The sequence below is a fragment of the Ambystoma mexicanum genome, chromosome 4q (assembly GCF_040938575.1).
Source record: "Ambystoma mexicanum isolate Mex_15411 chromosome 4q, UKY_AmexF1_1, whole genome shotgun sequence".
NCBI lineage: Eukaryota > Metazoa > Chordata > Amphibia > Caudata > Ambystomatidae > Ambystoma > Ambystoma mexicanum.
Window position 1 is genome coordinate 3,527,347 of NC_090928.1, and position 288,358 is coordinate 3,815,704.

Here is a 288,358-nt window from a genome sequence, read left to right on the forward strand (position 1 = left end):
CTCCTTCCCATTCCAATCCTGAGACCCTTCCTTTAGCATGAGATGTGATATCTCAATGCTTATACCAAATCTGAGACCCTTCCTATAGCATGAGATGTGATATCCAATTCCTTCCCATTCCAATCCTGAGACCCTTCCTATAGCATGAGATGTGATATCTCAATGCTTATACCAAACCTGAGAGCCTACCTATAGCATGAGATGTGATATCCAAGTCCATCCCATTCCAATCCTTAGACCCTTCCTACAGCATGCGATGTGATATCTCAATGATTCTAATACCAAACCAGAGACTCTTCCTATAACATGAGATGGGATATCCAACTCCTTCCCATTCCAATCCTGAGCCGCTTCTGATAGCAGAGATGTGATATCTCAATGCTTATACCAAACCTGAGACCCTTCCTATAACATGAGATGTGATATCCAACTCCTTCCCGTTCCAAACCTGAGACACTAACTATAGCATATGTGATATCCAACTCCTTCCCATTCCAAACATGAGACCCTTCCTATAGCAAGAAAGTAATATCCAACTCCTACCCATTCCAATCCTGAGACCCTTCCTATAGCAAGAGATGTGATATCCAAATCCTTCCCATTCCAATCCTGAGACCCTTCCTATAACATGAGATGTGATATCCAACTCCTTCCCATTCCAACCTGAGACACTTCCTATAGCATGAGAAGGGATATCCAACTCCTTTCCAATCCAATCCTGAGACCCTTCCGATAGCAGAGATGTGATATCTCAATGCTTATACCAAACCTGAGACCCTTTCTATGGCATGAGATGTGATATCCTACTCCTTGCCATTCAAATCCTGAGACCCTTCCTATAGCATGAGATGTGATATCTCTATGCTTCTAATACCAAACCTGAGACCCTTCCTATAACATGAGATGGGATATCCAACTCCTTCCCATTCCAATCCTGAGACCCTTCCGATAGCAGAGATGTGATATCTCAATGCTTATACCAAACCTGAGAACCTTCCTATGGCCTGAGATGTCATATACAACTCCTTCCCATTCCAATCCTGAGACCCTTCCTTTAGCATGAGATGTGATATCTCAATGCTTATACCAAATCTGAGACCCTTCCTATAGCATGAGATGTGATATCCAATTCCTTCCCATTCCAATCCTGAGACCCTTCCTATAGCATGAGATGTGATATCTCAATGCTTATACCAAACCACCTGAGAGCCTACCTATAGCATGAGATGTGATATCCAAGTCCATCCCATTCCAATCCTTAGACCCTTCCTACAGCATGCGATGTGATATCTCAATGATTCTAATACCAAACCAGAGACTCTTCCTATAACATGAGATGGGATATCCAACTCCTTCCCATTCCAATCCTGAGCCGCTTCCGATAGCAGAGATGTGATATCTCAATGCTTATACCAAACCTGAGACCCTTCCTATAACATGAGATGTGATATCCAACTCCTTCCCATTCCAATCCTGATACCCTTCTGATAGCATGAGATGTGATATCTCAATGCCTCTAATACCAAACCTGAGATCCTACCTCTAACATGAAATGTGATATCCAACTCCTTCCTTTTCCAAACCTGAGACCCTTCCTACAGCATGAGATGTGTTAAGACGGATTTCTGAACTCTGTCCTGGTGGCGCAGAAGTTCAGAAGGCCAACCTAATTACTTGGAACAGGGTAACCTCTGGACAAGCCAGACCAATCAAGGTAGCGATCGCGGCGGTCAAGACTAGGTCTCAAGAGGGGTGAGGGTGACTGAAAGCCCGCAATGAGCACACAAAGCAAGAGCGCTTACAAACTACTCCAAACAGTTGTTATATCAAAAATAGATACACATTTATTTTAAGGCCTTTAAAATAATGACCGTAGCGAGAAAATCACAATATCACAATATTAAACCAACACATACCATATCAACACAATATATATACAAATACACAGTCGCAAGCGTTTAAAGCACGAAATATGTAGTCCACCTGAAAGGAAAGGAAAACAGGCAGTGCGATAACGCTTTAGACTCAGTTCGCCTTCAGAGGCACCTAACTAGATGGAAGTCCGAGCCCTGCGAAGAGTGGAGCCTTGTGCTCAAAGTACCTGCCACGCCGGTGCCAACGGGCAAAAGGGGAAGCTCTTCGCCCTTCCCGTTCCAAACCTGAGACCCTTCCTTTAGCATGAGATGTGATATCCAGCTCCTTCCCATTCCAATCCTGAGACACTTCCGATAGCATGAGATGTGATATCTCAATGCTTCTAATATCAAAACTGAGACCCTCCCTATAGCATGATATGTGATATCTAAGTCCTTCCCATTCCAATCCTGAGACCCTTCCTATAGCATGAGATGTGATATCTCAATGCTTCTACCAAACCTGAGACCCTTCCTTTAGCATGAGATGTAATATCCAACTCCTTCCCATTCCAATCCTGAGACCCTTCCTATAGCATGAGATGTGATATCTCAATACTTCTAATACCAAACCTGAGATCCATCCTATAACATGAGATGTGATATCCAACTCCTTCCCTTTCCAAACCTGAGAGCCGTTCTATAGCATGAGATGTGATATCCAGGTCCTTCCCATTCCAATCCTTAGACCCTTCCTACAGCATGCAATATGATATCTCAATGATTCTAATAACAAACCTGAGACCCGTCCTATAGCATGAGATATGATATCCAAGTCCTTCCCATTCCAATCCTGAGACCCTTCCTATAACATGAAATGTGATATCCAACTCCTTCCCATTCCAACCTGAGACCCTTCCTATAGCATGAGATGGGATATCCAACTTCTTCCAAATCCAATACTGATACCCTTCCGATAGCATGAGATGTGATATCCCAATGCTTCTACCAAACCTGAGACCCATACTATGGCATGAGATGTGATATCAAACTCCTTCCCATTCCAATCCTGAGACCCTTCCTATAGCTTGTGGTGTGATATCCAACTCCTTCCCATTCCAATTCTGAGACCCTTCTTATACCATGAGACTTGATATCTCAATGCTTCTAATATTAAACCTGAGACCCGTCCTATAACATGAGATGTGATATCCAAATCCTTCCCCTTCCAAACCTTAGACCCTTCCTTTATCATGAGATGTGATATCCAACTCCTTCCCATTCCAATCCTGAGACCCTTCCGATATCATGAGATTTGTTATCTCAATGCTTCTAATATCAAACTTGAGACCCTCCCTATAGTATGAGATGTGACATCCAAGTCCTTCCCATTCCAATCCTGAGACCCTTCCTATAGCATGAGATGTGATATTTCTATGCTTCTAATACCAAACATGAGACCCTTCCTATAACATGAGATGGGATATCCAACTCCTTCCCATTCCAATCCTGAGACCTTTCCGATAGCAGAGATGTGATATCTCAATGCTTATACCAAACCTGAGAACCTTCCTATGGCCTGAGATGTCATATACAACTCCTTCCCATTCCAATCCTGAGACCCTTCCTTTAGCATGAGATGTGATATCTCAATGCTTATACCAAATCTGAGACCCTTCCTATAGCATGAGATGTGATATCCAATTCCTTCCCATTCCAATCCTGAGACCCTTCCTATAGCATGAGATGTGATATCTCAATGCTTATACCAAACCTGAGAGCCTACCTATAACATGAGATGTGATATCCAAGTCCATCCCATTCCAATCCTTAGACCCTTCCTACAGCATGCGATGTGATATCTCAATGATTCTAATACCAAACCAGAGACTCTTCCTATAACATGAGATGGGATATCCAACTCCTTCCCATTCCAATCCTGAGCCGCTTCCGATAGCAGAGATGTGATATCTCAATGCTTATACCAAACCTGAGACCCTTCCTATAACATGAGATGTGATATCCAACTCCTTCCCGTTCCAAACCTGAGACACTAACTATAGCATATGTGATATCCAACTCCTTCCCATTCCAAACATGAGACCCTTCCTATAGCAAGAAAGTAATATCCAACTCCTACCCATTCCAATCCTGAGACCCTTCCTATAGCAAGAGATGTGATATCCAAATCCTTCCCATTCCAATCCTGAGACCCTTCCTATAACATGAGATGTGATATCCAACTCCTTCCCATTCCAATCCTGAGACACTTCCTATAGCATGAGATGTGATATCTCAATGCTTCTAATACCAAACCTGAGACTCTTCCTATAACATGAGATGGGATATCCAACTCCTTCCCATTCCAATCCTGAGACCCTTTTGATAGCAGAGATGTGATATCTCAATGTTTATACCAAACCTGAGACCCTTCCTACGGCATGAGATGTCATATTCAACTCCTTCCCATTCCAATCCTGAGACGCTTCCTATAGCATGAGATTTGATATCCAACTCCTTCCCATTCCAATCCTGAGACCCTTCCTATAGCATGAGATGTGATATCTCAATGCTTATACCAAACCTGAGACCCTTCCTATAGCATGAGATGTGATATCCAACTCCTTCCCATTCCAATCCTGAGACCCTTCCTATAGCATGAGATGTGATATCTCAATGCTTCTAATACCAAACCTGAGATCCTTCCTCTAACATGAAATGTGAGATCCAACTCCTTCCCTTTCCAAACCTAAGAGCCTATCTATAGCATGAGATGTGATATCCAAGTCCTTCACATTCCAACCCTTAGACCCTTCCTACAGCATGCAATATGATATCTCAATGATTCTAATAACAAACCTGAGACCCGTCCTATAACATGAGATGGGATATCCAACTCCTTCCCATTCCAATCCTGAGACACTTCCGATAGCAGAGATGTGATATCTCAATGTTTATACCAAACCTGAGACCCTTCCTATAACATGAGATGTGATATCCAACTCCTTCCCGTTCCAAACCTGACACCCTTCCTTTAGCATGAGATGTGATATCCAGCTCCTTCCCATTCCAATCCTGAGACACTTCCGATAGCATGAGATGTGATATCTCAATGCTTCTAATATCAAAACTGAGACCCTCCCTATAGCATGATATGTGATATCTAAGTCCTTCCCATTCCAATCCTGAGACCCTTCCTATAGCATGAGATGTGATATCTCAATGCTTCTACCAAACCTGAGACCCTTCCTTTAGCATGAGATGTGATATCCAACTCCTTCCCATTCCAATCCTGAAACCCTTCCTATAGCATGAGTTGTGATATCTCAATACTTCTAATACCAAACCTGAGATCCTTCCGATAACATGAGATGTGATATCTCAATACTTCTAATACCAAACCTGAGATCCATCCTATAACATGAGATGTGATATCCAACTCCTTCCCTTTCCAAACCTGAGAGCCGTTCTATAGCATGATATGTGATATCCAGGTCCTTCCCATTCCAATCCTTAACCCTTCCTACAGCATGCAATATGATATCTCAATGATTCTAATAACAAACCTGAGACCCGTCCTATAGCATGAGATATGATATCCAAGTCCTTCCCATTCCAATCCTGAGACCCTTCCTATAACATGAAATGTGATATCCAACTCCTTCCCATTCCAACCTGAGACCCTTCCTATAGCATGAGATGGGATATCCAACTTCTTCCAAATCCAATACTGATACCCTTCCGATAGCATGAGATGTGATATCCCAATGCTTCTACCAAACCTGAGACCCATACTATGGCATGAGATGTGATATCAAACTCCTTCCCATTCCAATCCTGAGACCCTTGCTATAGCTTGAGGTGTGATATCCAACTCCTTCCCATTCCAATTCTGAGACCCTTCTTATACCATAAGACTTGATATCTCAATGCTTCTAATATTAAACCTGAGACCCGTCCTATAACATGAGATGTGATATCCAAATCCTTCCCCTTCCAAACCTTAGACCCTTCCTTTATCATGAGATGTGATATCCAACTCCTTCCCATTCCAATCCTGAGACCCTTCCGATATCATGAGATTTGTTATCTCAATGCTTCTAATATCAAACTTGAGACCCTCCCTATAGCATGAGATGTGACATCCAAGTCCTTCCCATTCCAATCCTGAGACCCTTCCTATAGCATGAGATGTGATATCTCTATGCTTCTAATACCAAACCTGAGACCCTTCCTATAACATGAGATGGGATATCCAACTCCTTCCCATTCCAATCCTGAGACCTTTCCGATAGCAGAGATGTGATATCTCAATGCTTATACCAAACCTGAGAACCTTCCTATGGCCTGAGATGTCATATACAACTCCTTCCCATTCCAATCCTGAGACCCTTCCTTTAGCATGAGATGTGATATCTCAATGCTTATACCAAATCTGAGACCCTTCCTATAGCATGAGATGTGATATCCAATTCCTTCCCATTCCAATCCTGAGACCCTTCCTATAGCATGAGATGTGATATCTCAATGCTTATACCAAACCTGAGAGCCTACCTATAACATGAGATGTGATATCCAAGTCTATCCCATTCCAATCCTTAGACCCTTCCTACAGCATGCGATGTGATATCTCAATAATTCTAATACCAAACCAGAGACTCTTCCTATAACATGAGATGGGATATCCAACTCCTTCCCATTCCAATCCTGAGCCGCTTCCGATAGCAGAGATGTGATATCTCAATGCTTATACCAAACCTGAGACCCTTCCTATAACATGAGATGTGATATCCAACTCCTTCCCGTTCCAAACCTGAGACACTAACTATAGCATATGTGATATCCAACTCCTTCCCATTCCAAACATGAGACCCTTCCTATAGCAAGAAAGTAATATCCAACTCCTACCCATTCCAATCCTGAGACCCTTCCTATAGCAAGAGATGTGATATCCAAATCCTTCCCATTCCAATCCTGAGACCCTTCCTATAACATGAGATGTGGTATCCAACTCCTTCCCATTCCAACCTGAGACACTTCCTATAGCATGAGAAGGGATATCCAACTCCTTCCCAATCCAATCCTGAGACCCTTCCGATAGCAGAGATGTGATATCTCAATGCTTATACCAAACCTGAGACCCTTCCTATGGCATGAGATGTGATATCCAACTCCTTGCCATTCAAATCCTGAGACCCTTCCTATAGCATGAGAAGGGATATCCAACTCCTTCCCAATCCAATCCTGAGACCCTTCCGATAGCAGCGACGTGATATCTCAGTGCTTCTACCAAACCTTGAGACCCTTCCTATAGCATGAGATGTGATGTCTCAATGCTTCTAATACCAAACCTGAGATCCTTCCTATAACATGAGATGTGATATCCAACTCTTTCCCCTTCCAAACCTGAGAGCCTTCCTATAGCATGAGATGTGATATCCAAGTCCTTCCCATTCCAATACTGAGACCCTTCCTATAGCTTGAGATGTGATATCCAACTCCTTCCCATTCCAATTCTGAGACCCTTCCTATAGCATGAGATGTGATATCTCAATGCTTATACCAAACCTGAGAGCCTACCTATAACATGAGATGTGATATCCAAGTCCATCCCATTCCAATCCTTAGACCCTTCCTATTGGATGAGATGTGATATCCAACTCCTTCCCATTCCAACCTTGAGACCCTTCCTATAGCATGAGATGTGATGTCTCAATGCTTCTAATACCAAACCTGAGATCCTTCCTATAACATGAGAGGTGATATCCAACTCCTTCCATTCCAATCCTGAGACCCGTCCTATAGCATGAGATGTGATATCTCAAGGCTTATACCAAACCTGAGACCCTTCCTATAGCATGAGATGTGATATCCAACTGCTTCCCATTCCAATCCTGAGACCCTTCCTATAGCATGAGATGTGATATCTCAATGCTTCTAATACCAAACCTGAGATCCTTCCTCTAACATGAAATGTGATATCCAACTCCTTCCCTTTCCAAACCTAAGAGCCTATCTATAGCATGAGATGTGATATCCAAGTCCTTCACATTCCAACCCTTAGACCCTTCCTACAGCATGCAATATGATATCTCAATGATTCTAATACCAAACCTGAGACCCGTCCTATAACATGAGATGGGATATCCAACTCCTTCCCATTCCAATCCTGAGACACTTCCGATAGCAGAGATGTGATATCTCAATGCTCATACCAAACCTGAGACCCTTCCTATAACATGAGATGTGATATCCAAATCCTTCCCGTTCCAAACCTGAGACCCTTCCTTTAGCATGAGATGTGATATCCAGCTCCTTCCCATTCCAATCCTGAGACACTTCCGATTGCATGAGATGTGATATCTCAATGCTTCTAATATCAAAACTGAGACCCTCCCTATAGCATGATATGTGATATCTAAGTCCTTCCCATTCCAATCCTGAGACCCTCCCTATAGCATGAGATGTGATATCCAACTCCTTCCCATTCCAATCCTGAGACCCTTCCTATAGCATGAGATATGATATCTCAATACTTCTAATACCAAACGTGAGATCCTTCCGATAACATGAGATGTGATATCCAAATCCTTCCCCTTCCAAACCTGAGACCCTCCCTTTAGCATGAAATGTGATATCCAACTCCTTCCTATTCCAATCCTGAGACTCTTCTGATAGCATGAGATGTGATATCTCAATGCTTCTAATACCAAACCTGAGATCCTTCCGATAGCATGAGATGTGATATCTCAATGCTTCTAATACCAAACCTGAGATCCTTCCTATAACATGAGATGTGATATCCAAATCCTTCCCCTTCCAAACCTGAGACCCTCCCTTTAGCATGAGATGTGATATCTAACTCCTTCCCATTCCATTCCTGAGACCCTTCTGATAGCATGAGATGTGATATTTCAATGCCTCTAATACCAAACCTGAGATCCTACCTCTAACATGAAATGAGATATCCAACTCTTTCCCCTTCCAAACCTGAGAGCCTTCCTATAGCATGAGATGTGATATCCAAGTCCTTCCCATTCCAATACTGAGACCCTTCCTATAGCTTGAGATGTGATATCAAACTCCTTCCCATTCCAATCCTGAGACCCTTCCTATAGCTTGAGGTGTGATATCCAACTCCTTCCCATTCCAATTCTGAGACCCTTCTTATACCATGAGACTTGATATCTCAATGCTTCTAATATTAAACCTGAGACCCGTCCTATAACATGAGATGTGATATCCAAATCCTTCCCCTTCCAAACCTTAGACCCTTCCTTTATCATGAGATGTGATATCCAACTCCTTCCCATTCCAATCCTGAGACCCTTCCGATATCATGAGATTTGTTATCTCAATGCTTCTAATATCAAACTTGAGACCCTACCTATAGCATGAGATGTGACATCCAAGTCCTTCCCATTCCAATCCTGAGACCCTTCCTATAGCATGAGATGTGATATCTCTATGCTTCTAATACCAAACCTGAGACCCTTCCTATAAAATGAGATGGGATATCCAACTCCTTCCCATTCCAATCCTGAGACCTTTCCGATAGCAGAGATGTGATATCTCAATGCTTATACCAAACCTGAGAACCTTCCTATGGCCTGAGATGTCATATACAACTCCTTCCCATTCCAATCCTGAGACCCTTCCTTTAGCATGAGATGTGATATCTCAATGCTTATACCAAATCTGAGACCCTTCCTATAGCATGAGATGTGATATCCAATTCCTTCCCATTCCAATCCTGTGACCCTTCCTATAGCATGAGATGTGATATCTCAATGCTTATAGCAAACCTGAGAGCCTACCTATAACATGAGATGTGATATCCAAGTCCATCCCATTCCAATCCTTAGACCCTTCCTACAGCATGCTATGTGATATCTCAATGATTCTAATACCAAACCAGAGACTCTTCCTATAACATGAGATGGGATATCCAACTCCTTCCCATTCCAATCCTGAGCCGCTTCCGATAGCAGAGATGTGATATCTCAATGCTTATACCAAACCTGAGACCCTTCCTATAACATGAGATGTGATATCCAACTCCTTCCCGTACCAAACCTGAGACACTAACTATAGCATATGTGATATCCAACTCCTTCCCATTCCAAACATGAGACCCTTCCTATAGCAAGAAAGTTATATCCAACTCCTACCCATTCCAATCCTGAGACCCTTCCTATAGCAAGAGATGTGATATCCAAATCCTTTCCATTCCAATCCTGAGACCCTTCCTATAACATGAGATGTGATATCCAACTCCTTCCCATTCCAACCTGAGACACTTCCTATAGCATGAGAAGGGATATCCAACTTCTTCCCAATCCAATCCTGAGACCCTTCCGATAGCAGAGATGTGATATCTCAATGCTTATACCAAACCTGAGACCCTTCCTATGGCATGAGATGTGATATCCAACTCCTTGCCATTCAAATCCTGAGACCCTTCCTATAGCATGAGAAGGGATATCCAACTCCTTCCCAATCCAATCCTGAGACCCTTCCGATAGCAGCGACGTGATATCTCAATGCTTCTACCAAACCTGAGACCCTTCCTTTAGCATGAGATGTGATATCCAAATCCTTCACATTCCAATCCTGAGACCCTTCCTATAGCATGAGATGTGATATCTCAATGCTTCTAATACCAAACCTGAGATCCTTCCTATAACATGAGATGTGATATCCAATTCCTTCCCATTCCAAACCTGAGACCCTTCCTATTGGATGAGATGTGATATCCAACTCCTTCCCATTCCAACCCTGAGACCCTTCCTATAGCATGAGATGTGATGTCTCAATGCTTCTAATACCAAACCTGAGATCCTTCCTATAACATGAGATGTGATATCCAACTCCTTCCATTCAAATCCTGAGACCCGTCCTATAGCATGAGATGTGATATCTCAATGCTTATACCAAACCTGAGACCCTTCCTATAGCATGAGATGTGATATCCAACTGCTTCCCATTCCAATCCTGAGACCCTTCCTATAGCATGAGATGTGATATCTCAATGCTTCTAATACCAAACCTGAGATCCTTCCTCTAACATGAAATGTGATATCCAACTCCTTCCCTTTCCAAACCTAAGAGCCTATCTATAGCATGAGATGTGATATCCAAGTCCTTCACATTCCAACCCTTAGACCCTTCCTACAGCATGCAATATGATATCTCAATGATTCTAATAACAAACCTGAGACCCGTCCTATAACATGAGATGGGATATCCAACTCCTTCCCATTCCAATCCTGAGACACTTCCGATAGCAGAGATGTGATATCTCAATGCTTATACCAAACCTGAGACCCTTCCTATAACATGAGATGTGATATCCAAATCCTTCCCGTTCCAAACCTGAGACCCTTCCTTTAGCATGAGATGTGATATCCAGCTCCTTCCCATTCCAATCCTGAGACACTTCCGATAGCATGAGATGTGATATCTCAATGCTTCTAATATCAAAACTGAGACCCTTCCTATAGCATGATATGTGATATCTAAGTCCTTCCCATTCCAATCCTGAGACCCTCCCTATAGCATGAGATGTGATAGCCAACTCCTTCCCATTCCAATCCTGAGACCCTTCCTATAGCATGAGATATGATATCTCAATACTTCTAATACCAAACGTGAGATCCTTCCGATAACATGAGATGTGATATCCAAATCCTTCCCCTTCCAAACCTGAGACCCTCCCTTTAGCATGAAATGTGATATCCAACTCCTTCCTATTCCAATCCTGAGACTCTTCTGATAGCATGAGATGTGATATCTCAATGCTTCTAATACCAAACCTGAGATCCTTCCGATAGCATGAGATGTGATATCTCAATGCTTCTAATACCAAACCTGAGATCCTTCCTATAACATGAGATGTGATATCCAAATCCTTCCCCTTCCAAACCTGAGACCCTCCCTTTAGCATGAGATGTGATATCTAACTCCTTCCCATTCCATTCCTGAGACCCTTCTGATAGCATGAGATGTGATATCTCAATGCCTCTAATACCAAACCTGAGATCCTACCTCTAACATGAAATGAGATATCCAACTCTTTCCCCTTCCAAACCTGAGAGCCTTCCTATAGCATGAGATGTGATATCCAAGTCCTTCCCATTCCAATACTGAGACCCTTCCTATAGCTTGAGATGTGATATCCAACTCCTTCCCATTCCAATTCTGAGACCCTTCCTATAGCATGAGATGTGATATCTCAATGCTTATACCAAACCTGAGAGCCTACCTATAGCATGAGATGTGATATCCAAGTCCATCCCATTCCAATCCTTAGACCCTTCCTACAGCATGCGATATGATATCTCAATGATTCTAATACCAAACCAGAGACTCTTCCTATAACATGAGATGGGATATCCAACTCCTTCCCATTCCAATTCTGAGACCCTTCCTATACTATGAGACTTGATATCTCAATGCTTCTAATACCAAACCTGAGACCCGTAATATAACATGAGATGTGATATCCAAATCCTTCCCCTTCCAAACCTTAGACCCTTCCTTTATCATGAGATGTGATATCTCAAAGCTTCTAATATCAAACTTGAGACCCTCCCTATAGCATGAGATGTGATATCCAAGTCCTTCCCATTCCAATCCTGAGACCCTTCCTATAGCATGAGATGTGATATCTCAATGCTTCTAATACCAAACCTGAGACCCTTCCTATAACATGAGATGGGAATATCCAACTCCTTCCCATTCCAATCTTCAGACCCTTCCGATAGCAGAGATGTGATATCTCAATGCTTATACCACACCTGAGATCCTTCCTATAACATGAGATGTGATATCCAACTCCTTCCCATTCCAATCCTGAGACACTTCCTATAGCATGAGATGTGATATCTCACTGCTTATACCAAACCTGAGACCCTTCCCATAGCAGATGTGATATCCAACTCCTTCCCATTCCAATCCTCAGACCCTTCCTATAGCATGAGATGTGATATCTCAATGCTTCTAATGTCAAACTTGAGACCCTACCTATAGCATGAGATGTGATATCCAAGTCCTTCCCATTCCAATCCTGAGACACTTCCTATAGCATGAGATGTGATATCTCAATGCTTCTAATACCAAACCTGAGACTCTTCCTATAACATGAGATGGGATATCCAACTCCTTCCAATTCCAATCCTGAGACCCTTTTGATAGCAGAGATGTGATATCTCAATGTTTATACCAAACCTGAGACCCTTCCTACGGCATGAGATGTCATATTCAACTCCTTCCCATTCCAATCCTGAGACCCTTCCTATAGCATGAGATTTGATATCCAACTCCTTCCCATTCCAATCCTGAGACCCTTCCTATAGCATGAGATGTGATGTCTCAATGCTTCTAATACCAAACCTGAGATCCTTCCTATAACATGAGATGTGATATCCAACTCCTTCCATTCCAATCCTGAGACACTTCCTATAGCATGAGATGTGATATATCAATGCTTATACCAAACCTGAGACCCTTCCTATAGCATGAGATGTGATATCCAACTCCTTCCCATTCCAATCCTGAGACCCTTCCTATAGCCTGAGATGTGATATCCAATTCCTTCCCATTCCAATCCTGAGACCCTTCCTATAGCATGAGATGTGATATCTCAATGCTTATACCAAACCTGAGAGCCTACCTATAACATGAGATGTGATATCCAAGTCCATCCCATTCCAATCCTTAGACCCTTCCTACAGCATGCGATGTGATATCTCAATGATTCTAATACCAAACCAGAGACTCTTCCTATAACATGAGATGGGATATCCAACTCCTTCCCATTCCAATCCTGAGCCGCTTCCGATAGCAGAGATGTGATATCTCAATGCTTATACCAAACCTGAGACCCTTCCTATAACATGAGATGTGATATCCAACTCCTTCCCGTTCCAAACCTGAGACACTAACTATAGCATATGTGATATCCAACTCCTTCCCATTCCAAACATGAGACCCTTCCTATAGCAAGAAAGTAATATCCAACTCCTACCCATTCCAATCCTGAGACCCTTCCTATAGCAAGAGATGTGATATCCAAATCCTTCCCATTCCAATCCTGAGACCCTTCCTATAACATGAGATGTGATATCCAACTCCTTCCCATTCCAACCTGAGACACTTCCGATAGCAGAGATGTGATATCTCAATGCTTATACCAAACCTGAGACCCTTCCTATGGCATGAGATGTGATATCCAACTCCTTGCCATTCAAATCCTGAGACCCTTCCTATAGCATGAGAAGGGATATCCAACTCCTTCCCAATCCAATCCTGAGACCCTTCCGATAGCAGCGACGTGATATCTCAATGCTTCTACCAAACCTGAGACCCTTCCTTTAGCATGAGATGTGATATCCAAATCCTTCACATTCCAATCCTGAGACCCTTCCTATAGCATGAGATGTGATATCTCAATGCTTCTAATACCAAACCTGAGATCCTTCCTATAACATGAGATGTGATATCCAATTCCTTCCCATTCCAAACCTGAGACCCTTCCTATTGGATGAGATGTGATATCCAACTCCTTCCCATTCCAACCCTGAGACCCTTCCTATAGCATGAGATGTGATGTCTCAATGCTTCTAATACCAAACCTGAGATCCTTCCTATAACATGAGATGTGATATCCAACTCCTTCCATTCGAATCCTGAGACCCGTCCTATAGCATGAGATGTGATATCTCAATGCTTATACCAAACCTGAGACCCTTCCTATAGCATGAGATGTGATATCCAACTGCTTCCCATTCCAATCCTGAGACCCTTCCTATAGCATGAGATGTGATATCTCAATGCTTCTAATACCAAACCTGAGATCCTTCCTCTAACATGAAATGTGATATCCAACTCCTTCCCTTTCCAAACCTAAGAGCCTATCTATAGCATGAGATGTGATATCCAAGTCCTTCACATTCCAACCCTTAGACCCTTCCTACAGCATGCAATATGATATCTCAATGATTCTAATAACAAACCTGAGACCCGTCCTATAACATGAGATGGGATATCCAACTCCTTCCCATTCCAATCCTGAGACACTTCCGATAGCAGAGATGTGATATCTCAATGCTTATACCAAACCTGAGACCCTTCCTATAACATGAGATGTGATATCCAAATCCTTCTCGTTCCAAACCTGAGACCCTTCCTTTAGCATGAGATGTGATATCCAGCTCCTTCCCATTCCAATCCTGAGACACTTCCGATAGCATGAGATGTGATATCTCAATGCTTCTAATATCAAAACTGAGACCCTCCCTATAGCATGATATGTGATATCTAAGTCCTTCCCATTCCAATCCTGAGACCCTCCCTATATCATGAGATGTGATATCCAACTCCTTCCCATTCCAACCCTGAGACCCTTCCTATAGCATGAGATGTGATGTCTCAATGCTTCTAATACCAAACCTGAGATCCTTCCTATAACATGAGATGTGATATCCAACTCCTTCCATTCGAATCCTGAGACCCGTCCTATAGCATGAGATGTGATATCTCAATGCTTATACCAAACCTGAGACCCTTCCTATAGCATGAGATGTGATATCCAACTGCTTCCCATTCCAATCCTGAGACCCTTCCTATAGCATGAGATGTGATATCTCAATGCTTCTAATACCAAACCTGAGATCCTTCCTCTAACATGAAATGTGATATCCAACTCCTTCCCTTTCCAAACCTAAGAGCCTATCTATAGCATGAGATGTGATATCCAAGTCCTTCACATTCCAACCCTTAGACCCTTCCTACAGCATGCAATATGATATCTCAATGATTCTAATAACAAACCTGAGACCCGTCCTATAACATGAGATGGGATATCCAACTCCTTCCCATTCCAATCCTGAGACACTTCCGATAGCAGAGATGTGATATCTCAATGCTTATACCAAACCTGAGACCCTTCCTATAACATGAGATGTGATATCCAAATCCTTCTCGTTCCAAACCTGAGACCCTTCCTTTAGCATGAGATGTGATATCCAGCTCCTTCCCATTCCAATCCTGAGACACTTCCGATAGCATGAGATGTGATATCTCAATGCTTCTAATATCAAAACTGAGACCCTCCCTATAGCATGATATGTGATATCTAAGTCCTTCCCATTCCAATCCTGAGACCCTTCCTATAGCATGAGATATGATATCTCAATACTTCTAATACCAAACGTGAGATCCTTCCGATAACATGAGATGTGATATCCAAATCCTTCCCCTTCCAAACCTGAGACCCTCCCTTTAGCATGAAATGTGATATCCAACTCCTTCCTATTCCAATCCTGAGACTCTTCTGATAGCATGAGATGTGATATCTCAATGCTTCTAATACCAAACCTGAGATCCTTCCGATAGCATGAGATGTGATATCTCAATGCTTCTAATACCAAACCTGAGATCCTTCCTATAGCATGAGATTTGATATCCAACTCCTTCCCATTCCAATCCTGAGACTCTTCTGATAGCATGAGATGTGATATCTCAATGCTTCTAATACCAAACCTGAGACCCTTCCTATAGCATGAGATGGGATATCCAACTTCTTCCAAATCCAATACTGATACCCTTCCGATAGCATGAGATGTGATGTCCCAATGCTTCTACCAAACCTGAGACCCATACTATGGCATGAGATGTGATATCAAACTCCTTCCCATTCCAATCCTGAGACCCTTCCTATAGCTTGAGGTGTGATATCCAACTCCTTCCCATTCCAATTCTGAGACCCTTCTTATACCATGAGACTTGATATCTCAATGCTTCTAATACCAAACCTGAGACCCGTCCTATAACATGAGATGTGATATCCAAATCCTTCCCCTTCCAAACCTTAGACCCTTCCTTTATCATGAGATGTGGTATCCAACTCCTTCCCATTCCAATCCTGAGACCCTTCCGATATCATGAGATTTGTTATCTCAATGCTTCTAATATCAAACTTGAGACCCTCCCTATAGCATGAGATGTGACATCCAAGTCCTTCCCATTCCAATCCTGAGACCCTTCCTATAGCATGAGATGTGATATCTCTATGCTTCTAATACCAAACCTGAGACCCTTCCTATAACATGAGATGGGATATCCAACTCCTTCCCATTCCAATCCTGAGACCCTTCCGATAGCAGAGATGTGATATCTCAATGCTTATACCAAACCTGAGACCCTTCCTATGGCCTGAGATGTCATATACAACTCCTTCCCATTCCAATCCTGAGACCCTTCCTTTAGCATGAGATGTGATATCTCAATGCTTATACCAAATCTGAGACCCTTCCTATAGCATGAGATGTGATATCTCAATGCTTATACCAAACCTGAGAGCCTACCTATAGCATGAGATGTGATATCCAAGTCCATCCCATTCCAATCCTTAGACCCTTCCTACAGCATGCGATGTGATATCTCAATGATTCTAATACCAAACCAGAGACTCTTACTATAACATGAGATGGGATATCCAACTCCTTCCCATTCCAATCCTGAGCCGCTTCCGATAGAAGAGATGTGATATCTCAATGCTTATAACAAACCTGAGACCCTTCCTATAACATGAGATGTGATATCCAACTCCTTCCCGTTCCAAACCTGAGACACAAACTATAGCATATGTGATATCCAACTCATTCCCATTCCAAACATGAGACCCTTCCTATAGCAAGAAAGTAATATCCAACTCCTACCCATTCCAATCCTGAGACCCTTCCTATAGCAAGAGATGTGATATCCAAATCCTTCCCATTCCAATCCTGAGACCCTTCCTATAACATGAGATGTGATATCCAACTCCTTCCCATTCCAACCTGAGACACTTCCTATAGCATGAGAAGGGATATCCAACTCCTTCCCAATCCAATCCTGAGACCCTTCCGATAGCAGAGATGTGATATCTCAATGCTTATACCAAACCTGAGACCCTTCCTATGGCATGAGATGTGATATCCAACTCCTTGCCATTCAAATCCTGAGACCCTTCCTATAGCATGAGAAGGGATATCCAACTCCTTCCCAATCCAATCCTGAGACCCTTCCGATAGCAGAGACGTGATATCTCAATGCTTCTACCAAACCTGAGACCCTTCCTTTAGCATGAGATGTGATATCCAAATCCTTCACATTCCAATCCTGAGACCCTTCCTATAGCATGAGATGTGATATCTCAATGCTTCTAATACCAAACCTGAGATCCTTCCTATAACATGAGATTTGATATCCAATTCCTTCCCATTCCAAACCTGAGACCCGTCCTATAGCATGAGATGTGATATCTCAATGCATATACCAAACCTGAGACACTTCCTATAGCATGAGATGTGATATCCAACTACTTCCCATTCCAATCCTGAGACCCTTCCTATAGCATGAGATGTGATATCTCAATGCATCTAATACCAAACCTGAGATCCTTCCTCTAACATGAAATGTGATATCCAACTCCTTCCCTTTCCAAACCTAAGAGCCTATCTATAGCATGAGATGTGATATCCAAGTCCTTCCCATTCCAACCCTTAGACCCTTCCTACAGCATGCAATATGATATCTCAATGATTCTAATAACAAACCTGAGACCCGTCCTATAACATGAGATGGGATATCCAACTCCTTCCCATTCCAATACTGAGACACTTCCGATAGCAGAGATGTGATATCTCAATGCTTATACCAAACCTGAGACCCTTCCTATAACATGAGATGTGATATCCAAATCCTTCCCGTTCCAAACCTGAGACCCTTCATTTAGCATGAGATGTGATATCCAGCTCCTTCCCATTCCAATCCTGAGACACTTCCGATAGCATGAGATGTGATATCTCAATGCTTCTAATATCAAAACTGAGACCCTCCCTATAGCATGATATGTGATATCTAAGTCCTTCCCATTCCAATCCTGAGACCCTCCCTATAGCATGAGATGTGATATCCAACTCCTTCCCATTCCAATCCTGAGACCCTTCCTATAGCATGAGATATGATATCTCAATACTTCTAATACCAAACGTGAGATCCTTCCGATAACATGAGATGTGATATCCAAATCCTTCCCCTTCCAAACCTGAGACCCTACCTTTAGCATGAAATGTGATATCCAACTCCTTCCTATTCCAATCCTGAGACTCTTCTGATAGCATGAGATGTGATATCTCAATGCTTCTAATACCAAACCTGAGATCCTTCCGATAGCATGAGATGTGATATCTCAATGCTTCTAATACCAAACCTGAGATCCTTCCTATAACATGAGATGTGATATCCAAATCCTTCCCCTTCCAAACCTGAGACCCTCCCTTTAGCATGAGATGTGATATCTAACTCCTTCCCATTCCATTCCTGAGACCCTTCTGATAGCAAGAGAAGTGATATCTCAATGCCTCTAATACCAAACCTGAGATCTTACCTCTAACATGAAATGAGATATCCAACTCTTTCCCCTTCCAAACCTGAGAGCCTTCCTATAGCATGAGATGTGATATCCAAGTCCTTCCCATTCCAATACTGAGACCCTTCCTACAGCTTGAGATGTGATATCCAACTCCTTCCCATTCCAATTCTGAGACCCTTCCTATAGCATGAGATGTGATATCTCAATGCTTATACCAAACCTGAGAGCCTTCCTATAGCATGAGATGTGATATCCAAGTCCATCCCATTCCAATCCTTAGACCCTTCCTACAGCATGCGATGTGATATCTCAATGATTCTAATACCAAACCAGAGACTCTTCCTATAACATGAGATGGGATATCCAACTCCTTCCCATTCCAATTCTGAGACCCTTCCTATACTATGAGACTTGATATCTCAATGCTTCTAATACCAAACCTGAGACCCGTAATATAACATGAGATGTGATATCCAAATCCTTCCCCTTCCAAACCTTAGACCCTTCCTTTATCATGAGATGTGATATCCAACTCCTTCCCATTCCAATCCTGAGACCCTTCCGATATCATGAGATGTGATATCTCAAAGCTTCTAATATCAAACTTGAGACCCTCCCTATAGCATGAGATGTGATATCCAAGTCCTTCCCATTCCAATCCTGAGACCCTTCCTATAGCATGAGATGTGATATCTCAATGCTTCTAATACCAAACCTGAGACCCTTCCTATAACATGAGATGGGAATATCCAACTCCTTCCCATTCCAATCTTGAGACCCTTCCGATAGCAGAGATGTGATATCTCAATGCTTATACCACACCTGAGATCCTTCCTATAACATGAGATGTGATATCCAACTCCTTCCCATTCCAATCCTGAGACACTTCCTATAGCATAAGATGTGATATCTCACTGCTTATACCAAACCTGAGACCCTTCCCATAGCAGGAGATGTGATATCCAACTCCTTCCCATTCCAATCCTCAGACCCTTCCTATAGCATGAGATGTGATATCTCAATGCTTCTAATACCAAACCTGAGATCCTTCCTATAACATGAGATGTGATATCCAAATCCTTCCCCTTCCAAACCTGAGACCCTCCCTTTAGCATGAGATGTGATATCTAACTCCTTCCCATTCCATTCCTGAGACCCTTCTGATAGCAAGAGAAGTGATATCTCAATGCCTCTAATACCAAACCTGAGATCCTACCTCTAACATGAAATGAGATATCCAACTCTTTCCCCTTCCAAACCTGAGAGCCTTCCTATAGCATGAGATGTGATATCCAAGTCCGTCCCATTCCAATACTGAGACCCTTCCTACAGCTTGAGATGTGATATCCAACTCCTTCCCATTCCAATTCTGAGACCCTTCCTATAGCATGAGATGTGATATCTCAATGCTTATACCAAACCTGAGAGCCTTCCTATAGCATGAGATGTGATATCCAAGTCCATCCCATTCCAATCCTTAGACCCTTCCTACAGCATGCGATGTGATATCTCAATGATTCTAATACCAAACCAGAGACTCTTCCTATAACATGAGATGGGATATCCAACTCCTTCCCATTCCAATTCTGAGACCCTTCCTATACTATGAGACTTGATATCTCAATGCTTCTAATACCAAACCTGAGACCCGTAATATAACATGAGATGTGATATCCAAATCCTTCCCCTTCCAAACCTTAGACCCTTCCTTTATCATGAGATGTGATATCCAACTCCTTCCCATTCCAATCCTGAGACCCTTCCGATATCATGAGATGTGATATCTCAAAGCTTCTAATATCAAACTTGAGACCCTCCCTATAGCATGAGATGTGATATCCAAGTCCTTCCCATTCCAATCCTGAGACCCTTCCTATAGCATGAGATGTGATATCTCAATGCTTCTAATACCAAACCTGAGACCCTTCCTATAACATGAGATGGGAATATCTAACTCCTTCCCATTCCAATCTTGAGACCCTTCCGATAGCAGAGATGTGATATCTCAATGCTTATACCACACCTGAGATCCTTCCTATAACATGAGATGTGATATCCAACTCCTTCCCATTCCAATCCTGAGACACTTCCTATAGCATGAGATGTGATATCTCACTGCTTATACCAAACCTGAGACCCTTCCCATAGCAGGAGATGTGATATCCAACTCCTTCCCATTCCAATCCTCAGACCCTTCCTATAGCATGAGATGTGATATCTCAATGCTTCTAATGTCAAACTTGAGACCCTACCTATAGCATGAGATGTGATATCCAAGTCCTTCCCATTCCAATCCTGAGACACTTCCTATAGCATGAGATGTGATATCTCAATGCTTCTAATACCAAACCTGAGACTTCCTATAACATGAGATGGGATATCCAACTCCTTCCAATTCCAATCCTGAGACCCTTTTGATAGCAGAGATGTGATATCTCAATGTTTATACCAAACCTGAGACCCTTCCTACGGCATGAGATGTCATATTCAACTCCTTCCCATTCCAATCCTGAGACCCTTCCTATAGCATGAGATTTGATATCCAACTCCTTCCCATTCCAATCCTGAGACCCTTCCTATAGCATGAGATGTGATGTCTCAATGCTTCTAATACCAAACCTGAGATCCTTCCTATAACATGAGATGTGATATCCAACTCCTTCCATTCCAATCCTGAGACCCTTCCTATAGCATGAGATGTGATATCTCAATGCTTATACCAAACCTGAGACCCTTCCTATAGCATGAGATGTGATATCCAACTCCTTCCCATTCCAATCCTGAGACCCTTCCTATAGCCTGAGATGTGATATCTCAATGCCTCTAATACCAAACCTGAGATCCTTCCTCTAACATGAAATGTGATATCCAACTCCTTCACTTTCCAAACCTGAGAGCCTATCTATAGCATGAGATGTGATATCCAAGTCCTTCGCATTCCAATCCTTAGACCCTTCCTACAGCATGCAATATGATATCTCAATGATTCTAATAAAAAACCTGAGACCCGTCCTATAACATGAGATGGGATATCCAACTCCTTCCCATTCCAATCCTGAGACACTTCCGATAGCAGAGATGTGATATCTCAATGTTTATACCAAACCTGAGACCCTTCCTATAACATGAGATGTGATATTCAACTCCTTCCCGTTCCAAACCTGAGACCCTTCCTTTAGCATGAGATGTGATATCCAGCTCCTTCCCATTCCAATCCTGAGACACTTCCGATAGCATGAGATGTGATATCTCAATGCTTCTAATATCAAAACTGAGACCCTCCCTATAGCATGATATGTGATATCTAAGTCCTTCCCATTCCAATCCTGAGACCCTTCCTATAGCATGAGATGTGATATCTCAATGCTTCTACCAAACCTGAGACCCTTCCTTTAGCATGAGATGTGATATCCAACTCCTTCCCATTCCAATCCTGAGACCCTTCCTATAGCATGAGATGTGATATCTAAATACTTCTAATACCAAACCTGAGATCCTTCCGATAACATGAGATGTGATATCTCAATACTTCTAATACCAAACCTGAGATCCATCCTATAACATGAGATGTGATATCCAAATCCTTCCCCTTCCAAACCTGAGACCCTCCCTTTAGCATGAGATGTGATATCCAACTCCTTCCCATTCCAATCCTGAGACCCTTCTGATAGCATAAGATATGATATCTCAATGCTTCTATACCAAACCTGAGATCCTTCCGATAGCATGAGATGTGATATCTCAATACTTCTAATACCAAACCTGAGATCCTTCCTATAACATGAGATGTGATATCTAACTCCTTCCAAATCCAATCCCGATACCCTTCCGATAGCATGAGATGTGATAACCCAATGCTTCTACCAAACCTGAGACCCATATTATGGCATGAGATGTGATATCAAACTCCTTCCCATTCTAATCCTGAGACCCTTCCTATAGCTTGAAATGTGATATCCAACTCCTTCCCATTCCAACCTGAGACCCTTCCTATAGCATGAGATGGGATATCTAACTCCTTCCAAATCCAATCCCGATACCCTTCCGATAGCATGAGATGTGATAACCCAATGCTTCTACCAAACCTGAGACCCATATTATGGCATGAGATGTGATATCAAACTCCTTCCCATTCTAATCCTGAGACCCTTCCTATAGCTTGAAATGTGATATCCAACTCCTTCCCATTCCAATTCTGAGACCCTTCCTATACCATGAGACTTGATATCTCAATGCTTCTAATACCAAACCTGAGACCCGTCCTATAACATGAGATGTGATATCCAAATCCTTCCCCTTCCAAACCTTAGACCCTTCCTTTATCATGAGATGTGATATCCAACTCCTTCCCATTCCAAACACACGTCTAAACCAGAGAGCAGGGAAGCGAGCATTTCAGCAGTATAAATTCAGCCTGTGAACAACACATTTTGACCCTCCCTTGTATGGGAGAAGAGTGGTTCAAAAGACCAGGATTCGACTGAACAAACGCACGAACAGAGTACAAAATGGGAATCCACCAGAATTCGCATTTACCAAAACGCGAGGAAAGTACATGTTCTAGCTGTTTCTGCTCGTTTTTAGCACGTTTCAATACGTCTAGCGGGTTACAGCTATATGTTGAATAATGGGTGTTATAAAGCATTCTGAACACTGTATCTTGTGGAGCTCATTGGAAGGCTGTAGGAAGAGGAGAGAAGGCAGGGAACACACATCTAAACCAGAGAGCTGGGAAGCGAGTACATGCAACGCGAAACGGTGCAGGGACAGAAAGGATGAACGCCTATGAGGAGGAGCAGCTGGTAGTCAGCCTGCTCTGGAGAGGAGAATGTGATCACCAGGGGAGTGCAGCCTGTAAAGTAGAAGGGACTATGAACACAGGGCGACTGCATTAACAGATGGCAAATACACGTTCCAAAACAGTCAGGAAAGCTGATAATGCCTTGAAGATTTCAGCCGTATACATTCAGCCTATGAACAGCAGTAGACGTTGACCCCCCCCCCCCCCATGTATGGGAGAACAGTGGTTAAAAACTTCAGCATTCGACAACAAACGCACGGACAGTATACATGGGAACCCATCAGAATTAGCATTTACAAAAACTCGAGGAAAGTACATTTTCTAGCTGTTTTTGCTAGTTTACAGCACGTATCAATACGTCTAGCGGGTTACGGCTATATGTTGAATAATGGGTGTTATAGAGCATTCTGAGCACTGTGTATCTTTTGGAGCTCATTTTTTGATTTGAAGGCAGCGGGAAGAGGAGAGAAGGCAGGGAACACGCGTCTAAACCAGAGAGCTGGGAAGCGAGTACTTGCAACGCGAAAAGGGCAGAAAGCAAGAAGGCCTCTGAGAAGGAAAAGCGTCTAAACAAGAGAGCAGGGAAGCGAGTGTTTGCAACGCGAAACGGTGCAGGGAACAGGGACAGAAAGGGAGAACTCCTCTGAGGAGGAACAGCTGGCAGTTAGCCTTCTTTGAAGATGAGAACTTGATCACCACGGGAGAGGATTGTTGAGAGGGTTACAGAGGGGGAGGTCTGAGATCAGAAAATCCTGAGTATTCCCTGCAGTGTGTAGGGCCAGCGACATGAAGAGTTGCAGATCTCGTAAAAGTCCAGGTCAGGAAGCATACAGGTTCATGTTGAATTCTCCAAGTAGGCGGAGTTGAGTGGTAGGAGGCTAGGACGGAGAAGTCCATCCACTGAGAGAGGAAGGGGGTAGGCAAATAGCCACGGTGAGAGAATGGCCAGGAGAGAATGCATGCAGACAAGGCATTCGTGACAGGAGTCGGCCTGCAAAGGAAATCAATTTACTACAGGAATCAAGGATAAGCATTGAGATATCACATCTCATGCTATAGGAAGGGTCTCAGGATTGGAATGGGAAGGACTTAGATATCACATATCATGCTATAGGGAGGGTCTCAGTTTAGATATTAGAAGCATTGAGATATCACATCTCATGCTATCGGAAGTGTCTCAGGATTGGAATGGGAAGGAGCTGGATATCACATCTCATGCTAAAGGAAGGGTCTCAGGTTTGGAACGGGAAGGAGTTGGATATCACATCTCATGTTATAGGAAGGGTCTCAGGTTTGGTATAAACATTGAGATATCACATCTCAGGCTATAGGAAGGGTCTCAGGATTGGAATGGGAAGGAGTTGGATATCACATCTCATGCTATAGGAAGGGTCTCAGGATTGGAATGGGAAGGAGTTGGATATCACATTGGATATTCCCATCTCATGTTATAGGAAGGATCTCAGGTTTGGTATTAGAAGCATTGAGATATCACATCTCATGCTATAGGAAGGGTCTCAGGATTGGAATGGGAAGGACTTGGATATCACATCTCATGCTATAAGGAGGGTCTCAAGTTTGATATTAGAAGCATTGAGATATCACATTTCATGATATCGGAAGGGTCTCAAGATTGGAATGGGAAGGAGTTGGATATCACATCTCATGATAAAGGAAGGGTCTAAGGTTTGGAAGGGGAAGGATTTGGATATCACATCTCATGTTATAGGACGGGTCTCAGGTTTGGTATTAGAAGCATTGAGATATCAAGTCTCATGGTATAGGAAGGGTCTCAGAATTGGAATGGGAAGGAGTTGGATATCACATCTCAAGCTATAGGAAGGGTCTCAGGATTAGAATGGGAAGGAGTTTGATATCACATCTCATGCCATAGTATGGGTCTCAGGTTTGGTAGAAGCATTGGGATATCACATCTCATGCTATCGGAAGGTTATCAGGATTGGATTTGGAAGGAGTTGGATATCCCATCTCATGCTATAGGAAGGGTCTCAGGTTGGAATGGGAAGGAGTTGGATATCACATCTCATGTTATAGGACGGGTCTCAGGATTGGAATGGGAAGGACTTGGATATCACATCTCATGCTATAGGAAGGCTCTCAGGTTTGCAAGGGGAAAGAGTTGGATATCACATTTCATGTTAGAGGTAGGATCTCAGGTTTGGTATTAGAAGTATTGAGATATCAAATCTCATGCTATCAGAAGGATCTCAGGTTTGGTATAGAAGCATTGAGATATCATATCTTATGCTATCAGAAGTGTCTCAGGATTGGAATGGGAAGGAGTTGGATATCACATCTCATGGTAAAGGAAGGGTCTCAGGTTTGGAAGATAAGGATTTGGATATCACATCTCATGTTATAGGAAGGATCTCAGGTTTGGTATTAGAAGTATTGAGATATCACATCTCATGCTATCGGAAGGATCTCAGGTTTGGTATAGAAGCATTGAGATATATCTTATGCTATCAGAAGGGTCTCAGGATTGGAATGGGAAGGAGTTAGATATCACATCTCATGCTAAAGGGAGGGTCTCAGGTTTGGAAGGGGAAGGATTTGGATATCACATCTCATGTTATAGGATGGATCTCAGGTTTGGTATTAGAAGTATTGAGATATCACATCTCATGTTATCGGAAGGATCTCAGGTTTGGTATTAGAAGTATTGAGATATCACATCTCATGCTATAGGAAGGGTCTCAGGATTGGAATGGGAAGGAGTTGGATATCACATCTCATGCTAAAGGAAGGGTCTCAGGTTTGGTAGAAGCATTGAGGTATCACATCTCATGCTATAGGAAGGCTCTCAGGATTGGAATGGGAAGGACTTAGATATCACATATCATGCTATAGGGAGGGTCTCGGTTTTGATATTAGAAGCATTGAGATATCACATCTCATGCTATCGGAAGTGTCTCAGGATTGGAATGGGAAGGAGCTGGATATCTCATCCATCCATCTCATGCTAAAGGAAGGGTCTCAGGTTTGGAACGGGAAGGAGTTGGATATCACATTTCATGTTAGAGGAAGGATCTCAGGTTTGGTATTAGGGGCATTGAGATATCACATCTCAGGCTATAGGAAGGGTCTCAGGATTGGAATGGGAAGGAGTTGGATATCACATCTCATGCTATAGGAAGGGTCTCAGGTTTGGTAGAATCATTGAGATATCACATCTCATGCTATAGGAAGGGTCTCAGGATTGGAATGGGAAGGAGTTGGATATCACATCTCATGCTATCGGAAGTGTCTCAGGATTGGAATGGGAAGGAGCTGGATATCACATCTCATGCTAAAGGAAGGGTCTCAGGTTTGGAACGGGAAGGATTTGGATATCACATCTCATGTTATAGGAAGGGTCTCAGGTTTGGTATACGCATTGAGATATCACATCTCTGCTATCGGAAGTGTCTCAGGATTGGAATGGGAAGGAGTTGGATATCCCATCTCATGTTATAGGACGGGTCTCAGGTTTGTTATTAGAATCATTGAGATATCATATTGCATGCTGTAGGAAGGGTCTAAGGGTTGGAATGTGAAGGACTTGGATATCACATCTCATGCTATAGATAGGCTCTTAGGTTTGGAAAGGGAAGGAATTGGATATCACATTTCATGTTAGAGGAAGGATCTCAGGTTTGGTATTAGAAGCATTGAGATATCACATCTCATGCTATAGGAAGGGTCTCAGGATTGGAATGGGAAGCAGTTGGATATCACATCTCATGCTATAGGAAGGGTCTCAGGTTTGGTATAAGCATTGAGATATCACATCTCATGCTATAGGGCGGGTCTCAGGATTGGAATGGAAGGAGTTGGCTATCACATCTCATGTTATAAGGAAGGATCTCAGGTTTGGTATTAGAAGCATTGAGATATCACATCTCATGCTATAGGAAGGGTCTCAGGATTGGAATGTGAAGGATTTGGATATCACATCTCATGCTAAAGGAAGGGTCTCAGGTTTGGTAGAAGCATTGAGATATCACGTCTCTGCTATCGGAAGGGTCTCAGGATTGGATTGGGAAGGAGTTGGATATCCCTTCTCATGCTATAGGAAGAGTCTCAGGATTTGAATGGCAAGGAGTTGGATATCACATCTCATGCCATAGGAAGGGTCTCAGGTTTGTTATAAGCATTGAGATATCACATCTCTGCTATCGGAATTGTCTCAGGATTGGATTGGGAAGGAGTTGGATATCCCTTCTCATGCTATAGGAAGGGTCTCAGGATTGGAAAGGGTAGGAGTTGGATATTACTTTCTTGCTATTGGAAGGGTCTCATGTTTGTAATGGGAAGGAGTTGGATATCACATATGCTATAGTTAGTGTCTCAGGTTTGGAACGGGAAGGAGTTGGATATCACATCTCATGTTATAGGAAGGGTCTCAGGTTTGGTATAAGCATTGAGATATCACATCTCTGCTATCGGAAGCGGCTCAGGATTGGAATGGGAAGGAGTTGGATATCCCATCTAATGTTATAGGAAGAGTCTCTGGTTTGGTATTAGAATCATTGAGATATCACATCGCATGCTGTAGGAAGGGTCTAAGGATTGGAATGGGATGGACTTGGATATCACATCTCATGCTATAGGTAGGCTCTCAGGTTTGGTATAAGCATTGAGATATCACATCTCATGCTATAGGAAGGGTCTCAGGATTGGAATGGGAAGGAATTGGATATCACATCATGCTATAGGAAGGGTCTCAGATTTGGTATAAGCATTGAGATATCACATCTCATGCTAAAGGAAGGGTCTCAGGATTGGAATGGGAAGGAGTTGTATATGACATCTCAGGCCATAGGAAGGTTCTCAGGTTTGGTATAAGCATTGAGATATCACATCTCTGCTATCGGAAGTGTCTCAGGATTGGAATGGGAAGGAGTTGGATATCCCATCTCATGTTATAGGACGGGTCTCAGGTTTGTTATTAGAATCATTGAGATATCATATTGCATGCTGTTGGAAGGGTCTAAGGGTTGGAATGGGAAGGACTTGGATATCACATCTCATGCTATAGATAGGCTCTTAGGTTTGGAAAGGGAAGGAGTTGGATATCACATTTCATGTTAGAGGAAGGATCTCAGGTTTGGTATTAGAAGCATTGAGATATCACATCTCATGCTATAGGAAGGGTCTCAGGATTGGAATGGGAAGCAATTGGATATCACATCTCATGCTATAGGAAGGGTCTCAGGTTTGGTATAAGCATTGAGATATCACATCTCATGCTATAGGACGGGTCTCAGGATTGGAATGGAAGGAGTTGGATATCACATCTCATGTTATAGGAAGGATCTCAGGTTTGGTATTAGAAGCATTGAGACATCACATCTCATGCTATAGGAAGGGTCTCAGGATTGGAATGTGAAGGATTTGGATATCACATCTCATGCTAAAGGAAGGGTCTCAGGTTTGGTAGAAGCATTGAGATATCACGCCTCTGCTATCGGAAGGGTCTCAGGATTGGATTGGGAAGGAGTTGGATATCACATCTCATGCCATAGGAAGGGTCTCAGGTTTGGTATAAGCATTGAGATATCACATCTCTGCTATCGGAAGGGTCTCAGGTTTGGATTGGGAAGGAGTTGGATATCCCTTCTCATGCTATAGGAAGTGTCTCAGGTTGGAATGGGAAGGAGTTGGATATCACATCTCATTCATGTTATAGGAAGGGTCTCAGGATTGGAATGGGAAGGATTTGGATATCACATCTCTTGCTATAGGAAGGGTCTCAGGATTGGAATGGGTAGGAGTTGGATATTACTTTCTTGCTATAGGAGGGGTCTCATGTTTGGAATGGGAAGGAGTTGGATATCACATATGCTATAGTTAGTGTCTCAGGTTTGCAACGGGAAGGAGTTGGATATCACATCTCATGCTAAAGGGAGGGTCTCAGGTTTGGAAGGGGAAGGATTTGGATATCACATCTCATGTTATAGGATGGATCTCAGGTTTGGTATTAGAAGTATTGAGATATCACATCTCATGTTATCGGAAGGATCTCAGGTTTGGTATTAGAAGTATTGAGATATCACATCTCATGCTATAGGAAGGGTCTCAGGATTGGAATGGGAAGGAGTTGGATATCACATCTCATGCTAAAGGAAGGGTCTCAGGTTTGGTAGAAGCATTGAGGTATCACATCTCATGCTATAGGAAGGCTCTCAGGATTGGAATGGGAAGGACTTAGATATCACATATCATGCTATAGGGAGGGTCTCGGTTTTGATATTAGAAGCATTGAGATATCACATCTCATGCTATCGGAAGTGTCTCAGGATTGGAATGGGAAGGAGCTGGATATCTCATCCATCCATCTCATGCTAAAGGAAGGGTCTCAGGTTTGGAACGGGAAGGAGTTGGATATCACATTTCATGTTAGAGGAAGGATCTCAGGTTTGGTATTAGGGGCATTGAGATATCACATCTCAGGCTATAGGAAGGGTCTCAGGATTGGAATGGGAAGGAGTTGGATATCACATCTCATGCTATAGGAAGGGTCTCAGGTTTGGTAGAATCATTGATATATCACATCTCATGCTATAGGAAGGGTCTCAGGATTGGAATGGGAAGGAGTTGGATATCACATCTCATGCTATCGGAAGTGTCTCAGGATTGGAATGGGAAGGAGCTGGATATCACATCTCATGCTAAAGGAAGGGTCTCAGGTTTGGAACGGGAAGGATTTGGATATCACATCTCATGTTATAGGAAGGGTCTCAGGTTTGGTATACGCATTGAGATATCACATCTCTGCTATCGGAAGTGTCTCAGGATTGGAATGGGAAGGAGTTGGATATCCCATCTCATGTTATAGGACGGGTCTCAGGTTTGTTATTAGAATCATTGAGATATCATATTGCATGCTGTAGGAAGGGTCTAAGGGTTGGAATGTGAAGGACTTGGATATCACATCTCATGCTATAGATAGGCTCTTAGGTTTGGAAAGGGAAGGAATTGGATATCACATTTCATGTTAGAGGAAGGATCTCAGGTTTGGTATTAGAAGCATTGAGATATCACATCTCATGCTATAGGAAGGGTCTCAGGATTGGAATGGGAAGCAGTTGGATATCACATCTCATGCTATAGGAAGGGTCTCAGGTTTGGTATAAGCATTGAGATATCACATCTCATGCTATAGGGCGGGTCTCAGGATTGGAATGGAAGGAGTTGGCTATCACATCTCATGTTATAAGGAAGGATCTCAGGTTTGGTATTAGAAGCATTGAGATATCACATCTCATGCTATAGGAAGGGTCTCAGGATTGGAATGTGAAGGATTTGGATATCACATCTCATGCTAAAGGAAGGGTCTCAGGTTTGGTAGAAGCATTGAGATATCACGTCTCTGCTATCGGAAGGGTCTCAGGATTGGATTGGGAAGGAGTTGGATATCCCTTCTCATGCTATAGGAAGAGTCTCAGGATTTGAATGGCAAGGAGTTGGATATCACATCTCATGCCATAGGAAGGGTCTCAGGTTTGTTATAAGCATTGAGATATCACATCTCTGCTATCGGAATTGTCTCAGGATTGGATTGGGAAGGAGTTGGATATCCCTTCTCATGCTATAGGAAGGGTCTCAGGATTGGAAAGGGTAGGAGTTGGATATTACTTTCTTGCTATTGGAAGGGTCTCATGTTTGTAATGGGAAGGAGTTGGATATCACATATGCTATAGTTAGTGTCTCAGGTTTGGAACGGGAAGGAGTTGGATATCACATCTCATGTTATAGGAAGGGTCTCAGGTTTGGTATAAGCATTGAGATATCACATCTCTGCTATCGGAAGCGGCTCAGGATTGGAATGGGAAGGAGTTGGATATCCCATCTAATGTTATAGGAAGAGTCTCTGGTTTGGTATTAGAATCATTGAGATATCACATCGCATGCTGTAGGAAGGGTCTAAGGATTGGAATGGGATGGACTTGGATATCACATCTCATGCTATAGGTAGGCTCTCAGGTTTGGTATAAGCATTGAGATATCACATCTCATGCTATAGGAAGGGTCTCAGGATTGGAATGGGAAGGAATTGGATATCACATCATGCTATAGGAAGGGTCTCAGATTTGGTATAAGCATTGAGATATCACATCTCATGCTAAAGGAAGGGTCTCAGGATTGGAATGGGAAGGAGTTGTATATGACATCTCAGGCCATAGGAAGGTTCTCAGGTTTGGTATAAGCATTGAGATATCACATCTCTGCTATCGGAAGTGTCTCAGGATTGGAATGGGAAGGAGTTGGATATCCCATCTCATGTTATAGGACGGGTCTCAGGTTTGTTATTAGAATCATTGAGATATCATATTGCATGCTGTTGGAAGGGTCTAAGGGTTGGAATGGGAAGGACTTGGATATCACATCTCATGCTATAGATAGGCTCTTAGGTTTGGAAAGGGAAGGAGTTGGATATCACATTTCATGTTAGAGGAAGGATCTCAGGTTTGGTATTAGAAGCATTGAGATATCACATCTCATGCTATAGGAAGGGTCTCAGGATTGGAATGGGAAGCAATTGGATATCACATCTCATGCTATAGGAAGGGTCTCAGGTTTGGTATAAGCATTGAGATATCACATCTCATGCTATAGGACGGGTCTCAGGATTGGAATGGAAGGAGTTGGATATCACATCTCATGTTATAGGAAGGATCTCAGGTTTGGTATTAGAAGCATTGAGACATCACATCTCATGCTATAGGAAGGGTCTCAGGATTGGAATGTGAAGGATTTGGATATCACATCTCATGCTAAAGGAAGGGTCTCAGGTTTGGTAGAAGCATTGAGATATCACGCCTCTGCTATCGGAAGGGTCTCAGGATTGGATTGGGAAGGAGTTGGATATCACATCTCATGCCATAGGAAGGGTCTCAGGTTTGGTATAAGCATTGAGATATCACATCTCTGCTATCGGAAGGGTCTCAGGTTTGGATTGGGAAGGAGTTGGATATCCCTTCTCATGCTATAGGAAGTGTCTCAGGTTGGAATGGGAAGGAGTTGGATATCACATCTCATTCATGTTATAGGAAGGGTCTCAGGATTGGAATGGGAAGGATTTGGATATCACATCTCTTGCTATAGGAAGGGTCTCAGGATTGGAATGGGTAGGAGTTGGATATTACTTTCTTGCTATAGGAGGGGTCTCATGTTTGGAATGGGAAGGAGTTGGATATCACATATGCTATAGTTAGTGTCTCAGGTTTGCAACGGGAAGGAGTTGGATATCACATCTCATGTTATAGGAAGGGTCTCAGGTTTGGTATAAGCATTGAGATATCACATCTCTGCTATCGGAAGCGGCTCAGGATTGGAATGGGAAGGAGTTGGATATCCCATCTCATGTTATAGGAAGAGTCTCTGGTTTGGTAATAGAATCATTGAGATATCACATCGCATGCTGTAGGAAGGGTCTAAGGATTGGAATGGGATGGACTTGGATATCACATCTCATGCTATAGGTAGGCTCTCAGGTGGTTTGGTATAAGCATTGAGATATCACATCTCATGCTATAGGAAGGGTCTCAGGATTGGAATGGGAAGGAATTGGATATCACATCTCATGCTATAGGAAGGGTCTCAGATTTGGTATAAGCATTGAGATATCACATCTCATGCTAAAGGAAGGGTCTCAGGATTGGAATGGGAAGGAGTTGTATATGACATCTCAGGTCATAGGAAGGTTCTCAGGTTTGGTATAAGCATTGAGATATCACATCTCTGCTATCGGAAGGGTCTCAGGATTGGAATGGGAAGGAGTTGGATATCCCATCTCATGTTATAGGAAGGGTCTCAGGTTTGGTATTAGAAGCATAGAGATATCACATCTCATGCTATAGGAAGGGTCTCAGGATTTGAATGGCAAGGAGTTGGATATCACATCTCATGCCATAGGAAGGGTCTCAGGTTTGGTATAAGCATTGAGATATCACATCTCTGCTATCGGAAGGGTCTCAGGATTGGATTGGGAAGGAGTTGGATATCCCTTCTCATGCTATAGGAAGTGTCTCAGGTTGGAATGGGAAGGAGTTGGATATCACATCTCATGTTATAGGAAGGGTCTCAGGATTGGAATGGGAAGGATTTGGATATCACATCTCTTGCTATAGGAAGGGTCTCAGGATTGGAATGGGTAGGAGTTGGATATTACTTTCTTGCTATAGGAAGGGTCTCATGTTTGGAATGGGAAGGAGTTGGATATCACATATGCTATAGTTAGTGTCTCAGGTTTGGAACGGGAAGGAGTTGGATATCACATCTCATGTTATAGGAAGGGTCTCAGGTTTGGTATAAGCATTGAGATATCACATCTCTGCTATCAGAAGCGGCTCAGGATTGGAATGGGAAGGAGTTGGATATCCCATCTCATGTTATAGGAAGAGTCTCTGGTTTGGTATTAGAATCATTGAGATATCACATTGCATGCTGTAGGAAGGGTCTAAGGATTGGAATGGGATGGACTTGGATATCACATCTCATGCTATAGGTAGGCTCTCAGGTTTGGTATAAGCATTGAGATATCACATCTCATGCTATAGGAAGGGTCTCAGGATTGGAATGGGAAGGAATTGGATATCACATCTCATGCTATAGGAAGGGTCTCAGATTTGGTATAAGCATTGAGATATCACATCTCATGCTAAAGGAAGGGTCTCAGGATTGGAATGGGAAGGAGCTGTATATGACATCTCAGGCCATAGGAAGGTTCTCAGGTTTGGTATAAGCATTGAGATATCACATCTCTGCTATCGGAAGGGTCTCAGGATTGGAATGGGAAGGAGTTGGATATCCCATCTCATGTTATAGGAAGGGTCTCAGGTTTGGTATTAGAAGCATAGAGATATCACATCTCATGCTATAGGAAGGGTCTCAGGATTTGAATGGCAAGGAGTTGGATATCACATCTCATGCCATAGGAAGGGTCTCAGGTTTGGTATAAGCATTGAGATATCACATCTCTGCTATCGGAAGGGTCTCAGGATTGGATTGGGAAGGAGTTGGATATCCCTTCTCATGCTATAGGAAGTGTCTCAGGTTGGAATGGGAAGGAGTTGGATATCACATCTCATGTTATAGGAAGGGTCTCAGGATTGGAATGGGAAGGATTTGGATATCACATCTCTTGCTATAGGAAGGGTCTCAGGATTGGAATGGGTAGGAGTTGGATATTACTTTCTTGCTATAGGAAGGGTCTCATGTTTGGAATGGGAAGGAGTTGGATATCACATATGCTATAGTTAGTGTCTCAGGTTTGGAATGGGATGGACTTGGATATCACATCTCATGCTATAGGAAGGGTCTCAGATTTGGTATAAGCATTGAGATATCACATCTCATGCTAAAGGAAGGGTCTCAGGATTGGAATGGGAAGGAGTTGTATATGACATCTCAGGCCATAGGAAGGTTCTCAGGTTTGGTATAAGCATTGAGATATCACATCTCTGCTATCGGAAGGGTCTCAGGATTGGAATGGGAAGGAGTTGGATATCCCATCTCATGTTATAGGAAGGGTCTCAGGTTTGGTATTAGAAGCATTGAGATATCACATCTCATGCTATAGGAATGGTCTCAGGATTGGAATGTGAAGGATTTGGATATTACATCTCATGCTAAAGGAAGGGTCTCAGGTTTGGTAGAAGCATTGAGATATCACGTCTCTGCTATCGGAAGGGTCTCAGGATTGGATTGGGAAGGAGTTGGATATCCCTTCTCATGCTATAGGAAGGGTCTCAGGATTTGAATGGCAAGGAGTTGGATATCACATCTCATGCCATAGGAAGGGTCTCAGGTTTGGTATAAGCATTGAGATATCACATCTCTGCTATCGGAAGGGTCTCAGGATTGGATTGGGAAGGAGTTGGATATCCCTTCTCATGCTATAGGAAGTGTCTCAGGTTGGAATGGGAAGGAGTTGGATATCACATCTCATGTTATAGGAAGGGTCTCAGGATTGGAATGGGAAGGATTTGGATATCACATCTCTTGCTATAGGAAGGGTCTCAGGATTGGAATGGGTAGGAGTTGGATATTACTTTCTTGCTATAGGAAGGGTCTCATGTTTGGAATGGGAAGGATTTGGATATCACATATGCTATAGTTAGTGTCTCAGATTTGGAACGGGAAGGAGTTGGATATCACATCTCATGTTATAGGAAGGGTCTCAGGTTTGGTATAAGCATTGAGATATCACATCTCTGCTATCGGAAGCGGCTCAGGATTGGAATGGGAAGGAGTTGGATATCCCATCTCATGTTATAGTAAGAGTCTCTGGTTTGGTATTAGAATCATTGAGATATCACATCGCATGCTGTAGGAAGGGTCTAAGGATTGGAATGGGATGGACTTGGATATCACATCTCATGCTATAGGAAGGGTCTCAGATTTGGTATAAGCATTGAGATATCACATCTCATGCTAAAGGAAGGGTCTCAGGATTGTAGGCTCTCAGGTTTGGTATAAGCATTGAGATATCACATCTCATGCTATAGGAAGGGTCTCAGGATTGGAATGGGAAGGATTTGGATATCACATCTCAGGCCATAGGAAGGGTCTCAGGTTTGGTATAAGCATTGAGATATCACATCTCTGCTATCGGAAGGGTCTCAGGATTGGAATGGGAAGGAGTTGGATATCCCATCTCATGTTATAGGAAGGGTCTCAGGTTTGGTATTAGAAGTATAGAGATATCACATCTCATGCTATAGGAAGGGTCTCAGGATTGGAATGGGAAGGACTTGGATGTCACATCTCATGCTATAGGGAGGGTCTCAAGTTTGATATTAGAAGCATTGAGATAACAAATCTCATGATATCGGAAGGGTCTCAGGATTGGAATGGGAAGGAGTTGGATACCACATCTCATGATAAAGGAAGGGTCTAAGGTTTGGAAGGGGAAGGATTTGGATATCACATCTCATGTTATAGGACGGGTCTCAGGTTTGGTATTAGAAGCATTGAGATATCAAGTCTCATGGTATAAGAAGGGTCTCAGAATTGGAATGGGAAGGAGTTGGATATCACACCTCAAGCTATAGGAAGGGTCTCAGGATTGGAATGGGAAGGAGTTTGATATCACATCTCATGCCATAGTATGGGTCTCAGGTTTGGTAGAAGCATTGGGACATCACATCTCATGCTATCGGAAGGGTATCAGTATTGGATTTGGAAGAAGTTGGATATCCCATCTCATGCTATAGGAAGGGTCTCAGGTTGGAATGGGAAGGAGTTGGATATCACATTTCATGTTATAGGAAGGGTCTCAGGATTGGAATGGGAAGGACTTGGATATCATATCTCATGCTATAGGACGGGTCTCAGGTTTGTTATTAGAATCATTGAGATATCATATTGCATGCTGTAGGAAGGGTCTAAGGTTTGGAAAGGGAAGGAGTTGGATATCACATTTCATGTTAGAGGAAGGATCTCAGGTTTGGTATTAGAAGCATTGAGATATCACATATCATGCTATAGGAAGGGTCTCAGGATTGGAATGGGAAGTAGTTGGATATCACATCTCATGCTATAGGAAGGGTCTCAGGTTTGGTATAAGCATTGAGATATCACATCTCATGCTATAGGACGGGTCTCAGGATTGGAATGGAAGGAGTTGGATATCACATCTCATGTTATAGGAAGGATCTCAGGTTTGGTATTAGAAGCATTGAGACATCACATCTCATGCTATAGGAAGGGTCTCAGGGTTGGAATGGGAAGGAGTTGGATATCGCATCTCATCCAATAGGAAGGGTCTCAGGTTTGGAATGGGAAGGAATTGGATATCAAATCTCATGTTATAGGAAGGATCTCAGGTTTGGTATTAGAAGCATTGAGATATCACATCTCATGCTATAGGAAGGGTCTCAGGATTGGAATGTGAAGGATTTGGATATCACATCTCATGCTAAAGGAAGGGTCTCAGGTTTGGTAGAAGCATTGAGATATCAGATCTCTGCTATCGGAAGGGTCTCAGGATTGGATTGGGAAGGAGTTGGATATCCCTTCTCATGCTATAGGAAGGGTCTCAGGATTTGAATGGGAAGGAGTTGGATATCACATCTCATGTTATAGGAAGGGTCTCAGGATTGGAATGGGAAGGATTTGGATATTACTTTCTTGCTATAGGAAGGGTCTCATGTTTGGAATGGGAAGGAGTTGGATATCACATATGCTATAGTTAGTGTCTCAGGTTTGGAACGGGAAGGAGTTGGATATCACATCTCATGTTATAGGAAGGGTCTCATGTTTGGTATAAGCATTGAGATATCACATCTCTGCTATCGGAAGCGGCTCAGGATTGGAATGGGAAGGAGTTGGATATCCCATCTCATGTTATAGTAAGAGTCTCTGGTTTGGTATTAGAATCATTGAGATATCACATCGCATGCTGTAGGAAGGGTCTAAGGATTGGAATGGGATGGACTTGGATATCACATCTCATGCTATAGGTAGGCTCTCAGGTTTGATATAAGCATTGAGATATCACATCTCATGCTATAGGAAGGGTCTCAGGATTGGAATGGGAAGGATTTGGATATCACATCTCATGCTATAGGAAGGGTCTCAGATTTGGTATAAGCATTGAGATATCACATCTCATGCTAAAAGAAGGGTCTCAGGATTGGAATGGGAAGGAGTTGTATATGACATCTCAGGCCATAGGAAGGGTCTCATGTTTGGTATAAGCATTGAGATATCACATCTCTGCTATCGGAAGGGTCTCAGGATTGGAATGGGAAGGAGTTGGATATCCCATCTCATGTTATAGGAAGGGTCTCAGGTTTGGTATTAGAAGCATAGAGATATCACATCTCATGCTATAGGAAGGGTCTCAGGATTGGAATGGGAAGGACTTGGATGTCACATCTCATGCTATAGGGAGGGTCTCAAGTTTGATATTAGAAGCATTGAGATAACAAATCTCATGATATCGGAAGGGTCTCAGGATTGGAATGGGAAGGAGTTGGATACCACATCTCATGATAAAGGAAGGGTCTAAGGTTTGGAAGGGGAAGGATTTGGATATCACATCTCATGTTATAGGACGGGTCTCAGGTTTGGTATTAGAAGCATTGAGATATCAAGTCTCATGGTATAAGAAGGGTCTCAGAATTGGAATGGGAAGGAGTTGGATATCACACCTCAAGCTATAGGAAGGGTCTCAGGATTGGAATGGGAAGGAGTTTGATATCACATCTCATGCCATAGTATGGGTCTCAGGTTTGGTAGAAGCATTGGGATATCACATCTCATGCTATCGGAAGGGTATCAGTATTGGATTTGGAAGAAGTTGGATATCCCATCTCATGCTATAGGAAGGGTCTCAGGTTGGAATGGGAAGGAGTTGGATATCACATTTCATGTTATAGGAAGGGTCTCAGGATTGGAATGGGAAGGACTTGGATATCATATCTCATGCTATAGGACAGGTCTCAGGTTTGTTATTAGAATCATTGAGATATCATATTGCATGCTGTAGGAAGGGTCTAAGGATTGGAACGGGAAGGACTTGGATATCACATCTCATGCTATAGATAGGCTCTTAGGTTTGGAAAGGGAAGGAGTTGGATATCACATTTCATGTTAGAGGAAGGATCTCAGGTTTGGTATTAGAAGCATTGAGATATCACATCTCATGCTATAGGAAGGGTCTCAGGATTGGAATGGGAAGTAGTTGGATATCACATCTCATGCTATAGGAAGGGTCTCAGGTTTGGTATAAGCATTGAGATATCACATCTCATGCTATAGGACGGGTCTCAGGATTGGAATGGAAGGAGTTGGATATCACATCTCATGTTATAGGAAGGATCTCAGGTTTGGTATTAGAAGCATTGAGACATCACATCTCATGCTATAGGAAGGGTCTCAGGGTTGGAATGGGAAGGAGTTGGATATCACATCTCATCCAATAGGAAGGGTCTCAGGTTTGGAATGGGAAGGAATTGGATATCACATCTCATGTTATAGGAAGGATCTCAGGTTTGGTATTAGAAGCATTGAGATATCACATCTCATGCTATAGGAAGGGTCTCAGGATTGGAATGTGAAGGATTTGGATATCACATCTCATGCTAAAGGAAGGGTCTCAGGATTGGTAGAAGCATTGAGATATCACGTCTCTGCTATCGGAGGGGTCTCAGGATTGGATTGGGAAGGAGTTGGATATCCCTTCTCATGCTATAGGAAGGGTCTCAGGATTTGAATGGCAAGGAGTTGGATATTCCCATCTCATGTTATAGGAAGGGTCTCAGGTTTGGTATTAGAAGCATTGAGATATCACATCTCATGCTATAGGAAGGGTCTCAGGATTGGAATGGGAAGGACTTGGATATCACATCTCATGCTATAGGGAGGGTCTCAAGTTTGATATTAGAAGCTTTGAGATATCACATCTCATGATATCGGAAGGGTCTCAGGATTGGAATGGGAAGGAGTTGGATATCACATCTCATGATAAAGGAAGGGTCTAAGGTTTGGAAGGGGAAGGATTTGGATATCACATCTCATGTTATATTACGGGTCTCAGGTTTGGTATTAGAAGCATTGAGATATCAAGTCTCAGAGTATAGGAAGGGTCTCAGAATTGGAATGGGAAGGAGTTGGATATCACATCTCAAGCTATAGGAAGGGTCTCAGGATTGGAATGGGAAGGACTTGGATATCACATCTCATGCTATAGGAAGGCTCTCAGGTTTGGAAGGGGAAAGAGTTGGATATCACATTTCATGTTAGAGGTAGGATCTCAGGTTTGGTATTAGAGGCATTGAGATATCACATCTCATGCTATCAGAAGGGTCTCAGGAATGGAATGGGAAGGAGTTGGATATCACATCTCATGCTAAAGGGAGGGTCTCAGGTTTGGAAGGGGAAGGATTTGGATATCACATCTCATGTTATAGGAAGGATCTCAGGTTTGGTATTAGAACCATTGAGATATCACATCTCATGCTATCAGAAGGGTCTCAGGATTGGAATGGGAAGGAGTTGGATATCACATCTCATGCTAAAGGGAGGGTCTCAGGTTTGGAAGGGGAAGGATTTGGATATCACATCTCATGTTATCGGAAGGATCTCACGTTTGGTATTAGAAGTATTGAGATATCATATCTCATGCTATAGGAAGGGTCTCAGGATTGGAATGGGAAGTACTTAGATATCACATATCATGCTATAGGGAGGGTCTCAGTTTTGATATTAGAAGCATTGAGATATCACATCTCATGCTATCGGAAGTGTCTCAGGATTGGAATGGGAAGTAGCTGGATATCACATCTCATGCTAAAGGAAGGGTCTCAGGTTTGGAACGGGAAGGATTTGGATATCACATCTCATGTTATAGGAAGGGTCTCAGGTTTGGTATAAGCATTGAGATATCACATCTCTGCTATCGGAAGTGTCTCAGGATTGGAATGGGAAGGAGTTGGATATCCCATCTCATGTTATAGGACGGGTCTCAGGTTTGTTATTAGAATCATTGAGATATCATATTGCATGCTGTAGGAAGGGTCTAAGGGTTGGAATGGGAAGGACTTGGATATCACATCTCATGCTATAGATAGGCTCTTAGGTTTGGAAAGGGAAGGAGTTGGATATCACATTTCATGTTAGAGGAAGGATCTCAGGTTTGGTATTAGAAGCATTGAGATATCACATCTCATGCTATAGGAAGGGTCTCAGGATTAGAATGGGAAGGAGTTGGATATCACATCTCATGCTAAAGGGAGGGTCTCAGGTTTGGAAGGGGAAGGATTTGGATATCACATCTCATGTTATAGGAAGGATCTCAGGTTTGGTATTAGAACCATTGAGATATCACATCTCATGCTATCGGAAGGATCTCAGGTTTGGTATTAGAAGCATTGGGATATCACATCTCATGCTATCAGAAGGGTCTCAGGATTGGAATGGGAAGGAGTTGGATATCACATCTCATGCTAAAGGGAGGGTCTCAGGTTTGGAAGGGGAAGGATTTGGATATCACATCTCATGTTATCGGAAGGATCTCACGTTTGGTATTAGAAGTATTGAGATATCATATCTCATGCTATAGGAAGGGTCTCAGGATTGGAATGGGAAGGACTTAGATATCACATATCATGCTATAGGGAGGGTCTCAGTTTTGATATTAGAAGCATTGAGATATCACATCTCATGCTATCGGAAGTGTCTCAGGATTGGAATGGGAAGGAGCTGGATATCACATATCATGCTAAAGGAAGGGTCTCAGGTTTGGAACGGGAAGGATTTGGATATCACATCTCATGTTATAGGAAGGGTCTCAGGTTTGGTATAAGCATTGAGATATCACATCTCTGCTATCGGAAGTGTCTCAGGATTGGAATGGGAAGGAGTTGGATATCCCATCTCATGTTATAGGACGGGTCTCAGGTTTGTTATTAGAATCATTGAGATATCATATTGCATGCTGTAGGAAGGGTCTAAGGGTTGGAATGGGAAGGACTTGGATATCACATCTCATGCTATAGATAGGCTCTTAGGTTTGGAAAGGGAAGGAGTTGGATATCACATTTCATGTTAGAGGAAGGATCTCAGGTTTGGTATTAGAAGCATTGAGACATCACATCTCATGCTATAGGAAGGGTCTCAGGATTGGAATGGGAAGTAGTTGGATATCACATCTCATGCTATAGGAAGTGTCTCAGGTTTGGTATAAGCATTGAGATATCACATCTCATGCTATAGGACGGGTCTCAGGATTGGAATGGAAGGAGTTGGATATCACATCTCATGTTATAGGAAGGATCTCAGGTTTGGTATTAGAAGCATTGAGACATCACATCTCATGCTATAGGAAGGGTCTCAGGGTTGGAATGGGAAGGAGTTGGATATCACATCTCATCCAATAGGAAGGGTCTCAGGTTTGGAATGGGAAGGAATTGGATATCACATCTCATGTTATAGGAAGGATCTCAGGTTTGGTATTAGAAGCATTGAGATAGCACATCTCATGCTATAGGAAGGGTCTCAGGATTGGAATGTGAAGGATTTGGATATCACATCTCATGCTAAAGGAAGGGTCTCAGGTTTGGTAGAAGCATTGAGATATCACGTCTCTGCTATCGGAAGGGTCTCAGGATTGGATTGGGAAGGAGTTGGATATCCCTTCTCATGCTATAGGAAGGGTCTCAGGATTTGAATGGCAAGGAGTTGGATATCACATCTCATGCCATAGGAAGGGTCTCAGGTTTGGTATAAGCATTGAGATATCACATCTCTGCTATCGGAAGGGTCTCAGGATTGGATTGGGAAGGAGTTGGATATCCCTTCTCATGCTATAGGAAGTGTCTCAGGTTTGAATGGGAAGGAGTTGGATATCACATCTCATGTTATAGGAAGGATCTCAGGTTTGGTATTAGAAGCATTGAGACATCACATCTCATGCTATAGGAAGGGTCTCAGGGTTGGAATGGGAAGGAGTTGGATATCACATCTCATCCAATAGGAAGGGTCTCAGGTTTGGAATGGGAAGGAATTGGATATCACATCTCATGTTATAGGAAGGATCTCAGGGTTGGTATTAGAAGCATTGAGATAGCACATCTCATGCTATAGGAAGGGTCTCAGGATTGGAATGTGAAGGATTTGGATATCACATCTCATGCTAAAGGAAGGGTCTCAGGTTTGGTAGAAGCATTGAGATATCACGTCTCTGCTATCGGAAGGGTCTCAGGATTGGATTGGGAAGGAGTTGGATATCCCTTCTCATGCTATAGGAAGGGTCTCAGGATTTGAATGGCAAGGAGTTGGATATCACATCTCATGCCATAGGAAGGGTCTCAGGTTTGGTATAAGCATTGAGATATCACATCTCTGCTATCGGAAGGGTCTCAGGATTGGATTGGGAAGGAGTTGGATATCCCTTCTCATGCTATAGGAAGTGTCTCAGGTTTGAATGGGAAGGAGTTGGATATCACATCTCATGTTATAGGAAGGGTCTCAGGATTGGAATGGGAAGGATTTGGATATCACATCTCTTGCTATAGGAAGGGTCTCAGGATTGGAATGGGTAGGAGTTGGATATTACTTTCTTGCTATAGGAAGGGTCTCATGTTTGGAATGGGAATGAGTTGGATATCACATATGCTATAGTTAGTGTCTCAGGTTTGGAACGGGAAGGAGTTGGATATCACATCTCATGTTATAGGAAGGGTCTCAGGTTTGTTATAAGCATTGAGATATCACATCTCTGCTATCGGAAGCGGCTCAGGATTGGAATGGGAAGGAGTTGGATATCCCATCTCATGTTATAGTAAGAGTCTCTGGTTTGGTATTAGAATCATTGAGATATCACATCGCATGCTGTAGGAAGGGTCTAAGGATTGGAATGGGATGGACTTGGATATCACATCTCATGCTATAGGTAGGCTCTCAGGTTTGATATAAGCATTGAGATATCACATCTCATGCTATAGGAAGGGTCTCAGGATTGGAATGGGAAGGATTTGGATATCACATCTCATGCTATAGGAAGGGTCTCAGATTTGGTATAAGCATTGAGATATCACATCTCATGCTAAAGGAAGGGTCTCAGGATTGGAATGGGAAGGAGTTGTATATGACATCTCAGGCCATAGAAAGGGTCTCATGTTTGGTATAAGCATTGAGTTATCACATCTCTGCTATCGGAAGGGTCTCAGGATTGGAATGGGAAGGAGTTGGATATCCCATCTCATGTTATAGGAAGGGTCTCAGGTTTGGTATTAGAAGCATAGAGATATCACATCTCATGCTATAGGAAGGGTCTCAGGATTGGAATGGGAAGGACTTGGATGTCACATCTCATGCTATAGGGAGGGTCTCAAGTTTGATATTAGAAGCATTGAGATAACAAATCTCATGATATCGGAAGGGTCTCAGGATTGGAATGGGAAGGAGTTGGATACCACATCTCATGATAAAGGAAGGGTCTAAGGTTTGGAAGGGGAAGGATTTGGATATCACATCTCATGTTATAGGACGGGTCTCAGGTTTGGTATTAGAAGCATTGAGATATCAAGTCTCATGGTATAAGAAGGGTCTCAGAATTGGAATGGGAAGGAGTTGGATATCACACCTCAAGCTATAGGAAGGGTCTCAGGATTGGAATGGGAAGGAGTTTGATATCACATCTCATGCCATAGTATGGGTCTCAGGTTTGGTAGAAGCATTGGGATATCACATCTCATGCTATCGGAAGGGTATCAGTATTGGATTTGGAAGAAGTTGGATATCCCATCTCATGCTATAGGAAGGGTCTCAGGTTGGAATGGGAAGGAGTTGGATATCACATTTCATGTTATAGGAAGGGTCTCAGGATTGGAATGGGAAGGACTTGGATATCATATCTCATGCTATAGGACAGGTCTCAGGTTTGTTATTAGAATCATTGAGATATCATATTGCATGCTGTAGGAAGGGTCTAAGGATTGGAACGGGAAGGACTTGGATATCACATCTCATGCTATAGATAAGCTCTTAGGTTTGGAAAGGGAAGGAGTTGGATATCACATTTCATGTTAGAGGAAGGATCTCAGGTTTGGTATTAGAAGCATTGAGATATCACATCTCATGCTATAGGAAGGGTCTCAGGATTGGAATGGGAAGTAGTTGGATATCACATCTCATGCTATAGGAAGGGTCTCAGGTTTGGTATAAGCATTGAGATATCACATCTCATGCTATAGGACGGGTCTCAGGATTGGAATGGAAGGAGTTGGATATCACATCTCATGTTATAGGAAGGATCTCAGGTTTGGTATTAGAAGCATTGAGACATCACATCTCATGCTATAGGAAGGGTCTCAGGGTTGGAATGGGAAGGAGTTGGATATCACATCTCATCCAATAGGAAGGGTCTCAGGTTTGGAATGGGAAGGAATTGGATATCACATCTCATGTTATAGGAAGGATCTCAGGTTTGGTATTAGAAGCATTGAGATATCACATCTCATGCTATAGGAAGGGTCTCAGGATTGGAATGTGAAGGATTTGGATATCACATCTCATGCTAAAGGAAGGGTCTCAGGATTGGTAGAAGCATTGAGATATCACGTCTCTGCTATCGGAGGGGTCTCAGGATTGGATTGGGAAGGAGTTGGATATCCCTTCTCATGCTATAGGAAGGGTCTCAGGATTTGAATGGCAAGGAGTTGGATATCACATCTCATGCCATAGGAAGGGTCTCAGGTTTGGTATAAGCATTGAGATATCACATCTCTGCTATCGGAAGGGTCTCAGGATTGGAATGGGAAAGAGTTGGATATTCCCATCTCATGTTATAGGAAGGGTCTCAGGTTTGGTATTAGAAGCATTGAGATATCACATCTCATGCTATAGGAAGGGTCTCAGGATTGGAATGGGAAGGACTTGGATATCACATCTCATGCTATAGGGAGGGTCTCAAGTTTGATATTAGAAGCTTTGAGATATCACATCTCATGATATCGGAAGGGTCTCAGGATTGGAATGGGAAGGAGTTGGATATCACATCTCATGATAAAGGAAGGGTCTAAGGTTTGGAAGGGGAAGGATTTGGATATCACATCTCATGTTATATTACGGGTCTCAGGTTTGGTATTAGAAGCATTGAGATATCAAGTCTCAGAGTATAGGAAGGGTCTCAGAATTGGAATGGGAAGGAGTTGGATATCACATCTCAAGCTATAGGAAGGGTCTCAGGATTGGAATGGGAAGGACTTGGATATCAAATCTCATGCTATAGATAGGCTCTTAGGTTTGGAAAGGGAAGGAGTTGGATATCACATTTCATGTTAGAGGAAGGATCTCAGGTTTGGTATTAGAAGCATTGAGATATCACATCTCATGCTATAGGAAGGGTCTCAGCATTGGAATGGGAAGGAGTTGGATATCACATCTCATGCTAAAGGGAGGGTCTCAGGTTTGGAAGGGGAAGGATTTGGATATCACATCTCATGTTATAGGAAGGATCTCAAGTTTGGTATTAGAACCATTGAGATATCACATCTCATGCTATCGGAAGGATCTCAGGTTTGGTATTAGAAGCATTGAGATATCACATCTCATGCTATCAGAAGGGTCTCAGGATTGGAATGGGAAGGAGTTGGATATCACATCTCATGCTAAAGGGAGGGTCTCAGGTTTGGAAGGGGAAGGATTTGGATATCACATCTCATGTTATCGGAAGGATCTCACGTTTGGTATTAGAAGTATTGAGATATCATATCTCATGCTATAGGAAGGGTCTCAGGATTGGAATGGGAAGGACTTAGATATCACATATCATGCTATAGGGAGGGTCTCAGTTTTGATATTAGAAGCATTGAGATATCACATCTCATGCTATCGGAAGTGTCTCAGGATTGGAATGGGAAGGAGCTGGATATCACATCTCATGCTAAAGGAAGGGTCTCAGGTTTGGAACGGGAAGGATTTGGATATCACATCTCATGTTATAGGAAGGGTCTCAGGTTTGGTATAAGCATTGAGATATCACATCTCTGCTATCGGAAACGTCTCAGGATTGGAATGGGAAGGAGTTGGATATCCCATCTCATGTTATAGGACGGGTCTCAGGTTTGTTATTAGAATCATTGAGATATCATATTGAAGGGTCTAAGGGTTGGAATGGGAAGGACTTGGATATCACATCTCATGCTATAGATAGGCTCTTAGGTTTGGAAAGGGAAGGAGTTGGATATCACATTTCATGTTAGAGGAAGGATCTCAGGTTTGGTATTAGAAGCATTGAGATATCACATCTCATGCTATAGGAAGGGTCTCAGGATTGGAATGGGAAGTAGTTGGATATCACATCTCATGCTATAGGAAGTGTCTCAGGTTTGGTATAAGCATTGAGATATCACATCTCATGCTATAGGACGGGTCTCAGGATTGGAATGGAAGGAGTTGGATATCACATCTCATGTTATAGGAAGGATCTCAGGTTTGCTATTAGAAGCATTGAGACATCACATCTCATGCTATAGGAAGGGTCTCAGGGTTGGAATGGGAAGGAGTTGGATATCACATCTCATCCAATAGGAAGGGTCTCAGGTTTGGAATGGGAAGGAATTGGATATCACATCTCATGTTATAGGAAGGATCTCAGGTTTGGTATTAGAAGCATTGAGATATCACAACTCATGCTATAGGAAGGGTCTCAGGATTGGAATGTGAAGGATTTGGATATCACATCTCATGCTAAAGGAAGGGTCTCAGGTTTGGTAGAAGCATTGAGATATCACGTCTCTGCTATCGGAAGGGTCTCAGGATTGGATTGGGAAGGAGTTGGATATCCCTTCTCATGCTATAGGAAGGGTCTCAGGATTTGAATGGCAAGGAGTTGGATATCACATCTCATGCCATAGGAAGGGTCTCAGGTTTGGTATAAGCATTGAGATATCACATCTCTGCTATCGGAAGGGTCTCAGGATTGGATTGGGAAGGAGTTGGATATCTCTTCTCATGCTATAGGAAGTGTCTCAGGTTGGAATGGGAAGGAGTTGGATATCACATCTCTTGCTATAGGAAGGGTCTCAGGATTGGAATGGGAAGGATTTGGATATCACATCTCTTGCTATAGGAAGGGTCTCAGGATTGGAATGGGTAGGAGTTGGATATTACTTTCTTGCTATAGGAAGGGTCTCATGTTTGGAATGGGAATGAGTTGGATATCACATATGCTATAGTTAGTGTCTCAGGTTTGGAACGGGAAGGAGTTGGATATCACATCTCATGTTATAGGAAGGGTCTCAGGTTTGTTATAAGCATTGAGATATCACATCTCTGCTATCGGAAGCGGCTCAGGATTGGAATGGGAAGGAGTTGGATATCCCATCTCATGTTATAGTAAGAGTCTCTGGTTTGGTATTAGAATCATTGAGATATCACATCGCATGCTGTAGGAAGGGTCTAAGGATTGGAATGGGATGGACTTGGATATCACATCTCATGCTATAGGTAGGCTCTCAGGTTTGGTATAAGCATTGAGATATCACATCTCATGCTATAGGAAGGGTCTCAGATTTGGTATAAGCATTGAGATATCACATCTCATGCTAAAGGAAGGGTCTCAGGATTGGAATGGGAAGGAGTTGTATATGACATCTCAGGCCATAGGAAGGGTCTCAGGTTTGGTATAAGCATTGAGATATCACATCTCTGCTATCGGAAGGGTCTCAGGATTGGAATGGGAAGGAGTTGGATATCCCATCTCATGTTATAGGAAGGGTCTCAGGTTTGGTATTAGAAGCATAGAGATATCACATCTCATGCTATAGGAAGGGTCTCAGGATTGGAATGGGAAGGACTTGGATGTCACATCTCATGCTATAGGGAGGGTCTCAAGTTTGATATTAGAAGCATTGAGATATCAAGTCTCATGGTATAAGAAGGGTCTCAGAATTGGAATGGGAAGGAGTTGGATATCACACCTCAAGCTATAGGAAGGGTCTCAGGATTGGAATGGGAAGGAGTTTGATATCACATCTCATGCCATAGTATGGGTCTCAGGTTTGGTAGAAGCATTGGGACATCACATCTCATGCTATCGGAAGGGTATCAGTATTGGATTTGGAAGAAGTTGGATATCCCATCTCATGCTATAGGAAGGGTCTCAGGTTGGAATGGGAAGGAGTTGGATATCACATTTCATGTTATAGGAAGGGTCTCAGGATTGGAATGGGAAGGACTTGGATATCATATCTCATGCTATAGGATGGGTCTCAGGTTTGTTATTAGAATCATTGAGATATCATATTGCATGCTGTAGGAAGGGTCTAAGGTTTGGAAAGGGAAGGAGTTGGATATCACATTTCATATTAGAGGAAGGATCTCAGGTTTGGTATTAGAAGCATTGAGACATCACATCTCATGCTATAGGAAGGGTCTCAGGGTTGGAATGGGAAGGAGTTGGATATCACATCTCATCCAATAGGAAGGGTCTCAGGTTTGGAATGGGAAGGAATTGGATATCACATCTCATGTTATAGGAAGGATCTCAGGGTTGGTATTAGAAGCATTGATATAGCACATCTCATGCTATAGGAAGGGTCTCAGGATTGGAATGTGAAGGATTTGGATATCACATCTCATGCTAAAGGAAGGGTCTCAGGTTTGGTAGAAGCATTGAGATATCACGTCTCTGCTATCGGAAGGGTCTCAGGATTGGATTGGGAAGGAGTTGGATATCCCTTCTCATGCTATAGGAAGGGTCTCAGGATTTGAATGGCAAGGAGTTGGATATCACATCTCATGCCATAGGAAGGGTCTCAGGTTTGGTATAAGCATTGAGATATCACATCTCTGCTATCGGAAGGGTCTCAGGATTGGATTGGGAAGGAGTTGGATATCCCTTCTCATGCTATAGGAAGTGTCTCAGGTTTGAATGGGAAGGAGTTGGATATCACATCTCATGTTATAGGAAGGGTCTCAGGATTGGAATGGGAAGGATTTGGATATCACATCTCTTGCTATAGGAAGGGTCTCAGGATTGGAATGGGTAGGAGTTGGATATTACTTTCTTGCTATAGGAAGGGTCTCATGTTTGGAATGGGAATGAGTTGGATATCACATATGCTATAGTTAGTGTCTCAGGTTTGGAACGGGAAGGAGTTGGATATCACATCTCATGTTATAGGAAGGGTCTCAGGTTTGTTATAAGCATTGAGATATCACATCTCTGCTATCGGAAGCGGCTCAGGATTGGAATGGGAAGGAGTTGGATATCCCATCTCATGTTATAGTAAGAGTCTCTGGTTTGGTATTAGAATCATTGAGATATCACATCGCATGCTGTAGGAAGGGTCTAAGGATTGGAATGGGATGGACTTGGATATCACATCTCATGCTATAGGTAGGCTCTCAGGTTTGATATAAGCATTGAGATATCACATCTCATGCTATAGGAAGGGTCTCAGGATTGGAATGGGAAGGATTTGGATATCACATCTCATGCTATGGGAAGGGTCTCAGATTTGGTATAAGCATTGAGATATCACATCTCATTCTAAAGGAAGGGTCTCAGGATTGGAATGGGAAGGAGTTGTATATGACATCTCAGGCCATAGAAAGGGTCTCATGTTTGGTATAAGCATTGAGTTATCACATCTCTGCTATCGGAAGGGTCTCAGGATTGGAATGGGAAGGAGTTGGATATCCCATCTCATGTTATAGGAAGGGTCTCAGGTTTGGTATTAGAAGCATAGAGATATCACATCTCATGCTATAGGAAGGGTCTCAGGATTGGAATGGGAAGGACTTGGATGTCACATCTCATGCTATAGGGAGGGTCTCAAGTTTGATATTAGAAGCATTGAGATAACAAATCTCATGATATCGGAAGGGTCTCAGGATTGGAATGGGAAGGAGTTGGATACCACATCTCATGATAAAGGAAGGGTCTAAGGTTTGGAAGGGGAAGGATTTGGATATCACATCTCATGTTATAGGACGGGTCTCAGGTTTGGTATTAGAAGCATTGAGATATCAAGTCTCATGGTATAAGAAGGGTCTCAGAATTGGAATGGGAAGGAGTTGGATATCACACCTCAAGCTATAGGAAGGGTCTCAGGATTGGAATGGGAAGGAGTTTGATATCACATCTCATGCCATAGTATGGGTCTCAGGTTTGGTAGAAGCATTGGGATATCACATCTCATGCTATCGGAAGGGTATCAGTATTGGATTTGGAAGAAGTTGGATATCCCATCTCATGCTATAGGAAGGGTCTCAGGTTGGAATGGGAAGGAGTTGGATATCACATTTCATGTTATAGGAAGGGTCTCAGGATTGGAATGGGAAGGACTTGGATATCATATCTCATGCTATAGGACAGGTCTCAGGTTTGTTATTAGAATCATTGAGATATCATATTGCATGCTGTAGGAAGGGTCTAAGGATTGGAACGGGAAGGACTTGGATATCACATCTCATGCTATAGATAGGCTCTTAGGTTTGGAAAGGGAAGGAGTTGGATATCACATTTCATGTTAGAGGAAGGATCTCAGGTTTGGTATTAGAAGCATTGAGATATCACATCTCATGCTATAGGAAGGGTCTCAGGATTGGAATGGGAAGTAGTTGGATATCACATCTCATGCTATAGGAAGGGTCTCAGGTTTGGTATAAGCATTGAGATATTACATCTCATGCTATAGGACGGGTCTCAGGATTGGAATGGAAGGAGTTGGATATCACATCTCATGTTATAGGAAGGATCTCAGGTTTGGTATTAGAAGCATTGAGACATCACATCTCATGCTATAGGAAGGGTCTCAGGGTTGGAATGGGAAGGAGTTGGATATCACATCTCATCCAATAGGAAGGGTCTCAGGTTTGGAATGGGAAGGAATTGGATATCACATCTCATGTTATAGGAAGGATCTCAGGTTTGGTATTAGAAGCATTGAGATATCACATCTCATGCTATAGGAAGGGTCTCAGGATTGGAATGTTAAGGATTTGGATATCACATCTCATGCTAAAGGAAGGGTCTCAGGATTGGTAGAAGCATTGAGATATCACGTCTCTGCTATCGGAGGGGTCTCAGGATTGGATTGGGAAGGAGTTGGATATCCCTTCTCATGCTATAGGAAGGGTCTCAGGATTTGAATGGCAAGGAGTTGGATATCACATCTCATGCCATAGGAAGGGTCTCAGGTTTGGTATAAGCATTGAGATATCATATCTCTGCTATCGGAAGGGTCTCAGGATTGGAATGGGAAGGAGTTGGATATTCCCATCTCATGTTATAGGAAGGGTCTCAGGTTTGGTATTAGAAGCATTGAGATATCACATCTCATGCTATAGGAAGGGTCTCAGGATTGGAATGGGAAGGATTTGGATATCACATCTCATGCTATAGGGAGGGTCTCAAGTTTGATATTAGAAGCTTTGAGATATCACATCTCATGATATCGGAAGGGTCTCAGGATTGGAATGGGAAGGAGTTGGATACCACATCTCATGATAAAGGAAGGGTCTAAGGTTTGGAAGGGGAAGGATTTGGATATCACATCTCATGTTATAGGACGGGTCTCAGGTTTGGTATTAGAAGCATTGAGATATCAAGTCTCATGGTATAAGAAGGGTCTCAGAATTGGAATGGGAAGGAGTTGGATATCACACCTCAAGCTATAGGAAGGGTCTCAGGATTGGAATGGGAAGGAGTTTGATATCACATCTCATGCCATAGTATGGGTCTCAGGTTTGGTAGAAGCATTGGGACATCACATCTCATGCTATCGGAAGGGTATCAGTATTGGATTTGGAAGAAGTTGGATATCCCATCTCATGCTATAGGAAGGGTCTCAGGTTGGAATGGGAAGGAGTTGGATATCACATTTCATGTTATAGGAAGGGTCTCAGGATTGGAATGGGAAGGACTTGGATATCATATCTCATGCTATAGGATGGGTCTCAGGTTTGTTATTAGAATCATTGAGATATCATATTGCATGCTGTAGGAAGGGTCTAAGGTTTGGAAAGGGAAGGAGTTGGATATCACATTTCATATTAGAGGAAGGATCTCAGGTTTGGTATTAGAAGCATTGAGACATCACATCTCATGCTATAGGAAGGGTCTCAGGGTTGGAATGGGAAGGAGTTGGATATCACATCTCATCCAATAGGAAGGGTCTCAGGTTTGGAATGGGAAGGAATTGGATATCACATCTCATGTTATAGGAAGGATCTCAGGGTTGGTATTAGAAGCATTGATATAGCACATCTCATGCTATAGGAAGGGTCTCAGGATTGGAATGTGAAGGATTTGGATATCACATCTCATGCTAAAGGAAGGGTCTCAGGTTTGGTAGAAGCATTGAGATATCACGTCTCTGCTATCGGAAGGGTCTCAGGATTGGATTGGGAAGGAGTTGGATATCCCTTCTCATGCTATAGGAAGGGTCTCAGGATTTGAATGGCAAGGAGTTGGATATCACATCTCATGCCATAGGAAGGGTCTCAGGTTTGGTATAAGCATTGAGATATCACATCTCTGCTATCGGAAGGGTCTCAGGATTGGATTGGGAAGGAGTTGGATATCCCTTCTCATGCTATAGGAAGTGTCTCAGGTTTGAATGGGAAGGAGTTGGATATCACATCTCATGTTATAGGAAGGGTCTCAGGATTGGAATGGGAAGGATTTGGATATCACATCTCTTGCTATAGGAAGGGTCTCAGGATTGGAATGGGTAGGAGTTGGATATTACTTTCTTGCTATAGGAAGGGTCTCATGTTTGGAATGGGAATGAGTTGGATATCACATATGCTATAGTTAGTGTCTCAGGTTTGGAACGGGAAGGAGTTGGATATCACATCTCATGTTATAGGAAGGGTCTCAGGTTTGTTATAAGCATTGAGATATCACATCTCTGCTATCGGAAGCGGCTCAGGATTGGAATGGGAAGGAGTTGGATATCCCATCTCATGTTATAGTAAGAGTCTCTGGTTTGGTATTAGAATCATTGAGATATCACATCGCATGCTGTAGGAAGGGTCTAAGGATTGGAATGGGATGGACTTGGATATCACATCTCATGCTATAGGTAGGCTCTCAGGTTTGATATAAGCATTGAGATATCACATCTCATGCTATAGGAAGGGTCTCAGGATTGGAATGGGAAGGATTTGGATATCACATCTCATGCTATGGGAAGGGTCTCAGATTTGGTATAAGCATTGAGATATCACATCTCATTCTAAAGGAAGGGTCTCAGGATTGGAATGGGAAGGAGTTGTATATGACATCTCAGGCCATAGAAAGGGTCTCATGTTTGGTATAAGCATTGAGTTATCACATCTCTGCTATCGGAAGGGTCTCAGGATTGGAATGGGAAGGAGTTGGATATCCCATCTCATGTTATAGGAAGGGTCTCAGGTTTGGTATTAGAAGCATAGAGATATCACATCTCATGCTATAGGAAGGGTCTCAGGATTGGAATGGGAAGGACTTGGATGTCACATCTCATGCTATAGGGAGGGTCTCAAGTTTGATATTAGAAGCATTGAGATAACAAATCTCATGATATCGGAAGGGTCTCAGGATTGGAATGGGAAGGAGTTGGATACCACATCTCATGATAAAGGAAGGGTCTAAGGTTTGGAAGGGGAAGGATTTGGATATCACATCTCATGTTATAGGACGGGTCTCAGGTTTGGTATTAGAAGCATTGAGATATCAAGTCTCATGGTATAAGAAGGGTCTCAGAATTGGAATGGGAAGGAGTTGGATATCACACCTCAAGCTATAAGAAGGGTCTCAGGATTGGAATGGGAAGGAGTTTGATATCACATCTCATGCCATAGTATGGGTCTCAGGTTTGGTAGAAGCATTGGGATATCACATCTCATGCTATCGGAAGGGTATCAGTATTGGATTTGGAAGAAGTTGGATATCCCATCTCATGCTATAGGAAGGGTCTCAGGTTGGAATGGGAAGGAGTTGGATATCACATTTCATGTTATAGGAAGGGTCTCAGGATTGGAATGGGAAGGACTTGGATATCATATCTCATGCTATAGGACAGGTCTCAGGTTTGTTATTAGAATCATTGAGATATCATATTGCATGCTGTAGGAAGGGTCTAAGGATTGGAACGGGAAGGACTTGGATATCACATCTCATGCTATAGATAGGCTCTTAGGTTTGGAAAGGGAAGGAGTTGGATATCACATTTCATGTTAGAGGAAGGATCTCAGGTTTGGTATTAGAAGCATTGAGATATCACATCTCATGCTATAGGAAGGGTCTCAGGATTGGAATGGGAAGTAGTTGGATATCACATCTCATGCTATAGGAAGGGTCTCAGGTTTGGTATAAGCATTGAGATATTACATCTCATGCTATAGGACGGGTCTCAGGATTGGAATGGAAGGAGTTGGATATCACATCTCATGTTATAGGAAGGATCTCAGGTTTGGTATTAGAAGCATTGAGACATCACATCTCATGCTATAGGAAGGGTCTCAGGGTTGGAATGGGAAGGAGTTGGATATCACATCTCATCCAATAGGAAGGGTCTCAGGTTTGGAATGGGAAGGAATTGGATATCACATCTCATGTTATAGGAAGGATCTCAGGTTTGGTATTAGAAGCATTGAGATATCACATCTCATGCTATAGGAAGGGTCTCAGGATTGGAATGTTAAGGATTTGGATATCACATCTCATGCTAAAGGAAGGGTCTCAGGATTGGTAGAAGCATTGAGATATCACGTCTCTGCTATCGGAGGGGTCTCAGGATTGGATTGGGAAGGAGTTGGATATCCCTTCTCATGCTATAGGAAGGGTCTCAGGATTTGAATGGCAAGGAGTTGGATATCACATCTCATGCCATAGGAAGGGTCTCAGGTTTGGTATAAGCATTGAGATATCATATCTCTGCTATCGGAAGGGTCTCAGGATTGGAATGGGAAGGAGTTGGATATTCCCATCTCATGTTATAGGAAGGGTCTCAGGTTTGGTATTAGAAGCATTGAGATATCACATCTCATGCTATAGGAAGGGTCTCAGGATTGGAATGGGAAGGATTTGGATATCACATCTCATGCTATAGGGAGGGTCTCAAGTTTGATATTAGAAGCTTTGAGATATCACATCTCATGATATCGGAAGGGTCTCAGGATTGGAATGGGAAGGAGTTGGATATCACATCTCATGATAAAGGAAGGGTCTAAGGTTTGGAAGGGGAAGGATTTGGATATCACATCTCATGTTATATTACGGGTCTCAGGTTTGGTATTAGAAGCATTGAGATATCAAGTCTCAGAGTATAGGAAGGGTCTCAGAATTGGAATGGGAAGGAGTTGGATATCACATCTCAAGCTATAGGAAGGGTCTCAGGATTGGAATGGGAAGGACTTGGATATCACATCTCATGCTATAGGAAGGCTCTCAGGTTTGGAAGGGGAAAGAGTTGGATATCACATTTCATGTTAGAGGTAGGATCTCAGGTTTGGTATTAGAGGCATTGAGATATCACATCTCATGCTATCAGAAGGGTCTCAGGAATGGAATGGGAAAGAGTTGGATATCACATCTCATGCTAAAGGGAGGGTCTCAGGTTTGGAAGGGGAAGGATTTGGATATCACATCTCATGTTATAGGAAGGATCTCAGGTTTGGTATTAGAACCATTGAGATATCACATCTCATGCTATCGGAAGGATCTCAGGTTTGGTATTAGAAGCATTGAGATATCACATCTCATGCTATCAGAAGGGTCTCAGGATTTGAATGGGAAGGAGTTGGATATCACATCTCATGCTAAAGGGAGGGTCTCAGGTTTGGAAGGGGAAGGATTTGGATATCACATCTCATGTTATCGGAAGGATCTCACGTTTGGTATTAGAAGTATTGAGATATCATATCTCATGCTATAGGAAGGGTCTCAGGATTGGAATGGGAAGGACTTAGATATCACATATCATGCTATAGGGAGGGTCTCAGTTTTGATATTAGAAGCATTGAGATATCACATCTCATGCTATCGGAAGTGTCTCAGGATTGGAATGGGAAGGAGCTGGATATCACATCTCATGCTAAAGGAAGGGTCTCAGGTTTGGAACGGGAAGGATTTGGATATCACATCTCATGTTATAGGAAGGGTCTCAGGTTTGGTATAAGCATTGAGATATCACATCTCTGCTATCGGAAGTGTCTCAGGATTGGAATGGGAAGGAGTTGGATATCCCATCTCATGTTATAGGACGGGTCTCAGGTTTGTTATTAGAATCATTGAGATATCATATTGCATGCTGTAGGAAGGGTCTAAGGGTTGGAATGGGAAGGACTTGGATATCACATCCCATGCTATAGATAGGCTCTTAGGTTTGGAAAGGGAAGGAGTTGGATATCACATTTCATGTTAGAGGAAGGATCTCAGGTTTGGTATTAGAAGCATTGAGATATCACATCTCATGCTATAGGAAGGGTCTCAGGATTGGAATGGGAAGGAGTTGGATATCACATCTCATGCTAAAGGGAGGGTCTCAGGTTTGGAAGGGGAAGGATTTGGATATCACATCTCATGTTATAGGAAGGATCTCAGGTTTGGTATTAGAGCCATTGAGATATCACATCTCATGCTATCGGAAGGATCTCAGGTTTGGTATTAGAAGCATTGAGATATCACATCTCATGCTATCAGAAGGGTCTCAGGATTGGAATGGGAAGGAGTTGGATATCACATCTCATGCTAAAGGGAGGGTCTCAGGTTTGGAAGGGGAAGGATTTGGATATCACATCTCATGTTATCGGAAGGATCTCACGTTTGGTATTAGAAATATTGAGATATCATATCTCATGCTATAGGAAGGGTCTCAGGATTGGAATGGGAAGGACTTAGATATCACATATCATGCTATAGGGAGGGTCTCAGTTTTGATATTAGAAGCATTGAGATATCACATCTCATGCTATCGGAAGTGTCTCAGGATTGGAATGGGAAGGAGCTGGATATCACATCTCATGCTAAAGGAAGGGTCTCAGGTTTGGAACGGGAAGGATTTGGATATCACATCTCATGTTATAGGAAGGGTCTCAGGTTTGGTATAAGCATTGAGATATCACATCTCTGCTATCGGAAGTGTCTCAGGATTGGAATGGGAAGGAGTTGGATATCCCATCTCATGTTATATGACGGGTCTCAGGTTTGTTATTAGAATCATTGAGATATCATATTGCATGCTGTAGGAAGGGTCTAAGGGTTGGAATGGGAAGGACTTGGATATCACATCTCATGCTATAGATAGGCTCTTAGGTTTGGAAAGGGAAGGAGTTGGATATCACATTTCATGTTAGAGGAAGGATCTCAGGTTTGGTATTAGAAGCATTGAGATATCACATCTCATGCTATAGGAAGGGTCTCAGGATTGGAATGGGAAGTAGTTGGATATCACATCTCATGCTATAGGAAGTGTCTCAGGTTTGGTATAAGCATTGAGATATCACAGCTCATGCTATAGGACGGGTCTCAGGATTGGATTGGGAAGGAGTTGGATATCCCTTCTCATGCTATAGGAAGGGTCTCAGGATTTGAATGGCAAGGAGTTGGATATCACATCTCATGCCATAGGAAGGGTCTCAGGTTTGGTATAAGCATTGAGATATCACATCTCTGCTATCGGAAGGGTCTCAGGATTGGAATGGGAAGGAGTTGGATATTCCCATCTCATGTCATAGGAAGGGTCTCAGGTTTGGTATTAGAAGCATTGAGATATCACATCTCATGCTATAGGAAGGGTCTCAGGATTGGAATGGGAAGGACTTGGATATCACATCTCATGCTATAGGGAGGGTCTCAAGTTTGATATTAGAAGCTTTGAGATATCACATCTCATGATATCGGAAGGGTCTCAGGATTGGAATGGGAAGGAGTTGGATATCACATCTCATGATAAAGGAAGGGTCTAAGGTTTGGAAGGGGAAGGATTTGGATATCACATCTCATGTTATATTACGGGTCTCAGGTTTGGTATTAGAAGCATTGAGATATCAAGTCTCAGAGTATAGGAAGGGTCTCAGAATTGGAATGGGAAGGAGTTGGATATCACATCTCAAGCTATAGGAAGGGTCTCAGGATTGGAATGGGAAGGACTTGGATATCACATCTCATGCTATAGGAAGGCTCTCAGGTTTGGAAGGGGAAAGAGTTGGATATCACATTTCATGTTAGAGGTAGGATCTCAGGTTTGGTATTAGAGGCATTGAGATATCACATCTCATGCTATCGGAAGGATCTCAGGTTTGGTATTAGAAGCATTGAGATATCACATCTCATGCTATCAGAAGGGTCTCAGGAATGGAATGGGAAGGAGTTGGATATCACATCTCATGCTAAAGGGAGGGTCTCAGGTTTGGAAGGGGAAGGATTTGGATATCACATCTCATGTTATAGGAAGGATCTCAGGTTTGGTATTAGAACCATTGAGATATCACATCTCATGCTATCGGAAGGATCTCAGGTTTGGTATTAGAAGCATTGAGATATCACATCTCATGCTATCAGAAGGGTCTCAGGATTGGAATGGGAAGGAGTTGGATATCACATCTCATGCTAAAGGGAGGGTCTCAGGTTTGGAAGGGGAAGGATTTGGATATCACATCTCATGTTATCGGAAGGATCTCACGTTTGGTATTAGAAGTATTGAGATATCATATCTCATGCTATAGGAAGGGTCTCAGGATTGGAATGGGAAGGACTTAGATATCACATATCATGCTATAGGGAGGGTCTCAGTTTTGATATTAGAAGCATTGAGATATCACATCTCATGCTGTCGGAAGTGTCTCAGGATTGGAATGGGAAGGAGCTGGATATCACATCTCATGCTAAAGGAAGGGTCTCAGGTTTGGAACGGGAAGGATTTGGATATCACATCTCATGTTATAGGAAGGGTCTCAGGTTTGGTATAAGCATTGAGATATCACATCTCTGCTATCGGAAGTGTCTCAGGATTGGAATGGGAAGGAGTTGGATATCCCATCTCATGTTATAGGACGGGTCTCAGGTTTGTTATTAGAATCATTGAGATATCATATTGCATGCTGTAGGAAGGGTCTAAGGGTTGGAATGGGAAGGACTTGGATATCACATCACATGCTATAGATAGGCTCTTAGGTTTGGAAAGGGAAGGAGTTGGATATCACATTTCATGTTAGAGGAAGGATCTCAGGTTTGGTATTAGAAGCATTGAGATATCACATCTCATGCTATAGGAAGGGTCTCAGGATTGGAATGGGAAGGAGTTGGATATCACATCTCTTGCTATAGGAAGGGTCTCAGGATTGGAATGGGTAGGAGTTGGATATTACTTTCTTGCTATAGGAAGGGTCTCATGTTTGGAATGGGAAGGAGTTGGATATCACATATGCTATAGTTAGTGTCTCAGGTTTGGAACGGGAAGGAGTTGGATATCACATCTCATGTTATAGGAAGGGTCTCAGGTTTGGTATAAGCATTGAGATATCACATCTCTGCTATCAGAAGCGGCTCAGGATTGGAATGGGAAGGAGTTGGATATCCCATCTCATGTTATAGGAAGAGTCTCTGGTTTGGTATTAGAATCATTGAGATATCACATCGCATGCTGTAGGAAGGGTCTAAGGATTGGAATGGGATGGACTTGGATATCACATCTCATGCTATAGGTAGGCTCTCAGGTTTGGTATAAGCATTGAGATATCACATCTCATGCTATAGGAAGGGTCTCAGGATTGGAATGGGAAGGAATTGGATATCACATCTCATGCTATAGGAAGGGTCTCAGATTTGGTATAAGCATTGAGATATCACATCTCATGCTAAAGGAAGGGTCGCAGGATTGGAATGGGAAGGAGTTGTATATGACATCTCAGGCCATAGGAAGGTTCTCAGGTTTGGTATAAGCATTGAGATATCACATCTCTGCTATCGGAAGGGTCTCAGACTTGGATTGGGAAGGAGTTGGATATCCCATCTCATGTTATAGGAAGGGTCTCAGGTTTGGTATTAGAAGCATAGAGATATCACATCTCATGCTATAGGAAGGGTCTCAGGATTTGAATGGCAAGGAGTTGGATATCACATCTCATGCCATAGGAAGGGTCTCAGGTTTGGTATAAGCATTGAGATATCACATCTCTGCTATCGGAAGGTTCTCAGGATTGGATTGGGAAGGAGTTGGATATCCCTTCTCATGCTATAGTAAGTGTCTCAGGTTGGAATGGGAAGGAGTTGGATATCACATCTCATGTTATAGGAAGGGTCTCAGGATTGGAATGGGAAGGATTTGGATATCACATCTCTTGCTATAGGAAGGGTCTCAGGATTGGAATGGGTAGGAGTTGGATATTACTTTCTTGCTATAGGAAGGGTCTCATGTTTGGAATGGGAAGGAGTTGGATATCACATATGCTATAGTTAGTGTCTCAGGTTTGGAATGGGATGGACTTGGATATCACATCTCATGCTATAGGAAGGGTCTCAGATTTGGTATAAGCATTGAGATATCACATCTCATGCTAAAGGAAGGGTCTCAGGATTGGAATGGGAAGGAGTTGTATATGACATCTCAGGCCATAGGAAGGTTCTCAGGTTTGGTATAAGCATTGAGATATCACATCTCTGCTATCGGAAGGGTCTCAGGATTGGAATGGGAAGGAGTTGGATATCCCATCTCATGTTATAGGAAGGGTCTCAGGTTTGGTATTAGAAGCATTGAGATATCACATCTCATGCTATAGGAAGGGTCTCAGGATTGGAATGTGAAGGATTTGGATATTACATCTCATGCTAAAGGAAGGGTCTCAGGTTTGGTAGAAGCATTGAGATATCACGTCTCTGCTATCGGAAGGGTCTCAGGATTGGATTGGGAAGGAGTTGGATATCCCTTCTCATGCTATAGGAAGGGTCTCAGGATTTGAATGGCAAGGAGTTGGATATCACATCTCATGCCATAGGAAGGGTCTCAGGTTTGGTATAAGCATTGAGATATCACATCTCTGCTATCGGAAGGGTCTCAGGATTGGATTGGGAAGGAGTTGGATATCCCTTCTCATGCTATAGGAAGTGTCTCAGGTTGGAATGGGAAGGAGTTGGATATCACATCTCATGTTATAGGAAGGGTCTCAGGATTGGAATGGGAAGGATTTGGATATCACATCTCTTGCTATAGGAAGGGTCTCAGGATTGGAATGGGTAGGAGTTGGATATTACTTTCTTGCTATAGGAAGGGTCTCATGTTTGGAATGGGAAGGATTTGGATATCACATATGCTATAGTTAGTGTCTCAGGTTTGGAACGGGAAGGAGTTGGATATCACATCTCATGTTATAGGAAGGGTCTCAGGTTTGGTATAAGCATTGAGATATCACATCTCTGCTATCGGAAGCGGCTCAGGATTGGAATGGGAAGGAGTTGGATATCCCATCTCATGTTATAGTAAGAGTCTCTGGTTTGGTATTAGAATCATTGAGATATCACATCGCATGCTGTAGGAAGGGTCTAAGGATTGGAATGGGATGGACTTGGATATCACATCTCATGCTATAGGAAGGGTCTCAGATTTGGTATAAGCATTGAGATATCACATTTCATGCTAAAGGAAGTGTCTCAGGATTGTAGGCTCTCAGGTTTGGTATAAGCATTGAGATATCACATCTCATGCAATAGGAAGGGTCTCAGGATTGGAATGGGAAGGATTTGGATATCACATCTCATGCTATAGGAAGGGTCTCAGATTTGGTATAAGCATTGAGATATCACATCTCATGCTAAAGGAAGGGTCTCAGGATTGGAATGGGAAGGAGTTGTATATGACATCTCAGGCCATAGGAAGGGTCTCAGGTTTGGTATAAGCATTGAGATATCACATCTCTGCTATCGGAAGGGTCTCAGGATTGGAATGGGAAGGAGTTGGATATCCCATCTCATGTTATAGGAAGGGTCTCAGGTTTGGTATTAGAAGTATAGAGATATCACATCTCATGCTATAGGAAGGGTCTCAGGATTGGAATGGGAAGGACTTGGATGTCACATCTCATGCTATAGGGAGGGTCTCAAGTTTGATATTAGAAGCATTGAGATAACAAATCTCATGATATCGGAAGGGTCTCAGGATTGGAATGGGAAGGAGTTGGATACCACATCTCATGATAAAGGAAGGGTCTAAGGTTTGGAAGGGGAAGGATTTGGATATCACATCTCATGTTATAGGACGGGTCTCAGGTTTGGTATTAGAAGCATTGAGATATCAAGTCTCATGGTATAAGAAGGGTCTCAGAATTGGAATGGGAAGGAGTTGGATATCACACCTCAAGCTATAGGAAGGGTCTCAGGATTGGAATGGGAAGGAGTTTGATATCACATCTAATGCCATAGTATGGGTCTCAGGTTTGGTAGAAGCATTGGGACATCACATCTCATGCTATCGGAAGGGTATCAGTATTGGATTTGGAAGAAGTTGGATATCCCATCTCATGCTATAGGAAGGGTCTCAGGTTGGAATGGGAAGGAGTTGGATATCACATTTCATGTTATAGGAAGGGTCTCAGGATTGGAATGGGAAGGACTTGGATATCATATCTCATGCTATAGGACGGGTCTCAGGTTTGTTATTAGAATCATTGAGATATCATATTGCATGCTGTAGGAAGGGTCTAAGGTTTGGAAAGGGAAGGAGTTGGATATCACATTTCATGTTAGAGGAAGGATCTCAGGTTTGGTATTAGAAGCATTGAGATATCACATCTCATGCTATAGGAAGGGTCTCAGGATTGGAATGGGAAGTAGTTGGATATCACATCTCATGCTATAGGAAGGGTCTCAGGTTTGGTATAAGCATTGAGATATCACATCTCATGCTATAGGACGGGTCTCAGGATTGGAATGGAAGGAGTTGGATATCACATCTCATGTTATAGGAAGGATCTCAGGTTTGGTATTAGAAGCATTGAGACATCACATCTCATGCTATAGGAAGGGTCTCAGGGTTGGAATGGGAAGGAGTTGGATATCGCATCTCATCCAATAGGAAGGGTCTCAGGTTTGGAATGGGAAGGAATTGGATATCACATCTCATGTTATAGGAAGGATCTCAGGTTTGGTATTAGAAGCATTGAGATATCACATCTCATGCTATAGGAAGGGTCTCAGGATTGGAATGTGAAGGATTTGGATATCACATCTCATGCTAAAGGAAGGGTCTCAGGTTTGGTAGAAGCATTGAGATATCAGATCTCTGCTATCGGAAGGGTCTCAGGATTGGATTGGGAAGGAGTTGGATATCCCTTCTCATGCTATAGGAAGGGTCTCAGGATTTGAATGGGAAGGAGTTGGATATCACATCTCATGTTATAGGAAGGGTCTCAGGATTGGAATGGGAAGGATTTGGATATTACTTTCTTGCTATAGGAAGGGTCTCATGTTTGGAATGGGAAGGATTTGGATATCACATATGCTATAGTTAGTGTCTCAGGTTTGGAACGGGAAGGAGTTGGATATCACATCTCATGTTATAGGAAGGGTCTCATGTTTGGTATAAGCATTGAGATATCACATCTCTGCTATCGGAAGCGGCTCAGGATTGGAATGGGAAGGAGTTGGATATCCCATCTCATGTTATAGTAAGAGTCTCTGGTTTGGTATTAGAATCATTGAGATATCACATCGCATGCTGTAGGAAGGGTCTAAGGATTGGAATGGGATGGACTTGGATATCACATCTCATGCTATAGGTAGGCTCTCAGGTTTGATATAAGCATTGAGATATCACATCTCATGCTATAGGAAGGGTCTCAGGATTGGAATGGGAAGGATTTGGATATCACATCTCATGCTAAAGGAAGGGTCTCAGATTTGGTATAAGCATTGAGATATCACATCTCATGCTAAAGGAAGGGTCTCAGGATTGGAATGGGAATGAGTTGTATATGACATCTCAGGCCATAGGAAGGGTCTCATGTTTGGTATAAGCATTGAGATATCACATCTCTGCTATCGGAAGGGTCTCAGGATTGGAATGGGAAGGAGTTGGATATCCCATCTCATGTTATAGGAAGGGTCTCAGGTTTGGTATTAGAAGCATAGAGATATCACATCTCATGCTATAGGAAGGGTCTCAGGATTGGAATGGGAAGGACTTGGATGTCACATCTCATGCTATAGGGAGGGTCTCAAGTTTGATATTAGAAGCATTGAGATAACAAATCTCATTATATCGGAAGGGTCTCAGGATTGGAATGGGAAGGAGTTGGATACCACATCTCATGATAAAGGAAGGGTCTAAGGTTTGGAAGGGGAAGGATTTGGATATCACATCTCATGTTATAGGACGGGTCTCAGGTTTGGTATTAGAAGCATTGAGATATCAAGTCTCATGGTATAAGAAGGGTCTCAGAATTGGAATGGGAAGGAGTTGGATATCACACCTCAAGCTATAGGAAGGGTCTCAGGATTGGAATGGAAAGGAGTTTGATATCACATCTCATGCCATAGTATGGGTCTCAGGTTTGGTAGAAGCATTGGGATATCACATCTCATGCTATCGGAAGGGTATCAGTATTGGATTTGGAAGAAGTTGGATATCCCATCTCATGCTATAGGAAGGGTCTCAGGTTGGAATGGGAAGGAGTTGGATATCACATTTCATGTTATAGGAAGGGTCTCAGGATTGGAATGGGAAGGACTTGGATATCATATCTCATGCTATAGGACAGGTCTCAGGTTTGTTATTAGAATCATTGAGATATCATATTGCATGCTGTAGGAAGGGTCTAAGGATTGGAACGGGAAGGACTTGGATATCACATCTCATGCTATAGATAGGCTCTTAGGTTTGGAAAGGGAAGGAGTTGGATATCACATTTCATGTTAGAGGAAGGATCTCAGGTTTGGTATTAGAAGCATTGAGATATCACATCTCATGCTATAGGAAGGGTCTCAGGATTGGAATGGGAAGTAGTTGGATATCACATCTCATGCTATAGGAAGGGTCTCAGGTTTGGTATAAGCATTGAGATATCACATCTCATGCTATAGGACGGGTCTCAGGATTGGAATGGAAGGAGTTGGATATCACATCTCATGTTATAGGAAGGATCTCAGGTTTGGTATTAGAAGCATTGAGACATCACATCTCATGCTATAGGAAGGGTCTCAGGGTTGGAATGGGAAGGAGTTGGATATCACATCTCATCCAATAGGAAGGGTCTCAGGTTTGGAATGGGAAGGAATTGGATATCACATCTCATGTTATAGGAAGGATCTCAGGTTTGGTATTAGAAGCATTGAGATATCACATCTCATGCTATAGGAAGGGTCTCAGGATTGGAATGTGAAGGATTTGGATATCACATCTCATGCTAAAGGAAGGGTCTCAGGATTGGTAGAAGCATTGAGATATCACGTCTCTGCTATCGGAGGGGTCTCAGGATTGGATTGGGAAGGAGTTGGATATCCCTTCTCATGCTATAGGAAGGGTCTCAGGATTTGAATGGCAAGGAGTTGGATATCACATCTCATGCCATAGGAAGGGTCTCAGGTTTGGTATAAGCATTGAGATATCATATCTCTGCTATCGGAAGGGTCTCAGGATTGGAATGGGAAGGAGTTGGATATTCCCATCTCATGTTATAGGAAGGGTCTCAGGTTTGGTATTAGAAGCATTGAGATATCACATCTCATGCTATAGGAAGGGTCTCAGGATTGGAATGGGAAGGATTTGGATATCACATCTCATGCTATAGGGAGGGTCTCAAGTTTGATATTAGAAGCTTTGAGATATCACATCTCATGATATCGGAAGGGTCTCAGGATTGGAATGGGAAGGAGTTGGATATCACATCTCATGATAAAGGAAGGGTCTAAGGTTTGGAAGGGGAAGGATTTGGATATCACATCTCATGTTATATTACGGGTCTCAGGTTTGGTATTAGAAGCATTGAGATATCAAGTCTCAGAGTATAGGAAGGGTCTCAGAATTGGAATGGGAAGGAGTTGGATATCACATCTCAAGCTATAGGAAGGGTCTCAGGATTGGAATGGGAAGGACTTGGATATCACATCTCATGCTATAGGAAGGCTCTCAGGTTTGGAAGGGGAAAGAGTTGGATATCACATTTCATGTTAGAGGTAGGATCTCAGGTTTGGTATTAGAGGCATTGAGATATCACATCTCATGCTATCAGAAGGGTCTCAGGAATGGAATGGGAAGGAGTTGGATATCACATCTCATGCTAAAGGGAGGGTCTCAGGTTTGGAAGGGGAAGGATTTGGATATCACATCTCATGTTATAGGAAGGATCTCAGGTTTGGTATTAGAACCATTGAGATATCACATCTCATGCTATCGGAAGGATCTCAGGTTTGGTATTAGAAGCATTGAGATATCACATCTCATGCTATCAGAAGGGTCTCAGGATTGGAATGGGAAGGAGTTGGATATCACATCTCATGCTAAAGGGAGGGTCTCAGGTTTGGAAGGGGAAGGATTTGGATATCACATCTCATGTTATCGGAAGGATCTCACGTTTGGTATTAGAAGTATTGAGATATCATATCTCATGCTATAGGAAGGGTCTCAGGATTGGAATGGGAAGGACTTAGATATCACATATCATGCTATAGGGAGGGTCTCAGTTTTGATATTAGAAGCATTGAGATATCACATCTCATGCTATCGGAAGTGTCTCAGGATTGGAATGGGAAGGAGCTGGATATCACATCTCATGCTAAAGGAAGGGTCTCAGGTTTGGAACGGGAAGGATTTGGATATCACATCTCATGTTATAGGAAGGGTCTCAGGTTTGGTATAAGCATTGAGATATCACATCTCTGCTATCGGAAGTGTCTCAGGATTGGAATGGGAAGGAGTTGGATATCCCATCTCATGTTATAGGACGGGTCTCAGGTTTGTTATTAGAATCATTGAGATATCATATTGCATGCTGTAGGAAGGGTCTAAGGGTTGGAATGGGAAGGACTTGGATATCACATCTCATGCTATAGATAGGCTCTTAGGTTTGGAAAGGGAAGGAGTTGGATATCACATTTCATGTTAGAGGAAGGATCTCAGGTTTGGTATTAGAAGCATTGAGATATCACATCTCATGCTATAGGAAGGGTCTCAAGATTGGAATGGGAAGGAGTTGGATATCACATCTCATGCTAAAGGGAGGGTCTCAGGTTTGGAAGGGGAAGGATTTGGATATCACATCTCATGTTATAGGAAGGATCTCAGGTTTGGTATTAGAACCATTGAGATATCACATCTCATGCTATCGGAAGGATCTCAGGTTTGGTATTAGAAGCATTGAGATATCACATCTCATGCTATCAGAAGGGTCTCAGGATTGGAATGGGAAGGAGTTGGATATCACATCTCATGCTAAAGGGAGGGTCTCAGGTTTGGAAGGGGAAGGATTTGGATATCACATCTCATGTTATCGGAAGGATCTCACGTTTGGTATTAGAAGTATTGAGATATCATATCTCATGCTATAGGAAGGGTCTCAGGATTGGAATGGGAAGGACTTAGATATCACATATCATGCTATAGGGAGGGTCTCAGTTTTGATATTAGAAGCATTGAGATATCACATCTCATGCTATCGGAAGTGTCTCAGGATTGGAATGGGAAGGAGCTGGATATCACATCTCATGCTAAAGGAAGGGTCTCAGGTTTGGAACGGGAAGGATTTGGATATCACAACTCATGTTATAGGAAGGGTCTCAGGTTTGGTATAAGCATTGAGATATCACATCTCTGCTATCGGAAGTGTCTCAGGATTGGAATGGGAAGGAGTTGGATATCCCATCTCATGTTATATGACGGGTCTCAGGTTTGTTATTAGAATCATTGAGATATCATATTGCATGCTGTAGGAAGGGTCTAAGGGTTGGAATGGGAAGGACTTGGATATCACATCTCATGCTATAGATAGGCTCTTAGGTTTGGAAAGGGAAGGAGTTGGATATCACATTTCATGTTAGAGGAAGGATCTCAGGTTTGGTATTAGAAGCATTGAGATATCACATCTCATGCTATAGGAAGGGTCTCAGGATTGGAATGGGAAGTAGTTGGATATCACATCTCATGCTATAGGAAGTGTCTCAGGTTTGGTATAAGCATTGAGATATCACATCTCATGCTATAGGACGGGTCTCAGGATTGGATTGGGAAGGAGTTGGATATCCCTTCTCATGCTATAGGAAGGGTCTCAGGATTTGAATGGCAAGGAGTTGGATATCGCATCTCATGCCATAGGAAGGGTCTCAGGTTTGGTATAAGCATTGAGATATCACATCTCTGCTATCGGAAGGGTCTCAGGATTGGAATGGGAAGGAGTTGGATATTCCAATCTCATGTCATAGGAAGGGTCTCAGGTTTGGTATTAGAAGCATTGAGATATCACATCTCATGCTATGGGAAGGGTCTCAGGATTGGAATGGGAAGGACTTGGATATCACATCTCATGCTATAGGGAGGGTCTCAAGTTTGATATTAGAAGCTTTGAGATATCACATCTCATGATATCGGAAGGGTCTCAGGATTGGAATGGGAAGGAGTTGGATATCACATCTCATGATAAAGGAAGGGTCTAAGGTTTGGAAGGGGAAGGATTTGGATATCACATCTCATGTTATATTACGGGTCTCAGGTTTGGTATTAGAAGCATTGAGATATCAAGTCTCAGAGTATAGGAAGGGTCTCAGAATTGGAATGGGAAGGAGTTGGATATCACATCTCAAGCTATAGGAAGGGTCTCAGGATTGGAATGGGAAGGACTTGGATATCACATCTCATGCTATAGGAAGGCTCTCAGGTTTGGAAGGGGAAAGAGTTGGATATCACATTTCATGTTAGAGGTAGGATCTCAGGTTTGGTATTAGAGGCATTGAGATATCACATCTCATGCTATCAGAAGGGTCTCAGGAATGGAATGGGAAGGAGTTGGATATCACATCTCATGCTAAAGGGAGGGTCTCAGGTTTGGAAGGGGAAGGATTTGGATATCACATCTCATGTTATAGGAAGGATCTCAGGTTTGGTATTAGAACCATTGAGATATCACATCTCATGCTATCGGAAGGATCTCAGGTTTGGTATTAGAAGCATTGAGATATCACATCTCATGCTATCAGAAGGGTCTCAGGATTGGAATGGGAAGGAGTTGGATATCACATCTCATGCTAAAGGGAGGGTCTCAGGTTTGGAAGGGGAAGGATTTGGATATCACATCTCATGTTATCGGAAGGATCTCACGTTTGGTATTAGAAGTATTGAGATATCATATCTCATGCTATAGGAAGGGTCTCAGGATTGGAATGGGAAGGACTTAGATATCACATATCATGCTATAGGGAGGGTCTCAGTTTTGATATTAGAAGCATTGAGATATCACATCTCATGCTATCGGAAGTGTCTCAGGATTGGAATGGGAAGGAGCTGGATATCACATCTCATGCTAAAGGAAGGGTCTCAGGTTTGGAACGGGAAGGATTTGGATATCACATCTCATGTTATAGGAAGGGTCTCAGGTTTGGTATAAGCATTGAGATATCACATCTCTGCTATCGGAAGTGTCTCAGGATTGGAATGGGAAGGAGTTGGATATCCCATCTCATGTTATAGGACGGGTCTCAGGTTTGTTATTAGAATCATTGAGATATCATATTGCATGCTGTAGGAAGGGTCTAAGGGTTGGAATGGGAAGGACTTGGATATCACATCTCATGCTATAGATAGGCTCTTAGGTTTGGAAAGGGAAGGAGTTGGATATCACATTTCATGTTAGAGGAAGGATCTCAGGTTTGGTATTAGAAGCATTGAGATATCACATCTCATGCTATAGGAAGGGTCTCAGGATTGGAATGGGAAGGAGTTGGATATCACATCTCATGCTAAAGGGAGGGTCTCAGGTTTGGAAGGGGAAGGATTTGGATATCACATCTCATGTTATAGGAAGGATCTCAGGTTTGGTATTAGAGCCATTGAGATATCACATCTCATGCTATCGGAAGGATCTCAGGTTTGGTATTAGAAGCATTGAGATATCACATCTCATGCTATCAGAAGGGTCTCAGGATTGGAATGGGAAGGAGTTGGATATCACATCTCATGCTAAAGGGAGGGTCTCAGGTTTGGAAGGGGAAGGATTTGGATATCACATCTCATGTTATCGGAAGGATCTCACGTTTGGTATTAGAAATATTGAGATATCATATCTCATGCTATAGGAAGGGTCTCAGGATTGGAATGGGAAGGACTTAGATATCACATATCATGCTATAGGGAGGGTCTCAGTTTTGATATTAGAAGCATTGAGATATCACATCTCATGCTATCGGAAGTGTCTCAGGATTGGAATGGGAAGGAGCTGGATATCACATCTCATGCTAAAGGAAGGGTCTCAGGTTTGGAACGGGAAGGATTTGGATATCACATCTCATGTTATAGGAAGGGTCTCAGGTTTGGTATAAGCATTGAGATATCACATCTCTGCTATCGGAAGTGTCTCAGGATTGGAATGGGAAGGAGTTGGATATCCCATCTCATGTTATATGACGGGTCTCAGGTTTGTTATTAGAATCATTGAGATATCATATTGCATGCTGTAGGAAGGGTCTAAGGGTTGGAATGGGAAGGACTTGGATATCACATCTCATGCTATAGATAGGCTCTTAGGTTTGGAAAGGGAAGGAGTTGGATATCACATTTCATGTTAGAGGAAGGATCTCAGGTTTGGTATTAGAAGCATTGAGATATCACATCTCATGCTATAGGAAGGGTCTCAGGATTGGAATGGGAAGTAGTTGGATATCACATCTCATGCTATAGGAAGTGTCTCAGGTTTGGTATAAGCATTGAGATATCACAGCTCATGCTATAGGACGGGTCTCAGGATTGGATTGGGAAGGAGTTGGATATCCCTTCTCATGCTATAGGAAGGGTCTCAGGATTTGAATGGCAAGGAGTTGGATATCACATCTCATGCCATAGGAAGGGTCTCAGGTTTGGTATAAGCATTGAGATATCACATCTCTGCTATCGGAAGGGTCTCAGGATTGGAATGGGAAGGAGTTGGATATTCCCATCTCATGTCATAGGAAGGGTCTCAGGTTTGGTATTAGAAGCATTGAGATATCACATCTCATGCTATAGGAAGGGTCTCAGGATTGGAATGGGAAGGACTTGGATATCACATCTCATGCTATAGGGAGGGTCTCAAGTTTGATATTAGAAGCTTTGAGATATCACATCTCATGATATCGGAAGGGTCTCAGGATTGGAATGGGAAGGAGTTGGATATCACATCTCATGATAAAGGAAGGGTCTAAGGTTTGGAAGGGGAAGGATTTGGATATCACATCTCATGTTATATTACGGGTCTCAGGTTTGGTATTAGAAGCATTGAGATATCAAGTCTCAGAGTATAGGAAGGGTCTCAGAATTGGAATGGGAAGGAGTTGGATATCACATCTCAAGCTATAGGAAGGGTCTCAGGATTGGAATGGGAAGGACTTGGATATCACATCTCATGCTATAGGAAGGCTCTCAGGTTTGGAAGGGGAAAGAGTTGGATATCACATTTCATGTTAGAGGTAGGATCTCAGGTTTGGTATTAGAGGCATTGAGATATCACATCTCATGCTATCGGAAGGATCTCAGGTTTGGTATTAGAAGCATTGAGATATCACATCTCATGCTATCAGAAGGGTCTCAGGAATGGAATGGGAAGGAGTTGGATATCACATCTCATGCTAAAGGGAGGGTCTCAGGTTTGGAAGGGGAAGGATTTGGATATCACATCTCATGTTATAGGAAGGATCTCAGGTTTGGTATTAGAACCATTGAGATATCACATCTCATGCTATCGGAAGGATCTCAGGTTTGGTATTAGAAGCATTGAGATATCACATCTCATGCTATCAGAAGGGTCTCAGGATTGGAATGGGAAGGAGTTGGATATCACATCTCATGCTAAAGGGAGGGTCTCAGGTTTGGAAGGGGAAGGATTTGGATATCACATCTCATGTTATCGGAAGGATCTCACGTTTGGTATTAGAAGTATTGAGATATCATATCTCATGCTATAGGAAGGGTCTCAGGATTGGAATGGGAAGGACTTAGATATCACATATCATGCTATAGGGAGGGTCTCAGTTTTGATATTAGAAGCATTGAGATATCACATCTCATGCTGTCGGAAGTGTCTCAGGATTGGAATGGGAAGGAGCTGGATATCACATCTCATGCTAAAGGAAGGGTCTCAGGTTTGGAACGGGAAGGATTTGGATATCACATCTCATGTTATAGGAAGGGTCTCAGGTTTGGTATAAGCATTGAGATATCACATCTCTGCTATCGGAAGTGTCTCAGGATTGGAATGGGAAGGAGTTGGATATCCCATCTCATGTTATAGGACGGGTCTCAGGTTTGTTATTAGAATCATTGAGATATCATATTGCATGCTGTAGGAAGGGTCTAAGGGTTGGAATGGGAAGGACTTGGATATCACATCACATGCTATAGATAGGCTCTTAGGTTTGGAAAGGGAAGGAGTTGGATATCACATTTCATGTTAGAGGAAGGATCTCAGGTTTGGTATTAGAAGCATTGAGATATCACATCTCATGCTATAGGAAGGGTCTCAGGATTGGAATGGGAAGGAGTTGGATATCACATCTCTTGCTATAGGAAGGGTCTCAGGATTGGAATGGGTAGGAGTTGGATATTACTTTCTTGCTATAGGAAGGGTCTCATGTTTGGAATGGGAAGGAGTTGGATATCACATATGCTATAGTTAGTGTCTCAGGTTTGGAACGGGAAGGAGTTGGATATCACATCTCATGTTATAGGAAGGGTCTCAGGTTTGGTATAAGCATTGAGATATCACATCTCTGCTATCAGAAGCGGCTCAGGATTGGAATGGGAAGGAGTTGGATATCCCATCTCATGTTATAGGAAGAGTCTCTGGTTTGGTATTAGAATCATTGAGATATCACATCGCATGCTGTAGGAAGGGTCTAAGGATTGGAATGGGATGGACTTGGATATCACATCTCATGCTATAGGTAGGCTCTCAGGTTTGGTATAAGCATTGAGATATCACATCTCATGCTATAGGAAGGGTCTCAGGATTGGAATGGGAAGGAATTGGATATCACATCTCATGCTATAGGAAGGGTCTCAGATTTGGTATAAGCATTGAGATATCACATCTCATGCTAAAGGAAGGGTCGCAGGATTGGAATGGGAAGGAGTTGTATATGACATCTCAGGCCATAGGAAGGTTCTCAGGTTTGGTATAAGCATTGAGATATCACATCTCTGCTATCGGAAGGGTCTCAGACTTGGATTGGGAAGGAGTTGGATATCCCATCTCATGTTATAGGAAGGGTCTCAGGTTTGGTATTAGAAGCATAGAGATATCACATCTCATGCTATAGGAAGGGTCTCAGGATTTGAATGGCAAGGAGTTGGATATCACATCTCATGCCATAGGAAGGGTCTCAGGTTTGGTATAAGCATTGAGATATCACATCTCTGCTATCGGAAGGTTCTCAGGATTGGATTGGGAAGGAGTTGGATATCCCTTCTCATGCTATAGTAAGTGTCTCAGGTTGGAATGGGAAGGAGTTGGATATCACATCTCATGTTATAGGAAGGGTCTCAGGATTGGAATGGGAAGGATTTGGATATCACATCTCTTGCTATAGGAAGGGTCTCAGGATTGGAATGGGTAGGAGTTGGATATTACTTTCTTGCTATAGGAAGGGTCTCATGTTTGGAATGGGAAGGAGTTGGATATCACATATGCTATAGTTAGTGTCTCAGGTTTGGAATGGGATGGACTTGGATATCACATCTCATGCTATAGGAAGGGTCTCAGATTTGGTATAAGCATTGAGATATCACATCTCATGCTAAAGGAAGGGTCTCAGGATTGGAATGGGAAGGAGTTGTATATGACATCTCAGGCCATAGGAAGGTTCTCAGGTTTGGTATAAGCATTGAGATATCACATCTCTGCTATCGGAAGGGTCTCAGGATTGGAATGGGAAGGAGTTGGATATCCCATCTCATGTTATAGGAAGGGTCTCAGGTTTGGTATTAGAAGCATTGAGATATCACATCTCATGCTATAGGAAGGGTCTCAGGATTGGAATGTGAAGGATTTGGATATTACATCTCATGCTAAAGGAAGGGTCTCAGGTTTGGTAGAAGCATTGAGATATCACGTCTCTGCTATCGGAAGGGTCTCAGGATTGGATTGGGAAGGAGTTGGATATCCCTTCTCATGCTATAGGAAGGGTCTCAGGATTTGAATGGCAAGGAGTTGGATATCACATCTCATGCCATAGGAAGGGTCTCAGGTTTGGTATAAGCATTGAGATATCACATCTCTGCTATCGGAAGGGTCTCAGGATTGGATTGGGAAGGAGTTGGATATCCCTTCTCATGCTATAGGAAGTGTCTCAGGTTGGAATGGGAAGGAGTTGGATATCACATCTCATGTTATAGGAAGGGTCTCAGGATTGGAATGGGAAGGATTTGGATATCACATCTCTTGCTATAGGAAGGGTCTCAGGATTGGAATGGGTAGGAGTTGGATATTACTTTCTTGCTATAGGAAGGGTCTCATGTTTGGAATGGGAAGGATTTGGATATCACATATGCTATAGTTAGTGTCTCAGGTTTGGAACGGGAAGGAGTTGGATATCACATCTCATGTTATAGGAAGGGTCTCAGGTTTGGTATAAGCATTGAGATATCACATCTCTGCTATCGGAAGCGGCTCAGGATTGGAATGGGAAGGAGTTGGATATCCCATCTCATGTTATAGTAAGAGTCTCTGGTTTGGTATTAGAATCATTGAGATATCACATCGCATGCTGTAGGAAGGGTCTAAGGATTGGAATGGGATGGACTTGGATATCACATCTCATGCTATAGGAAGGGTCTCAGATTTGGTATAAGCATTGAGATATCACATTTCATGCTAAAGGAAGTGTCTCAGGATTGTAGGCTCTCAGGTTTGGTATAAGCATTGAGATATCACATCTCATGCAATAGGAAGGGTCTCAGGATTGGAATGGGAAGGATTTGGATATCACATCTCATGCTATAGGAAGGGTCTCAGATTTGGTATAAGCATTGAGATATCACATCTCATGCTAAAGGAAGGGTCTCAGGATTGGAATGGGAAGGAGTTGTATATGACATCTCAGGCCATAGGAAGGGTCTCAGGTTTGGTATAAGCATTGAGATATCACATCTCTGCTATCGGAAGGGTCTCAGGATTGGAATGGGAAGGAGTTGGATATCCCATCTCATGTTATAGGAAGGGTCTCAGGTTTGGTATTAGAAGTATAGAGATATCACATCTCATGCTATAGGAAGGGTCTCAGGATTGGAATGGGAAGGACTTGGATGTCACATCTCATGCTATAGGGAGGGTCTCAAGTTTGATATTAGAAGCATTGAGATAACAAATCTCATGATATCGGAAGGGTCTCAGGATTGGAATGGGAAGGAGTTGGATACCACATCTCATGATAAAGGAAGGGTCTAAGGTTTGGAAGGGGAAGGATTTGGATATCACATCTCATGTTATAGGACGGGTCTCAGGTTTGGTATTAGAAGCATTGAGATATCAAGTCTCATGGTATAAGAAGGGTCTCAGAATTGGAATGGGAAGGAGTTGGATATCACACCTCAAGCTATAGGAAGGGTCTCAGGATTGGAATGGGAAGGAGTTTGATATCACATCTAATGCCATAGTATGGGTCTCAGGTTTGGTAGAAGCATTGGGACATCACATCTCATGCTATCGGAAGGGTATCAGTATTGGATTTGGAAGAAGTTGGATATCCCATCTCATGCTATAGGAAGGGTCTCAGGTTGGAATGGGAAGGAGTTGGATATCACATTTCATGTTATAGGAAGGGTCTCAGGATTGGAATGGGAAGGACTTGGATATCATATCTCATGCTATAGGACGGGTCTCAGGTTTGTTATTAGAATCATTGAGATATCATATTGCATGCTGTAGGAAGGGTCTAAGGTTTGGAAAGGGAAGGAGTTGGATATCACATTTCATGTTAGAGGAAGGATCTCAGGTTTGGTATTAGAAGCATTGAGATATCACATCTCATGCTATAGGAAGGGTCTCAGGATTGGAATGGGAAGTAGTTGGATATCACATCTCATGCTATAGGAAGGGTCTCAGGTTTGGTATAAGCATTGAGATATCACATCTCATGCTATAGGACGGGTCTCAGGATTGGAATGGAAGGAGTTGGATATCACATCTCATGTTATAGGAAGGATCTCAGGTTTGGTATTAGAAGCATTGAGACATCACATCTCATGCTATAGGAAGGGTCTCAGGGTTGGAATGGGAAGGAGTTGGATATCGCATCTCATCCAATAGGAAGGGTCTCAGGTTTGGAATGGGAAGGAATTGGATATCACATCTCATGTTATAGGAAGGATCTCAGGTTTGGTATTAGAAGCATTGAGATATCACATCTCATGCTATAGGAAGGGTCTCAGGATTGGAATGTGAAGGATTTGGATATCACATCTCATGCTAAAGGAAGGGTCTCAGGTTTGGTAGAAGCATTGAGATATCAGATCTCTGCTATCGGAAGGGTCTCAGGATTGGATTGGGAAGGAGTTGGATATCCCTTCTCATGCTATAGGAAGGGTCTCAGGATTTGAATGGGAAGGAGTTGGATATCACATCTCATGTTATAGGAAGGGTCTCAGGATTGGAATGGGAAGGATTTGGATATTACTTTCTTGCTATAGGAAGGGTCTCATGTTTGGAATGGGAAGGATTTGGATATCACATATGCTATAGTTAGTGTCTCAGGTTTGGAACGGGAAGGAGTTGGATATCACATCTCATGTTATAGGAAGGGTCTCATGTTTGGTATAAGCATTGAGATATCACATCTCTGCTATCGGAAGCGGCTCAGGATTGGAATGGGAAGGAGTTGGATATCCCATCTCATGTTATAGTAAGAGTCTCTGGTTTGGTATTAGAATCATTGAGATATCACATCGCATGCTGTAGGAAGGGTCTAAGGATTGGAATGGGATGGACTTGGATATCACATCTCATGCTATAGGTAGGCTCTCAGGTTTGATATAAGCATTGAGATATCACATCTCATGCTATAGGAAGGGTCTCAGGATTGGAATGGGAAGGATTTGGATATCACATCTCATGCTAAAGGAAGGGTCTCAGATTTGGTATAAGCATTGAGATATCACATCTCATGCTAAAGGAAGGGTCTCAGGATTGGAATGGGAATGAGTTGTATATGACATCTCAGGCCATAGGAAGGGTCTCATGTTTGGTATAAGCATTGAGATATCACATCTCTGCTATCGGAAGGGTCTCAGGATTGGAATGGGAAGGAGTTGGATATCCCATCTCATGTTATAGGAAGGGTCTCAGGTTTGGTATTAGAAGCATAGAGATATCACATCTCATGCTATAGGAAGGGTCTCAGGATTGGAATGGGAAGGACTTGGATGTCACATCTCATGCTATAGGGAGGGTCTCAAGTTTGATATTAGAAGCATTGAGATAACAAATCTCATTATATCGGAAGGGTCTCAGGATTGGAATGGGAAGGAGTTGGATACCACATCTCATGATAAAGGAAGGGTCTAAGGTTTGGAAGGGGAAGGATTTGGATATCACATCTCATGTTATAGGACGGGTCTCAGGTTTGGTATTAGAAGCATTGAGATATCAAGTCTCATGGTATAAGAAGGGTCTCAGAATTGGAATGGGAAGGAGTTGGATATCACACCTCAAGCTATAGGAAGGGTCTCAGGATTGGAATGGAAAGGAGTTTGATATCACATCTCATGCCATAGTATGGGTCTCAGGTTTGGTAGAAGCATTGGGATATCACATCTCATGCTATCGGAAGGGTATCAGTATTGGATTTGGAAGAAGTTGGATATCCCATCTCATGCTATAGGAAGGGTCTCAGGTTGGAATGGGAAGGAGTTGGATATCACATTTCATGTTATAGGAAGGGTCTCAGGATTGGAATGGGAAGGACTTGGATATCATATCTCATGCTATAGGACAGGTCTCAGGTTTGTTATTAGAATCATTGAGATATCATATTGCATGCTGTAGGAAGGGTCTAAGGATTGGAACGGGAAGGACTTGGATATCACATCTCATGCTATAGATAGGCTCTTAGGTTTGGAAAGGGAAGGAGTTGGATATCACATTTCATGTTAGAGGAAGGATCTCAGGTTTGGTATTAGAAGCATTGAGATATCACATCTCATGCTATAGGAAGGGTCTCAGGATTGGAATGGGAAGTAGTTGGATATCACATCTCATGCTATAGGAAGGGTCTCAGGATTGGAATGGGAAGGAGTTGTATATGACATCTCAGGCCATAGGAAGGTTCTCAGGTTTGGTATAAGCATTGAGATATCACATCTCTGCTATCGGAAGGGTCTCAGACTTGGATTGGGAAGGAGTTGGATATCCCATCTCATGTTATAGGAAGGGTCTCAGGTTTGGTATTAGAAGCATAGAGATATCACATCTCATGCTATAGGAAGGGTCTCAGGATTTGAATGGCAAGGAGTTGGATATCACATCTCATGCCATAGGAAGGGTCTCAGGTTTGGTATAAGCATTGAGATATCACATCTCTGCTATCGGAAGGTTCTCAGGATTGGATTGGGAAGGAGTTGGATATCCCTTCTCATGCTATAGTAAGTGTCTCAGGTTGGAATGGGAAGGAGTTGGATATCACATCTCATGTTATAGGAAGGGTCTCAGGATTGGAATGGGAAGGATTTGGATATCACATCTCTTGCTATAGGAAGGGTCTCAGGATTGGAATGGGTAGGAGTTGGATATTACTTTCTTGCTATAGGAAGGGTCTCATGTTTGGAATGGGAAGGAGTTGGATATCACATATGCTATAGTTAGTGTCTCAGGTTTGGAATGGGATGGACTTGGATATCACATCTCATGCTATAGGAAGGGTCTCAGATTTGGTATAAGCATTGAGATATCACATCTCATGCTAAAGGAAGGGTCTCAGGATTGGAATGGGAAGGAGTTGTATATGACATCTCAGGCCATAGGAAGGTTCTCAGGTTTGGTATAAGCATTGAGATATCACATCTCTGCTATCGGAAGGGTCTCAGGATTGGAATGGGAAGGAGTTGGATATCCCATCTCATGTTATAGGAAGGGTCTCAGGTTTGGTATTAGAAGCATTGAGATATCACATCTCATGCTATAGGAAGGGTCTCAGGATTGGAATGTGAAGGATTTGGATATTACATCTCATGCTAAAGGAAGGGTCTCAGGTTTGGTAGAAGCATTGAGATATCACGTCTCTGCTATCGGAAGGGTCTCAGGATTGGATTGGGAAGGAGTTGGATATCCCTTCTCATGCTATAGGAAGGGTCTCAGGATTTGAATGGCAAGGAGTTGGATATCACATCTCATGCCATAGGAAGGGTCTCAGGTTTGGTATAAGCATTGAGATATCACATCTCTGCTATCGGAAGGGTCTCAGGATTGGATTGGGAAGGAGTTGGATATCCCTTCTCATGCTATAGGAAGTGTCTCAGGTTGGAATGGGAAGGAGTTGGATATCACATCTCATGTTATAGGAAGGGTCTCAGGATTGGAATGGGAAGGATTTGGATATCACATCTCTTGCTATAGGAAGGGTCTCAGGATTGGAATGGGTAGGAGTTGGATATTACTTTCTTGCTATAGGAAGGGTCTCATGTTTGGAATGGGAAGGATTTGGATATCACATATGCTATAGTTAGTGTCTCAGGTTTGGAACGGGAAGGAGTTGGATATCACATCTCATGTTATAGGAAGGGTCTCAGGTTTGGTATAAGCATTGAGATATCACATCTCTGCTATCGGAAGCGGCTCAGGATTGGAATGGGAAGGAGTTGGATATCCCATCTCATGTTATAGTAAGAGTCTCTGGTTTGGTATTAGAATCATTGAGATATCACATCGCATGCTGTAGGAAGGGTCTAAGGATTGGAATGGGATGGACTTGGATATCACATCTCATGCTATAGGAAGGGTCTCAGATTTGGTATAAGCATTGAGATATCACATTTCATGCTAAAGGAAGTGTCTCAGGATTGTAGGCTCTCAGGTTTGGTATAAGCATTGAGATATCACATCTCATGCAATAGGAAGGGTCTCAGGATTGGAATGGGAAGGATTTGGATATCACATCTCATGCTATAGGAAGGGTCTCAGATTTGGTATAAGCATTGAGATATCACATCTCATGCTAAAGGAAGGGTCTCAGGATTGGAATGGGAAGGAGTTGTATATGACATCTCAGGCCATAGGAAGGGTCTCAGGTTTGGTATAAGCATTGAGATATCACATCTCTGCTATCGGAAGGGTCTCAGGATTGGAATGGGAAGGAGTTGGATATCCCATCTCATGTTATAGGAAGGGTCTCAGGTTTGGTATTAGAAGTATAGAGATATCACATCTCATGCTATAGGAAGGGTCTCAGGATTGGAATGGGAAGGACTTGGATGTCACATCTCATGCTATAGGGAGGGTCTCAAGTTTGATATTAGAAGCATTGAGATAACAAATCTCATGATATCGGAAGGGTCTCAGGATTGGAATGGGAAGGAGTTGGATACCACATCTCATGATAAAGGAAGGGTCTAAGGTTTGGAAGGGGAAGGATTTGGATATCACATCTCATGTTATAGGACGGGTCTCAGGTTTGGTATTAGAAGCATTGAGATATCAAGTCTCATGGTATAAGAAGGGTCTCAGAATTGGAATGGGAAGGAGTTGGATATCACACCTCAAGCTATAGGAAGGGTCTCAGGATTGGAATGGGAAGGAGTTTGATATCACATCTAATGCCATAGTATGGGTCTCAGGTTTGGTAGAAGCATTGGGACATCACATCTCATGCTATCGGAAGGGTATCAGTATTGGATTTGGAAGAAGTTGGATATCCCATCTCATGCTATAGGAAGGGTCTCAGGTTGGAATGGGAAGGAGTTGGATATCACATTTCATGTTATAGGAAGGGTCTCAGGATTGGAATGGGAAGGACTTGGATATCATATCTCATGCTATAGGACGGGTCTCAGGTTTGTTATTAGAATCATTGAGATATCATATTGCATGCTGTAGGAAGGGTCTAAGGTTTGGAAAGGGAAGGAGTTGGATATCACATTTCATGTTAGAGGAAGGATCTCAGGTTTGGTATTAGAAGCATTGAGATATCACATCTCATGCTATAGGAAGGGTCTCAGGATTGGAATGGGAAGTAGTTGGATATCACATCTCATGCTATAGGAAGGGTCTCAGGTTTGGTATAAGCATTGAGATATCACATCTCATGCTATAGGACGGGTCTCAGGATTGGAATGGAAGGAGTTGGATATCACATCTCATGTTATAGGAAGGATCTCAGGTTTGGTATTAGAAGCATTGAGACATCACATCTCATGCTATAGGAAGGGTCTCAGGGTTGGAATGGGAAGGAGTTGGATATCGCATCTCATCCAATAGGAAGGGTCTCAGGTTTGGAATGGGAAGGAATTGGATATCACATCTCATGTTATAGGAAGGATCTCAGGTTTGGTATTAGAAGCATTGAGATATCACATCTCATGCTATAGGAAGGGTCTCAGGATTGGAATGTGAAGGATTTGGATATCACATCTCATGCTAAAGGAAGGGTCTCAGGTTTGGTAGAAGCATTGAGATATCAGATCTCTGCTATCGGAAGGGTCTCAGGATTGGATTGGGAAGGAGTTGGATATCCCTTCTCATGCTATAGGAAGGGTCTCAGGATTTGAATGGGAAGGAGTTGGATATCACATCTCATGTTATAGGAAGGGTCTCAGGATTGGAATGGGAAGGATTTGGATATTACTTTCTTGCTATAGGAAGGGTCTCATGTTTGGAATGGGAAGGATTTGGATATCACATATGCTATAGTTAGTGTCTCAGGTTTGGAACGGGAAGGAGTTGGATATCACATCTCATGTTATAGGAAGGGTCTCATGTTTGGTATAAGCATTGAGATATCACATCTCTGCTATCGGAAGCGGCTCAGGATTGGAATGGGAAGGAGTTGGATATCCCATCTCATGTTATAGTAAGAGTCTCTGGTTTGGTATTAGAATCATTGAGATATCACATCGCATGCTGTAGGAAGGGTCTAAGGATTGGAATGGGATGGACTTGGATATCACATCTCATGCTATAGGTAGGCTCTCAGGTTTGATATAAGCATTGAGATATCACATCTCATGCTATAGGAAGGGTCTCAGGATTGGAATGGGAAGGATTTGGATATCACATCTCATGCTAAAGGAAGGGTCTCAGATTTGGTATAAGCATTGAGATATCACATCTCATGCTAAAGGAAGGGTCTCAGGATTGGAATGGGAATGAGTTGTATATGACATCTCAGGCCATAGGAAGGGTCTCATGTTTGGTATAAGCATTGAGATATCACATCTCTGCTATCGGAAGGGTCTCAGGATTGGAATGGGAAGGAGTTGGATATCCCATCTCATGTTATAGGAAGGGTCTCAGGTTTGGTATTAGAAGCATAGAGATATCACATCTCATGCTATAGGAAGGGTCTCAGGATTGGAATGGGAAGGACTTGGATGTCACATCTCATGCTATAGGGAGGGTCTCAAGTTTGATATTAGAAGCATTGAGATAACAAATCTCATTATATCGGAAGGGTCTCAGGATTGGAATGGGAAGGAGTTGGATACCACATCTCATGATAAAGGAAGGGTCTAAGGTTTGGAAGGGGAAGGATTTGGATATCACATCTCATGTTATAGGACGGGTCTCAGGTTTGGTATTAGAAGCATTGAGATATCAAGTCTCATGGTATAAGAAGGGTCTCAGAATTGGAATGGGAAGGAGTTGGATATCACACCTCAAGCTATAGGAAGGGTCTCAGGATTGGAATGGAAAGGAGTTTGATATCACATCTCATGCCATAGTATGGGTCTCAGGTTTGGTAGAAGCATTGGGATATCACATCTCATGCTATCGGAAGGGTATCAGTATTGGATTTGGAAGAAGTTGGATATCCCATCTCATGCTATAGGAAGGGTCTCAGGTTGGAATGGGAAGGAGTTGGATATCACATTTCATGTTATAGGAAGGGTCTCAGGATTGGAATGGGAAGGACTTGGATATCATATCTCATGCTATAGGACAGGTCTCAGGTTTGTTATTAGAATCATTGAGATATCATATTGCATGCTGTAGGAAGGGTCTAAGGATTGGAACGGGAAGGACTTGGATATCACATCTCATGCTATAGATAGGCTCTTAGGTTTGGAAAGGGAAGGAGTTGGATATCACATTTCATGTTAGAGGAAGGATCTCAGGTTTGGTATTAGAAGCATTGAGATATCACATCTCATGCTATAGGAAGGGTCTCAGGATTGGAATGGGAAGTAGTTGGATATCACATCTCATGCTATAGGAAGGGTCTCAGGTTTGGTATAAGCATTGAGATATCACATCTCATGCTATAGGACGGGTCTCAGGATTGGAATGGAAGGAGTTGGATATCACATCTCATGTTATAGGAAGGATCTCAGGTTTGGTATTAGAAGCATTGAGACATCACATCTCATGCTATAGGAAGGGTCTCAGGGTTGGAATGGGAAGGAGTTGGATATCACATCTCATCCAATAGGAAGGGTCTCAGGTTTGGAATGGGAAGGAATTGGATATCACATCTCATGTTATAGGAAGGATCTCAGGTTTGGTATTAGAAGCATTGAGATATCACATCTCATGCTATAGGAAGGGTCTCAGGATTGGAATGTGAAGGATTTGGATATCACATCTCATGCTAAAGGAAGGGTCTCAGGATTGGTAGAAGCATTGAGATATCACGTCTCTGCTATCGGAGGGGTCTCAGGATTGGATTGGGAAGGAGTTGGATATCCCTTCTCATGCTATAGGAAGGGTCTCAGGATTTGAATGGCAAGGAGTTGGATATCACATCTCATGCCATAGGAAGGGTCTCAGGTTTGGTATAAGCATTGAGATATCATATCTCTGCTATCGGAAGGGTCTCAGGATTGGAATGGGAAGGAGTTGGATATTCCCATCTCATGTTATAGGAAGGGTCTCAGGTTTGGTATTAGAAGCATTGAGATATCACATCTCATGCTATAGGAAGGGTCTCAGGATTGGAATGGGAAGGATTAGGATATCACATCTCATGCTATAGGGAGGGTCTCAAGTTTGATATTAGAAGCTTTGAGATATCACATCTCATGATATCGGAAGGGTCTCAGGATTGGAATGGGAAGGAGTTGGATATCACATCTCATGATAAAGGAAGGGTCTAAGGTTTGGAAGGGGAAGGATTTGGATATCACATCTCATGTTATATTACGGGTCTCAGGTTTGGTATTAGAAGCATTGAGATATCAAGTCTCAGAGTATAGGAAGGGTCTCAGAATTGGAATGGGAAGGAGTTGGATATCACATCTCAAGCTATAGGAAGGGTCTCAGGATTGGAATGGGAAGGACTTGGATATCACATCTCATGCTATAGGAAGGCTCTCAGGTTTGGAAGGGGAAAGAGTTGGATATCACATTTCATGTTAGAGGTAGGATCTCAGGTTTGGTATTAGAGGCATTGAGATATCACATCTCATGCTATCAGAAGGGTCTCAGGAATGGAATGGGAAGGAGTTGGATATCACATCTCATGCTAAAGGGAGGGTCTCAGGTTTGGAAGGGGAAGGATTTGGATATCACATCTCATGTTATAGGAAGGATCTCAGGTTTGGTATTAGAACCATTGAGATATCACATCTCATGCTATCGGAAGGATCTCAGGTTTGGTATTAGAAGCATTGAGATATCACATCTCATGCTATCAGAAGGGTCTCAGGATTGGAATGGGAAGGAGTTGGATATCACATCTCATGCTAAAGGGAGGGTCTCAGGTTTGGAAGGGGAAGGATTTGGATATCACATCTCATGTTATCGGAAGGATCTCACGTTTGGTATTAGAAGTATTGAGATATCATATCTCATGCTATAGGAAGGGTCTCAGGATTGGAATGGGAAGGACTTAGATATCACATATCATGCTATAGGGAGGGTCTCAGTTTTGATATTAGAAGCATTGAGATATCACATCTCATGCTATCGGAAGTGTCTCAGGATTGGAATGGGAAGGAGCTGGATATCACATCTCATGCTAAAGGAAGGGTCTCAGGTTTGGAACGGGAAGGATTTGGATATCACATCTCATGTTATAGGAAGGGTCTCAGGTTTGGTATAAGCATTGAGATATCACATCTCTGCTATCGGAAGTGTCTCAGGATTGGAATGGGAAGGAGTTGGATATCCCATCTCATGTTATAGGACGGGTCTCAGGTTTGTTATTAGAATCATTGAGATATCATATTGCATGCTGTAGGAAGGGTCTAAGGGTTGGAATGGGAAGGACTTGGATATCACATCTCATGCTATAGATAGGCTCTTAGGTTTGGAAAGGGAAGGAGTTGGATATCACATTTCATGTTAGAGGAAGGATCTCAGGTTTGGTATTAGAAGCATTGAGATATCACATCTCATGCTATAGGAAGGGTCTCAAGATTGGAATGGGAAGGAGTTGGATATCACATCTCATGCTAAAGGGAGGGTCTCAGGTTTGGAAGGGGAAGGATTTGGATATCACATCTCATGTTATAGGAAGGATCTCAGGTTTGGTATTAGAACCATTGAGATATCACATCTCATGCTATCGGAAGGATCTCAGGTTTGGTATTAGAAGCATTGAGATATCACATCTCATGCTATCAGAAGGGTCTCAGGATTGGAATGGGAAGGAGTTGGATATCACATCTCATGCTAAAGGGAGGGTCTCAGGTTTGGAAGGGGAAGGATTTGGATATCACATCTCATGTTATCGGAAGGATCTCACGTTTGGTATTAGAAGTATTGAGATATCATATCTCATGCTATAGGAAGGGTCTCAGGATTGGAATGGGAAGGACTTAGATATCACATATCATGCTATAGGGAGGGTCTCAGTTTTGATATTAGAAGCATTGAGATATCACATCTCATGCTATCGGAAGTGTCTCAGGATTGGAATGGGAAGGAGCTGGATATCACATCTCATGCTAAAGGAAGGGTCTCAGGTTTGGAACGGGAAGGATTTGGATATCACAACTCATGTTATAGGAAGGGTCTCAGGTTTGGTATAAGCATTGAGATATCACATCTCTGCTATCGGAAGTGTCTCAGGATTGGAATGGGAAGGAGTTGGATATCCCATCTCATGTTATATGACGGGTCTCAGGTTTGTTATTAGAATCATTGAGATATCATATTGCATGCTGTAGGAAGGGTCTAAGGGTTGGAATGGGAAGGACTTGGATATCACATCTCATGCTATAGATAGGCTCTTAGGTTTGGAAAGGGAAGGAGTTGGATATCACATTTCATGTTAGAGGAAGGATCTCAGGTTTGGTATTAGAAGCATTGAGATATCACATCTCATGCTATAGGAAGGGTCTCAGGATTGGAATGGGAAGTAGTTGGATATCACATCTCATGCTATAGGAAGTGTCTCAGGTTTGGTATAAGCATTGAGATATCACATCTCATGCTATAGGACGGGTCTCAGGATTGGATTGGGAAGGAGTTGGATATCCCTTCTCATGCTATAGGAAGGGTCTCAGGATTTGAATGGCAAGGAGTTGGATATCGCATCTCATGCCATAGGAAGGGTCTCAGGTTTGGTATAAGCATTGAGATATCACATCTCTGCTATCGGAAGGGTCTCAGGATTGGAATGGGAAGGAGTTGGATATTCCCATCTCATGTCATAGGAAGGGTCTCAGGTTTGGTATTAGAAGCATTGAGATATCACATCTCATGCTATGGGAAGGGTCTCAGGATTGGAATGGGAAGGACTTGGATATCACATCTCATGCTATAGGGAGGGTCTCAAGTTTGATATTAGAAGCTTTGAGATATCACATCTCATGATATCGGAAGGGTCTCAGGATTGGAATGGGAAGGAGTTGGATATCACATCTCATGATAAAGGAAGGGTCTAAGGTTTGGAAGGGGAAGGATTTGGATATCACATCTCATGTTATATTACGGGTCTCAGGTTTGGTATTAGAAGCATTGAGATATCAAATCTCAGAGTATAGGAAGGGTCTCAGAATTGGAATGGGAAGGAGTTGGATATCACATCTCAAGCTATAGGAAGGGTCTCAGGATTGGAATGGGAAGGACTTGGATATCACATCTCATGCTATAGGAAGGCTCTCAGGTTTGGAAGGGGAAAGAGTTGGATATCACATTTCATGTTAGAGGTAGGATCTCAGGTTTGGTATTAGAGGCATTGAGATATCACATCTCATGCTATCGGAAGGATCTCAGGTTTGGTATTAGAAGCATTGAGATATCACATCTCATGCTATCAGAAGGGTCTCAGGAATGGAATGGGAAGGAGTTGGATATCACATCTCATGCTAAAGGGAGGGTCTCAGGTTTGGAAGGGGAAGGATTTGGATATCACATCTCATGTTATAGGAAGGATCTCAGGTTTGGTATTAGAACCATTGAGATATCACATCTCATGCTATCGGAAGGATCTCAGGTTTGGTATTAGAAGCATTGAGATATCACATCTCATGCTATCAGAAGGGTCTCAGGATTGGAATGGGAAGGAGTTGGATATCACATCTCATGCTAAAGGGAGGGTCTCAGGTTTGGAAGGGGAAGGATTTGGATATCACATCTCATGTTATCGGAAGGATCTCACGTTTGGTATTAGAAGTATTGAGATATCATATCTCATGCTATAGGAAGGGTCTCAGGATTGGAATGGGAAGGACTTAGATATCACATATCATGCTATAGGGAGGGTCTCAGTTTTGATATTAGAAGCATTGAGATATCACATCTCATGCTGTCGGAAGTGTCTCAGGATTGGAATGGGAAGGAGCTGGATATCACATCTCATGCTAAAGGAAGGGTCTCAGGTTTGGAACGGGAAGGATTTGGATATCACATCTCATGTTATAGGAAGGGTCTCAGGTTTGGTATAAGCATTGAGATATCACATCTCTGCTATCGGAAGTGTCTCAGGATTGGAATGGGAAGGAGTTGGATATCCCATCTCATGTTATAGGACGGGTCTCAGGTTTGTTATTAGAATCATTGAGATATCATATTGCATGCTGTAGGAAGGGTCTAAGGGTTGGAATGGGAAGGACTTGGATATCACATCTCATGCTATAGATAGGCTCTTAGGTTTGGAAAGGGAAGGAGTTGGATATCACATTTCATGTTAGAGGAAGGATCTCAGGTTTGGTATTAGAAGCATTGAGATATCACATCTCATGCTATAGGAAGGGTCTCAGGATTGGAATGGGAAGGAGTTGGATATCACATCTCATGCTAAAGGGAGGGTCTCAGGTTTGGAAGGGGAAGGATTTGGATATCACATCTCATGTTATAGGAAGGATCTCAGGTTTGGTATTAGAACCATTGAGATATCACATCTCATGCTATCGGAAGGATCTCAGGTTTGGTATTAGAAGCATTGAGATATCACATCTCATGCTATCAGAAGGGTCTCAGGATTGGAATGGGAAGGAGTTGGATATCACATCTCATGCTAAAGGGAGGGTCTCAGGTTTGGAAGGGGAAGGATTTGGATATCACATCTCATGTTATCGGAAGGATCTCACGTTTGCTATTAGAAGTATTGAGATATCATATCTCATGCTATAGGAAGGGTCTCAGGATTGGAATGGGAAGGACTTAGATATCACATATCATGCTATAGGGAGGGTCTCAGTTTTGATATTAGAAGCATTGAGATATCACATCTCATGCTATCGGAAGTGTCTCAGGATTGGAATGGGAAGGAGCTGGATATCACATCTCATGCTAAAGGAAGGGTCTCAGGTTTGGAACGGGAAGGATTTGGATATCACATCTCATGTTATAGGAAGGGTCTCAGGTTTGGTATAAGCATTGAGATATCACATCTCTGCTATCGGAAGTGTCTCAGGATTGGAATGGGAAGGAGTTGGATATCCCATCTCATGATATAGGACGGGTCTCAGGTTTGTTATTAGAATCATTGAGATATCATATTGCATGCTGTAGGAAGGGTCTAAGGGTTGGAATGGGAAGGACTTGGATATCACATCTCATGCTATAGATAGGCTCTTAGGTTTGGAAAGGGAAGGAGTTGGATATCACATTTCATGTTAGAGGAAGGATCTCAGGTTTGGTATTAGAAGCATTGAGATATCACATCTCATGCTATAGGAAGGGTCTCAGGATTGGAATGGGAAGTCGTTGGATATCACATCTCATGCTATAGGAAGTGTCTCAGGTTTGTATAAGCATTGAGATATCACATCTCATGCTATAGGACGGGTCTCAGGATTGGAATGGAAGGAGTTGGATATCACATCTCATGTTATAGGAAGGATCTCAGGTTTGCTATTAGAAGCATTGAGACATCACATCTCATGCTATAGGAAGGGTCTCAGGATTGGAATGTGAAGGATTTGGAGATCACATCTCATGCTAAAGGAAGGGTCTCAGGTTTGGTAGAAGCATTGAGATATCACGTCTCTGCTATCGGAAGGGTCTCAGGATTGGATTGGGAAGGAGTTGAATATCCCTTCTCATGCTATAGGAAGGGTCTCAGGATTTGAATGGCAAGGAGTTGGATATCACATCTCATGCCATAGGAAGGGTCTCAGGTTTGGTATAAGCATTGAGATATCACATCTCTGCTATCGGAAGGGTCTCAGGATTGGATTGGGAAGGAGTTGGATATCCCTTCTCATGCTATAGGAAGTGTCTCAGGTTGGAATGGGAAGGAGTTGGATATCACATCTCATGTTATAGGAAGGGTCTCAGGATTGGAATGGGAAGGATTTGGATATCACATCTCTTGCTATAGGAAGGGTCTCAGGATTGGAATGGGTAGGAGTTGGATATTACTTTCTTGCTATAGGAAGGGTCTCATGTTTGGAATGGGAATGAGTTGGATATCACATATGCTATAGTTAGTGTCTCAGGTTTGGAACGGGAAGGAGTTGGATATCACATCTCATGTTATAGGAAGGGTCTCAGGTTTGTTATAAGCATTGAGATATCACATCTCTGCTATCGGAAGCGGCTCAGGATTGGAATGGGAAGGAGTTGGATATCCCATCTCATGTTATAGTAAGAGTCTCTGGTTTGGTATTAGAATCATTGAGATATCACATCGCATGCTGTAGGAAGGGTCTAAGGATTGGAATGGGATGGACTTGGATATCACATCTCATGCTATAGGTAGGCTCTCAGGTTTGGTATAAGCATTGAGATATCACATCTCATGCTATAGGAAGGGTCTCAGATTTGGTATAAGCATTGAGATATCACATCTCATGCTAAAGGAAGGGTCTCATGATTGGAATGGGAAGGAGTTGTATATGACATCTCAGGCCATAGGAAGGGTCTCAGGTTTGGTATAAGCATTGAGATATCACATCTCTGCTATCGGAAGGGTCTCAGGATTGGAATGGGAAGGAGTTGGATATCCCATCTCATGTTATAGGAAGGGTCTCAGGTTTGGTATTAGAAGCATAGAGATATCACATCTCATGCTATAGGAAGGGTCTCAGGATTGGAATGGGAAGGACTTGGATGTCACATCTCATGCTATAGGGAGGGTCTCAAGTTTGATATTAGAAGCATTGAGATAACAAATCTCATGATATCGGAAGGGTCTCAGGATTGGAATGGGAAGGAGTTGGATACCACATCTCATGATAAAGGAAGGGTCTAAGGTTTGGAAGGGGAAGGATTTGGATATCACATCTCATGTTATAGGACGGTTCTCAGGTTTGGTATTAGAAGCATTGAGATATCAAGTCTCATGGTATAAGAAGGGTCTCAGAATTGGAATGGGAAGGAGTTTGATATCACACCTCAAGCTATAGGAAGGGTCTCAGGATTGGAATGGGAAGGAGTTTGATATCACATCTCATGCCATAGTATGGGTCTCAGGTTTGGTAGAAGCATTGGGACATCACATCTCATGCTATCGGAAGGGTATCAGTATTGGATTTGGAAGAAGTTGGATATCCCATCTCATGCTATAGGAAGGGTCTCAGGTTGGAATGGGAAGGAGTTGGATATCACATTTCATGTTATAGGAAGGGTCTCAGGATTGGAATGGGAAGGACTTGGATATCATATCTCATGCTATAGGACGGGTCTCAGGTTTGTTATTAGAATCATTGAGATATCATATTGCATGCTGTAGGAAGGGTCTAAGGCTTGGAATGGGAAGGACTTGGATATCACATCTCATGCTATAGATAGGCTATTAGGTTTGGAAAGGGAAGGAGTTGGATATCACATTTCATGTTAGAGGAAGGATCTCAGGTTTGGTATTAGAAGCATTGAGATATCACATCTCATGCTATAGGAAGGGTCTCAGGATTGGAATGGGAAGTAGTTGGATATCACATCTCATGCTATAGGAAGGGTCTCAGGTTTGGTATAAGCATTGAGATATCACATCTCATGCTATAGGACGGGTCTCAGGATTGGAATGGAAGGAGTTGGATATCACATCTCATGTTATAGGAAGGATCTCAGGTTTGGTATTAGAAGCATTGAGACATCACATCTCATGCTATAGGAAGGGTCTCAGGGTTGGAATGGGAAGGAGTTGGATATCGCATCTCATCCAATAGGAAGGGTCTCAGGTTTGGAATGGGAAGGAATTGGATATCACATCTCATGTTATAGGAAGGATCTCAGGTTTGGTATTAGAAGCATTGAGATATCACATCTCATGCTATAGGAAGGGTCTCAGGATTGGAATGTGAAGGATTTGGATATCACATCTCATGCTAAAGGAAGGGTCTCAGGTTTGGTAGAAGCATTGAGATATCAGATCTCTGCTATCGGAAGGGTCTCAGGATTGGATTGGGAAGGAGTTGGATATCCCTTCTCATGCTATAGGAAGGGTCTCAGGATGTGAATGGGAAGGAGTTGGATATCACATCTCATGTTATAGGAAGGGTCTCAGGATTGGAATGGGAAGGATTTGGATATTACTTTCTTGCTATAGGAAGGGTATCATGTTTGGAATGGGAAGGAGTTGGATATCACATATGCTATAGTTAGTGTCTCAGGTTTGGAACGGGAAGGAGTTGGATATCACATCTCATGTTATAGGAAGGGTCTCATGTTTGGTATAAGCATTGAGATATCACATCTCTGCTATCGGAAGCGGCTCAGGATTGGAATGGGAAGGAGTTGGATATCCCATCTCATGTTATAGTAAGAGTCTCTGGTTTGGTATTAGAATCATTGAGATATCACATCGCATGCTGTAGGAAGGGTCTAAGGATTGGAATGGGATGGACTTGGATATCACATCTCATGCTATAGGTAGGCTCTCAGGTTTGATATAAGCATTGAGATATCACATCTCATGCTATAGGAAGGGTCTCAGGATTGGAATGGGAAGGATTTGGATATCCCATCTCATGCTATAGGAAGGCTCTCAGGTTTGGAAGGGGAAGGAGTTGGATATCACATTTTATGTTAGAGGACGGATCTCAGGTTTGGTATTAGAGGCCTTGAGATATCACATCTCATGCTATAGGAAGGGTCTCAGGATTGGAATGGGAAGGAGTTGGATATCACATCTCAAGCTTTAGGAAGGGTCTCAGGTTTGGTATAAGCATTGAGATAGCACATCTCATGCTATAGGAAGGGTCTCAGGATTGGAATGGGAAGGAGTTGGATATCACATCTCATGTTATAGGAAATATCTCAGGTTTGGTATTAGAAGCATTGAGACATCACATCTCATGTTATAGGAAGGGTCTCAGGATTGGAATGGGAAGAAGTTGGATATCACATCTCATGCTATAGGAAGGGTCTCAGGTTTGGAAGGGGAAGGAGTTGGATATCCAATCTCATGTTATAGGACTGGTCTCAGGTTTGGTATTAGAAGCATTGAGATATCACATCGCATGCTGTAGGAAGGTTCTCAGGTTTGGTATTAGAAGCATTGAGACATCACATCTCATGCTATAGGAAGGGTCTCAGGATTGGAATGGGAAGGAGTTGGATATGACATCTCATGTTATAGGAAGGATCTCAGGTTTGGTATTAGAAGCATTGAGACATCACATCTCATGCTATAGGAAGGGTATCAGGATTGGAATGGGAAGGAGTTGGATATCACATCTCATGCTATAGGAAGGGTCTCAGATTTGGTATAAGCATTGAGATATCACATCTCATGCTATAGGAAGGGTCTCAGGATTGGATTGGGAAGGAGTTGTATATGACATCTCAGGCCATAGGAAGGGTCTCAGGATTGGTATAAGCATTGAGATATCACATCTCTGCTATCGGAAGGGTCTCAGGATTGGAATGGGAAGGAGTTGGATATCCCATCTCATGTTAAAGGAAGGGTCTCAGGTTTGGTATTAGAAGCATTGAGATATCACATCTCATGCTATAGGAAGGGTCTCAGGATTGGAATGGGGAGGACTTGGATGTCACATCTCATGCTATAGTGAGGGTCTCAAGTTTGATATTAGAAGCATTGAGATAACAAATCTCATGATATCGGAAGGGTCTCAGGATTGGAATGGGAAGGAGTTGGATATCACATCTCATGATAAAGGAAGGGTCTAAGGTTTGGAAGGGGAAAGATTTGGATATCACATCTCATGTTATAGGACGGGTCTCAGGTTTGGTATTAGAAGCATTGAGATATCAAGTCTCATGGTATAAGAAGGGTCTCAGAATTGGAATGGGAAGGAGTTGGATATCACACCTCAAGCTATAGGAAGGGTCTCAGGATTGGAATGGGAAGGAGTTTGATATCACATCTCATGCCATAGTATGGGTCTCAGGTTTGGTAGAAGCATTGGGACATCACATCTCATGCTATCGGAAGGGTATCAGTATTGGATTTGGAAGAAGTTGGATATCCCATCTCATGCTATAGGAAGGGTCTCAGGTTGGAATGGGAAGGAGTTGGATATCACATTTCATGTTATAGGAAGGGTCTCAGGATTGGAATGGGAAGGACTTGGATATCATATCTCATGCTATAGGACGGGTCTCAGGTTTGTTATTAGAATCATTGAGATATCATATTGCATGCTGTAGGAAGGGTCTAAGGCTTGGAATGGGAAGGACTTGGATATCACATCTCATGCTATAGATAGGCTCTTAGGTTTGGAAAGGGAAGGAGTTGGATATCACATTTCATGTTAGAGGAAGGATCTCAGGTTTGGTATTAGAAGCATTGAGATATCACATCTCATGCTATAGGAAGGGTCTCAGGATTGGAATGGGAAGTAGTTGGATATCACATCTCATGCTATAGGAAGGGTCTCAGGTTTGGTATAAGCATTGAGATATCACATCTCATGCTATAGGACGGGTCTCAGGATTGGAATGGAAGGAGTTGGATATCACATCTCATGTTATAGGAAGGATCTCAGGTTTGGTATTAGAAGCATTGAGACATCACATCTCATGCTATAGGAAGGGTCTCAGGGTTGGAATGGGAAGGAGTTGGATATCGCATCTCATCCAATAGGAAGGGTCTCAGGTTTGGAATGGGAAGGAATTGGATATCACATCTCATGTTATAGGAAGGATCTCAGGTTTGGTATTAGAAGCATTGAGATATCACATCTCATGCTATAGGAAGGGTCTCAGGATTGGAATGTGAAGGATTTGGATATCACATCTCATGCTAAAGGAAGGGTCTCAGGTTTGGTAGAAGCATTGAGATATCAGATCTCTGCTATCGGAAGGGTCTCAGGATTGGATTGGGAAGGAGTTGGATATCCCTTCTCATGCTATAGGAAGGGTCTCAGGATGTGAATGGGAAGGAGTTGGATATCACATCTCATGTTATAGGAAGGGTCTCAGGATTGGAATGGGAAGGATTTGGATATTACTTTCTTGCTATAGGAAGGGTCTCATGTTTGGAATGGGAAGGAGTTGGATATCACATATGCTATAGTTAGTGTCTCAGGTTTGGAACGGGAAGGAGTTGGATATCACATCTCATGTTATAGGAAGGGTCTCATGTTTGGTATAAGCATTGAGATATCACATCTCTGCTATCGGAAGCGGCTCAGGATTGGAATGGGAAGGAGTTGGATATCCCATCTCATGTTATAGTAAGAGTCTCTGGTTTGGTATTAGAATCATTGAGATATCACATCGCATGCTGTAGGAAGGGTCTAAGGATTGGAATGGGATGGACTTGGATATCACATCTCATGCTATAGGTAGGCTCTCAGGTTTGATATAAGCATTGAGATATCACATCTCATGCTATAGGAAGGGTCTCAGGATTGGAATGGGAAGGATTTGGATATCCCATCTCATGCTATAGGAAGGCTCTCAGGTTTGGAAGGGGAAGGAGTTGGATATCACTTTTTATGTTAGAGGACGGATCTCAGGTTTGGTATTAGAGGCCTTGAGATATCACATCTCATGCTATAGGAAGGGTCTCAGGATTGGAATGGGAAGGAGTTGGATATCACATCTCAAGCTTTAGGAAGGGTCTCAGGTTTGGTATAAGCATTGAGATAGCACATCTCATGCTATAGGAAGGGTCTCAGGATTGGAATGGGAAGGAGTTGGATATCACATCTCATGTTATAGGAAAGATCTCAGGTTTGGTATTAGAAGCATTGAGACATCACATCTCATGTTATAGGAAGGGTCTCAGGATTGGAATGGGAAGAAGTTGGATATAACATCTCATGCTATAGGAAGGGTCTCAGGTTTGGAAGGGGAAGGAGTTGGATATCCAATCACATGTTATAGGACTGGTCTCAGGTTTGGTATTAGAAGCATTGAGATATCACATCGCATGCTGTAGGAAGGTTCTCAGGTTTGGTATTAGAAGCATTGAGACATCACATCTCATGCTATAGGAAGGGTCTCAGGATTGGAATGGGAAGGAGTTGGATATGACATCTCATGTTATAGGAAGGATCTCAGGTTTGGTATTAGAAGCATTGAGACATCACATCTCATGCTATAGGAAGGGTCTCAGGATTGGAATGGGAAGGAGTTGGATATCACATCTCATGCTATAGGAAGGGTCTCAGATTTGGTATAAGCATTGAGATATCACATCTCATGCTATAGGAAGGGTCTCAGGATTGGATTGGGAAGGAGTTGTATATGACATCTCAGGCCATAGGAAGGGTCTCAGGATTGGTATAAGCATTGAGATATCACATCTCTGCTATCGGAAGGGTCTCAGGATTGGAATGGGAAGGAGTTGGATATCCCATCTCATTTAAAGGAAGGGTCTCAGGTTTGGTATTAGAAGCATTGAGATATCACATCTCATGCTATAGGAAGGGTCTCAGGATTGGAATGGGGAGGACTTGGATGTCACATCTCATGCTATAGTGAGGGTCTCAAGTTTGATATTAGAAGCATTGAGATAACAAATCTCATGATATCGGAAGGGTCTCAGGATTGGAATGGGAAGGAGTTGGATATCACATCTCATGATAAAGGAAGGGTCTAAGGTTTGGAAGGGGAAAGATTTGGATATCACATCTCATGTTATAGGACGGGTCTCAGGTTTGGTATTAAAAGCATTGAGATATCAAGTCTCATGGCATAGGAAGGGTCTCAGAATTGGAATGTGAAGGAGTTGGATATCACATCTTAAGCTATAGGAAGAGTCTCAGGATTGGAATGGGAAGGAGTTTCTCACATCTCATGCCATAGTATGGGTCTCAGGTTTGGTAGAAGCATTGGGATATCACATCTCATGCTATTGGAAGGGTATCAGTATTGGATTTGGAAGGAGTTGGATATCCCATCTCATGCTATAGGAAGGGTCTCAGGTTGGAATGGGAAGGAGTTGGATATCACATTTCATGTTATAGGAAGGGTCTCAGGATTGGAATGGGAAGGACTTGGATATCATATCTCATGCTATAGGAAGGCTCTCAGGTTTGGAAGGGGAAGGAGTTGGATATCACATTTCATGTTAGAGGAAGGATCTCAGGTTTGGTATTAGAGGCCTTGAGATATCACATCTCATGCTATAGGAAGGGTCTCAGGATTGGAATGGGAAGGAGTTGGATATCACATCTCAAGCTTTAGGAAGGGTCTCAGGTTTGGTATAAGCATTGAGATAGCACATCTCATGCTATAGGAAGGGTCTCAGGATTGGAATGGGAAGGAGTTGGATATCACATCTCATGTTATAGGAAGGATCTCAGGTTTGGTATTAGAAGCATTGAGACATCACATCTCATGCTATAGGAAGGGTCTCAGGATTGGAATGGGAAGGAGTTGGATATCACATCTCATGCTATAGGAAGGGTCTCAGATTTGGTATAAGCATTGAGATATCACATCTCTGCTATCGGAAGGGTCTCAGGATTGGAATGGGAAGGAGTTGGATATCCCATCTCATGCTATAGGGAGGGTCTCAATTTTGATATTAGAAGCATTGAGATAACAAATCTCATGATATCGGAAGGGTCTCAGGATTGGAATGGGAAGGAGTTGGATATCACATCTCATGATAAAGGAAGGGTCTAAGGTTTGGAAGGGGAAAGATTTGGATATCACATCTCATGTTATAGGACGGGTCTCAGGTTTGGTATTAGAAGCATTGAGATATCAAGTCTCATGGTATAGGAAGGGTCTCAGAATTGGAATGGGAAGGAGTTGGATATCACATCTCAAGCTATAGGAAGAGTCTCAGGATTGGAATGGGAAGGAGTTTGATATCACATCTCATGCTATAGGTAGGCTCTCAGGTTTGATATAAGCATTGAGATATCACATCTCATGCTATAGGAAGGGTCTCAGGATTGGAATGGGAAGGATTTGGATATCCCATCTCATGCTATAGGAAGGCTCTCAGGTTTGGAAGGGGAAGGAGTTGGATATCACATTTTATGTTAGAGGACGGATCTCAGGTTTGGTATTAGAGGCCTTGAGATATCACATCTCATGCTATAGGAAGGGTCTCAGGATTGGAATGGGAAGGAGTTGGATATCACATCTCAAGCTTTAGGAAGGGTCTCAGGTTTGGTATAAGCATTGAGATAGCACATCTCATGCTATAGGAAGGGTCTCAGGATTGGAATGGGAAGGAGTTGGATATCACATCTCATGTTATAGGAAAGATCTCAGGTTTGGTATTAGAAGCATTGAGACATCACATCTCATGTTATAGGAAGGGTCTCAGGATTGGAATGGGAAGAAGTTGGATATCACATCTCTGCTATCGGAAGCGGCTCAGGATTGGAATGGGAAGGAGTTGGATATCCCATCTCATGTTATAGTAAGAGTCTCTGGTTTGGTATTAGAATCATTGAGATATCACATCGCATGCTGTAGGAAGGGTCTAAGGATTGGAATGGGATGGACTTGGATATCACATCTCATGCTATAGGTAGGCTCTCAGGTTTGATATAAGCATTGAGATATCACATCTCATGCTATAGGAAGGGTCTCAGGATTGGAATGGGAAGGATTTGGATATCCCATCTCATGCTATAGGAAGGCTCTCAGGTTTGGAAGGGGAAGGAGTTGGATATCACTTTTTATGTTAGAGGACGGATCTCAGGTTTGGTATTAGAGGCCTTGAGATATCACATCTCATGCTATAGGAAGGGTCTCAGGATTGGAATGGGAAGGAGTTGGATATCACATCTCAAGCTTTAGGAAGGGTCTCAGGTTTGGTATAAGCATTGAGATAGCACATCTCATGCTATAGGAAGGGTCTCAGGATTGGAATGGGAAGGAGTTGGATATCACATCTCATGTTATAGGAAAGATCTCAGGTTTGGTATTAGAAGCATTGAGACATCACATCTCATGTTATAGGAAGGGTCTCAGGATTGGAATGGGAAGAAGTTGGATATAACATCTCATGCTATAGGAAGGGTCTCAGGTTTGGAAGGGGAAGGAGTTGGATATCCAATCACATGTTATAGGACTGGTCTCAGGTTTGGTATTAGAAGCATTGAGATATCACATCGCATGCTGTAGGAAGGTTCTCAGGTTTGGTATTAGAAGCATTGAGACATCACATCTCATGCTATAGGAAGGGTCTCAGGATTGGAATGGGAAGGAGTTGGATATGACATCTCATGTTATAGGAAGGATCTCAGGTTTGGTATTAGAAGCATTGAGACATCACATCTCATGCTATAGGAAGGGTCTCAGGATTGGAATGGGAAGGAGTTGGATATCACATCTCATGCTATAGGAAGGGTCTCAGATTTGGTATAAGCATTGAGATATCACATCTCATGCTATAGGAAGGGTCTCAGGATTGGATTGGGAAGGAGTTGTATATGACATCTCAGGCCATAGGAAGGGTCTCAGGATTGGTATAAGCATTGAGATATCACATCTCTGCTATCGGAAGGGTCTCAGGATTGGAATGGGAAGGAGTTGGATATCCCATCTCATTTAAAGGAAGGGTCTCAGGTTTGGTATTAGAAGCATTGAGATATCACATCTCATGCTATAGGAAGGGTCTCAGGATTGGAATGGGGAGGACTTGGATGTCACATCTCATGCTATAGTGAGGGTCTCAAGTTTGATATTAGAAGCATTGAGATAACAAATCTCATGATATCGGAAGGGTCTCAGGATTGGAATGGGAAGGAGTTGGATATCACATCTCATGATAAAGGAAGGGTCTAAGGTTTGGAAGGGGAAAGATTTGGATATCACATCTCATGTTATAGGACGGGTCTCAGGTTTGGTATTAAAAGCATTGAGATATCAAGTCTCATGGCATAGGAAGGGTCTCAGAATTGGAATGTGAAGGAGTTGGATATCACATCTTAAGCTATAGGAAGAGTCTCAGGATTGGAATGGGAAGGAGTTTCTCACATCTCATGCCATAGTATGGGTCTCAGGTTTGGTAGAAGCATTGGGATATCACATCTCATGCTATTGGAAGGGTATCAGTATTGGATTTGGAAGGAGTTGGATATCCCATCTCATGCTATAGGAAGGGTCTCAGGTTGGAATGGGAAGGAGTTGGATATCACATTTCATGTTATAGGAAGGGTCTCAGGATTGGAATGGGAAGGACTTGGATATCATATCTCATGCTATAGGAAGGCTCTCAGGTTTGGAAGGGGAAGGAGTTGGATATCACATTTCATGTTAGAGGAAGGATCTCAGGTTTGGTATTAGAGGCCTTGAGATATCACATCTCATGCTATAGGAAGGGTCTCAGGATTGGAATGGGAAGGAGTTGGATATCACATCTCAAGCTTTAGGAAGGGTCTCAGGTTTGGTATAAGCATTGAGATAGCACATCTCATGCTATAGGAAGGGTCTCAGGATTGGAATGGGAAGGAGTTGGATATCACATCTCATGTTATAGGAAGGATCTCAGGTTTGGTATTAGAAGCATTGAGACATCACATCTCATGCTATAGGAAGGGTCTCAGGATTGGAATGGGAAGGAGTTGGATATCACATCTCATGCTATAGGAAGGGTCTCAGATTTGGTATAAGCATTGAGATATCACATCTCTGCTATCGGAAGGGTCTCAGGATTGGAATGGGAAGGAGTTGGATATCCCATCTCATGCTATAGGGAGGGTCTCAATTTTGATATTAGAAGCATTGAGATAACAAATCTCATGATATCGGAAGGGTCTCAGGATTGGAATGGGAAGGAGTTGGATATCACATCTCATGATAAAGGAAGGGTCTAAGGTTTGGAAGGGGAAAGATTTGGATATCACATCTCATGTTATAGGACGGGTCTCAGGTTTGGTATTAGAAGCATTGAGATATCAAGTCTCATGGTATAGGAAGGGTCTCAGAATTGGAATGGGAAGGAGTTGGATATCACATCTCAAGCTATAGGAAGAGTCTCAGGATTGGAATGGGAAGGAGTTTGATATCACATCTCAAGCTTTAGGAAGGGTCTCAGGTTTGGTATAAGCATTGAGATGTGATATCTCATGCTATAGGAAGGGTCTCAGGATTGGAATGGGAAGGAGTTGGATATCACATCTCATGTTATAGGAAAGATCTCAGGTTTGGTATTAGAAGCATTGAGACATCACATCTCATGTTATAGGAAGGGTCTCAGGATTGGAATGGGAGAAAGTTGGATATCACATCTCATGCTATAGGAAGGGTCTCAGGTTTGGAAGGGGAAGGAGCTGGATATCCAATCTCATGTTATAGGACTGGTCTCAGGTTTGGTATTAGAAGCATTGAGATATCACATTGCATGCTGTAGGAAGGTTCTCAGGTTTGGAATGGGGAGGAATTGGATATCACATCTCATGTCATAGGAAGGATCTCAGGTTTGGTATTAGAAGCATTGAGATATCACATCTCATGCTATAGGAATGGTCTCAGGATTGTAATGGGAAGGAGTTGGATATTACATTCCTGCTATAGGAAGGGTCTCATGTTTGGAATGGGAATGTGTTGGATATCACATATGCTATAGGAAGGGTCTCAGGTTTGGAACGGGAAGGAGTTGGATATCACATCTCATGTTATAGGAAGGGTCTCAGGTTTGGTATAAGCATTGAGATATCACATCTCTGCTATCGGGAATGTCTCAGGATTGGAATGGGAAGGTGTTGGATATCCCATCTCATGTTATAGGACGGGTCTCAGGTTTGTTATTAGAATCATTGAGATATCATATTGCATGCTGTAGGAAGGGTCTAAGGATTGGAATGGGAAGGAGTTGGATATCCCATCTCATGTTATAGGAAGAGTCTCAAGTTTGGTATTAGAAGCATTTAGCTATCACATCTCATGCTATAGGAAGTGTCTCAGGATTGGAATGGGAAGGAGCTGGATATCACATCTCATGCTAAAGGAAGGGTCTCAGGTTTGGAACGGGAAGGATTTGGATATCACATCTCATGTTATAGGAAGGGTCTCAGGTTTGGTATAAGCATTGAGATATCACATCTCTGCTATCGGAAGTGTCTCAGGATTGGAATGGGAAGGAGTTGGATATCCCATCTCATGTTATAGGACGGGTCTCAGGTTTGTTATTAGAATCATTGAGATATGATATTGCATGCTGTAGGAAGGGTCTAAGGGTTGGAATGGGAAGGACTTGGATATCACATCTCATGCTATAGATAGGCTCATAGGTTTGGAAAGGGAAGGAGTTGGATATCACATTTCATGTTAGAGGAAGGATCTCAGGTTTGGTATTAGAAGCATTGAGATATCACATCTCATGCTATAGGAAGGGTCTCAGGATTGGAATGGGAAGTAGTTGGATATCACATCTCATGCTATAGGAAGTGTCTCAGGTTTGGTATAAGCATTGAGATATCACATCTCATGCTATAGGACGGGTCTCAGGATTGGAATGGAAGGAGTTGGATATCACATCTCATGTTATAGGAAGGATCTCAGGTTTGCTATTAGAAGCATTGAGACATCACATCTCATGCTATAGGAAGGGTCTCAGGGTTGGAATGGGAAGGAGTTGGATATCACATCTCATCCAATAGGAAGGGTCTCAGGTTTAGAATGGGAAGGAATTGGATATCACATCTCATGTTATAGGAAGGATCTCAGGTTTGGTATTAGAAGCATTGAGATATCACATCTCATGCTATAGGAAGGGTCTCAGGATTGGAATGTGAAGGATTTGGATATCACATCTCATGCTAAAGGAAGGGTCTCAGGTTTGGTAGAAGCATTGAGATATCACGTCTCTGCTATCGGAAGGGTCTCAGGATTGGATTGGGAAGGAGTTGGATATCCCTTCTCATGCTATAGGAAGGGTCTCAGGATTTGAATGGCAAGGAGTTGGATATCACATCTCATGCCATAGGAAGGGTCTCAGGTTTGGTATAAGCATTGAGATATCACATCTCTGCTATCGGAAGGGTCTCAGGATTGGATTGGGAAGGAGTTGGATATCCCTTCTCATGCTATAGGAAGGGTCTCAGGTTGGAATGGGAAGGAGTTGGATATCACATCTCATGTTATAGGAAGGGTCTCAGGATTGGAATGGGAAGGATTTGGATATCACATCTCTTGCTATAGGAAGGGTCTCAGGATTGGAATGGGAAGGAGTTGGATATCACATATGCTATAGTTAGTGTCTCAGGTTTGGAACGGGAAGGAGTTGGATATCACATCTCATGTTATAGGAAGGGTCTCAGGTTTGTTATAAGCATTGAGATATCACATCTCTGCTATCGGAAGCGGCTCAGGATTGGAATGGGAAGGAGTTGGATATCCCATCTCATGTTATAGTAAGAGTCTCTGATTTGGTATTAGAATCATTGAGATATCACATCGCATGCTGTAGGAAGGGTCTAAGGATTGGAATGGGATGGACTTGGATATCACATCTCATGCTATAGGTAGGCTCTCAGGTTTGATATAAGCATTGAGATGTCACATCTCATGCTATAGGAAGGGTCTCAGGATTGGAATGGGAGGGATTTGGATATCCCATCTCATGCTATAGGAAGGCTCTCAGGTTTGGAAGGGGAAGGAGTTGGATATCACATTTTATGTTAGAGGACGGATCTCAGGTTTGGTATTAGAGGCCTTGAGATATCACATCTCATGCTATAGGAAGGGTCTCAGGATTGGAATGGGAAGGAGTTGGATATCACATCTCAAGCTTTAGGAAGGGTCTCAGGTTTGGTATAAGCATTGAGATAGCACATCTCATGCTATAGGAAGGGTCTCAGGATTGGAATGGGAAGGAGTTGGATATCACATCTCATGTTATAGGAAAGATCTCAGGTTTGGTATTAGAAGCATTGAGACATCACATCTCATGTTATAGGAAGGGTCTCAGGATTGGAATGGGAAGAAGTTGGATATCACAGCTCATGCCATAGGAAGGGTCTCAGGTTTGGAAGGGGAAGGAGTTGGATATCCAATCTCATGTTATAGGACTGGTCTCAGGTTTGGTATTAGAAGCATTGAGATATCACATCGCATGCTGTAGGAAGGTTCTCAGGTTTGGTATTAGAAGCATTGAGACATCACATCTCATGCTATAGGAAGGGTCTCAGGATTGGAATGGGAAGGAGTTGGATATGACATCTCATGTTATAGGAAGGATCTCAGGTTTGGTATTAGAAGCATTGAGACATCACATCTCATGCTATAGGAAGGGTCTCAGGATTGGAATGGGAAGGAGTTGGATATCACATCTCATGCTATAGGAAGGGTCTCAGATTTGGTATAAGCATTGAGATATCACATCTCATGCTATAGGAAGGGTCTCAGGATTGGATTGGGAAGGAGTTGTATATGACATCTCAGGCCATAGGAAGGGTCTCAGGATTGGTATAAGCATTGAGATATCACATCTCTGCTATCGGAAGGGTCTCAGGATTGGAATGGGAAGGAGTTGGATATCCCATCTCATGTTAAAGGAAGGGTCTCAGGTTTGGTATTAGAAGCATTGAGATATCACATCTCATGCTATAGGAAGGGTCTCAGGATTGGAATGGGGAGGACTTGGATGTCACATCTCATGCTATAGTGAGGGTCTCAAGTTTGATATTATAAGCACATCTCATGTTATAGGAAGGATCTCAGGTTTGGTATTAGAAGCATTGCGATATCACATCTCATGCTATCGGAAGGATCTCAGGTTTGGTATTAGAAGTATTGAGATATCACATCTCATGCTATAGGAAGGGTCTCAGGATTGGAATGGGAAGGAGTTGGATATCACATCTCATGCTAAAGGAAGGGTCTCAGGTTTGGTAGAAGCATTGAGATATCACATCTCATGCTATAGGAAGGGTCTCAGGATTGGAATGGGAAGGACTTAGATATCACATATCATGCTATAGGGAGGGTCTCAGTTTTGATATTAGAAGCATTGAGATATCACATCTCATGCTATCGGAAGTGTCTCAGGATTGGAATGGGAAGGAGCTGGATATCACATCTCATGCTAAAGGAAGGGTCTCAGGTTTGGAACGGGAAGGAGTTGGATATCACATCTCATGTTATAGGAAGGGTCTCAGGTTTGGTATAAACATTGAGATATCACATCTCTGCTATCGGAAGTGTCTCAGGATTGTAATGGGAAGGAGTTGGATATCCCATCTCATGTTATAGGACGGGTCTCAGGTTTGTTATTAGAATCATTGAGATATCATATTGCATGCTGTAGGAAGGGTCTAAGGATTGGAATGGGAAGGAGTTGGATATCACATCTCATGCTATAGATAGGCTCTTAGGTTTGGAAAGGGAAGGAGTTGGATATCACATTTCATGTTAGAGGAAGGATCTCAGGTTTGGTATTAGAAGCATTGAGATATCACATCTCATGCTATAGGAAGGGTCTCAGGATTGGAATGGAAAGGAGTTTGATATCACATCTCATGCCATAGTATGGGTCTCAGGTTTGGTAGAAGCATTGGGATATCACATCTCATGCTATCGGAAGGGTATCAGTATTGGATTTGGAAGAAGTTGGATATCCCATCTCATGCTATAGGAAGGGTCTCAGGTTGGAATGGGAAGGAGTTGGATATCACATTTCATGTTATAGGAAGGGTCTCAGGATTGGAATGGGAAGGACTTGGATATCATATCTCATGCTATAGGACGGGTCTCAGGTTTGTTATTAGAATCATTGAGATATCATATTGCATGCTGTAGGAAGGGTCTAAGGATTGGAATGGGAAGGACTTGGATATCACATCTCATGCTATAGATAGGCTCTTAGGTTTGGAAAGGGAAGGAGTTGGATATCACATTTCATGTTAGAGGAAGGATCTCAGGTTTGGTATTAGAAGCATTGAGATATCACATCTCATGCTATAGGAAGGGTCTCAGGATTGGAATGGGAAGTAGTTGGATATCACATCTCATGCTATAGGAAGGGTCTCAGGATTGGAATGGAAGGAGTTGGATATCACATCTCATGTTATAGGAAGGAACTCAGGTTTGGTATTAGAAGCATTGAGACATCACATCTCATGCTATAGGAAGGGTCTCAGGGTTGGAATGGGAAGGAGTTGGATATCACATCTCATCCAATAGGAAGGGTCTCAGGTTTGGAATGGGAAGGAAATGGATATCACATCTCATGTTATAGGAAGGATCTCAGGTTTGGTATTAGAAGCATTGAGATATCACATCTCATGCTATAGGAAGGGTCTCAGGATTGGAATGTGAAGGATTTGGATATCACATCTCATGCTAAAGGAAGGGTCTCAGGTTTGGTAGAAGCATTAAGATATCACGTCTCTGCTATCGGAAGGGTCTCAGGATTGGATTGGGAAGGAGTTGGTTATCCCTTCTCATGCTATAGGAAGGGTCTCAGGATTTGAATGGCAAGGAGTTGGATATCACATCTCATGCCATAGGAAGGGTCTCAGGTTTGGTATAAGCATTGAGATATCACATCTCTGCTATCGGAAGGGTCTCAGGATTGGAATGGGAAGGAGTTGGATATTCCCATCTCATGTTATAGGAAGGGTCTCAGGTTTGGTATTAGAAGCATTGAGATATCACATCTCATGCTATAGGAAAGGTCTCAGGATTGGAATGGGAAGGACTTGGATATCACATCTCATGCTATAGGGAGGGTCTCAAGTTTGATATTAGAAGCTTTGAGATATCACATCTCATGATATCGGAAGGGTCTCAGGATTGGAATGGGAAGGAGTTGGATATCACATCTCATGATAAAGGAAGGGTCTAAGGTTTGGAAGGGGAAGGATTTGGATATCACATCTCATGTTATATTACGGGTCTCAGGTTTGGTATTAGAAGCATTGAGATATCAAGTCTCAGAGTATAGGAAGGGTCTCAGAATTGGAATGGGAAGGAGTTGGATATCACATCTCAAGCTATAGGAAGGGTCTCTGGATTGGAATGGGAAGGACCTGGATATCACATCTCATGCTATAGGAAGGCTCTCAGGTTTGGAAGGGGAAAGAGTTGGATATCACATTTCATGTTAGAGGTAGGATCCCAGGTTTGGTGTTAGAGGCATTGAGATATCACATCTCATGCTATCAGAAGGGTCTCAGGAATGGAATGGGAAGGAGTTGGATATCACATCTCATGCTAAAGGGAGGGTCTCAGGTTTGGAAGGGGAAGGATTTGGATATCACATCTCATGTTATAGGAAGGATCTCAGGTTTGGTATTAGAAGCATTGAGATATCACATCTCATGCTATCGGAAGGATCTCAGGTTTGGTATTAGAAGGATTGAGATATCACATCTCATGCTATCAGAAGGGTCTCAGGATTGGAATGGGAAGGAGTTGGATACCACATCTCATGATAAAGGAAGGGTCTCAGATTTGGTATAAGCATTGAGATATCACATCTCATGCTAAAGGAAGGGTCTCAGGATTGGAATGGGAAGGAGTTGTATATGACATCTCAGGCCATAGGAAGGGTCTCATGTTTGGTATAAGCATTGAGATATCACATCTCATGCTAAAGGAAGGGTCTCAGGATTGGAATGGGAAGGAGTTGTATATGACATCTCAGGCCATAGGAAGGGTCTCATGTTTGGTATAAACCTGAGACCCTCCCTTTAGCATGAGATGTGATATCCAACTCCTTCCCATTCCAATCCTGAGACCCTTCTGATAGCATGAGATGTGATATCTCAATGCTTCTAATACCAAACCTGAGATCCTTCCGATAGCATGAGATGTGATATCTCAATGGTTCTAATACCAAACCTGAGATCCTTCCTATAACATGAGATGTGATATCCAAATCCTTCCCCTTCCAAACCTGAGACCCTCCCTTTAGCAGGAGATGTGATATCCAACTCCTTCCCATTCCATTCATGAGACCCTTCTGATAGCATGAGATGTGATATCTCAATGCCTCTAATACCAAACCTGAGATCCTACCTCTAACATGAAATGTGATATCCAACTCTTTCCCCTTCCAAACCTGAGAGCCTTCCTATAGCATGAGATGTGATATCCAAGTCCTTCCCATTCCAATCCTGAGACCCTTCCTATAGCTTGAGATGTGATATCCAACTCCTTCCCATTCCAATTCTGAGACCCTTCCTATACTCTGAGACTTGATATCTCAATGCTTCTAATACCAAACCTGAGACCCGTAATATAACATGAGATGTGATATCCAAATCCTTCCCCTTCCAAACCTTAGACCCTTCCTTTATCATGAGATGTGATATCCAACTCCTTCCCATTCCAATCCTGAGACCCTTCCGATATCATGAGATGTGATATCTCAAAGCTTCTAATATCAAACTTGAGACCCTCCCTATAGCATGAGATGTGATATCCAAGTCCTTCCCATTCCAATCCTGAGACCCTTCCTATAGCATGAGATGTGATATCTCAATGCTTCTAATACCAAACCTGAGACCCTTCCTATAACATGAGATGGGAATATCCAACTCCTTCCCATTCCAATCCTGAGACCCTTTCGATAGCAGAGATGTGATATCTCAATGCTTATACCAAACCTGAGACCCTTCCTATGGCATGAGATGTGATATCCAACTCCTTGCCATTCAAATCCTGAGACCCTTCCTATAGCATGAGAAGGGATATCCAACTCCTTCCCAATCCAATCATGAGACCCCTCCGATAGCAGAGACGTGATATCTCAATGCTTCTACCAATCCTGAGACCCTTCCTTTAGCATGAGATGTGATATCCAAATCCTTCACATTCCAATCCTGAGACCCTTCCTATAGCATGAGATGTGATATCTCAATGCTTCTAATACCAAACCTGAGATCCTTCCTATAACATGAGATGTGATATCCAATTCCTTCCCATTCCAAACCTGAGACCCTTCCTATTGGATGAGATGTGATATCCAACTCCTTCCCATTCCAACCCTGAGACCCTTCCTATAGCATGAGATGTGATGTCTCAATGCTTCTAATACCAAACCTGAGATCCTTCCTATAACATGAGATGTGATATCCAACTCCTTCCATTCCAATCCTGAGACCCGTCCTATAGCATGAGATGTGATATCTCAATGCTTATACCAAACCTGAGACCCTTCCTATAGCATGAGATGTGATATCCAACTACTTCCCATTCCAATCCTGAGACCCTTCCTATAGCATGAGATGTGATATCTCAATGCTTCTAATACCAAACCTGAGATCCTTCCTCTAACATGAAATGTGATATCCAACTCCTTCCCTTTCCAAACCTAAGAGCCTATCTATAGCATGAGATGTGATATCCAAGTCCTTCCCGTTCCAATCCTTAGACCCTTCCTACAGCATGCAATATGATATCTCCATGATTCTAATAACAAACCTGAGACCTGTCCTATAGCATGAGATATGATATCCAAGTCCTTCCCATTCCAATCCTGAGACCCTTCCTATAACATGAAATGTGATATCGAACTCCTTCCCATTCCAACCTGAGACCCTTCCTATAGCATGAGATGGGATATCCAACTTCTTCCAAATCCAATACTGATACCCTTCCGATAGCATGAGATGTGATATCCCAATGCTTCTACCAAACCTGAGACCCATACTATGGCATGAGATGTGATATCAAACTCCTTCCCATTCCAATCCTGAGACCCTTCCTATAGCTTGAGGTGTGATATCCAACTCCTTCCCATTCCAATTCTGAGACCCTTCTTATACCATGAGACTTGATATCTCAATGCTTCTAATACCAAACCTGAGACCCGTCCTATAACATGAGATGTGATATCCAAATCCTTCCCCTTCCAAACCTTAGACCCTTCCTTTATCATGAGATGTGGTATCCAACTCCTTCCCATTCCAATCCTGAGACCCTTCCGATATCATGAGATTTGTTATCTCAATGCTTCTAATATCAAACTTGAGACCCTCCCTATAGCATGAGATGTGACATCCAAGTCCTTCCCATTCCAATCCTGAGACCCTTCCTATAGCATGAGATGTGATATCTCTATGCTTCTAATACCAAACCTGAGACCCTTCCTATAACATGAGATGGGATATCCAACTCCTTCCCATTCCAATCCTGAGACCCTTCCGATAGCAGAGATGTGATATCTCAATGCTTATACCAAACATGAGACCCTTCCTATGGCCTGAGATGTCATATACAACTCCTTCCCATTCCAATCCTGAGACCCTTCCTTTAGCATGAGATGTGATATCTCAATGCTTATACCAAATCTGAGACCCTTCCTATAGCATGAGATGTGATATCCAAATCCTTCCCATTCCAATCCTGAGACCCTTCCTATAGCATGAGATGTGATATCTCAATGCTTATATCAAACCTGAGAGCCTACCTATAGCATGAGATGTGATATCCAAGTCCATCCCATTCCAATCCTTAGACCCTTCCTACAGCATGCGATGTGATATCTCAATGATTCTAATACCAAACCAGAGACTCTTACTATAACATGAGATGGGATATCCAACTCCTTCCCATTCCAATCCTGAGCCGCTTCCGATAGCAGAGATGTGATATCTCAATGCTTATACCAAACCTGAGACCCTTCCTATAACATGAGATGTGATATCCAACTCCTTCCCGTTCCAAACCTGAGACACTAACTATAGCATATGTGATATCCAAATCCTTCACATTCCAAACATGAGACCCTTCCTATAGCAAGAAAGTAATATCCAACTCCTACCCATTCCAATCCTGAGACCCTTCCTATAGCAAGAGATGTGATATCCAAATCCTTCCCATTCCAATCCTGAGACCCTTCCTATAACATGAGATGTGATATCCAACTCCTTCCCATTCCAACCTGAGACACTTCCTATAGCATGAGAAGGGATATCCAACTCCTTCCCAATCCAATCCTGAGACCCTTCCGATAGCAGAGATGTGATATCTCAATGCTTATACCAAACCTGAGACCCTTCCTATGGCATGAGATGTGATATCCAACTCCTTGCCATTCAAATCCTGAGACCCTTCCTATAGCATGAGAAGGGATATCCAACTCCTTCCCAATCCAATCCTGAGACCCTTCCGATAGCAGAGACGTGATATCTCAATGCTTCTACCAAACCTGAGACCCTTCCTTTAGCATGAGATGTAATATCCAAATCCTTCACATTCCAATCCTGAGACCCTTCCTATAGCATGAGATGTGATATCTCAATGCTTCTAATACCAAACCTGAGACCCTTCCTATAACATGAGATGGGATATCCAACTCCTTCCCATTCCAATCCTGAGACCCTTCTGATAGCAGAGATGTGATATCTCAATGCTTATACCAAACCTGAGAACCTTCCTATGGCCTGAGATGTCATATACAACTCCTTCCCATTCCAATCCTGAGACCCTTCCTTTAGCATGAGATGTGATATCTCAATGATTATACCAAATCTGAGACCCTTCCTATAGCATGAGATGTGATATCCAAGTCCATCCCATTCCAAACCTGAGACACTAACTATAGCATATGTGATATCCAACTCCTTCCCATTCCAAACATGAGACCCTTCCTATAGCAAGAAAGTAATATCCAACTCCTACCCATTCCAATCCTGAGACCCTTCCTATAGCAAGAGATGTGATATCCAAATCCTTCCCATTCCAATCCTGAGACCCTTCCTATAACATGAGATGTGATATCCAACTCCTTCCCATTCCAACCTGAGACACTTCCTATAGCATGAGAAGGGATATCCAACTCCTTCCCAATCCAATCCTGAGACCCTTCCGATAGCAGAGATGTGATATCTCAATGCTTACACCAAACCTGAGACCCTTCCTATGGCATGAGATGTGATATCCAACTCCTTGCCATTCAAATCCTGAGACCCTTCCTATAGCATGAGAAGGGATATCCAACTCCTTCCCAATCCAATCCTGAGACCCTTCCGATAGCAGCGACGTGATATCTCAATGCTTCTACCAAACCTGAGACCCTTCCTTTAGCATGAGATGTGATATCCAAATCCTTCACATTCCAATCCTGAGACCCTTCCTATAGCATGAGATGTGATATCTCAATGCTTCTAATACCAAACCTGAGATCATTCCTATAACATGAGATGTGATATCCAATTCCTTCCCATTCCAAACCTGAGACCCTTCCTATTGGATGAGATGTGATATCCAACTCCTTCCCATTCCAACCCTGAGACCCTTCCTATAGCATGAGATGTGATGTCTCAATGCTTCTAATACCAAACCTGAGATCCTTCCTATAACATGAGATGTGATATCCAACTCCTTCCATTCCAATCCTGAGACCCGTCCTATAGCATGAGATGTGATATCTCAATGCTTATACCAAACCTGAGACCCTTCCTATAGCATGAGATGTCATATCCAACTGCTTCCCATTCCAATCCTGAGACCCTTCCTATAGCATGAGATGTGATATCTCAATACTTCTAATACCAAACCTGAGATCCTTCCTCTAACATGAAATGTGATATCCAACTCCTTCCCTTTCCAAACCTAAGAGCCTATCTATAGCATGAGATGTGATATCCAAGTCCTTCACATTCCAACCCTTAGACCCTTCCTACAGCATGCAATATGATATCTCAATGATTCTAATAACAAACCTGAGACCCGTCCTATAACATGAGATGGGATATCCAACTCCTTCCCATTCCAATCCTGAGACACTTCCGATAGCAGAGATGTGATATCTCAATGCTTATACCAAACCTGAGACCCTTCCTATAACATGAGATGTGATATCCAAATCCTTCTCGTTCCAAACCTGAGACCCTTCCTTTAGCATGAGATGTGATATCCAGCTCCTTCCCATTCCAATCCTGAGACACTTCCGATAGCATGAGATGTGATATCTCAATGCTTCTAATATCAAAACTGAGACCCTCCCTATAGCATGATATGTGATATCTAAGTCCTTCCCATTCCAATCCTGAGACCCTCCCTATAGCATGAGATGTGATATCCAACTCCGTCCCATTCCAATCCTGAGACCCTTCCTATAGCATGAGATATGATATCTCAATACTTCTAATACCAAACCTGAGATCCTTCCGATAGCATGAGATGTGATATCTCAATGCTTCTAATACCAAACCTGAGATCCTTCCTATAACATGAGATGTGATATCCAAATCCTTCCCCTTCCAAACCTGAGACCCTCCCTTTAGCATGAGATGTGATATCTAACTCCTTCCCATTCCATTCCTGAGACCCTTCTGATTGCATGAGATGTGATATCTCAATGCCTCTAATACCAAACCTGAGATCCTACCTCTAACATGAAATGAGATATCCAACTCTTTCCCCTTCCAAACCTGAGAGCCTTCCTATAGCATGAGATGTGATATCCAAGTCCTTCCCATTCCAATACTGAGACCCTTCCTATAGCTTGAGATGTGATATCCAACTCCTTCCCATTCCAATTCTGAGACCCTTCCTATAGCATGAGATGTGATATCTCAATGCTTATACCAAACCTGAGAGCCTACCTATAGCATGAGATGTGATATCCAAGTCCATCCCATTCCAATCCTTAGACCCTTCCTACAGCATGCGATGTGAATATCTCAATGATTCTAATACCAAACCAGAGACTCTTCCTATAACATGAGATGGGATATCCAACTCCTTCCCATTCCAATTCTGAGACCCTTCCTATACTATGAGACTTGATATCTCAATGCTTCTAATACCAAACCTGAGACCCGTAATATAACATGAGATGTGATATCCAAATCCTTCCCCTTCCAAACCTAGACCCTTCCTTTATCATGAGATGTGATATCCAACTCCTTCCCATTCCAATCCTGAGACCCTTCCAAACCTGAGACCCTTCCTATGGCATGAGATGTGATATCCAACTCCTTGCCATTCAAATCCTGAGACCCTTCCTATAGCATGAGAAGGGATATCCAACTCCTTCCCAATCCAATCCTGAGACCCCTCCGATAGCAGAGACGTGATATCTCAATGCTTCTACCAATCCTGAGACCCTTCCTTTAGCATGAGATGTGATATCCAAATCCTTCACATTCCAATCCTGAGACCCTTCCTATAGCATGAGATGTGATATCTCAATGCTTCTAATACCAAACCTGAGATCCTTCCTATAACATGAGATGTGATATCCAATTCCTTCCCATTCCAAACCTGAGACCCTTCCTATTGGATGAGATGTGATATCCAACTCCTTCCCATTCCAACCCTGAGACCCTTCCTATAGCATGAGATGTGATGTCTCAATGCTTCTAATACCAAACCTGAGATCCTTCCTATAACATGAGATGTGATATCCAACTCCTTCCATTCCAATCCTGAGACCCGTCCTATAGCATGAGATGTGATATCTCAATGCTTATACCAAACCTGAGACCCTTCCTATAGCATGAGATGTGATATCCAACTACTTCCCATTCCAATCCTGAGACCCTTCCTATAGCATGAGATGTGATATCTCAATGCTTCTAATACCAAACCTGAGCTCCTTCCTCTAACATGAAATGTGATATCCAACTCCTTCCCTTTCCAAACCTAAGAGCCTATCTATAGCATGAGATGTGATATCCAAGTCCTTCCCGTTCCAATCCTTAGACCCTTCCTGCAGCATGCAATATGATATCTCAATGATTCTAATAACAAACCTGAGACCTGTCCTATAGCATGAGATATGATATCCAAGTCCTTCCCATTCCAATCCTGAGACCCTTCCTATAACATGAAATGTGATATCCAACTCCTTCCCATTCCAACCTGAGACCCTTCCTATAGCATGAGATGGGATATCCAACTTCTTCCAAATCCAATACTGATACCCTTCCGATAGCATGAGATGTGATATCCCAATGCTTCTACCAAACCTGAGACCCATACTATGGCATGAGATGTGATATCAAACTCCTTCCCATTCCAATCCTGAGACCCTTCCTATAGCTTGAGGTGTGATATCCAACTCCTTCCCATTCCAATTCTGAGACCCTTCTTATACCATGAGACTTGATATCTCAATGCTTCTAATACCAAACCTGAGACCCGTCCTATAACATGAGATGTGATATCCAAATCCTTCCCCTTCCAAACCTTAGACCCTTCCTTTATCATGAGATGTGGTATCCAACTCCTTCCCATTCCAATCCTGAGACCCTTCCGATATCATGAGATTTGTTATCTCAATGCTTCTAATATCAAACTTGAGACCCTCCCTATAGCATGAGATGTGACATCCAAGTCCTTCCCATTCCAATCCTGAGACCCTTCCTATAGCATGAGATGTGATATCTCTATGCTTCTAATACCAAACCTGAGACCCTTCCTATAACATGAGATGGGATATCCAACTCCTTCCCATTCCAATCCTGAGACCCTTCCGATAGCAGAGATGTGATATCTCAATGCTTATACCAAACATGAGACCCTTCCTATGGCCTGAGATGTCATATACAACTCCTTCCCATTCCAATCCTGAGACCCTTCCTTTAGCATGAGATGTGATATCTCAATGCTTATACCAAATCTGAGACCCTTCCTATAGCATGAGATGTGATATCTCAATGCTTATATCAAACCTGAGAGCCTACCTATAGCATGAGATGTGATATCCAAGTCCATCCCATTCCAATCCTTAGACCCTTCCTACAGCATGCGATGTGATATCTCAATGATTCTAATACCAAACCAGAGACTCTTACTATAACATGAGATGGGATATCCAACTCCTTCCCATTCCAATCCTGAGCCGCTTCCGATAGCAGAGATGTGATATCTCAATGCTTATAACAAACCTGAGACCCTTCCTATAACATGAGATGTGATATCCAACTCCTTCCCGTTCCAAACCTGAGACACTAACTATAGCATATGTGATATCCAACTCATTCCCATTCCAAACATGAGACCCTTCCTATAGCAAGAAAGTAATATCCAACTCCTACCCATTCCAATCCTGAGACCCTTCCTATAGCAAGAGATGTGATATCCAAATCCTTCCCATTCCAATCCTGAGACCCTTCCTATAACATGAGATGTGATATCCAACTCCTTCCCATTCCAACCTGAGACACTTCCTATAGCATGAGAAGGGATATCCAACTCCTTCCCAATCCAATCCTGAGACCCTTCCGATAGCAGAGATGTGATATCTCAATGCTTATACCAAACCTGAGACCCTTCCTATGGCATGAGATGTGATATCCAACTCCTTGCCATTCAAATCCTGAGACCCTTCCTATAGCATGAGAAGGGATATCCAACTCCTTCCCAATCCAATCCTGAGACCCTTCCGATAGCAGAGACGTGATATCTCAATGCTTCTACCAAACCAGAGACCCTTCCTTTAGCATGAGATGTGATATCCAAATCCTTCACATTCCAATCCTGAGACCCTTCCTATAGCATGAGATGTGATATCTCAATGCTTCTAATACCAAACCTGAGATCCTTCCTATAACATGAGATGTGATATCCAATTCCTTCCCATTCCAAACCTGAGACCCTTCCTATTGGATGAGATGTGATATCCAACTCCTTCCCATTCCAACCCTGAGACCCTTCCTATAGCATGAGATGTGATGTCTCAATGCTTCTAATACCAAACCTGAGATCCTTCCTATAACATGAGATGTGATATCCAACTCCTTCCATTCCAATCCTGAGACCCGTCCTATAGCATGAGATGTGATATCTCAATGCTTATACCAAACCTGAGACACTTCCTATAGCATGAGATTTGATATCCAACTACTTCCCATTCCAATCCTGAGACCCTTCCTATAGCATGAGATGTGATGTCTCAATGCTTCTAATACCAAACCTGAGATCCTTCCTCTAACATGAAATGTGATATCCAACTCCTTCCCTTTCCAAACCTAAGAGCCTATCTATAGCATGAGATGTGATATCCAAGTCCTTCCCATTCCAACCCTTAGACCCTTCCTACAGCATGCAATATGATATCTCAATGATTCTAATAACAAACCTGAGACCCGTCCTATAACATGAGATGGGATATCCAACTCCTTCCCATTCCAATCCTGAGACACTTCCGATAGCAGAGATGTGATATCTCAATGCTTATACCAAACCTGAGACCCTTCCTATAACATGAGATGTGATATCCAAATCCTTCCCGTTCCAAACCTGAGACCCTTCCTTTAGCATGAGATGTGATATCCAGCTCCTTCCCATTCCAATCCTGAGACACTTCCGATAGCATGAGATGTGATATCTCAATGCTTCTAATATCAAAACTGAGACCCTCCCTATAGCATGATATGTGATATCTAAGTCCTTCCCATTCCAATCCTGAGACCCTTCCTATAGCATGAGATATGATATCTCAATACTTCTAATACCAAACGTGAGATCCTTCCGATAACATGAGATGTGATATCCAAATCCTTCCCCTTCCAAACCTGAGACCCTCCCTTTAGCATGAGATGTGATATCCAACTCCTTCCCATTCCAATCCTGAGACCCTTCTGATAGCATGAGATGTGATATCTCAATGCTTCTAATACCAAACCTGAGATCCTTCCGATAGCATGAGATGTGATATCTCAATGGTTCTAATACCAAACCTGAGATCCTTCCTATAACATGAGATGTGATATCCAAATCCTTCCCCTTCCAAACCTGAGACCCTCCCTTTAGCATGAGATGTGATATCCAACTCCTTCCCATTCCAATCCTGAGACCCTTCCTATAGCATGAGATGTGATATCTCAATGCTTCTAATACCAAACCTGAGATCCTTCCTCTAACATGAAATGTGATATCCAACTCCTTCCCTTTCCAAACCTAAGAGCCTATCTATAGCATGAGATGTGATATCCAAGTCCTTCCCATTCCAACCCTTAGACCCTTCCTACAGCATGCAATATGATATCTCAATGATTCTAATAACAAACCTGAGACCCGTCCTATAACATGAGATGGGATATCCAACTCCTTCCCATTCCAATCCTGAGACACTTCCGATAGCAGAGATGTGATATCTCAATGCTTATACCAAACCTGAGACCCTTCCTATAACATGAGATGTGATATCCAAATCCTTCCCGTTCCAAACCTGAGACCCTTCCTTTAGCATGAGATCTGATATCCAGCTCCTTCCCATTCCAATCCTGAGACACTTCCGATAGCATGAGATGTGATATCTCAATGCTTCTAATATCAAAACTGAGACCCTCCCTATAGCATGATATGTGATATCTAAGTCCTTCCCATTCCAATCCTGAGACCCTTCCTATAGCATGAGATATGATATCTCAATACTTCTAATACCAAACGTGAGATCCTTCCGATAACATGAGATGTGATATCCAAATCCTTCCCCTTCCAAACCTGAGACCCTCCCTTTAGCATGAGATGTGATATCCAACTCCTTCCCATTCCAATCCTGAGACCCTTCTGATATCATGAGATGTGATATCTCAATGCTTCTAATACCAAACCTGAGATCCTTCCTATAACATGAGATGTGATATCCAATTCCTTCCCATTCCAAACCTGAGACCCTTCCTATTGGATGAGATGTGATATCCAACTCCTTCCCATTCCAACCCTGAGACCCTTCCTATAGCATGAGATGTGATGTCTCAATGCTTCTAATACCAAACCTGAGATCCTTCCTATAACATGAGATGTGATATCCAACTCCTTCCATTCCAATCCTGAGACCCGTCCTATAGCATGAGATGTGATATCTCAATGCTTATACCAAACCTGAGACCCTTCCTATAGCATGAGATGTGATATCCAACTACTTCCCATTCCAATCCTGAGACCCTTCCTATAGCATGAGATGTGATATCTCAATGCTTCTAATACCAAACCTGAGCTCCTTCCTCTAACATGAAATGTGATATCCAACTCCTTCCCTTTCCAAACCTAAGAGCCTATCTATAGCATGAGATGTGATATCCAAGTCCTTCCCGTTCCAATCCTTAGACCCTTCCTACAGCATGCAATATGATATCTCAATGATTCTAATAACAAACCTGAGACCTGTCCTATAGCATGAGATATGATATCCAAGTCCTTCCCATTCCAATCCTGAGACCCTTCCTATAACATGAAATGTGATATCCAACTCCTTCCCATTCCAACCTGAGACCCTTCCTATAGCATGAGATGGGATATCCAACTTCTTCCAAATCCAATACTGATACCCTTCCGATAGCATGAGATGTGATATCCCAATGCTTCTACCAAACCTGAGACCCATACTATGGCATGAGATGTGATATCAAACTCCTTCCCATTCCAATCCTGAGACCCTTCCTATAGCTTGAGGTGTGATATCCAACTCCTTCCCATTCCAATTCTGAGACCCTTCTTATACCATGAGACTTGATATCTCAATGCTTCTAATACCAAACCTGAGACCCGTCCTATAACATGAGATGTGATATCCAAATCCTTCCCCTTCCAAACCTTAGACCCTTCCTTTATCATGAGATGTGGTATCCAACTCCTTCCCATTCCAATCCTGAGACCCTTCCGATATCATGAGATTTGTTATCTCAATGCTTCTAATATCAAACTTGAGACCCTCCCTATAGCATGAGATGTGACATCCAAGTCCTTCCCATTCCAATCCTGAGACCCTTCCTATAGCATGAGATGTGATATCTCTATGCTTCTAATACCAAACCTGAGACCCTTCCTATAACATGAGATGGGATATCCAACTCCTTCCCATTCCAATCCTGAGACCCTTCCGATAGCAGAGATGTGATATCTCAATGCTTATACCAAACATGAGACCCTTCCTATGGCCTGAGATGTCATATACAACTCCTTCCCATTCCAATCCTGAGACCCTTCCTTTAGCATGAGATGTGATATCTCAATGCTTATACCAAATCTGAGACCCTTCCTATAGCATGAGATGTGATATCTCAATGCTTATATCAAACCTGAGAGCCTACCTATAGCATGAGATGTGATATCCAAGTCCATCCCATTCCAATCCTTAGACCCTTCCTACAGCATGCGATGTGATATCTCAATGATTCTAATACCAAACCAGAGACTCTTACTATAACATGAGATGGGATATCCAACTCCTTCCCATTCCAATCCTGAGCCGCTTCCGATAGCAGAGATGTGATATCTCAATGCTTATAACAAACCTGAGACCCTTCCTATAACATGAGATGTGATATCCAACTCCTTCCCGTTCCAAACCTGAGACACTAACTATAGCATATGTGATATCCAACTCATTCCCATTCCAAACATGAGACCCTTCCTATAGCAAGAAAGTAATATCCAACTCCTACCCATTCCAATCCTGAGACCCTTCCTATAGCAAGAGATGTGATATCCAAATCCTTCCCATTCCAATCCTGAGACCCTTCCTATAACATGAGATGTGATATCCAACTCCTTCCCATTCCAACCTGAGACACTTCCTATAGCATGAGAAGGGATATCCAACTCCTTCCCAATCCAATCCTGAGACCCTTCCGATAGCAGAGATGTGATATCTCAATGCTTATACCAAACCTGAGACCCTTCCTATGGCATGAGATGTGATATCCAACTCCTTGCCATTCAAATCCTGAGACCCTTCCTATAGCATGAGAAGGGATATCCAACTCCTTCCCAATCCAATCCTGAGACCCTTCCGATAGCAGAGACGTGATATCTCAATGCTTCTACCAAACCAGAGACCCTTCCTTTAGCATGAGATGTGATATCCAAATCCTTCACATTCCAATCCTGAGACCCTTCCTATAGCATGAGATGTGATATCTCAATGCTTCTAATACCAAACCTGAGATCCTTCCTATAACATGAGATGTGATATCCAATTCCTTCCCATTCCAAACCTGAGACCCTTCCTATTGGATGAGATGTGATATCCAACTCCTTCCCATTCCAACCCTGAGACCCTTCCTATAGCATGAGATGTGATGTCTCAATGCTTCTAATACCAAACCTGAGATCCTTCCTATAACATGAGATGTGATATCCAACTCCTTCCATTCCAATCCTGAGACCCGTCCTATAGCATGAGATGTGATATCTCAATGCTTATACCAAACCTGAGACACTTCCTATAGCATGAGATTTGATATCCAACTACTTCCCATTCCAATCCTGAGACCCTTCCTATAGCATGAGATGTGATGTCTCAATGCTTCTAATACCAAACCTGAGATCCTTCCTCTAACATGAAATGTGATATCCAACTCCTTCCCTTTCCAAACCTAAGAGCCTATCTATAGCATGAGATGTGATATCCAAGTCCTTCCCATTCCAACCCTTAGACCCTTCCTACAGCATGCAATATGATATCTCAATGATTCTAATAACAAACCTGAGACCCGTCCTATAACATGAGATGGGATATCCAACTCCTTCCCATTCCAATCCTGAGACACTTCCGATAGCAGAGATGTGATATCTCAATGCTTATACCAAACCTGAGACCCTTCCTATAACATGAGATGTGATATCCAAATCCTTCCCGTTCCAAACCTGAGACCCTTCCTTTAGCATGAGATGTGATATCCAGCTCCTTCCCATTCCAATCCTGAGACACTTCCGATAGCATGAGATGTGATATCTCAATGCTTCTAATATCAAAACTGAGACCCTCCCTATAGCATGATATGTGATATCTAAGTCCTTCCCATTCCAATCCTGAGACCCTTCCTATAGCATGAGATATGATATCTCAATACTTCTAATACCAAACGTGAGATCCTTCCGATAACATGAGATGTGATATCCAAATCCTTCCCCTTCCAAACCTGAGACCCTCCCTTTAGCATGAGATGTGATATCCAACTCCTTCCCATTCCAATCCTGAGACCCTTCTGATAGCATGAGATGTGATATCTCAATGCTTCTAATACCAAACCTGAGATCCTTCCGATAGCATGAGATGTGATATCTCAATGGTTCTAATACCAAACCTGAGATCCTTCCTATAACATGAGATGTGATATCCAAATCCTTCCCCTTCCAAACCTGAGACCCTCCCTTTAGCATGAGATGTGATATCCAACTCCTTCCCATTCCAATCCTGAGACCCTTCCTATAGCATGAGATGTGATATCTCAATGCTTCTAATACCAAACCTGAGATCCTTCCTCTAACATGAAATGTGATATCCAACTCCTTCCCTTTCCAAACCTAAGAGCCTATCTATAGCATGAGATGTGATATCCAAGTCCTTCCCATTCCAACCCTTAGACCCTTCCTACAGCATGCAATATGATATCTCAATGATTCTAATAACAAACCTGAGACCCGTCCTATAACATGAGATGGGATATCCAACTCCTTCCCATTCCAATCCTGAGACACTTCCGATAGCAGAGATGTGACATCTCAATGCTTATACCAAACCTGAGACCCTTCCTATAACATGAGATGTGATATCCAAATCCTTCCCGTTCCAAACCTGAGACCCTTCCTTTAGCATGAGATCTGATATCCAGCTCCTTCCCATTCCAATCCTGAGACACTTCCGATAGCATGAGATGTGATATCTCAATGCTTCTAATATCAAAACTGAGACCCTCCCTATAGCATGATATGTGATATCTAAGTCCTTCCCATTCCAATCCTGAGACCCTTCCTATAGCATGAGATATGATATCTCAATACTTCTAATACCAAACGTGAGATCCTTCCGATAACATGAGATGTGATATCCAAATCCTTCCCCTTCCAAACCTGAGACCCTCCCTTTAGCATGAGATGTGATATCCAACTCCTTCCCATTCCAATCCTGAGACCCTTCTGATATCATGAGATGTGATATCTCAATGCTTCTAATACCAAACCTGAGATCCTTCCGATAGCATGAGATGTGATATCTCAATGGTTCTAATACCAAACCTGAGATCCTTCCTATAACATGAGATGTGATATCCAAATCCTTCCCCTTCCAAACCTGAGACCCTCCCTTTAGCATGAGATGTGATATCCAACTCCTTCCCATTCCATTCATGAGACCCTTCTGATAGCATGAGATGTGATATCTCAATGCCTCTAATACCAAACCTGAGATCCTACCTCTAACATGAAATGTGATATCCAACTCTTTCCCCTTCCAAACCTGAGAGCCTTCCTATAGCATGAGATGTGATATCCAAGTCCTTCCCATTCCAATCCTGAGACCCTTCCTATAGCTTGAGATGTGATATCCAACTCCTTCCCATTCCAATTCTGAGACCCTTCCTATACTCTGAGACTTGATATCTCAATGCTTCTAATACCAAACCTGAGACCCGTAATATAACATGAGATGTGATATCCAAATCCTTCCCCTTCCAAACCTTAGACCCTTCCTTTATCATGAGATGTGATATCCAACTCCTTCCCATTCCAATCCTGAGACCCTTCCGATATCATGAGATGTGATATCTCAAAGCTTCTAATATCAAACTTGAGACCCTCCCTATAGCATGAGATGTGATATCCAAGTCCTTCCCATTCCAATCCTGAGACCCTTCCTATAGCATGAGATGTGATATCTCAATGCTTCTAATACCAAACCTGAGACCCTTCCTATAACATGAGATGGGATATCCAAGTCCATCCCATTCCAAACCTGAGACACTAACTATAGCATGTGATATCCAACTCCTTCCCATTCCAAACATGAGACCCTTCCTATAGCAAGAAAGTAATATCCAACTCCTACCCATTCCAATCCTGAGACCCTTCCTATAGCAAGAGATGTGATATCCAAATCCTTCCCATTCCAATCCTGAGACCCTTCCTATAGCATGAGATGTGATATCTCAATGCTTATACCAAACCTGAGAGCCTACCTATAGCATGAGATGTGATATCCAAGTCCATCCCATTCCAATCCTTAGACCCTTCCTACAGCATGCGATGTGATATCTCAATGATTCTAATACCAAACCAGAGACTCTTCCTATAACATGAGATGGGCTATCCAACTCCTTCCCATTCCAATCCTGAGCCGCTTCTGATAGCAGAGATGTGATATCTCAATGCTTATACCAAACCTGAGACCCTTCCTATAACATGAGATGTGATATCCAACTCCTTCCCGTTCCAAACCTGAGACACTAACTATAGCATATGTGATATCCAACTCCTTCCCATTCCAAACATGAGACCCTTCCTATAGCAAGAAAGTAATATCCAACTCCTACCCATTCCAATCCTGAGACCCTTCCTATAGCAAGAGATGTGATATCCAAATCCTTCCCATTCCAATCCTGAGACCCTTCCTATAACATGAGATGTGATATCCAACGCCTTCCCATTCCAACCTGAGACACTTCCTATAGCATGAGAAGGGATATCCAACTCCTTCCCAATCCAATCCTGAGACCCTTCCGATAGCAGAGATGTGATATCTCAATGCTTATACCAAACCTGAGACCCTTCCTATGGCATGAGATGTGATATCCAACTCCTTGCCATTCAAATCCTGAGACCCTTCCTATAGCATGAGATGTGATATCTCAATGCTTATACCAAACCTGAGACCCTTCCTATAACATGAGATGGGATATCCAACTCCTTCCCATTCCAATCCTGAGACCCTTCCGATAGCAGAGATGTGATATCTCAATGCTTATACCAAACCTGAGAACCTTCCTATGGCCTGAGATGTCGTATACAACTCCTTCCCATTCCAATCCTGAGACCCTTCCTTTAGCATGAGATGTGATATCTCAATGCTTATACCAAATCTGAGACCCTTCCTATAGCATGAGATGTGATATCCAATTCCTTCCCATTCCAATCCTGAGACCCTTCCTATAGCATGAGATGTGATATCTCAATGCTTATACCAAACCACCTGAGAGCCTACCTATAGCATGAGATGTGATATCCTAGTCCATCCCATTCCAATCCTTAGACCCTTCCTACAGCATGCGATGTGATATCTCAATGATTCTAATACCAAACCAGAGACTCTTCCTATAACATGAGATGGGATATCCAACTCCTTCCCATTCCAATCTTGAGCCGCTTCCGATAGCAGAGATGTGATATCTCAATGCTTATACCAAACCTGAGACCCTTCCTATAACATGAGATGTGATATCCAACTCCTTCCCGTTGCAAACCTGAGACACTAACTATAGCATATGTGATATCCAACTCCTTCCCATTCCAAACATGAGACCCCTCCTATAGCAAGAAAGTAATATCCAACTCCTACCCATTCCAATCCTGAGACCCTTCCTATAGCAAGAGATGTGATATCCAAATCCTTCCCATTCCAATCCTGAGACCCTTCCTATAACATGAATGAGATGTGATATCCAACTCCTTCCCATTCCAACCTGAGACACTTCCTATAGCATGAGAAGGGATATCCAACTCCTTCCCAATCCAAACCTGAGACCCTTCCGATAGCAGAGATGTGATATCTCACTGCTTATACCAAACCTGAGACCCTTCCTATGGCATGAGATGTGATATCCAACTCCTTCCCAATCCAATCCTGAGACCCTTCCGATAGCAGAGACGTGATATCTCAATGCTTCTACCAAACCTGAGACCCTTCCTTTAGCATGAGATGTGATATCCAAATCCTTCACATTCCAATCCTGAGACCCTTCCTATAGCATGAGATGTGATATCTCAATGCTTCTAATACCAAACCTGAGATCCTTCTTATAACATGAGATGTGATCTCCAATTCCTTCCCATTCCAAACCTGAGGCCCTTCCTATTGGATGAGATGTGATATCCAACTCCTTCCCATTCCAACCCTGAGACCCTTCCTATAGCATGAGATGTGATGTCTCAATGCTTCTAATACCAAACCTGAGATCCTTCCTTATAACATGAGATGTGATATCCAACTCCTTCCATTCCAATCCTGAGACCTGTCCTATAGCATGAGATGTGATATCTCAATGCTTATACCAAACCTGAGACCCTTCCTATAGCATGAGATGTGATATCCAACTGCTTCCCATTCCAATCCTGAGACCCTTCCTATAGCATGAGATGTGATATCTCAATGCTTCTAATATCAAAACTGAGACCCTCCCTATAGCATGATATGTGATATCTAAGTCCTTCCCATTCCAATCCTGAGACCCTCCCTATAGCATGAGATGTGATATCCAACTCCTTCCCATTCCAATCCTGAGACCCTTCCTATAGCATGAAATATGATATCTCAATACTTCTAATACCAAACGTGAGATCCTTCCGATAACATGAGATGTGATATCCAAATCCTTCCCCTTCCAAACCTGAGACCCTCCCTTTAGCATGAGATGTGATATCCAACTCCTTCCTATTCCAATCCTGAGACTCTTCTGATAGCATGAGATGTGATATCTCAATGCTTCTAATACCAAACCTGAGATCCTTCCGATAGCATGAGATGTGATATCTCAATGCTTCTAATACCAAACCTGAGATCCTTCCTATAACATGAGATGTGATATCCAAATCCTTCCCCTTCCAAACCTGAGACCCTCCCTTTAGCATGAGATGTGATATCCAACTCCTTCCCATTCCAATCCTGAGACCCTTCCGATATCATGAGATGTGATATCTCAAAGCTTCTAATATCAAACTTGAGACCCTCCCTATAGCGTGAGATGTGATATCCAAGTCCTTCCCATTCCAATCCTGAGACCCTTCCTATAGCATGAGATATGATATCTCAATGCTTCTAATACCAAACCTGAGACCCTTCCTATAACATGAGATGGGAATATCCAACTCCTTCCCATTCCAATCCTGAGACCCTTCCGATAGCAGAGATGTGATATCTCAATGCTTATACCAAACCTGAGATCCTTCCTATAACATGAGATGTCCTGAGACACTTCCTATAGCATGAGAAGTGATATCTCACTGCTTATACCAAACCTGAGACCCTTCCCATAGCATGAGATGTGTTATCCAAGTCCTTCCCATTCCAATCCTGAGACACTTCCTATAGCATGAGATGTGATATCTCAATGCTTCTAATACCAAACCTGAGACTCTTCCTATAACATGAGATGGGGAATCCAACTCCTTCCCATTCCAATCCTGAGACCCTTTTGATAGCAGAGATGTGATATCTCAATGTTTATACCAAACCTGAGACCCTTCCTACGGCATGAGTTGTCATATTCAACTCCTTCCCATTCCAATCCTGAGACCCTTCCTATAGCATGAGATGTGATATCCAACTCCTTCCCATTCCAATCCTGAGACCCTTCCTATAGCATGAGATGTGATGTCTCAATGCTTCTAATACCAAACCTGATATCCTTCCTATAACATGAGATGTGATATCCAACTCCTTCCATTCCAATCCTGAGACCCTTCCTATAGCATGAGATGTGATATCTCAATGGTTTTACCAAACCTGAGACCCTTCCTATAGCATGAGATGTGATATCCAACTCCTTCCCATTCCAATCCTGAGACCCTTCCTATAGCCTGAGATGTGATATCTCAATGCCCCTAATTCCAAACCTGAGATCCTTCCTCTAACATGAAATGTGATATCCAACTCCTTCACTTTCCAAACCTGAGAGCCTATCTATAGCATGAGATGTGAGATCTAAGTCCTTCCCATTCCAATCCTTAGACCCTTCCTACATCATGCAATATGATATCTCAATGATTCTAATAAAAAACCTGAGACCCGTCCCATAACATGAGATGGGATATTCAACTCCTTCCCATTCCAATCCTGAGACACTTCCGATAGCAGAGATGTGATATCTCAATGTTTATACCAAACCTGAGACCCTTCCTATAACATGAGATGTGATATCCAACTCCTTCCCGTTCCAAACCTGAGACCCTTCCTTTAGCATGAGATGTTATATCCAGCTCCTTCCCATTCCAATCCTGAGACACTTCCGATAGCATGAGATGTGATATCTCAATGCTTCTAATATCAAAACTGAGACCCTCCCTATAGCATGATATGTGATATCTAAATCCTTCCCATTCCAATCCTGAGAGCCTTCCTATAGCATGAGATGTGATACCTCAATGCTTCTACCAAACCTGAGATCCTTCCGATAGCATGAGATGTGATATCTCAATACTTCTAATACCAAACCTGAGATCCTTCCGATAACATGAGATGTGATATCTCAATACTTCTAATACCAAACCTGAGATCCATCCTATAACATGTGATGTGATATCCAAATCCTTCCCCTTCCAAACCTGAGACCCTCCCTTTAGCATGAGATGTGATATCCAACTCCTTCCCATTCCAATCCCGAGACCCTTCCGATAGCATGATATATCTCAATGCTTCTATACCAAACCTGAGATCCTTCCGATAGCATGAGATGTGATATCTCAATACTTCTAATACCAAACCTGAGATCCTTCCTATAACATGAGATGTGATATCCAAATCCTTATCTTCCAAACCTGAGACCCTTCCTTTACCATGAGATGTGATATCCAACTCCTTCCCATTCCAATCCTGAGCCTCTTCTGATAGCATAAGATATGATATCTCAATGCTTCTATACCAAACCTGAGATCCTTCTGATAGCATGAGATGTGTCCAACTCTTTCCCCTTGCAAACCTGAGAGCCTTCCTATAGCATGAGATGTGATATCCAAGTCCTTCCCATTCCAATCCTGAGACCCGTCCTATAACATGAGATGTGATATCCAACTCCTTCCCATTCCAACCTGAGACCCTTCCTATAGCATGAGATGGGATATCCAACTCCTTCCAAATCCAATCCTGATAACCTTCCGATAGCATGAGATGTGATATCCCAATGCTTCTACCAAACCTGAGACCCATACTATGGCATGAGATGTGATATCAAACTCCTTCCCATTCTAATCCTGAGACCCTTCCTATAGCTTGAGATGTGATATCCAACTCCTTCCCATTCCAATTCTGAGACCCTTCCTATACCATGAGACTTGATATCTCAATGCTTCTAATACCAAACCTGAGACCCGTCCTATAACATGAGATGTGATATCCAAATCCTTCCCCTTCCAAACCTTAGACCCTTCCTTTATCATGAGATGTGATATCCAACTCCTTCCCATTCCAATCTTGAGACCCTTCCGATATCATGAAATGTGATATCTCAATGCTTCTAATATCAAACTTGAGACCCTCCTTATAGCATGAGATGTGATATCCAAGTCCTTCCCATTCCAATCCTGAGACCCTTCCTATAGCATGAGATGTGATATCTCAATGCTTCTAATACCAAACCTGAGATCCTTCCTATAACATGAGATGGGAATATCCAATGTGATATCCAACTCCTTCCCATTCCAATCCTGAGACCCTTCCTATAGCATGAGATGTGATATCCAACTCCTTCCCATTCCAATCCTGAGACCCTTCCTATAGCCTGAGATGTGATATCTCAATGTTTATACCATACCTGAGACTCTTCCTATAACATGAGATGTGATATCCAACTCCTTCCCGTTCCAAACCTGAGACCCTTCCTTTAGCATGAGATGTGATATCCAGCTCCTTCCCATTCCAATCCTGAGACACTTCCGATAGCATGAGATGATATCTCAATGCTTCTAATATCTAAACTGAGACCCTCCCTATAGCATGATATATGATATCTAAGTCCTTCCCATTCCAATCCTGAGACCCTTCCTATAGCATGAGATGTGATATCTCAATGCTTATCCTTGATTCCTGTAGTAAATTGATTTCCTTTGCAGGCCGACTCCTGTCACGAATGCCTTGTCTGCATGCATTCTCTCCTGGCCATTCTCTCACCGTGGCTATTTGCCTACCCCCTTCCGCTCTCAGTGGATGGACTTCTCCATCCTAGCCTCCTACCACTCAACTCCGCCTACTTGGAGAATTCAACATGAACCTGTATGCTTCCTGACCTGGACTTTTACGAGATCTGCAACACTTCATGTCGCTGGCCCTACACACTGCAGGGAATACTCAGGATTTTCTGATCTCAGACCTCCCCCTCTGTAACCCTCTCAACAATCCTCTCCCGTGGTGATCAAGTTCTCATCTTCAAAGAAGGCTAACTGCCAGCTGTTCCTCCTCAGAGGAGTTCTCCCTTTCTGTCCCTGCTCCCTGCACCGTTTCGCGTTGCAAACACTCGCTTCCCTGCTCTCTTGTTTAGACGCTTTTCCTTCTCAGAGGCCTTCTTGCTTTCTGCCCTTTTCGCGTTGCAAGTACTCGCTTCCCAGCTCTCTGGTTTAGACGCGTGTTCCCTGCCTTCTCTCCTCTTCCCGCTGCCTTCAAATCAAAAAATGAGCTCCAAAAGATACACAGTGCTCAGAATGCTCTATAACACCCATTATTAAACATATAGCCGTAACCCGCTAGACGTATTGATACGTGCTGTATACTAGCAAAAACAGCTAGAAAATGTACTTTCCTCGCGTTTTTGTAAATGCTAATTCTGATGGGTTCCCATGTATACTGTCCGTGCGTTTGTTGTCGAATGCTGAAGTTTTTAACCACTGTTCTCCCATACAAGGGGGGGGGGGTCAACGTCTACTGCTGTTCATAGGCTGAATGTATACGGCTGAAATCTTCAAGGCATTATCAGCTTTCCTGACTGTTTTGGAACGTGTATTTGCCATCTGTTAATGCAGTCGCCCTGTGTTCATAGTCCCTTCTACTTTACAGGCTGCACTCCCCTGGTGATCACATTCTCCTCTCCAGAGCAGGCTGACTACCAGCTGCTCCTCCTCATAGGCGTTCATCCTTTCTGTCCCTGCTCCCTGCACCGTTTCGCGTTGCATGTACTCGCTTCCCAGCTCTCTGGTTTAGATGCGTGTTCCCTGCCTTCTCTCCTCTTCCTACAGCCTTCCAATGAGCTCCACAAGATACAGTGTTCAGAATGCTTTATAACACCCATTATTCAACATATAGCTGTAACCCGCTAGACGTATTGAAACGTGCTAAAAACGAGCAGAAACAGCTAGAACATGTACTTTCCTCGCGTTTTGGTAAATGCGAATTCTGGTGGATTCCCATTTTGTACTCTGTTCGTGCGTTTGTTCAGTCGAATCCTGGTCTTTTGAACCACTCTTCTCCCATACAAGGGAGGGTCAAAATGTGTTGTTCACAGGCTGAATTTATACTGCTGAAATGCTCGCTTCCCTGCTCTCTGGTTTAGACGTGTGTACCCTGCATTTACCAAAACGCGAGGGAAGTACATTTTCTAGCTGTTTTTGCTAGTTTTTAGCACGTTTCAATACGTCTATCGGGTTACAGCTATATGTTGAATAATGGGTGTTATAAAGCATTCTGAACACTGTATCTTGTGGAGCAAATTGGAAGGCTGTAGCAAGAGGAGAGAAGGCAGGGAACAAGCATCTCAACCAGAGAGCTGGGAAGCGAGTACATGCAACGCGAAACGGTGCAGGGAGCAGGGACAGAAAGGATGAACACCTATGAGGAGGAGCAGCTGGTAGTTAGCCTGCATAGGAGAGAAGAATGTGATCACTAGGGGAGTGCAGCCTGTAAACTAGAAGGAACGATGAACAAAGGGCGACTGCATTAACAGATGGCAAATACACGTTCCAAAACAGTCAGGAAAGCTGATAATGCCTTGAAGATTTCAGCCGTATACATTCAGCCTGTGAACAGCAGATGTTGACCCCCCCCTCCCTAGTATGGGAGAACAGTGGTTAAAAACGTCAGGATTCGACACAAACGCACGGACACAGTACATACAACATGGGAACCCACCAGACTTCGCATTTACAAAAACGCGAGGGAAGTACATTTTCTAGCTATTTTTGCTAGTTTTTAGCACGTTTCAATACGTCTAGCGGGTTACAGCTATATGTTGAATAATGGGGTTATAAAGCATTCTGAACACTATCTAGTGGAGCTCATTGGAAGGCTGTAGGAAGAGGAGAGAAGGCAGGGAACACGCATCTAAACCAGAGAGCAGGGAAGCGAGCATTTCAGCAGTATAAATTCAGCCTGTGAACAACACATTTTGACCCTCCTTTGTATGGGAGAAGAGTGGTTCAAAAGACCAGGATTCGACTGAACAAACGCACGAACAGAGTACAAAATGGGAATCCACCAGAATTCGCATTTACCAAAACGCGAGAAAAGTACATTTTCGAGCTGTTTCTGCTCGTTTTTAGCACGTTTCAATACGTCTAGCGGGTTACAGCTATATGTTGAATAATGGGGTTATAAAGCATTCTGAACACTATCTTGTGGAGCTCATTGGAAGGCTGTAGGAAAAGGAGAGAAGGCAGGGAACACGCATCTAAACCAGAGAGCTGGGAAGCGAGTACATGCAACGCGGAACGGTGCAGGGAGCAGGGACAGAAAGGATGAACGCCTATGAGGAGGAGCAGCTGGTAGTCAGCCTGCTCTGGAGAGGAGAATGTGATCACCAGTGGAGTGCAGCCTGTGAAGTAGAAGGGACGATGAACACAGGGCGACTGCATTAACAGATGGCAAATACACGTTCCAAAACAGTCAGGAAAGCTGATAATGCCTTGAAGATTTCAGCCGTATACATTCAGCCTGTGAACAGCAGTAGACATTGACCCCCCCTTGTATGGGAGAACAGTGGTTAAAAACTTCAGGATTCAACAACAAACGCACGGACAGTACATACATGGGAACCCATCAGAATTAGCATTTACAAAAACGCGAGGAAAGTACATTTTCTAGCTGTTTTTGCTAGTTTACAGCACGTTTCAATACGTCTAGCGGGTTACGGCTATATGTTGAATAATGGGTGTTATAGAGCATTCTGAGCACTGTGTATCTTTTGGAGCTCATTTTTTGATTTGAAGACAGCGGGAAGAGGAGAGAAGGCAGGGAACACGCGTCTAAACCAGAGAGCTGGGAAGCGAGTACTTGCAACGCGAAAAGGGCAGAAAGGAAGAAGGCCTCTGAGAAGGAAAAGCGTCTAAGCCAGAGAGCAGGAAAGCGAGTGTTTGCATCGCGAAACTGCAGGGAGCAGGGACAGAAAGGGAGAACTCCTCTGAGGAGGAATAGCTGGCAGTTAGCCTTCTTTGGAGATGAGAACTTGATCACCACGGGAGAGGATTGTTGAGAGGGTTACAGAGGGGGAGGCCTGAGATCAGAAAATCCTGAGTATTCCCTGCAGTGTGTAGGGCCAGCGACATGAAGAGTTGCAGATCTCGTAAAAGTCCAGGTCAGGAAGCATACAGGTTCATGTTGAATTCTCCAAGTAGGCGGAGTTGAGTGGTAGGAGGCTAGGATGGAGAAGTCCATCCACTGAGAGAGGAAGGGGGTAGGCAAATAGCCACGGTGAGCGAATGGCCAGGAGAGAATGCATGCAGACAAGGCATTCGTGACAGGAGTCGGCCTGCAAAGGAAATCAATTTACTACAGGAATCAAGGATAAGCATTGAGATAGCACATCTCATGCTATAGGGTCTCAGGATTGGAATGGGAAGGATTTAGATATCACATATGCTATAGGGAGGGTCTCAGTTTTGAGATTAGAAGCATTAAGATATCACATCTCATGCTATCGGAAGTTTCTCAGGATTGGAATGGGAAGGAGCTGGATATCACATCTCATGCTAAACGAAGGGTCTCAGGTTTGGAACGGGAAGGAGTTGGATATCACATCTCATGTTATAGGAAGGGTCTCAGGTTTGGTATAAACATTGAGATATCACATCTCTGCTATCGGAAGTGTCTCAGGATTGGAATGGGAAGGAGTTGGATATCCCATCTCATGTTATAGGAAGGGTCTCAGGATTGGAATGGGAAGGAGTTGGATATCACATCTCGTGTTATAGGAAGGGTCTCAGGTTTGGTATAAACATTGAGATATCACATCTCTGCTATCGGAAGTGTCTCAGGATTGGAATGGGAAGGAGTTGGATATCCCATCTCATGTTATAGGACGGGTCTCAGGTTTTTTATTAAAATCATTGAGATATCATATTGCATGCTGTAGGAAGGGTCTAAGGATTGGAATGGAAGGAGTTGGATATCACATCTCATGTTAAAGGAAGGATCTCAGGTTTGGTATTAGAAGCATTGAGACATCACATCTCATGCTATAGGAAGGGTCTCAGGATTGGAATGGGATGGAGTTGGATATCACATCTCATGCTATAGGAAGGGTCTCAGGATTGGAATGGGAAGGAGTTGGATATCACATCTCGTGTTATAGGAAGGGTCTCAGGTTTGGTATAAACATTGAGATATCACATCTCTGCTATCGGAAGTGTCTCAGGATTGGAATGGGAAGGAGTTGGATATCCCATCTCATGTTATAGGACGGGTCTCAGGTTTTTTATTAAAATCATTGAGATATCATATTGCATGCTGTAAGAAGGGTCTAAGGATTGGAATGGGAAGGAGTTGGATATTCCCATCTCATGTTATAGGAAGGGTCTCAGGTTTGGTATTAGAAGCATTGAGATATCACATCTCATGCTATAGGAAGGGTCTCAGGATTGGAATGGGAAGGACTTGGATATCACATCTCATGCTATAGGGAGGGTCTCAAGTTTGATAGAAGCATTGAGATATCACATTTCATGATATCGGAAGGGTCTCAAGATTGGAATGGGAAGGAGTTGGATATCACATCTCATGATAAAGGAAGGGTCTAAGGTTTGGAAGGGGAAGGATTTGGATATCACATCTCATGTTATAGGACGGGTCTCAGGTTTGGTATTAGAAGCATTGAGATATCAAGTCTCATGGTATAGGAAGGGTCTCAGAATTGGAATGGGAAGGAGTTGGATATCACATTTCAAGCTATAGGAAGGGTCTCAGGATTAGAATGGGAAGGAGTTTGATATCACATCTCATGCCATAATATGGGTCTCAGGTTTGGTAGAAGCATTGGGTTATCACATCTCATGCTATCGGAAGGGTATCGGGATTGGATTTGGAAGGAGTTGGATATCCCATCTCATGCTATAGGAAGGGTCTCAGGTTGGAATGGGAAGGAGTTGGATATCACATCTCATGTTTAGGAAGGGTCTCAGGATTGGAATGGGAAGGACTTGGATATCACATCTCATGCTATAGGAAGGCTCTCAGGTTTGCAAGGGGAAAGAGTTGGATATCACATTTCATGTTAGAGGTAGGATCTCAGGTTTGGTATTAGAAGCATTGAGATATCACATCTCATGCTATCAGAAGGATCTCAGGTTTGGTATAGAAGCATTGAGATATCATATCTTATGCTATCAGAAGAGTCTCAGGATTGGAATGGGAAGGAGTTGAATATCACATCTCATGGTAAAGGGAGGGTCTCAGGTTTGGAAGATAAGGATTTGGATATCACATCTCATGTTATGGGAAGGATCTCAGGTTTGGTATTGGAAGTATTGAGATATCACATCTCATGCTATCGGAAGGATCTCAGGTTTGGTATAGAAGCATTGAGATATCATATCTTATGCTATCAGAAGGGTCTCAGGATTGGAATGGGAAGGAGTTGGATATCACATCTCATGCTATAGGGAGGGTCTCAAGTTTGATAGAAGCATTGAGATATCACATTTCATGATATCGGAAGGGTCTCAAGATTGGAATGGGAAGGAGTTGGATATCACATCTCATGATAAAGGAAGGGTCTAAGGTTTGGAAGGGGAAGGATTTGGATATCACATCTCATGTTATAGGACGGGTCTCAGGTTTGGTATTAGAAGCATTGAGATATCAAGTCTCATGGTATAGGAAGGGTCTCAGAATTGGAATGGGAAGGAGTTGGATATCACATTTCAAGCTATAGGAAGGGTCTCAGGATTAGAATGGGAAGGAGTTTGATATCACATCTCATGCCATAATATGGGTCTCAGGTTTGGTAGAAGCATTGGGTTATCACATCTCATGCTATCGGAAGGGTATCGGGATTGGATTTGGAAGGAGTTAGATATCCCATCTCATGCTATAGGAAGGGTCTCAGGTTGGAATGGGAAGGAGTTGGATATCACATCTCATGTTATAGGAAGGGTCTCAGGATTGGAATGGGAAGGACTTGGATATCACATCTCATGCTATAGGAAGGCTCTCAGGTTTGCAAGGGGAAAGAGTTGGATATCACATTTCATGTTAGAGGTAGGATCTCAGGTTTGGTATTAGAAGCATTGAGATATCACATCTCATGCTATCAGAAGGATCTCAGGTTTGGTATAGAAGCATTGAGATATCATATCTTATGCTATCAGAAGGGTCTCAGGATTGGAATGGGAAGGAGTTGGATATCACATCTCATGCTAAAGGGAGGGTCTCAGGTTTGGAAGATAAGGATTTGGGTATCACATCTCATGTTATAGGAAGGATCTCAGGTTTGGTATTAGAAGTATTGAGATATCACATCTCATGCTATCGGAAGGATCTCAGGTTTGGTATAGAAGCATTGAGATATCATATCTTATGCTATCAGAAGGGTCTCAGGATTGGAATGGGAAGGAGTTGGATATCACATCTCATGCTAAAGGGAGGGTCTCAGGTTTGGAAGGGGAAGGATTTGGATATCACATCTCATGTTATAGGATGGATCTCAGGTTTGGTATTAGAAGTATTGAGATATCACATCTCATGTTATCGGAAGGATCTCAGGTTTGGTATTAGAAGTATTTAGATATCACATCTCATGCTATAGGAAGGGTCTCAGGATTGGAATGGGAAGGACTTAGATATCACATAGCATGCTATAGGGAGGGTCTCAGTTTTGATATTAGAAGCATTGAGATATCACATCTCATGCTATCGGAAGTGTCTCAGGATTGGAATGGGAAGGAGCTGGATATCACATCTCATGCTAAAGGAAGGGTCTCAGGTTTGGAACGGGAAGGAGTTGGATATCACATCTCATGTTATAGGAAGGGTCTCAGGTTTGGTATAAACATTGAGATATCACATCTCTGCTATCAGAAGTGTCTCAGGATTGGAATGGGAAGGAGTTGGATATCCCATCTCATGTTATAGGACGGGTCTCAGGTTTTTTATTAGAATCATTGAGATATCATATTGCATGCTGTAGGAAGGGTCTAAGGATTGGAATGCGAAGGACTTGGATATCACATCTCATGCTATAGATAGGCTCTCAGGTTTGGAAAGTGAAGGAGTTGGATATCACATTTCATGTTAGAGGAAGGATCTCAGGTTTGGTATTAGAGGCATTGAGATATCACATCTCAGGCTATAGGAAGGGTCTCAGGATTGGAATGGGAAGGAGTTGGATATCACATCTCATGCTATAGGAAGGGTTTCAGGTTTGGTATAAGCATTGAGATATCACATCTCATGCTATAGGAAGGGTCTCAGGATTGGAATGGAAGGAGTTGGATATCACATCTCATGTTATAGGAAGGATCTGAGGTTTGGTATTAGAAGCATTGAGACATCACATCTCATGCTATAGGAAGGGTCTCAGGATTGGAATGGGAAGGAGTTGGATATCAAATCTCATGCTATAGGAAGGGTCTCAGGATTGGGATGGGAAGGAGTTGAATATGACATCTCATGCCATAGGAAGGGTCTCAGGTTTGGTATAACCATTGAGATATCACATCTCTGCTATCAAAAGGGTCTCAGGATTGGAATTGGAAGGAGTTGGATAACCCATCTCATGTTATAGGAAGAGTCTCAGGTTTGGTATTAGAAGCATTGAGATATCACATCTCATGCTATAGGAAGTGTCTCAGGATTGGAATGGGAAGGACTTGGATATCACATCTCATGCTATAGGTAGGGTCTCAAGTTTGTCATTAGAAGCATTGAGATATCACATCTCATGCTATAGGAAGGGTCTGAGGATTGGAATGGGAAGGAGTTGGATATCACATCTCCTGCTATGAGAAGGGTCTCAGGTTTGGTATAAGCAGTGAGATATCACATCTCATGCTATAGGAAGTGTCTCAGGATTGGAATGGGAAGGAGTTGGATATCACATCTCATGTTATAGGAAGGATCTCAGGTGTGCTATAAGCATTGAGATATCACATCTCTGCTATCGGAAGGGTCTCAAGATTGGAATGGGAAGGAGTTGGATATTCCCATCTCATGTTATAGGAAGGGTCTCAGGTTTGGTATTAGAAGCATTGAGATATCACATCTCATGCTATAGGAAGGGTCTCAGGATTGGAATGGGAAGGACTTGGATATCACATATGCTATAGGGAGGGTCTCAAGTTTGATATTAGAAGCTTTGAGATATCACATCTCATGATATCGGAAGGGTCTCAGGATTGGAATGGGAAGGAGTTGGATATCACATCTCATGATAAAGGAAGGGTCTAAGGTTTGGAAGGGGAAGGATTTGGATATCACATCTCATGTTATATTACGGGTCTCAGGTTTGGTATTAGAAGCATTGAGATATCAAGTCTCATAGTATAGGAAGCGTCTCAGAATTGGAATGGGAAGGAGTTGGATATCCCATCTCATGTTATAGGAAGAGTCTCTGGTTTGGTATTAGAATCATTGAGATATCACATCGCACGCTGTAGGAAGGGTCTAAGGATTGGAATGGGATGGACTTGGATATCACATCTCATGCTATAGGTAGGCTCTCAGGTTTGGTATAAGCATTGAGATATCACATCTCATGCTATAGGAAGGGTCTCAGAATTGGAATGGGAAGGAGTTGGATATCACATCTCAAGCTGTAGGAAGGGTCTCAGTATTGGAATGGGAAGGACTTGGATATCACATCTCATGCTATAGGAAGGCTCTCAGGTTTGGAAGGGGAAAGAGTTGGATATCTCATTTCATGTTAGAGGTAGGATCTCAGGTTTGGTATTAGAGGCATTAAGATATCACATCTCATGCTATCAGAAGGGTCTCAGGATTGGAATGGGAAGGAGCTGGATATCACATCTCATGCTAAACGAAGGGTCTCAGGTTTGGAACGGGAAGGAGTTGGATATCACATCTCATGTTATAGGAAGGGTCTCAGGTTTGGTATAAACATTGAGATATCACATCTCTGCTATCGGAAGTGTCTCAGGATTGGAATGGGAAGGAGTTGGATATCCCATCTCATGTTATAGGAAGGGTCTCAGGATTGGAATGGGAAGGAGTTGGATATCACATCTCGTGTTATAGGAAGGGTCTCAGGTTTGGTATAAACATTGAGATATCACATCTCTGCTATCGGAAGTGTCTCAGGATTGGAATGGGAAGGAGTTGGATATCCCATCTCATGTTATAGGACGGGTCTCAGGTTTGGTATTAGAAGTATTGAGATATCACATCTCATGCTATCGGAAGGATCTCAGGTTTGGTATAGAAGCATTGAGATATCATATCTTATGCTATCAGAAGGGTCTCAGGATTGGAATGGGAAGGAGTTGGATATCACATCTCATGCTAAAGGGAGGGTCTCAGGTTTGGAAGGGGAAGGATTTGGATATCACATCTCATGTTATAGGATGGATCTCAGGTTTGGTATTAGAAGTATTGAGATATCACATCTCATGTTATCGGAAGGATCTCAGGTTTGGTATTAGAAGTATTTAGATATCACATCTCATGCTATAGGAAGGGTCTCAGGATTGGAATGGGAAGGACTTAGATATCACATAGCATGCTATAGGGAGGGTCTCAGTTTTGATATTAGAAGCATTGAGATATCACATCTCATGCTATCGGAAGTGTCTCAGGATTGGAATGGGAAGGAGCTGGATATCACATCTCATGCTAAAGGAAGGGTCTCAGGTTTGGAACGGGAAGGAGTTGGATATCACATCTCATGTTATAGGAAGGGTCTCAGGTTTGGTATAAACATTGAGATATCACATCTCTGCTATCAGAAGTGTCTCAGGATTGGAATGGGAAGGAGTTGGATATCCCATCTCATGTTATAGGACGGGTCTCAGGTTTTTTATTAGAATCATTGAGATATCATATTGCATGCTGTAGGAAGGGTCTAAGGATTGGAATGCGAAGGACTTGGATATCACATCTCATGCTATAGATAGGCTCTCAGGTTTGGAAAGTGAAGGAGTTGGATATCACATTTCATGTTAGAGGAAGGATCTCAGGTTTGGTATTAGAGGCATTGAGATATCACATCTCAGGCTATAGGAAGGGTCTCAGGATTGGAATGGGAAGGAGTTGGATATCACATCTCATGCTATAGGAAGGGTTTCAGGTTTGGTATAAGCATTGAGATATCACATCTCATGCTATAGGAAGGGTCTCAGGATTGGAATGGAAGGAGTTGGATATCACATCTCATGTTATAGGAAGGATCTGAGGTTTGGTATTAGAAGCATTGAGACATCACATCTCATGCTATAGGAAGGGTCTCAGGATTGGAATGGGAAGGAGTTGGATATCAAATCTCATGCTATAGGAAGGGTCTCAGGATTGGGATGGGAAGGAGTTGAATATGACATCTCATGCCATAGGAAGGGTCTCAGGTTTGGTATAACCATTGAGATATCACATCTCTGCTATCAAAAGGGTCTCAGGATTGGAATTGGAAGGAGTTGGATAACCCATCTCATGTTATAGGAAGAGTCTCAGGTTTGGTATTAGAAGCATTGAGATATCACATCTCATGCTATAGGAAGTGTCTCAGGATTGGAATGGGAAGGACTTGGATATCACATCTCATGCTATAGGTAGGGTCTCAAGTTTGTCATTAGAAGCATTGAGATATCACATCTCATGCTATAGGAAGGGTCTGAGGATTGGAATGGGAAGGAGTTGGATATCACATCTCCTGCTATGAGAAGGGTCTCAGGTTTGGTATAAGCAGTGAGATATCACATCTCATGCTATAGGAAGTGTCTCAGGATTGGAATGGGAAGGAGTTGGATATCACATCTCATGTTATAGGAAGGATCTCAGGTGTGCTATAAGCATTGAGATATCACATCTCTGCTATCGGAAGGGTCTCAAGATTGGAATGGGAAGGAGTTGGATATTCCCATCTCATGTTATAGGAAGGGTCTCAGGTTTGGTATTAGAAGCATTGAGATATCACATCTCATGCTATAGGAAGGGTCTCAGGATTGGAATGGGAAGGACTTGGATATCACATATGCTATAGGGAGGGTCTCAAGTTTGATATTAGAAGCTTTGAGATATCACATCTCATGATATCGGAAGGGTCTCAGGATTGGAATGGGAAGGAGTTGGATATCACATCTCATGATAAAGGAAGGGTCTAAGGTTTGGAAGGGGAAGGATTTGGATATCACATCTCATGTTATATTACGGGTCTCAGGTTTGGTATTAGAAGCATTGAGATATCAAGTCTCATAGTATAGGAAGCGTCTCAGAATTGGAATGGGAAGGAGTTGGATATCCCATCTCATGTTATAGGAAGAGTCTCTGGTTTGGTATTAGAATCATTGAGATATCACATCGCATGCTGTAGGAAGGGTCTAAGGATTGGAATGGGATGGACTTGGATATCACATCTCATGCTATAGGTAGGCTCTCAGGTTTGGTATAAGCATTGAGATATCACATCTCATGCTATAGGAAGGGTCTCAGAATTGGAATGGGAAGGAGTTGGATATCACATCTCAAGCTGTAGGAAGGGTCTCAGTATTGGAATGGGAAGGACTTGGATATCACATCTCATGCTATAGGAAGGCTCTCAGGTTTGGAAGGGGAAAGAGTTGGATATCTCATTTCATGTTAGAGGTAGGATCTCAGGTTTGGTATTAGAGGCATTAAGATATCACATCTCATGCTATCAGAAGGGTCTCAGGATTGGAATGGGAAGGAGCTGGATATCACATCTCATGCTAAACGAAGGGTCTCAGGTTTGGAACGGGAAGGAGTTGGATATCACATCTCATGTTATAGGAAGGGTCTCAGGTTTGGTATAAACATTGAGATATCACATCTCTGCTATCGGAAGTGTCTCAGGATTGGAATGGGAAGGAGTTGGATATCCCATCTCATGTTATAGGAAGGGTCTCAGGATTGGAATGGGAAGGAGTTGGATATCACATCTCGTGTTATAGGAAGGGTCTCAGGTTTGGTATAAACATTGAGATATCACATCTCTGCTATCGGAAGTGTCTCAGGATTGGAATGGGAAGGAGTTGGATATCCCATCTCATGTTATAGGACGGGTCTCAGGTTTTTTATTAAAATCATTGAGATATCATATTGCATGCTGTAGGAAGGGTCTAAGGATTGGAATGGAAGGAGTTGGATATCACATCTCATGTTAAAGGAAGGATCTCAGGTTTGGTATTAGAAGCATTGAGACATCACATCTCATGCTATAGGAAGGGTCTCAGGATTGGAATGGGATGGAGTTGGATATCACATCTCATGCTATAGGAAGGGTCTCAGGATTGGAATGGGAAGGAGTTGGATATCACATCTCGTGTTATAGGAAGGGTCTCAGGTTTGGTATAAACATTGAGATATCACATCTCTGCTATCGGAAGTGTCTCAGGATTGGAATGGGAAGGAGTTGGATATCCCATCTCATGTTATAGGACGGGTCTCAGGTTTTTTATTAAAATCATTGAGATATCATATTGCATGCTGTAAGAAGGGTCTAAGGATTGGAATGGGAAGGAGTTGGATATTCCCATCTCATGTTATAGGAAGGGTCTCAGGTTTGGTATTAGAAGCATTGAGATATCACATCTCATGCTATAGGAAGGGTCTCAGGATTGGAATGGGAAGGACTTGGATATCACATCTCATGCTATAGGGAGGGTCTCAAGTTTGATAGAAGCATTGAGATATCACATTTCATGATATCGGAAGGGTCTCAAGATTGGAATGGGAAGGAGTTGGATATCACATCTCATGATAAAGGAAGGGTCTAAGGTTTGGAAGGGGAAGGATTTGGATATCACATCTCATGTTATAGGACGGGTCTCAGGTTTGGTATTAGAAGCATTGAGATATCAAGTCTCATGGTATAGGAAGGGTCTCAGAATTGGAATGGGAAGGAGTTGGATATCACATTTCAAGCTATAGGAAGGGTCTCAGGATTAGAATGGGAAGGAGTTTGATATCACATCTCATGCCATAATATGGGTCTCAGGTTTGGTAGAAGCATTGGGTTATCACATCTCATGCTATCGGAAGGGTATCGGGATTGGATTTGGAAGGAGTTGGATATCCCATCTCATGCTATAGGAAGGGTCTCAGGTTGGAATGGGAAGGAGTTGGATATCACATCTCATGTTTAGGAAGGGTCTCAGGATTGGAATGGGAAGGACTTGGATATCACATCTCATGCTATAGGAAGGCTCTCAGGTTTGCAAGGGGAAAGAGTTGGATATCACATTTCATGTTAGAGGTAGGATCTCAGGTTTGGTATTAGAAGCATTGAGATATCACATCTCATGCTATCAGAAGGATCTCAGGTTTGGTATAGAAGCATTGAGATATCATATCTTATGCTATCAGAAGAGTCTCAGGATTGGAATGGGAAGGAGTTGAATATCACATCTCATGGTAAAGGGAGGGTCTCAGGTTTGGAAGATAAGGATTTGGATATCACATCTCATGTTATAGGAAGGATCTCAGGTTTGGTATTGGAAGTATTGAGATATCACATCTCATGCTATCGGAAGGATCTCAGGTTTGGTATAGAAGCATTGAGATATCATATCTTATGCTATCAGAAGGGTCTCAGGATTGGAATGGGAAGGAGTTGGATATCACATCTCATGCTATAGGGAGGGTCTCAAGTTTGATAGAAGCATTGAGATATCACATTTCATGATATCGGAAGGGTCTCAAGATTGGAATGGGAAGGAGTTGGATATCACATCTCATGATAAAGGAAGGGTCTAAGGTTTGGAAGGGGAAGGATTTGGATATCACATCTCATGTTATAGGACGGGTCTCAGGTTTGGTATTAGAAGCATTGAGATATCAAGTCTCATGGTATAGGAAGGGTCTCAGAATTGGAATGGGAAGGAGTTGGATATCACATTTCAAGCTATAGGAAGGGTCTCAGGATTAGAATGGGAAGGAGTTTGATATCACATCTCATGCCATAATATGGGTCTCAGGTTTGGTAGAAGCATTGGGTTATCACATCTCATGCTATCGGAAGGGTATCGGGATTGGATTTGGAAGGAGTTAGATATCCCATCTCATGCTATAGGAAGGGTCTCAGGTTGGAATGGGAAGGAGTTGGATATCACATCTCATGTTATAGGAAGGGTCTCAGGATTGGAATGGGAAGGACTTGGATATCACATCTCATGCTATAGGAAGGCTCTCAGGTTTGCAAGGGGAAAGAGTTGGATATCACATTTCATGTTAGAGGTAGGATCTCAGGTTTGGTATTAGAAGCATTGAGATATCACATCTCATGCTATCAGAAGGATCTCAGGTTTGGTATAGAAGCATTGAGATATCATATCTTATGCTATCAGAAGGGTCTCAGGATTGGAATGGGAAGGAGTTGGATATCACATCTCATGCTAAAGGGAGGGTCTCAGGTTTGGAAGATAAGGATTTGGGTATCACATCTCATGTTATAGGAAGGATCTCAGGTTTGGTATTAGAAGTATTGAGATATCACATCTCATGCTATCGGAAGGATCTCAGGTTTGGTATAGAAGCATTGAGATATCATATCTTATGCTATCAGAAGGGTCTCAGGATTGGAATGGGAAGGAGTTGGATATCACATCTCATGCTAAAGGGAGGGTCTCAGGTTTGGAAGGGGAAGGATTTGGATATCACATCTCATGTTATAGGATGGATCTCAGGTTTGGTATTAGAAGTATTGAGATATCACATCTCATGTTATCGGAAGGATCTCAGGTTTGGTATTAGAAGTATTTAGATATCACATCTCATGCTATAGGAAGGGTCTCAGGATTGGAATGGGAAGGACTTAGATATCACATAGCATGCTATAGGGAGGGTCTCAGTTTTGATATTAGAAGCATTGAGATATCACATCTCATGCTATCGGAAGTGTCTCAGGATTGGAATGGGAAGGAGCTGGATATCACATCTCATGCTAAAGGATGGGTCTCAAGATTGGAATGGGAAGGAGTTGGATATCACATCTCATGATAAAGGAAGGGTCTAAGGTTTGGAAGGGGAAGGATTTGGATATCACATCTCATGTTATAGGACGGGTCTCAGGTTTGGTATTAGAAGCATTGAGATATCAAGTCTCATGGTATAGGAAGGGTCTCAGAATTGGAATGGGAAGGAGTTGGATATCACATTTCAAGCTATAGGAAGGGTCTCAGGATTAGAATGGGAAGGAGTTTGATATCACATCTCATGCCATAATATGGGTCTCAGGTTTGGTAGAAGCATTGGGTTATCACATCTCATGCTATCGGAAGGGTATCGGGATTGGATTTGGAAGGAGTTAGATATCCCATCTCATGCTATAGGAAGGGTCTCAGGTTGGAATGGGAAGGAGTTGGATATCACATCTCATGTTATAGGAAGGGTCTCAGGATTGGAATGGGAAGGACTTGGATATCACATCTCATGCTATAGGAAGGCTCTCAGGTTTGCAAGGGGAAAGAGTTGGATATCACATTTCATGTTAGAGGTAGGATCTCAGGTTTGGTATTAGAAGCATTGAGATATCACATCTCATGCTATCAGAAGGATCTCAGGTTTGGTATAGAAGCATTGAGATATCATATCTTATGCTATCAGAAGGGTCTCAGGATTGGAATGGGAAGGAGTTGGATATCACATCTCATGCTAAAGGGAGGGTCTCAGGTTTGGAAGATAAGGATTTGGGTATCACATCTCATGTTATAGGAAGGATCTCAGGTTTGGTATTAGAAGTATTGAGATATCACATCTCATGCTATCGGAAGGATCTCAGGTTTGGTATAGAAGCATTGAGATATCATATCTTATGCTATCAGAAGGGTCTCAGGATTGGAATGGGAAGGAGTTGGATATCACATCTCATGCTAAAGGGAGGGTCTCAGGTTTGGAAGGGGAAGGATTTGGATATCACATCTCATGTTATAGGATGGATCTCAGGTTTGGTATTAGAAGTATTGAGATATCACATCTCATGTTATCGGAAGGATCTCAGGTTTGGTATTAGAAGTATTTAGATATCACATCTCATGCTATAGGAAGGGTCTCAGGATTGGAATGGGAAGGACTTAGATATCACATAGCATGCTATAGGGAGGGTCTCAGTTTTGATATTAGAAGCATTGAGATATCACATCTCATGCTATCGGAAGTGTCTCAGGATTGGAATGGGAAGGAGCTGGATATCACATCTCATGCTAAAGGAAGGGTCTCAGGTTTGGAACGGGAAGGAGTTGGATATCACATCTCATGTTATAGGAAGGGTCTCAGGTTTGGTATAAACATTGAGATATCACATCTCTGCTATCAGAAGTGTCTCAGGATTGGAATGGGAAGGAGTTGGATATCCCATCTCATGTTATAGGACGGGTCTCAGGTTTTTTATTAGAATCATTGAGATATCATATTGCATGCTGTAGGAAGGGTCTAAGGATTGGAATGCGAAGGACTTGGATATCACATCTCATGCTATAGATAGGCTCTCAGGTTTGGAAAGTGAAGGAGTTGGATATCACATTTCATGTTAGAGGAAGGATCTCAGGTTTGGTATTAGAGGCATTGAGATATCACATCTCAGGCTATAGGAAGGGTCTCAGGATTGGAATGGGAAGGAGTTGGATATCACATCTCATGCTATAGGAAGGGTTTCAGGTTTGGTATAAGCATTGAGATATCACATCTCATGCTATAGGAAGGGTCTCAGGATTGGAATGGAAGGAGTTGGATATCACATCTCATGTTATAGGAAGGATCTGAGGTTTGGTATTAGAAGCATTGAGACATCACATCTCATGCTATAGGAAGGGTCTCAGGATTGGAATGGGAAGGAGTTGGATATCAAATCTCATGCTATAGGAAGGGTCTCAGGATTGGGATGGGAAGGAGTTGAATATGACATCTCATGCCATAGGAAGGGTCTCAGGTTTGGTATAACCATTGAGATATCACATCTCTGCTATCAAAAGGGTCTCAGGATTGGAATTGGAAGGAGTTGGATAACCCATCTCATGTTATAGGAAGAGTCTCAGGTTTGGTATTAGAAGCATTGAGATATCACATCTCATGCTATAGGAAGTGTCTCAGGATTGGAATGGGAAGGACTTGGATATCACATCTCATGCTATAGGTAGGGTCTCAAGTTTGTCATTAGAAGCATTGAGATATCACATCTCATGCTATAGGAAGGGTCTGAGGATTGGAATGGGAAGGAGTTGGATATCACATCTCCTGCTATGAGAAGGGTCTCAGGTTTGGTATAAGCAGTGAGATATCACATCTCATGCTATAGGAAGTGTCTCAGGATTGGAATGGGAAGGAGTTGGATATCACATCTCATGTTATAGGAAGGATCTCAGGTGTGCTATAAGCATTGAGATATCACATCTCTGCTATCGGAAGGGTCTCAAGATTGGAATGGGAAGGAGTTGGATATTCCCATCTCATGTTATAGGAAGGGTCTCAGGTTTGGTATTAGAAGCATTGAGATATCACATCTCATGCTATAGGAAGGGTCTCAGGATTGGAATGGGAAGGACTTGGATATCACATCTCATGCTATAGGGAGGGTCTCAAGTTTGATATTAGAAGCTTTGAGATATCACATCTCATGATATCGGAAGGGTCTCAGGATTGGAATGGGAAGGAGTTGGATATCACATCTCATGATAAAGGAAGGGTCTAAGGTTTGGAAGGGGAAGGATTTGGATATCACATCTCATGTTATATTACGGGTCTCAGGTTTGGTATTAGAAGCATTGAGATATCAAGTCTCATAGTATAGGAAGCGTCTCAGAATTGGAATGGGAAGGAGTTGGATATCCCATCTCATGTTATAGGAAGAGTCTCTGGTTTGGTATTAGAATCATTGAGATATCACATCGCATGCTGTAGGAAGGGTCTAAGGATTGGAATGGGATGGACTTGGATATCACATCTCATGCTATAGGTAGGCTCTCAGGTTTGGTATAAGCATTGAGATATCACATCTCATGCTATAGGAAGGGTCTCAGAATTGGAATGGGAAGGAGTTGGATATCACATCTCAAGCTGTAGGAAGGGTCTCAGTATTGGAATGGGAAGGACTTGGATATCACATCTCATGCTATAGGAAGGCTCTCAGGTTTGGAAGGGGAAAGAGTTGGATATCTCATTTCATGTTAGAGGTAGGATCTCAGGTTTGGTATTAGAGGCATTAAGATATCACATCTCATGCTATCAGAAGGGTCTCAGGAATGGAATGGGAAGGAGTTAGATATCACATCTCATGCTAAAGGGAGGGTCTCAGGTTTGGAAGGGGAAGGATTTGGATATCACATCTCATGTTATAGGAAGGATCTCAGGTTTGGTATTAGAAGCATTGAGATATCACATCTCATGCTATCAGAAGAGTCTCAGGATTGGAATAGGAAGGAGTTGGATATCACATTTCATGCTAAAGGGAGGGTCTCAGGTTTGGAAGGGGAAGGATTTGGATATCACATCTCATGTTATCGGAAGGATCTCATGTTTGGTATTAGAAGTATTGAGATATCATATCTCATGCTATAGGAAGGGTCTCAGGATTGGAATGGGAAGGAGTTGGATATCACATCTCATGCTATAGGGAGGGTCTCAGGATTGGAATGGGAAGGACTTAGATATCACATATCATGCTATAGGGAGGGTCTCAGTTTTGATATTAGAAGCATTGAGATATCACATCTCATGCTATCGGAAGTGTCTCAGGATTGGAATGGGAAGGAGCTGGATATCACATCTCATGCTAAAGGAAGGGTCTCAGGTTTGGAACGGGAAGGATTTGGATATCACATCTCATGTTATAGGAAGGGTCTCAGGTTTGGTATAAGCATTGAGATATCACATCTCTGCTATCGGAAGTGTCTCAGGATTAGAATGGGAAGGAGTTGGATATCCCATCTCATGTTATAGGACGGGTCTCAGGTTTGTTATTAGAATCATTGAGATATCATATTGCATGCTGTAGGAAGGGTCTAAGGGTTGGAATGTGAAGGACTTGGATATCACATCTCATGCTATAGATAGGCTCTTAGGTTTGGAAAGGGAAGGAGTTGGATATCACATTTCATGTTAGAGGAAGGATCTCAGGTTTGGTATTAGAAGCATTGAGATATCACATCTCATGCTATAGGAAGGGTCTCAGGATTGGAATGGGAAGCAGTTGGATATCACATCTCATGCTATAGGAAGGGTCTCAGGTTTGGTATAAGCATTGAGATATCACATCTCATGCTATAGGACGGGTCTCAGGATTGGAATGGAAGGAGTTGGATATCACATCTCATGTTATAGGAAGGATCTCAGGTTTGGTATTAGACGCATTGAGACATCACATCTCATGCTATAGGAAGGGTCTCAGGGTTGGAATGGAAAGGAGTTGGATATCCCATCTCATCCAATAGGAAGGGTCTCAGGTTTGGAATGGGAAGGAATTGGATATCACATCTCATGTTATAGGAAGGATCTCAGGTTTGGTATTAGAAGCATTGAGATATCACATCTCATGCTATAGGAAGGGTCTCAGGATTGGAATGTGAAGGATTTGGATATCACATCTCATGCTAAAGGAAGGGTCTCAGGTTTGGTAGAAGCATTGAGATATCACGTCGCTGCTATCGGAAGGGTCTCAGGATTGGATTGGGAAGGAGTTGGATATCCCTTCTCATGCTATAGGAAGGGTCTCAGGATTTGAATGGCAAGGAGTTGGATATCACATCTCATGCCATAGGAAGGGTCTCAGGTTTGGTATAAGCATTGAGATATCACATCTCTGCTATCGGAAGGGTCTCAGGATTGGATTGGGAAGGAGTTGGATATCCCTTCTCATGCTTTAGGAAGTGTCTCAGGTTCGAATGGGAAGGAGTTGGATATCACATCTCATGTTATAGGAAGGGTCTCAGGATTGGAATGGGAAGGATTTGGATATCACATCTCTTGCTATAGGAAGGGTCTCAGGATTGGAATGGGTAGGAGTTGGATATTACTTTCTTGCTATAGGAAGGGTCTCATGTTTGGAATGGGAAGGAGTTGGATATCACATATGCTATAGTTAGTGTCTCAGGTTTGGAACGGGAAGGAGTTGGATATCACATCTCATGTTATAGGAAGGGTCTCAGGTTTGGTATAAGCATTGAGATATCACATCTCTGCTATCGGAAGCGGCTCAGGATTGGAATGGGAAGGAGTTGGATATCCCATCTCATGTTATAGGAAGAGTCTCTGGTTTGGTATTAGAATCATTGAGATATCACATCGCATGCTGTAGGAAGGGTCTAAGGATTGGAATGGGATGGACTTGGATATCACATCTCATGTTATAGGTAGGCTCTCAGGTTTGGTATAAGCATTGAGATATCACATCTCATGCTATAGGGAGGGTCTCAGGATTGGAATGGGAAGGAATTGGATATCAAATCTCATGCTATAGGAAGGGTCTCAGATATGGTATAAGCATTGAGAAATCACATCTCATGCTAAAGGAAGGGTCTCAGGATTGGAATGGGAAGGAGTTGTATATGACATCTCAGGCCATGACATCTCAGGCCATAGGAAGGTTCTCAGGTTTGGTATAAGCATTGAGATATCATATTGCATGCTGTAGGAAGGGTCTAAGGATTGGAATGGGAAGGACCTGGATATCACATCTCATGCTATAGAACGGCTCTCAGGTTTGGAAAGGGAAGGAGTTGGATATCACATCTCATGTTATAGGATGGATCTCAGGTTTGGTATTAGAAGTATTGAGATATCACATCTCATGTTATCGGAAGGATCTCAGGTTTGGTATTAGAAGTATTGAGATATCACATCTCATGCTATAGGAAGGGTCTCAGGATTGGAATGGGAAGGAGTTGGATATCACATCTCATGCTAAAGGAAGGGTCTCAGGTTTGGTAGAAGCATTGAGATATCACATCTCATGCTATAGGAAGGGTCTCAGGATTGGAATGGGAAGGACTTAGATATCACATATCATGCTATAGGGAGGGTCTCAGTTTTGATATTAGAAGCATTGAGATATCACATCTCATGCTATCGGAAGTGTCTCAGGATTGGAATGGGAAGGAGCTGGATATCACATCTCATGCTAAAGGAAGGGTCTCAGGTTTGGAACGGGAAGGAGTTGGATATCACATCTCATGTTATAGGAAGGGTCTCAGGTTTGGTATAAACATTGAGATATCACATCTCTGCTATCGGAAGTGTCTCAGGATTGGAATGGGAAGGAGTTGGATATCCCATCTCATGTTATAGGACGGGTCTCAGGTTTGTTATTGGAATCATTGAGATATCATATTGCATGCTGTAGGAAGGGTCTAAGGGTTGGAATGTGAAGGACTTGGATATCACATCTCATGCTATAGATAGGCTCTTAGGTTTGGAAAGGGAAGGAGTTGGATCTCACATTTCATGTTAGAGGAAGGATCTCAGGTTTGGTATTAGAAGCATTGAGATATCACATCTCATGCTATAGGAAGGGTCTCAGGATTGGAATGGGAAGGAGTTGGATATCACATCTCATGCTATAGGAAGGGTCTCAGGTTTGGTATAAGCATTGAGATATCACATCTCATGCTATAGGAAGGGTCTCAGGATTGGAATGGAAGGAGTTGGAAATCACATCTCATGTTATAGGAAGGATCTCAGGTTTGGTATTAGAAGCATTGAGACATCACATCTCATGCTATAGGAAGGGTCTCAGGATTGGAATGGGAAGGAGTTGGATATCAAATCTCATGCTATAGGAAGGGTCTCAGGATTGGAATGGGAAGGAGTTGAATATGACATCTCATGCCGTAGGAAGGGTCTCAGGTTTGGTATAAACATTGAGATATCACATCTCTGCTATCAAAAGGGTCTCAGGATTGGAATGGGAAGGAGTTGGATATCCCATCTCATGTTATAGGAAGAGTCTCAAGTTTGGTATTAGAAGCATTGAGATATCACATCTCATGCTATAGGAAGTGTCTTAGGATTGGAATGGGAAGGACTTGGATATCACATCTCATGCTATAGGTAGGGTCTCAAGTTTGACATTAGAAGCATTGAGATATCACATCTCATGCTATAGGAAGGGTCTGAGGATTGGAATGGGAAGGAGTTGGATATCACATCTCCTGCTATGGGAAGGGTCTCAGGTTTGGTATAAGCAGTGAGATATCACATCTCATGCTATAGGAAGTGTCTCAGGATTGGAATGGGAAGGAGTTGGATATCACATCTCATGTTATAGGAAGGATCTCAGGTTTGGTATAAGCATTGAGATATCACATCTCTGCTATCGGAAGGGTCTCAAGATTGGAATGGGAAGGAGTTGGATATCCCATCTCATGTTATAGGAAGAGTCTCTGGTTTGGTATTAGAATCATTGAGATATCACATCGCATGCTGTAGGAAGGGTCTAAGGATTGGAATGGGATGGACTTGGATATCACATCTCATGCTATAGGTAGGCTCTCAGGTTTGGTATAAGCATTGAGATATCACATCTCATGCTATAGGAAGGATCTCAGGTTTGGAAGGGGAAGGATTTGGATATCACATCTCATGTTATAGGAAGGATCTCAGGTTTGGTATTAGAAGCATTGAGATATCACATCTCATGCTATCGGAAGGATCTCAGGTTTGGTATTAGAAGCATTGAGATATCACATCTCATGCTATCAGAAGAGTCTCAGGATTGGAATAGGAAGGAGTTGGATATCACATTTCATGCTAAAGGGAGGGTCTCAGGTTTGGAAGGGGAAGGATTTGGATATCACATTTCATGCTATAGGAAGGGTCTCAGGTTTGGTATAAGCATTGAGATATCACATCTCATGCTATAGGACGGGTCTCAGGATTGGAATGGAAGGAGTTGGATATCACATCTCATGTTATAGGAAGGATCTCAGGTTTGGTATTAGACGCATTGAGACATCACATCTCATGCTATAGGAAGGGTCTCAGGGTTGGAATGGGAAGGAGTTGGATATCACATCTCATCCAATAGGAAGGGTCTCAGGTTTGGAATGGGAAGGAATTGGATATCACATCTCATGTTATAGGAAGGATCTCAGGTTTGGTATTAGAAGCATTGAGATATCACATCTCATGCTATAGGAAGGGTCTCAGGATTGGAATGGGAAGGACTTGGATATCACATCTCATGCTATAGGTAGGGTCTCAAGTTTGACATTAGAAGCATTGAGATATCACATCTCATGCTATAGGAAGGGTCTGAGGATTGGAATGGGAAGGAGTTGGATATCACATCTCCTGCTATGGGAAGGGTCTCAGGTTTGGTATAAGCAGTGAGATATCACATCACATGCTATAGGAAGTGTCTCAGGATTGGAATGGGAAGGAGTTGGATATCACATCTCATGTTATAGGAAGGATCTCAGGTTTGGTATAAGCATTGAGATATCACATCTCTGCTATCGGAAGGGTCTCAAGATTGGAATGGGAAGGAGTTGGATATTCCCATCTCATGTTATAGGAAGGGTCTCAGGTTTGGTATTAGAAGCATTGAGATATCACATCTCATGCTATAGGAAGGGTCTCAGGATTGGAATGGGAAGGACTTGGATATCACATCTCATGCTATAGGGAGGGTCTCAAGTTTGATATTAGAAGCTTTGAGATATCACATCTCATGATATCGGAAGGGTCTCAGGATTGGAATGGGAAGGAGTTGGATATCACATCTCATGATAAAGGAAGGGTCTAAGGTTTGGAAGGGGAAGGATTTGGATATCACATCTCATGTTATATTACGGGTCTCAGGTTTGGTATTAGAAGCATTGAGATATCAAGTCTCATAGTATAGGAAGGGTCTCAGAATTGGAATGGGAAGGAGTTGGATATCCCATCTCATGTTATAGGAAGAGTCTCTGGTTTGGTATTAGAATCATTGAGATATCACATCGCATGCTGTAGGAAGGGTCTAAGGATTGGAATGGGATGGACTTGGATATCACATCTCATGCTATAGGTAGGCTCTCAGGTTTGGTATAAGCATTGAGATATCACATCTCATGCTATAGGAAGGGTCTCAGAATTGGAATGGGAAGGAGTTGGATATCACATCTCAAGCTATAGGAAGGGTCTCAGTATTGGAATGGGAAGGACTTGGATATCACATCTCATGCTATAGGAAGGCTCTCAGGTTTGGAAGGGGAAAGAGTTGGACATCTCATTTCATGTTAGAGGTAGGATCTCAGGTTTGGTATTAGAGGCATTGAGATATCACATCTCATGCTATCAGAAGGGTCTCAGGAATGGAATGGGAAGGAGTTAGATATCACATCTCATGCTAAAGGGAGGGTCTCAGGTTTGGAAGGGGAAGGATTTGGATATCACATCTCATGTTATAGGAAGGATCTCAGGTTTGGTATTAGAAGCATTGAGATATCACATCTCATGCTATCGGAAGGATCTCAGGTTTGGTATTAGAAGCATTGAGATATCACATCTCATGCTATCAGAAGAGTCTCAGGATTGGAATAGGAAGGAGTTGGATATCACATTTCATGCTAAAGGGAGGGTCTCAGGTTTGGAAGGGGAAGGATTTGGATATCACATCTCATGTTATCGGAAGGATCTCACGTTTGGTATTAGAAGTATTGAGATATCATATCTCATGCTATAGGAAGGGTCTCAGGATTGGAATGGGAAGGAGTTGGATATCACATCTCATGCTATAGGGAGGGTCTCAGGATTGGAATGGGAAGGACTTAGATATCACATATCATGCTATAGGGAGGGTCTCAGTTTTGATATTAGAAGCATTGAGATATCACATCTCATGCTATCGGAAGTGTCTCAGGATTGGAATGGGAAGGAGCTGGATATCACATCTCATGCTAAAGGAAGGGTCTCAGGTTTGGAACGGGAAGGATTTGGATATCACATCTCATGTTATAGGAAGGGTCTCAGGTTTGGTATAAGCATTGAGATATCACATCTCTGCTATCGGAAGTGTCTCAGGATTGGAATGGGAAGGAGTTGGATATCCCATCTCATGTTATAGGACGGGTCTCAGGTTTGTTATTAGAATCATTGAGATATCATATTGCATGCTGTAGGAAGGGTCTAAGGGTTGGAATGTGAAGGACTTGGATATCACATCTCATGCTATAGATAGGCTCTTAGGTTTGGAAAGGGAAGGAGTTGGATATCACATTTCATGTTAGAGGAAGGATCTCAGGTTTGGTATTAGAAGCATTGAGATATCACTTCTCATGCTATAGGAAGGGTCTCAGGATTGGAATGGGAAGCAGTTGGATATCACATCTCATGCTATAGGAAGGGTCTCAGGTTTGGTATAAGCATTGAGATATCACATCTCATGCTATAGGACGGGTCTCAGGATTGGAATGGAAGGAGTTGGATATCACATCTCATGTTATAGGAAGGATCTCAGGTTTGGTATTAGACGCATTGAGACATCACATCTCATGCTATAGGAAGGGTCTCAGGGTTGGAATGGGAAGGAGTTGGATATCACATCTCATCCAATAGGAAGGGTCTCAGGTTTGGAATGGGAAGGAATTGGATATCACATCTCATGTTATAGGAAGGATCTCAGGTTTGGTATTAGAAGCATTGAGATATCACATCTCATGCTATAGGAAGGGTCTCAGGATTGGAATGTGAAGGATTTGGATATCACATCTCATGCTAAAGGAAGGGTCTCAGGTTTGGTAGAAGCAATGAGATATCAAGTCGCTGCTATCGGAAGGGTCTCAGGATTGGATTGGGAAGGAGTTGGATATCCCTTCTCATGCTATAGGAAGGGTCTCAGGATTTGAATGGCAAGGAGTTGGATATCACATCTCATGCCATAGGAAGGGTCTCAGGTTTGGTATAAGCATTGAGATATCACATCTCTGCTATCGGAAGGGTCTCAGGCTTGGATTGGGAAGGAGTTGGATATCCCTTCTCATGCTATAGGAAGTGTCTCAGGTTGGAATGGGAAGGAGTTGGATATCACATCTCCTGCTATGGGAAGGGTCTCAGGTTTGGTATAAGCAGTGAGATATCACATCTCTGCTATCGGAAGGGTCTCAAGATTGGAATGGGAAGGAGTTGGATATTCCCATCTCATGTTATAGGAAGGGTCTCAGGTTTGGTATTAGAAGCATTGAGATATCACATCTCATGCTATAGGAAGGGTCTCAGGATTGGAATGGGAAGGACTTGGATATCACATCTCATGCTATAGGGAGGGTCTCAAGTTTGATATTAGAAGCTTTGAGATATCACATCTCATGATATCGGAAGGGTCTCAGGATTGGAATGGGAAGGAGTTGGATATCACATCTCATGATAAAGGAAGGGTCTAAGGTTTGGAAGGGGAAGGATTTGGATATCACATCTCATGTTATATTACGGGTCTCAGGTTTGGTATTAGAAGCATTGAGATATCAAGTCTCATAGTATAGGAAGGGTCTCAGAATTGGAATGGGAAGGAGTTGGATATCCCATCTCATGTTATAGGAAGAGTCTCTGGTTTGGTATTATAATCATTGAGATATCACATCGCATGCTGTAGGAAGGGTCTAAGGATTGGAATGGGATGGACTTGGATATCACATCTCATGCTATAGGTAGGCTCTCAGGTTTGGTATAAGCATTGAGATATGACATCTCATGCTATAGGAAGGGTCTCAGAATTGGAATGGGAAGGAGTTGGATATCACATCTCAAGCTATAGGAAGGGTCTCAGTATTGGAATGGGAAGGACTTGGATATCACATCTCATGCTATAGGAAGGCTCTCAGGTTTGGAAGGGGAAAGAGTTGGATATCTCATTTCATGTTAGAGGTAGGATCTCAGGTTTAGTATTAGAGGCATTGAGATATCACATCTCATGCTATCAGAAGGGTCTCAGGAATGGAATGGGAAGGAGTTAGATATCACATCTCATGCTAAAGGGAGGGTCTCAGGTTTGGAAGGGGAAGGATTTGGATATCACATCTCATGTTATAGGAAGGATCTCAGGTTTGGTATTAGAAGCATTGAGATATCACATCTCATGCTATCGGAAGGATCTCAGGTTTGGTATTAGAAGCATTGAGATATCACATCTCATGCTATCAGAAGAGTCTCAGGATTGGAATAGGAAGGAGTTGGATATCACATTTCATGCTAAAGGGAGGGTCTCAGGTTTGGAAGGGGAAGGATTTGGATATCACATCTCATGTTATCGGAAGGATCTCACGTTTGGTATTAGAAGTATTGAGATATCATATCTCATGCTATAGGAAGGGTCTCAGGATTGGAATGGGAAGGAGTTGGATATCACATCTCATGCTATAGGGAGGGTCTCAGGATTGGAATGGGAAGGACTTAGATATCACATATCATGCTATAGGGAGGGTCTCAGTTTTGATATTAGAAGCATTGAGATATCACATCTCATGCTATCGGAAGTGTCTCAGGATTGGAATGGGAAGGAGCTGGATATCACATCTCATGCTAAAGGAAGGGTCTCAGGTTTGGAACGGGAAGGATTTGGATATCACATCTCATGTTATAGGAAGGGTCTCAGGTTTGGTATAAGCATTGAGATATCACATCTCTGCTATCGGAAGTGTCTCAGGATTGGAATGGGAAGGAGTTGGATATCCCATCTCATGTTATAAGACGGGTCTCAGGTTTGTTATTAGAATCATTGAGATATCATATTGCATGCTGTAGGAAGGGTCTAAGGGTTGGAATGTGAAGGACTTGGATATCACATCTCATGCTATAGATAGGCTCTTAGGTTTGGAAAGGGAAGGAGTTGGATATCACATTTCATGTTAGAGGAAGGATCTCAGGTTTGGTATTAGAAGCATTGAGATATCACTTCTCATGCTATAGGAAGGGTCTCAGGATTGGAATGGGAAGCAGTTGGATATCACATCTCATGCTATAGGAAGGGTCTCAGGTTTGGTATAAGCATTGAGATATCACATCTCATGCTATAGGACGGGTCTCAGGATTGGAATGGAAGGAGTTGGATATCACATCTCATGTTATAGGAAGGATCTCAGGTTTGGTATTAGACGCATTGAGACATCACATCTCATGCTATAGGAAGGGTCTCAGGGTTGGAATGGGAAGGAGTTGGATATCACATCTCATCCAATAGGAAGGGTCTCAGGTTTAGAATGGGAAGGAATTGGATATCACATCTCATGTTATAGGAAGGATCTCAGGTTTGGTATTAGAAGCATTGAGATATCACATCTCATGCTATAGGAAGGGTCTCAGGATTGGAATGTGAAGGATTTGGATATCACATCTCATGCTAAAGGAAGGGTCTCAGGTTTGGTAGAAGCATTGAGATATCAAGTCGCTGCTATCGGAAGGGTCTCAGGATTGGATTGGGAAGGAGTTGGATATCCCTTCTCATGCTATAGGAAGGGTCTCAGGATTTGAATGGCAAGGAGTTGGATATCACATCTCATGCCATAGGAAGGGTCTCAGGTTTGGTATAAGCATTGAGATATCACATCTCTGCTATCGGAAGGGTCTCAGGCTTGGATTGGGAAGGAGTTGGATATCCCTTCTCATGCTATAGGAAGTGTCTCAGGTTGGAATGGGAAGGAGTTGGATATCACATCTCCTGCTATGGGAAGGGTCTCAGGTTTGGTATAAGCAGTGAGATATCACATCTCTGCTATCGGAAGGGTCTCAAGATTGGAATGGGAAGGAGTTGGATATTCCCATCTCATGTTATAGGAAGGGTCTCAGGTTTGGTATTAGAAGCATTGAGATATCACATCTCATGCTATAGGAAGGGTCTCAGGATTGGAATGGGAAGGACTTGGATATCACATCTCATGCTATAGGGAGGGTCTCAAGTTTGATATTAGAAGCTTTGAGATATCACATCTCATGATATCGGAAGGGTCTCAGAATTGGAATGGGAAGGAGTTGGATATCACATCTCATGATAAAGGAAGGGTCTAAGGTTTGGAAGGGGAAGGATTTGGATATCACATCTCATGTTATATTACGGGTCTCAGGTTTGGTATTAGAAGCATTGAGATATCAAGTCTCATAGTATAGGAAGGGTCTCAGAATTGGAATGGGAAGGAGTTGGATATCCCATCTCATGTTATAGGAAGAGTCTCTGGTTTGGTATTATAATCATTGAGATATCACATCGCATGCTGTAGGAAGGGTCTAAGGATTGGAATGGGATGGACTTGGATATCACATCTCATGCTATAGGTAGGCTCTCAGGTTTGGTATAAGCATTGAGATATGACATCTCATGCTATAGGAAGGGTCTCAGAATTGGAATGGGAAGGAGTTGGATATCACATCTCAAGCTATAGGAAGGGTCTCAGTATTGGAATGGGAAGGACTTGGATATCACATCTCATGCTATAGGAAGGCTCTCAGGTTTGGAAGGGGAAAGAGTTGGATATCTCATTTCATGTTAGAGGTAGGATCTCAGGTTTAGTATTAGAGGCATTGAGATATCACATCTCATGCTATCAGAAGGGTCTCAGGAATGGAATGGGAATGATTTGGATATCACATCTCATGTTATAGGAATGATCTCAGGTTTGGTATTAGAAGCATTGAGATATCACATCTCATGCTATCGGAAGGATCTCAGGTTTGGTATTAGAGGCATTGAGATATCACATCTCATGCTAAAGGGAGGGTCTCAGGTTTGGAAGGGGAAGGATTTGGATATCACATCTCATGTTATAGGAAGGATCTCAGGTTTGGTATTAGAAGCATTGAGATATCACATCTCATGCTATCGGAAGTGTCTCAGGATTGGAATGGGAAGGAGCTGGATATCACATCTCATGCTAAAGGAAGGGTCTCAGGTTTGGAACGGGAAGGAGTTGGATATCACATCTCATGTTATAGGAAGGATCTCAGGTTTGGTATTAGACGCATTGAGACATCACATCTCATGCTATAGGAAGGGTCTCAGGGTTGGAATGGGAAGGAGTTGGATATCACATCTCATCCAATAGGAAGGGTCTCAGGTTTGGAATGGGAAGGAATTGGATATCACATCTCATGTTATAGGAAGGATCTCAGGTTTGGTATTAGAAGCATTGAGATATCACATCTCATGCTATAGGAAGGGTCTCAGGATTGGAATGTGAAGGATTTGGATATCACATCTCATGCTAAAGGAAGGGTCTCAGGTTTGGTAGAAGCATTGAGATATCAAGTCGCTGCTATCGGAAGGGTCTCAGGATTGGATTGGGAAGGAGTTGGATATCCCTTCTCATGCTATAGGAAGGGTCTCAGGATTTGAATGGCAAGGAGTTGGATATCACATCTCATGCCATAGGAAGGGTCTCAGGTTTGGTATAAGCATTGAGATATCACATCTCTGCTATCGGAAGGGTCTCAGGCTTGGATTGGGAAGGAGTTGGATATCCCTTCTCATGCTATAGGAAGTGTCTCAGGTTGGAATGGGAAGGAGTTGGATATCACATCTCCTGCTATGGGAAGGGTCTCAGGTTTGGTATAAGCAGTGAGATATCACATCTCTGCTATCGGAAGGGTCTCAAGATTGGAATGGGAAGGAGTTGGATATTCCCATCTCATGTTATAGGAAGGGTCTCAGGTTTGGTATTAGAAGCATTGAGATATCACATCTCATGCTATAGGAAGGGTCTCAGGATTGGAATGGGAAGGACTTGGATATCACATCTCATGCTATAGGGAGGGTCTCAAGTTTGATATTAGAAGCTTTGAGATATCACATCTCATGATATCGGAAGGGTCTCAGGATTGGAATGGGAAGGAGTTGGATATCACATCTCATGATAAAGGAAGGTTCTAAGGTTTGGAAGGGGAAGGATTTGGATATCACATCTCATGTTATATTACGGGTCTCAGGTTTGGTATTAGAAGCATTGAGATATCAAGTCTCATAGTATAGGAAGGGTCTCAGAATTGGAATGGGAAGGAGTTGGATATCCCATCTCATGTTATAGGAAGAGTCTCTGGTTTGGTATTATAATCATTGAGATATCACATCGCATGCTGTAGGAAGGGTCTAAGGATTGGAATGGGATGGACTTGGATATCACATCTCATGCTATAGGTAGGCTCTCAGGTTTGGTATAAGCATTGAGATATGACATCTCATGCTATAGGAAGGGTCTCAGAATTGGAATGGGAAGGAGTTGGATATCACATCTCAAGCTATAGGAAGGGTCTCAGTATTGGAATGGGAAGGACTTGGATATCACATCTCATGCTATAGGAAGGCTCTCAGGTTTGGAAGGGGAAAGAGTTGGATATCTCATTTCATGTTAGAGGTAGGATCTCAGGTTTAGTATTAGAGGCATTGAGATATCACATCTCATGCTATCAGAAGGGTCTCAGGAATGGAATGGGAAGGATTTGGATATCACATCTCATGTTATAGGAATGATCTCAGGTTTGGTATTAGAAGCATTGAGATATCACATCTCATGCTATCGGAAGGATCTCAGGTTTGGTATTAGAGGCATTGAGATATCACATCTCATGCTAAAGGGAGGGTCTCAGGTTTGGAAGGGGAAGGATTTGGATATCACATCTCATGTTATAGGAAGGATCTCAGGTTTGGTATTAGAAGCATTGAGATATCACATCTCATGCTATCGGAAGGATCTCAGGTTTGGTATTAGAAGCATTGAGATATCACATCTCATGCCATCAGAAGAGTCTCAGGATTGGAATAGGAAGGAGTTGGATATCACATTTCATGCTAAAGGGAGGGTCTCAGGTTTGGAAGGGGAAGGATTTGGATATCACATCTCATGTTATCGGAAGGATCTCACGTTTGGTATTAGAAGTATTGAGATATCATATCTCATGCTATAGGAAGGGTCTCAGGATTGGAATGGGAAGGAGTTGGATATCACATCTCATGCTATAGGGAGGGTCTCAGGATTGGAATGGGAAGGACTTAGATATCACATATCATGCTATAGGGAGGGTCTCAGTTTTGATATTAGAAGCATTGAGATATCACATCTCATGCTATCGGAAGTGTCTCAGGATTGGAATGGGAAGGAGCTGGATATCACATCTCATGCTAAAGGAAGGGTCTCAGGTTTGGAACGGGAAGGATTTGGATATCACATCTCATGTTATAGGAAGGGTCTCAGGTTTGGTATAAGCATTGAGATATCACATCTCTGCTATCGGAAGTGTCTCAGGATTGGAATGGGAAGGAGTTGGATATCCCATCTCATGTTATAGGACGGGTCTCAGGTTTGTTATTAGAATCATTGAGATATCATATTGCATGCTGTAGGAAGGGTCTAAGGGTTGGAATGTGAAGGACTTGGATATCACATCTCATGCTATAGATAGGCTCTTAGGTTTGGAAAGGGAAGGAGTTGGATATCACATTTCATGTTAGAGGAAGGATCTCAGGTTTGGTATTAGAAGCATTGAGATATCACATCTCATGCTATAGGAAGGGTCTCAGGATTGGAATGGGAAACAGTTGGATATCACATCTCATGCTATAGGAAGGGTCTCAGGTTTGGTATAAGCATTGAGACATCACATCTCATGCTATAGGAAGGGTCTCAGGGTTGGAATGGGAAGGAGTTGGATATCACATCTCATCCAATAGGAAGGGTCTCAGGTTTGGAATGGGAAGGAATTGGATATCACATCTCATGTTATAGGAAGGATCTCAGGTTTGGTATTAGAAGCATTGAGATATCACATCTCATGCTATAGGAAGGGTCTCAGGATTGGAATGTGAAGGATTTGGATATCACATCTCATGCTAAAGGAAGGGTCTCAGGTTTGGTAGAAGCATTGAGATATCACGTCGCTGCTATCGGAAGGGTCTCAGGATTGGATTGGGAAGGAGTTGGATATCCCTTCTCATGATATAGGAAGGGTCTCAGGATTTGAATGGCAAGGAGTTGGATATCACATCTCATGCCATAGGAAGGGTCTCAGGTTTGGTATAAGCATTGAGATATCACATCTCTGCTATCGGAAGGGTCTCAGGATTGGATTGGGAAGGAGTTGGATATCACATCTCATGCTATAGGAAGGCTCTCAGGTTTGCAAGGGGAAAGAGTTGGATATCACATTTCATGTTAGAGGTAGGATCTCAGGTTTGGTATTAGAAGCATTGAGATATCACATCTCATGCTATCAGAAGGATCTCAGGTTTGGTATAGAAGCATTGAGATATCATATCTTATGCTATCAGAAGAGTCTCAGGATTGGAATGGGAAGGAGTTGGATATCACATCTCATGGTAAAAGGAGGGTCTCAGGTTTGGAAGATAAGGATTTGGGTATCACATCTCATGTTATAGGAAGGATCTCAGGTTTGGTATTAGAAGTATTGAGATATCACATCTCATGCTATCGGAAGGATCTCAGGTTTGGTATAGAAGCATTGAGATATCATATCTTATGCTATCAGAAGGGTCTCAGGATTGGAATGGGAAGGAGTTGGATATCACATCTCATGCTAAAGGGAGGGTCTCAGGTTTGGAAGGGGAAGGATTTGGATATCACATCTCATGTTATAGGATGGATCTCAGGTTTGGTATTAGAAGTATTGAGATATCACATCTCATGTTATCGGAAGGATCTCAGGTTTAGTATTAGAAGTATTTAGATATCACATCTCATGCTATAGGAAGGGTCTCAGGATTGGAATGGGAAGGACTTAGATATCACATAGCATGCTATAGGGAGGGTCTCAGTTTTGATATTAGAAGCATTGAGATATCACATCTCATGCTATCGGAAGTGTCTCAGGATTGGAATGGGAAGGAGCTGGATATCACATCTCATGCTAAAGGAAGGGTCTCAGGTTTGGAACGGGAAGGAGTTGGATATCACATCTCATGTTATAGGAAGGGTCTCAGGTTTGGTATAAACATTGAGATATCACATCTCTGCTATCAGAAGTGTCTCAGGATTGGAATGGGAAGGAGTTGGATATCCCATCTCATGTTATAGGACGGGTCTCAGGTTTTTTATTAGAATCATTGAGATATCATATTGCATGCTGTAGGAAGGGTCTAAGGATTGGAATGCGAAGGACTTGGATATCACATCTCATGCTATAGATAGGCTCTCAGTTTTGGAAAGTGAAGGAGTTGGATATCACATTTCATGTTAGAGGAAGGATCTCAGGTTTGGTATTAGAGGCATTGAGATATCACATCTCAGGCTTTAGGAAGGGTCTCAGGATTGGAATGGGAAGGAGTTGGATATCACATCTCATGCTATAGGAAGGGTTTCAGGTTTGGTATAAGCATTGAGATATCACATCTCATGCTATAGGAAGGGTCTCAGGATTGGAATGGAAGGAGTTGGATATCACATCTCATGTTATAGGAAGGATCTGAGGTTTGGTATTAGAAGCATTGAGACATCACATCTCATGCTATAGGAAGGGTCTCAGGATTGGAATGGGAAGGAGTTGGATATCAAATCTCATGCTATAGGAAGGGTCTCAGGATTGGGATGGGAAGGAGTTGAATATGACATCTCATGCCGTAGGAAGGGTCTCAGGTTTGGTATAACCATTGAGATATCACATCTCTGCTATCAAAAGGGTCTCAGGATTGGAATTGGAAGGAGTTGGATAACCCATCTCATGTTATAGGAAGAGTCTCAGGTTTGGTATTAGAAGCATTGAGATATCACATCTCATGCTATAGGAAGTGTCTCAGGATTGGAATGGGAAGGACTTGGATATCACATCTCATGCTATAGGTAGGGTCTCAAGTTTGTCATTAGAAGCATTGAGATATCACATCTCATGCTATAGGAAGGGTCTGAGGATTGGAATGGGAAGGAGTTGGATATCACATCTCCTGCTATGGGAAGGGTCTCAGGTTTGGTATAAGCAGTGAGATATCACATCTCATGCTATAGGAAGTGTCTCAGGATTGGAATGGGAAGGAGTTGGATATCACATCTCATGTTATAGGAAGGATCTCAGGTGTGGTATAAGCATTGAGATATCACATCTCTGCTATCGGAAGGGTCTCAAGATTGGAATGGGAAGGAGTTGGATATTCCCATCTCATGTTATAGGAAGGGTCTCAGGTTTGGTATTAGAAGCATTGAGATATCACATCTCATGCTATAGGAAGGGTCTCAGGATTGGAATGGGAAGGACTTGGATATCACATCTCATGCTATAGGGAGGGTCTCAAGTTTGATATTAGAAGCTTTGAGATATCACATCTCATGATATCGGAAGGGTCTCAGGATTGGAATGGGAAGGAGTTGGATATCACATCTCATGATAAAGGAAGGGTCTAAGGTTTGGAAGGGGAAGGATTTGGATATCACATCTCATGTTATATTACGGGTCTCAGGTTTGGTATTAGAAGCATTGAGATATCAAGTCTCATAGTATAGGAAGCGTCTCAGAATTGGAATGGGAAGGAGTTGGATATCCCATCTCATGTTATAGGAAGAGTCTCTGGTTTGGTATTAGAATCATTGAGATATCACATCGCATGCTGTAGGAAGGGTCTAAGGATTGGAATGGGATGGACTTGGATATCACATCTCATGCTATAGGTAGGCTCTCAGGTTTGGTATAAGCATTGAGATATCACATCTCATGCTATAGGAAGGGTCTCAGAATTGGAATGGGAAGGAGTTGGATATCACATCTCAAGCTGTAGGAAGGGTCTCAGTATTGGAATGGGAAGGACTTGGATATCACATCTCATGCTATAGGAAGGCTCTCAGGTTTGGAAGGGGAAAGAGTTGGATATCTCATTTCATGTTAGAGGTAGGATCTCAGGTTTGGTATTAGAGGCATTGAGATATCACATCTCATGCTATCAGAAGGGTCTCAGGAATGGAATGGGAAGGAGTTAGATATCACATCTCATGCTAAAGGGAGGGTCTCAGGTTTGGAAGGGGAAGGATTTGGATATCACATCTCATGTTATAGGAAGGATCTCAGGTTTGGTATTAGAAGCATTGAGATATCACATCTCATGCTATCAGAAGAGTCTCAGGATTGGAATAGGAAGGAGTTGGATATCACATTTCATGCTAAAGGGAGGGTCTCAGGTTTGGAAGGGGAAGGATTTGGATATCACATCTCATGTTATCGGAAGGATCTCATGTTTGGTATTAGAAGTATTGAGATATCATATCTCATGCTATAGGAAGGGTCTCAGGATTGGAATGGGAAGGAGTTGGATATCACATCTCATGCTATAGGGAGGGTCTCAGGATTGGAATGGGAAGGACTTAGATATCACATATCATGCTATAGGGAGGGTCTCAGTTTTGATATTAGAAGCATTGAGATATCACATCTCATGCTATCGGAAGTGTCTCAGGATTGGAATGGGAAGGAGCTGGATAACACATCTCATGCTAAAGGAAGGGTCTCAGGTTTGGAACGGGAAGGATTTGGATATCACATCTCATGTTATAGGAAGGGTCTCAGGTTTGGTATAAGCATTGAGATATCACATCTCTGCTATCGGAAGTGTCTCAGGATTAGAATGGGAAGGAGTTGGATATCCCATCTCATGTTATAGGACGGGTCTCAGGTTTGTTATTAGAATCATTGAGATATCATATTGCATGCTGTAGGAAGGGTCTAAGGGTTGGAATGTGAAGGACTTGGATATCACATCTCATGCTATAGATAGGCTCTTAGGTTTGGAAAGGGAAGGAGTTGGATATCACATTTCATGTTAGAGGAAGGATCTCAGGTTTGGTATTAGAAGCATTGAGATATCACATCTCATGCTATAGGAAGGGTCTCAGGATTGGAATGGGAAGCAGTTGGATATCACATCTCATGCTATAGGAAGGGTCTCAGGTTTGGTATAAGCATTGAGATATCACATCTCATGCTATAGGACGGGTCTCAGGATTGGAATGGAAGGAGTTGGATATCACATCTCATGTTATAGGAAGGATCTCAGGTTTGGTATTAGACGCATTGAGACATCACATCTCATGCTATAGGAAGGGTCTCAGGGTTGGAATGGAAAGGAGTTGGATATCCCATCTCATCCAATAGGAAGGGTCTCAGGTTTGGAATGGGAAGGAATTGGATATCACATCTCATGTTATAGGAAGGATCTCAGGTTTGGTATTAGAAGCATTGAGATATCACATCTCATGCTATAGGAAGGGTCTCAGGATTGGAATGTGAAGGATTTGGATATCACATCTCATGCTAAAGGAAGGGTCTCAGGTTTGGTAGAAGCATTGAGATATCACGTCGCTGCTATCGGAAGGGTCTCAGGATTGGATTGGGAAGGAGTTGGATATCCCTTCTCATGCTATAGGAAGGGTCTCAGGATTTGAATGGCAAGGAGTTGGATATCACATCTCATGCCATAGGAAGGGTCTCAGGTTTGGTATAAGCATTGAGATATCACATCTCTGCTATCGGAAGGGTCTCAGGATTGGATTGGGAAGGAGTTGGATATCCCTTCTCATGCTTTAGGAAGTGTCTCAGGTTGGAATGGGAAGGAGTTGGATATCACATCTCATGTTATAGGAAGGGTCTCAGGATTGGAATGGGAAGGATTTGGATATCACATCTCTTGCTATAGGAAGGGTCTCAGGATTGGAATGGGTAGGAGTTGGATATTACTTTCTTGCTATAGGAAGGGTCTCATGTTTGGAATGGGAAGGAGTTGGATATCACATATGCTATAGTTAGTGTCTCAGGTTTGGAACGGGAAGGAGTTGGATACCACATCTCATGTTATAGGAAGGGTCTCAGGTTTGGTATAAGCATTGAGATATCACATCTCTGCTATCGGAAGCGGCTCAGGATTGGAATGGGAAGGAGTTGGATATCCCATCTCATGTTATAGGAAGAGTCTCTGGTTTGGTATTAGAATCATTGAGATATCACATCGCATGCTGTAGGAAGGGTCTAAGGATTGGAATGGGATGGACTTGGATATCACATCTCATGTTATAGGTAGGCTCTCAGGTTTGGTATAAGCATTGAGATATCACATCTCATGCTATAGGGAGGGTCTCAGGATTGGAATGGGAAGGAATTGGATATCAAATCTCATGCTATAGGAAGGGTCTCAGATTTGGTATAAGCATTGAGATATCACATCTCATGCTAAAGGAAGGGTCTCAGGATTGGAATGGGAAGGAGTTGTATATGACATCTCAGGCCATGACATCTCAGGCCATAGGAAGGTTCTCAGGTTTGGTATAAGCATTGAGATATCATATTGCATGCTGTAGGAAGGGTCTAAGGATTGGAATGGGAAGGACCTGGATATCACATCTCATGCTATAGAACGGCTCTCAGGTTTGGAAAGGGAAGGAGTTGGATATCACATCTCATGTTATAGGATGGATCTCAGGTTTGGTATTAGAAGTATTGAGATATCACATCTCATGTTATCGGAAGGATCTCAGGTTTGGTATTAGAAGTATTGAGATATCACATCTCATGCTATAGGAAGGGTCTCAGGATTGGAATGGGAAGGAGTTGGATATCACATCTCATGCTAAAGGAAGGGTCTCAGGTTTGGTAGAAGCATTGAGATATCACATCTCATGCTATAGGAAGGGTCTCAGGATTGGAATGGGAAGGACTTAGATATCACATATCATGCTATAGGGAGGGTCTCAGTTTTGATATTAGAAGCATTGAGATATCACATCTCATGCTATCGGAAGTGTCTCAGGATTGGAATGGGAAGGAGCTGGATATCACATCTCATGCTAAAGGAAGGGTCTCAGGTTTGGAACGGGAAGGAGTTGGATATCACATCTCATGTTATAGGAAGGGTCTCAGGTTTGGTATAAACATTGAGATATCACATCTCTGCTATCGGAAGTGTCTCAGGATTGGAATGGGAAGGAGTTGGATATCCCATCTCATGTTATAGGACGGGTCTCGGGTTTGTTATTGGAATCATTGAGATATCATATTGCATGCTGTAGGAAGGGTCTAAGGGTTGGAATGTGAAGGACTTGGATATCACATCTCATGCTATAGATAGGCTCTTAGGTTTGGAAAGGGAAGGAGTTGGATCTCACATTTCATGTTAGAGGAAGGATCTCAGGTTTGGTATTAGAAGCATTGAGATATCACATCTCATGCTATAGGAAGGGTCTCAGGATTGGAATGGGAAGGAGTTGGATATCACATCTCATGCTATAGGAAGGGTCTCAGGTTTGGTATAAGCATTGAGATATCACATCTCATGCTATAGGAAGGGTCTCAGGATTGGAATGGAAGGAGTTGGAAATCACATCTCATGTTATAGGAAGGATCTCAGGTTTGGTATTAGAAGCATTGAGACATCACATCTCATGCTATAGGAAGGGTCTCAGGATTGGAATGGGAAGGAGTTGGATATCAAATCTCATGCTATAGGAAGGGTCTCAGGATTGGAATGGGAAGGAGTTGAATATGACATCTCATGCCGTAGGAAGGGTCTCAGGTTTGGTATAAACATTGAGATATCACATCTCTGCTATCAAAAGGGTCTCAGGATTGGAATGGGAAGGAGTTGGATATCCCATCTCATGTTATAGGAAGAGTCTCAAGTTTGGTATTAGAAGCATTGAGATATCACATCTCATGCTATAGGAAGTGTCTTAGGATTGGAATGGGAAGGACTTGGATATCACATCTCATGCTATAGGTAGGGTCTCAAGTTTGACATTAGAAGCATTGAGATATCACATCTCATGCTATAGGAAGGGTCTGAGGATTGGAATGGGAAGGAGTTGGATATCACATCTCCTGCTATGGGAAGGGTCTCAGGTTTGGTATAAGCAGTGAGATATCACATCTCATGCTATAGGAAGTGTCTCAGGATTGGAATGGGAAGGAGTTGGATATCACATCTCATGTTATAGGAAGGATCTCAGGTTTGGTATAAGCATTGAGATATCACATCTCTGCTATCGGAAGGGTCTCAAGATTGGAATGGGAAGGAGTTGGATATTCCCATCTCATGTTATAGGAAGGGTCTCAGGTTTGGTATTAGAAGCATTGAGATATCACATCTCATGCTATAGGAAGGGTCTCAGGATTGGAATGGGAAGGACTTGGATATCACATCTCTTGCTATAGGGAGGGTCTCAAGTTTGATATTAGAAGCTTTGAGATATCACATCTCATGATATCGGAAGGGTCTCAGGATTGGAATGGGAAGGAGTTGGATATCACATCTCATGATAAAGGAAGGGTCTAAGGTTTGGAAGGGGAAGGATTTGGATATCACATCTCATGTTATATTACGGGTCTCAGGTTTGGTATTAGAAGCATTGAGATATCAAGTCTCATAGTATAGGAAGGGTCTCAGAATTGGAATGGGAAGGAGTTGGATATCCCATCTCATGTTATAGGAAGAGTCTCTGGTTTGGTATTAGAATCATTGAGATATCACATCGCATGCTGTAGGAAGGGTCTAAGGATTGGAATGGGATGGACTTGGATATCACATCTCATGCTATAGGTAGGCTCTCAGGTTTGGTATAAGCATTGAGATATCACATCTCATGCTATAGGAAGGATCTCAGGTTTGGAAGGGGAAGGATTTGGATATCACATCTCATGTTATAGGAAGGATCTCAGGTTTGGTATTAGAAGCATTGAGATATCACATCTCATGCTATCGGAAGGATCTCAGGTTTGGTATTAGAAGCATTGAGATATCACATCTCATGCTATCAGAAGAGTCTCAGGATTGGAATAGGAAGGAGTTGGATATCACATTTCATGCTAAAGGGAGGGTCTCAGGTTTGGAAGGGGAAGGATTTGGATATCACATTTCATGCTATAGGAAGGGTCTCAGGTTTGGTATAAGCATTGAGATATCACATCTCATGCTATAGGACGGGTCTCAGGATTGGAATGGAAGGAGTTGGATATCACATCTCATGTTATAGGAAGGATCTCAGGTTTGGTATTAGACGCATTGAGACATCACATCTCATGCTATAGGAAGGGTCTCAGGGTTGGAATGGGAAGGAGTTGGATATCACATCTCATCCAATAGGAAGGGTCTCAGGTTTGGAATGGGAAGGAATTGGATATCACATCTCATGTTATAGGAAGGATCTCAGGTTTGGTATTAGAAGCATTGAGATATCACATCTCATGCTATAGGAAGGGTCTCAAGTTTGACATTAGAAGCATTGAGATATCACATCTCATGCTATAGGAAGGGTCTGAGGATTGGAATGGGAAGGAGTTGGATATCACATCTCCTGCTATGGGAAGGGTCTCAGGTTTGGTATAAGCAGTGAGATATCACATCACATGCTATAGGAAGTGTCTCAGGATTGGAATGGGAAGGAGTTGGATATCACATCTCATGTTATAGGAAGGATCTCAGGTTTGGTATAAGCATTGAGATATCACATCTCTGCTATCGGAAGGGTCTCAAGATTGGAATGGGAAGGAGTTGGATATTCCCATCTCATGTTATAGGAAGGGTCTCAGGTTTGGTATTAGAAGCATTGAGATATCACATCTCATGCTATAGGAAGGGTCTCAGGATTGGAATGGGAAGGACTTGGATATCACATCTCATGCTATAGGGAGGGTCTCAAGTTTGATATTAGAAGCTTTGAGATATCACATCTCATGATATCGGAAGGGTCTCAGGATTGGAATGGGAAGGAGTTGGATATCACATCTCATGATAAAGGAAGGGTCTAAGGTTTGGAAGGGGAAGGATTTGGATATCACATCTCATGTTATATTACGGGTCTCAGGTTTGGTATTAGAAGCATTGAGATATCAAGTCTCATAGTATAGGAAGGGTCTCAGAATTGGAATGGGAAGGAGTTGGATATCCCATCTCATGTTATAGGAAGAGTCTCTGGTTTGGTATTAGAATCATTGAGATATCACATCGCATGCTGTAGGAAGGGTCTAAGGATTGGAATGGGATGGACTTGGATATCACATCTCATGCTATAGGTAGGCTCTCAGGTTTGGTATAAGCATTGAGATATCACATCTCATGCTATAGGAAGGGTCTCAGAATTGGAATGGGAAGGAGTTGGATATCACATCTCAAGCTATAGGAAGGGTCTCAGTATTGGAATGGGAAGGACTTGGATATCACATCTCATGCTATAGGAAGGCTCTCAGGTTTGGAAGGGGAAAGAGTTGGATATCTCATTTCATGTTAGAGGTAGGATCTCAGGTTTGGTATTAGAGGCATTGAGATATCACATCTCATGCTATCAGAAGGGTCTCAGGAATGGAATGGGAAGGAGTTAGATATCACATCTCATGCTAAAGGGAGGGTCTCAGGTTTGGAAGGGGAAGGATTTGGATATCACATCTCATGTTATAGGAAGGATCTCAGGTTTGGTATTAGAAGCATTGAGATATCACATCTCATGCTATCGGAAGGATCTCAGGTTTGGTATTAGAAGCATTGAGATATCACATCTCATGCTATCAGAAGAGTCTCAGGATTGGAATAGGAAGGAGTTGGATATCACATTTCATGCTAAAGGGAGGGTCTCAGGTTTGGAAGGGGAAGGATTTGGATATCACATCTCATGTTATCGGAAGGATCTCACGTTTGGTATTAGAAGTATTGAGATATCATATCTCATGCTATAGGAAGGGTCTCAGGATTGGAATGGGAAGGAGTTGGATATCACATCTCATGCTATAGGGAGGGTCTCAGGATTGGAATGGGAAGGACTTAGATATCACATATCATGCTATAGGGAGGGTCTCAGTTTTGATATTAGAAGCATTGAGATATCACATCTCATGCTATCGGAAGTGTCTCAGGATTGGAATGGGAAGGAGCTGGATATCACATCTCATGCTAAAGGAAGGGTCTCAGGTTTGGAACGGGAAGGATTTGGATATCACATCTCATGTTATAGGAAGGGTCTCAGGTTTGGTATAAGCATTGAGATATCACATCTCTGCTATCGGAAGTGTCTCAGGATTGGAATGGGAAGGAGTTGGATATCCCATCTCATGTTATAGGACGGGTCTCAGGTTTGTTATTAGAATCATTGAGATATCATATTGCATGCTGTAGGAAGGGTCTAAGGGTTGGAATGTGAAGGACTTGGATATCACATCTCATGCTATAGATAGGCTCTTAGGTTTGGAAAGGGAAGGAGTTGGATATCACATTTCATGTTAGAGGAAGGATCTCAGGTTTGGTATTAGAAGCATTGAGATATCACTTCTCATGCTATAGGAAGGGTCTCAGGATTGGAATGGGAAGCAGTTGGATATCACATCTCATGCTATAGGAAGGGTCTCAGGTTTGGTATAAGCATTGAGATATCACATCTCATGCTATAGGACGGGTCTCAGGATTGGAATGGAAGGAGTTGGATATCACATCTCATGTTATAGGAAGGATCTCAGGTTTGGTATTAGACGCATTGAGACATCACATCTCATGCTATAGGAAGGGTCTCAGGGTTGGAATGGGAAGGAGTTGGATATCACATCTCATCCAATAGGAAGGGTCTCAGGTTTGGAATGGGAAGGAATTGGATATCACATCTCATGTTATAGGAAGGATCTCAGGTTTGGTATTAGAAGCATTGAGATATCACATCTCATGCTATAGGAAGGGTCTCAGGATTGGAATGTGAAGGATTTGGATATCACATCTCATGCTAAAGGAAGGGTCTCAGGTTTGGTAGAAGCATTGAGATATCAAGTCGCTGCTATCGGAAGGGTCTCAGGATTGGATTGGGAAGGAGTTGGATATCCCTTCTCATGCTATAGGAAGGGTCTCAGGATTTGAATGGCAAGGAGTTGGATATCACATCTCATGCCATAGGAAGGGTCTCAGGTTTGGTATAAGCATTGAGATATCACATCTCTGCTATCGGAAGGGTCTCAGGCTTGGATTGGGAAGGAGTTGGATATCCCTTCTCATGCTATAGGAAGTGTCTCAGGTTGGAATGGGAAGGAGTTGGATATCACATCTCCTGCTATGGGAAGGGTCTCAGGTTTGGTATAAGCAGTGAGATATCACATCTCTGCTATCGGAAGGGTCTCAAGATTGGAATGGGAAGGAGTTGGATATTCCCATCTCATGTTATAGGAAGGGTCTCAGGTTTGGTATTAGAAGCATTGAGATATCACATCTCATGCTATAGGAAGGGTCTCAGGATTGGAATGGGAAGGACTTGGATATCACATCTCATGCTATAGGGAGGGTCTCAAGTTTGATATTAGAAGCTTTGAGATATCACATCTCATGATATCGGAAGGGTCTCAGGATTGGAATGGGAAGGAGTTGGATATCACATCTCATGATAAAGGAAGGGTCTAAGGTTTGGAAGGGGAAGGATTTGGATATCACATCTCATGTTATATTACGGGTCTCAGGTTTGGTATTAGAAGCATTGAGATATCAAGTCTCATAGTATAGGAAGGGTCTCAGAATTGGAATGGGAAGGAGTTGGATATCCCATCTCATGTTATAGGAAGAGTCTCTGGTTTGGTATTATAATCATTGAGATATCACATCGCATGCTGTAGGAAGGGTCTAAGGATTGGAATGGGATGGACTTGGATATCACATCTCATGCTATAGGTAGGCTCTCAGGTTTGGTATAAGCATTGAGATATGACATCTCATGCTATAGGAAGGGTCTCAGAATTGGAATGGGAAGGAGTTGGATATCACATCTCAAGCTATAGGAAGGGTCTCAGTATTGGAATGGGAAGGACTTGGATATCACATCTCATGCTATAGGAAGGCTCTCAGGTTTGGAAGGGGAAAGAGTTGGATATCTAATTTCATGTTAGAGGTAGGATCTCAGGTTTAGTATTAGAGGCATTGAGATATCACATCTCATGCTATCAGAAGGGTCTCAGGAATGGAATGGGAAGGAGTTAGATATCACATCTCATGCTAAAGGGAGGGTCTCAGGTTTGGAAGGGGAAGGATTTGGATATCACATCTCATGTTATAGGAAGGATCTCAGGTTTGGTATTAGAAGCATTGAGATATCACATCTCATGCTATCGGAAGGATCTCAGGTTTGGTATTAGAAGCATTGAGATATCACATCTCATGCTATCAGAAGAGTCTCAGGATTGGAATAGGAAGGAGTTGGATATCACATTTCATGCTAAAGGGAGGGTCTCAGGTTTGGAAGGGGAAGGATTTGGATATCACATCTCATGTTATCGGAAGGATCTCACGTTTGGTATTAGAAGTATTGAGATATCATATCTCATGCTATAGGAAGGGTCTCAGGATTGGAATGGGAAGGAGTTGGATATCACATCTCATGCTATAGGGAGGGTCTCAGGATTGGAATGGGAAGGACTTAGATATCACATATCATGCTATAGGGAGGGTCTCAGTTTTGATATTAGAAGCATTGAGATATCACATCTCATGCTATCGGAAGTGTCTCAGGATTGGAATGGGAAGGAGCTGGATATCACATCTCATGCTAAAGGAAGGGTCTCAGGTTTGGAACGGGAAGGATTTGGATATCACATCTCATGTTATAGGAAGGGTCTCAGGTTTGGTATAAGCATTGAGATATCACATCTCTGCTATCGGAAGTGTCTCAGGATTGGAATGGGAAGGAGTTGGATATCCCATCTCATGTTATAGGACGGGTCTCAGGTTTGTTATTAGAATCATTGAGATATCATATTGCATGCTGTAGGAAGGGTCTAAGGGTTGGAATGTGAAGGACTTGGATATCACATCTCATGCTATAGATAGGCTCTTAGGTTTGGAAAGGGAAGGAGTTGGATATCACATTTCATGTTAGAGGAAGGATCTCAGGTTTGGTATTAGAAGCATTGAGATATCACTTCTCATGCTATAGGAAGGGTCTCAGGATTGGAATGGGAAGCAGTTGGATATCACATCTCATGCTATAGGAAGGGTCTCAGGTTTGGTATAAGCATTGAGATATCACATCTCATGCTATAGGACGGGTCTCAGGATTGGAATGGAAGGAGTTGGATATCACATCTCATGTTATAGGAAGGATCTCAGGTTTGGTATTAGACGCATTGAGACATCACATCTCATGCTATAGGAAGGGTCTCAGGGTTGGAATGGGAAGGAGTTGGATATCACATCTCATCCAATAGGAAGGGTCTCAGGTTTGGAATTGGAAGGAATTGGATATCACATCTCATGTTATAGGAAGGATCTCAGGTTTGGTATTAGAAGCATTGAGATATCACATCTCATGCTATAGGAAGGGTCTCAGGATTGGAATGTGAAGGATTTGGATATCACATCTCATGCTAAAGGAAGGGTCTCAGGTTTGGTAGAAGCATTGAGATATCAAGTCGCTGCTATCGGAAGGGTCTCAGGATTGGATTGGGAAGGAGTTGGATATCCCTTCTCATGCTATAGGAAGGGTCTCAGGATTTGAATGGCAAGGAGTTGGATATCACATCTCATGCCATAGGAAGGGTCTCAGGTTTGGTATAAGCATTGAGATATCACATCTCTGCTATCGGAAGGGTCTCAGGCTTGGATTGGGAAGGAGTTGGATATCCCTTCTCATGCTATAGGAAGTGTCTCAGGTTGGAATGGGAAGGAGTTGGATATCACATCTCCTGCTATGGGAAGGGTCTCAGGTTTGGTATAAGCAGTGAGATATCACATCTCTGCTATCGGAAGGGTCTCAAGATTGGAATGGGAAGGAGTTGGATATTCCCATCTCATGTTATAGGAAGGGTCTCAGGTTTGGTATTAGAAGCATTGAGATATCACATCTCATGCTATAGGAAGGGTCTCAGGATTGGAATGGGAAGGACTTGGATATCACATCTCATGCTATAGGGAGGGTCTCAAGTTTGATATTAGAAGCTTTGAGATATCACATCTCATGATATCGGAAGGGTCTCAGGATTGGAATGGGAAGGAGTTGGATATCACATCTCATGATAAAGGAAGGGTCTAAGGTTTGGAAGGGGAAGGATTTGGATATCACATCTCATGTTATATTACGGGTCTCAGGTTTGGTATTAGAAGCATTGAGATATCAAGTCTCATAGTATAGGAAGGGTCTCAGAATTGGAATGGGAAGGAGTTGGATATCCCATCTCATGTTATAGGAAGAGTCTCTGGTTTGGTATTATAATCATTGAGATATCACATCGCATGCTGTAGGAAGGGTCTAAGGATTGGAATGGGATGGACTTGGATATCACATCTCATGCTATAGGTAGGCTCTCAGGTTTGGTATAAGCATTGAGATATGACATCTCATGCTATAGGAAGGGTCTCAGAATTGGAATGGGAAGGAGTTGGATATCACATCTCAAGCTATAGGAAGGGTCTCAGTATTGGAATGGGAAGGACTTGGATATCACATCTCATGCTATAGGAAGGCTCTCAGGTTTGGAAGGGGAAAGAGTTGGATATCTCATTTCATGTTAGAGGTAGGATCTCAGGTTTAGTATTAGAGGCGTTGAGATATCACATCTCATGCTATCAGAAGGGTCTCAGGAATGGAATGGGAAGGATTTGGATATCACATCTCATGTTATAGGAATGATCTCAGGTTTGGTATTAGAAGCATTGAGATATCACATCTCATGCTATCGGAAGGATCTCAGGTTTGGTATTAGAGGCATTGAGATATCACATCTCATGCTAAAGGGAGTGTCTCAGGTTTGGAAGGGGAAGGATTTGGATATCACATCTCATGTTATAGGAAGGATCTCAGGTTTGGTATTAGAAGCATTGAGATATCACATCTCATGCTATCGGAAGTGTCTCAGGATTGGAATGGGAAGGAGCTGGATATCACATCTCATGCTAAAGGAAGGGTCTCAGGTTTGGAACGGGAAGGAGTTGGATATCACATCTCATGTTATAGGAAGGATCTCAGGTTTGGTATTAGACGCATTGAGACATCACATCTCATGCTATAGGAAGGGTCTCAGGGTTGGAATGGGAAGGAGTTGGATATCACATCTCATCCAATAGGAAGGGTCTCAGGTTTGGAATGGGAAGGAATTGGATATCACATCTCATGTTATAGGAAGGATCTCAGGTTTGGTATTAGAAGCATTGAGATATCACATCTCATGCTATAGGAAGGGTCTCAGGATTGGAATGTGAAGGATTTGGATATCACATCTCATGCTAAAGGAAGGGTCTCAGGTTTGGTAGAAGCATTGAGATATCAAGTCGCTGCTATCGGAAGGGTCTCAGGATTGGATTGGGAAGGAGTTGGATATCCCTTCTCATGCTATAGGAAGGGTCTCAGGATTTGAATGGCAAGGAGTTGGATATCACATCTCATGCCATAGGAAGGGTCTCAGGTTTGGTATAAGCATTGAGATATCACATCTCTGCTATCGGAAGGGTCTCAGGCTTGGATTGGGAAGGAGTTGGATATCCCTTCTCATGCTATAGGAAGTGTCTCAGGTTGGAATGGGAAGGAGTTGGATATCACATCTCCTGCTATGGGAAGGGTCTCAGGTTTGGTATAAGCAGTGAGATATCACATCTCTGCTATCGGAAGGGTCTCAAGATTGGAATGGGAAGGAGTTGGATATTCCCATCTCATGTTATAGGAAGGGTCTCAGGTTTGGTATTAGAAGCATTGAGATATCACATCTCATGCTATAGGAAGGGTCTCAGGATTGGAATGGGAAGGACTTGGATATCACATCTCATGCTATAGGGAGGGTCTCAAGTTTGATATTAGAAGCTTTGAGATATCACATCTCATGATATCGGAAGGGTCTCAGGATTGGAATGGGAAGGAGTTGGATATCACATCTCATGATAAAGGAAGGGTCTAAGGTTTGGAAGGGGAAGGATTTGGATATCACATCTCATGTTATATTACGGGTCTCAGGTTTGGTATTAGAAGCATTGAGATATCAAGTCTCATAGTATAGGAAGGGTCTCAGAATTGGAATGGGAAGGAGTTGGATATCCCATCTCATGTTATAGGAAGAGTCTCTGGTTTGGTATTATAATCATTGAGATATCACATCGCATGCTGTAGGAAGGGTCTAAGGATTGGAATGGGATGGACTTGGATATCACATCTCATGCTATAGGTAGGCTCTCAGGTTTGGTATAAGCTTTGAGATATGACATCTCATGCTATAGGAAGGGTCTCAGAATTGGAATGGGAAGGAGTTGGATATCACATCTCAAGCTATAGGAAGGGTCTCAGTATTGGAATGGGAAGGACTTGGATATCACATCTCATGCTATAGGAAGGCTCTCAGGTTTGGAAGGGGAAAGAGTTGGATATCTCATTTCATGTTAGAGGTAGGATCTCAGGTTTAGTATTAGAGGCATTGAGATATCACATCTCATGCTATCAGAAGGGTCTCAGGAATGGATTGGGAAGGATTTGGATATCACATCTCATGTTATAGGAATGATCTCAGGTTTGGTATTAGAAGCATTGAGATATCACATCTCATGCTATCGGAAGGATCTCAGGTTTGGTATTAGAGGCATTGAGATATCACATCTCATGCTAAAGGGAGGGTCTCAGGTTTGGAAGGGGAAGGATTTGGATATCACATCTCATGTTATAGGAAGGATCTCAGGTTTGGTATTAGAAGCATTGAGATATCACATCTCATGCTATCGGAAGGATCTCAGGTTTGGTATTAGAAGCATTGAGATATCACATCTCATGCCATCAGAAGAGTCTCAGGATTGGAATAGGAAGGAGTTGGATATCACATTTCATGCTAAAGGGAGGGTCTCAGGTTTGGAAGGGGAAGGATTTGGATATCACATCTCATGTTATCGGAAGGATCTCACGTTTGGTATTAGAAGTATTGAGATATCATATCTCATGCTATAGGAAGGGTCTCAGGATTGGAATGGGAAGGAGTTGGATATCACATCTCATGCTATAGGGAGGGTCTCAGGATTGGAATGGGAAGGACTTAGATATCACATATCATGCTATAGGGAGGGTCTCAGTTTTGATATTAGAAGCATTGAGATATCACATCTCATGCTATCGGAAGTGTCTCAGGATTGGAATGGGAAGGAGCTGGATATCACATCTCATGCTAAAGGAAGGGTCTCAGGTTTGGAACGGGAAGGATTTGGATATCACATCTCATGTTATAGGAAGGGTCTCAGGTTTGGTATAAGCATTGAGATATCACATCTCTGCTATCGGAAGTGTCTCAGGATTGGAATGGGAAGGAGTTGGATATCCCATCTCATGTTATAGGACGGGTCTCAGGTTTGTTATTAGAATCATTGAGATATCATATTGCATGCTGTAGGAAGGGTCTAAGGGTTGGAATGTGAAGGACTTGGATATCACATCTCATGCTATAGATAGGCTCTTAGGTTTGGAAAGGGAAGGAGTTGGATATCACATTTCATGTTAGAGGAAGGATCTCAGGTTTGGTATTAGAAGCATTGAGATATCACATCTCATGCTATAGGAAGGGTCTCAGGATTGGAATGGGAAACAGTTGGATATCACATCTCATGCTATAGGAAGGGTCTCAGGTTTGGTATAAGCATTGAGACATCACATCTCATGCTATAGGAAGGGTCTCAGGGTTGGAATGGGAAGGAGTTGGATATCACATCTCATCCAATAGGAAGGGTCTCAGGTTTGGAATGGGAAGGAATTGGATATCACATCTCATGTTATAGGAAGGATCTCAGGTTTGGTATTAGAAGCATTGAGATATCACATCTCATGCTATAGGAAGGGTCTCAGGATTGGAATGTGAAGGATTTGGATATCACATCTCATGCTAAAGGAAGGGTCTCAGGTTTGGTAGAAGCATTGAGATATCACGTCGCTGCTATCGGAAGGGTCTCAGGATTGGATTGGGAAGGAGTTGGATATCCCTTCTCATGATATAGGAAGGGTCTCAGGATTTGAATGGCAAGGAGTTGGATATCACATCTCATGCCATAGGAAGGGTCTCAGGTTTGGTATAGGCATTGAGATATCACATCTCTGCTATCGGAAGGGTCTCAGGATTGGATTGGGAAGGAGTTGGATATCCCTTCTCATGCTATAGGAAGTGTCTCAGGTTGGAATGGGAAGGAGTTGGATATCACATCTCATGTTATAGGAAGGGTCTCAGGATTGGAATGGGAAGGATTTGGATATCACATCTCTTGCTATAGGAAGGGTCTCAGGATTGGAATGGGTAGGAGTTGGATATTACTTTCTTGCTATAGGAAGGGTCTCATGTTTGGAATGGGAAGGAGTTGGATATCACATATGCTATAGTTAGTGTCTCAGGTTTGGAACGGGAAGGAGTTGGATATCACATCTCATGTTATAGGAAGAGTCTCTGGTTTGGTATTAGAATCATTGAGATATCACATCGCATGCTGTAGGAAGGGTCTAAGGATTGGAATGGGATGGACTTGGATATCACATCTCATGTTATAGGTAGGCTCTCAGGTTTGGTATAAGCATTGAGATATCACATCTCATGCTATAGGAAGGGTCTCAGGATTGGAATGGGAAGGAATTGGATATCACATCTCATGCTATAGGAAGGGTCTCAGATTTGGTATAAGCATTGAGATATCACATCTCATGCTAAAGGAAGGGTCTCAGGATTGGAATGGGAAGGAGTTGTATATGACATCTCAGGCCATGACATCTCAGGCCATAGGAAGGTTCTCAGGTTTGGTATAAGCATTGAGATATCATATTGCATGCTGTAGGAAGGGTCTAAGGATTGGAATGGGAAGGACCTGGATATCACATCTCATGCTATAGAACGGCTCTCAGGTTTGGAAAGGGAAGGAGTTGGATATCACATCTCATGTTATAGTATGGATCTCAGGTTTGGTATTAGAAGTATTGAGATATCACATCTCATGTTATCGGAAGGATCTCAGGTTTGGTATTAGAAGTATTGAGATATCACATTTCATGCTATAGGAAGGGTCTCAGGATTGGAATGGGAAGGAGTTGGATATCACATCTCATGCTAAAGGAAGGGTCTCAGGTTTGGTAGAAGCATTGAGATATCACATCTCATGCTATAGGAAGGGTCTCAGGATTGGAATGGGAAGGACTTAGATATCACATATCATGCTATAGGGAGGGTCTCAGTTTTGATATTAGAAGCATTGAGATATCACATCTCATGCTATCGGAAGTGTCTCAGGATTGGAATGGGAAGGAGCTGGATATCACATCTCATGCTAAAGGAAGGGTCTCAGGTTTGGAACGGGAAGGAGTTGGATATCACATCTCATGTTATAGGAAGGGTCTCAGGTTTGGTATAAACATTGAGATATCACATCTCTGCTATCGGAAGTGTCTCAGGATTGGAATGGGAAGGAGTTGGATATCCCATCTCATGTTATAGGACGTGTCTCAGGTTTGTTATTGGAATCATTGAGATATCATATTGCATACTGTAGGAAGGGTCTAAGGGTTGGAATGTGAAGGACTTGGATATCACATCTCATGCTATAGATAGGCTCTTAGGTTTGGAAAGGGAAGGAGTTGGATCTCACATTTCATGTTAGAGGAAGGATCTCAGGGTTGGTATTAGAAGCATTGAGATATCACATCTCATGCTATAGGAAAGGTCTCAGGATTGGAATGGGAAGGAGTTGGATATCACATCTCATGCTATAGGAAGGGTCTCAGGTTTGGTATAAGCATTGATATATCACATCTCATGCTATAGGAAGGGTCTCAGGATTGGAATGGAAGGAGTTGGATATCACATCTCATGTCATAGGAAGGATCTCAGGTTTGGTATTAGAATCATTGAGATATCATATTGCATGCTGTAGGAAGGGTCTAAGGATTGGAATAGGAAGGACCTGGATATCACATCTCATGCTATAGATAGGCTCTTAGGTTTGGAAAGGGAAGGAGTTGGATATCACATTTCATGTTAGAGGAAGGATCTCAGGTTTGGTATTAGAAGCATTGAGATATCACATCTCATGCTATAGGAAGAGTCTCAGGATTGGAATGGGAAGTAGTTGGATATCACATCTCATGCTATAGGAAGGGTCTCAGGTTTGGTATAAGCATTGCGATATCACATCTCATGCTATAGGACGGGTCTCAGGATTGGAATGGAAGGAGTTGGATATCACATCTCATGTTATAGGAAGAATCTCAGGTTTGGTATTAGAATCATTGAGACATTACATCTCATGCTATAGGAAGGGTCTCAGGGTTGGAATGGGAAGGAGTTGGATATCACAACTCATCCAATAGGAAGGGTCTCAGGTTTGGAATGGGAAGGAATTGGATATCACATCTCATGTTATAGGAAGGATCTCAGGTTTGGTATTAGAAGCATTGAGATATCACATCTCATGCTATAGGAAGGGTCTCAGGATTGGAATGTGAAGGATTTGGATATCACATCTCATGCTAAAGGAAGGGTCTCAGGTTTGGTAGAAGCATTGAGATATCACGTCTCTGCTATCGGAAGGGTCTCAGGATTGGATTGGGAAGGAGTTGGATATCCCTTCTCATGCTATAGGAAGGGTCTCAAGATTTGAATGGCAAGGAGTTGGATATCACATCTCATGCCATACGAAGGGTCTCAGGTTTGGTATAAGCATTGAGATATCACATCTCTGCTATCGGAAGGGTCTCAGGATTGGAATGGGAAGGAGTTGGATATTCCCATCTCATGTAATAGGAAGGGTCTCAGGTTTGGTATTAGAAGCATTGAGATATCACATCTCATGCTATAGGAAGGGTCTCAGGATTGGAATGGGAAGGACTTGGATATCACATCTCATGCTATAGGGAGGGTCTCAAGTTTGATATTAGAAGCTTTGAGATATCACATCTCATGATATCGGAAGGGTCTCAGGATTGGAATGGGAAGGAGTTGGATATCACATCTCATGATAAAGGAAGGGTCTAAGGTTTGGAAGGGGAAGGATTTGGATATCACATCTCATGTTATATTACGGGTCTCAGGTTTGGTATTAGAAGCATTGAGATATCAAGTCTCAGAGTATAGGAAGGGTCTCAGAATTGGAATGGGAAGGAGTTGGATATCACATCTCAAGCTATAGGAAGGGTCTCAGGATTGGAATGGGAAGGACTTGGATATCACATCTCATGCTATAGGAAGGCTCTCAGGTTTGGAAGGGGAAAGAGTTGGATATCACATTTCATGTTAGAGGTAGGATCTCAGGTTTGGTATTAGAGGCATTGAGATATCACATCTCATGCTATCAGAAGGGTCTCGGGAATGGAATGGGAAGGAGTTGGATATCACATCTCATGCTAAAGGGAGGGTCTCAGGTTTGGAAGGGGAAGGATTTGGATATCACATCTCATGTTATAGGAAGGATCTCAGGTTTGGTATTAGAAGCATTGAGATATCACATCTCATGCTATCGGAAGGATCTCAGGTTTGGTATTAGAAGCATTGAGATATCACATCTCATGCTATCAGAAGGGTCTCAGGATTGGAATGGGAAGGAGTTGGATATCACATCTCATGCTAAAGGGAGGGTCTCAGGTTTGGAAGGGGAAGGATTTGGATATCACATCTCATGTTATCGGAAGGATCTCACGTTTGGTATTAGAAGTATTGAGATATCATATCTCATGCTATAGGAAGGGTCTCAGGATTGGAATGGGAAGGAGTTGGATATCACATCTCATGCTATAGGAAGTGTCTCAGGATTGTAATGGGAAGGACTTGGATATCACATCTCATGCTATAGGTAGGGTCTCAAGTTTGATATTAGAAGCATTGAGATATCACATCTCATGCTATAGGAAGGGTCTGAGGATTGAAATGGGAAGGAGTTGGATATCACATCTCATGCTATGGGAAGGGTCTCAGGTTTGGTATAAGCAGTGAGATATCACATCTCATGCTATAGGAAGTGTCTCAGGATTGGAATGGGAAGGAGTTGGATATCACATCTCATGTTATAGGAAGGATCTCAGGTTTGGTATAAGCATTGAGATATCACATCTCTGCTATCGGAAGGGTCTCAGGATTGGAATGGGAAGGAGTTGGATATTCCCATCTCATGTTATAGGAAGGGTCTCAGGTTTGGTATTAGAAGCATTGAGATATCACATCTCATGCTATAGGAAGGGTCTCAGGATTGGAATGGGAAGGACTTGGATATCACATCTCATGCTATAGGGAGGGTCTCAAGTTTGATATTAGAAGCTTTGAGATATCACATCTCATGATATCGGAAGGGTCTCAGGATTGGAATGGGAAGGAGTTGGATATCACATCTCATGATAAAGGAAGGGTCTAAGGTTTGGAAGGGGAAGGATTTGGATATCACATCTCATGTTATATTACGGGTCTCACGTCTGTATTAGAAGCATTGAGATATCAAGTCTCATAGTATAGGAAGGGTCTCAGAATTGGAATGGGAAGGAGTTGGATATCACATCTCAAGTTATAGGAAGGGTCTCAGGATTGGAATGGGAAGGACTTGGATATCACATCTCATGCTATAGGAAGGCTCTCAGGTTTGGAAGGGGAAAGAGTTGGATATCACATTTCATGTTAGAGGTAGAATCTCAGGTTTGGTATTAGAGGCATTGAGATATCACATCTCATGCTATCAGAAGGGTCTCAGGAATGGAATGGGAAGGAGTTGGATATCACATCTCATGCTAAAGGGAGGGTCTCAGGTTTGGAAGGGGAAGGATTTGGATATCACATCTCATGTTATAGGAAGGATCTCAGGTTTGGTATTAGAAGCATTGAGATATCACATCTCATGCTATCGGAAGGATCTCAGGTTTGGTATTAGAAGCATTGAGATATCACATCTCATGCTATCAGAAGAGTCTCAGGATTGGAATAGGAAGGAGTTCGATATCACATCTCATGCTAAAGGGAGGGTCTCAGGATTGGAAGGGGAAGGATTTGGATATCACATCTCATGTTATCGGAAGGATCTCACGTTTGGTATTAGAAGTATTGAGATATCATATCTCATGCTATAGGAAGGGTCTCAGGATTGGAATGGGAAGGAGTTGGATATCACATCTCATGCTATAGGGAGGGTCTCAGGATTGGAATGGGAAGGACTTAGATATCACATATCATGCTATAGGGAGGGTCTCAGTTTTGATATTAGAAGCATTGAGATATCACATCTCATGCTATAGGAAGTGTCTCAGGATTGGAATGGGAAGGTGCTGGATATCACATCTCATGCTATAGATAGGCTCTTAGGTTTGGAAAGGGAAGGAGTTGGATATCACATTTCATGTTAGAGGAAGGATCTCAGGTTTGGTATTAGAAGCATTGAGATATCACATCTCATGCTATAGGAAGGGTCTCAGGATTGGAATGGGAAGCAGTTGGATATCACATCTCATGCTATAGGAAGGGTCTCAGGTTTGGTATAAGCATTGAGATATCACATCTCATGCTATAGGACGGGTCTCAGGATTTGAATGGAAGGAGTTGGATATCACATCTCATGTTATAGGAAGGATCTCAGGTTTGGTATTAGAAGCATTGAGACATCACATCTCATGCTATAGGAAGGGTCTCAGGGTTGGAATGGGAAGGAGTTGGATATCACATCGCATCCAATAGGAAGGGTCTCAGGTTTGGAATGGGAAGGAATTGGATATCACATCTCATGTTATAGGAAGGATCTCAGGTTTGGTATTAGAAGCATTGAGATATCACATCTCATGCTATAGGAAGGGTCTCAGGATTGGAATGTGAAGGATTTGGATATCACATCTCATGCTAAAGGAAGGGTCTCAGGTTTGGTAGAAGCATTGAGATATCACGTCTCTGCTATCGGAAGGGTCTCAGGATTGGATTGGGAAGGAGTTGGATATCACATCTCATGCCATAGGAAGGGTCTCAGGTTTGGTATAAGCATTGAGATATCACATCTCTGCTATCGGGAGGGTCTCAGGATTGGATTGGGAAGGAGTTGGATATCCCTTCTCATGCTATAGGAAGTGTCTCAGGTTGGAATGGGAAGGAGTTGGATATCACATCTCATGTTATAGGAAGGGTCTCAGGATTGTAATGGGAAGGATTTGGATATCACATCTCTTGCTATAGGAAGGGTCTCAGGATTGGAATGGGTAGGAGTTGGATATTACTTTCTTGCTATAGGAAGGGTCTCATGTTTGGAATGGGAAGGAGTTGGATATCACATATGCTATAGTTAGTGTCTCAGGTTTGGAACGGAAGGAGTTGGATATCACATCTCATGTTATAGGAAGGGTCTCAGGTTTGGTATAAGCATTGAGATATCACATCTCTGCTATCGGAAGCGGCTCAGGATTGGAATGGGAAGGAGTTGGATATCCCATCTCATGTTATAGGAAGAGTCTCTGGTTTGGTATTAGAATCATTGAGATATCACATTGCATGCTGTAGGAAGGGTCTAAGGATTGGAATGGGATGGACTTGGATATCACATCTCATGCTATAGGTAGGCTCTCAGGTTTGGTATAAGCATTGAGATATCACATCTCATGCTATAGGAAGGGTCTCAGGATTGGAATGGGAAGGAATTGGATATCACATCTCATGCTATAGGAAGGGTCTCAGATTTGGTATAAGCATTGAGATATCACATCTCATGCTAAAGGAAGGGTCTCAGGATTGGAATGGGAAGGAGTTGTATATGACATCTCAGGCCATAGGAAGGTTCTCAGGTTTGGTATAAGCATTGAGATATCACATCTCTGCTATCGGAAGGGTCTCAGGATTGGAATGGGAAGGAGTTGGATATCCCATCTCATGTTATAGGAAGGGTCTCAGGTTTGGTATTAGAAGCATAGAGATATCACATCTCATGCTATAGGAAGGGTCTCAGGATTTGAATGGCAAGGAGTTGGATATCACATCTCATGCCATAGGAAGGGTCTCAGGTTTGGTATAAGCATTCAGATATCACATCTCTGCTATCGGAAGGGTCTCAGGATTGGATTGGGAAGGAGTTAGATATCCCTTCTCATGCTATAGGAAGTGTCTCAGGTTGGAATGGGAAGGAGTTGGATATCACATCTCATGTTATAGGAAGGGTCTCGGGATTGGAATGGGAAGGACTTGGATGTCACATCTCATGCTTTAGGGAGGGTCTCAAGTTTGATATTAGAAGCATTGAGATAACAAATCTCATGATATCGGAAGGGTCTCAGGATTGGAATGGGAAGGAGTTGGATATCACATCTCAAGCTATAGGAAGGGTCTCAGGATTGGAATGGGAAGGATTTGGATATCACATCTCATGTTATAGGACGGGTCTCAGGTTTGGTATTAGAAGCATTGAGATATCAAGTCTCATGGTATAAGAAGGGTCTCAGAATTGGAATGGGAAGGAGTTGGATATCACACCTCAAGCTATAGGAAGGGTCTCAGGATTGGAATGGGAAGGACTTGGATATCACATCTCATGCTATAGGGAGGGTCTCAAGTTTGATATTAGAAGCTTTGAGATATCACATCTCATGATATCGGAAGGGTCTCAGGATTGGAATGGGAAGGAGTTGGATATCACATCTCATGATAAAGGAAGGGTCTAAGGTTTGGAAGGGGAAGGATTTGGATATCACATCTCATGTTATATTACGGGTCTCACGTTTGTATTAGAAGCATTGAGATATCAAGTCTCATAGTATAGGAAGGGTCTCAGAATTGGAATGGGAAGGAGTTGGATATCACATCTCAAGCTATAGGAAGGGTCTCAGGATTGGAATGGGAAGGACTTGGATATCACATCTCATGCTATAGGAAGGCTCTCAGGTTTGGAAGGGGAAATAGTTGGATATCACATTTCATGTTAGAGGTAGGATCTCAGGTTTGGTATTAGAGGCATTGAGATATCACATCTCATGCTATCAGAAGGGTCTTAGGAATGGAATGGGAAGGAGTTGGATATCACATCTCATGCTAAAGGGAGGGTCTCAGGTTTGGAAGGGGAAGGATTTGGATATCACATCTCATGTTATAGGAAGGATCTCAGGTTTGGTATTAGAAGCATTGAGATATCACATCTCATGCTATCGGAAGGATCTCAGGTTTGGTATTAGAAGCATTGAGATATCACATCTCATGCTATCAGAAGAGTCTCAGGATTGGAATAGGAAGGAGTTGGATATCACATCTCATGCTAAAGGGAGGGTCTCAGGATTGGAAGGGGAAGGATTTGGATATCACATCTCATGTTATCGGAAGGATCTCACGTTTGGTATTAGAAGTATTGAGATATCATATCTCATGCTATAGGAAGGGTCTCAGGATTGGAATGGGAAGGAGTTGGATATCACATCTCATGCTATAGGGAGGGTCTCAGGATTGGAATGGGAAGGACTTAGATATCACATATCATTCTATAGGGAGGGTCTCAGTTTTGATATTAGAAGCATTGAGATATCACATCTCATGCTATAGGAAGTGTCTCAGGATTGGAATGGGAAGGTGCTGGATATCACATCTCATGCTAAAGGAAGGGTCTCAGGTTTGGAACGGGAAGGATTTGGATATCACATCTCATGTTATAGGAAGGGTCTCAGGTTTGGTATAAGCATTGAGATATCACATCTCTGCTATCGGAAGTGTCTCAGGATTGGAATGGGAAGGAGTTGGATATCCCATCTCATGTTATAGGACGGGTCTCAGGTTTGTTATTAGAATCATTGAGATATCATATTGCATGCTGTAGGAAGGGTCTAAGGGTTGGAATGGGAAGGACTTGGATATCACATCTCATGCTATAGATAGGCTCTTAGGTTTGGAAAAGGAAGGAGTTGGATATCACATTTCATGTTAGAGGAAGGATCTCAGGTTTGGTATTAGAAGCATTGAGATATCACATCTCATGCTATAGGAAGGGTCTCAGGATTGGAATGGGAAGCAGTTGGATATCACATCTCATGCTATAGGAAGGGTCTCAGGTTTGGTATAAGCATTGAGATATCACATCTCATGCTATAGGACGGGTCTCAGGATTGGAATGGAAGGAGTTGGATATCACATCTCATGTTATAGGAAGGATCTCAGGTTTGGTATTAGAAGCATTGAGACATCACATCTCATGCTATAGGAAGGGTCTCAGGGTTGGAATGGGAAGGAGTTGGATATCACATCTCATCCAATAGGAAGGGTCTCAGGTTTGGAATGGGAAGGAATTGGATATCACATCTCATGTTATAGGAAGGATCTCAGGTTTGGTATTAGAAGCATTGAGATATCACATCTCATGCTATAGGAAGGGTCTCAGGATTGGAATGTGAAGGATTTGGATATCACATCTCATGCTAAAGGAAGGGTCTCAGGTTTGGTAGAAGCATTGAGATATCACGTCTCTGCTATCGGAAGGGTCTCAGGATTGGATTGGGAAGGAGTTGGATATCACATCTCATGCCATAGGAAGGGTCTCAGGTTTGGTATAAGCATTGAGATATCACATCTCTGCTATCGGAAGGGTCTCAGGATTGGATTGGGAAGGAGTTGGATATCCCTTCTCATGCTATAGGAAGTGTCTCAGGTTGGAATGGGAAGGAGTTGGATATCACATCTCATGTTATAGGAAGGGTCTCAGGATTGGAATGGGAAGGATTTGGATATCACATCTCTTGCTATAGGAAGGGTCTCAGGATTGGAATGGGTAGGAGTTGGATATTACTTTCTTGCTATAGGAAGGGTCTCATGTTTGGAATGGGAAGGAGTTGGATATCACATATGCTATAGTTAGTGTCTCAGGTTTGGAACGGGAAGGAGTTGGATATCACATCTCATGTTATAGGAAGGGTCTCAGGCTTGGTATAAGCATTGAGATATCACATCTCTGCTATCGGAAGCGGCTCAGGATTGGAATGGGAAGGAGTTGGATATCCCATCTCATGTTATAGGAAGAGTCTCTGGTTTGGTAGAATCATTGAGATATCACATCGCATGCTGTAGGAAGGGTCAAAGGATTGGAATGGGATGGACTTGGATATCACATCTCATGCTATAGGTAGGCTCTCAGGTTTGGTATAAGCATTGAGATATCACATCTCATGCTATAGGAAGGGTCTCAGGATTGGAATGGGAAGGAATTGGATATCACATCTCATGCTATAGGAAGGGTCTCAGATTTGGTATAAGCATTGAGATATCACATCTCATGCTAAAGGAAGAGTCTCAGGATTGGAATGTGAAGGATTTGGATATCACATCTCATGCTAAAGGAAGGGTCTCAGGTTTGGTAGAAGCATTGAGATATCACGTCGCTGCTATCGGAAGGGTCTCAGGATTGGATTGGGAAGGAGTTGGATATCCCTTCTCATGCTATAGGAAGGGTCTCAGGATTTGAATGGCAAGGAGTTGGATATCACATCTCATGCCATAGGAAGGGTCTCAGGTTTGGTATAAGCATTGAGATATCACATCTCTGCTATCGGAAGGGTCTCAGGATTGGATTGGGAAGGAGTTGGATATCCCTTCTCATGCTATAGGAAGTGTCTCAGGTTGGAATGGGAAGGAGTTGGATATCACATCTCATGCTATAGGAAGGGTCTCAGGTTTGGTATAAGCATTGAGATATCACATCTCATGCTATAGGACGGGTCTCAGGATTGTAATGGAAGGAGTTGGATATCACATCTCATGTTATAGGAAGGATCTCAGGTTTGGTATTAGAATCATTGAGACATCACATCTCATGCTATAGGAAGGGTCTCAGGGTTGGAATGGGAAGGAGTTGGATATCACAACTCATCCAATAGGAAGGGTCTCAGGTTTGGAATGGGAAGGAATTGGATATCACATCTCATGTTATAGGAAGGATCTCAGGTTTGGTATTAGAAGCATTGAGATATCACATCTCATGCTATAGGAAGGGTCTCAGGATTTGAATGGCAAGGAGTTGGATATCACATCTCATGCCATAGGAAGGGTCTCAGGTTTGGTATAAGCATTCAGATATCACATCTCTGCTATCGGAAGGGTCTCAGGATTGGATTGGGAAGGAGTTAGATATCCCTTCTCATGCTATAGGAAGTGTCTCAGGTTGGAATGGGAAGGAGTTGGATATCACATCTCATGTTATAGGAAGGGTCTCGGGATTGGAATGGGAAGGACTTGGATGTCACATCTCATGCTTTAGGGAGGGTCTCAAGTTTGATATTAGAAGCATTGAGATAACAAATCTCATGATATCGGAAGGGTCTCAGGATTGGAATGGGAAGGAGTTGGATATCACATCTCAAGCTATAGGAAGGGTCTCAGGATTGGAATGGGAAGGATTTGGATATCACATCTCATGTTATAGGACGGGTCTCAGGTTTGGTATTAGAAGCATTGAGATATCAAGTCTCATGGTATAAGAAGGGTCTCAGAATTGGAATGGGAAGGAGTTGGATATCACACCTCAAGCTATAGGAAGGGTCTCAGGATTGGAATGGGAAGGACTTGGATATCACATCTCATGCTATAGGGAGGGTCTCAAGTTTGATATTAGAAGCTTTGAGATATCACATCTCATGATATCGGAAGGGTCTCAGGATTGGAATGGGAAGGAGTTGGATATCACATCTCATGATAAAGGAAGGGTCTAAGGTTTGGAAGGGGAAGGATTTGGATATCACATCTCATGTTATATTACGGGTCTCACGTTTGTATTAGAAGCATTGAGATATCAAGTCTCATAGTATAGGAAGGGTCTCAGAATTGGAATGGGAAGGAGTTGGATATCACATCTCAAGCTATAGGAAGGGTCTCAGGATTGGAATGGGAAGGACTTGGATATCACATCTCATGCTATAGGAAGGCTCTCAGGTTTGGAAGGGGAAATAGTTGGATATCACATTTCATGTTAGAGGTAGGATCTCAGGTTTGGTATTAGAGGCATTGAGATATCACATCTCATGCTATCAGAAGGGTCTTAGGAATGGAATGGGAAGGAGTTGGATATCACATCTCATGCTAAAGGGAGGGTCTCAGGTTTGGAAGGGGAAGGATTTGGATATCACATCTCATGTTATAGGAAGGATCTCAGGTTTGGTATTAGAAGCATTGAGATATCACATCTCATGCTATCGGAAGGATCTCAGGTTTGGTATTAGAAGCATTGAGATATCACATCTCATGCTATCAGAAGAGTCTCAGGATTGGAATAGGAAGGAGTTGGATATCACATCTCATGCTAAAGGGAGGGTCTCAGGATTGGAAGGGGAAGGATTTGGATATCACATCTCATGTTATCGGAAGGATCTCACGTTTGGTATTAGAAGTATTGAGATATCATATCTCATGCTATAGGAAGGGTCTCAGGATTGGAATGGGAAGGAGTTGGATATCACATCTCATGCTATAGGGAGGGTCTCAGGATTGGAATGGGAAGGACTTAGATATCACATATCATGCTATAGGGAGGGTCTCAGTTTTGATATTAGAAGCATTGAGATATCACATCTCATGCTATAGGAAGTGTCTCAGGATTGGAATGGGAAGGTGCTGGATATCACATCTCATGCTAAAGGAAGGGTCTCAGGTTTGGAACGGGAAGGATTTGGATATCACATCTCATGTTATAGGAAGGGTCTCAGGTTTGGTATAAGCATTGAGATATCACATCTCTGCTATCGGAAGTGTCTCAGGATTGGAATGGGAAGGAGTTGGATATCCCATCTCATGTTATAGGACGGGTCTCAGGTTTGTTATTAGAATCATTGAGATATCATATTGCATGCTGTAGGAAGGGTCTAAGGGTTGGAATGGGAAGGACTTGGATATCACATCTCATGCTATAGATAGGCTCTTAGGTTTGGAAAGGGAAGGAGTTGGATATCACATTTCATGTTAGAGGAAGGATCTCAGGTTTGGTATTAGAAGCATTGAGATATCACATCTCATGCTATAGGAAGGGTCTCAGGATTGGAATGGGAAGCAGTTGGATATCACATCTCATGCTATAGGAAGGGTCTCAGGTTTGGTATAAGCATTGAGATATCACATCTCATGCTATAGGACGGGTCTCAGGATTGGAATGGAAGGAGTTGGATATCACATCTCATGTTATAGGAAGGATCTCAGGTTTGGTATTAGAAGCATTGAGACCACATCTCATGCTATAGGAAGGGTCTCAGGGTTGGAATGGGAAGGAGTTGGATATCACATCTCATCCAATAGGAAGGGTCTCAGGTTTGGAATGGGAAGGAATTGGATATCACATCTCATGTTATAGGAAGGATCTCAGGTTTGGTATTAGAAGCATTGAGATATCACATCTCATGCTATAGGAAGGGTCTCAGGATTGGAATGTGAAGGATTTGGATATCACATCTCATGCTAAAGGAAGGGTCTCAGGTTTGGTAGAAGCATTGAGATATCACGTCTCTGCTATCGGAAGGGTCTCAGGATTGGATTGGGAAGGAGTTGGATATCACATCTCATGCCATAGGAAGGGTCTCAGGTTTGGTATAAGCATTGAGATATCACATCTCTGCTATCGGAAGGGTCTCAGGATTGGATTGGGAAGGAGTTGGATATCCCTTCTCATGCTATAGGAAGTGTCTCAGGTTGGAATGGGAAGGAGTTGGATATCACATCTCATGTTATAGGAAGGGTCTCAGGATTGGAATGGGAAGGATTTGGATATCACATCTCTTGCTATAGGAAGGGTCTCAGGATTGGAATGGGTAGGAGTTGGATATTACTTTCTTGCTATAGGAAGGGTCTCATGTTTGGAATGGGAAGGAGTTGGATATCACATATGCTATAGTTAGTGTCTCAGGTTTGGAACGGGAAGGAGTTGGATATCACATCTCATGTTATAGGAAGGGTCTCAGGCTTGGTATAAGCATTGAGATATCACATCTCTGCTATCGGAAGCGGCTCAGGATTGGAATGGGAAGGAGTTGGATATCCCATCTCATGTTATAGGAAGAGTCTCTGGTTTGGTAGAATCATTGAGATATCACATTGCATGCTGTAGGAAGGGTCAAAGGATTGGAATGGGATGGACTTGGATATCACATCTCATGCTATAGGTAGGCTCTCAGGTTTGGTATAAGCATTGAGATATCACATCTCATGCTATAGGAAGGGTCTCAGGATTGGAATGGGAAGGAATTGGATATCACATCTCATGCTATAGGAAGGGTCTCAGATTTGGTATAAGCATTGAGATATCACATCTCATGCTAAAGGAAGAGTCTCAGGATTGGAATGTGAAGGATTTGGATATCACATCTCATGCTAAAGGAAGGGTCTCAGGTTTGGTAGAAGCATTGAGATATCACGTCGCTGCTATCGGAAGGGTCTCAGGATTGGATTGGGAAGGAGTTGGATATCCCTTCTCATGCTATAGGAAGGGTCTCAGGATTTGAATGGCAAGGAGTTGGATATCACATCTCATGCCATAGGAAGGGTCTCAGGTTTGGTATAAGCATTGAGATATCACATCTCTGCTATCGGAAGGGTCTCAGGATTGGATTGGGAAGGAGTTGGATATCCCTTCTCATGCTATAGGAAGTGTCTCAGGTTGGAATGGGAAGGAGTTGGATATCACATCTCATGCTATAGGAAGGGTCTCAGGTTTGGTATAAGCATTGAGATATCACATCTCATGCTATAGGACGGGTCTCAGGATTGTAATGGAAGGAGTTGGATATCACATCTCATGTTATAGGAAGGATCTCAGGTTTGGTATTAGAATCATTGAGACATCACATCTCATGCTATAGGAAGGGTCTCAGGGTTGGAATGGGAAGGAGTTGGATATCACAACTCATCCAATAGGAAGGGTCTCAGGTTTGGAATGGGAAGGAATTGGATATCACATCTCATGTTATAGGAAGGATCTCAGGTTTGGTATTAGAAGCATTGAGATATCACATCTCATGCTATAGGAAGGGTCTCAGGATTGGAATGTGAAGGATTTGGATATCACATCTCATGCTAAAGGAAGGGTCTCAGGTTTGGTAGAAGCATTGAGATATCACGTCTCTGCTATCGGAAGGGTCTCAGGATTGGATTGGGAAGGAGTTGGATATCCCTTTTCATGCTATAGGAAGGGTCTCAGGATTTGAATGGCAAGGAGTTGGATATCACATCTCATGCCACAGGAAGGGTCTCAGGTTTGGTTTAAGCATTGAGATATCACATCTCTGCTATCGGAAGGGTCTCAGGATTGGATTGGGAAGGAGTTGGATATCCCTTCTCATGCTATAGGAAGTGTCTCAGGTTGGAATGGGAAGGAGTTGGATATCACATCTCTTGCTATAGGAAGGGTCTCAGGATTGGAATGGGTAGGAGTTGGATATTACTTTCTTGCTATAGGAAGGGTCTCATGTTTGGAATGGGAAGGAGTTGGATATCACATATGCTATAGTTAGTGTCTCAGGTTCGGAACGGGAAGGAGTTGGATATCACATCTCATGTTATAGGAAGGGTCTCAGGTTTGGTATAAGCATTGAGATATCACATCTCTGCTATCGGAAGCGGCTCAGGATTTGAATGGGAAGGAGTTGGATATCCCATCTCATGTTATAGGAAGAGTCTCTGGTTTGGTATTAGAATCATTGAGATATCACATCGCATGCTGTAGGAAGGGTCTAAGGATTGGAATGGGGTGGACTTGGATATCACATCTCATGCTATAGGTAGGCTCTCAGTTTTGGTATAAGGATTGAGATATCACATCTCATGCTATAGGAAGGGTCTCAGGATTGGAATGGGAAGGAATTGGATATCACATCTCATGCTATAGGAAGGGTCTCAGATTTGGTATAAGCATTGAGATATCACATCTCATGCTAGAGGAAGGGTCTCAGGATTGGAATGGGAAGGAGTTGTATATGACATCTCAGGCCATAGGAAGGTTCTCAGGTTTGGTATAAGCATTGAGATATCACATCTCTGCTATCGGAAAGGTCTCAGGATTGGAATGGGAAGGAGTTGGATATCCCATCTCATGTTATAGGAAGGGTCTCAGGTTTGGTATTAGAAGCATAGAGATGTCACATCTCATGCTATAGGAAGGGTCTCAGGATTGGAATGGGAAGGACTTGGATGTCACATCTCATGCTATAGGGAGGGTCTCAAGTTTGATATTAGAAGCATTGAGATAACAAATCTCATGATATCGGAAGGGTCTCAGGATTGGAATGGGAAGGAGTTGGATATCACATCTCATGATAAAGGAAGGGTCTAAGGTTTGGAAGGGGAAGGATTTGGATATCACATCTCATGTTATAGGACGGGTCTCAGGTTTGGTATTAGAAGCATTGAGATATCAAGTCTCATGGTATACGAAGGGTCTCAGGATTGGAATGGGAAGGATTTGGATATCACATCTCTTGCTATAGGAAGGGTCTCAGGATTGGAATGGGTAGGAGTTGGATATTACTTTCTTGCTATAGGAAGGGTCTCATGTTTGGAATGGGAAGGAGTTGGATATCACATATGCTATAGTTAGTGTCTCAGGTTCGGAACGGGAAGGAGTTGGATATCACATCTCATGTTATAGGAAGGGTCTCAGGTTTGGTATAAGCATAGAGATATCACATCTCATGCTATAGGAAGGGTCTCAGGATTGGAATGGGAAGGACTTGGATGTCACATCTCATGCTATAGGGAGGGTCTCAAGTTTGATATTAGAAGCATTGAGATAACAAATCTCATGATATCGGAAGGGTCTCAGGATTGGAATGGGAAGGAGTTGGATATCACATCTCATGATAAAGGAAGGGTCTAAGGTTTGGAAGGGGAAGGATTTGGATATCACATCTCATGTTATAGGACGGGTCTCAGGTTTGGTATTAGAAGCATTGAGATATCAAGTCTCATGGTATACGAAGGGTCTCAGGATTGGAATGGGAAGGATTTGGATATCACATCTCTTGCTATAGGAAGGGTCTCAGGATTGGAATGGGTAGGAGTTGGATATTACTTTCTTGCTATAGGAAGGGTCTCATGTTTGGAATGGGAAGGAGTTGGATATCACATATGCTATAGTTAGTGTCTCAGGTTCGGAACGGGAAGGAGTTGGATATCACATCTCATGTTATAGGAAGGGTCTCAGGTTTGGTATAAGCATTGAGATATCACATCTCTGCTATCGGAAGGGTCTCAGGATTGGAATGGGAAGGAGTTGGATATCACATCTCATGATAAAGGAAGGGTCTAAGGTTTGGAAGGGGAAGGATTTGGATATCACATCTCATGTTATAGGACGGGTCTCAGGTTTGGTATTAGAAGCATTGAGATATCAAGTCTCATGGTATACGAAGGGTCTCAGAATTGGAATGGGAAGGAGTTGGATATCACACCTCAAGCTATAGGAAGGGTCTCAGGATTGGAATGGGAAGGAGTTTGATATCACATCTCATGCCATAGTATGGGTCTCAGGTTTGGTAGAAGCATTGGGATATCACATCTCATGCTATCGGAAGGGTGTCAGTATTGGATTTGGAAGAAGTTGGATATCCCATCTCATGCTATAGGAAGGGTCTCAGGTTGGAATGGGAAGGAGTTGGATATCACATTTCATGTTATAGGAAGGGTCTCAGGATTGGAATGGGAAGGACTTGGATATCATATCTCATGCTATAGGACGGGTCTCAGGTTTGTTATTAGAATCATTGAGATATCATATTGCATGCTGTAGGAAGGGTCTAAGGATTGGAATGGGAAGGACCTGGATATCACATCTCATGCTATAGATAGGCTCTTAGGTTTGGAAAGGGAAGGAGTTGGATATCACATCTCATGTTATAGGATGGATCTCAGGTTTGGTATTAGAAGTATTGAGATATCACATCTCATGTTATCGGAAGGATCTCAGGTTTGGTATTAGAAGTATTGAGATATCACATCTCATGCTATAGGAAGGGTCTCAGGATTGGAATGGGAAGGAGTTGGATATCACATCTCATGCTAAAGGAAGGGTCTCAGGTTTGGTAGAAGCATTGAGATATCACATCTCATGCTATAGGAAGGGTCTCAGGATTGGAATGGGAAGGACTTAGATATCACATATCATGCTATAGGGAGGGTCTCAGTTTTGATATTAGAAGCATTGAGATATCACATCTCATGCTATCGGAAGTGTCTCAGGATTGGAATGGGAAGGACATCACATCTCATGCTAAAGGAAGGGTCTCAGGTTTGGAACGGGAAGGAGTTAAATTTCACATCTCATGTTATAGGAAGGGTCTCAGGTTTGGTATAAACATTGAGATATCACATCTCTGCTATCGGAAGTGTCTCAGGATTGGCATGGGAAGGAGTTGGATATCCCATCTCATGTTATAGGACGGGTCTCAGGTTTGTTATTAGAATCATTGAGATATCATATTGCATGCTGTAGGAAGGGTCTAAGGGTTGGAATGTGAAGGACTTGGATATCACATCTCATGCTATAGATAGGCTCTTAGGTTTGGAAAGGGAAGGAGTTGGATATCACATTTCATGTTAGAGGAAGGATCTCAGGTTTGGTATTAGAAGCATTGAGATATCACATCTCATGCTATAGGAAGGGTCTCAGGATTGGAATGGGAAGGAGTTGGATATCACATCTCATGCTATAGGAATGGTCTCAGGTTTGGTATAAGCATTGAGATATCACATCTCATGCTATAGGACGGGTCTCAGGATTGGAATGGAAGGAGTTGGATATCACATCTCATGTTATAGGAAGGATCTCAGGTTTGGTATTAGAAGCATTGAGACATCACATCTCATGCTATAGGAAGGGTCTCAGGGTTGGAATGGGAAGGAGTTGGATATCACATCTCATCCAATAGGAAGGGTCTCAGGTTTGGAATGGGAAGTAATTGGATATCACATCTCATGTTATAGGAAGGATCTCAGGTTTGGTATTAGAAGCATTGAGATATCAAATCTCATGCTATAGGAAGGGTCTCAGGATTGGAATGTGAAGGATTTGGATATCACATCTCATGCTAAAGGAAGGGTCTCAGGTTTGGTAGAAGCATTGAGATATCACGTCTCTGCTATCGGAAGGGTCTCAGGATTGGATTGGGAAGGAGTTGGATATCCCTTTTCATGCTATAGGAAGGGTCTCAGGTTTGGTATAAGCATTGAGATATCACATCTCTGCTATCGGAAGGGTCTCAGGATTGGATTGGGAAGGAGTTGGATATCCCTTCTCATGCTATAGGAAGTGTCTCAGGTTGGAATGGGAAGGAGTTGGATATCACATCTCATGTTATAGGAAGGGTCTCAGGATTGGAATGGGAAGGATTTGGATATCACATCTCTTGCTATAGGAAGGGTCTCAGGATTGGAATGGGTAGGAGTTGGATATTACTTTCTTGCTATAGGAAGGGTCTCATGTTTGGAATGGGAAGGAGTTGGATATCACATATGCTATAGTTAGTGTCTCAGGTTTGGAACGGGAAGGAGTTGGATATCACATCTCATGTTATAGGAAGGGTCTCAGGTTTGGTATAAGCATTGAGATATCACATCTCTGCTATCGGAAGCGGCTCAGGATTGGAATGGGAAGGAGTTGGATATCCCATCTCATGTTATAGGAAGAGTCTCTGGTTTGGTATTAGAATAATTGAGATATCACATTGCATGTTGTAGGAAGGGTCTAAGGATTGGAATGGGATGGACTTGGATATCACATCTCATGCTATAGGTAGGCTCTCAGGTTTGGTATAAGCATTGAGATATCACATCTCATGCTATAGGAAGGGTCTCAGGATTGGAATGGGAAGGAATTGGATATCACATCTCATGCTATAGGAAGGGTCTCAGATTTGGTATAAGCATTGAGATATCACATATCATGCTAAAGGAAGGGTCTCAGGATTGGAATGGGAAGGAGTTGTATATTACATCTCAGGCCATAGGAAGGTTCTCAGGTTTGGTATAAGCATTGAGATATCACATCTCTGCTATCGGAAAGGTCTCAGGATTGGAATGGGAAGGAGTTGGATATCCCATCTCATGTTATAGGAAGGATCTCAGGTTTGGTATTAGAAGCATAGAGATATCACATCTCATGCTATAGGAAGGGTCTCAGGATTGGAATGGGAAGGACTTGGATGTCACATCTCATGCTATAGGGAGGGTCTCAAGTTTGATATTAGAAGCATTGAGATAACAAATCTCATGATATCGGAAGGGTCTCAGGATTGGAATGGGAAGGAGTTGGATATCACATCTCATGATAAAGGAAGGGTCTAAGGTTTGGAAGGGGAAGGATTTGGATATCACATCTCATGTTATAGGACGGGTCTCAGGTTTGGTATTAGAAGCATTGAGATATCAAGTCTCATGGTATAAGAAGGGTCTCAGAATTGGAATGGGAAGGAGTTGGATATCACACCTCAAGCTATAGGAAGGGTCTCAGGATTGGAATGGGAAGGAGTTTGATATCACATCTCATGCCATAGTATGGGTCTCAGGTTTGGTAGAAGCATTGGGATATCACATCTCATGCTATCGGAAGGGTATCAGTATTGGATTTCGAAGAAGTTGGATATCCCATCTCATGCTATAGGAAGGGTCTCAGGTTGGAATGGGAAGGAGTTGGATATCACATTTCATGTTATAGGAAGGGTCTCAGGATTGGAATGGGAAGGACTTGGATATCATATCTCATGCTATAGGACGGGTCTCAGGTTTGTTATTAGAATCATTGAGATATCATATTGCATGCTGTAGGAAGGGTCTAAGGATTGGAATAGGAAGGACCTGGATATCACATCTCATTCTATAGATAGGCTCTTAGGTTTGGAAAGGGAAGGAGTTGGATATCACATTTCATGTTAGAGGAAGGATCTCAGGTTTGGTATTAGAAGCACTGAGATATCACATCTCATGCTATAGGAAGGGTCTCAGGATTGGAATGGGAAGTAGTTGGATATCACATCTCATGCTATAGGAAGGGTCTCAGGTTTGGTATAAGCATTGAGATATCACATCTCATGCTATAGGACGGGTCTCAGGATTGGAATGGAAGGAGTTGGATATCACATCTCATGTTATAGGAAGGATCTCAGGTTTGGTATTAGAATCATTGAGACATCACATCTCATGCTATAGGAAGGGTCTCAGGGTTGGAATGGGAAGGAGTTGGATATCACAACTCATCCAATAGGAAGGGTCTCAGGATTGGAATGTGAAGGATTTGGATATCACATCTCATGCTAAAGGAAGGGTCTCAGGTTTGGTAGAAGCATTGAGATATCACGTCTCTGCTATCGGAAGGGTCTCAGGATTGGATTGGGAAGGAGTTGGATATCCCTTCTCATGCTATAGGAAGGGTCTCAGGATTTGAATGGCAAGGAGTTGGATATCACATCTCATGCCATACGAAGGGTCTCAGGTTTGGTATAAGCATTGAGATATCACATCTCTGCTATCGGAAGGGTCTCAGGATTGGAATGGGAAGGAGTTGGATATTCCCATCTCATGTAATAGGAAGGGTCTCAGGTTTGGTATTAGAAGCATTGAGATATCACATCTCATGCTATAGGAAGGGTCTCAGGATTGGAATGGGAAGGACTTGGATATCACATCTCATGCTATAGGGAGGGTCTCAAGTTTGATATTAGAAGCTTTGAGATATCACATCTCATGATATCGGAAGGGTCTCAGGATTGGAATGGGAAGGAGTTGGATATCACATCTCATGATAAAGGAAGGGTCTAAGGTTTGGAAGGGGAAGGATTTGGATATCACATCTCATGTTATATTACGGGTCTCAGGTTTGGTATTAGAAGCATTGAGATATCAAGTCTCAGAGTATAGGAAGGGTCTCAGAATTGGAATGGGAAGGAGTTGGATATCACATCTCAAGCTATAGGAAGGGTCTCAGGATTGGAATGGGAAGGACTTGGATATCACATCTCATGCTATAGGAAGGCTCTCAGGTTTGGAAGGGGAAAGAGTTGGATATCACATTTCATGTTAGAGGTAGGATCTCAGGTTTGGTATTAGAGGCATTGAGATATCACATCTCATGCTATCAGAAGGGTCTCGGGAATGGAATGGGAAGGAGTTGGATATCACATCTCATGCTAAAGGGAGGGTCTCAGGTTTGGAAGGGAAAGGATTTGGATATCACATCTCATGTTATAGGAAGGATCTCAGGTTTGGTATTAGAAGCATTGAGATATCACATCTCATGCTATCAGAAGGGTCTCAGGATTGGAATGGGAAGGAGTTGGATATCACATCTCATGCTAAAGGGAGGGTCTCAGGTTTGGAAGGGGAAGGATTTGGATATCACATCTCATGTTATCGGAAGGATCTCACGTTTGGTATTAGAAGTATTGAGATATCATATCTCATGCTATAGGAAGGGTCTCAGGATTGGAATGGGAAGGAGTTGGATATCACATCTCATGTTATAGGAAGTGTCTCAGGATTGTAATGGGAAGGACTTGGATATCACATCTCATGCTATAGGTAGGGTCTCAAGTTTGATATTAGAAGCATTGAGATATCACATCTCATGCTATAGGAAGGGTCTGAGGATTGGAATGGGAAGAAGTTGGATATCACATCTCATGCTATGGGAAGGGTCTCAGGTTTGGTATAAGCAGTGAGATATCACATCTCATGCTATAGGAAGTGTCTCAGGATTGGAATGGGAAGGAGTTGGATATCACATCTCATGTTATAGGAAGGATCTCAGGTTTGGTATAAGCATTGAGATATCACATCTCTGCTACCGGAAGGGTCTCAGGATTGGAATGGGAAGGAGTTGGATATTCCCATCTCATGTTATAGGAAGGGTCTCAGGTTTGGTATTAGAAGCATTGAGATATCACATCTCATGCTATAGGAAGGGTCTCAGGATTGGAATGGGAAGGACTTGGATATCACATCTCATGCTATAGGGAGGGTCTCAAGTTTGATATTAGAAGCTTTGAGATATCACATCTCATGATATCGGAAGGGTCTCAGGATTGGAATGGGAAGGAGTTGGATATCACATCTCATGATAAAGGAAGGGTCTAAGGTTTGGAAGGGGAAGGATTTGGATATCACATCTCATGTTATATTACGGGTCTCACGTTTGTATTAGAAGCATTGAGATATCAAGTCTCATAGTATAGGAAGGGTCTCAGAATTGGAATGGGAAGGAGTTGGATATCACATCTCAAGCTCTAGGAAGGGTCTCAGGATTGGAATGGGAAGGACTTAGATATCACATCTCATGCTATAGGAAGGCTCTCAGGTTTGGAAGGGGAAAGAGTTGGATATCACATTTCATGTTAGAGGTAGGATCTCAGGTTTGGTATTAGAGGCATTGAGATATCACATCTCATGCTATCAGAAGGGTCTCAGGAATGGAATGGGAAGGAGTTGGATATCACATCTCATGCTAAAGGGAGGGTCTCAGGTTTGGAAGGGGAAGGATTTAGATATCACATCTCATGTTATAGGAAGGATCTCAGGTTTGGTATTAGAAGCATTGAGATATCACATCTCATGCTATCGGAAGGATCTCAGGTTTGGTATTAGAAGCATTGAGATATCACATCTCATGCTATCAGAAGAGTCTCAGGATTGGAATAGGAAGGAGTTGGATATCACATCTCATGCTAAAGGGAGGGTCTCAGGATTGGAAGGGGAAGGATTTGGATATCACATCTCATGTTATCGGAAGGATCTCACGTTTGGTATTAGAAGTATTGAGATATCATATCTCATGCTATAGGAAGGGTCTCAGGATTGGAATGGGAAGGAGTTGGATATCACATCTCATGCTATAGGGAGGGTCTCAGGATTGGAATGGGAAGGACTTAGATATCACATATCATGCTATAGGGAGGGTCTCAGTTTTGATATTAGAAGCATTGAGATATCACATCTCATGCTATAGGAAGTGTCTCAGGATTGGAATGGGAAGGTGCTGGATATCACATCTCATGCTAAAGGAAGGGTCTCAGGTTTGGAACGGGAAGGGTTTGGATATCACATCTCATGTTATAGGAAGGGTCTCAGGTTTGGTATAAGCATTGAGATATCACATCTCTGCTATCGGAAGTGTCTCAGGATTGGAATGGGAAGGAGTTGGATATCCCATCTCATGTTATAGGACGGGTCTCAGGTTTGTTATTAGAATCATTGAGATATCATATTGCATGCTGTAGGAAGGGTCTAAGGGTTGGAATGGGAAGGACTTGGATATCACATCTCATGGTATAGATAGGCTCTTAGGTTTGGAAAGGGAAGGAGTTGGATATCACATTTCATGTTAGAGGAAGGATCTCAGGTTTGGTATTAGAAGCATTGAGATATCACATCTCATGCTATAGGAAGGGTCTCAGGATTGGAATGGGAAGCAGTTGGATATCACATCTCATGCTAAAGGGAGGGTCTCAGGTTTGGAAGGGGAAGGATTTGGATATCACATCTCATGTTATAGGAAGGATCTCAGGTTTGGTATTAGAAGCATTGAGATATCACATCTCATGCTATCGGAAGGATCTCAGGTTTGGTATTAGAAGCATTGAGATATCACATCTCATGCTATCAGAAGAGTCTCAGGATTGGAATAGGAAGGAGTTGGATATCCCATCTCATGTTATAGGACGGGTCTCAGGTTTGTTATTGGAATCATTGAGATATCATATTGCATGCTGTAGGAAGGGTCTAAGGGTTGGAATGTGAAGGACTTGGATATCACATCTCATGCTATAGATAGGCTCTTAGGTTTGGAAAGGGAAGGAGTTGGATCTCACATTTCATGTTAGAGGAAGGATCTCAGGTTTGGTATTAGAAGCATTGAGATATCACATCTCATGCTATAGGAAGGGTCTCAGGATTGGAATGGGAAGGAGTTGGATATCACATCTCATGCTATAGGAAGGGTCTCAGGTTTGGTATAAGCATTGAGATATCACATCTCATGCTATAGGAAGGGTCTCAGGATTGGAATGGAAGGAGTTGGATATCAGATCTCATGTTATAGGAAGGATCTCAGGTTTGGTATTAGAAGCATTGAGATATCACATCTCATGCTATAGGAAGGGTCTCAGGATTGGAATGTGAAGGATTTGGATATCACATCTCATGCTAAAGGAAGGGTCTCAGGTTTGGTAGAAGCATTGAGATATCACGTCGCTGCTATCGGAAGGGTCTCAGGATTGGATTGGGAAGGAGTTGGATATCCCTTCTCATGCTATAGGAAGGGTCTCAGGATTTGAATGGCAAGGAGTTAGATATCACATCTCATGCCATAGGAAGGGTCTCAGGTTTGGTATAAGCATTGAGATATCACATCTCTGCTATCGGAAGGGTCTCAGGATTGGATTGGGAATGAGTTGGATATCCCTTCTCATGCTATAGGAAGTGTCTCAGGTTGGAATGGGAAGGAGTTGGATATCACATCTCATGTTATAGGAAGGGTCTCAGGATTGGAATGGGAAGGAGTTGGATATTACTTTCTTGCTATAGGAAGGGTCTCATGTTTGGAATGGGAAGGAGTTGGATATCACATATGCTATAGTTAGTGTCTCAGGTTTGGAACGGGAAGGAGTTGGATATCACATCTCATGTTATAGGAAGGGTCTCAGGTTTGGTATAAGCATTGAGATATCACATCTCTGCTATCGGAAGCGGCTCAGGATTGGAATGGGAAGGAGTTGGATATCCCATCTCATGTTATAGGAAGAGTCTCTGGTTTGGTATTAGAATAATTGAGATATCACATTGCATGTTGTAGGAAGGGTCTAAGGATTGGAATGGGATGGACTTGGATATCACATCTCATGCTATAGGTAGGCTCTCAGGTTTGGTATAAGCATTGAGATATCACATCTCATGCTATAGGAAGGGTCTCAGAATTGGAATGGGAAGGAATTGGATATCACATCTCATGCTATAGGAAGGGTCTCAGATTTGGTATAAGCATTGAGATATCACATATCATGCTAAAGGAAGAGTCTCAGGATTGGAATGGGAAGGAGTTGTATATGACATCTCAGGCCATAGGAAGGTTCTCAGGTTTGGTATAAGCATTGAGATATCACATCTCTGCTATCGGAAAGGTCTCAGGATTGGAATGGGAAGGAGTTGGATATCCCATCTCATGTTATAGGAAGGATCTCAGGTTTGGTATTAGAAGCATAGAGATATCACATCTCATGCTATAGGAAGGGTCTCAGGATTGGAATGGGAAGGACTTGGATGTCACATCTCATGCTATAGGGAGGGTCTCAAGTTTGATATTAGAAGCATTGAGATAACAAATCTCATGATATCGGAAGGGTCTCAGGATTGGAATGGGAAGGAGTTGGATATCACATCTCATGATAAAGGAAGGGTCTAAGGTTTGGAAGGGGAAGGATTTGGATATCACATCTCATGTTATAGGACGGGTCTCAGGTTTGGTATTAGAAGCATTGAGATATCAAGTCTCATGGTATAAGAAGGGTCTCAGAATTGGAATGGGAAGGAGTTGGATATCACACCTCAAGCTATAGGAAGGGTCTCAGGATTGGAATGGGAAGGAGTTTGATATCACATCTCATGCCATAGTATGGGTCTCAGGTTTGCTAGAAGCATTGGGATATCACATCTCATGCTATCGGAAGGGTATCAGTATTGGATTTTGAAGAAGTTGGATATCCCATCTCATGCTATAGGAAGGGTCTCAGGTTGCAATGGGAAGGAGTTGGATATCACATTTCATGTTATAGGAAGGGTCTCAGGATTGGAATGGGAAGGACTTGGATATCATATCTCATGCTATAGGACGGGTCTCAGGTTTGTTATTAGAATCATTGAGATATCATATTGCATGCTGTAGGAAGGGTCTAAGGATTGGAATAGGAAGGACCTGGATATCACATCTCATGCTATAAATAGGCTCTTAGGTTTGGAAAGGGAAGGAGTTGGATATCACATTTCATGTTAGAGGAAGGATCTCAGGTTTGGTATTAGAAGCACTGAGATATCACATCTCATGCTATAGGAAGGGTCTCAGGATTGGAATGGGAAGTAGTTGGATATCACATCTCATGCTATAGGAAGGGTCTCAGGTTTGGTATAAGCATTGAGATATCACATCTCATGCTATAGGACGGGTCTCAGGATTGGAATGGAAGGAGTTGGATATCACATCTCATGTTATAGGAAGGATCTCAGGTTTGGTATTAGAATCATTGAGACATCACATCTCATGCTATAGGAAGGGTCTCAGGGTTGGAATGGGAAGGAGTTGGATATCACAACTCATCCAATAGGAAGGGTCTCAGGTTTGGAATGGGAAGGAATTGGATATCACATCTCATGTTATAGGAAGGATCTCAGGTTTGGTATTAGAAGCATTGAGATATCACATCTCATGCTATAGGAAGGGTCTCAGGATTGGAATGTGAAGGATTTGGATATCATATCTCATGCTAAAGGAAGGGTCTCAGGTTTGGTAGAAGCATTGAGATATCACGTCTCTGCTATCGGAAGGGTCTCAGGATTGGATTGGGAAGGAGTTGGATATCCCTTCTCATGCTATAGGAAGGGTCTCAGGATTTGAATGGCAAGGAGTTGGATATCACATCTCATGCCATACGAAGGGTCTCAGGTTTGGTATAAGCATTGAGATATCACATCTCTGCTATCGGAAGGGTCTCAGGATTGGAATGGGAAGGAGTTGGATATTCCCATCTCATGTAATAGGAAGGGTCTCAGGTTTGGTATTAGAAGCATTGAGATATCACATCTCATGCTATAGGAAGGGTCTCAGGATTGGAATGGGAAGGACTTGGATATCACATCTCATGCTATAGGGAGGGTCTCAAGTTTGATATTAGAAGCTTTGAGATATCACATCTCATGATATCGGAAGGGTCTCAGGATTGGAATGGGAAGGAGTTGGATATCACATCTCATGATAAAGGAAGGGTCTAAGGTTTGGAAGGGGAAGGATTTGGATATCACATCTCATGTTATATTACGGGTCTCAGGTTTGGTATTAGAAGCATTGAGATATCAAGTCTCAGAGTATAGGAAGGGTCTCAGAATTGGAATGGGAAGGAGTTGGATATCACATCTCAAGCTATAGGAAGGGTCTCAGGATTGGAATGGGAAGGACTTGGATATCACATCTCATGCTATAGGAAGGCTCTCAGGTTTGGAAGGGGAAAGAGTTGGATATCACATTTCATGTTAGAGGTAGGATCTCAGGTTTGGTATTAGAGGCATTGAGATATCACATCTCATGCTATCAGAAGGGTCTCGGGAATGGAATGGGAAGGAGTTGGATATCACATCTCATGCTAAAGGGAGGGTCTCAGGTTTGGAAGGGAAAGGATTTGGATATCACATCTCATGTTATAGGAAGGATCTCAGGTTTGGTATTAGAAGCATTGAGATATCACATCTCATGCTATCAGAAGGGTCTCAGGATTGGAATGGGAAGGAGTTGGATATCACATCTCATGCTAAAGGGAGGGTCTCAGGTTTGGAAGGGGAAGGATTTGGATATCACATCTCATGTTATCGGAAGGATCTCACGTTTGGTATTAGAAGTATTGAGATATCATATCTCATGCTATAGGAAGGGTCTCAGGATTGGAATGGGAAGGAGTTGGATATCACATCTCATGTTATAGGAAGTGTCTCAGGATTGTAATGGGAAGGACTTGGATATCACATCTCATGCTATAGGTAGGGTCTCAAGTTTGATATTAGAAGCATTGAGATATCACATCTCATGCTATAGGAAGGGTCTGAGGATTGGAATGGGAAGGAGTTGGATATCACATCTCATGCTATGGGAATGGTCTCAGGTTTGGTATAAGCAGTGAGATATCGTATCTCATGCTATAGGAAGTGTCTCAGGTTTGGAATGGGAAGGAGTTGGATATCACATCTCATGTTATAGGAAGGATCTCAGGTTTGGTATAAGCATTGAGATATCACATCTCTTCTACCGGAAGGGTCTCAGGATTGGAATGGGAAGGAGTTGGATATTCCCATCTCATGTTATAGGAAGGGTCTCAGGTTTGGTATTAGAAGCATTGAGATATCACATCTCATGCTATAGGAAGGGTCTCAGGATTGGAATGGGAAGGACTTGGATATCACATCTCATGCTATAGGGAAGGTCTCAAGTTTGATATTAGAAGCTTTGAGATATCACATCTCATGATATCGGAAGGGTCTCAGGATTGGAATGGGAAGGAGTTGGATATCACATCTCATGATAAAGGAAGGGTCTATGGTTTGGAAGGGGAAGGATTTGGATATCACATCTCATGTTATATTACGGGTCTCACGTTTGTATTAGAAGCATTGAGATATCAAGTCTCATAGTATAGGAAGGGTCTCAGAATTGGAATGGGAAGGAGTTGGATATCACATCTCAAGCTATAGGAAGGGTCTCAGGATTGGAATGGGAAGGACTTGGATATCACATCTCATGCTATAGGAAGGCTCTCAGGTTTGGAAGGGGAAAGAGTTGGATATCACATTTCATGTTAGAGGTAGGATCTCAGGTTTGGTATTAGAGGCATTGAGATATCACATCTCATGCTATCAGAAGGGTCTCAGGAATGGAATGGGAAGGAGTTGGATATCACATCTCATGCTAAAGGGAGGGTCTCAGGTTTGGAAGGGGAAGGATTTGGATATCACATCTCATGTTATAGGAAGGATCTCAGGTTTGGTATTAGAAGCATTGAGATATCACATCTCATGCTATCGGAAGGATCTCAGGTTTGGTATTAGAAGCATTGAGATATCACATCTCATGCTATCAGAAGAGTCTCAGGATTGGAATAGGAAGGAGTTGGATATCACATCTCATGCTAAAGGGAGGGTCTCAGGATTGGAAGGGGAAGGATTTGGATATCACATCTCATGTTATCGGAAGGATCTCACGTTTGGTATTAGAAGTATTGAGATATCATATCTCATGCTATAGGAAGGGTCTCAGGATTGGAATGGGAAGGAGTTGGATATCACATCTCATACTATAGGGAGGGTCTCAGGATTGGAATGGGAAGGACATAGATATCACATATCATGCTATAGGGAGGGTCTCAGTTTTGATATTAGAAGCATTGAGATATCACATCTCATGCTATAGGAAGTGTCTCAGGATTGGAATGGGAAGGTGCTGGATATCACATCTCATGCTAAAGGAAGGGTCTCAGGTTTGGAACGGGAAGGATTTGGATATCACATCTCATGTTATAGGAAGGGTCTCAGGTTTGGTATAAGCATTGAGATATCACATCTCTGCTATCGGAAGTGTCTCAGGATTGGAATGGGAAGGAGTTGGATATCCCATCTCATGTTATAGGACGGGTCTCAGGTTTGTTATTAGAATCATTGAGATATCATATTGCATGCTGTAGGAAGGGTCTAAGGGTTGGAATGGGAAGGACTTGGATATCACATCTCATGGTATAGATAGGCTCTTAGGTTTGGAAAGGGAAGGAGTTGGATATCACATTTCATGTTAGAGGAAGGATCTCAGGTTTGGTATTAGAAGCATTGAGATATCACATCTCATGCTATAGGAAGGGTCTCAGGATTGGAATGCGAAGCAGTTGGATATCACATCTCATGCTAAAGGGAGGGTCTCAGGTTTGGAAGGGGAAGGATTTGGATATCACATCTCATGTTATAGGAAGGATCTCAGGTTTGGTATTAGAAGCATTGAGATATCACATCTCATGCTATCGGAAGGATCTCAGGTTTGGTATTAGAAGCATTGAGATATCACATCTCATGCTATCAGAAGAGTCTCAGGATTGGAATAGGAAGGAGTTGGATATCACATCTCATGCTAAAGGGAGGGTCTCAGGATTGGAAGGGGAAGGATTTGGATATCACATCTCATGTTATCGGAAGGATCTCACGTTTGGTATTAGAAGTATTGAGATATCATATCTCATGCTATAGGAAGGGTCTCAGGATTGGAATGGGAAGGAGTTGGATATCACATCTCATGCTATAGGGAGGGTCTCAGGATTGGAATGGGAAGGACTTAGATATCACATTTCATGCTATAGGGAGGGTCTCAGTTTTGATATTAGAAGCATTGAGATATAACATCTCATGCTATAGGAAGTGTCTCAGGATTGGAATGGGAAGGTGCTGGATATCACATCTCATGCTAAAGGAAGGGTCTCAGGTTTGGAACAGGAAGGATTTGGATATCACATCTCATGTTATAGGAAGGGTCTCAGGTTTGGTATAAGCATTGAGATATCACATCTCTGCTATCGGAAGTGTCTCAGGATTGGAATGGGAAGGAGTTGGATATCCCATCTCATGTTATAGGACGGGTCTCAGGTTTGTTATTAGAATCATTGAGATATCATATTGCATGCTGTAGGAAGGGTCTAAGGGTTGGAATGGGAAGGACTTGGATATCACATCTCATGGTATAGATAGGCTCTTAGGTTTGGAAAGGGAAGGAGTTGGATATCACATTTCATGTTAGAGGAAGGATCTCAGGTTTGGTATTAGAAGCATTGAGATATCACATCTCATGCTATAGGAAGGGTCTCAGGATTGGAATGGGAAGCAGTTGGATATCACATCTCATGCTATAGGAAGGGTCTCAGGTTTGGTATAAGCATTGAGATATCACATCTCATGCTATAGGACGGGTCTCAGGATTGGAATGGAAGGAGTTGGATATCACATCTCATGTTATAGGAAGGATCTCAGGTTTGGTATTAGAAGCATTGAGACATCACATCTCATGCTATAGGAAGGGTCTCAGGGTTGGAATGGGAAGGAGTTGGATATCACATCTCATCCAATAGGAAGGGTCTCAGGTTTGGAATGGGAAGGAATTGGATATCACATCTCATGTTATAGGAAGGATCTCAGGTTTGGTATTAAAAGCATTGAGATATCACATCTCATGCTATAGGAAGGGTCTCAGGATTGGAATGTGAAGGATTTGGATATCACATCTCATGCTAAAGGAAGGGTCTCAGGTTTGGTAGAAGCATTGAGATATCACGTCTCTGCTATCGGAAGAGTCTCAGGATTGGATTGGGAAGGAGTTGGATATCACATCTCATGCCATAGGAAGGGTCTCAGGTTTGGTATAAGCATTGAGATATCACATCTGTGCTATCGGAAGGGTCTCAGGATTGGATTGGGAAGGAGTTGGATATCCCTTCTCATGCTATAGGAAGTGTCTCAGGTTGGAATGGGAAGGAGTTGGATATCACATCTCATGTTATAGGAAGGGTCTCAGGATTGGAATGGGAAGGATTTGGATATCACATCTCTTGCTATAGGAAGGGTCTCAGGATTGGAATGGGTAGGAGTTGGATATTACTTTCTTGCTATAGGAAGGGTCTCATGTTTGGAATGGGAAGGTGTTGGATATCACATATGCTATAGTTAGTGTCTCAGGTTTGGAACGGGAAGGAGTTGGATATCACATCTCATGTTATAGGAAGGGTCTCAGGTTTGGTATAAGCATTGAGATATCACATCTCTGCTATCGGAAGCGGCTCAGGATTGGAATGGGAAGGAGTTGGATATCCCATCTCATGTTATAGGAAGAGTCTCTGGTTTGGTATTAGAATCATTGAGATATCACATCGCATGCTGTAGGAAAGGTCTAACGATTGGAATGGGATGGACTTGGATATCACATCTCATGCTATAGGTAGGCTCTCAGGTTTGGTATAAGCATTGAGATATCACATCTCATGCTATAGGAAGGGTCTCAGGATTGGAATGGGAAGGAATTGGATATCACATCTCATGCTATAGGAAGGGTCTCAGATTTGGTATAAGCATTGAGATATCACATCTCATGCTAAAGGAAGGGTCTCAGGATTGGAATGGGAAGGAGTTGTATATGACATCTCAGGCCATAGGAAGGTTCTCAGGTTTGGTATAAGCATTGAGATATCACATCTCTGCTATCGGAAGGGTCTCAGGATTGGAATGGGAAGCAGTTGGATATCCCATCTCATGTTATAGGAAGGGTCTCAGGTTTGGTATTAGAAGCATAGAGATATCACATCTCATGCTATAGGAAGGATCTCAGATTTGAATGGCAAGGAGTTGGATATCACATCTCATGCCATAGGAAGGGTCTCAGGTTTGGTATAAGCATTGAGATATCACATCTCTGCTATCGGAAGGGTCTCGGGATTGGATTGGGAAGGAGTTAGATATCCCTTCTCATGCTATAGGAAGTGTCTCAGGTTGGAATGGGAAGGAGTTGGATATCACATCTCATGTTATAGGAAGGGTCTCAGGATTGGAATGGGAAGGACTTGGATGTCACATCTCATGCTATAGGGAGGGTCTCAAGTTTGATATTAGAAGCATTGAGATAACAAATCTCATGATATCGGAAGGGTCTCAGGATTGGAATGGGAAGGAGTTGGATATCACATCTCATGATAAAGGAAGGGTCTAAGGTTTGGAAGGGGAAGGATTTGGATATCACATCTCATGTTATAGGACGGGTCTCAGGTTTGGTATTAGATGCATTGAGATATCAAGTCTCATGGTATAAGAAGGGTCTCAGAATTGGAATGGGAAGGAGTTGGATATCACACCTCAAGCTATAGGAAGGGTCTCAGGATTGGAATGGGAAGGAGTTTGATATCACATCTCATGCCATAGTATGGGTCTCAGGTTTGGTAGAAGCATTGGGATATCACATCTCATGCTATCGGAAGGGTATCAGTATTGGATTTGGAAGAAGTTGGATATCCCATCTCATGCTATAGGAAGGGTCTCAGGTTGGAATGGGAAGGAGTTGGATATCACATTTCATGATATAGGAAGGGTCTCAGGATTGGAATGGGAAGGACTTGGATATCATATCTCATGCTATAGGACGGGTCTCAGGTTTGTTATTAGAATCATTGAGATATCATATTGCATGCTGTAGTAAGGGTCTAAGGATTGGAATGGGAAGGACTTGGATATCACATCTCATGCTATAGATAGGCTCTTAGGTTTGGAAAGGGAAGGAGTTGGATATCACATTTCATGTTAGAGGAAGGATCTCAGGTTTGGTATTAGAAGCATTGAGATATCACATCTCATGCTATATGAAGGGTCTCAGGATTGGAATGGGAAGTAGTTGGATATCACATCTCATGCTATAGGAAGGGTCTCAGGTTTGGTATAAGCATTGAGATATCACATCTCATGCTATAGGACAGGTCTCAGGATTGGAATGGAAGGAGTTGGATATCACATATCATGTTATAGGAAGGATCTCAGGTTTGGTATTGGAAGCATTGAGACATCACATCTCATGCTATAGGAAGGGTCTCAGGGTTGGAATGGGAAGGAGTTGGATATCACATCTCATCCAATAGGAAGGGTCTCAGGTTTGGAATGGGAAGGAATTGGATATCACATCTCATGTTATAGGAAAGATCTCAGGTTTGGTATTAGAAGCATTGAGATATCACATCTCATGCTATAGGAAGGGTCTCAGGATTGGAATGTGGAGGATTTGGATATCACATCTCATGCTAAAGGAAGGGTCTCAGGTTTGGTAGAAGCATTGAGATATCACGTCTCTGCTATCGGAAGGGTCTCAGGATTGGATTGGGAAGGAGTTGGATATCCCTTCTCAGGCTATAGGAAGGGTCTCAGGATTTGAATGGCAAGGAGTTGGATATCACATCTCATGCCATAGGAAGGGTCTCAGGTTTGGTATAAGCATTGAGATATCACATCTCTGCTATCGGAAGGGTCTCAGGATTGGAATGGGAAGGAGTTGGATATTCCCATCTTATGTTATAGGAAGGGTCATTGGTTTGGTATTAGAAGCATTGAGATATCACATCTCATGCTATAGGAAGGGTCTCAGGATTGGAATGGGAAGGACTTGGATATCACATCCCCTGCTATAGGGAGGGTCTCAAGTTTGATATTAGAAGCTTTGAGATATCACATCTCATGATATCGGAAGGGTCTCAGGATTGGAATGGGAAGGAGTTGGATATCACATCTCATGATAAAGGAAGGGTCTAAGGTTTGGAAGGGGAAGGATTTGGATATCACATCTCATGTTATATTACGGGTCTCAGGTTTGGTATTAGAAGCATTGAGATATCAAGTCTCAGAGTATAGGAAGGGTCTCAGAATTGGAATGGGAAGGAGTTGGATATCACATCTCAAGCTATAGGAAGGGTCTCAGGATTGGAATGGGAAGGACTTGGATATCACATCTCATGCTATAGGAAGGCTCTCAGGTTTGGAAGGGGAAAGAGTTGGATATCACATTTCATGTTAGAGGTAGGATCTCAGGTTTGGTATTAGAGGCATTGAGATATCACATCTCATGCTTTCAGAAGGGTCTCAGGAATGGAATGGGAAGGAGTTGGATATCACATCTCATGCTAAAGGGAGGGTCTCAGGTTTGGAAGGGGAATGATTTGGATATCACATCTCATGTTATAGGAAGGATCTCAGGTTTGGTATTAGAAGCATTGAGATATCACATCTCATGCTATCGGAAGGATCTCAGGTTTGGTATTAGAAGCATTGAGATATCACATCTCATGCTATCAGAAGGGTCGCAGGATTGGAATGGGAAGGAGTTGGATATCACATCTCATGCTAAAGGGAGGGTCTCAGGTTTGGAAGGGGAAGGATTTGGATATCACATCTCATGTTATCGGAAGGATCTCACGTTTGGTATTAGAAATATTGAGATATCATATCTCATGCTATAGGAAGGGTCTCAGGAGTGGAATGGGAAAGAGTTGGATATCACATCTCATGCTATAGGGAGTGTCTCAGGATTGGAATGGGAAGGACTTAGATATCACATATCATGCTATAGGGAGGGTCTCAGTTTTGATATTAGAAGCATTGAGATATCACATCTCATGCTATCGGAAGTGTCTCAGGATTGGAATGGGAAGGAGCTGGATATCACATCTCATGCTAAAGGAAGGGTCTCAAGTTTGGAACGGGAAGGATTTGGATATCACATCTCATGTTATAGGAAGGGTCTCAGGTTTGGTATAAGCATTGAGATATCACATCTCTGCTATCGGAAGTGTCTCAGGATTGGAATGGGAAGGAGTTGGATATCACATCTCATGTTATAGGACGGGTCTCAGGTTTGTTATTAGAATCATTGAGATATCATATTGCATGCTGTAGGAAGGGTCTAAGGGTTGGAATGGGAAGGACTTGGATATCACATCTCATGCTATAGATAGGCTCTTAGGTTTGGAAAGGGAAGGAGTTGGATATCACATTTCATGTTAGAGGAAGGATCTCAGGTTTGGTATTAGAAGCATTGAGATATCACATCTCATGCTATAGGAAGGGTCTCAGGATTGGAATGGGAAGTAGTTGGATATCACATCTCATGCTATAGGAAGGGTCTCAGGTTTAGTATAAGCATTGAGATATCACATCTCATGCTATAGGACGGGTCTCAGGATTGGAATGGAAGGAGTTGGATATCACATCTCATGTTATAGGAAGGATCTCAGGTTTGGTATTAGAAGCATTGAGACATCACATCTCATGCTATAGGAAGGGTCTCAGGGTTGGAATGGGAAGGAGTTGGATATCACATCTCATCCAATAGGAAGGGTCTCAGGTTTGGAATGGGAAGGAATTGGATATCACATCTCATGTTATAGGAAGGATCTCAGGTTTGGTATTAGAAGCATTGAGATATCACATCTCTTGCTATAGGAAGGGTCTCAGGAATGGAATGTGAAGGATTTGGATATCACATCTCATGCTAAAGGAAGGGTCTCAGGTTTGGTAGAAGCATTGAGATATCACGTCTCTGCTATCGAAAGGGTCGCAGGATTGGATTGGGAAGGAGTTGGATATCCCTTCTCATGCTATACGAAGGGTCTCAGGATTTGAATGGCAAGGAGTTGGATATCACATCTCATGCCATAGGAAGGGTCTCAGGTTTGGTATAAGCATTGAGATATCACATCTCTGCTATCGGAAGGGTCTCAGGATTGGAATGGGAAGGAGTTGGATATTCCCATCTCATGTAATAGGAAGGGTCTCAGGTTTGGTATTAGAAGCATTGAGATATCACATCTCATGCTATAGGAAGGGTCTCAGGATTGGAATGGGAAGGACTTGGATATCACATCTCATGCTATAGGGAGGGTCTCAAGTTTGATATTAGAAGCTTTGAGATATCACATCTCATGATATCGGAAGGGTCTCAGGATTGGAATGGGAAGGAGTTGGATATCACATCTCATGATAAAGGAAGGGTCTAAGGTTTGGAAGGGGAAGGATTTGGATATCACATCTCATGTTATATTACGGGTCTCAGGTTTGGTATTAGAAGCATTGAGATATCAAGTCTCAGAGTATAGGAAGGGTCTCAGAATTGGAATGGGAAGGAGTTGGATATCACATCTCAAGCAATAGGAAGGGTATCAGGATTGGAATGGGAAGGACTTGGATATCAGATCTCATGCTATAGGAAGGCTCTCAGGTTTGGAAGGGGAAAGAGTTGGATATCACATTTCATGTTAGAGGTAGGATCTCAGGTTTGGTATTAGAGGCATTGAGATATCACATCTCATGCTATCAGAAGGGTCTCGGGAATGGAATGGGAAGGAGTTGGATATCACATCTCATGCTAAAGGGAGGGTCTCAGGTTTGGAAGGGGAAGGATTTGGATATCACATCTCATGTTATAGGAAGGATCTCAGGTTTGGTATTAGAAGCATTGAGACATCACATCTCATGCTATCGGAAGGATCTCAGGTTTGGTATTAGAAGCATTGAGATATCACATCTCATGCTATCAGAAGGGTCTCAGGATTGGAATGGGAAGGAGTTGGATATCACATCTCATGCTAAAGGGAGGGTCTCAGGTTTGGAAGGGGAAGGATTTGGATATCACATCTCATGTTATCGGAAGGATCTCACGTTTGGTATTAGAAGTATTGAGATATCATATCTCATGCTATAGGAAGGGTCTCAGGATTGGAATGGGAAGGAGTTGGATATCACATCTCATGCTATAGGAAGTGTCTCAGGATTGTAATGGGAAGGACTTGGATATCACATCTCATGCTATAGGTAGGGTCTCAAGTTTGATATTAGAAGCATTGAGATATCACATCTCATGCTATAGGAAGGGTCTGAGGATTGGAATGGGAAGGAGTTGGATATCACATCTCATGCTATGGGAAGGGTCTCAGGTTTGGTATAAGCAGTGAGATATCACATCTCATGCTATAGGAAGTGTCTCAGGATTGGAATGGGAAGGAGTTGGATATCACATCTCATGTTATAGGAAGGATCTCAGGTTTGGTATAAGCATTGAGATATCACATCTCTGCTATCGGAAGGGTCTCAGGATTGGAATGGGAAGGAGTTGGATATTCCCATCTCATGTTATAGGAAGGGTCTCAGGTTTGGTATTAGAAGCATTGAGATATCACATCTCATGCTATAGGAAGGGTCTCAGGATTGGAATGGGAAGGACTTGGATATCACATCTCATGCTATAGGGAGGGTCTCAAGTTTGATATTAGAAGCTTTGAGATATCACATCTCATGATATCGGAAGGGTCTCAGGATTGTAATGGGAAGAAGTTGGATATCACATCTCATGATAAAGGAAGGGTCTAAGGTTTGGAAGGGGAAGGATTTGGATATCACATCTCATGTTATATTACGGGTCTCACGTTTGTATTAGAAGCATTGAGATATCAAGTCTCATAGTATAGGAAGGGTCTCAGAATTGGAATGGGAAGGAGTTGGATATCACATCTCAAGTTATAGGAAGGGTCTCAGGATTGGAATGGGAAGGACTTGGATATCACATCTCATGCTATAGGAAGGCTCTCAGGTTTGGAAGGGGAAAGAGTTGGATATCACATTTCATGTTAGAGGTAGGATCTCAGGTTTGGTATTAGAGGCATTGAGATATCACATCTCATGCTATCGGAAGGATCTCAGGTTTGGTATTAGAAGCATTGAGATATCACATCTCATGCTATCAGAAGAGTCTCAGGATTGGAATAGGAAGGAGTTGGATATCACATCTCATGCTAAAGGGAGGGTCTCAGGATTGGAAGGGGAAGGATTTGGATATCACATCTCATGTTATCGGAAGGATCGCACGTTTGGTATTAGAAGTATTGAGATATCATATCTCATGCTATAGGAAGGGTCTCAGGATTGGAATGGGAAGGAGTTGGATATCACATCTCATGCTATAGGGAGGGTCTCAGGATTGGAATGGGAAGGACTTAGATATCACATATCATGCTATAGGGAGGGTCTCAGTTTTGATATTAGAAGCATTGAGATATCACATCTCATGCTATAGGAAGTGTCTCACGATTTGAATGGGAAGGTGCTGGATATCACATCTCATGCTAAAGGAAGGGTCTCAGGTTTGGAACGGGAAGGATTTGGATATCATATCTCATGTTATAGGAAGGGTCTCAGGTTTGGTATAAGCATTGAGATATCACATCTCTGCTATCGGAAGTGTCTCAGGATTGGAATGGGAAGGAGTTGGATATCCCATCTCATGTTATAGGACGGGTCTCAGGTTTGTTATTAGAATCATTGAGATATCATATTGCATGCTGTAGGAAGGGTCTAAGGGTTGGAATGGGAAGGAGTTGGATATCCCATCTCATGTTATAGGACGGGTCTCAGGTTTGTTATTAGAATCATTGAGATATCACATCTCATGCTATCAGAAGGGTCTCAGGATTGGAATGGGAAGGAGTTGGATATCACATCTCATGCTAAAGGGAGGGTCTCAGGTTTGGAAGGGGAAGGATTTGGATATCACATCTCATGTTATCGGAAGGATCTCACGTTTGGTATTAGAAGTATTGAGATATCATATCTCATGCTATAGGAAGGGTCTCAGGATTGGAATGGGAAGGAGTTGGATATCACATCTCATGCTATAGGAAGTGTCTCAGGATTGTAATGGGAAGGACTTGGATATCACATCTCATGCTATAGGTAGGGTCTCAAGTTTGATATTAGAAGCATTGAGATATCACATCTCATGCTATAGGAAGGGTCTGAGGATTGGAATGGGAAGGAGTTGGATATCACATCTCATGCTATGGGAAGGGTCTCAGGTTTGGTATAAGCAGTGAGATATCACATCTCATGCTATAGGAAGTGTCTCAGGATTGGAATGGGAAGGAGTTGGATATCACATCTCATGTTATAGGAAGGATCTCAGGTTTGGTATAAGCATTGAGATATCACATCTCTGCTATCGGAAGGGTCTCAGGATTGGAATGGGAAGGAGTTGGATATTCCCATCTCATGTTATAGGAAGGGTCTCAGGTTTGGTATTAGAAGCATTGAGATATCACATCTCATGCTATAGGAAGGGTCTCAGGATTGGAATGGGAAGGACTTGGATATCACATCTCATGCTATAGGGAGGGTCTCAAGTTTGATATTAGAAGCTTTGAGATATCACATCTCATGATATCGGAAGGGTCTCAGGATTGGAATGGGAAGGAGTTGGATATCACATCTCATGATAAAGGAAGGGTCTAAGGTTTGGAAGGGGAAGGATTTGGATATCACATCTCATGTTATATTACGGGTCTCACGTTTGTATTAGAAGCATTGAGATATCAAGTCTCATAGTATAGGAAGGGTCTCAGAATTGGAATGGGAAGGAGTTGGATATCACATCTCAAGTTATAGGAAGGGTCTCAGGATTGAAATGGGAACGACTTGGATATCACATCTCATGCTATAGGAAGGCTCTCAGGTTTGGAAGGGGAAAGAGTTGGATATCACATTTCATGTTAGAGGTAGGATCTCAGGTTTGGTATTAGAGGCATTGAGATATCACATCTCATGCTATCGGAAGGATCTCAGGTTTGGTATTAGAAGCATTGAGATATCACATCTCATGCTATCAGAAGAGTCTCAGGATTGGAATAGGAAGGAGTTGGATATCACATCTCATGCTAAAGGGAGGGTCTCAGGATTGGAAGGGGAAGGATTTGGATATCACATCTCATGTTATCGGAAGGATCGCACGTTTGGTATTAGAAGTATTGAGATATCATATCTCATGCTATAGGAAGGGTCTCAGGATTAGAATGGGAAGGAGTTGGATATCACATCTCATGCTATAGGGAGGGTCTCAGGATTGGAATGGGAAGGACTTAGATATCACATATCATGCTATAGGGAGGGTCTCAGTTTTGATATTAGAAGCATTGAGATATCACATCTCATGCTATAGGAAGTGTCTCAGGATTTGAATGGGAAGGTGCTGGATATCACATCTCATGCTAAAGGAAGGGTCTCAGGTTTGGAACGGGAAGGATTTGGATATCATATCTCATGTTATAGGAAGGGTCTCAGGTTTGGTATAAGCATTGAGATATCACATCTCTGCTATCGGAAGTGTCTCAGGATTGGAATGGGAAGGAGTTGGATATCCCATCTCATGTTATAGGACGGGTCTCAGGTTTGTTATTAGAATCATTGAGATATCATATTGCATGCTGTAGGAAGGGTCTAAGGGTTGGAATGGGAAGGAGTTGGATATCCCATCTCATGTTATAGGACGGGTCTCAGGTTTGTTATTAGAATCATTGAGATATCACATCTCATGCTATAGGAAGGGTCTCAGGATTGGAATGGGAAGCAGTTGGATATCACATCTCATGCTATAGGAAGGGTCTCAGGTTTGGTATAAGCATTGAGATATCACATCTCATGCTATAGGACGGGTCTCAGGATTGGAATGGAAGGAGTTGGATATCACATCTCATGTTATAGGAAGGATCTCAGGTTTGGTATTAGAAGCATTGAGACATCACATCTCATGCTATAGGAAGGGTCTCAGGGTTGGAATGGGAAGGAGTTGGATATCACATCGCATCCAATAGGAAGGGTCTCAGGTTTGGAATGGGAAGGCATTGGATATCACATCTCATGTTATAGGAAGGATCTCAGGTTTGGTATTAGAAGCATTGAGATATCACATCTCATGCTATAGGAAGGGTCTCAGGATTGGAATGTGAAGGATTTGAATATCACATCTCATGCTAAAGGAAGGGTCTCAGGTTTGGTAGAAGCATTGAGATATCACGTCTCTGCTATCGGAAGGGTCTCAGGATTGGATTGGGAAGGAGTTGGATATCACATCTCATGCCATAGGAAGGGTCTCAGGTTTGGTATAAGCATTGAGATATCACATCTCTGCTATCGGAAGGGTCTCAGGATTGGATTGGGAAGGAGTTGGATATCCCTTCTCATGCTATAGGAAGTGTCTCAGGTTGGAATGGGAAGGAGTTGGATATCACATCTCATGTTATAGGAAGGGTCTCAGGATTGGAATGGGAAGGATTTGGATATCACATCTCTTGCTATAGGAAGGGTCTCAGGATTGGAATGGGTAGGAGTTGGATATTACTTTCTTGCTATAGGAAGTGTCTCATGTTTGGAATGGGAAGGAGTTGGATATCACATATGCTATAGTTAGTGTCTCAGGTTTGGAACGGGAAGGAGTTGGATATCACATTTCATGTTATAGGAAGGGTCTCAGGTTTGGTATAAGCATTGAGATATCACATCTCTGCTATCGGAAGCGGCTCAGGATTGGAATGGGAAGGAGTTGGATATCCCATCTCATGTTATAGGAAGAGTCTCTGGTTTGGTATTAGAATCATTGAGATATCACATTGCATGCTGTAGGAAGGGTCTAAGGATTGGAATGGGATGGACTTGGATATCACATCTCATGCTATAGGTAGGCTCTCAGGTTTGGTATAAGCATTGAGATATCACATCTCATGCTATAGGAAGGGTCTCAGGATTGGAATGGGAAGGAATTGGATATCACATCTCATGCTATAGGAAGGGTCTCAGATTTGGTATAAGCATTGAGATATCACATCTCATGCTAAAGGAAGGGTCTCAGGATTGGAATGGGAAGGAGTTGTATATGACATCTCAGGCCATAGGAAGGTTCTCAGGTTTGGTATAAGCATTGAGATATCACATCTCTGCTATCGGAAGGGTCTCAGGATTGGAATGGGAAGGAGTTGGATTTCCCATCTCATGTTATAGGAAGGGTCTCAGGTTTGGTATTAGAAGCATAGAGATATCACATCTCATGCTATAGGAAGGGTCTCAGGATTTGAATGGCAAGGAGTTGGATATCACATCTCATGCCATAGGAAGGGTCTCAGGTTTGGTATAAGCATTCAGATATCACATCTCTGCTATCGGAAGGGTCTCAGGATTGGATTGGGAAGGAGTTAGATATCCCTTCTCATGCTATAGGAAGCGTCTCAGGTTGGAATGGGAAGGAGTTGGATATCACATCTCATGTTATAGGAAGGGTCTCAGGATTGGAATGGGAAGGACTTGGATGTCACATCTCATGCTATAGGGAGGGTCTCAAGTTTGATATTAGAAGCATTGAGATAACAAATCTCATGATATCGGAAGGGTCTCAGGATTGGAATGGGAAGGAGTTGGATATCACATCTCATGATAAAGGAAGGGTCTAAGGTTTGGAAGGGGAAGGATTTGGATATCACATCTCATGTTATAGGACGGGTCTCAGGTTTGGTATTAGAAGCATTGAGATATCAAGTCTCATGGTATAAGAAGGGTCTCAGAATTGGAATGGGAAGGAGTTGGATATCACACCTCAAGCTATAGGAAGGGTCTCAGGATTGGAATGGGAAGGACTTGGATATCACATCTCATGCTATAGGGAGGGTCTCAAGTTTGATATTAGAAGCTTTGAGATATCACATCTCATGATATCGGAAGGGTCTCAGGATTGGAATGGGAAGGAGTTGGATATCACATCTCATGATAAAGGAAGGGTCTAAGGTTTGGAAGGGGAAGCATTTGGATATCACATCTCATGTTATATTACGGGTCTCACGTTTGTATTAGAAGCATTGAGATATCAAGTCTCATAGTATAGGAAGAGTCTCAGAATTGGAATGGGAAGGAGTTGGATATCACATCTCAAGCTATAGGAAGGGTCTCAGGATTGGAATGGGGAGGACTTGGATATCACATCTCATGCTATAGGAAGGCTCTCAGGTTTGGAAGGGGAAATAGTTGGATATCACATTTCATGTTAGAGGTAGGATCTCAGGTTTGGTATTAGAGGCATTGAGATATCACATCTCATGCTATCAGAAGGGTCTCAGGAATGGAATGGGAAGGAGTTGGATATCACATCTCATGCTAAAGGGAGGGTCTCAGGTTTGGAAGGGGAAGGATTTGGATATCACATCTCATGTTATAGGAAGGATCTCAGGTTTGGTATTAGAAGCATTGAGATATCACATCTCATGCTATCGGAAGGATCTCAGGTTTGGTATTAGAAGCATTGAGATATCACATCTCATGCTATCAGAAGAGTCTCAGGATTGGAATAGGAAGGAGTTGGATATCACATCTCATGCTAAAGGGAGGGTCTCAGGATTGGAAGGGGAAGGATTTGGATATCAAATCTCATGTTATCGGAAGGATCTCACGTTTGGTATTAGAAGTATTGAGATATCATATCTCATGCTATAGGAAGGGTCTCAGGATTGGAATGGGAAGGAGTTGGATATCACATCTCATGCTATAGGGAGGGTCTCAGTTTTGATATTAGAAGCATTGAGATATCACATCTCATGCTATAGCAAGTGTCTCAGGATTGGAATGGGAAGGTGCTGGATATCACATCTCATGCTAAAGGAAGGGTCTCAGGTTTGGAACGGGAAGGATTTGGATATCACATCTCAGGTTATAGGAAGGGTCTCAGGTTTGGTATAAGCATTGAGATATCACATCTCTGCTATCGGAAGTGTCTCAGGATTGGAATGGGAAGGAGTTGGATATCCCATCTCATGTTATAGGACGGGTCTCAGGTTTGTTATTAGAATCATTGAGATATCATATTGCATGCTGTAGGAAGGGTCTAAGGGTTGGAATGGGAAGGACTTGGATATCACATCTCATGCTATAGATAGGCTCTTAGGTTTGGAAAGGGAAGGAGTTGGATATCACATTTCATGTTAGAGGAAGGATCTCAGGTTTGGTATTAGAAGCATTGAGGTATCACATCTCATGCTATAGGAAGGGTCTCAGGATTGGAATGGGAAGCAGTTGGATATCACATCTCATGCTATAGGAAGGGTCTCAGGTTTGGTATAAGCATTCAGATATCACATCTCATGCTATAGGACGGGTCTCAGGATTGGAATGGAAGGAGTTGGATATCACATCTCATGTTATAGGAAGGATCTCAGGTTTGGTATTAGAAGCATTGAGACATCACATCTCATGCTATAGGAAGGGTCTCAGGGTTGGAATGGGAAGGAGTTGGATATCAAATCTCATCCAATAGGAAGGGTCTCAGGTTTGGAATGGGAAGGAATTGGATATCACATCTCATGTTATAGGAAGGATCTCAGGTTTGGTATTAGAAGCATTGAGATATCACATCTCATGCTATAGGAAGGGTCTCAGGAATGGAATGTGAAGGATTTGGATATCACATCTCATGCTAAAGGAAGGGTCTCAGGTTTGGTAGAAGCATTGAGATATCACGTCTCTGCTATCGGAAGGGTCTCAGGATTGGATTGGGAAGGAGTTGGATATCACATCTCATGCCATAGGAAGGGTCTCAGGTTTGGTATAAGCATTGAGATATCACATCTCTGCTATCGGAAGGGTCTCAGGATTGGATTGGGAAGGAGTTGGATATCCCTTCTTATGCTATAGGAAGTGTCTCAGGTTGGAATGGGAAGGAGTTGGATATCACATCTCATGTTATAGGAAGGGTCTCAGGATTGGAATGGGAAGGATTTGGATATCACATCTCTTGCTATAGGAAGGGTCTCAGGATTGGAATGGGTAGGAGTTGGATATTACTTTCTTGCTATAGGAAGGGTCTCATGTTTGGAATGGGAAGGAGTTGGATATCACATATGCTATAGTTAGTGTCTCAGGTTTGGAACGGGAAGGAGTTGGATATCACATCTCATGTTATAGGAAGGGTCTCAGGTTTGGTATAAGCATTGAGATATCACATCTCTGCTATCGGAAGCGGCTCAGGATTGGAATGGGAAGGAGTTGGATATCCCATCTCATGTTATAGGAAGAGTCTCTGGTTTGGTAGAATCATTGAGATATCACATCGCATGCTGTAGGAAGGGTCAAAGGATTGGAATGGGATGGACTTGGATATCACATCTCATGCTATAGGTAGGCTCTCAGGTTTGGTATAAGCATTGAGATATCACATCTCATGCTATAGGAAGGGTCTCAGGATTGGAATGGGAAGGAATTGGATATCACATCTCATGCTATAGGAAGGGTCTCAGATTTGGTATAAGCATTGAGATATCACATCTCATGCTAAAGGAAGGGTCTCAGGATTGGAATGTGAAGGATTTGGATATCACATCTCATGCTAAAGGAAGGGTCTCAGGTTTGGTAGAAGCATTGAGATATCACGTCGCTGCTATCGGAAGGGTCTCAGGATTGGATTGGGAAGGAGTTGGATATCCCTTCTCATGCTATAGGAAGAGTCTCAGGATTGGAATGGGAAGGATTTGGATATCACATCTCTTGCTATAGGAAGGGTCTCAGGATTGGAATGGGTAGGAGTTGGATATTACTTTCTTGCTATAGGAAGGGTCTCATGTTTGGAATGGGAAGGAGTTGGATATCACATATGCTATAGTTAGTGTCTCAGGTTTGGAACGGGAAGGAGTTGGATATCACATCTCATGTTATAGGAAGGGTCTCAGGTTTGGTATAAGCATTGAGATATCACATCTCTGCTATCGGAAGCGGCTCAGGATTGGAATGGGAAGGAGTTGGATATCCCATCTCATGTTATAGGAAGAGTCTCTGGTTTGGTAGAATCATTGAGATATCACATCGCATGCTGTAGGAAGGGTCAAAGGATTGGAATGGGATGGACTTGGATATCACATCTCATGCTATAGGTAGGCTCTCAGGTTTGGTATAAGCATTGAGATATCACATCTCATGCTATAGGAAGGGTCTCAGGATTGGAATGGGAAGGAATTGGATATCACATCTCATGCTATAGGAAGGGTCTCAGATTTGGTATAAGCATTGAGATATCACATCTCATGCTAAAGGAAGGGTCTCAGGATTGGAATGTGAAGGATTTGGATATCACATCTCATGCTAAAGGAAGGGTCTCAGGTTTGGTAGAAGCATTGAGATATCACGTCGCTGCTATCGGAAGGGTCTCAGGATTGGATTGGGAAGGAGTTGGATATCCCTTCTCATGCTATCGGAAGGGTCTCAGGATTGGATTGGGAAGGAGTTGAATATCCCTTCTCATGCTATAGGAAGTGTCTCAGGTTGGAATGGGAAGGAGTTGGATATCACATCTCATGTTATAGGAAGGGTCTCAGGATTGGAATGGGAAGGATTTGGATATCACATCTCTTGCTATAGGAAGGGTCTCAGGATTGGAATGGGTAGGAGTTGGATATTACTTTCTTGCTATAGGAAGGGTCTCATGTTTGGAATGGGAAGGAGTTGGATATCACATATGCTATAGTTAGTGTCTCAGGTTTGGAACGGGAAGGAGTTGGATATCACATCTCATGTTATAGGAAGGGTCTCAGGTTTGGTATAAGCATTGAGATATCACATCTCTGCTATCGGAAGCGGCTCAGGATTGGTATGGGAAGGAGTTGGATATCCCATCTCATGTTATAGGAAGAGTCTCTGGTTTGGTATTAGAATCATTGAGATATCACATCGCATGCTGTAGGAAGGGTCTAAGGATTGGAATGGGATGGACTTGGATATCACATCTCATGTTATAGGTAGGCTCTCAGGTTTGGTATAAGCATTGAGATATCACATCTCATGCTATAGGAAGGGTCTCAGGATTGGAATGGGAAGGAATTGGATATCACATCTCATGCTATAGGAAGGGTCTCAGATTTGGTATAAGCATTGAGATATCACATCTCATGCTAAAGGAAGGGTCTCAGGATTGGAATGGGAAGGAGTTGTATATGACATCTCAGGCCATAGGAAGGTTCTCAGGTTTGGTATAAGCATTGAGATATCACATCTCTGCTATCGGAAAGGTCTCAGGATTGGAATGGGAAGGAGTTGGATATCCCATCTCATGTTATAGGAAGGGTCTCAGGTTTGGTATTAGAAGCATAGAGATATCACATCTCATGCTATAGGAAGGGTCTCAGGATTGGAATGGGAAGGACTTGGATGTCACATCTCATGCTATAGGGAGGGTCTCAAGTTTGATATTAGAAGCATTGAGATAACAAATCTCATGATATCGGAAGGGTCTCAGGATTGGAATGGGAAGGAGTTGGATATCACATCTCATGATAAAGGAAGGGTCTAAGGTTTGGAAGGGGAAGGATTTGGATATCACATCTCATGTTATAGGACGGGTCTCAGGTTTGGTATTAGAAGCATTGAGATATCAAGTCTCATGGTATAAGAAGGGTCTCAGAATTGGAATGGGAAGGAGTTGGATATCACACCTCAAGCTATAGGAAGGGTCTCAGGATTGGAATGGGAAGGAGTTTGATATCACATCTCATGCCATAGTATGGGTCTCAGGTTTGGTAGAAGCATTGGGATATCACATCTCATGCTATCGGAAGGGCATCAGTATTGGATTTGGAAGAAGTTGGATATCCCATCTCATGCTATAGGAAGGGTCTCAGGTTGGAATGGGAAGGAGTTGGATATCACATTTCATGTTATAGGAAGGGTCTCAGGATTGGAATGGGAAGGACTTGGATATCATATCTCATGCTATAGGACGGGTCTCAGGTTTGTTATTAGAATCATTGAGATATCATATTGCATGCTGTAGGAAGGGTCTAAGGATTGGAATGGGAAGGACCTGGATATCACATCTCATGCTATAGATAGGCTCTCAGGTTTGGAAAGGGAAGGAGTTGGATATCACATCTCATGTTATAGGATGGATCTCAGGTTTGGTATTAGAAGTATTGAGATATCACATCTCATGTTATCGGAAGGATCTCAGGTTTGGTATTAGAAGTATTGAGATATCACATCTCATGCTATAGGAAGGGTCTCAGGATTGGAATGGGAAGGAGTTGGATATCACATCTCATGCTAAAGGAAGGGTCTCAGGTTTGGTAGAAGCATTGAGATATCACATCTCATGCTATAGGAAGGGTCTCAGGATTGGAATGGGAAGGACTTAGATATCACATATCATGCTATAGGGAGGGTCTCAGTTTTGATATTAGAAGCATTGAGATATCACATCTCATGCTATCGGAAGTGTCTCATGATTGGAATGGGAAGGAGCTGGATATCACATCTCATGCTAAAGGAAGGGTCTCAGGTTTGGAACGGGAAGGAGTTGGATATCACATCTCATGTTATAGGAAGGGTCTCAGGTTTGGTATAAACATTGAGATATCACATCTCTGCTATCGGAAGTGTCTCAGGATTGGAATGGGAAGGAGTTGGATATCCCATCTCAGGTTATAGGACGGGTCTCAGGTTTGTTATTAGAATCATTGAGATATCATATTGCATGCTGTAGGAAGGGTCTAAGGGTTGGAATGTGAAGGACTTGGATATCACATCTCATGCTATAGATAGGCTCTTAGGTTTGGAAAGGGAAGGAGTTGGATATCACATTTCATGTTAGAGGAAGAATCTCAGGTTTGGTATTAGAAGCATTGAGATATCACATCTCATGCTAGTGGAAGGGTCTCAGGATTGGAATGGGGAGGAGTTGGATATCACATCTCATGCTATAGGAAGGGTCTCAGGTTTGGTATAAGCAATGAGATATCACATCTCATGCTATAGGACGGGTCTCAGGATTGGAATGGAAGGAGTTGGATATCACATCTCATGTTATAGGAAGGATCTCAGGTTTGGTATTAGAAGCATTGAGACATCACATCTCATGCTATAGGAAGGGTCTCAGGGTTGGAATGGGAAGGAGTTGGATATCACATCTCATCCAGTAGGAAGGGTCTCAGGTTTGGAATGGGAAGGAATTGGATATCACATCTCATGTTATAGGAAGGATCTCAGGTTTGGTATTAGAAGCATTGAGATATCACATCTCATGCTATAGGAAGGGTCTCAGGATTGGAATGTGAAGGATTTGGATATCACATCTCATGCTAAAGGAAGGGTCTCAGGTTTGGTAGAAGCATTGAGATATCACGTCTCTGCTATCGGAAAGGTCTCAGGATTGGATTGGGAAGGAGTTGGATATCCCTTTTCATGCTATAGGAAGGGTCTCAGGATTTGAATGGCAAGGAGTTGGATATCACATCTCATGCCATAGGAAGGGTCTCAGGTTTGGTATAAGCATTGAGATATCACATCTCTGCTATCGGAAGGGTCTCAGGATTGGATTGGGAAGGAGTTGGATATCCCTTCTCATGCTATAGGAAGTGTCTCAGGTTGGAATGGGAAGGAGTTGGATATCACATCTCATGTTATAGGAAGGGTCTCAGGATTCGAATGGGAAGGAGTTGGATACCACATCTCATGATAAAGGAAGGGTCTAAGGTTTGGAAGGGGAAGGATTTGGATATCACATCTCATGTTATAGGACGGTCTCAGGTTTGGTATTAGAAGCATTGAGATATCAAGTCTCATGGTATAAGAAGGGTCTCAGAATTGGAATGGGAAGGAGTTGGATATCACACCTCAAGCTATAGGAAGGGTCTCAGGATTGGAATGGGAAGGAGTTTGATATCATATCTCATGCCATAGTATGGGTCTCAGGTTTGGTAGAAGCATTGGGATATCACATCTCATGCTATCGGAAGGGTATCAGTATTGGATTTGGACGAAGTTGGATATCCCATCTCATGCTATAGGAAGGGTCTCAGGTTGGAATGGGAAGGAGTTGGATATCACATTTCATGTTATAGGAAGGGTCTCAGGATTGGAATGGGAAGGACTTGGATATCATATCTCATGCTATAGGACGGGTCTCAGGTTTGTTATTAGAATCATTGAGATATCATATTGCATGCTTTAGGAAGGGTCTAAGGATTGGAATGGGAAGGACTTGGATATCACATCTCATGCTATAGGTAGGCTCTCAGGTTTGGAAAGGGAAGGAGTTCGATATCACATTTCATGTTAGAGGAAGGATCTCAGGTTTGGTATTAGAAGCATTGAGATATCACATCTCATGCTATAGGAAGGGTCTCAGGATTGGAATGGGAAGTAGTTGGATATCACATCTCATGCTATAGGAAGGGTCTCAGGTTTGGTATAAGCATTGAGATATCACATCTCATGCTATAGGACGGGTCTCAGGATTGGAATGTAAGGAGTTGGATATCACATCTCATGTTATAGGAAGGATCTCAGGTTTGGTATTAGAAGCATTGAGACATCACATCTCATGCTATAGGAAGGGTCTCAGGGTTGGAATGGGAAGGAGTTGGATATCACATCTCATCCAATAGGAAGGGTCTCAGGTTTGGAATGGGAAGGAATTGGATATCACATCTCATGTTATAGGAAGGATCTCAGGTTTGGTATTAGAAGCATTGAGATATCACATCTCATGCTATAGGAAGGGTCTCAGGATTGGAATGTGAAGGATTTGGATATCACATCTCATGCTAAAGGAAGGGTCTCAGGTTTGGTAGAAGCATTGAGATATCACGTCTCTGCTATCGGAAGGGTCTCAATACTTCTAATACCAAACCTGAGATCCTTCCGATAACATGAGATGTGATATCTCAATACTTCTAATACCAAACCTGAGATCCATCCTATAACATGAGATGTGATATCCAACTCCTTCCCTTTCCAAACCTAAGAGCCTATCTATAGCATGAGATGTGATATCCAGGTCCTTCCCATTCCAATCCTTAGACCCTTCCTACAGCATGCAATATGATATCTCAATGATTCTAATAACAAACCTGAGACCCGTCCTATTGCATGAGATATGATATCCAAGTACTTCCCATTCCAATCCTGAGACCCTTCCTATAACATGAAATGTGATATCCAACTCCTTCCCATTCCAACCTGAGACCCTTCCTATAGCATGAGATGGGATATCCAACTTCTTCCAAATCCAATACTGATACCCTTCCGATAGCATGAGATGTGATATCCCAATGCTTCTACCAAACCTGAGACCCATACTCTGGCATGAGATGTGATATCAAACTCCTTCCCATTCCAATCCTGAGACCCTTCGTATAGCTTGAGGTGTGATATCCAACTCCTTCCCATTCCAATTCTGAGACCCTTCTTATACCATGAGACTTGATATCTCAATGCTTCTAATACCAAACCTGAGACCCGTCCTATAACATGAGATGTGATATCCAAATCCTTCCCCTTCCAAACCTTAGACCCTTCCTTTATCATGAGATGTGATATCCAACTCCTTCCCATTCCAATCCTGAGACCCTTCCGATATCATGAGATTTGTTATCTCAATGCTTCTAATATCAAACTTGAGACCCTCCCTATAGCATGAGATGTGACATCCAAGTCCTTCCCATTCCAATCCTGAGACCCTTCCTATAGCATGAGATGTGATATCTCTATGCTTCTAATACCAAACCTGAGACCCTTCCTATAACATGAGATGGGATATCCAACTCCTTCCCATTCCAATCCTGAGACCTTTCCGATAGCAGAGATGTGATATCTCAATGCTTTTACCAAACCTGAGAACCTTCCTATGGCCTGAGATGTCATATACAACTCCTTCCCATTCCAATCCTGAGACCCTTCCTTTAGCATGAGATGTGATATCTCAATGCTTATACCAAATCTGAGACCCTTCCTATAGCATGAGATGTGATATCTCAATGCTTATACCAGACCTGAGAGCCTACCTATAACATGAGATGTGATATCCAAGTCCATCCCATTCCAATCCTTAGACCCTTCCTACAGCATGCGATGTGATATATCAATGATTCTAATACCAAACCAGAGACTCTTCCTATAACATGAGATGGGATATCCAACTCCTTCCCATTCCAATCCTGAGCCGCTTCCGATAGCAGAGATGTGATATCTCAATGCTTATACCAAACCTGAGACCCTTCCTATAACATGAGATGTGATATCCAACTCCTTCCCGTTCCAAACCTGAGACACTAACTATAGCATATGTGATACCCACCTCCTTCCCATTCCAAACATGAGACCCTTCCTATAGCAAGAAAGTAATATCCAACTCCTACCCATTCCAATGCTGAGACCCTTCCTATAGCAAGAGATGTGATATCCAAATCCTTCCCATTCCAATCCTGAGACCCTTCCTATAACATGAGATGTGATATCCAACTCCTTCCCATTCCAACCTGAGACACTTCCTATAGCATGAGAAGGGATATCCAACTCCTTCCCAATCCAATCCTGAGACCGTTCTGATAGCAGAGATGTGATATCTCAATGCTTATACCAAACCTGAGACCCTTCCTATGGCATGAGATGTGATATCCAACTCCTTGCCATTCAAATCCTGAGACCCTTCCTATAGCATGAGAAGGGATATCCAACTCCTTCCCAATCCAATCCTGAGACCCTTCCGAAAGCAGAGACGTGATATCTCAATGCTTCTACCAAACCTGAGACCCTTCCTTTAGCATGAGATGTGATATCCAAATCCTTCACATTCCAATCCTGAGACCCTTCCTATAGCATGAGATGTGATATCTCAATGCTTCTAATACGAAACCTGAGATCCTTCCTATAACATGAGATGTGATATCCAATTCCTTCCCATTCCAAACCTGAGACCCTTCCTATTGGATGAGATGTGATATCCAACTCCTTCCCATTCCAACCCTGAGACCCTTCCTATAGCATGAGATGTGATGTCTCAATGCTTCTAATACCAAACCTGAGATCCTTCCTATAACATGAGATGTGATATCCAACTCCTTCCATTCCAATCCTGAGACCCGTCCTATAGCATGAGATGTGATATCTCAATGCTTATACCAAACCTGAGACCCTTCCTATAGCATGAGATGTGATATCCAACTGCTTCCCATTCCAATCCTGAGACCCTTCCTATAGCATGAGATGTGATATCTCAATGCTTCTAATACCAAACCTGAGATCCTTCCTCTATTATGAAATGTGATATCCAACTCCTTCCCTTTCCAAACCTAAGAGCCTATCTATAGCATAAGATGTGATATCCAAGTCCTTCACATTCCAACCCTTAGACCCTTCCTACAGCATGCAATATGATATCTCAGTGATTCTAATAACAAACCTGAGACCCGTCCTATAACATGAGATGGGATATCCAACTCCTTCCCATTCCAATCCTGAGACACATTTCCGATAGCAGAGATGTGATATCTCAATGCTTATACCAAACCTGAGACCCTTCCTATAACATGAGATGTGATATCCAAATCCTTCCCGTTCCAAACCTGAGACCCTTCCTTTAGCATGAGATGTGATATCCAGCTCCTTCCCATTCCAATCCTGAGACACTTCCGATAGCATGAGATGTGATATCTCAATGCTTCTAATATCAAAACTGAGACCCTCCCTATAGCATGATATGTGATATCTAAATCCTTCCCATTCCAATCCTGAGACCCTCCCTATAGCATGAGATGTGATATCCAACTCCTTCCCATTCCAATCCTGAGACCCTTCTGATAGCATGAGATGTGATATCTCAATGCTTCTAATACCAAACCTGAGATCCTTCCTATAACATGAGATGTGATATCCAAATCCTTTCCCTTCCAAACCTGAGACCCTCCCTTTAGCATGAGATGTGATATCCAACTCCTGCCCATTCCATTCCTGAGACCCTTCTGATAGCATGAGATGTGATATCTCAATGCCTCTAATACCAAACCTGAGATCCTACCTCTAACATGAAATGTGATATCCAACTCTTTCCCCTTCCAAACCTGAGAGCCTTCCTATAGCATGAGATGTGATATCCAAGTCCTTCCCATTCCAATCCTGAGACCCTTCCTATAGCTTGAGATGTGATATCCAACTCCTTCCCATTCCATTTCTGAGACCCTTCCTATACTATGAGACTTGATATCTCAATGCTTCTAATACCAAAGGTGAGACCCGTAATATAACATGAGATGTGATATCCAAATCCTTCCCCTTCCAAACCTTAGACCCTTCCTTTATCATGAGATGTGATATCCAACTCCTTCCCATTCCAATCCTGAGACCCTTCCGATATCATGAGATGTGATATCTCAAAGCTTCTAATATCAAACTTGAGACCCTCCCTATAGCATGAGATGTGATATCCAAGTCCTTCCCATTCCAATCCTGAGACCCTTCCTATAGCATGAGATGTGATATCTCAATGCTTCTAATACCAAACCTGAGACCCTTCCTATAACATGAGATGGGAATATCCAACTCCTTCCCATTCCAATCCTGAGACCCTTCCGATAGCAGAGATGTGATATCTCAATGCTTATACCAAACCTGAGATCCTTCCTATAACATGAGATGTGATATCCAACTCCTTCCCATTCCAATCCTGAGACACTTCCTATAGCATGAGATGTGATATCTCACTGCTTATACCAAACCTGAGACCCTTCCCATAGCATGATATGTGATATCCAACTCCTTCCCATTCCAATCCTCAGACCCTTCCTATAGCATGAGATGTGATATCTCAATGCTTCTAATATCAAACTTGAGACCCTACCTATAGCATGAGATGTGATATCCAAGTCCTTCCCATTACAATCCTGAGACACTTCCTATAGCATGAGATGTGATATCCAACTCCTTCCCATTCCAATCCTGAGACCCTTCCTATAGCATGAGATATGATATCTCAATACTTCTAATACCAAACGTGAGATCCTTCCGATAACATGAGATGTGATATCCAAATCCTTCCCCTTCCAAACCTGAGACCCTCCTCCCAGGGAAACTAAAACTACCTCAGCCTTTATCCCGCTGGGAAATGAGTCTGAGGAGAAGGATGCTCCTGTAATCTCTTCTTCCTCGTAGGAGGAGAAGGCCAGATTAGCGGAGTGGACCCCCAAAGGTCTAACCTTACACCGGGGATCCCCCTTCACGTGGTCAGTTGCTCCACAAGCAAAACAAGATCCATTGGGTCTGTTTACATAGGGAGGCTTATTGTAAGACAGTGTGCTGATCAATGGAGTAGATACTCCAGCTCTTAGGGATAGTGGGTGCAGTCGAACTGTAGTGGATTCTACCTTGGTAGACTCAGAGGAAGTTGCCAGAGCTACTCTGATGCCCACTAAGTTGGCTGACGGCCCACTCCGTATGTTCCCAGTAATACCTGTAAATCTTACTTTAAATGGTACAGCAGTCAGGATTCCAGTGAGCATTCAGAGAAACGTCCCGGGAAAGGTCTTGTTAGGTAATGATCTCAGAGCTTTAGGGCTCATAGGAGACACTGCCGAAAGACCCTACACACGGTCTCAAGCACGGGCAGCATTGGCCAAGACCAATACGCCGCCCCAGCCGAAGGGGAAACCCAAGGCGAAAGGAGTCAACAAGTCAAGACGAGGGAAAGAGAATATTCCCCCGAGCTCGCCTACCACTGCGGTGGAGGAAGTTGGTCAATCGCCCGGGCCTGAGGAGGAGGTGGCGATGCCTGAAGTATTTGACCCCAACGACCATCCTGAACTAAAAGACTTGTTAGTTGAAGGAGGTCCTGATAGGGACGAATTCAGTAAAGGCCAACGTGAGTGCCCATCTCTGGAAGGCCTAAGGAGACAGGCCTGCTCCCAGCTTGAGGGTGAACCTCCTGGGACGCATAGGATTTATTGGGAAGGTGGACTCCTGTATAGTGAGCCCACAGAGTCTACAGAAGGAGACCATAGGAGGTTGGTGGTTCCCCTTGCTGTTAGGCCCTTCCTCCTGCAGTTGGCGCATGAAGTGCTCCTTGCTGGTCACCTTGGTATTAAGAGGACCAAGCAAAGGTTATCCATGCACTTCTACTGGCCCAAGATGGGGGTGCAAGTAGAAAGTCACTGCAGGAGTTGTGCCTCCTGCCAGTTATCTGGTAAGGTTGGCTCGACAATCCAAGCTCCGTTGGTACCGCTCCCAGTTGTGGGGGTACCATTTGAAAGGGTAGGGATCGACATCATTGGTCCCCTTGACCCGCAAACATCCTCGGGCAATAGGTTTATCCTGGTGCTGGTGGACCATGCAACCAGATATCCTGAGGCCATCCCATTGAAAACTGTAACTGCCAAGTCAGTTGCAAAAGCTTTACTTGGCATATTTACTAGGGTTGGCTTCCCTAAAGAAGTTGTGTCAGATCGTGGCAGCAACTTTATGTCGAAGTATATGCAGGCTATGTGGAAAGAATGTGGGGTCACCTACAAGTTCTCTTCTGCATACCACCCCCAGACCAATGGTCTGGTGGAACGTTTCAACAGAACGTTAAAAAGCATGATTGGGGCTCTGGAGAAGCTTCAGAGAAGACAATGGGATCTTCTTTTACCATGCTTACTGTTTGCCTACCGAGAGGTACCACAGGAGGGTGTTGGCTTCAGCCCCTTCAAACTTCTGTTTGGTCATCCTGTACGGGGACCCTTAGCCATAGTCAAAGAGGGATGGGAGATGCCCACTCCCCCTGTTACTACCAACGTAGTTGATTATGTGCTAGGGCTCAGAAAACGGATGGTACTTCTGATGGGCTTGGCTAGTGATAAATTGAAGGCAGTACAAGCGCTGGTGAAACATTGGTACGACCAGAAAGCTTCCCTCATCAACTTTACACCTGGTCAGCAAGTCCTGATCATGAATCCCATAAGGCCTTGAGCTTTACAGGACAAATGGTCAGGCCCTTACACAGTGGTGGAGCCCCTGGGTGAGGTTAACTATTTAGTGGACCTTGGAAGGCCTGGACAGGCTCCAAAAGTGTTTCACGTGAATAGGCTGAAGGCTTTCGTCCCAAGAGTCGAAATCGCAGCACGGTTACTGGCTTCAGATGTTGAGGAAGAGGAGTCTGAACCTCTCCCCGACCTGTTCCAAAGCGGTCCTTCAGATAGCTCCTTTGAGGGTGTCCGAGTGGCCCCTCACCTGACTTCTGATCAGCAGGCTGAGGTGAAAAGTTTGCTTAGGCAGTTTTCCCCCGTTTTCACAGTCGCCTGGTTTGACACCTTGGTGCAAACATAACATAGACACAGGAGACAGTGTACCTACCAAAAGTAGGGGATACAGGATGTCAGACAAAGTACGGTCTTATATTAAGACCGAGGTCAACAAGATGTTAGACCTTGGGGTGATTGAACCCTCTAGTAGTCCTTGGTCCAGCCCTGTGGTTTTCGTTCCAAAGGCAGGCACTTCTGAATTGAGGTTCTGTGTGGATTACAGGGCTCTGAATGCTGTCACCAAGACAGATGCACACCCCTTGCCTCGAACAGATGAGCTGGTGGATACTTTGGGTGCCTCCAAGTACCTCAGCACGTTTGACCTCACTGCTGGCTATTGGCAAATAGCTTTAGCAGAACATGCCAAGGAGAAGACAGCGTTTTCTACTCCAGACGGCCTTTACCAATTCCGGGTAATGCCGTTCGGGTTGAAGAATGCACCTGCCACTTTCCAGAGGCTTGTGCATCATGTTTTGAATGGGTTGGACGAATTCTGTCTTGCATATCTGGACGATATAGCAGTTTTCAGTGCCACCTGACCATGTGAAACACCTCGGGATTGTGCTCCAGGCTCTTCAGAAAGCACACTTGACCATAAAGGCTAGTAAATGCCAGATTGGACAAGGCTCAGTGTTTTACCTTGGACATGAAGTAGGTGGAGGGAGGATACAGCCTCTACCCAGTAAAGTACAAGCAGTACAAGACTGGCCTACCCCCACTACACAAACCCAAGTGAGAGCCTTCTTAGGACTCACGGGGTATTACCGCAATTTTGTGGCAGACTATGGCACCATAGCTGCCCCTCTGACTGCCCTCACAACTCTGAAGAAACCCAAGAAGGTAACTTGGACCGACGAGTGTGAGAAGGCCTTCAATGGCTTAAAAGACTCCTTGTGCCAGGCCCCTGTCCTCAGGGCCCCTGATTATCAAAGACCTTTTATCGTGCAGACGGACGCCTCTGACACTGGGATAGGAGCTGTACTATCGCAAGTAGATGAGAAGGGTAAGGAACACCCTATTGGTTTTATTAGTCGCCAGTTTAAGGACAGAGAGCTCAGATGGTCCACGGTAGAGAAAGAATGTTTCTCTGTTGTGTGGGCCCTAAGGAAGCTGAGGCCCTACCTCTATGGGACCCACTTCACTGTGCAAACTGACCATAAGCCCTTAAAGTGGCTAATAAACATGAAGGGGGAGAATCCAAAGTTGCTTAGGTGGTCCATAAGTCTACAAGGCTTCGACTTCACTATTGAGCATAGGCCAGGTGTCCAACATAGCAATGCTGATGGGTTGTGGAGAATGTTTAACCGACCTGAACAAGAGACTCATCCAGGGGTGGATTAGTTCCCCCTGTCCATAGTCTGGGAGGGGCGAGTGTTAGGAAAGATTTCGTAATTGTAGGTAATTTTCCTTCCATGTGGCAACCCCTAAACTTTTTGCTGTTGTTTTTCACCTTGTTCTCGACTTTGCCCGAGAAGTGCAGCCTTCTGCCGCACTCCTCTGGGCTTTCGCTCCTTTCTTAAGGGGAAACTGTCATGCCCTTAAGACAGTCAGTACCAGGAAACGCTGGTTTCCGTAGTTTCTTGTATCATGTTGCAGCTTTCGTGCAACATGACACAAGAGGGCACTGTAAGCTAAGTTACTGCTCTCTTGGGTCTCTAGCCTTCTACAGGCCCTAGATACTCTTTCAGGATTGTAACTGATCGGTGCAAGTGATTCACGGACGGGAATGGTGGCAGCGATCGTTTCTTGTGTTTTGAGATCCTTTTGGCGTGCTAAGCGCGTTTCTCGCGCTTAACCCAAAATGTAGGCCTAGATCCCAAAATAGCCAGACCACGAGGCTCCTTTGTCCTGTCCGCTGACCGTCTTGCTCCCTTCACCTTCCCCAGGTCGAGCCGACCTGGGGCCTTCCTTATTTGGGCATGTGCTTTCCCGCGAAACACAGATGCTTTCGCAGGCTTCTACATGTCTTGTGTGTGCCTCCAGGATGTGGGCTGGGATGTCTGGTCCCAATACACATCCTGGGTGCCAGAGAGTCTAGGGTGGTGTGAATGCCTGGGACCACCGTGGTCTGTGATAGGTCCACGAATGGTGTGAGTGTTGATGAGCGGATCTCCCATTGGGTCCCCTCCGTTTTGGCGCGAAGGGAACCGTGGATAAGAGGGGGCTGGAAACACCACTACCATGTCGATCTCCTGAGTTCTCACGAACGAAGGAATACAGGAGCCAAGTATCCTGCAACCATGAGGCTGAACCGAGGAATCGCTGGTGACCCGCTGAAGGACTGCTCCTCTGCACTGCTGTCGCCTTGTGAAACCCTTTTCACCTTTGATCGAACCAGAAGGCCTGTACTGGTACTTCGACCCTTGGAATAGCGGGGACAGCTATTCTCGGCATTTTCACCATCTCCTGCTAGTAAGCCTTCGGAAGCGTCTCTGGGCCATCCAGCAGACTGACCAGCCTACACAGGAGTCTTGCTCTGTAACCGCCGCCAGGTTGTGTAGTATATCGAGTCCTTGTCACTCTCACATGATTCGTACACTTGGCGTTCCCAGGTCTGAAGTGAGTAGTGTTATTGCATGCTGTAGGAAGGGTCTAAGGATTGGAATGGGAAGGACTTGGATATCACATCTCATGCTATGGATAGGCTCTCAGGTTTGGAAAGGGAAGGAGTTGGATATCACATTTCATGTTAGAGGAAGGATCTCAGGTTTGGTATTAGAGGCATTGAGATATCACATCTCATGCTATAGGAAGGGTCTCAGGATTGGAATGGGAAGGAGTTGGATATCACATCTCATGCTAAAGGAAGGGTCTCAGGTTTAGTATAAGCATTGAGTTATCACATCTCATGCTATAGGAAGGGTCTCAGGATTGGAATGGAAGGAGTTGGATTTCACATCTCATGTTATAGGAAGGATCTCAGGTTTGGTATTAGAAGCATTGAGACATCACATCTCATGCTATAGGAAGGGTCTCAGGATTGGAATGGGAAGGAGTTGGATATCACATCTCATGCTATAGGAAGGGTCTCAGGTTTGGTATAAGCATTGAGATATCACATCTCATGCTATAGGAAGGGTCTCAGGATTGGAATGGGAAGGAGTTGTATATGACATCTCATGCCGTAGGAAGGGTCTCAGGTTTGGTATAAGCATTGAGATATCACATCTCTGCTATCGGAAGGGTCTCAGGATTGCAATGGGAAGGAGTTGGATATCCCATCTCATGTTATAGGAAGAGTCTCAGGTTTGGTATTAGAAGCATTGAGATATCACATCTCATGCTATAGGAAGTGTCTCAAGATTGGAATGGGAAGGACTTGGATATCACATCTCATGCTATAGGGAGGGTCTCAAGTTTGATATTAGAAGCATATGGATATCACATCTCATGCTATAGGAAGGGTCTCAGGTTTGGTATAAGCAGTGAGATATCACATCTCATGCTATAGGAAGTGTCTCAGGATTGGAATGGGAAGGAGTTGGATATCACATCTCATGTTATAGGAAGGATCTCAGGTTTGGTATAAGCATTGAGATATCACATGTTTGCTATCGGAAGGGTCTCAGGATTGGAATGGGAAGGAGTTGGATATTCCCATCTCATGTTATAGGAAGGGTCTCAGGTTTGGTATTAGAAGCATTGAGACATCACATCTCATGCTATAGGAAGGGTCTCAGGATTGGAATGGGAAGGACTTGGATATCACATCTCATGCTATAGGGAGGGTCTCGAGTTTGATATTAGAAGCATTGAGATATCACATCTCATGATATCGGAAGGGTCTCAGGATTGGAATGGGAAGGAGTTGGATATCACATCTCATGATAAAGGAAGGGTCTAAGGTTTGAAAGGGGAAGGATTTGGATATCACATCTCATGTTATAGGACGGGTCTCAGGTTTGGTATTAGAAGCATTGAGATATCAAGTCTCATGGTATAGGAAGGGTCTCAGAATTGGAATGGGAAGGAGTTGGATATCACATCTCAAGCTATAGGAAGGGTCTCAGGATTGGAATGGGAAGGAGTTTGATATCACATCTCATGCCATAGTAAGGGTCTCAGGTTTGGTATAAGCATTGGGATATCAAATCTCATGCTATCGGAAGGGTATCAGGATTGGAATTCCAAGGAGTTGGATATCCCATCTCATGCTATAGGAAGGGTCTCAGGTTGGAATGGGAAGGAGTTGGATATCACATCTCATGCTAAAGGGAGGGTCTCAGGTTTGGAAGGGGAAGGATTTGGATATCACATCTCATGTTATAGGAAGGATCTCAGGTTTGGTATAAGAAGCATTGAGATATCACATCTCATGCTATCGGAAGAATCTCAGATTTGGTATTAGAGGCATTGAGATATCACATCTCATGCTATCATAAGGGTCTCAGGATTGGAATGGGAAGGAGTTGGATATCACATCTCATGCTATAGGAAGGGTCTCAGGTTTGGAACGGGAAGGAGTTGGATATCACATCTCATGTTATAGGAAGAGTCTCAGGTTTGGTATAAGCATTGAGATATCAAATCTCTGCAATCGGAAGTGTCTCAGGATTGGGATGGGAAGGAGTTGGATATCACATCTCATGCTATAGGAAGGGTCTCAGGTTTGGAACGGGAAGGAGTTGGATATCCCATCTCATGTTATAGGACTGGTCTCAGGTTTGGTATTAGAAGCATTGAGATATCACATCTCTGCTATCGGAAGTGTCTCAGGATTGGAATGGGAAGGAGTTGGATATCATATCTCATGTTATAGGACGGGTCTCAGGTTTGTTATTAGAATCATTGAGATATCATATTGCATGCTGTAGGAAGGGTCTAAGGATTGGAATGGAAGGACTTGGATATCACATCTCATGCTATAGGTAGGCTCTCAGGTTTGGAAAGGGAAGGAGTTGGATATCACATTTAATGTTAGAGGAAGGATCTCAGGTTTGATATTAGAGCCATTGGATATCACATCTCATGCTATAGGAAGGGTCTCAGGATTGGAATGGGAAGGAGTTGGATATCACATCTCATGCTAGAGGAAGGGTTTTAGGTTTGGTATAAGCATTGAGATATCACATCTCATGCTATAGGAAGGGTCTCAGGATTGGAATGGGAAGGATCTGTATATGACATCTCATGCCATAGGAAGGGTCTCAGGTTTGGTATTAGAAGCATTGAGATATCACATCTCATGCTATAGGAAGTGTCTCAGGATTGGAATGGGAAGGACTTGGATATCACATCTCATGCTATTGGAAGGGTCTCAGGTTTGGTATAAGCAGTGAGATATCACATCTCATGCTATAGGAAGTGTCTCAGGATTGGAATGGGAAGGAGTTGGATATCACATCCCATGTTATAGGAAGGATCTCAGGTTTGGTATAAGCATTGAGATATCACATGTTTGCTATCGGAAGGGTCTCAGGATTATAATGGGAAGGAGTTGGATATTCCCATCTCATGTTATAGGAAGGGTCTCAGGTTTGGTATTAGAAGCATTGAGACATCACATCTCATGCTGTAGGAAGGGTCTCAGGATTGGAATGGGAAGGACTTGGATATCACATCTCATGCTATAGGGAGGGTCTCGAGTTTGATATTAGAAGCATTGAGATATCACATCTCATGATATCGGAAGGGTCTCAGGATTTTAATGGGAAGGAGTTGGATATCACATCTCATGATAAAGGAAGGGTCTAAGGTTTGGAAGGGGAAGGATTTGGATATCACATCTCATGTTATAGGACAGGTCTCAGGTTTGGTATTAGAAGCATTGAGATATCAAGTCTCATGGTATAGGAAGGGTCTCAGAATTGGAATGGGAAGGAGTTGGATATCACATCTCGTTATAGGAAGGGTCTCAGGATTGGAATGGGAAGGAATTGGATATCATATCTCATGTTATAGGACCGGTCCCAGGTCTGGTATTAGAAGCATTGAGATATCACATCTCATGCTATAGGAGGAGTCTCAGGATTGGAATGGGAAGGAGTTGGATATCACGTTTCATGTTATACGAAGGGTCTCAGGATTGGAATGGGAAGGAGTTGAATATCACATCTCATGCTAAAGGAAGGGTATCAGGTTTGATAGAAGCATTGAGATATCACATCTCATGCTATAGGAAGGAACTCAGGATTGGAATGGGAAGGAGTTGGATATCACATCTAATGCCATAGGAAGGGTCATCAGGTTTGGTATAAGCATTGAGATATCACATCTCTGCTATCGGAAGGGTCTCAGGATAGGAATGGGGAGGACTTAGAATTCACATCTCATACTATAGGGAGGGTCTCAGTTTTGATATTAGAAGCATTGAGCTATCACATCTCATGCTATCGGAAGGGTCTCAGGATTGGAATCGGATGGAGTTGGATATCACATCTCAAGCTATCTCAGGATTGGAATGGGAAGGAGTTTGATATTTCATCTCAAGCTATAGGAAGGGTCTCAGGTTTGGAAAGGGAAGGATTTGGATTTCACATCTCATGTTATAGGATGGTTCTCATGTTTGGTTTTAGAAGCATTGAGATATCACATCTCATGCTATCGGAAGGGTCTCAGGTTTGGAATGGGAAGGAGTTGGATATCACATCTCTGCTATCTGAAGGGTCTCAGGATTGGAATGGGAAGGAGTTGGATATCCCATCTCGTAATAGGAAGGGTCTCAGGTTTGGTATTAGAAGCAATGAGATATCACATCTCATGCTATAGGAAGGGTCTAAGGTTTGGAAGGGGACGGATTTGGGTATCACATCTCATGTTATAGGACCGGTCTCAGGTTTGGTATTTGAAGCATTGAGATATCAAGTCTCATGGTATAGGACGGGTCTCAGAATTGGAATGAGAAGGAGTTGGATATCACATCTCAAGCTATAGGAAGGGTCTCATGATTGGAATGGGAAGGAGTTGGATATCACATCTCATGTTATAGGAAGGGTCTCAGGATTGGAATGGGAAGGACTTGGATATCACATCTCATTCTATACGAAGGCTCTCAGGGTTGGAAGGGGAAGGAGTTGGATATCACATTTCATGTTAGAGGTAGGATCTCAGGTTTGGTTTTAGAGGCATTGAGATATCACATCTCATGCCATCAGAAGGGTCTCAGGATTGGAATGGGAAGGAGTTGGATATCAAATCTCATGCTAAAGGGATGGTCTAAGGTTTGGAAGGGGAGGGATTTGGACATCATATCTCATGTTATTGGAAGGATCTCAGGTTTGGTATTAGAAGCATTGAGATATCACATCTCATGCTATCGGAAGGGTCTTAGGTTTGGTATAAGCATTGAGATATCACATCTCTGCTATCGGAAGGGTCTCAGGATTGGAATGGGAAGGATTTGGACATCACAATTCATGTTATAGGAAGGGTCTCAGGTTTGGTATTAGAAGCATTGAGATATCACATCTCATGCTATAGGAAGGGTCTCAGGATTGGAATGGGAAGGACTTGGATATCACATCTCATGTTATAGGAAGGGTCTCAGGTTTGGTATTAGAAGCATTGAGATATCACATCTCATGCTATAGGAAGGGTCTCAGGATTGGAATGGGAAGGACTTGGATATCACATCTCATGCTATAGGAAGGGTCTCAGGAATGGAATGGAAAGGACTTGGATATCACATGTCATGATAAAGGAAGGGTCTAAGGTTTGGAAGGGGAAGGATTTGGATATAACATCTCATGTTATTGGACCGGTCTCAGGTTTGGTATTAGAAGCATTGAGATATCAAGTCTCATGGTATAGGACGGGAGTTTGATATCACATCTCATGCCATGGTATGGGTGTCAGGTTTTATAGAAGCATTGGGATATCACATCTCATGCTATCGGAAGGGTATCAGGATTGGATTTGGAAGGAGTTGGATATCCCATCTCATGCTATAGGAAGGGTCTCAGGTTGGAATAGAAGGAGTTGGATATCACATCTCATGTTATAGGAAGGGTCTCAGGATTGGAATGCGAAGGACTTGGATATCACATCTTGTTAGGAAAGATTTCGTAATTGTAGGGAATTTTCCTTCCATGTGGCAACCCCTAAACTTTTTGCTATTGTTTTTAACCTTGTTCTTGACTTTGCCAGAGAAGTACAGCCTTCTGCCGCACTTCTCTGGGCTTTCGCTCCTTTTCTTACGGGGAAACTGACATGCCCTTAAGACAGTCAGTACCGGGGAACGCTGTTTCCCGTAGTTTCGTTTATCATGTTGCGGCTTTAGTGCAACATGACACAAGAGGGCACTGTAAGCTAAGTTACAGCTCTCTTGGGTCTCTAGCCTTCTACGGGCCCTAGATACTCTTTTAGGATGGTATTTGATCGGTGCAAGTCATTCAGGGACTGGAATGGTGGCAGCGATCGTTTTGTTTATTTTGAGCTCCTTTTGGCGTTCTGAGCACGTTTTTCGCACTGAACCCAAAATGGTGGCCTGGCTCCCAAAATGGCCAGTCCACGAGGCTCCTTTGTCCTGTCCACTGACCGTCTTGCTTCCTTCACCTTCCCCAGGTCGGGCGACCCGGGGCCTTCCTTATTTGGGCATGTACTTTCCCGCGAAACGTGGTTGCTTTCGCGGGCTTCTACATGTCGTTTGTGTGCCTCCAGGGTGTGGGCTGGGATGTCTGGTCCCAATACACATCCTGGGTGCCAGAGAGTCTGGGGTGGTGTGAATGCCTGGGACCACCGTGGTCCGTGATTGGTCCACGTATGGTATGTGTGTTGATGTGCGGATCTCCCATTGGCTCCCCTCCGTTTTGGCGCGAAGGGAACCGTGGATAAGAGGGAGCTGGAAACACCACTACCATGTCGATCTCCTGAGTTCTCACGAACGAAGGAATACAGGAGCCAAGTATCCTGCAACCAAGAGGCTGGACCGAGGAATCGCTGGTGACCCGCTGAAGGAATCCTCCTTTGCACTGCTGTCGTCCTGTGAAACCCTTTCCTCCTTGGATCGAACCAGAAGGCCTGTACTGGTGCTTCGACCTTTGGAATAGCAGGAACAGCTATTCCCGGCGACTTCATCATCTCCTGCCAAGTAAGCCTTCGGAAGTGTCTCTGGGCCATCCAGTTGACTGACCAGCTTACAAGGGAGTCCTGCTCTGTAACTGCCGCCAGGTTGTGTTGTATTTCGAGTCCTTGTCACTCTCCCACGCTTCGTACACTTGGCGTTCCCAAGTCTGAAGGGAGGAGCGTACATTTGGCTTGAATACACACGGCCGCTCCGTTGTCCTGCTGCAGCAACAAACTGTGCTGGTTTCGTTGATTGGGACGTCTTTTTGCTCTACACGACTTCGAGGCATTCCCTGCTCTTCTGAACCTGCCAGCTGCTGAAACTAACGTGGAGAAGCCTGGGTCTGCTTGCTTCGGGGACCGGTGAGTAGTTTAGCTAGGATCTGGTCGCCCTCCTGCAGTATCCCATTGCTTTCCCTGCTGTGTAAAAACAGCACCCTTTTGGCCGTACTCGCGCTCTGCTTCTGCCCGCTGTGGAGGCTGCGCTTGAGTTGCGGAACCTGTTCTCCTTCTGCTGTGCACTAACCCGAACTGCCTGACTTCCTCCGAAGAGCTTCCCCTTTTGCCCGTTGGCACCGGCGTGGCAGGTACTTTGAGCACAAGGCTCCACTCTTCGCAGGGCTCGGACTTCCATCTAGTTAGGTGCCTCTGAAGGCGAACTGAGTCTAAAGCGTTATCGCACTGCCTGTTTTCCTTTCCTTTCAGGTGGACTACATATTTCGTGCTTTAAACGCTTGCGACTGTGTATTTGTATATATATTGTGTTGATATGGTATGTGTTGGTTTAATATTGTGATATTGTGATTTTCTCGCTACGGTCATTATTTTAAAGGCCTTAAAATAAATGTGTATCTATTTTTGATATAACAACTGTTTGGAGTAGTTTGTAAGCGCTCTTGCTTTGTGTGCTCATTGCGGGCTTTCAGTCACCCTCACCCCTCTTGAGACCTAGTCTTGACCGCCGCGATCGCTACCTTGATTGGTCTGGCTCGTCCAGAGGTTACCCTGTTCCAAGTAATTAGGTTGGCCTTCTGAACTTCTGCGCCACCAGGACAGAGTTCAGAAATCCGTCTTAACAAATTGGTGTACAGCGGTGGGATACGACTGAAGGTATCCAGTGTTGCGCTCGAACTAAGGCATTTCAGGTTATTCCAAACAGTACACGTAGTGAATTGTTGTAATATAACTTTAAAAAGGCCATAGTCCTATCAAACAGTATGGAAGCAAATACCTTGTTAACTTTAAATGCTTCCAAATCAGAAACATTGAAGAAGATGTGTGCGGAGAGAGGTGTTTCCTCTCAAGGCACTAAATTGGAAATGATCCAGAGAATCGTGGCGTGGCAAGAAGCGCAGCTTGACGCTATAACTTCCGAGGACAGTGCAGAAGGTGGTGGGGCTGCTCTCACTGGTAGAACCGACGGTTCTGCCGCTGCACTGATCCATCGCGACCACGAGGACAGGGAGGATGTGATGTCTAATGTTTCCTCTGCCAGTGTTGATGGGGAGGCTATGCTTGAATTCAAGAAGCAAGAGCTGCGGTTTAGGCAGCAGGAGCTTGAATTCAGCATAGCCAAACTAAAAATCGAACAGGCAGAAAAACAGAAAGACAGGGATCACCAGTTGGAACTGGCCAAGCTTCAGGTTGCCAATGGGTCCAAGGGTACTGGACATGGCTCTGGGGCTTCCTCTCATCCACGGTTTCCGAAAGATCTGCTCAGTGTGTATGAAGAAAGGAATGACATTATGGACTGGCTGAATGCGTTTGAGTATGCATGCGAGGTTCAAGAAGTTGACAATGCTGATAAGATTGCTTGGTTGCTCAGTAGACTGCCCCATTCTGGCTGCAGTGCCATTATGGAAATGTCGAAGGCTGAGCGGGCTGATTTCGCAATGTTAAAGCAAACTCTCATTTTAAAGTTTGGGAAGACTCCGGCCCAATATTTAAAGCGTTTTCGAGAGTATAAGAAAAAGGAAGGTGGTACTTGGGTATCTTATGTCGCTGAATCTTTGAAAAACTTAACTGGCTGGGTCGAAGGTTATAAGGCTTCTACCTTCGAAGGCATGATCAATCTGGTCATGCTGGAACACATTTTTGCTTCTTCTTCCCCGGAGCTTAAGCAGCATTTGGCCGATTCGAAGGAGATAGATCCTAAGAAGCTGGCCATTGCAGCAGACTTATGGGTGTCACATCGAGTGTCCCATAAGGACAAAAATCCTGGTAAGCAGGAGGAAGGGAAAAAGTCCAAAGATATGGAGGGTGGGGAATCTGCTAAATCTTCTTCCCATAAGGGCCACAAAAAGAAAAACAAGGGTAAGACACAAGAGAACTCACAGGGTAGTGGAGGTTCGCCTCCGAAACAGAACTCTGGTTACAATAAGCCTCCCTACGTAAACAGACCCACTGGGGCTTGTTTTTCTTGTGGAGCAACTGACCATGTGAAGGGGGATCCCCGGTGTAAGGTTAGACCTTTGGGGGTCCACTCCGCTAATCTGGCCTTCTCCTCCTACGAGGAAGAAGAGATTACAGGAGCATCCTTCTCCTCAGACTCATTTCCCAGCGGGATAGAGGCTGAGGTAGTTTTAGTGTCCCTGGGTTCCTGGGAGCCTAAAGTCGCAGAGGCTTATGCTAGGATTCCGGATAATACCAAGCACTACTTTAAAGACAGCGTGCTGATCAATGGAGTGGATACTCCAGCTCTTAGGGATAGTGGGTGCAGTCGAACAGTAGTGGATTCTACCTTGGTAGACTCAGAGGAAGTTGCCAGAGCTACTCTGATGCCCACTAAGTTTGCTGACGGCCCCCTCCGTATGTTTCCCGTGATCCCTGTAAATCTTACTTTAAATGGTACAGCAGTCAGGATTCCAGTGAGCATTCAGAGAAACGTCCCGGGAAAGGTCTTGCTGGGTAATGATCTCAGAGCTTTAGGGCTCGTAGGAGACACTGCCGAAAGACCCTACACACGGTCTCAAGCACGGGCAGCATTGGCCAAGTCCAATACGCCGCCCCAGCCGAAGGGGAAACCCAAGGCGAAGGGAGTCTACAAGTCAAGACGAGGGAAAGAGAATATTCCCCCGAGCTCGCCTACCACTGCGGTGGAGGAAGTTGGTCAATCGCCCGGGCCTGACGAGGAGGTGGCGATGCCTGAAGTTTTCGACCCCAACGATCATCCTGAACTAAAAGACTTGTTAGTTGAAGGAGGTCCTGATAGGGACGAATTCAGTAAAGGCCAACGTGAGTGCCCATCTCTGGAAGGCCTAAGGAGACAGGCCTGCTCCCAGCTTGAGGGTGAGCCTCCTGGGAAGCATAGGATTTATTGGGAAGGTGGACTCCTGTATAGTGAGCCCACAGAGTCTACAGAAGGAGACCATAGGAGGTTGGTGGTTCCCCTTGCTGTTAGGCCCTCCCTCCTGCAGTTGGCGCATGAAGTTCCCCTTGCTGGTCACCTTGGTATGAAGAGGACCAAGCAAAGGTTATCCATGCACTTCTACTGGCCCAAGATGGGGGTGCAAGTAGAAAGTCACTGCAGGAGTTGTGCCTCCTGCCAGTTGTCTGGTAAGGTTGGCGCGACAATCCAAGCTCCGTTGGTACCGCTCCCAGTTGTGGGGGTACCATTTGAAAGGGTAGGGATCGACATCGTTGGTCCCCTTGACCCGCAAACATCCTCGGGCAATAGGTTTATCCTGGTGCTGGTCGACCATGCAACCAGGTATCCTGAGGCCATCCCATTGAAAACTGTAACTGCCAAGTCAGTTGCAAAAGCTTTACTCGGCATATTTACTAGGGTTGGCTTCCCTAAAGAAGTTGTGTCAGATCGTGGCAGCAACTTTATGTCGAAGTATATGCAGGCTATGTGGAAAGAATGTGGGGTCACCTACAAGTTCTCTTCTGCATACCACCCCCAGACCAATGGTCTGGTGGAACGTTTCAACAGAACGTTAAAAAGCATGATTGGGGCTCTGGAGGAGCCCCAGAGAAGAAAATGGGATCTTCTTTTACCATGCCTACTGTTTGCCTACCGAGAGGTACCACAGGAGGGTGTTGGCTTCAGCCCCTTCGAACTTCTGTTCGGTCATCCCGTACGGGGACCCTTAGCCATCGTCAAAGAGGGATGGGAGATGCCCACTCCCCCTGTTACTACCAATGTAGTTGATTATGTGCTAGGGCTCAGAAAACGGATGGTACTTCTGATGGGCTTGGCTAGTGATAAATTGAAGGCAGGGCAAGCGCTGGTGAAACATTGGTACGACCATAAAGCTTCCCTCATCAACTTTACACCTGGTCAGCACGTCCTGATCATGAATCCAATAAGGCCTCGCGCTTTACAGGACAAATGGTCAGGCCCTTACACAGTGGTGGAGCCCCTGGGTGAGGTGAACTATTTAGTGGACCTTGGAAGGCCTGGACAGGCTCCAAAAGTGTTTCACGTGAATAGGCTGAAGGCTTTCGTCCCAAGAGTCGAAATCGCAGCACTGCTACTGGCTTCAGATGTTGAGGAAGAGGAGTCAGAACCTCTCCCCGACCTGTTCCAAAGCGGTCCTTCAGATGGCTCCGTTGAGGGTGTCCGAGTGGCCCCTCACCTGACTTCTGATCAGCAGGCTGAGGTGAAAAGTTTGCTTAGGCAGTTTTCCCCCCTGTTTTCACAGTCCCCTGGTTTGACACCTTGGTGCAAACATAACTTTGACACAGGAGACAGTGTACCTACCAAAAGTAGGGGATACAGGATGTCAGATAAAGTACGGTCTTATATTAAGACCGAGGTCAACAAGATGTTAGACCTTGGGGTGATTGAACCCTCTAGTAGTCCTTGGTCCAGTCCTGTGGTTTTGGTTCCAAAAGCAGGCACTTCTGAATTGAGGTTCTGCGTGGATTACAGGGCTCTGAATGCTGTCACCAAGACAGATGCACACCCCTTGCCTCGAACAGATGAGCTGGTGGATACGTTGGGTGCCTCCAAGTACCTCAGCACGTTTGACCTCACTGCTGGCTATTGGCAAATAGCTTTAGCAGAACATGCCAAGGAGAAGACAGCATTTTCTACTCCAGACGGCCTTTACCAATTCCGGGTAATGCCGTTCGGGTTGAAGAATGCACCTGCCACTTTCCAGAGGCTTGTGAATCATGTGTTGAATGGGTTGGACGAATTCTGTCTTGCATATCTAGACGATATAGCAGTTTTCAGTGCCACCTGGGAAGACCATGTGAAACACCTCAGGATTGTGCTCCAGGCCCTTCAGAAAGCCCACTTGACCATAAAGGCTAGTAAATGCCAGATTTGACAAGGCTCAGTGGTTTACCTTGGACATGAAGTAGGTGGAGGGAGGATACAGCCTCTACCCAGTAAAGTACAAGCAGTACAAGACTGGCCTACCCCCACTACGCAAACCCAAGTGAGAGCCTTCTTAGGACTCACGGGTTATTATCGCAATTTTGTGGCAGACTATGGCACCATAGCTGCTCCTCTGACTGCCCTCACAACTCCGAAGAAACCCAAGAAGGCAACTTGGACTGACGAGTGTGAGAAGGCCTTCAATGGCTTAAAAGACTCCTTGTGCCAGGCCCCTGTGCTCAGGGCCCCTGATTATCAAAGACCTTTTATCGTGCAGACGGATGCCTCTGACACTGGGATAGGAGCTGTACTATCACAAGTACATGAGAAGGGTAAGGAACACCCTATCGGTTTTATTAGTCGCCAGCTTAAGGACAGAGAGCTCAGATGGTCCACGGTAGAGAAAGAATGTTTCTCTGTTGTGTGGGCCCTAAGGAAGCTGAGGCCCTACCTCTATGGGACCCACTTCACTGTGCAGACTGACCATAAGCCGTTAAAGTGGCTAATGAACATGAAGGGGGAGAATCCAAAGTTGCTTAGGTGGTCCATAAGTCTTCAAGGCTTCGACTTCACTATTGAGCATAGGCCAGGTGTCCAACATAGCAATGCTGATGGGTTGTCCAGAATGTTTAACCGACCTGAACAAGAGACTCATCCAGGGGTGGATTAGTTCCCCCTGTCCATAGTCTGGGAGGGGCGAGTGTTAGGAAAGATTTCGTAATTGTAGGGAATTTTCCTTCCATGTAGCAACCCCTAAACTTTTTGCTATTGTTTTTAACCTTGTTCTTGACTTTGCCAGAGAAGTACAGCCTTCTGCCGCACTTCTCTGGGCTTTCGCTCCTTTTCTTACGGGGAAACTGACATGCCCTTAAGACATTCAGTACCGGGGAACGCTGTTTCCCGTAGTTTCGTTTATCATGTTGCGGCTTTAGTGCAACATGACACAAGAGGGCACTGTAAGCTCAGTTACAGCTCTCTTGGGTCTCTAGCCTTCTACGGGCCCTAGATACTCTTTTAGGATGGTATTTGATCGGTGCAAGTCATTCAGGGACTGGAATGGTGGCAGCGATCGTTTTGTTTATTTTGAGCTCCTTTTGGCGTTCTGAGCACGTTTTTCGCACTGAACCCAAAATGGTGGCCTGGCTCCCAAAATGGCCAGTCCACAAGGCTCCTTTGTCCTGTCCACTGACCGTCTTGTTCCCTTCACCTTCCCCAGGTCGGGCGACCCGGGGCCTTCCTTATTTGGGCATGTACTTTCCCGCGAAACGTGGTTGCTTTCGCGGGCTTCTACATGTCGTTTGTGTGCCTCCAGGGTGTGGGCTGGGATGTCTGGTCCCAATACACATCCTGGGTGCCAGAGAGTCTGGGGTGGTGTGAATGCCTGGGACCACCGTGGTCCGTGATTGGTCCACGTATGGTATGTGTGTTGATGTGCGGATCTCCCATTGGCTCCCCTCCGTTTTGGCGCGAAGGGAACCGTGGATAAGAGGGAGCTGGAAACACCACTACCATGTCGATCTCCTGAGTTCTCACGAACGAAGGAATACAGGAGCCAAGTATCCTGCAACCAAGAGGCTGGACCGAGGAATCGCTGGTGACCCGCTGAAGGAATCCTCCTTTGCACTGCTGTCGTCCTGTGAAACCCTTTCCTCCTTGGATCGAACCAGAAGTGTCTGTACTGGTGCTTCGACCTTTGGAATAGCAGGAACAGCTATTCCCGGCGACTTCATCACCCCCTCCAAGTAAGCCTTCGGAAGTGTCTCTGGGCCATCCAGTTGACTGACCAGCTTACAAGGGAGTCCTGCTCTGTAACTGCCGCCAGGTTGTGTTGTATTTCGAGTCCTTGTCACTCTCCCACGCTTCGTACACTTGGCGTTCCCAAGTCTGAAGGGAGGAGTGTACATTTGGCTTGAATACACACGGCCGCTCCGTTGTCCTGCTGCGGCAACAAACTGTGCTGGTTTCGTCGATTGGGACGTCTTTTTGCTCTACACGACTTCGAGGCGTTCCCTGCTCTTCTGAACCTGCCAGCTGCTGAAACTAACGTGGAGAAGCCTGGGTCTGCTTGCTTCGGGGACCGGTGAGTAGTTTAGCTAGGATCTGGTCGCCCTCCTGCAGTATCCCATTGCTTTCCCTGCTGTGTAAAAACAGCACCCTTTTGGCCGTACTCGCGCTCTGCTTCTGCCCGCTGTGGAGGCTGCGCTTGAGTTGCGGAACCTGTTCTCCTTCTGCTGTGCACTAACCCGAACTGCCTGACTTCCTCCGAAGAGCTTCCCCTTTTGCCCGTTGGCACCGGCGTGGCAGGTACTTTGAGCACAAGGCTCCACTCTTCGCAGGGCTCGGACTTCCATCTAGTTAGGTGCCTCTGAAGGCGAACTGAGTCTAAAGCGTTATCGCACTGCCTGTTTTCCTTTCCTTTCAGGTGGACTACATATTTCGTGCTTTAAACGCTTGCGACTGTGTATTTGTATATATATTGTGTTGATATGGTATGTGTTGGTTTAATATTGTGATATTGTGATTTTCTCGCTACGGTCATTATTTTAAAGGCCTTAAAATAAATGTGTATCTATTTTTGATATAACAACTGTTTGGAGTAGTTTGTAAGCGCTCTTGCTTTGTGTGCTCATTGCGGGCTTTCAGTCACCCTCACCCCTCTTGAGACCTAGTCTTGACCGCCGCGATCGCTACCTTGATTGGTCTGGCTCGTCCAGAGGTTACCCTGTTCCAAGTAATTAGGTTGGCCTTCTGAACTTCTGCGCCACCAGGACAGAGTTCAGAAATCCGTCTTAACACATCTCATGCTGTAGGAAGGGTCTCAGGTTTGGAAAAGGAAGGAGTTGGATATCACATTTCATGTTAGAGGTAGGATCTCAGGTTTGGTATTAGAGGCATTGAGATATCACATCTCATGCTATCAGAAGGGTATCAGGATTGGAATGGGAAGGAGTTGGATATCACATCTCATGCTAAAGGGAGGGTCTCAGGTTTGGAATGGGAAGGATTTGGATATCACATCTCATGTTATAGGAAGGACCTTAGGTTTGGTATTAGAAGCATTGAGATATCACATCTCATGCTATAGGAAGGGTCTCGGGATTGGAATGGGAAGGAGTTGGATATCACATCTCATGTTATAGGAAGGATCTCAGGTTTGGTATTAGAAACATTGAGATATAACATCTCATGCTATAGGAAGGGTCTCAGGATTGGAATGGGAAGGAGTTGGATATCACATCTCATGCTATGGGAAGGGTCTCAGGTTTGGTATTAGAAGCATTGTGATATCACATCTCATGCTATAGGAAGGGTTTCAGGTTTGGTAGAAGCATTGAGATATCACATCTCATGCTATAGGAAGAGTCTCAGGTTTGGGAAGGGAAGGATTTGGATTTCACATCTCATGTTATAGGATGGTTCTCATGTTTGGTTTTTGAAGCATTGAGATATCACATCTCATGCTATCGGAAGGGTCTCAGGTTTGGAATGGGAAGGAGTTGGATATCACATCTCATGTTATAGGAAGGGTCTCAGGTTTGGAATGGTAAGGAGTTGGATATGACATCTCTTGTTATAGGGAGGGTCTCAGGATTTGAATGGTAAGGAGTTGGATATCACATCTCATGCTATAGGAAGGGTCTCAGGCTGGAATGGGAAGGAGTTGGATATCACATCTAATGTTATATACAGGAAGGGTCTCAGGATTGGAATGGGAAGGATTTGGATATCACATCTCTTGCTATAGGAAGGGTCTCAGGTTTTTTATTAGAAACATTGAGATATCACATCTCATGCTATAGGAAGGGTTTTAGGATTGGAATGGGAAGTATTTGGATATCACATCTCATGCTAAAGGAAGGGTCTCAGGTCTGGAATGGGAAGGAATTGGATATCACATCTCATGTTATAGGAAGGGTCTCAGGTTTTTTATTAGAAACATTGAGATATCACATCTCATGTTATAGGACGGTTCCCAGGTTTGGTATTAGAAGCATTGAGATATCACATCTCATGGTATAGGAAGGGTCTCAGGGTTGGAATGGGAAGGAGTTGGATATCACATCTCATCCAATAGGAAGGGTCTCAGGTTTGGAATGGGAAGGAATTGGATATCACATCTCATGTTATAGGAAGGATCTCAGGTTTGGTATTAGAAGCATTGAGATATCACATCTCATGCTATAGGAAGGGTCTCAGGATTGGAATGTGAAGGATTTGGATATCACATCTTATGCTAAAGGAAGGGTCTCAGGTTTGGTAGAAGCATTGAGATATCACATCTCATGCTATAGGAAGGGTCTCAGGATTTGAATGGCAAGGAGTTGGATATCACATCTCATGCCATAGGAAGGGTCTCAGGTTTGGTATAAGCATTGAGATATCACATCTCTGCTATCGGAAGGTTCTCAGGATTGGATTGGGAAGGAGTTGGATATCCCTTCTCATGCTATAGGAAGTGTCTCAGGTTGGAATGGGAAGGAGTTGAATATCACATCTCATGTTATAGGAAGGGTCTCAGGATTGGAATGGGAAGGATTTGGATATCACATCTCTTGCTATAGGAAGGGTCTCAGGATTGGAATGGGAAGGATTTGGATATTTCCCATTCCAATCCTGAGACCCTTCCTATAACATGAGATGTGATATCCAACTCCTTCCCATTCCAACCTGAGACACTTCCTATAGCATGAGAAGGGATATCCAACTCCTTCCCAATCCAATCCTGAGACCCTTCCGATAGCAGAGATGTGATATCTCAATGCTTATACCAAACCTGAGACCCTTCCTATGGCATGAGATGTGATATCCAACTCCTTGCCATTCAAATCCTGAGACCCTTCCTATAGCATGAAAAGGGATATCCAACTCCTTCCCAATCCAATCCTGAGACCCTTCCGATAGCAGAGACGTGAAATCTCAATGCTTCTACCAAACCTGAGACCCTTCCTTTAGCATGAGATGTGATATCCAAATCCTTCACATTCCAATCCTGAGACCCTTCCTATAGCATGAGATTTGATATCTCAATGCTTCTAATACCAAACGTGAGATCCTTCCTATAACATGAGATGTGATATCCAAATCCTCCCCTTCCAAACCTGAGACCCTCCCTTTAGCATGAAATGTGATATCCAACTCCTTCCTATTCCAATCCTGAGACTCTTCTGATAGCATGAGATGTGATATCTCAATGCTTCTAATACCAAACCTGAGATCCTTCCGATAGCATGAGATGTGATATCTCAATGCTTCTAATACCAAACCTGAGATCCTTCCTATAACATGAGATGTGATATCCAAATCCTTCCCCTTCCAAACCTGAGACCCTCCCTTTAGCATGAGATGTGATATCTAACTCCTTCCCATTCCATTCCTGAGACCCTTCTGATAGCATGAGATGTGATATCTCAATGCCTCTAATACCAAACCTGAGATCCTACCTCTAACATGAAATGAGATATCCAACTCTTTCCCCTTCCAAACCTGAGAGCCTTCCTATGGCATGAGATGTGATATCCAAGTCCTTCCCATTTCAATACTGAGACCCTTCCTATAGCTTGAGATGTGATAACCAACTCCTTCCCATTCCAATTCTGAGACCCTTCCTATAGCATGAGATGTGATATCTCAATGCTTATACCAAACCTGAGAGCCTACCTATAACATGAGATGTGATATCCAAGTCCATCCCATTCCAATCCTTAGACCCTTCCTACAGCATGCGATGTGATATCTCAATGATTTTAATACCAAACCAGAGACTCTTCCTATAACATGAGATGGGATATCCAACTCCTTCCCATTCCAATTCTGAGACCCTTCCTATACTATGAGACTTGATATCTCAATGCTTCTAATACCAAACCTGAGACCCGTAATATAACATGAGATGTGATATCCAAATCCTTCCCCTTCCAAACCTTAGACCCTTCCTTTATCATGAGATGTGATATCCAACTCATTCCCATTCCAATCCTGAGACCCTTCCGATATCATGAGATGTGATATCTCAAAGCTTCTAATATCAAACTTGAGACCCTCCCTATAGCATGAGATGTGATATCCAAGTCCTTCCCATTCCAATCCTGAGACCCTTCCTATAGCATGAGATGTGATATCTCGATGCTTCTAATACCAAACCTGAGACCCTTCCTATAACATGAGATGGGAATATCCAACTCCTTCCCATTCCAATCTTGAGACCCTTCCGATAGCAGAGATGTGATATCTCAATGCTTATACCAAACCTGAGATCCTTCCTATAACATGAGATGTGATATCCAACTCCTTCCCATTCCAATCCTGAGACACTTCCTATAGCATGAGATGTGATATCTCACTGCTTATACCAAACCTGAGACCCTTCCCATAGCAGGAGATGTGATATCCAACTCATTCCCATTCCAATCCTCAGACCCTTCCTATAGCATGAGATGTGATATCTCAATGCTTCTAATGTCAAACTTGAGACCCTACCTATAGCATGAGATGTGATATCCAAGTCCTTCCCATTCCAATCCTGAGACACTTCCTATAGCATGAGATGTGATATCTCAATGCTTCTAATACCAAACCTGAGACTCTTCCTATAACATGAGATGGGATATCCAACTCCTTCCCATTCCAATCTTGAGACCCTTTTGATACCAGAGATGTGATATCTCAATGTTTATACCAAACCTGAGACCCTTCCTACGGCATGAGATGTCATATTCAACTCCTTCCCATTCCAATCCTGAGACCCTTCCTATAGCATGAGATGTGATATCCAACTCCTTCCCATTCCAATCCTGAGACCCTTCCTATAGCATGAGATGTGATGTCTCAATGCTTCTAATACCAAACCTGAGATCCTTCCTATAACATGAGATGTGATATCCAACTCCTTCCATTCCAATCCTGAGACCCTTCCTATAGCATGAGATGTGATATCTCAATGCTTATACCAAACCTGAGACCCTTCCTATAGCATGAGATGTGATATCCAACTCCTTCCCATTCCAATCATGAGACCCTTCCTATAGCATGAGATGTGATATCTCAATGCTTCTAATACCAAACCTGAGATCCTTCCTCTAACATGAAATGTGAGATCCAACTCCTTCCCTTTCCAAACCTAAGAGCCTATCTATAGCATGAGATGTGATATCCAAGTCCTTCACATTCCAACCCTTAGACCCTTCCTACAGCATGCAATATGATATCTCAATGATTCTAATAACAAACCTGAGACCCGTCCTATAACATGAGATGGGATATCCAACTCCTTCCCATTCCAATCCTGAGACACTTCCGATAGCAGAGATGTGATATCTCAATGTTTATACCAAACCTGAGACCCTTCCTATAACATGAGATGTGATATCCAACTCCTTCCCGTTCCAAACCTGAGACCCTTCCTTTAGCATGAGATGTGATATCCAGCTCCTTCCCATTCCAATCCTGAGACACTTCCGATAGCATGAGATGTGATATCTCAATGCTTCTAATATCAAAACTGAGACCCTCCCTATAGCATGATATGTGATATCTAAGTCCTTCCCATTCCAATCCTGAGACCCTTCCTATAGCATGAGATGTGATATCTCAATGCTTCTACCAAACCTGAGACCCTTCCTTTAGCATGAGATGTAATATCCAACTCCTTCCCATTCCAATCCTGAGACCCTTCCTATAGCATGAGATGTGATATCTCAATACTTCTAATACCAAACCTGAGATCCATCCTATAACATGAGATGTGATATCCAACTCCTTCCCTTTCCAAACCTGAGAGCCGTTCTATAGCATGAGATGTGATATCCAGGTCCTTCCCATTCCAATCCTTAGACCCTTCCTACAGCATGCAATATGATATCTCAATGATTCTAATAACAAACCTGAGACCCGTCCTATAGCATGAGATATGATATCCAAGTCCTTCCCATTCCAATCCTGAGACCCTTCCTATAACATGAAATGTGATATCCAACTCCTTCCCATTCCAACCTGAGACCCTTCCTATAGCATGAGATGGGATATCCAACTTCTTCCAAATCCAATACTGATACCCTTCCGATAGCATGAGATGTGATATCCCAATGCTTCTACCAAACCTGAGACCCATACTATGGCATGAGATGTGATATCAAACTCCTTCCCATTCCAATCCTGAGACCCTTCCTATAGCTTGAGGTGTGATATCCAACTCCTTCCCATTCCAATTCTGAGACCCTTCTTATACCATGAGACTTGATATCTCAATGCTTCTAATATTAAACCTGAGACCCGTCCTATAACATGAGATGTGATATCCAAATCCTTCCCCTTCCAAACCTTAGACCCTTCCTTTATCATGAGATGTGATATCCAACTCCTTCCCATTCCAATCCTGAGACCCTTCCGATATCATGAGATTTGTTATCTCAATGCTTCTAATATCAAACTTGAGACCCTCCCTATAGTATGAGATGTGACATCCAAGTCCTTCCCATTCCAATCCTGAGACCCTTCCTATAGCATGAGATGTGATATTTCTATGCTTCTAATACCAAACATGAGACCCTTCCTATAACATGAGATGGGATATCCAACTCCTTCCCATTCCAATCCTGAGACCTTTCCGATAGCAGAGATGTGATATCTCAATGCTTATACAAAACCTGAGAACCTTCCTATGGCCTGAGATGTCATATACAACTCCTTCCCATTCCAATCCTGAGACCCTTCCTTTAGCATGAGATGTGATATCTCAATGCTTATACCAAATCTGAGACCCTTCCTATAGCATGAGATGTGATATCCAATTCCTTCCCATTCCAATCCTGAGACCCTTCCTATAGCATGAGATGTGATATCTCAATGCTTATACCAAACCTGAGAGCCTACCTATAACATGAGATGTGATATCCAAGTCCATCCCATTCCAATCCTTAGACCCTTCCTACAGCATGCGATGTGATATCTCAATGATTCTAATACCAAACCAGAGACTCTTCCTATAACATGAGATGGGATATCCAACTCCTTCCCATTCCAATCCTGAGCCGCTTCCGATAGCAGAGATGTGATATCTCAATGCTTATACCAAACCTGAGACCCTTCCTATAACATGAGATGTGATATCCAACTCCTTCCCGTTCCAAACCTGAGACACTAACTATAGCATATGTGATATCCAACTCCTTCCCATTCCAAACATGAGACCCTTCCTATAGCAAGAAAGTAATATCCAACTCCTACCCATTCCAATCCTGAGACCCTTCCTATAGCAAGAGATGTGATATCCAAATCCTTCCCATTCCAATCCTGAGACCCTTCCTATAACATGAGATGTGATATCCAACTACTTCCCATTCCAATCCTGAGACACTTCCTATAGCATGAGATGTGATATCTCAATGCTTCTAATACCAAACCTGAGACTCTTCCTATAACATGAGATGGGATATCCAACTCCTTCCCATTCCAATCCTGAGACCCTTTTGATAGCAGAGATGTGATATCTCAATGTTTATACCAAACCTGAGACCCTTCCTACGGCATGAGATGTCATATTCAACTCCTTCCCATTCCAATCCTGAGACGCTTCCTATAGCATGAGATTTGATATCCAACTCCTTCCCATTCCAATCCTGAGACCCTTCCTATAGCATGAGATGTGATATCTCAATGCTTATACCAAACCTGAGACCCTTCCTATAGCATGAGATGTGATATCCAACTCCTTCCCATTCCAATCCTGAGACCCTTCCTATAGCATGAGATGTGATATCTCAATGCTTCTAATACCAAACCTGAGATCCTTCCTCTAACATGAAATGTGAGATCCAACTCCTTCCCTTTCCAAACCTAAGAGCCTATCTATAGCATGAGATGTGATATCCAAGTCCTTCACATTCCAACCCTTAGACCCTTCCTACAGCATGCAATATGATATCTCAATGATTCTAATAACAAACCTGAGACCCGTCCTATAACATGAGATGGGATATCCAACTCCTTCCCATTCCAATCCTGAGACACTTCCGATAGCAGAGATGTGATATCTCAATGTTTATACCAAACCTGAGACCCTTCCTATAACATGAGATGTGATATCCAACTCCTTCCCGTTCCAAACCTGACACCCTTCCTTTAGCATGAGATGTGATATCCAGCTCCTTCCCATTCCAATCCTGAGACACTTCCGATAGCATGAGATGTGATATCTCAATGCTTCTAATATCAAAACTGAGACCCTCCCTATAGCATGATATGTGATATCTAAGTCCTTCCCATTCCAATCCTGAGACCCTTCCTATAGCATGAGATGTGATATCTCAATGCTTCTACCAAACCTGAGACCCTTCCTTTAGCATGAGATGTGATATCCAACTCCTTCCCATTCCAATCCTGAAACCCTTCCTATAGCATGAGTTGTGATATCTCAATACTTCTAATACCAAACCTGAGATCCTTCCGATAACATGAGATGTGATATCTCAATACTTCTAATACCAAACCTGAGATCCATCCTATAACATGAGATGTGATATCCAACTCCTTCCCTTTCCAAACCTGAGAGCCGTTCTATAGCATGATATGTGATATCCAGGTCCTTCCCATTCCAATCCTTAACCCTTCCTACAGCATGCAATATGATATCTCAATGATTCTAATAACAAACCTGAGACCCGTCCTATAGCATGAGATATGATATCCAAGTCCTTCCCATTCCAATCCTGAGACCCTTCCTATAACATGAAATGTGATATCCAACTCCTTCCCATTCCAACCTGAGACCCTTCCTATAGCATGAGATGGGATATCCAACTTCTTCCAAATCCAATACTGATACCCTTCCGATAGCATGAGATGTGATATCCCAATGCTTCTACCAAACCTGAGACCCATACTATGGCATGAGATGTGATATCAAACTCCTTCCCATTCCAATCCTGAGACCCTTGCTATAGCTTGAGGTGTGATATCCAACTCCTTCCCATTCCAATTCTGAGACCCTTCTTATACCATGAGACTTGATATCTCAATGCTTCTAATATTAAACCTGAGACCCGTCCTATAACATGAGATGTGATATCCAAATCCTTCCCCTTCCAAACCTTAGACCCTTCCTTTATCATGAGATGTGATATCCAACTCCTTCCCATTCCAATCCTGAGACCCTTCCGATATCATGAGATTTGTTATCTCAATGCTTCTAATATCAAACTTGAGACCCTCCCTATAGCATGAGATGTGACATCCAAGTCCTTCCCATTCCAATCCTGAGACCCTTCCTATAGCATGAGATGTGATATCTCTATGCTTCTAATACCAAACCTGAGACCCTTCCTATAACATGAGATGGGATATCCAACTCCTTCCCATTCCAATCCTGAGACCTTTCCGATAGCAGAGATGTGATATCTCAATGCTTATACCAAACCTGAGAACCTTCCTATGGCCTGAGATGTCATATACAACTCCTTCCCATTCCAATCCTGAGACCCTTCCTTTAGCATGAGATGTGATATCTCAATGCTTATACCAAATCTGAGACCCTTCCTATAGCATGAGATGTGATATCCAATTCCTTCCCATTCCAATCCTGAGACCCTTCCTATAGCATGAGATGTGATATCTCAATGCTTATACCAAACCTGAGAGCCTACCTATAACATGAGATGTGATATCCAAGTCTATCCCATTCCAATCCTTAGACCCTTCCTACAGCATGCGATGTGATATCTCAATAATTCTAATACCAAACCAGAGACTCTTCCTATAACATGAGATGGGATATCCAACTCCTTCCCATTCCAATCATGAGACCCTTCCTATAGCATGAGATGTGATATCTCAATGCTTCTAATACCAAACCTGAGATCCTTCCTCTAACATGAAATGTGAGATCCAACTCCTTCCCTTTCCAAACCTAAGAGCCTATCTATAGCATGAGATGTGATATCCAAGTCCTTCACATTCCAACCCTTAGACCCTTCCTACAGCATGCAATATGATATCTCAATGATTCTAATAACAAACCTGAGACCCGTCCTATAACATGAGATGGGATATCCAACTCCTTCCCATTCCAATCCTGAGACACTTCCGATAGCAGAGATGTGATATCTCAATGTTTATACCAAACCTGAGACCCTTCCTATAACATGAGATGTGATATCCAACTCCTTCCCGTTCCAAACCTGAGACCCTTCCTTTAGCATGAGATGTGATATCCAGCTCCTTCCCATTCCAATCCTGAGACACTTCCGATAGCATGAGATGTGATATCTCAATGCTTCTAATATCAAAACTGAGACCCTCCCTATAGCATGATATGTGATATCTAAGTCCTTCCCATTCCAATCCTGAGACCCTTCCTATAGCATGAGATGTGATATCTCAATGCTTCTACCAAACCTGAGACCCTTCCTTTAGCATGAGATGTAATATCCAACTCCTTCCCATTCCAATCCTGAGACCCTTCCTATAGCATGAGATGTGATATCTCAATACTTCTAATACCAAACCTGAGATCCATCCTATAACATGAGATGTGATATCCAACTCCTTCCCTTTCCAAACCTGAGAGCCGTTCTATAGCATGAGATGTGATATCCAGGTCCTTCCCATTCCAATCCTTAGACCCTTCCTACAGCATGCAATATGATATCTCAATGATTCTAATAACAAACCTGAGACCCGTCCTATAGCATGAGATATGATATCCAAGTCCTTCCCATTCCAATCCTGAGACCCTTCCTATAACATGAAATGTGATATCCAACTCCTTCCCATTCCAACCTGAGACCCTTCCTATAGCATGAGATGGGATATCCAACTTCTTCCAAATCCAATACTGATACCCTTCCGATAGCATGAGATGTGATATCCCAATGCTTCTACCAAACCTGAGACCCATACTATGGCATGAGATGTGATATCAAACTCCTTCCCATTCCAATCCTGAGACCCTTCCTATAGCTTGAGGTGTGATATCCAACTCCTTCCCATTCCAATTCTGAGACCCTTCTTATACCATGAGACTTGATATCTCAATGCTTCTAATATTAAACCTGAGACCCGTCCTATAACATGAGATGTGATATCCAAATCCTTCCCCTTCCAAACCTTAGACCCTTCCTTTATCATGAGATGTGATATCCAACTCCTTCCCATTCCAATCCTGAGACCCTTCCGATATCATGAGATTTGTTATCTCAATGCTTCTAATATCAAACTTGAGACCCTCCCTATAGTATGAGATGTGACATCCAAGTCCTTCCCATTCCAATCCTGAGACCCTTCCTATAGCATGAGATGTGATATTTCTATGCTTCTAATACCAAACATGAGACCCTTCCTATAACATGAGATGGGATATCCAACTCCTTCCCTTTCCAATCCTGAGACCTTTCCGATAGCAGAGATGTGATATCTCAATGCTTATACCAAACCTGAGAACCTTCCTATGGCCTGAGATGTCATATACAACTCCTTCCCATTCCAATCCTGAGACCCTTCCTTTAGCATGAGATGTGATATCTCAATGCTTATACCAAATCTGAGACCCTTCCTATAGCATGAGATGTGATATCCAATTCCTTCCCATTCCAATCCTGAGACCCTTCCTATAGCATGAGATGTGATATCTCAATGCTTATACCAAACCTGAGAGCCTACCTATAACATGAGATGTGATATCCAAGTCCATCCCATTCCAATCCTTAGACCCTTCCTACAGCATGCGATGTGATATCTCAATGATTCTAATACCAAACCAGAGACTCTTCCTATAACATGAGATGGGATATCCAACTCCTTCCCATTCCAATCCTGAGCCGCTTCCGATAGCAGAGATGTGATATCTCAATGCTTATACCAAACCTGAGACCCTTCCTATAACATGAGATGTGATATCCAACTCCTTCCCGTTCCAAACCTGAGACACTAACTATAGCATATGTGATATCCAACTCCTTCCCATTCCAAACATGAGACCCTTCCTATAGCAAGAAAGTAATATCCAACTCCTACCCATTCCAATCCTGAGACCCTTCCTATAGCAAGAGATGTGATATCCAAATCCTTCCCATTCCAATCCTGAGACCCTTCCTATAACATGAGATGTGATATCCAACTCCTTCCCATTCCAATCCTGAGACACTTCCTATAGCATGAGATGTGATATCTCAATGCTTCTAATACCAAACCTGAGACTCTTCCTATAACATGAGATGGGATATCCAACTCCTTCCCATTCCAATCCTGAGACCCTTTTGATAGCAGAGATGTGATATCTCAATGTTTATACCAAACCTGAGACCCTTCCTACGGCATGAGATGTCATATTCAACTCCTTCCCATTCCAATCCTGAGACGCTTCCTATAGCATGAGATTTGATATCCAACTCCTTCCCATTCCAATCCTGAGACCCTTCCTATAGCATGAGATGTGATATCTCAATGCTTATACCAAACCTGAGACCCTTCCTATAGCATGAGATGTGATATCCAACTCCTTCCCATTCCAATCCTGAGACCCTTCCTATAGCATGAGATGTGATATCTCAATGCTTCTAATACCAAACCTGAGATCCTTCCTCTAACATGAAATATGAGATCCAACTCCTTCCCTTTCCAAACCTAAGAGCCTATCTATAGCATGAGATGTGATATCCAAGTCCTTCACATTCCAACCCTTAGACCCTTCCTACAGCATGCAATATGATATCTCAATGATTCTAATAACAAACCTGAGACCCGTCCTATAACATGAGATGGGATATCCAACTCCTTCCCATTCCAATCCTGAGACACTTCCGATAGCAGAGATGTGATATCTCAATGTTTATACCAAACCTGAGACCCTTCCTATAACATGAGATGTGATATCCAACTCCTTCCCGTTCCAAACCTGACACCCTTCCTTTAGCATGAGATGTGATATCCAGCTCCTTCCCATTCCAATCCTGAGACACTTCCGATAGCATGAGATGTGATATCTCAAAGCTTCTAATATCAAAACTGAGACCCTCCCTATAGCATGATATGTGATATCTAAGTCCTTCCCATTCCAATCCTGAGACCCTTCCTATAGCATGAGATGTGATATCTCAATGCTTCTACCAAACCTGAGACCCTTCCTTTAGCATGAGATGTGATATCCAACTCCTTCCCATTCCAATCCTGAAACCCTTCCTATAGCATGAGTTGTGATATCTCAATACTTCTAATACCAAACCTGAGATCCTTCCGATAACATGAGATGTGATATCTCAATACTTCTAATACCAAACCTGAGATCCATCCTATAACATGAGATGTGATATCCAACTCCTTCCCTTTCCAAACCTGAGAGCCTTTCTATAGCATGATATGTGATATCCAGGTCCTTCCCATTCCAATCCTTAACCCTTCCTACAGCATGCAATATGATATCTCAATGATTCTAATAACAAACCTGAGACCCGTCCTATAGCATGAGATATGATATCCAAGTCCTTCCCATTCCAATCCTGAGACCCTTCCTATAACATGAAATGTGATATCCAACTCCTTCCCATTCCAACCTGAGACCCTTCCTATAGCATGAGATGGGATATCCAACTTCTTCCAAATCCAATACTGATACCCTTCCGATAGCATGAGATGTGATATCCCAATGCTTCTACCAAACCTGAGACCCATACTATGGCATGAGATGTGATATCAAACTCCTTCCCATTCCAATCCTGAGACCCTTGCTATAGCTTGAGGTGTGATATCCAACTCCTTCCCATTCCAATTCTGAGACCCTTCTTATACCATGAGACTTGATATCTCAATGCTTCTAATATTAAACCTGAGACCCGTCCTATAACATGAGATGTGATATCCAAATCCTTCCCCTTCCAAACCTTAGACCCTTCCTTTATCATGAGATGTGATATCCAACTCCTTCCCATTCCAATCCTGAGACCCTTCCGATATCATGAGATTTGTTATCTCAATGCTTCTAATATCAAACTTGAGAACCTCCCTATAGCATGAGATGTGACATCCAAGTCCTTCCCATTCCAATCCTGAGACCCTTCCTATAGCATGAGATGTGATATCTCTATGCTTCTAATACCAAACCTGAGACCCTTCCTATAACATGAGATGGGATATCCAACTCCTTCCCATTCCAATCCTGAGACCTTTCCGATAGCAGAGATGTGATATCTCAATGCTTATACCAAACCTGAGAACCTTCCTATGGCCTGAGATGTCATATACAACTCCTTCCCATTCCAATCCTGAGACCCTTCCTTTAGCATGAGATGTGATATCTCAATGCTTATACCAAATCTGAGACCCTTCCTATAGCATGAGATGTGATATCCAATTCCTTCCCATTCCAATCCTGAGACCCTTCCTATAGCATGAGATGTGATATCTCAATGCTTATACCAAACCTGAGAGCCTACCTATAACATGAGATGTGATATCCAAGTCTATCCCATTCCAATCCTTAGACCCTTCCTACAGCATGCGATGTGATATCTCAATAATTCTAATACCAAACCAGAGACTCTTCCTATAACATGAGATGGGATATCCAACTCCTTCCCATTCCAATCCTGAGCCGCTTCCGATAGCAGAGATGTGATATCTCAATGCTTATACCAAACCTGAGACCCTTCCTATAACATGAGATGTGATATCCAACTCCTTCCCGTTCCAAACCTGAGACACTAACTATAGCATATGTGATATCCAACTCCTTCCCATTCCAAACATGAGACCCTTCCTATAGCAAGAAAGTAATATCCAACTCCTACCCATTCCAATCCTGAGACCCTTCCTATAGCAAGAGATGTGATATCCAAATCCTTCCCATTCCAATCCTGAGACCCTTCCTATAACATGAGATGTGATATCCAACTCCTTCCCATTCCAACCTGAGACACTTCCTATAGCATGAGAAGGGATATCCAACTCCTTCCCAATCCAATCCTGAGACCCTTCCGATAGCAGAGATGTGATATCTCAATGCTTATACCAAACCTGAGACCCTTCCTATGGCATGAGATGTGATATCCAACTCCTTGCCATTCAAATCCTGAGACCCTTCCTATAGCATGAGAAGGGATATCCAACTCCTTCCCAATCCAATCCTGAGACCCTTCCGATAGCAGCGACGTGATATCTCAGTGCTTCTACCAAACCTGAGACCCTTCCTTTAGCATGAGATGTGATATCCAAATCCTTCACATTCCAATCCTGAGACCCTTCCTATAGCATGAGATGTGATATCTCAATGCTTCTAATACCAAACCTGAGATCCTTCCTATAACATGAGATGTGATATCCAATTCCTTCCCATTCCAAACCTGAGACCCTTCCTGTTGGATGAGATGTGATATCCAACTCCTTCCCATTCCAACCTTGAGACCCTTCCTATAGCATGAGATGTGATGTCTCAATGCTTCTAATACCAAACCTGAGATCCTTCCTATAACATGAGATGTGATATCCAACTCCTTCTATTCCAATCCTGAGACCCGTCCTATAGCATGAGATGTGATATCTCAAGGCTTATACCAAACCTGAGACCCTTCCTATAGCATGAGATGTGATATCCAACTGCTTCCCATTCCAATCCTGAGACCCTTCCTATAGCATGCAATATGATATCTCAATGATTCTAATAACAAACCTGAGACCCGTCCTATAGCATGAGATATGAAATCCAAGTCCTTCGCATTCCAATCCTGAGACCCTTCCTATAACATGAAATGTGATATCCAACTCCTTCCCATTCCAACCTGAGACCATTCCTATAGCATGAGATGGGATATCCAACTTCTTCCAAATCCAATACTGATACCCTTCCGATAGCATGAGATGTGATATCCCAATGCTTCTACCAAACCTGAGACCCATACTATGGCATGAGATGTGATATCAAACTCCTTCCCATTCCAATCCTGAGACCCTTCCTATAGCTTGAGGTGTGATATCCAACTCCTTCCCATTCCAATTCTGAGACCCTTCTTATACCATGAGACTTGATATCTCAATACTTCTAATATTAAACCTGAGACCCTTCCTATAACATGAGATGTGATATCCAAATCCTTCCCCTTCCAAACCTTAGACCCTTCCTTTATCATGAGATGTGATATCCAACTCCTTCCCATTCCAATCCTGAGACCCTTCCGATATCATGAGATTTGTTATCTCAATGCTTCTAATATCAAACTTGAGACCCTCCCTATAGCATGAGATGTGACATCCAAGTCCTTCCCATTCCAATCCTGAGACCCTTCCTATAGCATGAGATGTGATATCTCTATGCTTCTAATACCAAACCTGAGACCCTTCCTATAACATGAGATGGGATATCCAACTCCTTCCCATTCCAATCCTGAGACCTTTCCGATAGCAGAGATGTGATATCTCAATGCTTATACCAAACCTGAGAACCTTCCTATGGCCTGAGATGTCATATACAACTCCTTCCCATTCCAATCCTGAGACCCTTCCTTTAGCATGAGATGTGATATCTCAATGCTTATACCAAATCTGAGACCCTTCCTATAGCATGAGATGTGATATCCAATTCCTTCCCATTCCAATCCTGAGACCCTTCCTATAGCATGAGATGTGATATCTCAATGCTTATACCAAACCTGAGAGCCTACCTATAACATGAGATGTGATATCCAAGTCTATCCCATTCCAATCCTTAGACCCTTCCTACAGCATGCGATGTGATATCTCAATAATTCTAATACCAAACCAGAGACTCTTCCTATAACATGAGATGGGATATCCAACTCCTTCCCATTCCAATCCTGAGCCGCTTCCGATAGCAGAGATGTGATATCTCAATGCTTATACCAAACCTGAGACCCTTCCTATAACATGAGATGTGATATCCAACTCCTTCCCGTTCCAAACCTGAGACACTAACTATAGCATATGTGATATCCAACTCCTTCCCATTCCAAACATGAGACCCTTCCTATAGCAAGAAAGTAATATCCAACTCCTACCCATTCCAATCCTGAGACCCTTCCTATAGCAAGAGATGTGATATCCAAATCCTTCCCATTCCAATCCTGAGACCCTTCCTATAACATGAGATGTGATATCCAACTCCTCCTCATTCCAACCTGAGACACTTCCTATAGCATGAGAAGGGATATCCAACTCCTTCCCAATCCAATCCTGAGACCCTTCCGATAGCAGAGATGTGATATCTCAATGCTTATACCAAACCTGAGTCCCTTCCTATGGCATGAGATGTGATATCCAACTCCTTGCCATTCAAATCCTGAGACCCTTCCTATAGCATGAGAAGGGATATCCAACTCCTTCCCAATCCAATCCTGAGACCCTTCCGATAGCAGCGACGTGATATCTCAATGCTTCTACCAAACCTGAGACCCTTCCTTTAGCATGAGATGTGATATCCAAATCCTTCACATTCCAATCCTGAGACCCTTCCTATAGCATGAGATGTGATATCTCAATGCTTCTAATACCAAACCTGAGATCCTTCCTATAACATGAGATGTGATATCCAATTCCTTCCCATTCCAAACCTGAGACCCTTCCTATTGGATGAGATGTGATATTCAACTCCTTCCCATTCCAACCTTGAGACCCTTCCTATAGCATGAGATGTGATGTCTCAATGCTTCTAATACCAAACCTGAGATCCTTCCTATAACATGAGATGTGATATCCAACTCCTTCCATTCCAATCCTGAGACCCGTCCTATAGCATGAGATGTGATATCTCAAGGCTTATACCAAACCTGAGACCCTTCCTATAGCATGAGATGTGATATCCAACTGCTTCCCATTCCAATCCTGAAACCCTTCCTATAGCATGAGATGTGATATCTCAATGCTTCTAATACCAAACCTGAGATCCTTCCTCTAACATGAAATGTGATATCCAACTCCTTCCCTTTCCAAACCTAAGAGCCTATCTATAACATGAGATGTGATATCCAAGTCTATCCCATTCCAATCCTTAGACCCTTCCTACAGCATGCGATGTGATATCTCAATAATTCTAATACCAAACCAGAGACTCTTCCTATAACATGAGATGGGATATCCAACTCCTTCCCATTCCAATCCTGAGCCGCTTCCGATAGCAGAGATGTGATATCTCAATGCTTATACCAAACCTGAGACCCTTCCTATAACATGAGATGTGATATCCAACTCCTTCCCGTTCCAAACCTGAGACACTAACTATAGCATATGTGATATCCAACTCCTTCCCATTCCAAACATGAGACCCTTCCTATAGCAAGAAAGTAATATCCAACTCCTACCCATTCCAATCCTGAGACCCTTCCTATAGCAAGAGATGTGATATCCAAATCCTTCCCATTCCAATCCTGAGACCCTTCCTATAACATGAGATGTGATATCCAACTCCTTCTCATTCCAACCTGAGACACTTCCTATAGCATGAGAAGGGATATCCAACTCCTTCCCAATCCAATCCTGAGACCCTTCCGATAGCAGAGATGTGATATCTCAATGCTTATACCAAACCTGAGTCCCTTCCTATGGCATGAGATGTGATATCCAACTCCTTGCCATTCAAATCCTGAGACCCTTCCTATAGCATGAGAAGGGATATCCAACTCCTTCCCAATCCAATCCTGAGACCCTTCCGATAGCAGCGACGTGATATCTCAATGCTTCTACCAAACCTGAGACCCTTCCTTTAGCATGAGATGTGATATCCAAATCCTTCACATTCCAATCCTGAGACCCTTCCTATAGCATGAGATGTGATATCTCAATGCTTCTAATACCAAACCTGAGATCCTTCCTATAACATGAGATGTGATATCCAATTCCTTCCCATTCCAAACCTGAGACCCTTCCTATTGGATGAGATGTGATATTCAACTCCTTCCCATTCCAACCTTGAGACCCTTCCTATAGCATGAGATGTGATGTCTCAATGCTTCTAATACCAAACCTGAGATCCTTCCTATAACATGAGATGTGATATCCAACTCCTTCCATTCCAATCCTGAGACCCGTCCTATAGCATGAGATGTGATATCTCAAGGCTTATACCAAACCTGAGACCCTTCCTATAGCATGAGATGTGATATCCAACTGCTTCCCATTCCAATCCTGAAACCCTTCCTATAGCATGAGATGTGATATCTCAATGCTTCTAATACCAAACCTGAGATCCTTCCTCTAACATGAAATGTGATATCCAACTCCTTCCCTTTCCAAACCTAAGAGCCTATCTATAGCATGAGATGTGATATCCAAGTCCTTCACATTCCAACCCTTAGACCCTTCCTACAGCATGCAATATGATATCTCAATGATTCTAATAACAAACCTGAGACCCGTCCTATAACATGAGATGGGATATCCAACTCCTTCCCATTCCAATCCTGAGACACTTCCGATAGCAGAGATGTGATATCTCAATGCTTATACCAAACCTGAGACCCTTCCTATAACATGAGATGTGATATCCAAATCCTTCCCGTTCCAAACCTGAGACCCTTCCTTTAGCATGAGATGTGATATCCAGCTCCTTCCCATTCCAATCCTGAGACACTTCCGATAGCATGAGATGTGATATCTCAATGCTTCTAATATCAAAACTGAGACCCTCCCTATAGCATGATATGTGATATCTAAGTCCTTCACATTCCAATCCTGAGACCCTCCCTATAGCATGAGATGTGATATCCAACTCCTTCCCATTCCAATCCTGAGACCCTTCCTATAGCATGAGATATGATATCTCAATACTTCTAATACCAAACGTGAGATCCTTCCGATAACATGAGATGTGATATCCAAATCCTTCCCCTTCCAAACCTGAGACCCTCCCTTTAGCATGAAATGTGATATCCAACTCCTTCCTATTCCAATCCTGAGACTCTTCTGATAGCATGAGATGTGATATCTCAATGCTTCTAATACCAAACCTGAGATCCTTCCGATAGCATGAGATGTGATATCTCAATGCTTCTAATACCAAACCTGAGATCCTTCCTATAACATGAGATGTGATATCCAAATCCTTCCCCTTCCAAACCTGAGACCCTCCCTTTAGCATGAGATGTGATATCTAACTCCTTCCCATTCCATTCCTGAGACCCTTCTGATAGCATGAGATGTGATATCTCAATGCCTCTAATACCAAACCGGAGATCCTACCTCTAACATGAAATGAGATATCCAACTCTTTCCCCTTCCAAACCTGAGAGCCTTCCTATAGCATGAGATGTGATATCCAAGTCCTTCCCATTCCAATACTGAGACCCTTCCTATAGCTTGAGATGTGATATCCAACTCCTTCCCATTCCAATTCTGAGACCCTTCCTATAGCATGAGATGTGATATCTCAATGCTTATACCAAACCTGAGAGCCTACCTATAACATGAGATGTGATATCCAAGTCCATCCCATTCCAATCCTTAGACCCTTCCTATTGGATGAGATGTGATATCCAACTCCTTCCCATTCCAACCTTGAGACCCTTCCTATAGCATGAGATGTGATGTCTCAATGCTTCTAATACCAAACCTGAGATCCTTCCTATAACATGAGAGGTGATATCCAACTCCTTCCATTCCAATCCTGAGACCCGTCCTATAGCATGAGATGTGATATCTCAAGGCTTATACCAAACCTGAGACCCTTCCTATAGCATGAGATGTGATATCCAACTGCTTCCCATTCCAATCCTGAGACCCTTCCTATAGCATGAGATGTGATATCTCAATGCTTCTAATACCAAACCTGAGATCCTTCCTCTAACATGAAATGTGATATCCAACTCCTTCCCTTTCCAAACCTAAGAGCCTATCTATAGCATGAGATGTGATATCCAAGTCCTTCACATTCCAACCCTTAGACCCTTCCTACAGCATGCAATATGATATCTCAATGATTCTAATACCAAACCTGAGACCCGTCCTATAACATGAGATGGGATATCCAACTCCTTCCCATTCCAATCCTGAGACACTTCCGATAGCAGAGATGTGATATCTCAATGCTTATACCAAACCTGAGACCCTTCCTATAACATGAGATGTGATATCCAAATCCTTCCCGTTCCAAACCTGAGACCCTTCCTTTAGCATGAGATGTGATATCCAGCTCCTTCCCATTCCAATCCTGAGACACTTCCGATTGCATGAGATGTGATATCTCAATGCTTCTAATATCAAAACTGAGACCCTCCCTATAGCATGATATGTGATATCTAAGTCCTTCCCATTCCAATCCTGAGACCCTCCCTATAGCATGAGATGTGATATCCAACTCCTTCCCATTCCAATCCTGAGACCCTTCCTATAGCATGAGATATGATATCTCAATACTTCTAATACCAAACGTGAGATCCTTCCGATAACATGAGATGTGATATCCAAATCCTTCCCCTTCCAAACCTGAGACCCTCCCTTTAGCATGAAATGTGATATCCAACTCCTTCCTATTCCAATCCTGAGACTCTTCTGATAGCATGAGATGTGATATCTCAATGCTTCTAATACCAAACCTGAGATCCTTCCGATAGCATGAGATGTGATATCTCAATGCTTCTAATACCAAACCTGAGATCCTTCCTATAACATGAGATGTGATATCCAAATCCTTCCCCTTCCAAACCTGAGACCCTCCCTTTAGCATGAGATGTGATATCTAACTCCTTCCCATTCCATTCCTGAGACCCTTCTGATAGCATGAGATGTGATATCTCAATGCCTCTAATACCAAACCTGAGATCCTACCTCTAACATGAAATGAGATATCCAACTCTTTCCCCTTCCAAACCTGAGAGCCTTCCTATAGCATGAGATGTGATATCCAAGTCCTTCCCATTCCAATACTGAGACCCTTCCTATAGCTTGAGATGTGATATCCAACTCCTTCCCATTCCAATTCTGAGACCCTTCCTATAGCATGAGATGTGATATCTCAATGCTTATACCAAACCTGAGAGCCTACCTATAACATGAGATGTGATATCCAAGTCCATCCCATTCCAATCCTTAGACCCTTCCTACAGCATGCGATGTGATATCTCAATGATTCTAATACCAAACCAGAGACTCTTCCTATAACATGAGATGGGATATCCAACTCCTTCCCATTCCAATTCTGAGACCCTTCCTATACTATGAGACTTGATATCTCAATGCTTCTAATACCAAACCTGAGACCCGTAATATAACATGAGATGTGATATCCAAATCCTTCCCCTTCCAAACCTTAGACCCTTCCTTTATCATGAGATGTGATATCCAACTCCTTCCCATTCCAATCCTGAGACCCTTCCGATATCATGAGATGTGATATCTCAAAGCTTCTAATATCAAACTTGAGACCCTCCCTATAGCATGAGATGTGATATCCAAGTCCTTCCCATTCCAATCCTGAGACCCTTCCTATAGCATGAGATGTGATATCTCAATGCTTCTAATACCAAACCTGAGACCCTTCCTATAACATGAGATGGGAATATCCAACTCCTTCCCATTCCAATCTTGAGACCCTTCCGATAGCAGAGATGTGATATCTCAATGCTTATACCAAACCTGAGATCCTTCCTATAACATGAGATGTGATATCCAACTCCTTCCCATTCCAATCCTGAGACACTTCTTATAGCATGAGATGTGATATCTCACTGCTTATACCAAACCTGAGACCCTTCCCATAGCAGGAGATGTGATATCCAACTCCTTCCCATTCCAATCCTCAGACCCTTCCTATAGCATGAGATGTGATATCTCAATGCTTCTAATGTCAAACTTGAGACCCTACCTATAGCATGAGATGTGATATCCAAGTCCTTCCCATTCCAATCCTGAGACACTTCCTATAGCATGAGATGTGATATCTCAATGCTTCTAATACCAAACTTGAGACTCTTCTTCCTATAACATGAGATGGGATATCCAACTCCTTCCCATTCCAATCCTGAGACCCTTTTGATAGCAGAGATGTGATATCTCAATGTTTATACCAAACCTGAGACCCTTCCTACGGCATGAGATGTCATATTCAACTCCTTCCCATTCCAATCCTGAGACCCTTCCTATAGCATGAGATTTGATATCCAACTCCTTCCCATTCCAATCCTGAGACCCTTCCTATAGCATGAGATGTGATGTCTCAATGCTTCTAATACCAAACCTGAGATCCTTCCTATAACATGAGATCTGATATCCAACTCCTTCCATTCCAATCCTGAGACCCTTCCTATAGCATGAGATGTGATATCTCAATGCTTATACCAAACCTGAGACCCTTCCTATAGCATGAGATGTGATATCCAACTCCTTCCCATTCCAATCCTGAGACCCTTCCTATAGCCTGAGATGTGATATCCAATTCCTTCCCATTCCAATCCTGAGACCCTTCCTATAGCATGAGATGTGATATCTCAATGCTTATACCAAACCTGAGAGCCTACCTATAACATGAGATGTGATATCCAAGTCCATCCCATTCCAATCCTTAGACCCTTCCTACAGCATGCGATGTGATATCTCAATGATTCTAATACCAAACCAGAGACTCTTCCTATAACATGAGATGGGATATCCAACTCCTTCCCATTCCAATCCTGAGCCGCTTCCGATAGCAGAGATGTGATATCTCAATGCTTATACCAAACCTGAGACCCTTCCTATAACATGAGATGTGATATCCAACTCCTTCCCGTTCCAAACCTGAGACACTAACTATAGCATATGTGATATCCAACTCCTTCCCATTCCAAACATGAGACCCTTCCTATAGCAAGAAAGTAATATCCAACTCCTACCCATTCCAATCCTGAGACCCTTCCTATAGCAAGAGATGTGATATCCAAATCCTTCCCATTCCAATCCTGAGACCCTTCCTATAACATGAGATGTGATATCCAACTCCTTCCCATTCCAACCTGAGACACTTCCGATAGCAGAGATGTGATATCTCAATGCTTATACCAAACCTGAGACCCTTCCTATGGCATGAGATGTGATATCCAACTCCTTGCCATTCAAATCCTGAGACCCTTCCTATAGCATGAGAAGGGATATCCAACTCCTTCCCAATCCAATCCTGAGACCCTTCCGATAGCAGCGACGTGATATCTCAATGCTTCTACCAAACCTGAGACCCTTCCTTTAGCATGAGATGTGATATCCAAATCCTTCACATTCCAATCCTGAGACCCTTCCTATAGCATGAGATGTGATATCTCAATGCTTCTAATACCAAACCTGAGATCCTTCCTATAACATGAGATGTGATATCCAATTCCTTCCCATTCCAAACCTGAGACCCTTCCTATTGGATGAGATGTGATATCCAACTCCTTCCCATTCCAACCCTGAGACCCTTCCTATAGCATGAGATGTGATGTCTCAATGCTTCTAATACCAAACCTGAGATCCTTCCTATAACATGAGATGTGATATCCAACTCCTTCCATTCGAATCCTGAGACCCGTCCTATAGCATGAGATGTGATATCTCAATGCTTATACCAAACCTGAGACCCTTCCTATAGCATGAGATGTGATATCCAACTGCTTCCCATTCCAATCCTGAGACCCTTCCTATAGCATGAGATGTGATATCTCAATGCTTCTAATACCAAACCTGAGATCCTTCCTCTAACATGAAATGTGATATCCAACTCCTTCCCTTTCCAAACCTAAGAGCCTATCTATAGCATGAGATGTGATATCCAAGTCCTTCACATTCCAACCCTTAGACCCTTCCTACAGCATGCAATATGATATCTCAATGATTCTAATAACAAACCTGAGACCCGTCCTATAACATGAGATGGGATATCCAACTCCTTCCCATTCCAATCCTGAGACACTTCCGATAGCAGAGATGTGATATCTCAATGCTTATACCAAACCTGAGACCCTTCCTATAACATGAGATGTGATATCCAAATCCTTCTCGTTCCAAACCTGAGACCCTTCCTTTAGCATGAGATGTGATATCCAGCTCCTTCCCATTCCAATCCTGAGACACTTCCGATAGCATGAGATGTGATATCTCAATGCTTCTAATATCAAAACTGAGACCCTCCCTATAGCATGATATGTGATATCTAAGTCCTTCCCATTCCAATCCTGAGACCCTCCCTATATCATGAGATGTGATATCCAACTCCTTCCCATTCCAACCCTGAGACCCTTCCTATAGCATGAGATGTGATGTCTCAATGCTTCTAATACCAAACCTGAGATCCTTCCTATAACATGAGATGTGATATCCAACTCCTTCCATTCGAATCCTGAGACCCGTCCTATAGCATGAGATGTGATATCTCAATGCTTATACCAAACCTGAGACCCTTACTATAGCATGAGATGTGATATCCAACTGCTTCCCATTCCAATCCTGAGACCCTTCCTATAGCATGAGATGTGATATCTCAATGCTTCTAATACCAAACCTGAGATCCTTCCTCTAACATGAAATGTGATATCCAACTCCTTCCCTTTCCAAACCTAAGAGCCTATCTATAGCATGAGATGTGATATCCAAGTCCTTCACATTCCAACCCTTAGACCCTTCCTACAGCATGCAATATGATATCTCAATGATTCTAATAACAAACCTGAGACCCGTCCTATAACATGAGATGGGATATCCAACTCCTTCCCATTCCAATCCTGAGACACTTCCGATAGCAGAGATGTGATATCTCAATGCTTATACCAAACCTGAGACCCTTCCTATAACATGAGATGTGATATCCAAATCCTTCTCGTTCCAAACCTGAGAACCTTCCTTTAGCATGAGATGTGATATCCAGCTCCTTCCCATTCCAATCCTGAGACACTTCCGATAGCATGAGATGTGATATCTCAATGCTTCTAATATCAAAACTGAGACCCTCCCTATAGCATGATATGTGATATCTAAGTCCTTCCCATTCCAATCCTGAGACCCTTCCTATAGCATGAGATATGATATCTCAATACTTCTAATACCAAACGTGAGATCCTTCCGATAACATGAGATGTGATATCCAAATCCTTCCCCTTCCAAACCTGAGACCCTCCCTTTAGCATGAAATGTGATATCCAACTCCTTCCTATTCCAATCCTGAGACTCTTCTGATAGCATGAGATGTGATATCTCAATGCTTCTAATACCAAACCTGAGATCCTTCCGATAGCATGAGATGTGATATCTCAATGCTTCTAATACCAAACCTGAGATCCTTCCTATAACATGAGATGTGATATCCAAATCCTTCCCATTCCATTCCTGAGACCCTTCTGATAGCATGAGATGTGATATCTCAATGCCTCTAATACCAAACCTGAGATCCTACCTCTAACATGAAATGAGATATCCAACTCTTTCCCCTTCCAAACCTGAGAGCTTTCCTATAGCATGAGATGTGATATCCAAGTCCTTCCCATTCCAATACTGAGACCCTTCCTATAGCTTGAGATGTGATATCCAACTCCTTCCCATTCCAATTCTGAGACCCTTCCTATAGCATGAGATGTGATATCTCAATGCTTATACCAAAACTGAGAGCCTACCTATAGCATGAGATGTGATATCCAAGTCCATCCCATTCCAATCCTTAGACCCTTCCTACAGCATGCGATGTGAATATCTCAATGATTCTATTACCAAACCAGAGACTCTTCCTATAACATGAGATGGGATATCCAACTCCTTCCCATTCCAATTCTGAGACCCTTCCTATACTATGAGACTTGATATCTCAATGCTTCTAATACCAAACCTGAGACCCGTAATATAACATGAGATGTGATATCCAAATCCTTCCCCTTCCAAACCTTAGACCCGTTCTTTATCATGAGATGTGATATCCAACTCCTTCCCATTCCAATCCTGAGACCCTTCCGATATCATGAGATGTGATATCTCAAAGCTTCTAATATCAAACTTGAGACCCTCCCTATAGCATGAGATGTGATATCCAAGTCCTTCCCATTCCAATCCTGAGACCCTTCCTATAGCATGAGATGTGATATCTCAATGCTTCTAATACCAAACCTGAGACCCTTCCTATAACATGAGATGGGAATATCCAACTCCTTCCCATTCCAATCTTGAGACCCTTCCGATAGCAGAGATGTGATATCTCAATGCTTATACCACACCTGAGATCCTTCCTATAACATGAGATGTGATATCCAACTCCTTCCCATTCCAATCCTGGAACACTTCCTATAGCATGAGATGTGATATCTCACTGCTTATACCAAACCTGAGACCCTTCCCATAGCAGGAGATGTGATATCCAACTCCTTCCCATTCCAATCCTCAGACCCTTCCTATAGCATGAGATGTGATATCTCAATGCTTCTAATGTCAAACTTGAGACCCTACCTATAGCATGAGATGTGATATCCAAGTCCTTCCCATTCCAATCCTGAGACACTTCCTATAGCATGAGATGTGATATCTCAATGCTTCTAATACCAAACCTGAGACTCTTCCTATAACATGAGATGGGATATCCAACTCCTTCCAATTCCAATCCTGAGACCCTTTTGATAGCAGAGATGTGATATCTCAATGTTTATACCAAACCTGAGACCCTTCCTACGGCATGAGATGTCATATTCAACTCCTTCCCATTCCAATCCTGAGACCCTTCCTATAGCATGAGATTTGATATCCAACTCCTTCCCATTCCAATCCTGAGACCCTTCCTATAGCATGAGATGTGATGTCTCAATGCTTCTAATACCAAACCTGAGATCCTTCCTATAACATGAGATGTGATATCCAACTCCTTCCATTCCAATCCTGAGACCCTTCCTATAGCATGAGATGTGATATCTCAATGCTTATACCAAGCCTGAGACCCTTCCTATAGCATGAGATGTGATATCCAACTCCTTCCCATTCCAATCCTGAGACCCTTCCTATAGCCTGAGATGTGATATCCAATTCCTTCCCATTCCAATCCTGAGACCCTTCCTATAGCATGAGATGTGATATCTCAATGCTTATACCAAACCTGAGAGCCTACCTATAACATGAGATGTGATATCCAAGTCCATCCCATTCCAATCCTTAGACCCTTCCTACAGCATGCGATGTGATATCTCAATGATTCTAATACCAAACCAGAGACTCTTCCTATAACATGAGATGGGATATCCAACTCCTTCCCATTCCAATCCTGAGCCGCTTCCGATAGCAGAGATGTGATATCTCAATGCTTATACCAAACCTGAGACCCTTCCTATAACATGAGATGTGATATCCAACTCCTTCCCGTTCTAAACCTGAGACACTAACTATAGCATATGTGATATCCAACTCCTTCCCATTCCAAACATGAGACCCTTCCTATAGCAAGAAAGTAATATCCAACTCCTACCCATTCCAATCCTGAGACCCTTCCTATAGCAAGAGATGTGATATCCAAATCCTTCCCATTCCAATCCTGAGACCCTTCCTATAACATGAGATGTGATATCCAACTCCTTCCCATTCCAACCTGAGACACTTCCTATAGCATGAGAAGGGATATCCAACTCCTTCCCAATCCAATCCTGAGACCCTTCCGATAGCAGAGATGTGATATCTCAATGCTTATACCAAACCTGAGACCCTTCCTATGGCATGAGATGTGATATCCAACTCCTTGCCATTCAAATCCTGAGACCCTTCCTATAGCATGAGAAGGGATATCCAACTCCTTCCCAATCCAATCCTGAGACCCTTCCGATAGCAGCGACGTGATATCTCAATGCTTCTACCAAACCTGAGACCCTTCCTTTAGCATGAGATGTGATATCCAAATCCTTCACATTCCAATCCTGAGACCCTTCCTATAGCATGAGATGTGATATCTCAATGCTTCTAATACCAAACCTGAGATCCTTCCTATAACATGAGATGTGATATCCAATTCCTTCCCATTCCAAACCTGAGACCATTCCTATTGGATGAGATGTGATATCCAACTCCTTCCCATTCCAACCCTGAGACCCTTCCTATAGCATGAGATGTGATGTCTCAATGCTTCTAATACCAAACCTGAGATCCTTCCTATAACATGAGATGTGATATCCAACTCCTTCCATTCCAATCCTGAGACCCGTCCTATAGCATGAGATGTGATATCTCAATGCTTATACCAAACCTGAGACCCTTCCTATAGCATGAGATGTCATATCCAACTGCTTCCCATTCCAATCCTGAGACCCTTCCTATAGCATGAGATGTGATATCTCAATACTTCTAATACCAAACCTGAGATCCTTCCTCTAACATGAAATCTGATATCCAACTCCTTCCCTTTCCAAACCTAAGAGCCTATCTATAGCATGAGATGTGATATCCAAGTCCTTCACATTCCAACCCTTAGACCCTTCCTACAGCATGCAATATGATATCTCAATGATTCTAATAACAAACCTGAGACCCGTCCTATAACATGAGATGGGATATCCAACTCCTTCCCATTCCAATCCTGAGACACTTCCGATAGCAGAGATGTGATATCTCAATGCTTATACCAAACCTGAGACCCTTCCTATAACATGAGATGTGATATCCAAATCCTTCTCGTTCCAAACCTGAGACCCTTCCTTTAGCATGAGATGTGATATCCAGCTCCTTCCCATTCCAATCCTGAGACACTTCCGATAGCATGAGATGTGATATCTCAATGCTTCTAATATCAAAACTGAGACCCTCCCTATAGCATGATATGTGATATCTAAGTCCTTCCCATTCCAATCCTGAGACCCTCCCTATAGCATGAGATGTGATATCCAACTCCTTCCCATTCCAATCCTGAGACCCTTCCTATAGCATGAGATATGATATCTCAATACTTCTAATACCAAACGTGAGATCATTCCGATAACATGAGATGTGATATCCAAATCCTTCCCCTTCCAAACCTGAGACCCTCCCTTTAGTATGAAATGTGATATCCAACTCCTTCCTATTCCAATCCTGAGACTCTTCTGATAGCATGAGATGTGATATCTCAATGCTTCTAATACCAAACCTGAGATCCTTCCGATAGCATGAGATGTGATATCTCAATGCTTCTAATACCAAACCTGAGATCCTTCCTATAACATGAGATGTGATATCCAAATCCTTCCCCTTCCAAACCTGAGACCCTCCCTTTAGCATGAGATGTGATATCTAACTCCTTCCCATTCCATTCCTGAGACCCTTCTGATTGCATGAGATGTGATATCTCAATGCCTCTAATACCAAACCTGAGATCCTACCTCTAACATGAAATGAGATATCCAACTCTTTCCCCTTCCAAACCTGAGAGCCTTCCTATAGCATGAGATGTGATATCCAAGTCCTTCCCATTCCAATACTGAGACCCTTCCTATAGCTTGAGGTGTGATATCCAACTCCTTCCCATTCCAATTCTGAGACCCTTCCTATAGCATGAGATGTGATATCTCAATGCTTATACCAAACCTGAGAGCCTACCTATAGCATGAGATGTGATATCCAACTCCTTCCCATTCCAATCCTGAGACCCTTCCAAACCTGAGACCCTTCCTATGGCATGAGATGTGATATCCAACTCCTTGCCATTCAAATCCTGAGACCCTTCCTATAGCATGAGAAGGGATATCCAACTCCTTCCCAATCCAATCCTGAGACCCCTCCGATAGCAGAGACGTGATATCTCAATGCTTCTACCAATCCTGAGACCCTTCCTTTAGCATGAGATGTGATATCCAAATCCTTCACATTCCAATCCTGAGACCCTTCCTATAGCATGAGATGTGATATCTCAATGCTTCTAATACCAAACCTGAGATTCTTCATATAACATGAGATGTGATATCCAATTCCTTCCCATTCCAAACCTGAGACCCTTCCTATTGGATGAGATGTGATATCCAACTCCTGCCCATTCCAACCCTGAGACCCTTGCTATAGCATGAGATGTGATGTCTCAATGCTTCTAATACCAAACCTGAAATCCTTCCTATAACATGAGATGTGATATCCAACTCCTTCCATTCCAATCCTGAGACCCGTCCTATAGCATGAGATGTGATATCTCAATGCTTATACCAAACCTGAGACCCTTCCTATAGCATGAGATGTGATATCCAACTACTTCCCATTCCAATCCTGAGACCCTTCCTATAGCATGAGATGTGATATCTCAATGCTTCTAATACCAAACCTGAGCTCCTTCCTCTAACATGAAATGTGATATCCAACTCCTTCCCTTTCCAAACCTAAGAGCCTATCTATAGCATGAGATGTGATATCCAAGTCCTTCCCGTTCCAATCCTTAGACCCTTCCTACAGCATGCAATATGATATCTCAATGATTCTAATAACAAACCTGAGACCTGTCCTATAGCATGAGATATGATATCCAAGTCCTTCCCATTCCAATCCTGCGACCCTTCCTATAACATGAAATGTGATATCCAACTCCTTCCCATTCCAACCTGAGACCCTTCCTATAGCATGAGATGGGATATCCAACTTCTTCCAAATCC